Below are 283,569 nucleotides of genomic sequence, written 5' to 3' on the forward strand. Positions count from 1 at the left end.
AGTTATCAGGGTTTTATTGCAATAGATAGAAATAATTCTAAGCAACATTTTACTCACTAATGACAGTAAAATGTTTTCTCATTTTGTTAGTGTTTATTTTCTCCTTGTGATGATCTCTGCGTCACTGGCACTGGTTCCTGTATTATGGCAGCCCAGTGTCTGCACTCTACACTCCTCATGAGCAGCTTCAGCTTTAAAAAAAAAAAAAAAAAAAAAAAAAAAAAAAAAAAGCCGAACTGTCCCTTTAATCCGCGGACCAGACCCTGACGTCACCCAGCCCCTGAGCCGCCTGCGCTGATTGGCTGGAGGTGACGTCAACCTCATATTTTTCTTTTTTTCCCTTCTCCTCTCCCAACTGAACCATGACCTCATCGCTTTAGTTCATGAAAGTGCTAAAGTGCACCTTCTGTAACTAACTGCCCCCCCTCCCCTACACACACACATACACACTTTAAGCTACCTAACAGAGAAAAAGCTAATCTATCCCTTCACAAGCCGACCACCTTTCCCGGTCAGTTAAACGGCTGAAGGAGCCGCTTCACCGCGCTTTCATGTCTCGCTTGTTCCCGGCGCTGTCACCCTCTGTCAGCTGCACCGTCCCCCGCGACACCGCCAGGTAAACACCGGCCAGCCCCATGACGACCCCGCCGCTGTCCCCTTCACACATGGAGGCCAGTTGACCAACTACACAGGACACAGGAGCCGCGTGGAGCCCGAGGTGAGTGTGTGTGTGTATGTTTATCGAAAGGCTTGCTGTTATTAAGTGCGTTGCTACTCACAGAGCTAGCTCACGATAGCAACCCCCGCCCCCCCTCCGCTGCTGCAGCAGCAGAGTCTGTCGGCGCGCGCTCCCCCTCCCCAACCCCCCCATGTGCGCGCCTGTCTTATGATGGGAATTTAACCCGTCCACGCTGAAGTTATTAGTGATTCTTTCATTTCTGAAAAAAACATCTGATGGTTTAACGCCAGCTCATTTCAAGGTAGGAAGAACGTGTGTGTTTTTCTTTATGTGCGCGCTGCTGCTTTTTAATCATCACAGAGTCTGTGCGAGCGGTTCAGTTTCGCATGCGGACATATCCACGCGTCATAACAACACAGGCAGGCAGGTTTCCCATTCAGACAACAGCGCAGTGGACCTTTTAATAAATGTGTCGCTACTTTACTAGATGCTAATTATGTACAATTTCTAAATGCAAGCCAGCCTGTCCGCATTGTGATCTATTCTTATTTCTAATCTAGGTCGGTTTATTATAGTGCGCTTCGAGCGCTCACCCTCCATCATTGTTATTAACGTTATCAAACAGGCCACAGTGTCCCATATATTTCTTTGTGCGCCGCATCTCTGTATTGGTCGAAATATCACATGCAGTTTTTTGAGAGACTTTTTGGCACATTCATAAACGCACGCTATATGCTTATTAATGCACAATGACAATCCAGTGTGAAATCCTACTGGATTTTATTGGCACCAGTATCCATGCCGTGGTTATTGTTATGATAGAGCCCGGGGTAGTCCCGGTTTGTTATATGACCCCGCAATTTGCAGCAACAGCAGTGGGAGAGTATTGATTAGAGGACAACAGAAGACTTTATACCAGGTTATGTTGTTTACAGTATGATGACGCTTCTGCTCAGCCGGGGCCAACCAGGAATTGATTTTTTAAAATGACATGATCACTGTAAACAGCACCACTCCTGTTGCACTGGTTTGTAAGCCATTTCTGTCTTCTGGCTTACATGTGATGAAGACATATATTATTTATACACAGCTGTGCAAAAATACCACTATAAACCAAATGTAGTAGGCATTCATAAATATGTGATAAATTTAAAATGAGTTTCAATGACAAACACCGGGATGGGATGTTATTAGAAGCAGTGACCTTAACTTTAGAGATAAGAGTAGCAGATAACGGTAGTAGACATTGGAATCATGGTATAAGTTTAGTCAGGGAGTCAAAACACGAGAGCTGAAACTATCGAAAGATCAGTCAGTTGACAGAAAATCTACAACGATTTTGACAATCAATCAATTGTTCAAATCATTTTTTCAAGTGAAAATGCCAAAAATGCCGTGCTCCGCCTTCTCACTTCTTAGGATTTATTTGTTTTATGTGACAGTAAACTAAATGTAAGATGGTGGCTTGTGCTTTAGGAATGTGTGACATGTGTCTTTACTATTTTCTGACATTTTGTAGACTCAGAGATTAATCAGTTTGTCAAGAAAATAATCCATAGTTGCAGCCCTAAACTTGTTGATTTTCTGTCGTTAAAAAAATAATGTAATTTGTCTTAAAATCAGCTAATGTACTGTAATGAAACTCACCAGGAAACAGGTTAGAAACTGTCTTATCAGACTAGTTATCTAATATCCAGCAGTATCTTGAAGGCTTGGCAGCATACTCAAACATGATCTCTAACTTTTGTTTTTAACTTCCCCAGTATTTATTTGCCATCCTGTAATCCTCCTACAGCCCCCATCTGGGTGTAATTGACTGCAGAGTGCCTCGCTTTGGTCGATTTTTGAAGTGTAATCGACACAAACATCGTCAAGAGACGGTGTGTATACACACAGAAGCAAATGTTTGGTTCCTGAGAAAGCCCAGGAAGCACAGAGTAGAGGGCATGAGACGCTCTGATGATGTAATTGTTTGCGGTCCAAACAAACAACTCATGTCTCTTATTGTATGAAACTAAGAGCCAGCTTTATGTCAGCCTCACTCAAGGCTCTGGCCACAGGTGACGTTATGCAGGGAGTTAATGAATAACCTGGATGGTATTACATCAGCGCTGGTTGCCCTCCAGTTGCTCTCTTTGTGTTTGCCTCGCTGCCTGATGTCTGATATGGCGATATTGAGCTGGCCCATAGCTTGTGGTTTTGTATTAGGGACCTATGAATATTTCCGCATGGATTATCTGTTTTATGAGGATAAAGTTACTTCCCCAACTTTGTTTTATTGGTATATTACAAAGAAGCTTTTTTATCAGTTGTAAAGAGAGTGACAGTAAAGGTTATTGGGTCTGTAGATGATTTCTGTGACTGTTTTCTACTTGACAATCCGAGAGAAAATGTATTTATCTCTGGGATTTCCTCACTCCTCTCTAGTAAGAAAACAAGGTGTTGTAGTCATTTTTACACATCCAGACCTGTAACTAACAGTTATTCTAATTTTGAATTCACATACTGAATAATTTATGATTCATATTCTAATCAAATATTGTTTAAAAAAGAACAATTACCATGCCTGTTCTGTAGATTGTGAAGGGCAGGGTTATGTTTGCTTCATGCTTTCTGTGGTTTAATATAAGCTCTGAATAAAATGTAGGATTGTCCTGCATGTGCTCTGACGGGGCGTTAATGGTTCTCATGCTTTTAATAATGACCTACACTGCCAAAGTGCTGAAAGTCCCAGCTTTTTTCCAGTTTGGCAGCACTGTTGGAAAATTCAGATATTCAAATTCCCCAATGAGCTAAAACAAAAAATCGACCAGTTGATCTGGTTCTCCTGCCTTCAGCCAGTAGTCAAGGTGTTACTGCATTTTTTTCAACTTTAAGGAGCCACTGATCTTCTGACCACGTGCACTTGTTTGCACATCGATTTACAAAAGATTCAGACAGGAGCCAGTTCTGGGTGAGTGCCGAAAAACTTAAGTGATGGTAAAGATGTTGTCTAGAGTAGAATGCGTGAACAAATCTCAGAAATATTGCACATGCTTAAGTCACAACAGTCTATTTTACACATGTATGTAGCGCTGTCAGTTGTAGCTGCATCTCCTCTTCTATCCTGATCCAGCATCAGCACCAGTAGCATCCCATCACCATCACCCTCCCCGTGCCCCCCGATCACCCCGACCGGGCTGTTTCTATGGCAACAACAGAATCTGCTCCGGGCCTGTACACGCTCTCTCCCTCTCTCTCCTTCTCTGTCTCTCTGCTTTCTCTCCTCGCGGCTTGTTTTCCTCTGTTCAGCCAGAGCCTCACAGCAAGCTCCTGGCTGCTGCCTATTTTAGTTTGAGAAGCTTGTTTGTTTTTGCTCCTTATTGTTCCTGCCTGGATTCAAGATGGAGGAAGAAAGACGGTTTTGCATAAGGGGCCGGGTTGTGGTTGTTATGCTGAGTAAGCATGCTGAGGTTTGAGCTCTTTCTCTACATCATCCATCATCTTATCTCACTCCTATTCAGTATTCAGCTATGTTCCTGTCTGGGTCTCTCTCCTTGTTCCCTTGACTTTCTCCTATTATCTCCTTTCATCATCCCCTTTCTTACCCAAACAAACAGGGTCCACTATGAGCGAGGACGCCGCAGGATGATAGTCTAGCAGCGTAGAAAGATGCAGAGCACCAGTCTCTCCTTCTCACTACCACGCATGTAAACCTGTACACTCCTCCCCGCCCCTCCCCATTCACTGCACAAGAGCAAAAAAGAGAGTGATAGAGGAGGAAGGAGGGAATCAGAGAAAAAAAGTGAGAGAGGCTGGGCGGGTGGGAGAGCAGTCGCCATTAGACATATGCAGCGTCAGATGTCGTGCTCAGCAGCAGGGAAACAGTAAAACGAGGGAAAGATTCACACCCCTGGAAGCTGTGTTGTTAGCGGCTCGGCTAAAGGGCTCTACGCCATGTAAGGTATGGTATAACAGGTGACGGGGCAGGCCGTAATGTGGCAGGGGGCTGTTTGTGTTAGGGGGGCACTGGCATTGCAGCAGGGCTTCTGCAGATTGGTTGCTGGGGTGTACATCATGGGAAAAAGTGGGGAAATGTCACTATGTCAGTGTGCTTATGTGCTCTGTCGCTGCAGGTCACAAAATTACACTCACTATAACATAGACGGGCATCTTAGATGAGATTAATTGGATTAGATTTATTTGTCTGTGTTGCTTTTTTAAGATATAGACTGCGTTATGTGTGTACTGTGTGCATGTGCACTACCTTCAACTTTCACTGACTGACTGTCTATGTTTCAATATATTTTATGCAACCAAGATTTGAAAATGTTCTCGGTTGGTTGAGTCTTGTGCACAGCCATACTCACACTGTAGCTACTTTCCAACACAGCAGCAGTTTGGCTGTGTTTACAGTGCCGGCAGTTGCTACTGTCTATCTAGATTTTCTTCCATGTTCCTGTGCGCATCAGGCAGGTTGCCAGGCAGCAACAGCATGTGTATGTCTATGTTCAGGTCAGCCAGCAGCCTATAGCAGAGACATGCCTGGTGGAAAATGACTTTTTTGTGGATCCTTAAAGGAACATGGTGCACGGCCACATCTCATGCTATGGTATTATCAATGTCTTAAGTTTGAAAGTCATTGTTGTACAAGTGAGTTTATGGGAATGTTAGAGAACTCTTTCTTGCTCCGTCTTTCTATCGCTGTCCTCTGAGCTCCATCTTCACAGTTGTCCCCTCCCTTACCTTTGAGCTGGCTGAGTTGCTAGGCTGGAGAAATCTCTCCCTGCATGGAGGTGGTGTCATAACAGAGGTGAAAAGTTGCAGAGCAGGGCTACCTGGACGTCTTCCCAAGACACTACTGATCAGAACCACAGTTTCTACACGTCTCTCCTCTCTCGCAGTCTCTGTTTTCTCGCCCACCTTCTCACCGCTGTTCTGCTTTGCAAAGTATTTTTGTTTTTGTGCTTCATGTAGACAGTTCTCTTCAGTTTTTTCATTTTCCACATAAAGCCTCATTATCATAACATAATATCCCCTCTCTTAAGTTCTTTTTTTTAATGAAGTGGACATATGTGATGCTAGAGAAAGTGTGATATAATTAATTTTATAGTCTGTATCTGCTGTTAAATTATGCCTAAACTATAAAGATTTGAGTTTTTTCTCCTTTATCTCTCCACTATCTGTTTGTACACCTCTACCTCCCGTACTCTCCCTTTTCAGCCGAGGTTTAAACTTCCATTTAGGCTTTGGGGTAAATGAGAGGAGGCCCATTAATTTTTCATGACACCTCGTGCCTGTAGATGAATAAAACAACACGACGGCATTCACATTCTGACCTTCTCACTTGTCGCATGACACCTGGTTGACCAAGGAAGTGGCCGCCAGCCTACCTAGGTTTTTTTTATACATGTTCTCTGTAATAGTCATGTGTAGCCTAGCGAACACACACACTCGCTTGCTCACACACATGCAGTCATTGATCTTTCAACCCTGATAAATGATTGCGTGTGTGTGTCATGTTAGATGTACAAGTGCTGTGGTGAACGTGAGCAGGGAGAAGATCAGAGTGATTAGTAGTGATAGATAGGAGGAGGCAGTTCATCAAGTTTATGAACGATTCTCTGAAACACACACACACACACACACACACATACACAGGATGTCACGCAGGCCGTTCACTTGTGTCCAGACCTGCTCTCTGAATTCCCCCGGCTTAATTTATCTCACGCCCTCAGTTTCCTGTTTCATGAGCTACCTCACAAGAGACCCTCGATCAACAACAACCAACCTTCACACACAAACACACACACACACACACGTACAGACACGCACACACACGCACTAATTTTATTGTTATGCATGTCTAACTTAAGTCTTTTGGCTTTGTGTTTGGATGTGTGATATTCCTTCAGAAGTCAGGACTGATAAATCCCCGCGGATGATCCAGGCGGCAAGTCTTTAAATAACTTTAATACCGTGTTTAGCATTGTGGCTATTTTTATATGAAAGGTGCTCAAAGTCTACCAATAAAAGATAACACAAACGCACAAAAATACAATGTGCACTTCACTGTGGTTTGGATGTCTAAGCGAAATGAATTAATTATTGTCGCTTTGTAGCAGTCAGGTTTGAATGATTTGATTTGTTGTGTGATTGGACTGAAGCTCTGGACACGAACTGATCATGCTTTTGATGTCTGATCATCAGCTGTCTGGTCATCAGCATCTCAAAACTGACAGTGCGAGATCTGAATGTCACTGCTGGCCAATAATAGCGTACAAATAAACCACTGAATGCCATGCTTTCTAACCAATGCCTGTACTTTCTGCAATGTGATTGTATTTTAAGTATTAAATTCCTTCCTCTTCTTTTTTTTTTCTTTCTTTATCTCCTCTTTCTTCAGGCACCATGGATCTCGCAGCGCCCGCTCCAGTAGTAGCCCTCCTCCACTGACATCCTCTTCCCCATCTCTTCCTCCTCCTTTCCCTTTCTCATTTACCCCTCTTCCTCTACACCCCCGTCCCTTACTGGCCGTCGTCAGTGACCCAGAGTGACCACTCCGCCCCTCCTACATCATGGCGGGAGAGAAAGGGCCGACTAAACGGAGCGCCATGGACATCAAGCGCCTGGCGAGCCTCATCCAGAGAGGAACAGGCCGCTTGCTGGTGATTGACAGCAGGACGTTTTCTGAGTATAATGCGTCACACGTGCAAGGTGCGGTCAACGTTTGCTGCTCCAAGCTGGTGAAGAGGCGACTGCAGCAGGATAAGGTGTCTGTCACTGAGCTGCTGCAGCCCAACGGCAAGGTGAAGGTGAGTTAAAAGCTCAGCAGGCATGGCAGTTGAGGCTTTTTGTTCAAAGCTGTGATGCCATTGATTAGAGAGCCTTTCTTCTAATTGGACGAATGGATTCAAAGTGTCTGCGTGGCAAGCGTCCATTTTGCTGATAAGGGAAAGACACTGGATCCTACTAGGTTCAGAGCTGGCTTTGAACTTTGACCTTGCTGTGCGTAGGTTGTAATGTAAAGGTGATCTATTAATTAATTTCACCTTAACCACACATGATTTCACTGAAGGAATAGTTTCACATTTTGTTGCGTTTGTATGGTTAATATGACACTACTTCTAGGAAATAGTCACCTACTCTGCACATAACTCACTGAAAGCAACATGTGGTTTTTACACAGTTTTTTTTCTTACTGTAGCTTTGGACAGTGCAAGGCTTACTGTTTCCCCCTGTGACCAGTCTTAATGCTAAGCTAAGCTAATTGGCTGCTAGCAGTAGCTTCATATTTACAGTATGAGAGTGGTATCAATCTTCTCATCTAACTCAACCCCATTTCCCAAAATGTCAAACTATTCATTTGAGCTGCTTTTAAGATTCAGTGGGACTCTGAGACTGGACCTTCACATCTCAACACTTAAGTCAAGATTTTAATGTCATTATTTAACGTAGTGTTTTGTGTGTTTAGTAAATTCCCTCACCCACAGACAAACAAAACCCAGTTAAAACATCATTATTTAAATCATATGACTTCAAAAATGTATGAGTACAGAGTAGATTTTTGGGATATGCAAGATTTTCTTCTGACACACAAATGAAACCCCAGTGATTCTTCTTGCAAATGAGAATGGGGAATCAAAATTAGTCATTTATAGTACAGTGTGTTGGGACAAGTCGGCATAATCTTGCTTGTTTCAGCAGAAGCGGCAGAATCAGCACGGGAGTCCAAAACATGAACACAGCAGGGACTGTTGTCACAAATATCCTGGTGAAGATTTTTTGTGCAAATGGGCATAGGTCCACAGGAAATTAGTAGGTCTACAGCTCAACAGTAAAGGGATAGTTTGGGGTTTACCCTTCAGTATAGTGTTATAGCACCGTTCTTTGTGTCATGCTTGTAATAGGGAGGAAGTACAGTATGTGTCCTTTGTTATTCAAGCTTACAGTAGATGCAGCAAGTTGGGACTTTCCTTGAACCAGAAGATTCAGACTGAAGTTCCCATTTCTGCAAGCACTCACCTGCTGAAGTGCCCCTGAGAGAGACACTGACTTCATGACAACTCCATGGGTTTCTCAGACGATTGCCAGCAGCCTGAACCGAGAACCAATGTGGTTCTGGATTGGGCTTCTCTCTGCTAGCCCAAGCCTGCACCACATCAGGGGGTTCTATATTTGGCGGACAGGCGTGCGTACTGTAGGTTTGTTGCTTATCAGTGGCCCTGAAATTGGAGCCTCCCGTTTTCCATGACTTCTCCTCCGAATATGACAGCCTTTTTTCCATGGCCTGTCCACCCGCGGCACGCCGACTCCTGTATTTTTAGTCGCTGTGTGAAACTGAAGGAACTCTGAGAGGGGAAACCTAAGCAGAGAGGGGGTGAAGTTTTTATGTTTTATGTGTTGGATGCGTTTTGTGCGCATGTATTTGCGTGTGCGTATATCGCCTAACAGTATTACATGACTGGACAACATCACATCACCCAGATGTGAGGAATCCACTTTAAAACAACAACAAAGCTGTGAAAATGGCAAATGAAAGTCCTCTTCCTGGCTGCACTGATTCTCCAAAAATTGTTTTTAGCTTTTGATTTAACTTTTAACACGTTACGCCCAACTCAATACAACATTGATTCACAGAGGCTGATGACAACTCAGGTGACATTTTTTTCATAGGTGTGACACAATGGGTTTGAATGACAGTCCATAAACTGCCATTGCCTTTGTTTTTGTTGGTTTACTTCCTGATTGCCAGCAACAGGTCAGAGTGTCTTTGTCCCGCATCTCATTCTGTCAAACTTACTTATGAAAGTGATGTATGACCTGCTAATAATAATACTGTACTAGTCCTGGAGTTGTAGATGACAAACTGACTCTGTATTTCCATCTGGTACATGAAAACTTTAATCACCAAAAACATGCCCTGCCCACCAAATGGCAAATAATTACACATTATTGCTTTAGATTATTGCTTTGCTGCTCCTGTTGGTTTGCAGTTAACGCTTGTAGGTGACTGACTTTCCACATAGTCAGATGGTAAAATGGAGGACAACTGTGGATTATTGTTACTTTCTCAAGTCAAATGACCTTCAGTTCAGCTAATAGCGTCTGTATAATTGGTACATTGGCTGAGAGTCCCCATGTGCCTGCTGTTTTTCACTAACTCTCTGTTATACCAATTAGTTTTAATTCACTTTTATTACAAGGGCTTCTGGCAGTCAAACCTGCATGCCTTTCTTCTCACCCAAAATGTACCACTATTAACTGGACAGGGATCTTGTATAACACCTCTTGTGTTAGATGAGTTACATGGACCTGGGTAGAAAAGACAGTACTACACCTGAAGTCCACACGGGACATCCTCCATGTTCAAATGTGTGACTCAGCCTTACCAAAAGATCCAGTTTTGCTCGGATTACAGTTTTATTTTAGGCGGTGATATTGCATGACCTACTCTTGCAGTCTACGGATTTAGACAGAAAAAAAATAACAACAGAAAAGCTGTAGGGGTTGAAAAAGCCGCAGAGCTGTGAAGTTTGAGAGATTTTGGATCTCGTCTGAATTTGAGTTTCATTACTTTAGTGCTACATCTCAGTTAAGCAAGCTTCATAGTGTTTCTGTGTTGGGTCTATTAGGTCCATCTCTGTGTGGGGCCCTGTGGTTGGCTGGTCTCATACTGTGGCACCCCATAGAGCCTTGCTTCCTCCTGATTTCTCTCACTTTCAATCTCATGACAGCTCTGTCTGCCTCCTACAACCGTAGCCTGCATCTTCCACCACTGACCTGTTCTCTTGCAATTTATTCCTTTTTCCTCTCCTCTTCCTGTCCCTATCTGGTCTTGCCCCATGGCTGGTTTGTTATTATCCATTCCCCACCCCCAGTAAAGAGGATAAGGCTTGCGATTAATGCTAGGCTGGATAAAGCTGGAACTAGCCGGGTGAGAGAGGAGGGCCTGACGGACCCAGACTCTTTTGTTATTGGCTAAGCATGACATCATCCCTTTTGTGCGGCCACTGGCAGGCCGCGGGCTGGGCACGTGCAGACTGGCTGTGTGGTGTTAAAGCCGGCTCCCAGCTAACCCCTCACACACACATACAGACACACACCATCCTCTCTACCCCCCACATGGCTCTGAGCATCGCCAGGAGCCGCCTCAGTCAGCCAAGACAGCAAAGGACACCATTGTGGCTCTTTGTTGGGGAAGTGAATGCAGGAAGCGGGAGAGCAGCACTGAGGGTATTCATGGATGGGCTGCTGCCTCCGCCTCCTCCCCGGCTGCCTCCCGCCTCACATCCCATTAAGCACTAATAGCCTGCATCCCCCAAGGCGCTGCACTCACCCTCTTTCATAGAAGCTCCCAATGCTTCAGTTAACCGAGCTGAATGAACATCCATGGTCAGTGCAGCAGTAATCAAAATGGTGTCCTCTTTCTTCTCCCCTTTACATCCCATCCCTTCATAACCTCTTCATTAATGCTCTCTGTCAATGTAGGTCAGAAAGAGTTGGATACAGTAGGTTAGGTGGTGGTGGACCTCTGCTGGGAGAGCGATGGCACAGGCTTAGTCACGAATGGGGCTTCCTCATGCATTTTCTGACAGGCTGGAGGGCAGGCGACTGGTTTCTTGGCTTAAGCCTGGCTAATCCCTGCTGCTGTGATTGGGACAGCCGGGCAGGCAGGCCTGACAGATGGACCAGAGGTTTTCGCCACCAGCAGCCAGCTTGGGGAAGCACCCTTCCTCCTGTATGAAGGCACGGAGTCCAGACCTGTGATGAATGGGACCCAGAGTAGTAGGAAGAATACAGCAGCCTACTCATACAGACAGATGTTACTCTTACGGGCTTTCATATGCTGGATTGTGGTAGACCTGAAATATTTATAACGCCAAGCATGTTTCAAGTATTTGTTTTGTATTTTTTTGCTGGCAGAGGACACAACAAGCTGTGTGGCGTTTAAGGAGTAACCAGTTTTGATGTAAACTCTTTTTTTTCCCTAGTAGAAATGCAAGAATCAGAGCTGATACTGACCTTATTGGTGGCTCAAGTATCAGCAAGTATCAGTGGACACACGCACATCCATACAATTTTGCAGGTTCTGGACAACAAAAAAAAATACATGAAAGAACAGAGTACCTGCACACTGCTAAATGTTCCTAAATCAGGTGAAGAAGACCCATAGTGGTTGAAATGTTGTCATGTCCGTGTACAATTGAAGAAGATTTGGGAACAATTCAGCCAGATGTCCTTACAAAAGTCAGTGGTTCCACTAACAGTTACATTTATGCAGTCATGGCAGGTGGAGGACTCAGTGTAGAACGCCACTGCTCTCCCTGGTCTCATGTTACCTTACAAAAAAAAAATCTGGTTACAATGAGTTTCACACAGTGAAACAGATTTTAAATTGGGAAAGAGTATGTGTATTGGATCAGTAATCAGCCCAATACCAGAATCAGTATAGGAAAAGGAGTTGGATCAGTGCATCCCTGTTTCCTAGTTCAAGACTGATCTATTTGGCCAATGAACAGAAAATAAACAAAAACTTTTGAAAAGCAGAAAATCATTTAAGTAATTTCTCAAGAAAAGAATGGCAAACAATCTGTTATCAGGTCTTCAATGATTTACTTCTTGTGTCTGCTTTATGAAATTGTAGGTTGAATATGTTTTAGTTCTGTACTGTTGGTCAGACAAAACAAACAATTTGAAGACAGTGACATGGGTTCAGGAGAATTGTAATGGGTATCGTTAACTGTTTCCTGTTCTGTTACTCTATAAGGTAAATGGTAAATTGGAAAAATAATGAAAAGATTAATAGATAATAACATAATCATTCATTGCAGCCCTACACTAAAGCTTTGCCAGTGGTATCACACCTTTGTGACAGTTGAATAGCACTTACTTAATTCTTTGTGAGGTCTTGCACTTAAGACTTTAATTGCACTTAAATGTCTTCAAGTGTTGTGATACTAAAATATTAGTTTTGATTATGAACAGCAGCCCAATGACTGTTGTTTGGCATAATGGCCAAGTTGCAATAAAGAGAGTTAGGCGATGGGTTTGTGATCTGGTCTGTGATCTTAATTGGTAGGATTGGCTGAGTGCCCCGCTGCCGAGCACAGGGGGAGACTGCACGTGACCAACTAATGCATTTATTCAGTGAAGAAGATCTCCATCAATTCAGCCGATGACGCACCATATGTTGTGTTTATCCTCCCTGCAAAGCCTACTGGTTCTGAAGATAGATCATTGGAAATTCATGGGTAATTCTTAAGAGTCAAGTATTCCTGAAATTGTGTCAAGATAAACAAAGGTGTTATTGACGTGTCAGAGACCAGGCAAAGACGCTGGTCTTTGGAAACTACCATACAGTTTTTGCAATAGTATTGTTCTTGAAGTTTCCCGTAAATACAGTACAGTGTTTCAAAATGAAGGACAACACATGAGTGTTTCATGTGTCATCTGCCTTGACAGTAGCAGCAGAACTTAGTTGATGACTCACTTTGTGGATTGTTTCCCAGATTAACCAGAGAGCAAGTTTAGGGAAGTTTTTTTAATGTTTTTTTTTCTCCCTTTTTTCCTTTTGCCAAGTTCAAACAAAGACACTGTAGCCAGCGGTGGTTTCTCTACAGAGATGTCATGTGTCATGTATGATATGTCATGGGTTTGCTTTGATGAGGTCATGGTGTGAATCATTGTTTGTTTAAAAGATCCTACTGTTTGACATAGACACATGCTCATACACGGTACATAGTTTCAGACATAACCCCAAAGTAGGAGTAACATTTATGTAAAAAATTATATTTTTCATTCATGGATCTACAAGAAAGATGGAGAGAATGATTCAGAGATAATTTGTTGATATGAAATGTGGCTTTCATTATATACAAAGCCAGGAAGATGACATGGTGGAACCGGATCTACAGCATGCATGTGCTCTTCATAGACAACAGTTTAGTCTGTGTGTGTGACAGAGACAGACAGAGATAGATAGAGAAATTGTATACTTATACTGTATGTATACAGACATTACTTGCATCTGAATGTGGGCCTGGTGTGTGTGTGTGTGTGTGTGTGTGTGTGTGTGTGTGTGTGTGTGTGTGTGTGTGTGTGTGTGTGTGTGTGTGTGTGTGTGTGCGCGCACACACAGAGGAGGGCATGTGCATGTGTGGAAAAGGTCCTCTGACATTCAGTGGTGTGAGGGTGTGACCAGATCAGGTGACCACATCTCTGAAATGATCAGTGATGACCTCACACTGCACATGCACAGAGGCATCAGGGACTTTCACCACCCTGCCACATCTTCACATCCTGGTCTGAAACACACACACAGACACTCGCGGGTGTACTACTGTACTTTTGAGGACTTTCCACACACTTACTCACTAACCCATTAAGTCTAAATCCTCAACATAATCATAATAATGCTAAACCCAAGTTTAACTTTCTGTTCTTTCTGCTCATAAGGATAGAAGTACAGGCACACTGTGACACACACATCACACCTACACAAGCACACATGGAAGTGCCAGCTGCCTGTGCCAGTCAATGACATCATCTGGCCCCAGGGTGGTATCTTTACAGCGGAGCCTTAAACTGAAAGATCAACTGCCAGAAGAGATCACTGCCTGTTGCAGCAGGTCCTCTATCAGGACTGTAGGTAGTATTAGGTGTTGTATGTTTTGGGATTGCCCAATCATAAAGCCAGTTTGTTGACAGATTGACATAATAAGCATGATAAAATGTGCCTATAAATCAAGCTAAATAATAAGTGCATGATATACAGTACATGTATAGTATTTTGTGTATTGTTATTTTGATGAGGTCTGACTCACAGTGCCATCTTGTGCCCTTAAAAGAAGATTTCACATTGATATGCATTTTATTTTCCACTCTCAGGCTCCACACAGCTCTGTATTTGCACTCTGAGCTTAAAAAACACAAGTTGAAGAGAGTTCTTACTATTTTCTGTGAGACATCCCAGAGAGGACACGCTAAGAGGGACCCGGACTGCGCTTCAGGAATGTTGGTCCATTTTTAGACTGTTTGTGCTGATGTTGTGTCACAGGCCAGTTCACACACAAACACACATACTGTCCCGCTCAGCACTGACCTTGTCAGTGGTCAGTAGCATTGCTGAGGTCAGGGGAAACCATGTTTCACTTTCTTACACAAGCACTTACGGTAGGCCGGGGGCCGTGTTTCCACAAATATGCCACAAATATGTTGCAAAGCTATCCGCCATCTACTGTATGTTTCATGGTGTGACTGTGTGTGTGCAGACTGTCCCTTCACAGGAGCATTGACACTCAGGCTAAGCCTTGACTGGCAGCCTTGTTTTTCTCCCACTCCTTTCATATTTTATAACACGGGGTCAGTTTGAAACATGCAGAGACTTTTTCTTTCCCAATACTTATATGCTTTCTCTTTCAGTCATATTTTTTCTTTTTTTTTTAAAAAAAAAATCACACAATTAACAAAAAAGTACACACTGTCCCACCAGCTTTCCTCCTCTCTGTCTCTTGCTTTGCTTACTATCTCTCTCTTGCCGTATTCCTCTGCAAGTGACAGGAGAAAACAAACATCTCCCTCTGTGACCACTCCTTGTTTATGTCCTGCAGTGATGCCAGCCCTCAGATCCTTTAAAGAAAGCTTGGGTGCAGCACGACTGTAGCATTTGGTCTGCCAGTGCCACCTTCTGTCCCTCTCTGCACCCTCCTCCTCCTTCTTATCCTTCTCTCTATATCGAATCCTACTCCTGCCTCAACTTTCTCCCTCATCCCTTTCTTGGGCTTCATTTCCTTTCTTCCTTTCCCCTTTCCCTCCCTCTTTTCGCCACTTCTTCATCTCTGTCTCCTTGGCCCCTCCTTTTTTCCCCTCTTTCTGCCAGGGGCATTCCTTGTTTACCTGCAGTGTGCATGCGTCAGAGAGCCTGGGCCAGTACAGTAGTAGTAGTGGTGCTGTAGCACTGCAGAGGGATGAAGGATATGTACTACTGCTGCAGTCTGACAGCCAGCCTCACGCTCCCCAGGGTCGTTGACCTCTAGCACTGCAGCAAACTCTATGCATATCATACATTGAGCAGGAGATGTAGCTTTATCACATAATTCAAGTATAGCTCCTGTCATACTATCTGTACTACCATTCATACAATTTATTAACTATAGAGGCTGCTTTATTTCTGTCACATGGAACACTTTCAAATGGGAAGAGGAGAAGAGTAATTTCATCCTCTTAGCTGCAACATTGATTGAATCTTTCATGTTTGCTATGGATTTTGTGTAAAATACTGTTTTTTGTAACACATCATCATAACATTACAAACCCCAAGAACCTCAAGAAAATGCTAATTTTTAAGTCCAGGGAGCAGCATACACAGAAGACACTGTATATCATACAGGAAGTAAGTTAAGCATTGCTAAATAACCTTTTGGTTTTGTTTTGCAAAACCTAAACATGTCATCCACTGCTTATCCAAAGGTGAGAGACAGATTGATTATTAATTCTATTTTTACTGCAGCACTTATTTTATGTTTTCACCCCGGTAGTAAAACTTTTTTTCACTGTGCAGCTGACTGACAGCACTGAAGTTTGTGCTGCACAGTATGTGTGTGTGTGTGTGTGTGTGTGTGTGTGTGTGTGTGTGTGTGTGTGTGTGTGTGTGTGTGTGTGTGTGTATTTGTGCTCTGCATGTATGTACAGTTAAAGGCTTGTAATCCTCAGGAGCTGAGATCAGGTTCCCAAATTAGATCTGATCCCATTAGGAGCATCAGCCAAAATTATCCAGGGTTATTAAAGATGGAGCGAGTATAGGGGATTTAAAGCAAAGAAAGAGAGACATGGAGATGAAAATCTAAGTAGAAACTGTGTGGACAGGTACAGACTAAAATAAGAAAACACGGTGAAAGGTAGTATTTTTATTTCTCATGCTCTCGCTCACACAGGGATGCTATAGACAGCTATCAGGCTCTCTCTACTAACTAGTGCTTTCTCAGTGGATTGTATCACTTGATATTTTGATATATGATACATATGTTAGCGTATACTGGGCCAGATGGTATTACATCATCTGTGTTTCTGACAAGCAATAATCTAGTGAACAGTTAAAACATCATCAATATATCTGGAGGATGAGAGAGTTTGTTGAAGTTACAATTGATGCTATAGATCAGAGTTTTTGCCTCAGCTTTTCATGCTTTAATCCCAGTTGGCGGAGCTAAGCCAGGCTTTACTAAACTGGAGTTTCCTTTATCCAGGCTTCAGAGACTGACCTTGTCCTGTCTAAATCACCTGCATGGCTGTCTGCCAAGGCACTCTGCTACAGCTGCTATGTAAGCAGAAACATAATCAGGCACACTTTATGCACACTGTGTCCCCCTCTCCAACAAATAGACACATGCACTCGCATTGTGAAAGGTACAGCGTAGCTGAGTATACCATAGGCTATCATCACCAGTGTGCCTGTCAGTGTACATAGTGATGAAGGGGTTGGAGATAGTGCAATTTTGCCTGGAAGCTAACAGCTATTCAAAGGCACATTTCCAATGAGAATGGTGTACTGTATGTTGAGGTAAACAACAAAATGAAATGCCCGCCTCCATCTTCTGTTTTTCCTCTACCACCTCCCGCCTCAGTTTTCTCTTCCTTCTTTTCTTTTTCATTTTCCTCTTGCATCCTTCTCCATCTCCATCTTTTCCTGCCCCACTACTCCGCTACCCCCACCCTCTCCCTGGATCCCTCCCTCCCGCTCACACTCCTTCCTCCTCCCTCTCCTCTCTTCTGTCCAGTGGCGGTTCAATGATGCAGTGATTCATAGCTGCAGTAGGCGCTGCCTGATGGTCATGTGACCAAAGCCTGCCTGACAACATGGGGAACAACACAGCCTGGCTGGTGTGTGCAGGCACATGCTCACACTCTCTAAATGCAAACACACACATACACAAACGGGCGCACTTTGTCACAAGAGCGCATGCTCGTATCCTCTCATCTTTCTCCCATTCTGATAAACAGCATCTCACTGATGCATTGATGAATGCCCACACCCTTCGCAATGTACCCAGCTTTTACGATTTTACTGACATTACTTCCCATTTCAACAAACAATCCTCTCAGCAGTATCTACACTGTAAATATTATAATCACAGTTGCACAGTGCAAAGCTCAGCCCTCATGTATTATTCATAATGCTGTGCTTTATCCTTATAACTTACTCTAGAATCACTTGTAGTTCCTCCTGTTTGCTGTTGCAGTGACTGGCATCGATAAAGTCAGTGTTTATTGCCATAACTCCTGCTGCTGTGTTTGTGAGTTCATTTTCTTTTCCTGGTTGCTGCTTCCTGGTGTATATTAGATCAGCCACGGGTTCGAACCCTGCAGTAGCTCGTGTGCACTTATTGTCCGAAAGTTTTATGGCAATGCACAACTTTGCTCAGTGCCTCTTTAAGGATCCGCTTTTCTGATGAAATATATATGTTTCATGTACTGTATGTGTGTGTGCCCCAAATGTGTGTTCAGAAATGCAAAGCTCAACATGTCAAATTGGATGTTTGTAATTCTAGTCATATTATCTAACTCTCTCTTCATTGTCAGTGGTGAATGCTTTAAATACTTTCCACACTAGGATCATTGACTTGTCTGTCTTCCTTGTTTGTCTGTGCAGGTAGAGCTGGGCAGGAAGCAGGAAGTGGTGGTATATGACCAGAGTTCCAAAGAGGTGGGTCATCTGTCCAAAGACGGCTTCGTGCACATTCTCATGGGAAAACTGGAGGGCACCTTTCACAAAGTCTCCCTGCTCACTGGTATGCAACAGCGTGTGTGTGTGTGTGTGTGTGTGTTATTTATTACCCGCTATCTATTGTACAGCGAGCAGGTGTACCTCACCTCATACCTCTGCTGCTGATCTGAGTTTAGTTTTTTGTCATGTCACAGTTCGGTCAGCAGGTGTCACTGATGAACACAACAAGTGCTTATCTCCTCAGTCACATAATACTAGTTCCTCATTTTTAACTGTCAGTGATCAGACCATCTGACTTTGTGGTGTCAGGTTCTCAGGTATAGGAGATATGAGTGAGAAAAGCAAGTATAAAAACATGCTTCTCTGATGATTCTTTGATGTTTAAGTTTTCCTGGACTCTCTCTCTTACTCCACATCGCGAAATAAAGCTGAAGCTTAACTTCCAATCCTCTGGCCTTATTTACCACAGTTATTATCCTGTCATAGTGTCCACTAAGCACACTAAGACTTATAATTGAGCCCCAGCAAGACTGTTAATAGCCTCATTGAGTTAATGACATCTCGATTGCTGTGGCTGAAGCTTTTGAAGGAACGACATTACACACATATACAGCAGCAGAGGCTTATGAATCCGTCCCAAATGTGTCAGCGCAGAAAGGAAAGTGTAATCTGCCTCAGTCAGGATTGGAAATGAGAAGGCAGTGGCATGCTACTCGGAGCAAATCTCTGCTCCGCTCTCCTCCCTGCATCCAAGCACCCCATTCTTCTCTTCCTCTCGCTTCTCTCCCTCCGCTGGGAGATTAGCGCTTTTTCATGAGTCATTCATTGATGCCGAGGATTGCCTCAAAGCACCCGGGCTCCACAATTAGTCACAGTCACAGAAATGTACTGAGCACATGCTTAGGCAGGGCACACCCGCACATTCTGTGTGCACACACACACAACCATGTTCGATATGGCACATGCACATATAGTCTGACTGCTTCTGAAATCCAGGATTTTCCTTCTCAGCTTTTTTAATCAGACATCATCTTAATGAAAGAGACCTTGTCAGCGATTCCCTCCTCTTCCTCTTTATCAGGCTCCTAAGCTCACTCTCGCTACGTTTCTTCAGGAAAAAAAGAGGAATCACACTTCCTCCATTTCTGTCCCCTCTTTTCTGCTGTTTCCACGACAACAGTGGCAGAGAATATTCCCCAGAAGGACTCAGCCAATGGCATTGGCTGTTGTTTGGGTGGTTGTATTATTGGGGTCAGTGGTGCTAGCAGCCAGCGTCTGTGCATACTTGATGTATGCGTGTATGTGGGTGGGCAGATGGAGGGTGCTGCGTGTACAAGTCTGCATGCATGCATTCATGCCCGCATGCATTCGCACGTGATGACATCATGTGGATGAGTGCTGCATTATCTGTTTGTGTATCAAATGAAGGTGCAGAGTTCGATGAGAGTTTGAGAGATGAGAGGATGAGAGGAACTTTTGCACAGTGCTTGTTAAAATAAACACTTTACAATCAACAACAGCAAAGAGTCTGTGGTCTAAAAGGGATATTTCTTTCTATTTGGGATCCATGACATTTGCTGTGTGTGTGTGTGTGTGTGTGTGTGTGTGTGTGTGTGTGTGTGTGTGTGTTTGTGTGTTTGTGTGTGTGTGTGTGTGTGTGTGTGTGTGTGTGTGTGTGTGTGAAGAAGCTGGGGCCAACCCCAGTCAGCTGACAGCAGTGAGTCAAGCACCACGCAGGCTCAGAGGTCAGGGGTCATGTTGTGCCAGCTTCATTCACCAGCCACCTCAAGTGTACAAGGACAGTATTTTTGAAATATGCGAAATAAGTTTCACTGCTGAAACTATTCACATGAAGTCAAATAAAGCTTCTCAAATGTGAGGATTTGCTGCTTTTCTCTCTTTTTTTTAAAATCTTTGGATACACTTGTTCGGAAAACACAAGTCATTTGAAGATGTCTCCTTGTATGTTTCACTGTTCTCTGAAGTTTTATAAGCTAAAGCATAATCAACAACAAAAATGATAAGTAGTAGCAGCCATAGTCTTCCTTCCTTCTTTGTCTTTCCTCTCGTTCCTGACTCTGTTTGGCTTTACTGCCTTCTCTCACATTCTCAAAGATTCAAAGTACTTTAAAACAAAAAAAAGTAAATCTCTCTTTTCTCTTCCCTTCATCCTCTGCCTTTTTCTTCCCCCGCCTCCTTCTCTTTCACGTCTCCCCCTGCCCCTCCGGCGAACCCCTGATTTATGATGCTAATAATTCCCGCAATGACTTCATACCTGACTGACGACTTATTTTCAACCTCACGTATTCAGGCCACACACGCATACGCAAACAGTGCTCACCGTGCAAATCAAGGGAGGGTTAATGTGGGTGGGAGGGGAAAGGGAGGAGGGTCAGATAGAGAGATGAAAAGAAGAGAATCCTTAAATGGGATGGACAGGGTTGAATAAAAGAATAATTACTAAGCTTGCTGTCTGGGAGGAAGAGGATTTTCTGCCAGAGGTTTGCCAAAGGGAGATTAGAGCAGGCACATTTTTGCAGAGACATATGTATGTGTATATTTTTCATATTTTAATGCTAATTTTTGATGACTTAAACGTTCCATAACCAAAGGAATTAATAGAAGCTAAAAAGGGATATTGCCAAATAATCTGCATGAATGACATGTTACACAACCTAATTGCATGTACTGGGAACGTATTGATCTAAAAACAATCGGTGACTCCGCTTAGGTTTCTCTCCATTCACTAAATAATCAATAACTCTGGCTCAGAGAGCACACCACTTCCCACATGTGGATGATGTTATGGAAGCAGGCCATGTCCCAAAAGAGCCATTGTTTTTGTGAATGAGATAAGTAATCCAGGTAGCGAATGACTCTCATCCTTTGTTAGTTAGAAATATGTATTCACACAGGATGTGGCTGTAGTGGCAGTTGGAAAATGTTCATGTGTGTGCATGGGTTTCCCGTACGCTTGTGTACATGCGTACGTGTGCGTTATTACTTCATCGACTGTGTGAAAGTGTTTGTGAGAAACATGTCTCTCTGAGGACAGCCATATTTTTACCACAATGATGATCTCATCGAGATGGAGCTCAGGCTGATGTGTTTTGCCTTTTTGAGAGTTGTGACTGTGTATGTGTGTGTGCGTGTGTGTATCTGTGTGTGTGTGTGTGTGTGTGTGTGTGTGTGTGTGTGTGTGTGTTGTAGAGGAGGAGAACATGACTTGGTTGGAGCCAGCTGCCTCCCCAGTGGGTCTAAAGTTTGCGTGTTTCCCACCAATCTGCAGCACACAGCCAAACCAAAGGCAAGACTGCCTGCCAGTGTGTAGCTAGGTGGTAAGTCAGCTGATGCCAAATGCGTAGCTGCATCATGCGTCACATCGGTGCTGATGTAGGCCCGCCAGGTTGAAGCGTTTTGATGTTGGCATCTGAAGCTCATGTTCTAGTTTTAGCAGAAGCTGCGGTGACAGAATAGAAAGAGAAGAATTTAAAAGGGAAAAGAAGACAGCAACAAAAGTGAGAAGATGAAACAAGATTGATAATGGTTTCAAGAGGAAGAGGGTGATAAAAATATCAGTTTTCTATTCATAGCACAAAGGTTTTGTTAAAGCACTGTGAAAACTGACAACTAGAAATTCGAACAACAGAAAAATAGAACAAATGCAAAAAAAAAAAACAGTTTAAAAGGTCTGGCAGGAAACAGAGAGTTAGGTCATGAAAGAGGAAATGAGGGTGGAGAAGCTGGGACGCAGGTTTGCAGGTGTGTATTTCATCCATATAACGTGTGTGTATGTGTGTGTGTGTGTATGTGCGTGTGGAGTTTGCAGATGTGCAAGACTGCACCTAATCTTTCCCAGCACCATCTGCCAGTGTTTTTTGCAGGATTACTAAAGCGTCACACCACTGGGTCAAAGAGACAGAACGAAAGGAGAGAAAAGGGTCACACAAGGAAATCTGACAGAGATGAGGGATGAAGGCACGTGCCGGATGAGTCTAGATTCTCTACACTGGGTCAATTGACAGAAAAGTAATGAACAAGTCATCCACCAGTCAAGGTGATATGTCCACATTGGATAGTTTGGTAGGAATGTATTTTTGACCTCTGACCTCTGAAGCAGCTAAACAGGCTCAGTGAGACTTGAGCTGTCACATTCTTTACTACATACTTAGTCTAACCAAGTTTTAAATATGTTGTGCATTCACACTGAAAAAGTGACTAATTAAGTATACTCAATGAATCATACTTGTTAAATTCTCTTGATTTTTTAGTGTCACAGTCGGAAGGAATCATTTTATTATTTTATAGACAGAAACAAAAAGTGAAGTATATCTTTTGCTTTCTCTTTTACAAGTTTAATTGGCAGTATCTTTCCAAAGTTTCAGTTTGATGGATCAGTCATTTCCTGTATATTAACTGAACTGTAGACTAGAAACATTAATATGTTGCACAGACTGTAGTATTAGTATGTAATATGGAACTGGGACACAGTTCTTCTACAGGTTAGCATGCTGACTCCCACGCTGTCAACCAGCCAGCTCAGTGCAAAAAGCATACATGACAAGACACGGCGATGACATACTGATGAGAGGTATTAGGAGATGAAAGGTGCCTCTTTCTCATTTTCTTTTGCTCTCTCTCTTTCTCTCACACACACTCAAAAAACACACATACACACACACAGGAGCTGCTGTGTGCCCTGGGGCTTTGATGAGATCAGGTTAGGGTGTGACAGCACATACAGAGGTACAAAGGTCAATTCAGTTTTGTGTCATTCTTCTGTGCTGTTATACAACAGGGCGGCAGCTTCTGTGTGTGTGTATGTGTGTGTGCGTGTGTGTGTGTATGTGTGTGTGCATGTGTGTGCATGCGAGCATCAGAGTGAAGCTGAAGAGGTGAGGTAATCGTGGGAGGCCGAATCTCACAATGCAGCCGTTCACAGAGACATTCCAATGAGCTACATAAGGAGGTCTGTTTGTGTCCATGTGTGTTTACGTGTGTGTCTGCATGAATATGTGCATATGAAGTAGTGCGTGCGTGTGCGTCTATGAGGCAGCGTTTGAGAGTGCATGTGTGAGAAAAAGAAAAAGACAAAACAGGAGGAGAGCTATTGAGGAGATGAGGTAATAGTCCTTATTGCATCCTGAATGTGTGTGCAAGTGCTCACTTTGGCTGCATTTATGTGCGTTCGTGTGTGTGCATGCGTGTGTGGTCGGAGAACTCATTAAGCAAGACAGGCCGTCATGCTGACCTGTGCTGTGTTCTTTCGCCTCCTCAGTGCTGGAAGGTTTTCTTTATGGTTTCTTCTCCTTCTGGATACCAGCAGGAAGTCTCCACTTCCTCTGAATCAGCCTGAGGGGAGAAACCCCACTAAAATCTCTGCCCTAACGAATACACGCACATGCATGCACACTTGCAGAGTGGTAAATTCTGTTTGGGATGCTCCGACACACGCATCACTGATTTTAACGTGATTAGAAATGTGCTGATTGCATAACAATCATCGTGTTGTTGCTATTATCAAACATTTTCACGGAAAGCTTTTACATTTGCGTGGTAGCCCAAAGGTGCTGCCTGCATTTTTGCATCTTGTGACGCTGCCAACAGCTCCATCTCAAGTCCTTTTAGGGCTGCACCATTTGACATAAATACCTCTGTGATGGAGCTCAGATGGACTGAATCGATAAGTGACAATTATTTACCACTATGTGCCTCTAGGTGTGTTTTGATTGGCCACAGTGCAGGTCAGAGAGGTTGCACATTTCTTTTGTTGTTTGTCCCTTGCGCCATCCTTCATCTTTCCTCTTTCCTCCCACTCACCGCTCACCTCTCTCTCTTAACCTCCTAACCTGCCCTTTCTGCACCTCCTTGCCCCTTTCTCCCCCCTCCGCCCCCCCCCCCCTTCCATCTGACCCCTCTCCATTACGCCGTGGGGAGCTCCAGCAGATCAATGATTTCATTGAGAAGGAGCCAGTGGTGCCATTAGGAGGTGAGCTCACCTTCCCCGGGGAGATCTGACACATTATTCTCAATGACCTCGCCTCCCTCTTCATCCCTCCTTCCATCACTCCTTCAAGCCCCTTTACCTTCCCCCTATTTCTTCCTCTCTTTCCCCTCCTCCCTCCTCTCTTCTGTTTCACGGTGCTGAGAACAGAGCTCTATTTTTAGGCCCAGACTCCTGCGGTTGTCACATCTGGCGCCAGTGGCCTCGGTGCTCTCACCCTGACCCGTAGATACACAAAAACACACAAGGGCTCGCACATATACACCGGCCCCACCCCAGTCAGCACCAAGGGAGCTCAAAGGTCAAAGAAAATGGCCTACAAAAATATCTATGACATCACCTACCTACTCTGAAAAGTGTTACAGACCCTGAGAAGCCTCGGAGCTGCATGTTGACATAATGCTCTGTTTTCTGCAACAGTCACTCTGCAGGTATGTAATGAGCTCCTTTTTTAGGCTCACACCTTGATGAGGTATTGTGATCAAATGCTTAAGTTGCACACACACTCAAAGCAAGCAAGCCAGAAAATGCATGCACATATTGACAGACTCACACACACACACACACGGTATGGTAACAGGGCCCAGAGGAGGCCTGTACCGAGTTGAGTTTTATGTAACAATGTCCTGTTTCTGCCAGCGTTCTCACCCCCTCCCTCATCTGTCTCATTGGCCTCACATGATGAGCTTGATGTCATTTTCCCCTTCTTTCCCTCAAAACCCGGAGAACAAAAACAGGCCAGCATGTGTGTGTGTCTGCGTGCACGGTGTGCTCTGTGTGTGTGTGTGTGTGTGTGTGTGTGTGTGTGTGTGTTTATGCGTCTGTGTGTGTGTTTATGTGAGCCTTTGCCAAATGTTTCCACCATGACGTGATCTCACTGCTCTGCTTGCCTCCTGCTCCTCTTCCCCTTCTCCTCCATCACTCACAGTCCCTCGCTGGCTCGAAGGGGCCACACACACGCACACACAAGCACGCACTTGCACGCACACACCGACAAAGTGAAACACAGTCGTACATATATACTCTAGCATGCAACGGAAGAGAATGACATTTTCTATAAGATGCACACATAGGAGATATGCATGAATTCCAAGTATTGCGGATAAAGATCAGAGCTGAGAGACACGCATACAACACTTAAATGTGCTTTAAGGCATTAATGACTACCATTCCTGCTCATTTCTTATTGCATACATACAGAATAAACATGTACTATTATGTCCTCGAACTCATGAAATCCATGTAAAATCTTGAAATGGTCTTAATCGCCATTTAGTGGAACATAGTACACACAACGTGTTGCATATTTGTTAAAAAATGCTGGTATGTGACCACGTTTCTTTAGTAGTTTTTAAGCTTTGAATGTTTCACATAGTGTTTAGACATAATGTTTTTATTTTTATATTGTCATAATTAAGCAAATAAACCAACTTAATATGAAAAATGTAATGATTCAGAAAAGGCAGATTCAATGTGGCGAAGTTCATAATTTAAGAGACGTGTTCGATATTTCAGTTTGTTTCAGAATACAAAGTGAAACAAAAGTCGTGTCTTTTTGTGTGGAATGAGCATCTGTAAAGCATGCCCATAAAATATCAAAAAGAACCATTAAATTAAATTAGACATAGAGACATGCACAATAACCTTTGCTCTCTTTTCTTCTGAGACACATGTTTTATAATAAGTAAAACTTGTGGAGAAATCCTGTGGGGCAATGCTTGTACCACAGTGCCCTAAATACTTCAACCATAGTTGTTTAAGCTGCTTTGTGTATACAGTCCATTCATAGTGCATACCTTCTGGCTCCTGCTGCATTTGAAATCTATCTGGAGGCCTTTTGAACATCCCAACCCACCCTTGTCACGCATTCATCCAGCATGGAATAAAAATAGTTTGTTTAAACTGTTACCTAGGCAGTGTCAACACATCAGGTCAACAGGAGCTGAAGTTGAACAGCATGCTAACCCGGGCCGGTTTCTCCACACTACGCCCCCGTCAGCACCTCATAACTCGAACTTCACCGTGAATTTGGGCCAAGTGCTCGGTAGTTTAGTAGCTGCGCCATCAGTTTACCACTGCAGCGTTCAGCCTGATGACTCTGACACACATGTGGAGTGGAAATTTCCAAAGGCCCAAGAAAAGGGAAAGGAGTAGCTTACAATTAGGCTAATTTATCCTACCCGGAGCTGGCCTGCATCCACCAGATTCCATTCATGCTCAGACTGCCCACTGCCGCTCCTGTCATGCCGTCATACCTTGGAAACAATGGTGGATTCCTGTTTATCACCGTGCCGTCTTTGATGCACTTTATCTCTGGAATGCCACAGCGCTGCTTCCTTATTTACTGATTTTGGTTACCTGTTGTTTTTTTTTTCAGTTTTTTTAATCAGACTACACCATCCGCCATGAAGATGAGGTTGTATTTCTTGGCAGCATTTTGCAGTGTGTTACTGTATGAGAAAATCTATTTTAATGTCCTGTTTGCTAATTATTTTCCAAAAAAAGACAGGGGATTTTCTTTTCCAGGCTCATTGGCAGAGGAGTAGACTGGTTGCCTGTAGCAGAGCAGAGAGTTTGATTCCTCAGTGGTTTAACACTTTTCCTGGTATGTACACAGACTTGTAACAGAGCTCTTATTACCGTAAATACATGCTGACCACACACAAACTTTTGGGCTGAACCTCTGGGGCCGCCACTGTTTCCTGATAAAAGCGGGAGATTTTCCATCGCCACAGCAACAGGCTAATTTTGGAGTTCCAGGCAGGCCCGAGGTTCCAGAGTAAGGAATGCGGCAGTTTGTGATCATTCCCTATCCTCCTGATATCTTCCCCCTCTGCAACACACATAAACACACTGGCAGTCGCTCATACACAAGCACACACATGCATAGATGAAGAAGGCAGCCCACAGAGAGGCCACTTCCCCTTCTGTTGTGTAACTATTTCCTGTTTCTGATAAAGTGACATCAGGGCTCCTCAGGGTGAAAGAGGGAGACGCCTAGAGAACTCGGCATGTATGTATACATATGCATGTCGTGAACGTGTGTTTGTGAGTTTATATTTTAACAGCTTTTATTCATTTACAAAACCAAAAAAAAAATGCTCAGAAGTGGCACCATCAGCACTGAAAGTCATTTAAAAGCATCATGAAGGCGTTGGCAGGGTGCACACAGAAACAGCTTGCCCAGTTCCTCTCACGGCATCGCGTCATTTCTTCTCTATTGTTCTTCTGTAGCTGGCGGAATGATGTCACTGCTGAGTTGTGGATGTGACACATTCACACACACACACACACACACACACACACACACACACACACACACACAGTCTCCAGGGCCTGTAATGGCAGGAAAGCCAACCCTGACCGCGGTCGTTGAGATAGCCGCTGTCACCATGTCCTGTACACCCAGATACAGTCTCCAGGGTCTAACGCCTTACTTCTGCTGCACGGCAGTGTATGTGAGAGGACACTGCAGAATGACCACAGCTGAGCTGAGCAATCGTGTTCATTATTTTAGGAATTAATGTGCAGAGTGTATCTTGTTTTGTTTTGGTTTTTAATGTACATAAGATTTTTCTCCAAAATGTGTTCCATAAACTTAGATTTTTAGTTTTCTTTAGTTTATTTAAATAGCAGTTTTTGTAACTACACCAGGAAAATTTTATCTCACTGGAACACAAGTAGAAATAGTACGTTTCCATTTCTGTTTCGAAAAAAAAATAGAACATAATTCTTTCCTCAAGCAGTGATATGCACTTGAGGTCACGCTGGTACAGTCTGAGACTGTCTGAGCTAACCGTGAGACAGGTAGATAAGATACTGGTAGACACTGAGGAGTGTGTGTGTGTATGTGTGTGTGTGTGTGTGTAACCAGCAGAGCACCAGATGGTATGGCTTCCAGCACTGTTGTGAGGACAGTGTGTCTGTCAACCTGCCCGCTGTGCTGATAGGAGCTAATTAACACTGAACTGATCTGAGACCTGCCTGTCAGTCTGTATGTTGCAGCGGCACAAGCTCATTAAAACCGAACTGATCTGCTGTCAGCTCCTCTCTGTCGGAGCGATGCAGTTATTACACTGCCACCACGTGTGTGCCAGACTGTTCTACATGCGAGATGTACAGTGAGGGAGGTGAGCTGTACTTCCAGTGTGTTATTGCCTTTAAGTGCTGCAAGGAAACCCTGTGCATCCCAGCTCAGGCCATTAGCATTTAGAATGAAACAACCATCCGTTATGCTCAAGTGAACCTACGTAGACAAACTCACCACTGGGGAAATCAGGCCAGGGTGGAATGTGCACTCTATTTGTTATACACACACACACACACATCTTTTCATTCCTGCAGACTGATATGAATGGGTCCTGCACATACGGTGTTTAGCCTTTCTTCTCACTCTCATGCACACATACATGCATTAGTCATCTATATACAACCCTAGAAAACAGCTGTGAGCCATCTCACTCTTGGCTAAAATTAACACTTCACTTCACTTTATATGCTCACACTTTTACACAAAGTGAATGCAAAGGCTTTCTATGCATGCAAACATACTGTAAGCACATGCCTGCGGTGGCATTTCATGTTGAGGCTTAACAGCCCCCCTTTTTTCTCCACGCAAGCACACACACACACACACTCACAAGCACACACCGCTGAACATCTCCAACTGGGATTTTTAAGTAGTTCATCTGGTTTATGAGGGCCCGTCTGGTCCTGAAAGCCCCCCTTGGTGTGTTTGATAGCTTACCATCTTCTGTCTTTGTGTGTTTGTGTGTGTGTGTGTGTGTGTCTTTGTATATGTGCTTGCACAAGTGTATATATATCTGTGTGTGTGTAAACTCATTTCTTTCCAGTGAGACAGATTTACTGGTGCAGTAGCCCCGGGTGTTGAGCTCCTCCAGGGGGTTAAGTTGTTTGGAGGGCAGGGGGTCTGCTGCATGACTGATGCGAGAAGGCCTCCCTCCAGGCTGCACAGATAGAGATGAAACTACCTCATGCATGAGCACGCACACATGACCAAGTAGTTCATCAGGGCCTCTTCTGGTAATCTCATACACCCTACGACTGCCTGCTCTCCTCGTCTAAAGAAGCACTTTCCTCCATCCTCCTCTGGTTTCCTCTTTACCTCAACCTTTTTTTGATGTTATCATTCCCTCTCAAAGCTCCCATTATCTGTCTGAAAACAAGTGTTCAGGGGAGGAAGGGAGTTCTGTTAGAGGTAGGTGAAAAGGCACATAGATTAAGAGAAGATATTGACACAGACACACATACACACTAGAGATGAGAATAGTAATTTTCAATATCAATATATCAATAAGATAACTGGAACTTGGTACTGAAAGAAAATTACTACTTTTTTCAATTCTTAGTTTGGAGAAATAAAAATGTTTAAACCATTTATTTTATTGCTTTAACAAAATATGCTCAATTCTGCTCAATGCATCAGTGTTCGATAAAGATATACAATGCAGGATTTGTCGGTTGGTGTTTGTAAACACATAGCATTCAAAGTTGGCTCCTCATCCACGGTTCAACGACTGAGCCAGAGAGCTAGAGAGTAAATGTGGAGAGGGAGCGGGGTGGCAAGAACAAAGCCATGAATCAGAGAAATAAAACATTATTTTCTGATCCATGACACAGAGACAGCGAGCAGAGCGGAGCAGAGGAGAGACACAGAGACAGCGATGTAACCTGGTCGCAATGCTACGAGTCCCAACCTCACACTGGCGCGCTGTTATTGGCTGGGGGCTACACACCCGCTGCCCAAAGGTTGACACCCAGAAGCGTCCCAAACACAGCAAAATAATAAAATATAGGCAGAGGGCAAAGTCTCTGCAAATAAATACACCACCACACACTGTGACTAGACTTTTGTATGAGTCTATACATTTAGGAAAATCCTGCATATTGTGCCTTTAAATAAGATATAATCTAAAGTTTAAAAAGTTTCCTGATTTAGATCAGAAAATAGATTATAAAAGAATAAATTAACAAGAATCTGACCATACATTTAAACTTTTCAATACTTTTTAGGTTTAATATCCAGCCCAAACACACACACACGTGCGCACACAAACACAGGCATACTCAATTACCTACTGCACCACTACCCCCTGCGAGATGACCATATCATTTCAGCTGCCATCTCCTTACGGATTCAAACACCCCCCCCCATCCCTTCCAATACCCCCACCCACCTAATCTAGCACCTCCCCCACCCTCAATTGCTCCATCCCTCCATCTATCCTCCCCTCTCTCTCCCCTGGTGACTACCTCACCCCCCAGGCATGGCAGCTGTGTTCTCCTGTAGGCATTACATCACTGCAAGAGCAGCCTTGTTACTGATCCCCTGACAACCGGCACTATCAACACACACACACACACACACACACACACGCACACACACCCCAATATACATGCACATCCGGAGATAAATACACACACATATGCATGCACATATAGAGACACACACTCATGCATATGCCCATATGCACAAGTGTGTGCATATGGGTCTCACACCTTGCTCCGTTCATCCTATTCACACATGGTTGCAACACACACTCGCTCACACACATGGCTTCGCACACACATACACATACAAAGATGAACTCACAAACACATTAACTCACAGTCTTTATCACCCTAACGTACCCTATCCGGAGAATGACGTTTCTCCTTCCCATGATATCCTGACAGATGATCCGCGGTGTAGGATGACACTCCTGTCGCTGCCTGTCTCACTGGGGAGGGAAGGGGGAGACAGACGCTGAAGACATATATTAAACACATTAAAAAAAATTATGATGTTAGTACAAACTCGCATGGAAGATTTTCACACAGAATATGAAACCAAATGGGTGTTTGTTATGGTTTGCATTGGTCATTTTAGACTAAGTCATTTAAGAAGTTTTATACATTTTTACATGTAGCAGTTTACTCAAAGTATTTTTCAAATCATGCCTACATTGTGGCCATTAAAACTGAAACATATAGTGTTTTATAACAGAAGTTGCTCTTACTCAGAAAGTGTTTGTGTTGATCAGGTTTGTCGAGCCGCACCTGTCAAGACATGTCAGTTTTATTTACTAAGCCCAAAATCACAAACGGTTTTGCCTCAGAGGATTTTACAATCTAAACATACTACTATCTGTAGAAACTAATAAAACCCTCAATCATGTAATCACTTTATTAACTGTCACAACAAACATATGACAAAGTACCAAAGTTAAAATGATGTAAATATAAGTTAAAATATGAATTAGAATATATTCAACAGAAAATAAAGAGGGGGGACCATCAGGAAGGGACAGACAAGCATGCTATAGGGACAAACAAAATTAGAATATTATGTTAATAATATATACAACATATATTATATAAAATGTAAGAAGCTAAAGAGTTTTCAGCAAAGTGTTTAGAGTGAAGAGTATGGATCGGTGAGAAGATAAGAAGCAACTTCCAGGTCACACCTGTCAGCTGCCACTGTCATTACTTCAACCTAGAATATATTTGGATTCATAATTCCTGTGTGACAACTTCACAAACATGAAACTAGATGTCTGGCTACAAGGTGAATGTACAAACTTATCCTTACTTATCCTTCTCTTGTTTTCTCTACAGCTCTCATGTGCAGATAAAGTCTTTCTTACATAACTGAACCAACATCTAACAGCCTTAACTCTCATTGTTTATTCTATTCTCTGTTTGCACCGTTCACAACACACCTTGTGGTTTCCAGTCCGGAAAGACTGTGCCATGTTGTTCTGCTTTCCAAGGCCCCTTTGGCCTTTACACACCTTCTCTCTTTCTGTCGTGCACCACTATCTCATACTCATCTCTACATCTCTCCTTGTCTGTTTAGGCTGGTCTCTATGTGTGTGTGTGTGTGTGTGTGTAAACTGTGCGTTGTCCCAGTAACAAACCCTCTACCATAAAAGCACGCTCTAAATCTAAGAGATGTCAGAGGAGGGGGTGCCCAGAGTGACTGTCCCACCTATTTCTGTCACAGCAGAGCACACATGTGCAGTCAATAAAAAGGCCTGGCTGTCATTTATAGCGTCTTGGCTGTAATCCTCTAATTAACACACCTACTATTCTGGGTCTTGTCACCCTGCTGAGGACTAGGGGAGGAGTAGAGGGGGTATAAAGAGAACGAGGGTGGTTTGGGGGGGGCATGGTTTTGCTTTAGGAACTTAAATCAGTTTGACCATTAAAAACATCAGCGGCTACTTTGTTTTGTTGCTGTTGGCTTCCACCTCTGTGGTTTTTTCGCAGGTGTTAGGAAGTCCTATGTTTCAAAGCTGGTTTATGACTTCGAGCCACACAGACAGAACAACCGAAACGAGGTGTGGATTCAAACGTTGGTGACGATTGGTGTGTTTGAAGTGTAGTGACCCCAGTTGACCACTGTGGAGTGCCACACCTGCTCCAACCAGCTGCAGATGAGGAACAAAGTGTGAGTTTGTGAGTGTGTGTGTGTGTGTGTGTGCTAGTGATCATGATTCATGTGTGTGTCTGTAAACGTGTATTACGATGGGCGTGTGTGCAGCTTTGTGCAGTTTGTGTGTGTTTGTTTCACGGTCCCTCACAAAACCAATGTCTGCATTTTTTACAAAGCTCATCATCAGCAAGTGACCTATTTCCTCTCACTCCCTCTCTCAGTGACCCACAGTTGAACAGAGGGTGACGTAAGGCTGTTCTCACCCGTATGTGATCATTCAGGGGTCTACAGTGATGAGATGAGGTCAGTCTGTCAGCATGCAGCTGGCCCCCTAACTAGACATCTTGTATAAGCTTATTTGCCTTTCTTTTTTTTTTTTTTTGGAGCCAGGCTCACTGTGCAATGACTTCATTTACTGAAGCCCATCTGACCTGGTTTGAATGTATTCAGTGTACCGCGATGTCTCAACCTGAGACTGAACAGACAGCCAGGAAGGACAGTTGACTGGCCTACTCGTGGCAGGTACTATATTAACTTGCAAGAGGTTGATTTTGGTGTTTTTTTTCTTTTAGGACTTTTTTGAATGTGCTTACTGTGATCAAATATGAAACATAATAAATTATCTTGCTTTTTCAAGGATAATTTTATGTTTTGGGGTTTTAAATGTATTTAAAACAGCTGTACTGACATAATAATTAGTTAACGTTCAGTTAACATTCCATCTCCTCCAGCGGTTATGTGAAGTCCTGTGCTGCTTTGTTTCCATAGCTGGACTTGTGGCCTACATGTTTGTCATTCCATAGTAAAGTACCAGGAGTCTGTGGCCTGTCAAATGGATGATGGCTGCCGACCACAAGCTTGTTTGGTCTTCTCATCACCTCTAGTGTTCCCTCTCTTCTTTTGTCTGCTTTTGTTTCTTTTTTTTCCTACTCCTCTCCGCTCTTCTCCTCCTCTCCTACTCTTCTTCTCAGCTTCACTTTTATTTTCTCTCCTTTCCTCTCCTCTCCTCTCCTCTCCTCTCCTCTCCTCTCCTCTCCTCTCCTCTTCTACATTTTCATAAGCAAAGACAAGAACACAGTGTCCAAACACAGGCGCGTTAGACATGAACCAGTGCAGGAAACGCGGTGAAGTCACACACATTCCCGCACCTTCAGAGACAAATCAGCTTTCAACACACTGACACAGTCTTAATCCCCCGCTGCAGTAAGTATAATGTGCTTAGAAGCTACAGTACATTTAAGGCAATCAACCTAATGTAGCTATTTAATTTCTGCTGATATATACAATATGTTTATGAAAGATTCAGAATACATAGTTTGAAAACTGATACCACATATCACAATCATCTCTGATGTTTTATATGGATTATTTGAACATGATAGAGTAACCTTTTTTATTTGTTTTTTTATTCTTTTAAACATGCAAGTTCACAACATGCAAACATCATCTTTTATATTAAGAAGCATATCTTAACATATTGTGTCATGCACATCAACACAAGCCCCTTTTCATAAGCCAAGCATTTTCCTTTCCTCTCTAATTAACAACACAGAGACCATTCAGTCTCATAACAGTGTGTATATAACTGTTAAACAGCCTGATAGCTGTGTCTTAGCCTCTATCCTTCCCTGATAGAGGCCTGCTCCGCAGCTAGGCCCCTGAGGTGGCCGCATATTTGTTGGGTGAGTAAGGAATGTGGTTACATGCCTTAGACATTAGCTATGACGGAGCGCTGGCTCCACAAGAGAGGGAGGGTGCAAGGGAGGTAGCAGAAGAGGAGGAGGGAGGGAGGGAGGGAGGGTAGAGTCTGAGCTCACGGCAAGTGAGCTCATTCACCCCCAGAGCTCGAGGAGAGAGTGCAGCTCCGTCATCCTCTTTGCAGAGCGAACGAAAGAGGAGGAGGGAGGGAAAGGGAGGAGTGTAAGCCAGCGACTGAGCGAATGAGAGACAGGGAGAGTGGAGCAGCACAACAATAGTGGGCTGCTCTTCTGGCTGTGGACTCACAGAGACAGAGAGAGCGCTCAGTGAGACACACAGACGCTCTGTAAACCAGCTGCAGGCAGAATACAGCTGGCTTATTCGTACAGGCATTACAGACTACTCACTTTTGTTTTTTCTTCTTGCGCTCTCTGTGGTGGCCATTCTTCACAAGACCACAGAATTACTGACTATTGACGCAGGAGCATTTTAGGAATTTTTGTGGTCATTGCATTCGTATGGGATTTTGGCCATAGGTGGACTTGCTTATGGGCTTTTTGAGGAGCATGTCCACAGACATTCTGGACTAGTGTGCCTTTATTTTTGTTGCACTGGGTCATCGCCTGGGCACTGGAACAGCTGACTTGAGCCGAGCATACTTGAGCACCAGCAGGAGTTTTGTTGACTTGGGATTTTTACTCTCAGACTGTGGTCTTACCTCGATCAGCTCTCTAAGGAGAACTTCTGTTTGTTTGTTCTGACATTTTTTTGTGTGGCAAGGGGGTCGCTCCATCCCTGAAAGAAGGAGCACCAGAACATTTCCATCTGTTTGTGTGTGTGTGTGTGTGTGTGTGTACGTGAGACAGAGTGTGTTCTGGGGGATGCCTCTGGATGTGGTGATTGCCCCAGCGGAGGACTGTTTTTGGCCGGACCTGCAGGACACAGACATGAGGCTGAAGATCAGGGTCCGCCGAATGAAGGAGGGGAGAGAGCTACGAGGTGTGTACCCACCTGGACACAGAGAAGGAGTGTGTGTGTGTGTGTTTGCAAAAAGAGGGGTACAAGTTCATAAGTGTATGAGAATATCCCTCTTTGGCATGTAACATGTTGAGGATGTAGGCCTTTGTGTACAGTGGTTACAGAGCTACACATACTGAAAATGCAAAGACCATTGAGTATAGTTCGGGGAGTTAAGCTGTAAAACACACCACCTGAAAACTGGTTAAGATGATTTGAATGAGGGGAAAGCCCCTGATAACGGTTTGTGCACTGCAGATGAGTACAAAGGCACAGTGGGCTCCCAGGTATTGAGGTATTCCAGTGCAGGCGTGCTGCAAATGAAAGATAGATGTGAAGCGAATTTTAAGGACGTCTAGCAGATCAATAGTGGGATTTACTGCTACAACAGGCTGAAAGAATACATTGCGGGGACCCAGCCAGACACGCTAATTATTTTCCCACCTATTTGTTTGCGCAGTTAATGTGTTTAGAAACAGAATAGGAAGAAGGAGGATTAGGAGGATGACATCATGAAGATGAGAAGCGATGAAGAGGAAAGAGAGGAGAGAAAAAGAGCTCAGGGGGGAAGAATGAGAGCCGTGACCCGCAGTATGACATAGTGCTCATGCTCTCTCAGCCTGTGGTCATTGAGATGTAAAACTATCACAAAGGCTCTTTCTCTTTCTTCTCCTCTGCTCTTGGCTTTTCTCTCTTTCTTGCTCACTCTCTCTCAGCAGAATGGCGTCTTGTGGAGATTATGTTATCAATATGTGTGCAGTGTGCACTGCAGGTGTTTAACATAACACCTTTTCACACAGAGAGATGAGGCAATGCAGAGCAACAGTGCTGTGGAAAAAAAATCTTTTTTATACAGCATTACACTTACATGCACATTGTTCAAAATAGCCATTCCATCACTTCATATTATGGATATAAAGATGTAAAGTTTGTATTTAAATGTAGAGATATATGCATATCAGGGCATATCACAGAGGCGGTTAGAAGCAGTTAGCACAGCAGCTCTCCACACCTGCCACTCTTCACACTGTGTGTTTCTGTGTGTTTGTATGTGTGTGTGTGTGTGTGTGTGTGTACGGTTCATCTCTTTACAGTGAGGTTTTGCTGCTGGAACTCGTCAGCTCAGAGAAAGCTAGCAAATAAAAATCACACGTTTTCCATCAGGTGGTGAAAATAGAATTGTTTCTGTCACAGGTTATTTTGAGTTACTTCAACATGTCTCTGTGGAAATAGACTTGTGAATACAGCCTAGCATACAGCAGGGTTTACAGTCCTATATTGCAATAACATGGTACTGCTGAAACAGCAATTGATCAAAGTGACATGCTGCCGCTATCTGTCCATGGAGATAGAAGAACAATAAACAGTTTAACCATCAGCCATGGCATGTTAATCATACAGTCATTCCCAGCCGTCATCAACATGACGCCCCGCATGAAAAGCGATGACCTCATCCTACTATCTCAACTATGGACTGTCAATCTAGGCCTTTCTGACAGACGTGGCTATCAACCGCCCACTCTGCCCCCTAAAACACACGCACACCCATCGCTCCTCCAGGCTGCAGCACAGCCTTTGTGGAGCTGAGTGGGACATGTGTGCAATGATGTCATGTTGGGAGGGTGAGGGATGTGGAGGGGAGGGGGGTCACATTGAGATGCTAATGTCCCCTCATAGTGGAGGGGACAGCTGGAGGGGCACAGAGGATGGCGTCATGTCTCCCCCGATATGAACCACAGAGGAGAGCAATGGAGGGGTGCGGGGTAGTCATTCAGGCAGATCAATGCCCCCAGGCTGTGGAGGGTGTGTGTGTATGTGTGTATGTACACGCCTGCCTTGTGTGTCCCCCCCCCTTCCCCATTAACAGACGAGTTAAAGAGGGACAGGGGCAGGAGGGTGAGGGGGGTGAGCTTGTATTGACGAGGCAGTCAATTGTAACAACAGCAGTGATGTAACAGCAGAGCTCCCATTAACCACAACAGCCAGGCAGCCAGGTGTTGTGTGTCTCTGTCCGACCGCTCAATGTCTCTGGGATTCCACTTCCATTCATCTTTCAGCTTTTTCTCTATTGATTCGCCAAGCAGCACAGCTCCAAGTAGCCTGAATTTAATCCAAATGTCTTCTGCTAAATACACACTTTCATGTCTGTGGCAGAATAACCTGTTCCTTTGACTTGAAATGTGGATATGAGGTTAGCTGTAGGAAATGACATGATGAGGAAGGGGACTGCCGCTCACTGCCAGCGAACAAAAGGAGGCCTGAGTGCTTGGCTCTGACAGGGCAAGAGGGGAAAATTAGCAGTTGCATAAGTGATGAAGTGGGCAGAGGAAAACGGAAAAAGGAAGTCACCGCTGGCGAGCGCAGCCGATGGCGACACAGTGCCCTCTTTCCCGGTTGTGTGTTTGCCTACCCCAACATTTTCTCCCTTTTTTTTTTTTTTCTTCAGAGCTTGTGTGTTCGGAATTGGGTTAGTCACATCCTGCCCAAGTATATTTTCCAGAAGTAAAAGATACATGACGTATCACCATTCAAAAAGTGATGTAGAGGCCCAAAAATAAATGTTTGAATAATATTTCTGTGTGGCGAAAGATCACAACTTCAGCATGTGATAGAAAATGTTTTTCTGTTTTCAAGTTAAACTGTCGGGCAACCAGACACAAAGATGAAATCTCTTATCGAGAATTGGAGAAAAAATTGGAGTTTTTGCAGCCAGTGAAGTTCATCTGTTGAGTTTAAAGTAGCAGTGCGTGTTAGTCTCTGCTGATTAGCATGCTGCACTGAAGGTGAACTCATCTCTCCCTTTTGACTTTCTGATGTCATCTTCACGGACAGCTGGGCTTGTGTGTGTCACCGGGTATTTTCGGTGACCTCAGCGTGAGTGTACAGTGTGTTTATGTGCATGCTTTGTGTTCTCAGATTGGAATGGACGTGTGTGTCATCGTTTTCTTTTGGAGAATGTGAGGCCATGTCTCTTTGGGTTATTTGGTCCTCGCTGTTCTATGTGTGTGTGTGTGTGTGTGTGTGTGTGTGTGTGTGTGTGTGTGTGTGTCAGTGTGTTCATCTGCCCTTTGGACACTTGCTCTGTGTGTTTTATTCCATCTTGACAACACTCAGGGGGACAGGATGAGCCAACTGTCATCAACATCACTGTCCTTCCTTTTCGTCATGGCAACCTCAAGTAGAGTGGGGTCAGGTGACAAGGTGACAATAACACGCTATCTCCTGCGCGACTGACGTCCATTAGCGCCAGCCATGTAAAGCTTTGACTACAAGGAAGGTGTTTGTAATTGTGTTGACGTAATGTCACTGTAATGTAATGGCCCTTAAAAAAGCACACAGGCACACTCAGTCCTGGTCTCTTATCTCTAACTTCAGTCTCCCTTCATTCCAGTAACCCCTTACTCACTCTCCCAGCCGTCACACTCTGGCTCACCAGTTTTCCTTCTGTTTTTAATGTTTATTTAACACCAAATGAGGTCATCTACAGCAATCATGGCTGTAATTATTAATCCAGAACATGAGATCAAAGGGCAAGAACATGTTTAGAAGAGCGTTTTCATTCATGTGTTCACTTCCCTTCATACAAACTTTCTCCTCACACGCACACACACACACACACATACACTGTGTCCACTGTGGAACGTCCTGTCTTCTGTCCTTCTAACAACTCTCCAACAATGTCCTCACATAGAAAGGGAAATGGTTTCTGTGTGACGCGATGGCTTTTCCTGTTGATTTAACTGTCTCCAGGAACATGCTGCTTCCTCACACAGATACTGTATATGCCTGTGGCAGTAGCTATATGTAGCACTATTTATTTTCTTAACATGTGTGCGTGAGTGTGTGTGTGCACTCCACACCAGCAGCAGCTTGGGAACAGAGAAAACAGGAAGAAACCCTTCAAAGAACTACCCTTCCTCCCTCTGTTTTATCAATTACCGATGCAGTAGCACCACCCATAGGATCACTAGAAAGAGGCTCAAGGGGAAACTGTGCAGTGCCAGCACAGTTTAAGGCCAAATTGTGAACTACAAATGTCTGTTTAGTCTACACTATAGAGGCCAAAAAGGTTAGATCATAGAGTCATGCTAGCAGCCTTTCCTCCTTTGCATTAAGCCCTCTCTCCTGTTTCCTGAGAGTTATCTGATCGCTCTTTCTGCATCTATCCATCTACCCTTCCCCTCCACTCCAGCCCCCATGAGGAGCGCTGATGTCATTGCTCCGCCGGTTGCCATTAATAGCTGGAAACAGACAGGCCTTCTTTACTTTGCTCTTAAAGGGACAGTGCACCCAGAATAGCACTGGGTCATGAGGATGCATCCAGCCTGCTCACTCCTCAGAGGCTGTGGTGTTGTGAAATAGTATTGAAATACCAAATTTGCATTTCTCCAAGATATTTCTTTTTCTTTTTTTTATTCTCAGCTTATTATTCTTTCTTTATCCTCAATCTTGTATTTGTTGAGTACACAGTGCGTGCTCCTGACACTGTGTGCTCTGTGTGTGTGTGTGTGTGTGTGTGTGTGTGTGTGTGTGTGTGTTTGCCAGCCGTTGCTACATGAGTAGTGCAGCTGGGTGTGTGTTACAACGGAAGGCAAAGTCCTCCCTGCACTGTGCTGTGTGTGCTACTTTAGAAGAGTGATGTCATGTCTCACTCACTCTCACTCTGTGACCGTGTGTTTGTGTGTGTGTGTGTGTGTGTGTGTGTGTGTGTTTGTGTGTGTGCTACGTCCCAGATTGGGTCAGGCAGGGCTGAACCTAGATTAGGTTCTAATCTCCTTTCTGGGGCTCAGGGTTTCCTTGAAGCACTCCCCTCCTTTCTCCACACTCCTCAGCGAGGTCATTACCCACACACACAGACACATACACACACACTTCATACCTCACACCTCACCCCCACCTCCTTTCTTTGGCCCCTACCCTGTAGTTATACAACCACGGTACTGCAGAGTAATGATGAGTGTGGGTGTTTGTGTATGTGTGTGTGTGTGTGTGTGTGCAGGAATGGGGGCGAGCAGTGCTTATGTGGTGCATGTATGTGTTTGTGTGTGTGTGTGTGTGTATGTGTGTGCGTGTGCAGGAATGGGGGCGAGCAGTGCTTGTGTGTGTGTGTGTGTGTTGCACAGAGAATTATAGGCAGTGAGAGTGAATATTGAGAACATGTTGCCTGCAAGATTATGTGATCATGCCTTCAGATTGTATCTTCTCAGAGTGTATCATCTTGTTAATATGTGAGTGTGTGTGAGCAAATGCATGGCCGTGCGTGTGTGTGTGTGTGTGTGTGTGTGTGTGTGTGTGTGTGCGTGCAGGCGTGTGTGCTGTGCGGTTGTCAGGGGGATGTTACTGGGCCTCTGTCCTGGCCCTGCACCTGTGGCCTCTCTCATTCCCCCGGCCTGACGCAATGCACTGCTACAGGACATGAGCTCATGCAGGAAACAGAGCCACACACACACATATGCACATATGCCAAAAGTGGAGCCGCCTGCCTCTTAAAGGGCCAGACACATACATTCCTGGACGCCCAGCAGTTAACCTAACTCACACACAGAAGCACAGAGAGCCTCTTCTTTGCTCCTGTTACACTAAGCGGACACTGTAGCCCATATTCACCTCTGAAAGTCTATAGAGCGTCTGTTTGCTCTGCTAATGGTGGTGCAATGTTTTTTTTTCTTCAGGGTCTTTGTAGAGTTCCCAGTGTGTTGTGTGACTGCTCTGCGGAAAACCATTAGTGTAACTAACCAGTTCTCTCCCTCTCTTCTTTCTCTGCAGGAGGCTTTGCTGCTTTCTCCTCCTGTTTCCCCGGCCTGTGTGAAGGGAAGCCGGCCACTGCTCTACCTATGAGCTTGTCCCAGCCCTGCTTGCCTGTGGCTAATGTAGGGCCCACTCGCATCCTGCCACACCTTTACCTAGGCTCACAGAAAGATGTCCTCAACAAGGTTAGTATAGTTTATAATGTATAGTTATCGTATAGCATGTCGTTTCACTCAGTTGATTATTCTCTGAAAGATAACTGACTTGTTATTGTTACCTGGCAACAAAAATGACCTTGAACTCCTTTTATCTGTATCTCTGCAGGATCTGATGGCACAGAATGGTATCACCTATGTGCTGAATGCCAGCAACACCTGCCCCAAGCCAGACTTTATCAGCGAGAGCCACTTCATGCGCATCCCAGTTAACGACAACTACTGCGAGAAATTGCTTCCCTGGCTGGACAAAACTAATGAATTCATTGGTAAGCAGGGAAAAATAATAGTACAAGACATAATGTGTTTGGACTGAAGTTGAAGATTAGCAGTACAAAGCACAATAGCCCCTGAAGGAAGTGAATTCATCTCCAGTTATGTGTAAAGAATGCCATGAAACTCAATCCCACACATCCGCATATTGTTGCAGTTAACGAACGTTCACGTGCAGCGCAGGTAACAATAGCATCAGGTACAACACATCCATTCAGATGATCCCCTGTACTCTTCCAGGAAATGTCAGTTTGCTTTCAGTAGGCGTTGATTGTCTCCAGAGACTCTGTGCTAAAGACAAACCCTGTCAGGGATCTGTGGTGTTGTGTACATTTGTGTATAGTTTTGTGTATTCATACTTGTGCATTTCTTCCTCCCCAACAGACAAAGCTAAGGTGTCAAACTGCAGAGTCATTGTGCACTGCCTGGCTGGAATCTCACGTTCAGCAACCATTGCCATTGCATACATCATGAAGACAATGGGCTTGTCATCAGATGATGCCTACAGGTACGCTTGCTCCTCCCACCCACCACCAGCTGAGCTAAGGTGTCAGCCCCAGTCAAAAAGCAACTCACTGTTGAAAGAAATGATAGACGATTTTCTCATCCCCGCCCCCCCCAGTCGTGAGAAATGAAATTGTTAAATGGCTGCCAGGGATGAGAACGTGTACAAAAGGCTGTGCTTTCGACAACGCTGGCACAGGATTATGTATTGTGCTTCAGTAAAACAGTTCACACCGTACACCTAGTTCATCTAGGGTAATTTCGACTTGAGAAAAGTTCCTTAGTAAGTTTAGGATTTCAGACACGGTTAAAATTACTATACTTGGCCACAGATGGTACTCAACCCATTTACAAGAGTGATCCTCAAACTGATTTCCTGTAACTAATATTTTCTTACCTTTGTCCTCCTCACAGGTTTGTAAAGGACCGAAGACCGTCCATATCCCCCAACTTCAACTTCCTGGGTCAGCTGCTGGAGTTTGAGAAGGGCCTGCAATTACTCCAAGCTCTAAATTCAAGCTCTGATGATAAGATCTCTGAAGGCAATACTAAGCAAAACTCAGAGGTTAATGGTGTCAGCACAGGTTTCGAGATGAATGGTCACCACAGCAACTATGACTCATCTGTGGCAGAGCCACAGATCCCACCAGAACCCAAGCTACCATCACCCACCTCCCTCCAGCAAGGCTTCAACGGCCTGCACCTCTCCGCAGAGAGGATCATGGACACTAACCGGCTCAAACGCTCCTTCTCTCTGGACATTAAGTCTGTCTACTCCCCTAACAGTCCCCACTGCCTCAGCATGGCACCCACACACTCTGAAGACGTCCCTAAGCTGTGCAAACTTGACAGCCCAGGAACAGGCACCTCTAATGGTGTCTGCTCCCAGTCTCCCGTCCTAGACAGTCCCAGCTCCTCTGATTCGCCGTTCCCCTCACCAGGCAGCGGGGGCAGCATCGGAGGTTTGGGGTTTGGAGGAAGTGAAGGAGTCCATCGGTCTGGTTCTTCCTCTTCCAGACCCAGGAGAAAACCCAAGCACAGTTGTGGCAGTTCCCCAGTCCACTCCCAACCACACCACCCCCCCCAGTCCCTCAGCTTGTCGCTGGACCACAAGAGCCCCAGTCTGGACGAGAACATAAAGGGCTCCCTGCTCTTGTCACTTCCCTCTCTGCCCACTGTGGGGTCTGGGGCCATGTGGACCAAACACAGAGACACTGTCCAGGCCACCACTCCTGTCACTCCCGTCACCCCCACCACAGATGCCCCCTGGCACTTCGGGGCAGAGGAGGGCGGTGAGGGTGAGATGGAGCTAGGGGGAGGAGGGGGTGGAGGGGGAGAGCAGTCGTCGGTGAGGTTTGGGAGCAGCTCGGCGTATGTGGCGTTTGGGTGCAGCGAAGGTGTGCGGTTACGAGACAAATCTCAGAAGGAGAAGCCCTCGGCGCCACAGACACAGAGAGACCACCGGGACTCAACGTCGTCGTCCACAGTGACCTTGTCCAACAGCGCAAACAACAGCGGGCCTTCGTCAGAGAAGCAGTTCAAGCGGCGCAGCTGTCAGATGGAATTCGAGGAGGGCATTTCAGAGACACGGTCCCGGGAGGAACTGGGGAAGATTGGGAAGCAGTCGAGCTTCTCCGGGAGCATGGAGATAATCGAGGTATCCTGACAGATAATGGACATGATCAGGGCTGTCCCTTGGGGGCAAAAATGGACCTGTTTAGAAGGAGTGCAAGAAGAGGACATATGAGGGGGAGCAGAAGAGGTTTTTTTGTGTTCCCCTCACAGACAGTGTTAAAGACTCCAACTGAGAAAATACAAAGCAGAGAGTTAATGTGAAAAGGTTAGCAGGCGAACTAGCATTCGCACCTGGACAGACAGAGCCTGAGATGTGGTGCTTAGCAGACCATAATCATCCTGAACTCTCATACAAATCTGAAGAAAAGTCTGGGGGAGGGTGAGGTAAATGGGGTGACTGTAGGTACTGAAACTCTTCATTTTTCTGAGCTCTGTCACAGATAAAAAGAAATGACCCAGGGCAAATGTCAAGTTGCATCCTTTATTATATAGAATACCCCTATTTTGACAGAGTTCGGACACGAACTGCTTGCCTGTGGTCAAATGTTAGTGTGCTTCAGTGGGTGTATAGCTCGTGATTTGAACCAAGACCCCTGTTTCCTCCCGAAGCTTCACCCCAGTGTCTGAAAAGCCTCAGAACCTCGCACGGCTACGTCCGCCCCCTTTCCCAGTGGCTCTGCCTGCTTCAGACTCTGTGTCAACTGCATCATCAACAATAACAGACTCCTTAACGACACCATCACCTCACATCACCACAGCACAAGGCAGAGAGATCCCACGGACTCCCTCTCTCTATACTAAGGACTTCATAAGCGGTACTGCATCCAAAAACAATGAAGGATCGTCAGCAATTTTCACCGCGTTGATAAAAAGACTTTGAGTTGAAGACGGGCAGTGCCCCCCCCGCCCCTGACCCCTCTCCACACCTCTGCCCCCACCCCCAAAGCACGGTGTGTCTTTTCTGACTTTGGCTCCCTTGTTTCCAGTGTTAACAACCCGATGGGACTGAGGTTTCAGGATGGTGAAGAGGGTTCGCTTTATTGGCCCTTGAGCTCCTTTATTGACTCCCCCAAGCCCCCTCCCACTGCTCCACCTATGGTCGCCACTGAGCATGCACCCGAAAGGCTGACAACAGAAAGACAAATACTATATATACAATATGAATATATATAGCAATTTTAATGGACTTCTAATGGACTCTTTTGTTCAGTTATAGTTTTAATTTATTGTATTGGTTCATTCTGGTAATGAGAAATAATATAATGTTTTGTGGATTTATTTCTTTTTTCTTTTGTTGAATTATTATTATTATTATTATTATTATTATTTGCTGTATGGTATTTATGAACACACACTCATACAAATACACACATTCAACAAATTCAAGCAAGCAATGTGTGCTGTTCCTTCTTTGGGGAGAGTGATGTATGACTTTGAAATGCACTTTTCTGCTTTCTGGTAACCAAGTTCAATTACCATCCACACTCTGGCTGCATGATATTTCCAAAAGCCAAGTCTTGAGTTTTAACAGTACAAATACAGAGCCTCTGTTTGGTGTTAGGATGGTACAGACATCCCGCTAGTGAGATCTTTAAGAACAGATCTCTGTTTTGGCTCATCTGCAGTGTGTATTCATGGATTTATCACAATTGAGGGCTTAAGCATGAACTAAAGAGACTGTTTTGTTCGATCCTGTCCAGGAGAAGACAGAGTAGCCGAACACTCTAATCATTCTTTTACAGTAAAATATTTTCTGCCAGTTTCATGAGAGCTTGCATAACAACAACTATATGCAAACAGACGCACGCTCTTTCACAAGTTTGAGATTCAAAAGAATCGCACCGAGTGTCCTCTCCGAGCCAGCACCAGTTCGTCATTATCATAGCGCGTCCCACCAAAGCTGAAACCAACACGCACACACATACACACCCTACACTGTATGCACTTACACCTATATTCACACATGTAAAGCATAGGCCCTACACACACCCTTTTGTTCATTCTCAGGGGATCTTTCAGTGAGCCAAGCCCGGCACAGGGTACACAGCTGCTGGTACATCAGCACAATGCATGTCCGTAAAGCACCCTCGCTTTCTCTCTCTCTCAGTCTTTTTATTGCTCTTATTTCTTATTTCCCAAAGCTTTGATAAAAACGGCATAGTAAAATTGAAAGAAAAAAAAGTGGATCTTCATATCCAGACATGAAAAATGTTGCTCTCCTGGTGCGAGATGATTATTTATTTATAATGTAAAATGTTGTTTTCCTTTGACCCTTGATTAGCTTTTCTCTCTGGCGAACTCTGACCTTTGACCTTGTGCTGCTGCAGCTACAGTAAGTTCAGATAGATTCCTATGTCCCCCCCAACCCCCTCCCCGAGGCTCAAGCAACCTCTCCTCTCCCTCCTCAATATATTTTTAAGAAATGTTGTTAGAATTATTTATGACATGTAACAAAGATGATGCAGGCTGTCCCATTTGCTAAATCTGTTGTTATTGAATTATTATTATTATTATTATTATTATTATTATTATTATTATTATTATGTTGTGTAAATAGCAACACATCTAAGAACATTGATGAATTTAGATGAGTTTTTAAAAGAAAATCCTGATACCTTAGGCTGCTTGACGCAAAAATACCTCAGGTTCTATTGAAAGGCTTTTCCTTCCCCTGTAAATGTTTTGTGAAAATGAGACAAAAATACAGACATGACAAAATACAAACTCTTCTCTGCTTCTTCTTCTTCTTCTTGTGTGCTTGCATGAGGGATAAACGGGGGCTGGGAAGGGAATTCCAGTGAAACAGATGTACAACACCATTACGACATCCCGAGTCATGGAGTCTTCATATTGATTTTGTGTTTAACAAACTCCACTTCACTTCTGACCACAAAACACAGCTTCATTGATTTTTTTTCTTTTCCTCAGATACTGCCAATGCCACATGCTTCCATATGGTGATGGGATGATGAATTATTTAATAGAAGAGATTAATTCTGAATGACTTTCTAGAGGGAGAAGGCCTAGATTATTATGAACCAAACTATTGCATATAATGTCACTGGATTGGAATTTGATTGATTAGAAAAAACAGTAGTAGAAGAAATACTCAGGTCCCGAACATAAGTAAAAGTAGTAATACCACAATGTACAAATACTCTATTACAAGTAAATGTCCTGCTTTCAAAATTATACTGTAGTTAAGGTACAAAAGTATTGTAACTGTATCAGCAAAATATGCTTCAATATGAAGCTATAGCATGACTCTGTCTAAAGCTAAAAGGCAAAACTAAATCCTCCTACCAGCACCTATAAACATGATGATCATAACATGATGTGCCTTGTAAAAAAATGACATGTTATAAAGTTTTACGGGGGTTAACCCACAGAGCTCGGCTAGCCGTTTCCCCCTGCTTCCACTTCTTACACTAAGCTAACGTTAAGCTGTTGGCTTCATTTAACAGACAAGCATTGATCCTATCTAATGGTTCCTTACAAACTGTTCATATATATCATATGTATAGTTATATAATTTTATTCTTATTATTAATGATTTGACATGTTAGCAGCATTTCAATGTTGCTCATTTCACTACTATGTGTTCATGTGTTGGGATAGTGTTCGTGATATTTTATGAGCTCATCAGATGTTTTGTATGTAAAATCTCAATCTGCAAAGTAACCAACTTTCAAATAAATGCAGTGAGGTAAAAGGTATATAATATTTCCCACTGAAATGTGAAAAAAAACTGAAAAAACTCAAGTAAAAGTACAAAAACCTCAAAAATTGTATTTATGTAAAGTAATAGAGTAAATGTGCTTAGTTACTCTATTCTACCATATTAAGCCAACATTCTTAGTTGCTTTAATGCCTTTTTTGTCTCAGTTATAAGGGTCAGTGAACAGGTTCTACAAACAGGAGACAGTGCTGGCTGTTAATTACTATCCAGAAGATTTAAAACAAATCATCAAAATCATAAATATAAGTGTTTCTGTCAGTATTAGCTCACTACTAGCTGACAAAGGGAATATGTGACTTATCTGACACAGACAGTCATCCAGAAGATAGACAGACCGTAAAGACATAACTTCATAAGAGAGAGCGACGTGCAAGACAAGAACATGGATGTGTGTGTCTAAGAATAGGGAAACCACACCTCTGAGGCACATCACTCCGTTGTTCCCTGTCTTCTCTCAGATTGACTCATTGTCTGCCGTTATCCCTTCTGCTTCCTCTTCTCACTCCCAACACACACACACACAAACACACATACACCTACAGGTTTGCCTTCGAACGCCCCCCCCCCCTTCCCCTCGCTCCACCTCTTCCTTATCCGACTGTGTCTGTGGGCACAGGAGTGGGAGGGTGGCTGGTGAGGGTGCGGTGTTTGCCAATGATGTGATGTGTTTGAACAGCGCTTACCTCCAGGGGAAGAGAGAATGAGATGAGGTAGTGGTGTGTGTGCGTGGGTGTGTGTGTATGTGTGTGTGAGAAAGAGAAAGACAAAGAGAGGTATTTGCCCCCAGAGTACACAGTGTTACAAAAAAACAGTGTTCAAATCCAGCGGGAGGCCAATTCATCGCATCCCCTCAATGGGGGCTTGACTACAAAAGGCAGTTTTGGTTTCATGATGTCATAGTGGAATTTCACCTTGTGCAATCAAACGATGTCTCCCCCAAACAAAGCATCACTCCCAAAGCTCCACCGTTTAGTACCATCTTTCCAGAACAACTAGTGTGTTGTTGTGGGACTGGCGAGTGGAGAAGGAAAGGAGGAGCAGCAAAGGAGATGGAGCAAATCCTTTCAACACACACATAACACATGCAAAACCAGATGGCCCTTGGACTTTTTTCGGTGAGCACAATGCCGTGTTAATGAGCGTTTCACTGAGTCCAATAGGAGACAGGCAGAGGTAATGGCATTACCAGCATCTCCAGCTGAGTCCCACTGCTTTTCCGTGTATGTGTGTGTGTGTGTGTGTGTGTGTGACTTTATTTCATGGGCATCATGGGAATTCCCCCTGACAAGACCACCACGGTAATGGAATACATAAAAAAATCCCACTTTCTCACTTTCACTCTCTAACATGAACGGCCCTCCTGGCATGTTGGCGTGTGTATTTATCACCCAGATCATAACAGATAATCCTTTCACAATATGCTTCCTCTGAGCGTGTGCGTGTGTGTGTGTGTGTGTGTGTTTGTTTTTCAAGGTGCCCTCAGCTCGTATTATATGGATCTGCATCTCGGGTAACCTGCTGTCTCTCCTCTGCTGTGCTGAAGTCTGCACTTCTATGCAGGTTTCCTGTTGCCAGTGTACTGTACCCCCTCCCGAAATAGCTTTCTGAAGTTATTTATCAGTCAGTTTTTGCTCTTTTTAGCTTTTATCTTACATCTCAACTGGCTTGAGTGCTTCTTAACCCCCCTTAACATACAGATGACCCCTTTTATTTCCTCTTTAGCAGCTTTAAGATTGTTGAACTCATCTAATACAGTTGTCATATACTCTGTGTAAGCTTGTTCCAGCTCTTCACTGAAGATATATGATGTTCACACTTTTTCCACAAATATCCTAAATATTTAAACCCAAGACTGTTTCATGTGGCTGCACCATTTCATCAAATGGACACATTCTAGATGTCTCGTGCATCATTTTATGCAAATTTCCCTTGATTTTAGTCTAAGAAATTCACACAACTTTTCACTAGAAATGAAAATAAAGACTTGATTTGAATAATATTTGGCTGCCCAGCATGGGTGCCAAAAGATCCCACTGATGGCGACCCATTCACAATTCTCACTGAATTCTGTCCACCATGTTTCCTATCATGGTCTGGCAGTCAGTGTATTGAGAGAGAATAAAAAGTCAAAGCTGGACAGTCAGCTCAAAAAGAATAAATGTTTGTGTATAGATACAGGATACATGTGTGTATTCATTGGCTGCATGCATATGAGTCATTTACATGAGGGAATATGACAAAGAAGAGAAGAGAGGAGAGGATCACCGCACACTAAGCTCTGAGGAATCTATTATATTACATTTTATTTATTTAATACATATTGATACATTAAAATCATTGGAGCGTAATCGTCATCTTCTCTTCAAAGTAGAACTCTACTTGAACTCTACAGGAGAGATGAACACCGTTCCTTAAAAAGATATCCCCTCATTTGGTGTTTTTATGATGAGGGGATGTTGACGATGAGGGGACTTCTGTACTGGACTGCGCAATCTGGGGGAGATCTGGTGACTGTGAAGGTCAAAGTAAACGATTCACATCATTTTCATACACATTAAATGATTCAGTGAGTTGTGTGAATGTTCTCATTTATGGGGTTTTCCTTCAATTTGTCACCGGTTTGTATGTGAATGAATACTGTTTGCTGCTTGTCCGTGTGTGTGTGTATATATAAATGTGGCATGTATGAATTATGAATGCCTTCCTAAGTGCGCTCGCATGTTTGTGTTTCTACGTGGATACGAGCTGTTTACATGTATGTGTACTGTATACGAGGTTGCGTGAACATGGATCGTCATGTTTTTTTATTGGCAACAACTGTGTGTGTTTCGTGAAAGGCTCATTTAAATTAAACTGAAAGTCTGGTGCATTTGTACTGCATGTGTGTGAGTGTGTATCCTCCCTCTCACACCGGCTGATGGGTACCAGACGTATCCATGCTGAGGGGCTGCCTGGCGCCTGGTCCCAGGCCTTCTATATGGAAACAGTTAGGAACCGTTACGTCAGCAGGCTACGCCACTCTCTGCTTTTCCACTCGCACACATGCGCCTTCACACACACACACACACTCACACATCCAAAGTGCACTTAATATTTTCACCGAACATGCCTACTCTCTCTTCCTCTTTTGCTCTCTTCTGTGTTGCTCCCTTTTGCACACTTTAATCTCATACACACACTCATTACAATCTGCTCGAAAGTTGCGTCAGCGCAGCATTCCACACTTTTCCATGCGTCACCAAGGATGACTGACTCCAAACAGCATTTCTTGCCCTTTTTTTCCATGGAAAACTCTTGTCCTTATATAACCCTGACTCTGGAAGCCCGCTCATCCTACTATTTCTCCCTGCCTGTCTATATCCTCTCTTTAACCTTTCTCTCATCCCTATCCATCTCTCACGCAAGTGGGCAAAAAAAAAAAGTTGAGTGCTGTGGGCTGAGAGGCAGCCTGTGGTAGTTCCCTCTGCAGAGTGCCAGGCCTGCAAGAGCCTTGGTACAAACATACAGTATGTGTCCAATATTCTCTTCCTGCTGCTGCCCTCGTGCAGTCATAAGCACATTCATGAGCCCGTCTTCATTTCAGAATGAATTACAACTCGCCACAGTGAAATGAGCTAAATAGATGAACGCAGGGAGATCATTAGTGCATTTTCTGCAGCGGGCAGGAGTGTGTGTGTGTGTGTGTGTGTGTGTGTGTACAGCCTGTGGGGAAGAAGAATCCCTGGTTGGCTCTGAGCCTCACCAGGCCTCAGGTAATCCAGTTTAATGCAGTTAGCGTTGTCATGGCCACCTGTGTATTACACATTGCAGCATTACAGAAAGACTAGAGGGGGTGTCTAGACTGGCAAATCACTGGAAAACAAAGAAAGGCTGTGTGGGGGCTCACTGTGATGTCTGGAGCCTTTGATATAAACAACAACATAAGTGCTCACAGAAATGGGTCAGCCAGACCGACACAGTATAGACAATATAATTTTCATCTAGAACGGTGATGGAGTGTGTTAGGATGATGAGAGTGGTTTAATTTGTGTTCAGGGCACTGACAGACAGCAGACAGAGAGTCATTATGATTCTTCAGGCAGGTGTTGTGTAACTGACTGCTGCCACCTACTGCTGGCTCCCAGTCAAGCTCGGCAGCTCCGGTTCGTCCCCTGACAGGAAGGTGAGAGGCGATCGATACTTTTGTTCCACGAGTCAAGCCAGCAGCAGATTGAATGTGCATCAGCCCGTCAGTCCTCAGGTTTCACTCAGCATCTGTTTTCAGGACTGAATCGAAATGAATGAACTAAGAGAAAGAGAGAGAGAAAGTGTATCTGTGATTTCTCTGTCAGTTCGTGTGCCTCTGTGTGCATGTGTGTGTTAATATGTGCCCCCTCTTCTCTGACACTGTGTGTGTGTATGTGTGTGTGTGTGTGTGTGTGTGCATGTGTGTGTATGTATGTTCAAAGTGCTGACTAAAGCAGCTGGTGGTGCTGACATCTGTCTCTGTCTTTCTGATGGTGGAACAAACTCCGTCTCTCCCAGCATCAGCTCCATCAGCACTCTCTGCCCAGGTCAAAACCCCATCAATGCATCAACACACACACACACACACACACACACACACACACACACACACACTGTTCCTGCTACTGTAGTCAGCAACACACAAAACACACAGCAGTGCATATCCCATATCTCAGCGTCTGCACCTCCAAAACCACATCCCAGCAGACCACCACCAAAGAAGACAGTGCTTCAGGTGGATGTGGCACCACTAACACAAGGTCAGACACTGCCTCATCTCTCTGAATGATGAAGGCCAGTATGAATAGCCGACTACCACAGTTGACACTTAAAAGTTTCCCCTCAGGTTGCAACAGTACAGAGTTTTTGAACCAACTGTTTTGAGAACAATTAAGCACAATTATCCTTTGTAGCCTAAGTGCTTAAGGTCGTCTGGAAAGTTTACAACTCTCACATGAATCTGAATAGATTTTACTTCAAGATGGTCATGGTTAAACAACTGGAGAGGAGATGTTTCCTTAGAAATTAAGGTAATGAATAAATCAAGAATAGTTGAACAATGTGTATTTTACTGGTGAGACTGGCGTTGACCATGACCTGCCTGAATCAGTAATGTAGAGCTCTAATTCATGGACACCTTGAATAGAGAATCAAATTCACAGTAGTTTTGTCTGTAGATTTTTACACACAGTTTTAGGGGATCAGTGGTAAAACTTTGCTGTAATTTTCCTTGAAAGCTTCTCTGGTCAATTTGGGCGTCTGACAATGTGCAGTGCCTAAAATGAAAAGGACTTTTCATACTTAATGGAAACCAAATGAAACTTGACATGAAAGTGAACTTCAACAACATTTTGTATTAACATTTTAACAATGATTGTTGCATTGTCAAATTTGATTACCATTTAAACGCATTGCTGGTGTATTGATTAAAACATGTAGCCTACCTTTGTAAATGTCCCTATTTCAAACTTGATATAAATAATATATAATGTTAAAACTTTACTTTTTTGTAAGTGATTTGTTTATGTTTGGTTAAACATACAGCTAATAATTATTTTAAGTTGCTATAATCAAAATTTTAATATCAGCAATGAATCAAATGACTACGTGTTAGTTAAAGGTGTTCCTCATAGTGATGAATCTGCAAAGACTTGCAGAGAATATTAATGTTAATAAAAAAACATCATTCAGGACACCTTTATACTACATTGTCAGGTACTATTTAAAACAAGCAACACAGAGGCTCATAATACAAGACATGGAAAACAATAAATTGAGGAATATTAATGTTAATAGAAATATGGAATAGAAAGACCCCATTGTGCTGCATTGTTAGACACTAACTGAAACATCCAAAGCAGACACACAGACATAAAAAAGCATGCACAGTATGATACATAAATCAGTCTAACACAATAAAGGCAAAGCCACAGTAAGACATGCATGCAGGTACATGAGGGCAGACTGGCGATAGAAAGATAGCGACAGGTGATAGCAGACAGTGAGGGAAGTTCAGCACAGAATAAACTGAGGACAGTAAGATGCAATTGAGTTTTAGTGCTGCTGACAGAGCTGAATACTAATTAACCATTTCTTTAAATGAGCTCAAATAAACCGCATGTGTTCAGTTCTCTAATAGTTGCTGGGATGGGGTTTAACAGTGGATGCAGACTGACTGAAAGCACTTCCTCTGAGTGAAAAAAGTCAAGAAGTCAGATCATATATAATCTTGTACGTACAACAAATGAATTAGCTAGCTTAGTTTGCTAACAAGTTCATCATATCAATTTAAAAATTGATGACGCAAGTGTTGTGTTTGCATCTTGTTTCTATAATGCACATTAAAAGTTCTTACACAGAAGAGAAAAGATCAAATCCTACAAAAAATCTGTAAATTACCAGGCATATGCGTTAAGACATGCAAATTTGGTGGCTATCTACCAAAAAAAAAAAAAAATGGTGTTTTATATACAAAAAAACATATTTGAATCTTTAGGAGCTATGCACACAAAATATGATTATATTTCAACTGTAAACACTTATCCATAATTGAGCCTGGTGTTTGTGGAGGCTTGGTTTAACAAGCACATAGACATGATGACTTACTGTAGGTTGCTAAAACAAAGGCTGAATCTTTCAAACACAGCAGACGGCTTGCTGCTGACACACAGTGTCTGTGGCTGCTGCTCTGTTATCATTTCTCCTCTCTCTGCCCATGACCTCAGAGCCACATGCAAGCTATTTATGTTGAGTTGCTTCTGGCTGAAAATGACTTCATGTCTGATTTGCTTGAAACACAGAGGGGGGAAGGGGCTGTATCACAGTGTTCATGGAGCATTTACTGCATTAAAACAGCATGCTTTGACCTCCCTAGTTAGATGGGGTTTGATGCACCGGAGGTGAGACTGTGCATCAAGTGTTCCACCTCTCCTCTTACTTCACTTTTTGAAAATCCCAAACGTTTCCCGGTGTCTTTGGTTTACCAATCCTTCTGGGTTTCATTTCTTCTCATTTCCTAAAATGTATGTCATCTCCTCCTTGCTTCCTCTCTTCTCTCTTCTTTATCCCCACAGCTTCCCATCTTTCTTCTTTCCAACATTCATCTGGAGTTTCCAATCCATCCCCTTCCTTCCTGCACCTCTCTTCTTCTTCTTCTTCTCTCTAGGATGAGAGTGCTAGAGTCAGGTAGGTCTGCAGACATGAGTAATGTGGCTAAGACTGACTCATACACCGAGACATCAGCCGTCAGTGTGGAGCCAGCAATGACACAAGCACAAGAACAAACACGCGTACGCACACACACACACACACACACACACACACGCACACACACACACTATATAGTGAATCGAAACAGAGGCAGACAGACTTGGCGGTGCCGACATTCTGAAACCCAGTCATGCAAGCAGCCATTATCATCACCTTATATTATGTGATCATAATTGAGAAACTGAAAATGAATCCATCAGAGATGAGATCAGACTGCTTACAGTAAACATGTCTAACACACACACACACACACACACATCTGCCTGTGTGGAGCTCGTTGGAGATTTTTACATTCAAATGTCATTACATAAAACATAATGTGTGAAAAACTTGCTTGTGAATAACTCCTAAAATAATATATAAGTGTATGCTTATTATTATCATAATATCACACTTAAATATCAATGAAGTAATTTGATGATCTTGAACTTTATTTGAAGTCGTTTGCCTGAACTTTCATGCATTTTATATTTTAAAAAGGCCCATAAAGTGATTTTTGGAATCAAACGTCTCCAATATAAACATGGTAGTAGTTTTATGAGTGCATAAAAAAAAAATCGTCCTTTTGGCGCCACAAAACAAATGTCACATCTAGTTGTTGTGTAATTTATGAAAACACACACACACACACTCTTGCTCATACACTCTTCATTGCATCTATTAAACATTCATTATTCATGCAAGAGTAATGTGTGGTGTCTCCATTTTAATGCCTCCTAATGGCTTTTTGAGTTACTGCTGCCAGCTATGAATAAATCATATCAGTCATGCCGCAGCCGATACCAGCAGCACTGAGCTGATCTATAGGTATGTGGTGTGTGTGTGTGTGTGTGTGTGTGTGTGTGCGCGCGCGCGCGCGCATGTGTATGGTTTTCACAAGCCTGCTCTCCTTCTGATCCAAAACAATCAGATAGGTTTAGACAAATAAAAAGGCTGTGGTCAGGTTTTTTTTTTCTTATCTTGATAATACAACAACTAAAATAATGTGTGTGTGTGTCATACTGACTAGTATGCCGCAACTTCTCGGCAGGGTATAAGTCACCCTCCACACAAAAGCTCATGTGTAGAGATAGTGGCTTAGACATAATTATCTTTGCAAGGACTGAGAGTCTGGTGGGAACATACTGCATTTATATGCAAATATTGTATCTACAGTACAAAGAAGAAGGGTTACAAAGTTCTCTACTGTTCTAAGGTGGATGCTTTCACTTTCTACATAGTGCCCTCAATGCAAAAATTGACTGTAATAGTGATATTTTAAAACTACATCATCATTACAACAAAACAAACTAGAACTTTGATATGAATCTCTGCTGTGATCAGGACTCCTTCTTCAAGAAGCTACAGCAGGTGGACACAATACAGGAAAAGCAACAACCAAACATTGTAATGCAACCCACTATAATATGCAACAATACCATATTCTGTTATTCAAAATGTTACATTTTTATTGAGACTGCGTCACAGAACTTTTGGTAAAACTGTATTTTACAGGTCCATAATTTCCTTATCATTTCCCAGGACGTCCAATAGAAATAACTATGTCATTTAATTCTAATTATAGGGAGATTTTTCTTATTTAAACCAAAATAAATATTAATTCATATTATTCACTTATTACTCTTTTTATATGTTGAATTGTATGGTTACTTTTGCATATTCAGCTGATCTGCTGTGGACTCACTAAAAGACTCTCTAGGTTACACTAGTAATTAATTGCAATTAATTAATTAGAAGAGTACAAACTGAACACTATCTCTTTTTTAGTAGTACCAGTTTATATAGTTCCTTCCATGAAACTTCAAGGAAATCCTTTTTCATTGCAGACATGTTGACTTACCATAGTAACATGAACGATGGTTGTGTTCCATTTAGGTGTTTCAGCTTCATGGCTGCGATATTATGCATGTGTGCAAATTGTCACCATCCATGTTATTAGTTACATCTGTGCTTTGACAAGACAAAATCTGCTGTGAAAACGATTTATTGTGATATATTATTGCGATTAAACTGTAAGGTTGAATATTTTCTCATTCCCCTATATTCCGTACAGAGTCCACAGTTTATAATATAGTTTATAATACACAATCTACAACAACACCACGAACTACAATGTCAAGTTCAATCAACAATACATACATGGGGAACTGACGCAGATTTCTCTGCACCAGCTGGGATGTGGTGGAATGGGAACATATCGACCCCTGGATGGCTCATTATTGACGAGTGGATGGATTTCAGGAAGTGACCTTGGCTAACTCAGACGAGCACCTGACCAGAGCCCGGCTCGTTTTCCCACAAAGAACATCTCTGGCACCAGCCGCCCCTCTGACAACAGACTGCAGGTTATATCCTTGTGTGAGGTAAACATACTGTTATTCACTGGACTCATCTCAGCTCATCGCAGACTGATCAGGAAGTCATGCTGAAGTGATGTCATGGATTTGGTCATAGGAGTGTGTCATAAAACGTGGGAGCGTCAAAAAGTTGATTAGAGTTGATGAGGGGCTTAGAGAGACTGTAACTGCTAAAAGTAATAGGTCCCATATATAGTAAGTCCTGCCAGCTGCTTATGAGCAAAGAACCAAGACTTGACATACTACTATTATATAATGAATCAGAGCTTCCAAAAGGCCTTTTTCACAGCAAAACACTGTGACTTGTCTTAGATAGATAGTAGATAAAGCACAGGTGTTACTAACATTAACCATGACACAGTTTCATTCAAGTATCCCAGTAGGTCATGACAGTTTGCCAGCACGTACAATACCAGGAACCTGCTACTGAAGCAGCTAAATGGAATTCAGCCGTCAGTAATTTTATTATTTACACCTGTGCTTTTCCTACTGTGACATGTCCAAACGTCTTGACACGGCAAAAACCTATTCATGAAAAATGTTGGTTGACCCAAATTACAAAAACATATCTTTTTCCTGAAACAGTGTCCCAGTTGCTCTGGATAATCCACAAAACACGCTGTCAATTGTTTTCAGAGGGACTGTTTATTCGATAGGAAAGACAGTGAGGTCTGTGGATTAGCCGCAATAACTGGGACATCGACTCTGTTCAGAAATGTTGCTGCTGGCGTTTTAAAAGTTTAATATAATGTGAGCCCCACAAACAAAATTCCATCATCTCTATTGGATTGAGATGGAGGAAAAAGATATCTCAAACCTGGACATATAAAACCAAAACTGTCTGCATGATTAGATTTTACTTGAGGTAAATAAAAGAAATAATGTTGTCAAAAGCAACATCAGAGTTGTAAAGCTATAAACGTGCAGATAAATGCTGTGATAGTTAATAACTGGTTAAGTGTGATCATTAAAAAAAATGCAGATATTCAATAAGAAAATATTTTTTTTATAATTTGAAAGAGCCAACCCATTAAATATTGTTTTGTACTCACTGTCGCTGTCAAATATTTACAATACATAACAGTATGATACTATAATGTTACCTTACACATGTAACAATCATCCTAATCACTGAATTTTAACTGAAATAGAAAAAAGACTTGTGTCAAATAAAAGTTTAGGCACTGTAATCATTATCAGGGCAGACAAATTGTGATTGCTGCATCTCTAACAGAGACTCTGTCTGTGTTTTACTTTCACTTTTGTCCTTGAATAGTGGGAATAAATGAATATGCAGCGTCCAGTGTCTGCACAACAATCATCCCACACTGCCACCGTGTGGCTCTTTATGGCATTACATCAAATCTGAGCGTTACACCAGCCTCTTGTCAATCATCTCTGTAACTCCGCCCCTCCCTGAGCTGATTGGTGGCCACCAGAGCGCTGGAGTGTCGAGGAGCCAATCATGTGGCTCTGCCTCCTGTTAACAGGGCTCCTATTCTCAATGCCCTCTCTGTCGCCTGTGTGCTACTGTTATTTATAGAAGCCTGAGGATGCAGAGTGCAGCATGGGAGAGAGGAAGGGAAGGAGGAGAGGGTGAAGAGAGGAGTGTTAGGACTTGATGACGACTATACATCTTGCTCTAGTGGTCTCTTAGAGAGGGCCAGACAGCAGAGGAGACCAGTCATTTTTGCAGGGCAAAGTATATATTGATCCCATCATTGCAAACCGCATATGTCTGATTGATGGTTTTCTTAAAGATGAAAATGGGTGAAAAGAGAGCAGGGAATGGGAGAAGGGAAAGGGCTATTAAAAGCTGGTTGAGGACAAGGGTTGAGGTTAAGGCAGTAGTACGATAAAATATGTGATTACATATATTCCTGTACCAAAATAGAACTGGAAAACTGAAAAAAGATACATGATAAAGTGTCTCTGAGTGTCCTGCATGATGGCTAAAGCAGCTCTAGTATTTTATTTAAGTTGAACATATCTTCTTCTATGTATCCTATGTAAAGATTTCTTTGTAGGGCTGCAATTAACAATTATTTTCATTATCAGTTCATCTGTCATTTTTTTTTTTTTTAGATAAATCGTTTGTCAGAAAATAGTGAAAAATTCTAACAGTCAAAAACATTTCCAGTTTACAATGTGACTGCACAGAGATATCTGTACTAGCTGAGTGTCTGAATGAAGTGTAGAATGGCGGGCAGGTCATCAGTGGGTGAAGTGCATGTTATATAACTAATCACTAGACATAAAACACAGTTTCTTCTGTCTGAGGACCGCCGGTTTCTGAGAACCAGCAGAACAGTAGCTGATAGTAGGCCTATATAATGATCTAGCCAGTGACACGTTATTCATTACTGTAACCGCCCTGCTGCCTGCACAGGGTCACAGTGAGAGGTCAGTGCACATGGACAGCCTCCAACTGAGAAATACGGCCTCCGAAGGTATTTCTCTGGGCCTTGTTTGAAAGGTTATTTCTGCTTTATACTTTATAATGGTGAAAACTACAGGAGGCTCACTAAAGGAAAAGACACAGACAGATTAACTGGTGGGCTCGCGGCCAAAAAAGCTCCTTTTGACCTCCACCAATCACCCTCTGTCATCTCCAAGTTCCCATCAAGTAGAGTGACACATACCAGACTACATATGACAGCTTCATTATATACCAGCAGGGCCCACAGAGTACCATAGCTGGAATCTGCCTCAAAAGGTTTCTGCATGCTAGTTAGTTTATCTCAATGAGTGAACTAAATACAACTTAATTTAAGAACATGCATCACGTGAGCACAATATAAACTGAAATTTAAAGATTTTGATGAGCTTATCTGGGTGTGGCCCTGAGGTGTAAGAGGTTATTTTCCCCACTCAGATCTATTTCACTGTAAGGATTTTTAGAGGTCTGAAGGGGTGAAAGTATCCAGATTGAAGGAATAAAGAAAAACATATGCCAAAGTTTTGGTTTACATCCTTATGAAATCCTTGGATGCTACAGCATTGCCACCATGCTCAGGATTTCACAAAAATAAAAACCAAAACTTTTAGGAGATTGAACAAAAAGTATATATTTTTCTCCAGCATATGTTTCTTTATCCCTTCAATCGTTTGGTGAGCCCTCAGATTTATCTTTGGATTCCTTCAGGGCCCTAGAATAAGATGACAAGTGTTGTAACTAATGTGCTGTAATCAAACTCGATTGAACAGTGGATGTCTTTCAAAATGAACTGATGTCATCCTTTTTTAACGCTTGCTAACTACATATCCCATTGCATCCATGTTCATGCAGCCCTGCGTGCAGCGCATTTTACGCACAGGAGAGACAGAGTGGGTCGGGTCTGTTTACTTCCGGACTCCGATTTTAGACTCGCTCAGAAAGCAGCAGCAGCAGCTCCAGTGGGGGTTCAGGCTGTCAGCTAGCACGGCAGCCATACAAGGCTTCATGACAGAGGTTACCGGGTTGACCAGCGGCATCCCAAACACTCACAAGCCTCACCGGACGGCGCGACTCCAGGCGGACCCGCGCCGCTTGCCCAGCTCTTCTCTGCTCTGCTCGCCTCCGTGCTCAAAGTCACTCAGTGCTGCCCGCTACACACACACTGATCCATCCGCCTGTGTTTGCTGCCACACTTCATGATCCGAGCAGACTGAGGATCAAAACAAGGACAATCGCTCAAAGTTGAAGCGGCGTCTGCGTGGAGAGACGCGGGCCCCGGCCGGGGAGAGCGACGGGGGACCAGGCAGCCAGGGCAGAGAGGGTGGTAGCTGGATAAACTAGGGGGGGGTGGGGGTCGTCTCCGGCTCCTGGTGGATTTATCCCCTGCCAGCTAACGTTAGCACAGCTAGCTCCAAACAAGCACCATGGACTGGTTGATGGGGTGAGTACAGACAGCTAACTCTCCCGTGACGGCTCGACTGCGCAGTCTTTAAACCACCGCACAGTGTCTGACAGCAGCACAGCCGGCCTTACACAGGTGCACTGTGGCGGTGAATACTGTTTCATTTCCACTTCAACACATTAATGTAGCTGTACAAGCGGGTAGCATGTTGCCTAGCTTAGCCTAGCTCTGCGGGGCTAGCTTGGTAGCAGAAGCTGGCAGCGGTAAACCGACCTAATGTTGCCCCGGGCCAGGCGGTGTTTCTGGGCATCTGTGTGGCCTGCAGCTAACTAGCCAGCAATGCCAGCGCCCAGATTAGATCTCTGTAGAGGCCAGTTTGCCTCTCCAGAGATATTATTTATAGGAATGATTAACACAGCTAACGTTAGCAGCCTGTCAGTCGTGCTAACGCGGCTATGCCCGGTTTTAGTTTATTTCCTGCGCAAGGTGCGCCTTCGCTGGTTGCTTTTTACATGAACTAACGTTAGCAGCCGTGCTAACTCCCCAAATGTGTGCTAACTTACCTCTGGAAAAAAAACATAGGTTCCGGTGTCAACGAGCTCATTGATGGAGAAAATAGCTCTCATGCTTGTTAGTCAGACACCTTGGAGGAGGATGAATAAATAAAACATCACGCAGACGATGGTCCATTGCAATGAGTTGCTGACCTAAAGCACACAATAAAACATTTGGTAACAAAGCGAGATCACAGTGTTTTCAGGTGTTTAAACAAGCTGCGTGTACTTTGTACCTTGATGGAGCAGGTGACACCTGCCAGGAGCTGATGATGCTGTTTAGTCATGAGTTTGGGTGAGATACATCTGTCTCTGCATGACTTCAGCCAAGGTTCAAGGCCATGATCATCATATTCAGGACAGAAGTGATAGAGCTACTTGTCAAAGCCTCTGCGATAGAAGTCAGATGTGTTATCTTGCATTTACTTATGTAATTGCTATGCAAACTTAAGCATACTAATGATAAAGTCATATTTGCTTGTAAGTAAAGGAAGGACTCAGTCAGTGAAGTCATTCTAAGGTGTGTTTGTAATATCTTTGTTATAGTAAGGTGTTGTGCTGCGAGGCCGGTCTTTTTGCTGACAGGTTATCAGGTCGGCTGCAGCACGTTGCGGGGCAGAGGAAGGGTGGAGGCCTGCTGTCAGGGGTGTTTCTTCACTTTGTATCATTTTGGCTGAAAAAGATAAGGATTCAGTCCCTCCATAACTATTACCTCTGCCTAGGAGGTTTTGTCTGCGCTAGTTCACAAGGATATGTGAGAAAATGCTCAACAGACTTAATGAAACTTGACATTTAGTTAAGAAAAATCAGCTCAGTTTTTACTGCATTCTCACTCATAACTCCTGAACTTGAGACATAAACAAAATTAAGTTTCCCTGCTTGCTTGGTTCAACTCAAATTTTTCCATCAGTCATTCAGTCGTGGTATATTTGAATGACCCTGAGAAATTTGTTTTTGGTATTTCAAACAGCTTTTCTATGACTACCTATTTCACACAAACTGGCATAATTTTCTGAACACATTATGCAGTTGCAACCAAAGAGAACTGTGTTGTTTTGGTAGAAGTGTTCACTCACTTGGTGCTTTTCTCAGGTTTTTAGCCACTTCTGACATTTGTTTTCCTGGTTTTTGGTAACTGATTCTTGCATTGATTTTGTCTCGAGTTGCATCAGTCCTCTCAGTTGTTAATGTGATTTACAGGTCTTGTCCTCCTCTTCCTTTTCCCCTCAGTCACTCACATGAAGTAATATATTACGTTTTGCCCCAACAGTTGGTGCTGTCAGACCTAAACTGGTTTACTCAGTGATCTCTTAGGAATTCAAGAGAAACACCCAGTTACGTCTCCATGTTGGAGAAGATGAGGAAAGCGAAGAACCACATAAGAGGAAATGAGAAGGCCGCTGCCTGTCTGTGTCAGGATTATAATGGATGATAATAAATGTAGTTGATATTGACACATTCTCCATTTTAGTAGAGTTGTTGAATCTCTTTTTATAGAGTGACATCCTTTAAATAAGTCATTTTATCAACCTGCAAGTGCTCTCAGAGAAAAATGAGTCATACTTATTTATGAACTTAAATTATTTTATTCGTTGCAAGTGAAGTCATGTACAAACACTGCATCATTCCTGTCATGACTTCTCCTCCCCGCTGACCAAGACTGGTGTGTTTGTGTGTGCGTTTAGCGAGATTGTGTTTACCTGCATGTTAAGGAAGTGTGTTGTGTATTGTGTATAAGCGGGGAAGGTGTCTATGTGAGCTGAATGCATTGGAGGGGAGCAGGCATGCGTCCAGCGTACGTCACCGACAGAGCGGAGTCCATGAATGAGTTAACCAAGCGTGTAATCACGCTGAATACAGACCCAGGGTGAAGGACGCCACTGCCAGGACCGATGGAGGGAGGAAGTGGGAGGAGAAGAGAGAGAGAGAGAAAGAGAGAGCTATGGATGATGGAAGAAAAAAAGAAAAGAAAGATGGAGTGGTTAAAGCAGCAGATCTGGGGAGAGATGTGCAGATGAGGAGACAAAGGGAGGAAGGAGCGTGATGAATGAAAGAGGAGAAGACTGATGAGGGAAAGGCAGGGTGATCCAAAGGGATGGAGAAATGGGAGACGGCATGTTTCTGACCGATGGATGGGAGAGGAAGGATGGAGGAAGGGGGATATGAAAGCTTTTGATGGAATGGTTGATGGGGGGGGGGAGAAAAAAAAGAAGAAATTAGCAGGTGCGGGGAAGGGGAGGAGTATTGATAGGAAGGATGAAGCTCCACAGGGAGTCAAATGGAGGTCTGTAGCAGATGACAACACCATGACGGCCTACTAATGGTGCATAGATTGAGGGAAGGAAGTATAGAGATGGTGATATAGGAGCTTACGGTGGGCGACAAACGCGCAAGAATTGGTGTTTTTTCTTCTGCGGTTTCAGTAGGAGGCTCAGCATATCTTGAAGGTGTAGCGTATCACCTGTCTGCTCGCCTAAAAGCACAAAATAAGCCAAAATATGTTTGCGAACTAGATGCAGTCTGTCCGTGCGCTGAGTATTTATTTTGCACAGAGAGCGACTGCATTATTTCAGAGCTGAGTGACCTCATCTGTCCGGATCCAGAGTCAGACAGGATGTTAAATCACAGGGGGAGATGTGCGTCGCCTAAATGTGTCTTTTCCCGCTGGGTAGAAATGGGCAGGCTTTGACAGATGTTTAATCCCCTCGCTTTTGAGTGATGGATCGGTAATGCTGAACGAAGAGAGCGAGAGAATGGAAACTACAGCAAGCGGCTAAGTGGAGCACGCTTTAGGCTGCCTGATCTGAGAGAGAGAGTCAGACTTAATGTACGCTCAGCTCGCACTGCATCACCTGTGACTTAATGGTATGCAGACGGTGTATCATTATCCTGCATCATTCGTGGAATGCAAGTAATCGTATGAGGGATATCAGATAATGAAGGCCTTGCTTGTTATCTCCTTTGACTTTGTGGATAACAAATGTTAGGCATGATGTTAATTCTGTTTGTTAAGCAAACAGATGACAAAATAATCAATAGATTAACAGATAATGAAAATATGTGCTAATTTAAGTTAATATTTTGTTAATACAGACCAAAATGTGTCTGTCGTATCAAGCATTAAAAAACTCAGAAAAGGTCAGATTAGTTGTCTTTTTTTACTTATTCTTTGATTAGATGTTCTGATTTATATCAGAAATTTCTGGCAAAGACCTTGTTTTAAGATGAAGAAGAATGCTTGTAAAGACAGCGAGATATCAAAAAGAACATTGTTTTGGCATCAGTGCTGAACGTTCGGTATCATATTGGCACTGGTAATGAACATTTTTCAAAAAAATACCAGACCTAAGTACAACTTAGATAAAATGACATTTTATTTGGAGGTTTTTGGCATGTCGCTACCATCAAAGTGCCATTTTCTCCTCAGTCTAATTGTCTGCTACTTAATTAAATTGAGAGTGACACTGACACTGTCAGGTGATGGCAGATAGAAAAGGGGAATTCACAAGAGATGCGTATACGCTGAACTTCCCCCACGAATGCGTCTATTTACAATGTTCTGTCTCACCACTGTGGCTCACGTCCAGTAAAGAAGCATGTTCTCATGTCTCACAGTAACTGTTTGATTGTTCTCACGCGTGTTTGTAAGTCTGAAAGTTGTCATGACCGCAGCAGTCAGTCATGCAAATGTGAGTATAGCATCACTCTGTATTTCAAGTTCAATAGCGTGAAGGGAGAACCACACATGCATTGCACAGACTATTTCTCAGTTTCAAACCAAACAATCTAAGAAGGTCAAAGTTAATTTTCTGTAGCAGAGTTCGCTCATATTAATAGAGTGGTGAAGTGGGTGAGTTTACATCCGGCACCCAGGGTTACTGCAATAACAGTCTGTGTTGGGTGACTGGCTGTTGGACCATTTCTAACACAGATGAGTATGAAACTTTCCAGTTGAATCATTTCAAATCATTAAAAGTTAGGTTTTTCCTGAAAAAGCATTAAAGACGCAAAAATATGCACATAATTTTTTGCAGATAAGTAAACTACAAGACACAGAGGAGAGCTGTGGAAGGAAACTTCTGACCAAGTTTCAGTTCTGCAGCTGTGCCACTAATGGCGGTGTGAAGTTGCAGTGGGTACAAAGATGAAACATTTAAAATAACTGACGGTCATCACATGAATCTCATAGTATAATTCAATTATGTGGCAGAGTCCTGCTGTTTCTGTGCAGCACTTATCATAACCTTTCAAATGTGAAGGCAAATACATCAACTGTCTGAACCCTAGCAATCAATGAAATGCTCCATAGAAATAATCTATCAAATAGATTTGAAAAAAAAGAAGTCAAAATATCGGAAATCTTTTTATTTGCATATCTAACAATCTCTACACATGGCTCTGAGCATCTCTGTGGTAGCATTTTGGGGGTTGGTGGTTGTAGTTTTCATTCTGAGTATTGTAGATGTTCCCAATGGGGATTTTTTTTTTTTACACGCTTGCATCATGTCCTCATGTAACCCCAGCGCCTTGTCTTCATCTCCACCACACACATAGACACGCACACTATTGCACAGCCCAGGTGGCTGTTTTCCGCTGCTCGCACCGCAGATGCAGCGCTGATAATAGGCTGTGACAGACGAGCAGACATCACCTCAAAGCGGTCTCCTGCTCGAGAATAGAAACTAATCGACGTTGTCACCGCTTGATCTCGACTAGGATGGAGTTTGGCTTTGCTGTCTTTTTATTTCTAGCTTCACAATCGTCCGCAGTGTTTCTCTGGTAGACAGTGCGGTTATTAGGTCTGACCCGAGGGCTCTGTAGCAGTCAGCTTATCGGAGTGCCTCGGTTTTCCGCATGGGAGAGAGCCGTTAACTAGCTTGTTACTGCTACAGTAAAGACAGCTTCTGTTGGCTTTCCGCAGTAAGAATCCCACTCTATTAAGCATCAATTTATTGTGTCTGGCACTAAATTTGTTTTACAGCTACATACCCAAGGCAGCTCAGGCCAAGAGTTTTAAGACCACGTAAAGCCAGCCAAACCTTTTAACGACAGTAACGTGGTGTAGTTTTACAAATTCACCTCGTGTTGCAAGTGGCAATTAGCCCAATATCTCAGCACACGTCGGCTCCCCGCAGCACCCAAAACTGAGAAAACTAACACCATGATTCACATCAGTTGTTTGGCAAAAGTGTCAATGTTGAGCTGTTTATCAAACTGTTTAATTGCATACTTTGAAATAATGATGTGTCAGTCTCCATTTAAATACAATATTGCCCCCTTGAAACCTCTAGAAAAGTATCATTGGGCCTGTTTGACTCCGTCCATCAAACACTGATCGCCATACAACAACCTCTTTGACACAAAATCAACAAATTAAGATGTTTCAGTAATTATTAAAGGGTTTTGTATTGGATTGCAATACATTGTACAGGGATTAATATGTTTCTGATCGTTGGTTTATTGGCCTCAGCTTCTAGTTCAAGCTTAGATCAAGTCTGTGCTGCTCTGGTGGCACAAGGTCTCGGCCTGGGCCTCAGAGGCGGGCTTCAGGCTGTCCTACCATGATGACAGATTGGCCGTATGACGAGAAGAGTGGTTGGTTTGATTACCTGCTAGAAAGGGCATTCACTTTCAACCATCCAAATCCCACTGCCTTTCACTCCCTGGCTCAGCTTGTTTCTCCCTCTCTATCTGTCTTTTATCTCTCCCTTTAATTCTCCCCCACGCCCCCCCACCCTCTTCTCTCAGGACACTGATGTGCAGAGACGTTTGCGTGCTTGGCTGCTGCCTGAGCTGGACTGTTCAGTCGTAGAGAGGCAAGGCAGCGTTGTAAAGGCCAAGGGCAGCCTCAGCACTCTTTGAGAAATGTTTAACAACAGAAAGCTAGCGGGGTGTTAGCTCTATTCAGAGCCGAGCATGTAGGAAGATAGCATATATGCCGGGTAATATTGCGCAAGCGTCTTATCATGCTGCTTTTGTGTGCTGGCCTCATGTGTCTTTGGGTGAGGGACAGAGGAAGGAAAACGGTGGAAAGCAAAGCAGAGCTAGAGGGGCAGAGTCTAAGCAAACAAGTCCTCAGCTCCCCTCTCTGACATCAGTCCCCTCCTTTGACTTTTGGCGGTGTTCATTGCTCATCAAGGCTGCTGCGTTATTTTGGGATCAGAGTAGCGTTCTCCTTTTTCTCCCGGTAGCTCGAAAGAGCAAAAAGCAAGCAGCGGGGCCATCGCCGCACCGTAAAAGCTCAGCTGTCATAGTTCAGAGGTGTCGATGACTTCAGGTTTCACAGGAAGGTGACACCTAGAGCGAGTAGCTGATCTAGTAACAACTACGACTAGCAGCTTCAGCTGACTGAACTATTACCTGCTTGTCTTCACATTTGTGACCTACACAAGGTGGGAAATAACCTTCTTCAAATGTGAATACCAGCCACAGACAGATAAATGTTCAAATTCACCAGCCACTTAATAAGTAAATCATTAGTTTGTGTGTGAAATCTACCAGCAGCAGCATTTGTCTGGTGATAATTTCTCACCCTGGATGTAAAACTACAAATCTAAGAATCTGTGGTTAGTTGGTTGAGATATTGCACCATCATGTTGCCGTGCAGGCTTGAACTAGCTGGTGTGTGAATAGCAGGTCTGAGCGAGCCTTCCCCTGACTTGAAGTAACAATACTATATCATGGAGTGCTGTTTTTAGGACATCAGTGGGCATCATTGAGGGAGATATAAAGCTCCTATTGAATGCCTTTTTTGAGGAGGCAAATAGCCTGGATACAAGAACACACATAGTCACTCTCCGGTTTGTCTCCCGAGACGCCTTTGCCTCCTTGTCTTCTCTTCCTTTTTCTCCGAGGCAGAGAACGGGGAGATGCTCAGAAATAAACATGATACCAGAATGACTCGGCAGTTTGCCTTTCACTGAATATGCATTAAGTGGATAATTGCAGGATCCAAATGCACGGCAGTATAAAGCTCTTCCGCGAGTACTTGAGATGGAAACTCTTGGTGTGGTGTTTTTGCTCTCTCTCCTTTTTTTTTTTTTTGAAGTGAAGATATAAGGACAGTAGATACAGTGTGAGTATGGTGCAACCTAAAACTGAGATGGATCAAGAGGCTGCAAAAGCAACCCAACACAATACCTGGAGCTGGCTGTGCTTGTGAAGCCTCTCCGCCCACTCAAATAGGTCCTGACCTGTTCAAAAGCTTGAACAGAGCTGCATTTCACAACGCCAACGGCACAAATTGCTGACATTTAACCAGCAGTCTCTGATACCTATGGTGTAAACTACTTAGGTGCACAGCAGAGACTTCTACTTCATATAATGTGGCCACATGTTTTTAGATCTATTGATTATGTTACCGGTTTCACTTTAGGAAATGTTCAGCCATTTCGGCCATATTGTTGCTCCTGGCATGGCCCGAGGTGTGTGTGTGTGTGTGTGTGTGTGTGTGTGTGCGCGTTGCCTTTATTTTACTTGGCAGGAGAGCTGCACCGTGCTGCGACTGTGTTTACTCTTTCGTAACACTCTGTGCAGCCCAGCCCAGGACACACAACTGGCACTGCCAACGGATGGAGAGAGACGAGGGGTGAAAAGAAAGGACTGACAGAGGGCAGGAACGATCATGATTAATCAGCTGTTCTCTCTGTCTCCCTTTCCTTCCCTTTCTATCTCTTGTATGTCTTGTTATTGGTCAAAACAGGACGCTTTTCTCTCAAAACATGTTATTTAATATCAGGCCAACTATGCCACACAGACACTGGTTCCACAGGCCTCGGAGCAGCTACTGTTCCATCAGAGAGTATCATAGTCATGGACCGCTGCCGGCTAGGACTGTCTTAAGATCAGCTAAAATAAGTTGAACCCCCTGCAGCAGGATTTAGGGTTGTTGTTGCCATCCACCCACATGGGACACTCTGCAGAACTGTTGGCTGTATTTTATTCAAGATAGTGTTTCAGATTCAGTTCTGGCTGTAATGAACATTTAATACGTTACTTCTTTGTGCTTTCATATTTAATCTGTCTGTTTAATGCTTATTTTCTGTGACAAGTTATCAGACAAGTCTGAGACTTCTGTGTCATTAATAAGCAATAATGCACATCTTTTTTTATCATAAATACTTCAAACAATTTAGGGTTAATGAGCAAAACTTTGACGTCCTCACACACAAGTCCAGCTGTTCAATATGTAACTTAAACTGACTTCAACTTGATTCTTTTGGGTGAAACGTGTGTGTCTGAGCAGCAGTCCAGCTATGACCTTATCCTCTTACATCCCCACGTTACTGTGACTGACTAGACCTTAACTTTTCCCTTTACTTTGTAAAGATTTTCTTTTTCCCCCGACACTGGGACATGCAGCTCTGATTAATTACCAATAAAGCCAATTGTGATCAATCAATAAATGTCACCTGAATCTCAATCAGACAGAGCCTCTTGTCTTGTGATCAGTTTATGCTCTAGATGATGGTCTCAACAGTCAGCTCACTCGTTAAATACTTAAATATCATCTCTACTTGTTTTTCCCTAAAGCGTGATTTCTTTTATAAATGTAGAATAATTTTTTAAACTAACTAACAACACCAACAACATAACCTTCCTGACCCAGGTGATAAGATAGAAAGTTGGGATGTGAAATTTAGAAAAAAAAAAAAAAGGAGATTAAGGAGATGGGGCAGTGGAGCAGTGCATATAGAAAACACCAGAGGAAAAAGAAAAAGAGGGGACAGAGGGAAAGAGGGCAGCTGATAAGGAGGAGAGCAGAAAGCGGGAGAATATAGAAAGCGCAGGTGAACGGCGAAGGAAGGAGGGAACTGATAGTGGCGCAGAGGTGAGATATGGAGATAAATGGGAAGCGGCGACTCGGGTCAGAGAGCTAGATTAGAAACAGCAGAAATCTGCAGTAGAGGACAGAGAGAGAGGGAGAGGGAGATTTAACAGCGGGGGCCCGAGCCGCCGGTGACAAAGAGAGAAGTGGAGTTTGGAGCTGTGTGCAGGTCAGAAAGGGAGAGGAAGCCAACAGAAGGAAAGAGAAGAGAGAGTAAAAAACGAATCATAAAAATATGTGCCTTCCTTACCACCCTTTGGATTCTTCGTTTATTGGTTTGATTCCCAAAACCTTTAAAACCAAGATTTTGAGCCTTGCTGAACAGTGAGATAAGAGACCTAATTTTTATTTCTTGGAGGAGGAGGAGGAGGCAGTTAATTCTGGGTTGTTTTATTTATTTTTCACTCAGATGTGGTCGTTGCCCTTGGGCGAGGCTTCAGCTCAGCGGTGAGCTGCTAAATCTGTGCAGAGCCGGTGGGCTGCTAGCTTTGGTGCGAGCTAGGTTTGTCCTTGGTGGCTGAGGCTAGGCCGCTAGGCTGGTCTGAACTGTAATTGGATTAGAGATCTCTTCGTTGCATCAGGCAAGGCGAGCTGAGGATACACACACACACACACACACACACACACACAAACACACACTTTAAAAGCACACACGCCTCAGGGAGCCCAGTTCATTTCTCGAGGCTGTACACCACCTCTTTTGCCTCATTTTTTTTTTTCCCCCTCTCATACTTTCTTCTCTCCTCAACATCCCGCTATTTTCTTTATCCTCCTGTAATCAACAACCCACCCCTTCCCCCTGGCTGTCATATACATGCATGTAGGTGCGATGGTCCAATTCTGTGTACGTGTTTGTGTGCATGTATATGGATCAGCCCCGTGCCATGGATACCCTCTCTAAATAGGATTATAGGAGTTGCAGCGGAGTCCATGCAGAAAACACGGGAGGATAAAGAAAAGGAAAAAGAGATGGAAAAAATAGTCAAGTGGAGATAAATATGCGAGGCCTCATACCAAACATGACAGATGATGTGCTGCTCGGAGAAGGGAGTGAAAGGGCTGCTCTTGACCTTTTTTTCAATTGTGAACTTCCTGTTTAGTAGCTTTGTACAGGAAGTAGAAACTGATGTCATAGGTGTTGTGCATCCTGATCGCCTCATTTACGCCTCTTAACCTTTCGGTGTGCAAAGACTTGATCTATGAAGAGCTTCCTTCACCTCACCGACTGTGGAACAACTGGAATAGAGCTCATGATGAGTTGTAGTGATGTATTTTAAACTCAGTTAGATCTTAACTGGGTACAGTGTGTTGCTTATTCCATCCATTTGTCGTCGAGCTCGCTTTCTGGTTCATTCACATGCTTTATGTGTTGTGGTGGTGTCACATTTACTTGTATGGATTTGAGTAATTTAGCTGATGCTTCTATCTTGTTTGAGAAAGGTCAATTCCAAGGTCACCAACATTACAAGTAATCAGTAAACATTACGGTAATCCTCTCTATCAATAAGGAGGGCACAGTTCCACAGAATAAGCAGTGCATAGTGATGTAATTGCTGTAACTCTTCAATAGGTGGTAAAATATATAGTCGCTGTGAGGAGGGCTGTCGGGGCAAGCTGTATGTTGAGAGGGGACTCCTATTAGCTGCGTAACCTTTTTATTAATGGTTATAACTAAACACAACAATTAATAACCCACAACTAACTCTCACGACTGCCACAATTTGTGACACAGAAACAATTTGTAACACTAATAATTGTATAATCACAAAATTACACCACTGAACGGCATGCTGGGTACAGCTCGCTAGCTAGCCAGGTAGCTGCGTTTTTGAGATTCCAGAGATTCAGATTCAGATTCAGGCCTCGTGCATAATGATGGTTATCGGGGCAACTTCCTTCAGCTTCCAACTGCTTTAGAAATAAACATGATTTTTACACAAATCGCTTCAAAAGTTTGTGAGTCTGAACGAAACTAAACACAGGAACTAGCTACCTGTAGCAGCATTATGCTAACTGTATAGTGAACTCCGTCAAGGGCAGTGTGCACGTCAGTCTGCTTACGTCTGAGGCTGCGGATAGCTCAGCGTCTGTTCCTGCAAGAGAAATAGTAGTAGTTGAAATCAAATGGTTAATGTCTGCATGTTTCCAAATTGCAAGAATAAAATGACAAGATCCACACTGAGCAGTTTTCATGGACTATCACCGGATGATGGACTTAAATACTGTAGTTCCTCCTCACACAGTTACATGTTGTAATCACATTTCTCTCACTGTGTGGAGCTGAATGTTTGATCCAGGCGGCCTCGCTCTTTTCTTCCAATCGATTTTGTGGAGGTGAAACAGTGTCCAGGACGACAATGTTTATAAATGCTGTAAATCCATGTGTAGTAGTTACACAGCTGGGATTACTCTCATCCGTCTGGCAGCGACAGGTCCGACTGCAGAAAAAAGTTTACCTCTTCCCTCTTCAGGAGGGCAGTGACCGCAGGATAACAGCAGTTTCTCTGAGGTAACCGTCACTGTATGTCGACTTTCCTGACTGTCCTGCTGACTCCTGCCTCCATTCTTCATTTCTCTCCTTTCAGTTGTTTTAACACCTGTCTGTGTATTCCTGCTCACATAAATACGCTCGGCCATTTAAAGTGAAATGACTCATGATCATCCTCATAATAGTCGGGATAATCCGTCATTGCACTTAGCTTTTTTTTTAGTTTCCTTACAGTCTAACCGTGGTGGAAGTCAGCCTCATACATGTAAACAAACCAGCATGCACAGATGAATATGTGGATAGTTCGGTTAGCCCGCAAACTGCCCCAGATATTGATCTCTGTGCAGTTAACCATAATGCTGCTACAAGTTTGTGTGTTTGCTTTCATTCAGACTCAGAAACAAACTCTTGAAGCGATTCATGTAAACTCTGTGTACTCCTGATAGTAGAATAAGCCACTATAAACCTATTTAAAGGCACAGTCATGCAAAAAAAAAGAAGCAATATACCGTAAATCCAAACCTTTAAAAATATTGTCATACAAATATGTGGTCACACCGCCCAGCACTAGGTGACAGGTGTTGCTGATCACTGTGATACAACAGCAGGGTGTGGTGAGGTATGTTTTTCTCTGACGTTTGCTGGACAGGTTTAAACAAGAGGCTGACATTGCTGAAGAGAAGGCATGAAAGGACGGGAAGAGAACAAAGTTCAGCAACTCATAGGAAGACATACAAAAGAAAAAGAATTTCCCTCTGCTCAGTCCCACTTTTTTTTATCTTTGTGTGTTTGTACATGCGCATAAACACTCGTACAGCACATGCGGATGCGGTTGAAGCGAGAAATTAGACGGTCGGTAAGATTAAAGGGAGACGGCGATAGAACGGGCTTAATAGCTGACAGGCCAGCACCAGCAGCCATATGTTTCATGTGTGTTCACTGACAACCCCACCGTATGGCTCTGATCCGCCCATATGGCCTGTACATCTCCGCAACTTCCTGCCACCATGACGGCCAAGTGAGGGAGGGAGCGGACAGCATGTGGACAGAGATAGAGGGGAGGGGAGGGGGTCGCGGCTCTGATGTCGGATGATCTTAAAACAAGGACATTCGATGTAACTGATGTAAAGCATCCAAATCCACACCCAGACAATATCATGCAGTTGCAGAGCTGCAGTGTTTGCCTTTCCACTCCAACCCAAACCACCTATTGGCAAGGAAAGCCCACGTTGACATTTCCAGATTGATTGTTTTGTCTAACTGACGATCCAAATCCCCAAAACATTCAAAACATGTTACAATTATATAAAACAGAAAAAAGTAGGTAATCCTCACATTTCAGAAGCTGAGTTTTGGCATTTTTTGCTTCATAAATTCCCAAAATCCAAAGTATTTTTTGCAGTCCATATCCATCAACTAGATTTTAGAGTGAGGAAATAAGATAACATTTTTATTTTAGGTGGTGCAAGTGTTCAATGTCTCAAAAGTGTTCACACTAAACAACAGCAGCTATAGAATAAACGTAGCTGTAAAACTCATCACCTGAAGGAGGCACAAATGTTAAAATAGCAGCAACTATTTCTTTTCTGCTGCTAGGACACACAACATCAGCACGTCTGCTTCTGCAGATTTAACACGAGTTATCTTGAGGACAGCCTGCTGCACAAGCCTGCTCCATGAGGCGCTTCACATCTAAAAATGGATGGATGTGGAGGAGGAGCGAGATGTTTTTGAGGGAAGAGTTGACTTGGAATGAAGGTAAAGGGAGAGCAGAGAGGGGAGCTGGTGTTCAGGGTCATCTGATTTCAGCTGCTGGGTTGGGGTCACTGTATGGGAGCTGATGACTGGGCCTCTCAGGAACGAGTAGGAAAAGCTCAAAGCTGGACACAAAACACAAAAACACAAGACACACAACAGAGTATTTGACCCCTATAAAGCCTCTGATATCCCCACGAGGAAGTGTGTGTGTGTAAACACAGATAAGTCTGACTGACTGAAGGCTTCCAGACGCTCGGGGACATGCTCTGTCCGCGTGCTGTCCTCTTCATGCACACACAGTACTTCATTATAATACAGTCAAGGTCTCGCATACATACACAGCCGTGCGGCATGATGTCAAACACTGGCCTTTTCTTCTCTCCTATGTCCTCCCAGCAGTAGATCTGCTAAACGTGACCCTTTTTAAAAGCCTTTTTAATCACTGGTGGTCTCTGAGCTGGGTGGCTCGTGATAAGTGCTCACGCTGAGCCAACAGCCTGGTAGCATTGGGAGCTAGGCTAAAAGCTAGCTGCGCTTAAAGGCTGGCTGTGAACATTGGGTATTACGAGCAGTCCAGGCGTGGGAGGGAGGCCAGCAGCTCACTTTGGCACAGTTTAATCCAGGAAGCCAGGGGAAGGAAGGAAGGACCGTCACATCCAGCTCTTTCTGTCAACATATGTTTTACAAATGTAAAACATATTAAAAGTTATAATGTGAGAGCCACACTGTGATTATCAGGTAACTGGTAGGAAGCGAACCCTGTAAATTTTGGACTTATTTTGTTTTTTCATCCAGTTAGCATGTCGGTGGTAAGTCTGGATATCGAACCTCAACTTTCTAAGTAGCAGCTGAATTGTGTTTGTCAAATATTGAAAGATGGCATTGAAGTAAAATCTTGAAGGAGAGTTATCATACACACTTCACATAGGTGCAAGGCTATCAGAAAACAGCATCAATGAAAAAAGGGGGTAACGCCTGCCTGCACATTTACTCCAAGCCACAAAAGTTTAATGATAACTTAGATCTTCAACATTCTGACCTGATGAAGGTCCAAGTAGGATTGAATCGTTGTCATCATTAAACTTTTGTGGCTTGGAGTAACTGTGCAGGCGTTACCCCTTTTTTTCATTGAAGAAAAATCTTCCCAAACTAAGGAATTTAATAAAGTATTGCTTTGGTATCTGCACCAAAACTCAGGTGTTGCATCAGCAGCAATACCAAACGATACCCAGGCCCTTGCTTTTGTTTTCATAAAACTAAAATCCAACATCTGTGAAAAGGGAAAAAACAGTGATACGTCATAACAGAAAATGGGGAATCCTACATATATCTGCCTTCCCCTTCTTTCCAGTTTCATCCTTTACCAACAATTTTGTCTGCCCGGTTTTGTTTTGTTGTTTGTTGTTGGACCCGCACTCTCAGCAGAGCATTTCTACCTACAGTAACTGCCTCGCACTGGAGGCCACAGTGGACTGAGTCATATATGAGGAGGAGTGTGCGGAGCAGAACAAGCTACTACGGATAAGGAGCGTGCTGCTGATTTATTACCGGCTGTTAGCTGGTTAAATGAGGCTAAGTGAGCTGGAAGGCACAGGGAGGTGAGATGGAAGAGATTAGCCTACATAAAGAGCGATGGAGGGAGAAGATCTGTGAAGCGAGCGCTGACTCCTGACCTCCCGTCTTTCGCGTAGTTTCTCTTTATCCTCTCCCTCGTCCCTCCTCTGCACTGCCCTTCTCTTCATCGTCGAGTTCTGCCTGCGAGTATCTCATGTCGCCTCAGCATCAGACAGACAGCGCTGCTTCTGTTGAGCTTTTTGAGAAGTGGCCAACAATGTTCTCTGTGTTGTCTAATTATTATGCAACAAGTTAGTGCTTGTCATTGTCACTGGCAGCGTTGCTTGTTCAGTGCACAGCATCGCAGCCCTGAGCTTGACTTAGTCACATTCACATAACTAAAATACCATATGTCATAATGTATCTATTTTTAAAAAGCTGTTGGTGAAATAGCTTTGTTTTCTTCCTCTGTGGTGTGATGTGTCACTTGAAGAGGGATTAAATGTGTGAAGGATTTTAATATTTGAGCATTAACAGAAGTTCAGAAGTAAATTTGAGCCCATGACAGGAGATAACAACGTTGGGGAAACACACAAAGACTCTGACTGATATTTCTTTAGCATTAGTTATGGATGAAAATATTGATGTTGTGTGTTGGCTGATGAAATGATCCTGAAGTCCAGAAGCTAAATGTGTAAGTGGAAAAGTTCAACAAAGTAGACAAAAAGGATGCCAAAATATAGGAAAATGTGTTCTGTTGGCATCCCATAGTGACAATAGATAACACCCAGGTACACCAGGTAATAACACACAAAGGACAGCAGTAGCATTTTTTTCCCTTAATGTCTGAAAATCAGGAGTTTCACTGACAAACCAGTCCTTAAAGGGGTACTCCAATGATTTAGGGTTAGTAAGTTTTTTGTTCTGCAACCCCAAGCAAAGATAACCCTGATGACATCATCAGGGTCCACCAAAGTCCTTGTAACACATTCAATACTAAGTCTTTGTGACCTTCCTGACTCGACTTCAAAAGCCAGGATTTGACAAGAGCGACAGATAGAAATAGTAAAGGTCTATCTCCGGCTCTGGATGAGGCTGTATGTACAAACTCACATGTTCTGGATATCCGCTCTGTAAGCTGTTTCTGTCCTCAACCTTTGACTGGTATGTTAGTTTGCAAGTTTTTTTTTTGTTTTTTTTACATGTGTCTGAGTGAGATTGAAAGAGTGACAGTCCTCACATCCGTTTCCTCTCATAGAAGAACAGTAGGTCAGGGGTTTGGTCCGCTCTGGTGAGTTCATGTGTCGCTCAGGGCCAGAGAGGGGAGGAGGAGGAGGAGGAGGCGGAGGCGGAGGAGGAGGAGGAGGAGGATGGGGGGGTGATAGCAGATGGGACATTTCTCATAATCACTCAGGATTTCATGTAACCTCTGTGAGGTGGTAGCTGCCCCGTTGTGAATTAGTCACCTAATTTTAAAGAAATTTTAGCCTTGTCGCATCCTGCTGCTTGATATTTTTTACAGCGAGGTTTGTTGGAGTCTGACACTGACTGAAAGAAGGAAGCAAAGTTTTTGTAGGTCATAAGTCTCGGTATGATAAGCTGATTGCTGTGGGCTGTTGGAAAATTTCAGTTCTCAGTTCACATTTTGTTTTCCTGCCTATCTTGTCTTTTTTTAAGGTCTCTTTCCTTTCCTTTTTTTTCATGTTATCTGTGCTCTGACTGCATGTATGCCTCCGCTTGTTCAGCCTGGGTGTGTGTGTGTCTTCATGTACACCTGTATCCGTGCCTCTGTTTGCATATGACCTCATGTTTTGCTTTGTGTGTGTGCGTGTGTGTGTGTGTGTGTGTGTGTGTTGCTCCTTAATCTCCCTCCCTGCCCCACCCTGTGCTGTAACGCGCTCTCCTTTCCTCTTCATTGTTCTGCCTCTCCGCCAGGCCGGGGGGGAGTCTGGTGCAGGAGCTCGCAGGAAGTCGTCGTCACTCGTTACACTGAAGGGAAAGCAAACAGCGAGATGCACAAACACAGGAAGTGCTGCTTTCCTCATGCGGCGCTCCCGCTGGGCGTCCGTCGCTCTGGTCGCTTTATCAGAAAGAAGCAATGTGAGCTCCGTCTCTAAGTGCACGTGTCTTTCTCCGTCTTGCGGTCTCCTCTGTCTCGCTCAGTTGATGTGTCCCTTCTCTGTCAGCGTTGTGGTATCTGTGAGACTTAATTAGCTTTTGAGTCATCTGCCATATTTCATATCTGTTAATTCGACAATGCAGTGAAGTGGCCTCTGAGAAATCGACGTGATGTCGTGCCGTGCAGTGTTTTTATTTGGCCAGTCAACAGGAATAATAAATAACACTCAAGTAACAAAAAGGGTCACAAAATGCACAAAACATCTCCAAAAGCTGTAAACAGTCAGCGTGATTTAAGGTGGATTTCTCCTTCTAATGCTTTTTTTCGAGACAGTTTTCTTATCCAGTCTTTCTATCTGAGCCTATAAACTTTAATAACACACATAAATTCTTCATTGTGCCTCCTCTCTGCGTGGCTGGGAGCAGCTGACCTTGCCATATTACTTACCCCTAGCCTTATATTACAGCGAGACCTTTACTGAAGCTGCTATATTAGAGGATCTATCTGGATAGCATCTCTAACGGCTGAAAGGTGAGACGCTGTAGTCAAAGGTGGTTAGAGGTCACTGGACTGTTCAGAGCTCTGGACTGCACAGAGGCTGCATAATGTACACATCACTGCACATACCAGCTGTTACATAACCACTGGCAGCTGTGGGAGTCCACACTTCAGCAGTGTGTGTGTGTGTATGTGAGTGAGTGTGTACGTGCAAGTATTCGTGGAAGTAAGGAACCGTGTGGGGATTAGCTACCTGGGCAAGGCCTTTTTTTAGCACCAGCTGCTCAGGGCAAAACTACAGCCAGGACATGCTCCATTTGCTCGATGCACGTTTTTCTGTGACGTTTTCACACATCCCTGAGTCTGAAGATTTGAATACATTAAAAGGAATTTTAATAACACAAGGCGCATTCATCTATCTTTTGCTGCTATCAAGCTGCAGGTCCAGTCTTGAATAATGCAGACCAGGATGGGTCATGTTAACACTGCTGCAAATAGTTGAGAAATCAGTATAAATCATGTTTGTCATGCTTTTTTTTTCTACATGTCATTTGAGGGTATGACTCTGCAGAAATTTTTTTTTAGGATGTTTTGGTCACAGTGATTTTTTTGTCAAGGCTGCTTAAAATGGCTTAAATGATCTCTCTGATGTTAATAACATGTTATATTTAGTTGTAAGTAATTAAAAATCTCCACTGAATCTATTGCTGACTTTCATGCAATCTGTCATGTGCATCCCTGAGGATATTTGTTGATTGGCAGTTTTTTTTTTGTAAGTGTTAGAAATGGAAGTAAAAAAAACAAGCATCAGTCCACTGATACCAGAGTTTCTGCATGCCTTGAAAATTGAATCTTTGCTGGTGTCAAAAAATAAAATATTATACTGTCTGTATTGACTTTTAGCCACAGTGTTAATGATGAGTAAAACAGTCAGGCCTCTGTGATATTGTACCACTTGTGTGTCTCAGAAATCAACAAATAAGACCTTGAATGTCATTGAAATGTCCTTGAACCTAATATCCTGATGTGTTTTTAAAAGCTTGTGATAGACATTGAAAGAGAAAAGCATCAGAACAATGAACCGTGTTTCTACTGCTACTATTTAATATCTTCAACACTCAAAACTCAACCAACAATACTAGATTTACTGCAGGAGAAACCAGTAGGTTACTGATGACATAATTTAGATGTAGTGTCTCTTTATACCACAAGAGGGCAGCACATCTCCAGTCCACATGAATTTCCAGTGAGCAGGAAACTGAGAAAAATGCTAACCTGTCAGCAGTTGAGTAACTTTGGTCAATCATATTGATTTTTAGCAGGTCACATGAGTTCCCTTTTTTCCAGGGGAGGGTGCTGAATATTCAGCTGTGTATGTTTGTGTGTGTCATATGAATGACAAGATAGAGGAAGCAGTTCAAAAGGAAAAGCAATGCAGAAGAAACTCCGAGGTGGCTTGAGGAGAAAGTAGAAAGAGTGTGGAAGAATAGAAAGAGGAAGAACAAGAGAGGAGATGGGAGAGAGAAATAGAGAGAGATCCAATGAGCATGAAATCAGATCTCGTTGCATAATCATGGCTCGCAGGCCTTCCCAGTGTGCACAGGGCTCTGCCGGCTCTTTCCAGTCCAGTATCACATGACTGAATCAAGCGGCTGCAGCATTAAACCAGCAACACCAGTCCACCACCAGCCAGAGGCAGACACAGAGATCAATAGTTCTTTCTGTTATTCTCTGCACTGAGGCACGCTCTTTTATTCTTCTTGGGGGAATTTTTTTTACATTTTCGTTTTCCACCAATTTGAAACCTCTCACTAGCATTTATTTTTCCTCACTGAAGGTACGCTTTGAGCAAAAAAACCCAGACACTTCTAAATGTGTTCTTATAACCTTACATTTTCAGAGCTAACAACTCACTCCAGTGGTTTTGTTACCACCAACAGCAAGAGCAGCCTTGTGCCTCCGTGTCTCCCTCCATTCATTACATGCTCTCAGTGTTTTTCACATACCAGCAATACCAGATGTCACTGAAGCATCAGCGCTGCTCTCCTTCTGCCTCTTCGCCTTGTCTCTTTTGATCCTTTTTTTTTTTTTTAAAATAAATCTTCTATCCTCGCCTCCTCCCTTCCATCACTTATTTGTTCACATTCCAGCAATACCAGACCGCATACCAGTCAGCAGGACATCAGTGACGGCCCACACCTCTGCCTGCTGCCTCTCTCTCATCACTGCTCCTCACCCCCTAAGCACGACTTACTTGACACAGCAGCCCTAGAGAAAGAATGTTTATTCCACATGGGTTGTGCATTATTCCTGGTCAGCAGTAGGTGGCATCATAGTCTCACTATTCTCAACAGTTCTCCGTATCAGTGGTCTACTCACCTCCACTTTGGTATGTGAGCCCTTAACATGAAGCAGTGTCACTGCTACAAGATTGGAGAGTGGTGAACGGTTCAAACAATGGATAGATATCTCTTTTCAGCTTGTAACATTTGATTCTTTATTAAGTGAGGCAGATAGTCTAAAAGCCATTCAGAATAACATGAGAAAAAAGTCAAAATTTTGAAGAAAAGTGATTAAAAATAAGCATAATTTCTTTTTATAATATATCTGTTTTTTATGTCCCAGAAGTCTTACTACTCTCCACTTGAGGCACACGGGGTTTTTCAAATAATAAAGATATTTTTGGCCATTTTGCCTTCTTTTGATAGTGACAGTGGAGATATAGACAGAAAATATAGGGGATGACAATTCAGTTTATATGTTATGAGTCTTAACCACTCAGCTACCAGACGTCCCCTAATCTGATATTGAAAGAAATACTTAAAAACATCCAACAGTCTCCTCGTAAAATGCTGCAAGCTGCAAAATAACCATAGTTAATAAAATCACATGGTACCTTTTTTCTTTTGCACTTCAGATGGTTTTCCAAAGCTACCTCAGAGCTTCACATACTGGACTTGGGATGGAAGGATTTTATCGATACTAATACTGCTTATTGATACCAATACGTATTCATACTCTTATTGATACTACTCTTCATAATTTGATACAAAAAATAAAGATATGAAAAGGTGTGAAAAGATTCAAGTTATTTTATTATTACTTTTTGCAGAAATTAAAAGTTAAATTGTAAAAAAAATTATGTCTGGTTGTCCGGACGGCTAGGTTCAAACTTAGGCTACCTAGCAGTTAGTGATTTATGCTATGCTAGCTATTGGCTAATGAGCATACCTAAACCATCTGGACTCCACTGTGGTGAGAGACCTATAAATCTTTCACATTAAATTATGTGACAGCCGTGTGACATTCTGCTGTTTTTTTTCCTGTGTCATTTCCCTCGTCTAGCGATGGAGAATGTGTTTGACTCCTTCTATCCACTGACGAAGCTGTGGCTGCTGCTTGACTGACGTTTTCTATGAGATTATTTAGGAACATAAATTAGAGGTGTTTAAACCTGGTGCTAACTGTGTCCTGAGTTAATAACTTCAAACTTATTTTTATAACGATAACAAGTGTTACCTAGACTTGACGAGGTTGAGACAGTCGAATTTTTAGTTTTGCTAATCCCATCAGCATCGGAGCTGGGAGGCTGCACTGAGGACGTTACCCCCTTTACACGCAACTACCTTTTTACATATATTGCATTTAGCTGCATTTTCATTAAATTTAGTGAAGTGAGCCCACACTTTTGAACATTTTGCCCTGCCAGCCATGACTCTAGAGCACAGAATGTAAAACCGCAGTTATGTTCGTCAAACATAATTGCCTGACACCGGCAGCTTCATCATCATTAGGGGATGGTTAGGAATTTGAAAATGCCAGCTATGTTGGAATGAATTAACATTACATAATACCGACAGCAGCACCGTTTCTCCAGGAGCTTATCAATATTTTGGTACTGACCAGTCAGGAACTGGTACCAATTTAGTACCGGGTTTCGATACCCATCCATTTTTGGAAATGCCTGAGCAGTGATCAGTCTGTGGGTAAGGTTGCATTTCATTTCCTCAGGTGTAATTAGAATCGAATCCAAAGCTGTCTAGATATAGAAAGATAACACAGACTGGGTGCAGAGCCCAGAAATACTCAGACATAACATGTGCCTTTTGGGGGCATCCGGGAGACATTTGAGAGAATGTCAACATCAGTGTACCTTTGGCCCATTATTTCACACTTAACTTTCATTAATACCCACATCCTGAGATGCTAGTATTGCTATTTCAGTTTTGTGGTGAGCAACAGTAGCCTGTAGAACGACTAATTGGACAAACAGAGAGACAGAAACACTCAGACAGTTGTAAAAGGTGAGTTATAGTGTTTAGTCCAAGCTGTATGTGAAAGACGGACACAGACAGACTGACCAACTCCTGGCGTCGCCCAGCCTGGCCTTATATATAGGCCCTTTCATACTGCACCCCTTGGCCTGGCCCCAGCTCACATATACCTCTAACTGTGCTCAGTGTGTGTTTGTTTGTCTGTGCTGAAGCATATTTATGGTGTACCCACTGCGTGTGTGAGAGAGAGAGAGAGAAACAGTATGTTCTTGATGCTTGGCAGCAGGACTCTATGTACATTAAATTGCGTAATAAACACATGTCTGTGGTTTCATAAGACTCATCTCATTTTGGCATAACAGCAGCGAGTGTAGTGTGTGTGTGTGAGAGAGTGTATGTGTTTACTGTCGGTATCACCTCTGTACTGGGGAAGTTGGCACACAGAAAATCTGGCGTCTCTTCTCATACATACACTTGAGTTGCTGTAGCCACAAAAATGTGTGTGTGTGTGTGCAAAAGCACTGAGGACCAGCCAGCATTTGCCTCTGTGCAATGTATTCCTGGAAAGCCTGTGTAGGAGTGGAGGGGCCATGGGCTATACCACAGCAGTCAGTGAGCGATGACTGTTTTCTGGAAGCTTCCCTATCACCGGGGGAACGAGGCAGAGAAAAGAGGCTGTTTCTAGGTATTTTATGTTATCCTTGGTATCAACACCTTCAGACAAAATCTGCTGCTCCTTCCTTGTGGCTGTAGAAAAAGAGACGGCACTGACTGGCATTTTTAATGCCATTAGTATGCATGGACACACACACACACACACACAAAAGTTCACATCATTCTTGCACAACATGCACCAGGAAGGGAAAGGATTGAGCTAGATGGACAGAAGGGGAGAAGAAAGGGGGGGAAAAGAGGGCTCATGATGCGAGGGAGGTATGCATAGAAATAAGGGTTGCGAAAGAAGGAAGAAAGCACAAATTAGCTTAATGAAGGGGCTGCAAAGAGAGCAATAAAATCAGGGGCAGTTAAGGTGGAGGCGATGAATAAGAGCAGGAAAGAGGAATGGATTGAGACTGAATAGGAGGAGGAAAAGGAAGGGAGGGGGGTTGTTTTGAACTGCATCAATAAAGCTCAGGCTAATTGTGCTTCTGTGGTCTGCAGTCTTCACCCTCTTTTCCTCCCATTAATCCGAGCCACCTATATCTTTGTCCTGCACCCTACAGAGTGCTCTCATCTTCTGTTAACCCTCTTCCTCTCCCCTCCATCATCTTCCTCCTCCAGTGGCTGTTGTGCAACTCTGCAGTGACTGACTGAGCAGCAGCGGTCCGATTGATCAGCAGTTCTGGTGCCAGGCTGCTCTTACTGTAATAAACGAGCTCGGAGCCATTGAAACCAACCCTGAGTGCTTTGCGGGAGTGGAGGAATCACACACACACACACACATAACAGATGCTGCACCGCACTCCCATGATGTAATGCTGAATAACCCTGAATGCTCTTAAAGGAGCCATATTATACTCCTTTTCCACAAGTTAACACAGTTCCCTGGGGTCTTAATAAAACGTTTCGGACATGCTTTGGTCAGAATACCATAAGGATCAAGCACTTCAGCAGCCTTTTCATCCTGTCTAAACATCCCCGTTCAGAACAGCAGGTTTGAGTGTGAATAAACTTAGATTTTGCTGTGATTTATTTGCAATAAATGGATTAAAAGGAACCACGATGTCAATTTGTAAAAAGCCTCAATTCATGCTTTGTCAGGTCTGTCTGCAAGACTACAAGCAAACAACTTTTAAAATGCTAGTTTTCTGAATGGAGTTCAGATCGATCAGAGCTATGCTAACATTGTAGCTGCTCCATCCACACTCAAAATAACGTCATCTAAAGGCATAAATACGACAGCGACGGTATTGTTTATACATATGGATATCTACATACTGTGTCCAACCATGTGATGCGTGCAAATTTTTCGCTAGCTAGCGTTAGCTTAGCTTAGCCTAGCTTCGCCCCATGTGACGTAAGAAGGGGCATCAAATCTGAATGGCTTGTTGAAATATATCACATCACATGACTACAGAACAAGTTAGCCCACACCAAACTAGGTAGTTTTATTTCACAGTTTGTGTGTTAGAAGGCACATCAGAGACCCAAATACATGAACACAAGCACTGAAAAAGTGATTTTTTTCGTAATATGGCCCCTTTAAACTTAACGCTCGCCTGGATTCATCACATTGTATTTCTCCTTGTTTTAATCCCTAAAAATAAATTATTAAGAAATTAATGAGATGTTTTATTTTATGAGTGATTTTTTTTTATTTATTTATTTTTTATTTGACATGGTGTTCAGGATTCTTTGAACTCGATATTCGCACGTAGATAATGCAGAAAAGCATTATTTGTCCTTTAATTAATCTATAATATATAATTTTGAAGCTTTAAATGCTAATTTGCAATGGAAAATTGCCCAATTTTGAACTTATCTTCAAGTGACTTGAGTGACTTAAGTAACTACAACACATTACATGTAACCATAAACATCATCCTCGATTTTAATCCAGTTTAGGACCCTCGTTTGCATGTCGTCTTCCTTTCCCCAAAGCTTCTTCATTTGACTGTAAGAAAAGCACATCTGTTCTTTCCATTTTTCAGTCTTTGTGGTCTTGGCCCTCTGCTCAACATATTCCCACTCTCCCTTTCTCTCCATCCATCCATCTTCTCTCCTCTCCAACTCCACTGAACCAACTTTTTATTTTAATCCATTATCATACAAATCCAAACTTGACTAAACAAGAGCACCTACTTAGCTGTTTGTAGTGTACACACATGCAGTGGTGTGAAGATGATCCAGCAGGGGCAACCAACTTTCTTCCCTGAGGGCATGCATATTCACCACTGAGGCTAGCTAGAGGGAAGACGGCTGGCTGGGTGTGGCGATAAAAATCACACTTTATCATTGTAAAGTCATTCCAATGTCACCTCTTTGTCTGGTCAAAGTCACTTTGAGTTATTCTGCCTGTTGTTTTCTCACACAGTTTAAAATTCCTGCAACTGACTCAGTTGTCACTCTGTGTTTGTCAGAGAGGATGCTGAAAATGCTGCATAGCACGGATATTAGTGACTAGCCAGTCAGTGTTCGCCATGGATGTGTTAAAGGACCAGTGTGTAAGATTTAGGGGGATCTACTGGTAGAAATGGAATATAATATTCATAAGTATATTTTAATTACTGAAACTAAGAATTGTTGTCTTTTCATTACCTTAGAATGAGCCCTTTATATCTACATGGAGAGTGGGTCCTCTTCCATGGAGCCTGCCATGTTTCTACAGTAGCTCAGAATGGACAAACCAAACACTGGCTCTAGAGAGGACATTTTGCGTCTCTTGTGAGTTTTGGGGCCACCGTAGGTTCTCCTACACGTTTGAAGGGGAGGGGTTATCAGTTTGTTGCAATCTGCAGCCTCACCACTAGATGTCAAATCCTGCACACTGGTCCTTTAAGAGATCAGACCAGTTTGTGTTCACCCTGATCATCCGTCATTGTTATAAATCACATGGTCTTAACGTTCACAGCAGCACCTGGTGTGAGGTGAAGACTTCATTGGTGATATAGCGGCAGATTAAGCAGGTGGACATCCAGTTTGTCATCATTATTAGGCAAACACTTGTATAATCAGTTGAAATTATCTAAAAAGTGTAATTTCAGAAAAGTATTCCCTTTCCGTCTTTAAATTGTGTCCTTTTATAATCTACACCAGTTTGATAAAGTTATATGTGCTGATGATTTGTCAAATAAAAGTGTGTGTCAGCCCTAATCTTGCTCTGGGAGTTAAAGCATGAAATGCGAAAGTTGTGTGTGTGTGTGTCCATTACAAAGACACACACATAGACTCGGAAGGGCTACTTTGGATTTAAATGGCATTAATGGATCCTCAGCCCTATTCTTAGCCTCAAATCTGTCTCACCCTTCAGGCGTTGACAAGAGCTGTGTTGGGGTTGTGCAGTCTGGTTTGTGTTCAGCCTATGGAGGAGTATAAATGTATGTGTGTGTGTGTATATATATCTATATCTATATATATATATAGCAGCTCGGATAGGAAACGCTGAAACATGAGAGCCTCCACACAGGACCGTGAATGGGGAGAGAGGGAGACTGACTCGCATCGATAATCATTTTTCATAAAAGACCGCCGGCTTGTCCATTTCTTTTGAATGATTTTTTTTTTATATTTAAACATTGCTTTAGTGAGGTTTTTTTGTCTCCGAGTGGAGACATAAGGAGGACGGGATGCAGAATTGAACATACTGAAAGGAAAGGTTCAAGTTTCATCTGGGAGTTTTTTTTTCTTTTTTTTTTTTTTCGGGGCGAGTAAAAAACGTGGTTGTTTACGTCAGCGAGGCTGTGGACACAAAGCAGCCACATCCTCATCCAGACTGCGTTAATATCACCAACTTGCACTGCTCCGGACTGCACTCATATCACCGAGACGAGCTCTCTTTTTGTTTTAATCGAAACGCCCGAAGACTCGTTAACCCTGCCCCACGGAAACTGAATCAAGAGGGGGGGGGGCACCGGAGGAGGAGGAGGAGGTGGAGGAGGAGGAGGAGGAGGTTTGGGAAGAAACGATAAACCGGGAGAAAGGTGTTGAATAGTGAGAAGAGGACAGCAAACTCGCTTATTGTTCCGCGTTTGTTTCTTCTGCAGCCGTCCACAGAGACACACGGTGGGGTTTGTTTCTTTTCGAGGTGCGACAAAAAGCTTGAAACGTCGTCAATTCTGGATTTCTTTATCCGCTTCCTGTCGTCCAGGATGAGGTTTAAAAGGAACGGGTCCTATACGTTAAATAGGTAAGAGGCTGCTGCATGTGAAGAGCGGTAACTTGTTAATGTGTTATCCATATGGAGAGGAGGAGGAGGAGAAGAAGGAGGAAGAGGAGGGAGGGGCACAGCACGTTTTCTTATATGCTTCTCCCATAAATCAGTTCACTTTCTCTGTGATATTTCCCTAGAGGCTCACTGTGTCAGCGACTTTATAGTCTCATTATTGCACTTTATGGTATTTCTTTAATATCCTACAATAACGCTTTAATATTACTAGAGGAGACTTACTTTTTTATTGCAGCACTAGCAATATTCTGCACACATGAGCTGCAGTGGGACCACTGAGAGCTGTATTGTAAAGGATGTCGAAGTCGTTTGAGGCTACATTTAATGTAAAGTCACTGTCTTTTTTTAGTTTTAATGACAGGCTGCATGTAAAACGCTCTTTTCGCTGTTGATTATGGCTGATCAGAGGTTGATAATGTCTTTTCCATTCCAGGGTGCCCAGGGTCCACCAATGACCAATGTGGCATCCACGTGTAGTTCAGTCTGTGTGAAACCTGTCTGTCTTGGTTTAAGAGAGGCGGGGGGGGCAGGGGGGCTCTCTCTTTTGTTATCTCCCTACCGTTCAGGAAAAGAGTGACACAGTCACTTCCCACTTTGTTTTTCTCTCTCTTATCCTTAACTAGAGCCCCTCCTTATCCTGCACAGAAATACCCCTTCTCGTGCTCCCATCACCTAGCAACTTATGTATGTGTGTTTGTGTAATGTGTGTGTTGCAGTGCGAATGATGTGCACAATGCGCGTTTGGCCCTCTCCCCCCCTAACCCACTTTCCCGTTGACATGATTGCAACGGCCCCTATTCATATCCCGGCATTTCTAAACCCAGTCACGAGTTGGGTCTTTCCCCGCCTTTCTGTCTCTATCTCTCTCCTCATTGTTTTATCTCTCCAAGTCATAAGTTTATAAGAGAAATACTTTCTTTGTCTCGCTTAACAGTTGATTTCAGTCCATGTTACTGTTACGCCGGATGCCTTGCTTTTATTGTTTGTCTGGATTATACGATAAGGCCCGAAAGTTTGAGGAAGTACACTCACACAGACCCATAAGAACTTGCTCACATTGTTGAAAGTGACAGTTGATTTAATGGCAGTTTCACTCCTTAGGCTTTTCCTCTCTGGCACTCCTTTTCCTCTTTTGCCTCGTTGCAGGGTACCATGGCCTTCCGCTGTATTTCTCTCACACACACACACACACACACACACACAAAACCCACATCCTGACTTTAAGGTACCGAAACAAAAAGGGAGCTAATGAGCTCAAACACCCACCTCATCACACAGCCAAAAATGCGAGAACAATGTTATCGCCGTTTGTACCCCTCCTCCCCTTCTGTTTTCACTTAGAGTGTGCAAGAAAAGTGTGTGTGTGTGTGTGCGTGCAGGTGAGAGGGATGAGGTAATTAAACAATGAAAGAGGAGGCATGTTAGCTGCAGCTCCTGGTGACAGGACTCCAGGGAGCAGGAGGAGGAGGAGGAGGAGGAGGTGGTGGAGGGATGACGTCATTGGATGTAAAAGTGCTTCGCTGGGCTGCTGCGGTTTTTCTTTGTTATCTTTTTTATCTCAAAAGAACAGGAGCAGAAAGAAGTAGCAGCAGCAGGAGGAGCAGGAGGAGGAGGAGGAGGAGGAGCGAGGGGGAGTCGCAGTGTTGTATGAAGTTTCGTGCAGCTGGGTTAGCTGCTGGTGAAAATGTCTACTATCTCTGGTTACTGTTAAATCCACCTCACTATTCGGCGAAAAAGCTGAACCGTCCCCCTGTGGTTGTTACATAACTGCCGTCTTCTGAAGGTGACTGTCGCTTCTGCCTCTGTTGTCTCAGTCTTTTTCTTGGCAGGCTGCAGTGATTTGTTTTCTGAGCAGAGCGGCGTTGTCCTGTTTGACATCGGGCATCAGCATTCAGCGGTAGCGTCTGCCTTCGTCACACTCGGTCAATCCTGTGTCGGTGTCTGTCGATGATTGCAGCCTTCACTTACAGCAACACACACACACACACACACACAGATCCCTCCACCTGACCACTGCAGTACTTCAAACCGTGCATTTCTGTCTGTGTGTTTTGATGTGTAAAGCGAATAGCAGAGGGCAACGGAAAGTGATTGCTCTTATCGAATGCTGCGGGGATGAGAGAGAGAGGGAGAGATGTAACGAGGCCCATAATTCACTCCCGTGTCCTTCACCTTATTTGCCCACATCACAGACTGAGCACTCTGCAGTGATTGGCTCACTTCCTGGGGGCTTGTCACAGCGCTAGCCCCTCCCATCCAGTACCTCTGCATCATTTGTGTGAATGAAGAGTCACGGTTATTGTAAACGTGCACGAAACTGCGTACGTGCCGTCCTGTGCTGCGTGTTCATGCACGTGTCGGGTCCCCTCCTCAGATTTGGCAGTTGTCCATCCTCTGTTAGAACTCGGTTGCATATCATTTAATGTGTAAAAGCGTGAGGAGGCCGTCAACTTGCTGCACTGATTAACTTTCCAGACAGTTGTGACAGGATTTGACTGAGATTAACCAAACAGCGTGTGTGTGTTTGGTCTGTGAGCGATGGGTGGAGATAGGATGTTTAGCCCTTGTTTAGGATGTATACAGATAGCTGAGATTGCTGCCTCTCAGGGATTGTTTCCTCCCTCTCGATTGCTGTGTCTCTGTCCATCTCTCACTCTCTCTCCCTGCAGTCCACCCTGTGCTGCCCAGCAGTCAGCAGTTTGTTTATGGGACTCTGTTTGCCAAGCTAATCTTCCCGCCTTTCAAGTGGGAGCCAGTAAGCGAAAGAGAGAGAGAGAGGGAGAGAGGGAGAGGGAGGTAGGGAGGGAGAGAGAGGAAGAGAGAGAGAGAGAGAGAGAGCAAGAGTGTGAAAGAGAGGCAGGCAGTTGCAGTAGTTGGAAGGGAGAGAGAAACATGCTCAAAGAAGTGAGGCTGGTTTTGTGAATGATTTTGTTTTGAAAGTGTATTTCTCTGCGGCTGACTCGCTTGGATGGCCTCGCATGCATGCATTCATCCATCCATCCATCCGCCCGTCCCGCGTGACCTGCGTTAAAGTCGAAGGCCGTCTCAGCAGCTGTATGATTACACAAGGTGTTATGCTGGAGCTGGGAGCCTCTGCCCTGCTGCACCTGTAGCCGAGTTTTGCTGGAGACGAGCGCAGACGGGGAGAGGTGAAAGGGAGGAAGGGTGCTGTGGGTCGGAGCCTCGTCACCCCGAGCCTCTGCTTCACTGCCGACTGGATGGGGGTTCTGGTGTGCTGCGACTGCTTCTTCTATAGGTAGTTAACTAAGTCACTGCTCTTCGTTAACCTTTCCCTCCTCTTTACTGTTGTTGTTGTTGTTGGGATCATAGCAGGCTTTTCAGGATTCTTCAGCCTAAATTTTCAGGCTGTCAATAACTTCCCCGTCTAATCCCCCACCCCCCTAACCCCCCCCTTCCCCCACTCCCTCTCCCCTTCCTCTCTTTCTCTCTCTGTTATTGTGCTGCGGTTTGGAGGAGACATTTGAGGACAGTGCTGCTGTAGCAGGCAGAGATTCTGCTGAAGTCAGACGCAGGTTATCTTGACTTGTGGGAGGGGGGAGGAGGAGAAGGAGGATGGAGGGAGGGAGTTGAGGACATAGGGGACAGTGATGGCACATGGCCAGTCCCCTATATCGAAGAGGAAGATTGTTAGACATTGCTGGTTTGTTACAGTAGGTTAAGACTAGTTTAGAAAAATGGCATGCAGCCCAGATGGCTCCTGGTCAGTCCTCTCCTCCTCCTGCGTGCCCCTCAGCTGTGCAGCAGTGTTTGTTTGGACACAGTGTTCCCTTAACAAGGGGGCAGGGATGACTTTTCTGTTTTTTGTTGTTTGCAGAGCATTGAACTTCTTATCAGACTTTTCTTCTTTTTTTTTTCTCCTCTGTTTGCTGAATTTACTTTGAAATCAGTTCCCTCCAGATAGTCCTGGCACCGCTCATCATGTGTTGGAGAGTCCGTCCTGTTTGTTTTAAAATCGGACTGACTTACTGGCACTCATACAGCGGGCTATTGTGCTAAGTAGAAAGGGTAAGATGATTTAGGTTAGGCTCTCTGGCAGCCGGAGCAGAAAGGATCTGGTTCCCCTCTCTTGTGGTTGTGGGGTTAGCTAGCCTGAGTCTGCCTTAACTGCTGTATAAAGTCTAAATATAACTTTCTGGTTCTCTAAGGAGCTTTTTGATGGTGAGGGTAAAATTGTAGCTTTAACTAACGCGCACACACACATACACACACATACGCTCACCACAGCTGCATTCGATTAGGCCTTGCTGTGATTCAGAACTTTGTTTACACTTCACTGCTACTCTTAGTATGAATAACAGCCTTCCCTCTATACGTGTGCGTGTGCGTGTGTGTGTGTGTGTCAAATGTATTTTCTGCGGCTCCACATGTGTTATATACTGTAGGCTTTGGTAAAACACACACAGGAGCCTTATATTCTGTTTTCCCCCAGTCATGATCAAGGCAGGGGAGGGACCTGGAGCTCATTAAGACAAAATGGGCCGTCACGTCTATTTTTAGCATTTCCTCTCCCTCGGCGTCTTTGTCAGCCAATCAGACGGCTCGGTGGTGATGTTATTCGGCTTGATTGATGTGTTTTTTTTGAAGGCACACCCATCTGAACAGGTCCTCGTTGACCTCGGCCCAGGCCAGCCCCCCGTCCCCTGGGCTCCGGTGTTTCAGCTTTCAACAGTAGCATTGTGTGCAGAAGAAACTGGCTGCCAGGACTCCGTCAAACAGTGTCAGCTCTAATGTTGATCATCCTGTTTAAAGTGGGGCGATTGAACAATCTGTCATCGTATGACGTAGAGTCAAATAAAATGGACTTGACCTTCATTTCTCAGCCTGGCTATTATGTTCTTGAGCAGTCTGGAGCAAAGACTTGATGTTTTATACTCGATTGAACTTCAAAAGAAGCAGGATACACCTCACAAAGTGCTTCTGAGAGTCAACAAATTCAACAGTTGGGTGTATATTTAGCCTAAAAATGCATTAATAATCAGTTAAGATTATTAAAAGAATTTTGTCTGATCACATGCTTGTAAACACACCATATAAAATTATTTGGCATCTTTTTTTAAAGAAGTCTACTTAAAATAAAAATCAAAGATATAGCGTTTGACCTTCCAGGTACTCTTTGGCAATGGAAAGGGGATAATATTGTTTAATATATGTTGTGAGTTGTGACACTGTGTTTTAATCTCATGTGTTTGCTGCTTGTTAACAGATTAAGCAGTCAGGTTAGGATTCAAGAGTGTAGTCCTGTGGTGCAACGTAGAGACTGGTGAAAATAATGTGAATTCTTTATCTGACAATAAATAAATAAAAATGTAAATGTGGCCCTACAAGGCAGAAAATAGTTTTTCCTCTTTCCTATTCTGATCAGCTTTGCATGAATCAAAGTGCAGCTGAAACAAAGTAATCAAGCTTTGTAGTTTGACCTTCTTGGTTTACATTGTTGTCCTTGTGACACCAGTGAAAGTTATCTAAAGATCCCCTTTACTGTTATGCATGTACATTGTCACGTGAACGCATTCGCACAAACACACACACACACATACTTTCACAGGGTCGATTTTCCAGCTTCTCTTCCAACAAAACAGCCCTGAGGCAGAAACAGTACCACAGTTGAATCCCGGGTCAAGTTCTTATTCAGCTCTAGTCAATTTTTCTGCCTTTGCTTTTTCTCTTTCTCCCCCCTTACAATAACGTCAAAAGTTTAAGTTGTGGTAGTCATTTCACCATACAGAATTGCAGCGTGAAACAGAAAATCTAATTTTCTTCTTAGTTATGAGGTTGAATGTTTCTGTACCCGTATGACGTATTGTTGATGTGTTGCTGGAAAGCAGGCACATTCAGACCTGGAGGCTCAGTCACATTGCTCACAGTGGATCAGTTGGTACATTTAATTTGTGCTGTGGAACAATAGTTCTGACTGTATCATCATACTGTGTGTGTGTGTGTGTGTGTGTGTGTGTGTGTTGTTATTAGCAGAGCAGGCCATACTGTTTGCCATTAGGCTATCTTTGGCAGGCCTGGGTGCTTCCACAGAGCAGAGACATGCAGCTGAACAAGGACACACTTTTCTCCACCAACAAACCCCCTCAGCCCAGCAGACTTCCTCTCGCGTGGCTGCCCGTCACTCAGACGGGCCTGAATTGAATTGAGCTAATATGCTACGGCATTTGAACAAAGTTTAGTCAATGTGTTGGGCTGTAGCTACAATTAGCGCATAGAAATCTCATGTAATCATTATCTATTAAAAGCCTTCGCCTGAAGGAGTTGGATAGCATTATTTCCTGTGGCGCTTGCAATGTACAATAGAGCTTCTCTGTCATTCTGGCTGGAGGAAAAAGCCTAGACATTTAACTAAACAAGTTCAGCCATTAATTTTAAAATGAAGATTTGATGGTCTGTTGAAATTCTACTTCTAAGAAAGGACTCTAGGAAAAATATTGATCTGCTAAATTTTAAATCTGTATAAACCAGTTCTTGTTACTGTTGAACCCCCCTAAACTAAACTTGTGTTTATCATACTTCACTCCACCCAAACCAATGGGGCGTGCAGTCCAAAATCAACCAGCAGGATTCAGCGGAGCTTGCTGCACTCAAACTGTAGACACTGATAGACAAAGACCAACTTCCACAAGTAAGCTTTGAAGTTATTTGTCACCGAATTTCCGTCACCAGTTCTAAATAATCTCTCATGATATCAGTCTGTGGTGGATACCCAGAAACAAAATTTCCTCTGATTTGAGCTTGAATGAGTTTCTCTGTCTGTTTTTATTGCAGACAATCTTAAACAGATAAACCTTGTTCGAGGTGTCTGAGTTTATGTGTAAAACAGCACTAGATCCAGTGAGGACATAAGTGTTACATTAGACTCAGATGGAGGGACACTGGCTGGTCAGTCTTGACTTGACTGACTGTCCTTCTCTGCTTTCACCTGCCCTCCAGTCACTGCGGAGAGCAGACCTCACACACAGGGCCAGTTGCATAACACAGACACTGTGTTTGTGTGTGTGTATGTGTGTGTGTTTTCAGGAGCAGCCTCGTCCTGCTGGCTCAGGAGAAGGAGAAAAGAGATGGCCTTGCACTAACCTCACCTCCGCATTTAGATCCACACAGTCAGCACACATGCACACGCAGACGCGCACACGCCTAAACAAACACACACTAGACCTCTGTGCAGCCTCTTTGTTACTGAAACAACTTAATTTTGTTTTTCATCAGCTGAAAAAAAAAAAAAAGATGTTAAACAGATTCAGAGAGGTGACTCTGAATACGCTCTGTATCGCAATTCATGTTGAAAACGTCCTATCTGTACTGATCAGACAAATATTACATGCAGTGCAGCAGAGTAAGAGTTGTCTGTGTGTGGCAACAGGTGCCCTGTAGGCATGGAAAAACTCATTACAGCTGCTTGGTGGCCCCATTGGCAAGTGGATAATGGCTTCATTGTGTTTGGCTCAGTTTGTTGGTCGGTCAGGTGGCAGGAAAAGAGTTAGACAGAATTCAGTATGAAAACAACAGGCCTGCCTGGAGCTGTCTCTGTGCTGTGAAGGTGGCAGAGAAAGTGGTTGTAACAGTTGTTGCAGCAGCCCACGGCTTCTCTGCACTGCCTCTGGGAACAAGAGGCCCATTTCAAGTGAGACAGGAAGTGCCTGGGCGCCTCACTTCCTGTTTATGGAGTTTGTCCCAGGCGAGAGTGAGAGGGAGGGGTGGTCTGGTGCAGTCTAATTGAATAGAGAAGGTGGTGGTGAGTCGGTAAGTCTTCCGTATTCACTCCCTGTCTTGAACTAAAACACACACACACACACACACACACACTTGCCTGCATAGCTGTGTAATTGCCTCTGTGCTGCAGTGCCTTTGGCAGCTGTGCCCCCTCATTTGTTTCAGTTATCTACCATCTGACATGGCGCTGTTACCAAGGATAGACTGACGAGGAAGATGAGAAAAAATGGACAAGAAAAGTTTTAAGTGGCCTCCAGAGATGCAACTGTATTATGTGCAGATTGTCAGATTTCACACCTGAGCAGCACAGCTGGATCCACGTCATGTTCAGATTCATGCGTCACACGCACACATTGAACTCTGTCCTTGTGAGACTATATTTAATCAGGGAGTAGCTGTGGTGAGGAGGCTGCTCGGGAGCGAGCAGAGATGCTGCAGAGTGCTGACTCCAGCATATTCTGAGCTGACGTCTGTTACATTTATTATGTTCACTTACAGCGCTCGGAGGCTGTGGGCCAAACATTGACTAACCTTAAATACCCTTTTCTGTATCATTGGCTCCTCTGCCATCCTGTTATGTGTTTTAGTCGAAGCATTTTTTTTTTAAGTCTTTTGTGCTGCAGACAGATGTGCACACAGCACCAGCAGCCTCTCATCCTCCTCGTAAAGGGATGATGTCACCGCATAAGCTCATCATCCCAGGTGGGAGCCAGTTACTTCTCTACTCCCAGCCAATCAGAGGCATGTTTACACCTGAATCCCCTCGCCCAGGAGACACACACTCAAGCACACACATACCGAACTTTATAGTGTTCAGAGCTGCTGATCTCATCTGCTCATAAAAGGATCGGATTAGATTGTTCTCACCCCAGCTCATCCTTTACCACAGGATGTGATGCATCTGCGGAGGGTGGAGGAAAAATGTGAACGCCAGCGCTCGTCAGTAAACCGGCGACGCGCTGCAGCAGTGGAGGGGCTTGCGTCCCTCCTCTCTCTCTCTCTCTCTCTCTGTCACTGCTCCAAGGACACCTATTGATTTGACCTTTCTAGTGTCTCCTTTCTATCTGTCTCTCTTTTATTTTCCCATTCTGACACCGACAGCAGCTGCCTCCGCCCACTTCCTTCCCTCCCTCATTGACACACCATCTGTAGACGACAGGCACGCTTTTTGTTCGGTGCCATATGTGTCAGTGAAGATGTATAAAAAAAGGGAGAAAGAGTCAGTCTGTATGTACACATAACGGTATTGTTTTCCCTGTGTGAGGAATCGTGGTATGCATTTCCTCTCTGCCAGTCCGTGACAAAGGGCAGGGCTTCGTTGTGGTTTCACTGTCATCTCAGCAATGCCCTTAAGGAGCAAAACATGCGTGGCTTTGTCCAGGAATTTCCATAATGTTTGCTGCAATTTCTCTTTGTCTTCAAGTCCCCCCCCCACCCCTAAGTCCAGCCCTTTCCTCTGTAGTGGCCGCTAAACAGGACGCCGTCGCCGTGTTTTACCACAACAACACATCCGGCGCTCTGCCTTTTCCCTGTGCCGAACATGTACACACCGTGTTTTTCCTCCTGATTAGCCTCAAGAGACTAATATTTAGCGACACCCCTACATCATCTCCTGTCATAGCTAATTGCCAGAAAACAAGTCTTTGGGTGGGACACATCTTCTACTAAAAAAAAAAATAAATAAATAAAAGCCCTCGGCACACATTTGTTGTCACCAGTCTGTGTTATGGGACTATGTGGTGGGCTAACCATCACTACCTCTTGTTTTTTGAGTTGTTGCTGTTGGCGGCAGTGTTGTTGTTGTTGTTGTTGTTATGGGTAGATGAGAGGCGGTGCCGGTGGTTAAATCATGTTCCATGCCTGCCTTTCTTCCAAGAATCTTCCTTGGAGAGATCAGACTTCCTCTCTGGGCAGAAGAGGTGTTGCTTCTTGCCACACACTCGCATTAACGTAGGTGCTCCGTACACCTCTAAGCCGATTAGAGGTTGAATTGCACACAGAGGCACGCGCGCGCACTTTACCAGAACTTCCTACAGGCAGCACTGACTCGCTCATATTTTCCACCAGCTTGGTTTTTGGTTTCTTAATCTGTTGGCTTCCTTCACTTTTTTTTTGGGTGTGACCACTTCCTACACCTTGATCCACTCCCTGGGTTAATCAGACTCACACAATGGACCAGAGTTTCCTCTGCTGTCAGATGGTGGCGAGATCTCGTCTAGTCATCAGCGGGTGGGGTTGAATTTCATTTTGTTTCTCTTGTTTTTTTTGCTTTTCCTTTTAGTTTTCTGGGTAAACTAACACCGTCGAACACTAAAGCAGTTTTTATTTTCTTGTCTTTTTAATCTGTTTTTCTCGCCGAGTCATCACTCTTTGAATAGAAATGAATGGACAATGAAGGCACATGTTTTAAAATGGGTAAAAGATAATAAGCGAGCGTACTTGATCATAATTTTGTGAATGTGTAAGCAGCACTAATGAATTTTTCAAACGCACCACTCAGGGGTGGTGTGTGTTTGTGTGTGTTTGTGTGTGTGGGCAGGGAGGTACTGGCTGTACTCTTCTCTGAAAATGTCCTTGTTCTCTGTGTTTGACCGTGCGGTTGTTGTGATAAGCAGAGCAGCAGATGTGTACTGGCTGTTTAGACACTCAGAGACCTTCTGCTGCTGTGATGACTCCAGTGATGCTGCCCGAGATAGATAAGCTACTGTACAAAACACACTGACTGATACATAATGTTCGCACACTCACATCTGTGGAGAACAGCGTTAGAAACAAGAGTGTAACTGTGCAGGGACGTGTTTTCTCAGAAGCTCACGTCATTCGGAGAGCTGAAGATTCAAAGGAAGTCTGACGTTGGAAGGAGGCCAACACAGGAGATGAGCAACTTATCTGATGTTTCATCTTTGAGGATTTATCAGTTCATTAGCTGAAGAGGCAAATGAAAGTTAATCAAACGTCTTTTCTGTATGCAGATAGACAAAAGATTGTTTTTTATGTTATCATCCAGTCTGACCTTACAAGAAATTACTTTTAAGACAATGAATATTAATTATTGTACAATATACTGTAAGCTAAACCTTGTCAAAACCCTAAATACCAACATTTGAGCTGCTTGAGCTGAGCTGATTGATTAGTCAATCACTCGATTGACTGTTTCGACAATCAAATAATCATTTTAGTAATTCTTTAAGCAAGAACTTTGCAGCTTCTTGAATGTGAGAATTTAAAGCTTTTCTGTGTCATACATGATAGTAAACTGAATATCTTAAATAGATAAATCTAGACATTTGAAAATGTCACCATGAGCTCTAAGAATCTTTAATGGACATTTTTCACTACTTTCTCACATTTTATAGACAAACCTATGTCTGTTTATTTACCCTTAAAACTTCATATATTAAAATTTAAACTGAATTACAACATTCATATGTATAAATTTAGCAATTAAAACATTTGAATTTAATTGTTTCAGAAACAAAACATTATAAATGATTAAGTAGAATATCATTTAAATTGGAATTAGGCTTCTGTACTCTGAGAGGAAGCAAAAAGGAAGCATAAATCTCTACAACTTTCTGTTCCTCAGTAGCTCCAGCTCAGAGACTTTAGACCTGGTCAGTTCGTTCCATGATCTCAGGGTTAAAGAGCAAACAGGGTATCGGTCAGGGCAAAACAACAAATCAAACGCCAGCATTGCTGTTAGTTCACACGCCACACAGTCTGGTTGAGTTGTGCTCCGTGTCTGCCGAAGCAGGAAATGGAGACCTTTCCCTCGGGAACAGGGGTCCCCCAAACCTCTCCTTTTTATCTTTCATCCCTGTTTGTTATTGTTTGTATCTCTTCAGAGAATGTGGACTGGCTGCACGAGTTATGTAATATACCTAGAAACAGATTGGCGTGTGTTGAGAAGCGGACTAATGCGATTTGTGCCCTTGAGGCAACATGTTGATCCTATCAGGGGGTTTTTAAATCATTATCATATCTGCTGACGTGATGCCCTCTTTGGTGTAGATTCAGGGTGACGATTTTAAACATTTTTCACATATTTGCCTCGTTTGATTGGCCACGCTCTGTTTAAGCCGGAGAATGATATGTAGAATATGCCGACACAGTCACTCAACCGGAGACGTCTTCTCAACATCGATCTGTCACTCATTCCCCGCTGCGGTGATTGGTTTGGTTCTTCTAGCTTAAGTTTCTTCGTTAAAGGAACATTCTGTACATTTTAGACGGCTCGGCCATACTCTTTATGTTCAAATCTCTGTCAGTTCTGGGAACAGTAATAGGTTACATGCATTCACATTCCCCTTGGTAGGGAGTCTGTGACTAAATGCCCTCACTTAGGAGTTAATGAGCTGGATCGGGGCAGGCATGCACAGCCTTGGAGCAGAAAACAGAAAGCCACCCGAATTCTGTGCATGAACCCCACACCCTCCTCTTTATCTCTGCATCATTTGCTTTTAAGACTCACTAACAGTCCCTACAGAGCTGTTTTTGTGTGCTTTGGTCCTCCCCAAAAGCCTGCTCTCGGCTTAACTGTGCTGTCACCTATTTTGTAGTAGAGTGTTAGATGGGTTTGGGCGGCCCGCTGGAGCTGTTGTACAGTGTGAGTGTTTTACATTCTGTCAATCTGGTTTTGTTGTTTTGGTTTTTTTTTATTTTTTCTTTTCAGGACCATGAAAAGAGAGCTCTGTTCACCCTGAAGCCCCATCATGCTCCACCCCACATGCACACACATCCTGTGCAAACATGGGCGCTACCCCAATCCTTTTTCCCGCCACCTCCTCTTCTCTTCCTCCATCTTTCCTGTATTCCATGACGATCTTTCTCCTCCATTCAGCCCCCCTCCACCTCATTCTCTACCACTCCTACACACACACACACACACACACTGCCTCTTGTGCTCCTGAGCAAACAGTAGCATATGTTTGACCACAGCTCTCCCCCTTTTCTCCTTTACGCCTCTCCTTTACGTCACAAACTCCCCTCTCCTTGCCCCCAAACACCTCTCCTTGTTCAGTATTTTATTTTTTACTCTTTACCTTCTTTTATGTTCCACAAGCAGTAGAAAGTAAGTTTCACAGTCTTCAAAGGATGCAGACGTCTATAGCGTCAGCATAATCCTGGTTCGGTTTCAAGTGTCACAAAAAGTGCACACACACACACATCTTAGCATCCACACCCTTATCATAAAAACTGGAATGGAAAAGCGAAATGGAAAACTGTGTAGCTGTGAGGTTGTGTAAGTTTCAGACAGTGTCTGTACTCAGAGGCCTTACCCAAGGGTGGATACTGTACGTGGTGATATAGACTAGTCTCTGCTTTTTTATTTTACTCAATGGTACAAAAGACAACAGAGCTCTAATTGTTTCTACGCTGGCTGCTTTTCATCTATCAAAAGGTTTTATATTTGGCTTCACTTAACTTATGTGAAAATTGAGCACACCTACATTTTTTGCCAGCAGGTGGCAGTGTTGCTGTTTGTGTGTGTGTGTGTGTGTGTGTGTGTGTGTGTGTGTGTGTGTGTGTTGTGTGTGTGTGTAAAAGGAGGAATGTTCCTTTCTCACATGTCCAGCGCTACAGCCAAACCACCCCTACGCACTGCTGTGTTACACTGGAGGTGTATCTGTAGGTAATGTTATGGTTTGGTTCAGAAATGTTCTGAATTTTATCTGCAGTTGGGAATGTAGGCAGATCAGCAAATTTAGAGTGTGTGTGTGTGTGTGTGTGTGTGTGTGTGTGTGTGTGTGTGTGTGCGTCTCAGTGCCAAGGTTATCATATTCTTCCCAGGAAAAGCTGCATTCTTTTCCTTTCTGAGCTTTATTAGAGTTCTGGGAAGATGTGTAGTTTTTGGGAACCTTTTCTGTTTCCTCCAACAAAGCACAGAGTGTAACACATGCACAAACTTCTTTTTTATGTGCAAGTCTAATAACTCATATATCATTAGAGCTATCAGTTCAAACGCTATATGCACAGAATATAAGGTGTACGTCTTTCTACCTCTCTATCTTGGAGGGGTGACTTCCCTCGCCTCTCTCTTGTAGGACAGTTCAGTCGTTATCGGAGCGCAGCGCACCCACTTCCTCACACTGCCTTTGTGCCTCAGCCCCTTTTGTCATGTGATTAATCTCATGACACTGATGGAGTGACCCTGCCACAGACCTGCAGCCATTAGCAGGACAGAAAGCCTCATTACCATTCCCCTTTTACCTGCAGGCCCGAGGATAGAGTCACATTCTGGCCTTGCTATGAACACCTGTGATGCGGCGGCGTGTCACAGGTCATTCCACAGGTCAGCTAACTCACCTGCCCGTCTCCCACCTTGACCGCTAATCCGTGACCTCGCCGCTTCTGACGGTTCAATGACAATTATATCATAGCTGACCTTGTAACTGAGCCTCGGGGCATACAGGTACGTGATTAAGTATCTGTGTGTGCGAGTGTGTGTGTGCGCGCGCTCTTACGCTTGACAGACAGGTGTTGACTGCCCAGGTGGCGAATTATGGGATAGATAGAGACTCTCCCCTGTTAAGGAATGTAGGGAGGAGGAGTGCAGCGGGCAGCCAGGGCATGCTGTGACAACCTCCCACTCTGAGCCAAACTCTTTCACTCCTCTCCGAGTTCTGCTATTAAACTCATTCACTCTCCTTTTTCTCTTCTGTTTTTCTCTCCTCCGTTGCCCTCTCTTCACCCCTTCTAACTTAATTATCTAACTCCTTCCTTCTCACTTCCGCCTCTTCTTCCATCGCCTTCTCCCATTTCATCCTTCTCTCCTCTTCATATTCCATTCTGGCCCATTCCCGCTGATATGATAGCGCTTAATCTAAGCAGTATCCATGGAGATGGTGATTTATAAACGTCTGGAACATGAGTCTGGTATTTCTCATCTCCTGTCTTCCATCTTGCTAAAGCCCTCTCTTCCTTCAGTCATAAACCAGTCAGAACATGGCCTCCCATCTTTCAAACATACTTGCTAACGTTCTTTCTGGAACCGCTCCAGTGCCAGAAAGTATGCAGAAACATTTTTAACATTTCGAAATCCAAACCATCTTGACTCCTAATTGGATTATGAACGCAGTGGCAATTAGGCAGCAAGTATTTTTTCGCTTTGTGCCATTTCTGCTGTGAAATGAAGCATAACGTTGAACCCTAATATGTTTGCTGTTGAAGTGCACGTCCACCTCCCAAACAAGATAAGCCAGCTCAAACCAAACTGAGAGCTACACCTCTTGCATCTCCTGCTCTTGACCTCCTTTAGTTCACATTTCATGTTGCTCTTTCTCCTCAGCTCTCCTCATCTCTTCTTTGTTTAGCCATGATGTGTGTGCAGAGAGCGATGGCATGTGTTTGCATGCAGCCCTTCCCCTACAGGAATGCAGAGCAAAGAGATCAAGCCAGGGAGAAAGAGAGCCCACAGGCAAAGAGAGAAAGAGACGGAGGCCTCAAGGCCTTAAAGGGAAAATTCACCACTGTGAATGTGATGATTTCTTAGAACTAGGTCACCTATGTAGTAGAAAGGTGCAATTATTTTTGTGCCCTATGACTAGAAAAAACTGAAAAAAAGGTTGTTTCCCCGTACCGCTCTTAAGGAGGAATCCTACAACAACCAGAATGCATTGCGAGAGTCCGGTCCAATCAGACTGACTGATTCTATTGGCATGTTTTGCTTTGTTTAGTAAAGACTGAGCAGCGTTATATCTCTTTACCGAGGCTTATTTTGATTTACAGAATGTTTTTCTTCATGGAGTCTGGATATATCGCACCACTGTGCACCGGAGTCACTTATGTCGATCACTGCAAACTTACCGAGAGCTGCACGGCTACACACAAGCCAGAGCTGCCGATCGTTGTGTCTAATTCCACAGCGCAATATTCAGCCTCGTATCATGTAATTAGTTTCTTCCAAACATGCTGATATTTTTAGAGTATTTAGTAGTATGATATTTTATTGTCTGCTCTTCCTTATTGCTGGCATAACATGGTAGGCGGGGTGTTTTAGGAGATCCACATTTGACAGTCCTTGAAGGCACCACTACAGAAAACAAGGAAACATACTTTGTAGTCTAAGGCAGATCTCCAAAGTCCACTGAGTGACTCAAACCACGTCATCTGGAAATGGCATTGGTGTTTATTGCACTGTGTTTATACCTAAAGTGTCCTGCAGAGAGGAGGTGTGAATACTTTCTAGACAGATGATTTTTTAAAAAGTTGTGGTGAAAAAGTTCACTTTAGAGCTGCAATGATTAGTCAATTAATTGATTAGTCAATCAACAGAAAAATAATTATTAATTAACTATGTTTATTATCAATTCATTATTCATTATTTTTTAAGAAAAAAATTCTAAATGTTCTGATCCCAGTTTGGGTTATGGACTGTTATGGATGTCATCTTGGGCTTTGGGAGACAGTGATCAACATTTTCCACCATTTTTGGACATTTCATAGACCAAACATCTAATCAATTAAGAAAATAAACGAGCAATCATTGAAATAATCGTTAGTTTTAGCCCTCGTTGACTCCTGCTCACTCGCTACTTTGTCAAGTTTAAAAGCGTCTCTTCTGATGCTAGTTTTGTTCGTACATGCACAGACTGACCACACGTACTGCAGTCCAGTTATCTGAGTTTTATAAATGTGGAGGGTAAAGGGGCGATGTTGCCTCTGGGACACTGATTTGTCTGTTACAGTTTCTGTGGTTAAATCACTGAATATAGACATTTGTTGGTACTTGCTTTAATTCCTTTTCTTTTTATAGGAGAAGATGTTGCAAGCAGATGATATATTTTAGTTATATGTACATTTTTCTCGCTGTTGCAGCAAACACAGAACTCTTTTTATCTGATGAGGATGTCGGTATTGCAGTCAGGTCGCTGGGTTCAGTGTGCGGAGTGTCTCCTGGCCCTGCTGACCTTTATCCGGGCCTATAGAAAACCCCCGGGCACTAAAGGCCTTCAGTCTGCACTGTTTTCTCTGGCTAAGACCTTACCTAAACACACTACACACTCCCACACACCCAGAACGCGACACCGACCGAAGGTCTTACAGAGCAACTTGGAACTGCTCGGATTTTTATTTATTCATTTTTGTTTTTTAACGTGGTTGGGCGCCTGACCCGTCTGTCACTTTGATCCAAGCCATGATTGGCTGGAGATTCGCTTTGGCTGCGTCGGGACTGAGCTGTTGCCAGGCCCCAAGGCGCATCTGCTGTGGTTGTGACTCATCAACTGCTGGCCTGGAATCAGTGTTTTCTTTGTCTCAAAAAGGTGGAATGTCCGCTGACTTTCAGACCCAACCTGTTGGGCCAGCCATGAAGGCCAATACGCTTCGCCTAAAATGTCCCACTCCATTTAAATAACTCTTTATGTTTTCTGTGTTGTTGTTTTTTTTAAATAATTTTACATATCCAACATTGCTTTCTTATATCAGTAGATGACTAAAACATCCGGCAGTTTTATTTTTAACATTCCAATATGACACATTTCTTTCAATATAGGACCGCCTCCCAACACGTCAACACTATAATGATTTGAATTACTTACATTTTTTCCCCAGCGCTGTCTTTGTTTTCCTTGTGTTATCAGTCGGTCTGATCAGCTATTGTTGTAGTTACTGTTATTTCTTCACTATCAGATTAAGGCTTAACGCATCCATCCGTCATGAGTCCGGTGACGTCACAGTGTTTCCATAAACTGCCTTTTATTTTTCTCCTCCCCTCTTTTTAACGAGTGATGTCTTTTCTAATTTGATCTGGGCCTTTGGGTGTCTGTGTCTCCGGGGTGGCTGTCTTTTGATGAGGTTTGCGTACTTAAAGCAGCTTGTTAGTTCTGATAAAAGGCAGACTACAAGTGGTGCAGTCTCTAGACATGAATGTCGTGCTGTAATCTAATCTGTCTTTTTCACATACGTCACAACTTCAGATTCTGCTTTCCTCTTCTTTCTTTTATGATTAAAAAGATCCATAATTCTCTCCAAAAGTTCTTATGTAACACTTTTATTGTAATTCCAAGTATGTCTCACCCGCAAACAAATTACTATGTAATCAAATGTAGTCTGTTTTATCTTGTATCTGTCTGCCAGTCATCCATTACAGCACACATCCTTTTTCTATTTAGAGCTGCCTGTGAAAGGTTGGGTATACGTTCGTGCCAATAATCCGTGCTCTGCAGCAACATCTGGTTTGGTTAGAGGCAGGTGGCAGATGAGTGACGCCATGTCTTGTCTGCGCAGAGGAAAGGAAGGTGACTGTGACGTTAGCGGAGAAGAAAGAGTAAACCTCTGTCCGCCAGACGATGGAATGCGGCCATTGGTTTCCATCCACGTCAGACATTGCGTAAGACCTCACTGAGGGGTCCAGTTTGTGCAGCTTAGTGGCACCATTTTCTGTCTCCACCTGCTCTGACAAAGTACAGGTGTGACTGCATATTGCCTTTTTTTAACCAAAGAAAATGCTGCTTTAAGTTAAAAGCCACCTGCTCTTTATGCCTGATTCATTAAAGTACTTTGTCCAGATTAACTCAGCAGTGAATGCTGAGGCCCAGGCCAAGCACCAGTGATCCTGAATGGATGTCTTCTATTTTCGGTGACCGCACGGATCCAATAGTTAGAAGTAAATTAATGGAAAGTTCCCTGAGCACGGGATTTCCATTACAGCAGCAAACTGCTTTCTCTTGGGTGGTCACAAGTAGTGCTCGAGTATTGGATGTGTCTGCTAAAACAATATTACATTGCAGTCATTACCTAATTATTTATATACAGCATTATGATATAGTATAGTATGTATATATAGGGAAGAGTATCATCTCAATACCTGAGTTCCACCACAGACACTACAATGATCTCAAAGTGAAATTTTGTCTGAACACAAGCAGCTGTACAAAAACTGATGTCTGTCTAAAAATGGCAGACTTTTGAATTGAATCAGGAATGATCTGATAAAAGAATAAGTAAACAAGACCACAGATCTGATCTGACTTTTCAGTACAGTTTTTAATGCTCTGTTCTTTCTATAAATTTGGTTTAAAAAGTATTGACTTTTGATACTCAACCAGCCGAGCCCCCACCACAAACCACCCACACACCTGGTTACAGGTCTCTGTATCCCCTCCCCGGTTGGATCTCATGCCTGCTTACACAGTCGCTGATGAAGTCGCTCACTCATTTGTACGTACACTCACTCACTACCACAGGCAGCACGTCCCCCCCCTCCCCTCCCTCTCTTTGCACTGTTCCCTGTATTCTTTATGGGCCCAGCCAGTCAGGCTGAAGCTATATTTAGCGCCTGGGGAAAAGTCATCGCCCTGTTCTGGTCTTTCTCCCCTCTCCCCTGCTCCTCACCACTGCTACCACAGCAGGAGCCACTCACAGGGGCCCCTGGATCACCCAGCCCCACCCACCAAACCCCAGCCCAGTGTTCTCTGCGCTGGGAGAAGCATGCACCCCCCAGTGTGGTAAGCAGGAAGCCAGTCAGTCATGCAGGATGAGGGTGCAGAGAGGCGCCTGTCAGACCCTCTGTCCCTTTGATTTTTTCAGATAGTTTCATTGGATCACATAGGGGCTTTTAAACATAAACAAGTGGCGCCTCAGAGGAGGGTCCAACAGTCCACAGTAAGCATGCTCCACTGGCATGTCTGCAGACACTACACACACACCTTTGCACACACCAATTACACACCACCATACATACACACACATAAGCATACACCCTCACTATCTCTTTAATCTCCCTCTCTTGACTACTTGTACCCACCCACAGGAGCGCACATAACTCCAGCAATCCCCATAGATTAGTGTGTCTTTGTGTGTGTGTGTCCATGCTACAGCAGCCAGCTGGTCCAGTTTTACCTTACTTCTGCAGCTGCGTCACGACCCACAAGTTTTGTCAGAGGAGACGGAGAGTAAAAACAGACTTGTTGAAGAGAAGGGGAGACAATGAGAGGGAGAGTCGAGTAAAAACAAACCAAGAAAGGGAGGAGAAACGTGTGAATAGAGGAGAGAATAAGAGGGGACGTTTGTTGAGAGGCAATAATTACAGGGAAGAAGAGCGAGGGAATAATAGTTCCGTAACATGAGTTGTAATGTTCTCACGACTCTCAATACTCAGTATTCATTTCCTCCTGCTCAGTTTGTACTTAAGTGTTGTTGGCTCCGCTCTCTGTTGACAATTTAATTAGAATTTACACCGTACTCATGCTTCAAATCACGTCCATAATATGAAACTTCTAAAATTGTTGCGCCAAACAATTCTTGAGGTTAAAGCCTTGCCCCGTACACATGTAGAGAAACCTCTAAATGTTATGAATCTGCCTTTGGCTCTCAAACAGGCTTTGTTTGATTCCCTCACTGGTTCCTCAGCCTTGACATGTTTGAACACGCCTGTCTGCTGCCAGCCTGTCATAGTTGGACTTCAGGTGAAGTTCAGAATCAACAGGAGGAATGTCACTCCACAGTCCCAGCACGTACTGTACGCTGTGTCTTTACCTGGCACCAGTTCTCGCACCACCTGGAGTGACGCACTGTGACACCACACACGCTTTAAACCATAGGTCGTGTATAAAGAGCAATATAGTGATAAACCTGCTGAGACTGAATTTAGCCTGCCTTTGAGCCTGACATTAAAGTCAGCTTAGCTTTTTAATCCTCTGTTCAGTTGTTGCCATGTACATGTTGTTTTTTTTTTATTGTTGTTTTTATGGCTTATTTGAAAATTAGCCTTGTGACTAACATTGGCACATTAAGAGTGATAAAATAAATTAAATGTGGTTTGACAATCTTAATTCAAGGTCCACATAGTAGCTTTTTCAAAAGCTTTCTACTGCATTTCACATTCTTTACTAGCAGATGGGTTTATAATACAAATAATACTTAAGAGTATGTAGTGGTTGAAGAAAGAAAAACTGATAAAGTCCTGTTTTTTTCTAAAAATATAACTTTTGATTAGTATCTGCCTCCTCCTTGAAGACAACCCTCTTGAGGTCAGATCGACATTGCAGAGGCACTGATGTAAGGTGATAAACGGATACATCACCATGAGTAATGTATTACTAATTATTACTCAGAGTAAAGTCTGTGTCTTTGTTCTGTTTTGTTATTGAAAGGGTCGTGTTGACTTGTTCTATAACAGTAGGCGCACAAACTGTTGCAACACCTTTTTTATTTCATTGTAATCCTCGTTTACTAGCTGACCACCTGTTGGTACATTGTAACTACACTTCAAGGAAATGCACGAACCACGTCCACATGGGCAGACTTTGACGTCACTAAGGCCCGCCTAACGAGGGCTCTCCCCTCTTCTGATTGGACGAGAGTCATGAGAGGAGGCGGGGCTCCTGCAAAGTCTCCACAAACTTTTTTTTTCTTTTTTTTTGCCGTACAGTGAGACTTGAGCTTCAGATAGAGCCAACCCTTGAAGTGAAGTGGACAGATTACATCTGAATTAAAGACGGGGAAGTATTTCTGGCAGCATATCTTCATGTTTTAAACTATGGTCGGAGATTATTGCTCTTTCTCTGGAGATAAGACGGACATGCACTCGCAGAGAAACTCCAAAAACGGACTAAGTTGCAAAATGGTGCTTCAAGCAGTCGGGAAAGTACTAAGGTAAACCTCCGTGCTTATTCAAAGTGTTATCTGCTAGTCGAGTCTGTGCTGTAAATGTGACATTTTAGTTACATTTATGAGATAGTATAGGACGGAAAGAGCTTATAGTCTGAATAAATAATCTTTACTTTTGCTCATTTGTCGCCTACTGTTGCTTTCTCCTCAATTACCAGAAAACGTGTCGACGTTACGTTTGTATTATTCGTTGGAAGTTATCACGCGACGTCGTATTTCATCTTTTAGCAGTTTTATTACAATATTACACACGCCCAGTACCATTAACAGAGATTACAGCTCGTTTTTACGGCCCGACTGTTGTATAAAACTAAATGAAGAAGTCAGTATGTTCTGATCTGGTTTACTATGTATTCATACCTCGACATGAAAGAGGGTCGTCTCTTCTTAGCAGTAATTACAGTAAGTATTGTGACCCTCTGGTTCCGGGGTCACAGCTATTTAGCAGCCGGTGATGTGGGACTTTGTAGCCCTGAAAGCCTTGTTCCTCCTCCTGCAGCTCTCACCAGCAAGACTCAACAGGAGCGAGAGAAATGTGACACTGTCTCCTCATCTAGGCTCATAAAGTATTGAAGACGCCTGTTAACGATTTAATGTAGACAACTTAAAGAGGTATTTTTAAATCAGAGAGATAATATGTTTGAAACGTTTGTTTTTTAACAGAAATGGATAAATGCACAGACAATGTTGAGGATTGACTATTAGCAGTCCCTTTGATCCTAATTGAATTGTTTCTCACAGCATCTCATCTGCAATTTAAACTACTTTGTATAAACTGAAAATTGGAAGAAATAGAGATAATTTGCTCTTCTAAAGGTTTTTTCCCCCTTTATATATAAAACATTTGACCCTTATTTTGTTTTTATGTGTTTTATGTGTTTTTACCTTTTTTTATGTGTAAAAGGTGCTGTATAAATTCATTATTTTAGAGGCCATAATATGACCCAACAGACATTAAGACTTAAAGAATGCATGACCCAAATAGAAGTGTGTTAACAGTGTGTTTGTGTGTCATACAGAGTGACACAAACAACAGCCCCAGTCTTGATCACTGTGTGGAGAATCAATGCAATTCAAGAAAAAGAAAAAAAAAAAGAAAAAAACATGTCACAGTGGATGTGGATTAGGCAAACATTAACCCAGTTTACATATGTGTATTTACCCTATGTGTGTCATGTGAAGAAGACATTCATTATGAGTGTGTTCCTTCAGGGGACAGACTGTCCTGTTAATGCTTTGGTGGAGTTTCCTCTTACCTTTCAAATCTGGGGACAGGTGTCTTTTCAAGAAGCAGCCTGGGGGGCACATGCCTCCACAACCCATCGCCGTCTGTGAAGATGTGAAGAGTGATAGTGTGGAGAACATCCACCATCTTAGGATCTCTTCAACAGATTGCAGCACACGCGGCGGAGAGTGCTATTGTACAGTATGTTGTTATGTCTGTTGCAAGACCTGTGACAGGTAGAGACACGTTCTGCTGCACCCACTTTAATGGGAACTCAAAAGTACATTACAAGAAGTCAGCTGCTTATCAAGGAAGGAAGCATACCTTTAATTTATTCGCGTTGGGGAGGGACAAAAGGGGATTTTTGCAAATTTGATGTCTTGAGGAAAAAGTGAAGAAAAAAAACACTTAACAAGGATGCATAGTTGTGGGTTTTATGGGGGTGGGGGGGGGGGGGTGCTCTAGACCTGTTTATAGCTTCACTTTAAACCCGTTTCCTCCTCCAGTGAATGGTTGACTGCCCTTGGCTTAGAAGCAGGTATGAATGCTAGACTGGCACAGAAGATAGCTGTCAGTAGACACCCTGTGATGTAGCTTTGTGTAATCTTGGCTGCTTTTTCACAATAATCTGCTTCGTGCTTATATTGGCCGCTTGAACATACAGCGCACCTTTTTTTTTTTACTGTTTGATTCAGTAACAGATGGACTGATTGGATTGATCTGAGTTTAGAGAAATCTCATTCAGCCCTTCAGTCATATCATCCACATCGGTCACTTCCCATTGTGCCAACTCGATGTCAGAGCTAACTTTGCAACAAGCTCACATTTGCCAAGTGCTTAACTAGCGGCCCAGACTTACCTCACAGTGAACCCCCCCTTCCTGTCACACATGTGCGTTGTGATGTTGATGAGGCTCCATTATCGTGAAGGCAGGGGGTCCTTACATACTCTGCAGGCCTGAGAGCCACTGAATGGGATTTAGCACAGGATGACAAGGGGAAGAGGAGGTAGCCAGAGCTGTGCTGGGAGAGGGTCTGTAGTTGAATTAGAGTTTGTGTGTGTGTGTGTGTTCACATGTTTAGGCCTGCACCCCGGCTACAATTCTCATTTACTGATTTACAGTGCTGCTGACGCCCCCGGTGATGCTGCTGATTAAGTGGTGGCAGCTGTGCCGTCTTTGTTTGCGTTTCTTTCTTATCTCTTCACTCCAGAACTAAAACTGACGAGTTCTTTTTAAAAACTACACAAAAACTTCAGGAGCAACTTTGACAGAGTATTACTCTGTAGATTTAAGCACTGAGAGGCTGAACCTCTGGTTTAGTCCGTCCTTAACTTTGTCTTCTTTTAGCCCCGTAATGGCTGCTGTGGTTTAGCTTTGGTGTGCTCAGACTGCCTGCTCTCCTCTGTCTGTGGTTTTTCGGGGAAAAGAGCCATTTAGTCTATTCAGTTTGAATCCTGAAATAGATCAGGAGGCCTGGCTTGGAGAAATCTGATCCTCCTGACTGAAGCTGCTCTTTTTACAAAATGGCAGAGTTCATTGACTTCTAGTCCTTATCAGCAAAGATTAGAATGATATCCTGTTGCTATTGATGTTTTATTACAGGTCTTTTAACCTTGAATGCTGTGAAGCCCACAATAAGTTCACAAAGGAAGAAGGAACTTCCTGACAGTCAATCGATTCCTCCTCTAAACCTATCAGGTGTTTGTTTTAAGGTCAGGTCAGTTGGAAGTGTTTGATTTCTCTCACAGACTGATGTTCCGGGTAGAAAACCTCCTGATTGCCGTCTGTTATGCGTCTTATCTCTCATATCCTTATCATAGACAGTAAACAGTACTGTATTAGGGTCAGGTGGTGACAGTAGAAGCATATCTCTGCACCTTGGAGCACCTCTTCAAAACAAAGCCCAGCTCAGATCGCTTCAAGAAAACGTCCAAGAGAAGATAATAGACTTCTTTGTCGTCAGTGTTGGATGGTTGCACGTGCTGTTCACCCCTCGCATGTTGCATTAACTGCATCCATATGCCAATAGTTGGATTCCTCTGCGATCCAGTAAACCAATTCAAGTAACAGTTGTGCAATATCGGGCTTGGCAGGAGCCACAGGCTTAAGGGGAAAGTCATTACATGGGTTTTGTTAAACGGGTTTCAGAGTTTAGCTGTTTTCAAATCCCAGAAAGCACCAATAAAAATACAAAATCCTGGGCTTCTGGTTTCTAAGATGTAGCGTGAACGTCAGATGATGAAATCCATGAACATTTTGATGAAAAAGCAGTCAGCGTGGTCTGAACTTTGCCACTTTTGAAGCATCGGTGTGTGTTTGAGAAAGAGAGGGAGAAAAGGGGGGAGCTCTTTAGCAGCAAATTGTAGTATTTTAGAGTAGGCACTTAAGCTAATTCTCCAGCAGAGCTCTGTAATGTGGCCTCAAGTGATTCCAGGATTAATTGGAACCAGGTTCTGGTAATGAAAAAGGCTCATGGTGTACCTGCCAGAGGGCTGCTCCTCTTTACACAGAGTTTATTTTAGAACAGAGTGTATTCAGTATTCAGCAGGCACACAGTTCGCTAACATACAGCAGCTGATACATACACCAGTGTAAAGCCAAAGAGATGTATGTGTGACACACTTAAATCAAGACTGAACTGTGCGTGTGTGCACAGGGACTTGCTGGACACACACGTGCTCGCTCAAACACACTCTCTCAGACCAGACAGGACTCGCTTCTTCTGGATTTTCTCGAGGTCTCTGGTGGGATCAGGCTCGTGACGCAGCTGTTGTGACCAGCTGGGTCGGCCGTGAAAAGGGAGAGGGGGCTACAGCCAGAGTTGTGTGTATGTGTGTAGATGCGTGTGTGCACGCAGACATAGGTGTATATGTGTGTGTGTGTGTGACAGTGTGTGTGTAAGCTGGGTACAGGAGGAAAGGTAGCGAGTGAAGACGGCTGGGGGGAGGTGGTGTTGCTGGGAAAAGTGAAAGGGGTAGGAGAGTGTCTAACAGACAGAGTTGAACAGCTGTCAGGTCAGTCACTCCACGGCTCTGCAACACTGACCTCCATGTCACCCGACTATACAGCCCTATTTCCTTATTGTTTTTATTGCAGATAAACATCATGTCTGTCTTCCTGCTTCTCGCCCTCTGCCTCTGCTTGAAAAGTTCAAAAGACATCAATTTTACATACGTGATTTGCTCATGGCTCTTATTTAGACTCATGTTGTTCCGCTGAGCCTGACCAGGTTTTCTGGATTGTGAGCCTGCATCATAGATTGGTTCCTGTTGGTGCCAGACAGGCTGTGGCAGTCCCCCCTCGCAGGAGACATGTGCCTGGCCTCAGTTCCCCTCCACTCCTGCCTTCTGGCCTGCCCTGATCTGGTGAGGCGAAAGAGGCATCTGCTGCCTTTTATGGCAAAGACTTGCCTGGGAGAACTTCACCAAGAACAGACAAAGCTGTGTGTGTGCGTGTGTAGTGAAGACCAGACTATGTACGTATGAGGGGAGGAGTGCTGGCATAGAGGAAGTTTTCTTTATCCTAAAATAAACTAATGGCTCCAGAATTTCACCTCCCCTTACCACACAAATGTTCGCAAGAAGAGGAGGAGGCGTTTGTATGGAAAATGATGAAATTACAGAGGGAGAGAGGCAGGAAATAGCTCAGTGAAACAGAATGTTTTCAAAAGGAAAAAGAAAGGAGGGGGGGGGGGGGGGACGAAAGAACCGACTTGAACCTTTCACAGGAGCCGAACACTTTTCTGAGGGGCTTAGCAAAGCCTTTGAAAAGTTGTGAGAGCTGACGGTATCTGTGGATGAAGCTCTTTCCTCGGGTAAAGCTCTTTCACATGATGGAACATGTAGCTCAAAGCACAAAACCACACAGACCACATGAATCTGTCTGCGCCCTCATGAGCAGGAAGAAGTTTTTTTTTTGTCTGTTTTTGTGCGGGAGAAGGAAGCAGAAAAAGATAAGAGAGAAATGATAGAAGAGGCACTGGAAAGAAAGAAGAGCAATTTAAAAATGTGAGTCAGAGTAGAGGTCATGAAGTGAGCTGAATGGGGAAACCAGGGGCAGAAAGATGAAGAGGAAGGGCAGAAAAAGATGAAAAGACAGGGTGAGGATGGGACTGTGAGGCCTGAGGCTTTTGACCCTGAACAATAGGCTGTTTGGACAGGTGAGGCTGGAGCCATGAGGAGGAAAGAAGGGAAAGAAATGCCTCTTAAAAAAAAAAGAAAGAAAGAAAAGAAAAACGCAGAGGGAAGAGCAGAGCAACATGAGAGAAAAGGTGAAACAGAAAGTGGCCAGTCATTAATAATTAGCCAGCGGTGTAATCTGCGGTGTCCTTGGTTTTTAAATCAGGCTGAAACAAGCTCAGGTGCCGCCTGACAGGAAGTGCCCAATACCCTTATGAATCATTACCCAACCAATGAGAACCTGAGCAGTGTGGTGTGTGTCAGTGGACGTGACAGACATGTAAAGGGGGGGGGGATCTTAAAGATTTACTAAGTAAAAGGCTGCAGGCTCTGTATGCGTCGACACGTTGACATGTTGTCCCGTGTCTGCTGAGGTGGAAAGCAGGCCGATGCTTCCTGTAGATGGGGATTGAAACTGCAAAGTGCTTTTGAACACTGTGCTCCGGCCAAAGGGCCTCGTGCTCCGCAGTCCTGTCATGTTTTGTAAGTGTTTATTAGTTCCCATGGATATCAGCTGGGCCTGCGTCAATCTACCTCCTCTCCTCATTCCTTTCTCTCCCCTCACTCACTCCCCCTCCCTTGTTATATATCCTTCCTCTCTCAATCTATTTCTATTGTGAATGTTATGCCTTTTTCCTGCAGAAAACCGACCAGCTCTCGCCTCTTTCCTGTAAACTCCACTACCCGTGGTGGCACAGCCTGAGTGAAAGTGAGAAGGGTTTTGGCCGCTGCTGGAAAATAGTGTTTATGATCCTTCGTCATTAGTGCTGTTACAACAGCTCCCGCCTGTCCAGGAGCCGGAGTCAGCCGTCTTTCGGGAATGGGGTGATCTGTCCGTGTGACTGGGAAGGAAAAGTGGTGGCGGAAAGCGAGAGCCAAGAACACATGGCTGGACTGCTGTGTTTAGACAGAGGGCGTGGGGAGAGGAGGGATGAGAGCTGGAGATAGAGGCGGTGAGAGCAAGACGGCGGAAATGAGGGTCAACAAAAGCACAATAAATTCACAGAGCGAACCGAAACTCCCTTGTCCTTAAACAAACCCAAATAACAGCAGCAGAGCCAAGAAGAGAAATTAAGATGGGATGGGGGGAGCTGGTGGAAAAGTTGGGGAAAAGGAACAGAGTCATTACAGGATGAGGTTATAGTTAGGGTCATAATTGCCCAAAATGTAGACGTTGGTGTGAAGGTCTAACTTTCACAGTCATGAAGAAGGAAGAATGTTGTGATTGCATTAGTCTGTATTTTGTGGCGACTGTCCCAGACAACTCAGTTTCTGTTTATTTGTTTCACTCATGTATCAAGCCTCTCAACCTTTGACCCCAGATTGCACAGCCTCCACTGATACAGACTGGGAGCAGGGGCTGGGGGGGGGGGGGGGGGGAGGTTACGGCCCTGGAAGTGCAGGAAGAGTGTGATATGACATCCCCGTGCTAAAACTAGCAGTGGAAGCACAAGGCGCTGGGGATGGCTGTCTGTGTGGAAGCTATAGACCCAACATTATGTCAGAGGTCAGAGTTAAAGGTCAGGTACAGCAACAGAGGACCCTTTGTTTAGTCTGTTGAGGTTCCTGTGAATCCAGTGGTTGTAGAAGTTGTGGAAAGTTTTGAGTTTTGTGACGAATTTTCTGCGATTTTGTGATTTCAAAGAGTTCATATGTTTCATACATGGATCTGAGCTCAGGCTACTGTATCTACATAAGTTTCTGTCTGCAAAAGCTCAGTAGCTTTTTCCATTTATAGTGCATTTAATACGAAATAACTTCCCTTTTCATCAAGTGGAACTTACCTGCAGAACCAACTTGAACAGAACGGATTTGTATTTTCGCTTATTTCGCTCAGCATTTGTCCGCCATATTTAGAAATCTGGTTGGTTCCTATGTTTTTACTGTGGCATGATGTAGGCCTCGCTGCAAAATTCTTATGCTTGAAGTCCAGCAAAAAGATTGCATTGCTTCCCATATTTTATAGTGTCCGATTAAACTATCAACTTACAAAATTCTTCAACTCTTGTGCATTTTCTTAACCTGTTCTCCTCTTGTCTGTGTTGCAGGAAGTCGAAGACGAAGCCAAATGGAAAGAAGCCTCCGGCAGAAGAGAAGAAGCAGTACTTGGAGCCGGAGTTCACAAAAATCCGCGTGGTGGACTTCGACCTCAAGGAGCTGGTGGTGCTGCCCAGAGAGATAGACCTCAACGAATGGCTAGCCAGCAACAGTGAGTGACTGTGATTGTGGTTGTTGTTAATGATAGAATATGCGAAGCTCAAAGAGACCAAAAGAAAAACCAAACCAGGAGTTTTCTTTATTTGCAGCCAACAGAAACCACTACTGTAATAGAAATCAACAATATGGCAGACTTACATAGTCCTTGTTAAAATGTGAAAAAGGGGCCCATTATCTTATTTGTGACATAAAAATTCCTTTGTCAGGCTCCGGAACTTATTTCAAATTTTCCTCAGGGGTTTGGAATTGTTTTTCCAAGTCGGTATGCACTTGTCATCTGGAGATGACGAGATGTTCCAGTGGTGCCGGAGCTACAGCTCTGAGGGAGCCAAAACCCTTAACATGTTCCAGGCCTGGCACAGCACCGAGCCTCTTCCCAGTAACACCACACACCGCTTCCTTAAACACCGATCGTTTACCGCCAGCCCAGCGCAGCGTTTTAACTCTTATTGATATTTATAGTTGTCATTATAAGAGTAATTTCTGGAGTTTTGGAAACTCACCGCGGCCCAGCTGCTTGATCGATCTCATGGCGGCTCTTTATTTTGTCTGTCTCCCAGACTTTGTTATGGTAACGTATCCGAACCAGCCAGGTGCTCGCAGGGGAAAAGGAGAAAACAAGCATTCTTTTTTCCTTTTTATTTTAGGCTGATAAAACTCTGTTATATAAAACAGATGGGACATGTTTTCACGTGTTCGTGTATTTTTCCCCGTGAGAATGGAAGCTACATAAGCTGGCTTGTATTAACTTGTATCAAACACTAATTGGGTTTTAGTTTGAGCTCAAACAATGGGGCTGAGTGATGTTTTGATTACATTGGGGTTTTTTTTAACCGGATCAATAATGATTGGTGCCATTCAATTTTACCCATAAGTATAAACCAACAGTATGTTCACTGAATACTTCCCCACTTGGTGGTTGCTTGTCAAGCAGGAAAAGAGGGGTTGGGTCGATCCATACAGAAAAACCACGACTATAGGAGATCACAATGAAAGTCATTTCACACACTGTAGCATGATATATGAATATCTGCTCAACATGACAGAAAATCCCAGGCCTGTTCTCACAAATCAGAGCCAGATCTGTAGACCTACTGCTCAGAGAGGTTCAGTGCAGAAGCTGAAACATAATTATATAAAACGATTTTAAAGGGCTGCCTATGTTGTTCAGACCTCCCAAGATTCATCAAGTAGAAACTGTGTTGTAGCTACTCAACATGAGAAAAACAAATTTTGGGACAAAATTAGCAACAACAAAAGTCACTGGACCAACTAGAAATGGGAAGAAATAATAAAACGAAGTCAGCCATGACTTTTACGTCACTATATAGTAGATTTTTCCACTTCATTCAAACCTCGTGAGCTGCAGGCAGAAGGTGTGGCTGTCACAACACTGCTGCAAGTCAAGAACTGAAGCTCTGCATGAGGCTCCATATGATTAGAATTCATGGAACTACAATATGTGTAAATATTGAAAAGTCAAGTAAATATCCAAACTTGGCCCATTTATTCAATGATTTTAGCCAATCAGGAGCATATGTTGTATTTGAAAATGTATGTTTAATGAAACACTGTGTATAAATCGCTCAGCCCAACAAAAAAAGCTCATTAACAACCAATGTTATCTTAAAGTGCTACAAAATGATTGAGAATCCATTTTCAGCTTCCCTGATATATTGTGGCAGGCTATAGTTAAATTACTTTGTTGCAATAGAAGGACAAGAGATTTCCTCATACTGAGTCAACTCTGGATTTGCCTAATGCTTTTGTTTTGCGGCACAACAGGGTGTGAAGAGGCAGAAATACCTGTTTTTGCTTTAAATGACTGGAGCAACAAGTTAAATACTTGCCTACCACCGCCTCCCATTTCTCTCTGTCTCTTTTCTTTGTTGTTGTTTTTTTCTATGTGTTTTTGAAGCACACTCATCGTTGAAGGATGTAGTGACTTGATGGATTAGTGTGTGCATGTGACTGTGCTACTGATAACGATGACAGATACAAGACAGAAAACATGAGTATAGGTGTGTCTTCAAAACGTGACACAAATATGTTGCTTTATTTCCTGGCACTATTTTAGCCATTTATTGATTTATTGATTTATTCCTGTGTAGCAACCTGAATAACACAAATTCTCTTCTTGTGTTTGTTACAGCGACAACATTCTTCAATCTTATCAACCTGCAGTACAGCACCATCTCAGAGTTCTGCACTGGGGACACCTGTCAAGCCATGACGGCATGCAACACGTAAGTTATCTGCACCGCTTTTGGTTTATTCATCGCTCACCTGCCGAGGCCCATTGGTTTATTTATCAGAAATCTAGTGTCTCTTCCCTGGGTCAAAACCCAGAGGGATGTAATCAGGTTAATTTTGCTCTTTTAACTGCCCGCACAGTCCGTCGTGGAATGCGCAGTATGCAGCTTTAATGTACTGCAGTGAGCACGGGCGGCAACGCTGTCAACGACCTGCAGCTTGCAACTGTGCGAAGACTGTGCTTTTGTGTTTCTTTTAATGTCCCAGTGTGTTAAACATATGTTTATCTAGTCACAATAGTCAAGCTGTATATTTACAGAGCTGCAGTACAACAAGTATGGCACCTTTGTGTCCTCATGCTGCCTGCGTCTGTGTTGCAGCATATTTAAAGAATGCATTGGCAACACAGACCACTGTGAGCCTAAATAAAGTCAAGATAACAACTTTTTACTCACTTTTGGGGGGGGGTTATCTCTGTTTACTGGTCAGGAAACTGCTAATTGCCACTTCCTTACTCTGTGATAATGTGATTATTTTAGAAGATGCACAGATGGTTGGTGGGTGCTCTGCCTCAAAAAACAGCAATGTCTACACAAACAAAGTCAGGAAACAACACTCCAGAGGTCAAAAACAGCAAAAGAAAATCACCTCATGTTTTAGTCCATAATCTGTGTTACATAGATTATGTTCATGCTTGTGGTGGAGGTGTAGACTTTTTTAACTAGTGGATGAATTTAATTGAAGTATTCCAATGTCTGAAGAAGGTAAAGGAGCCACACTATGAATATATAGTATGTTAAAAGTAGGAAAGTAGGCCATGCATTCATAACTGTAAATTCCATTTGAGATCCATCATGTTACAAACACATCCGGTGCAGCTGCTGCTTTAGGTTTAGTTTATATCACATCCGACCATCAAACAATAACAAAATGAAGACATGTTAGTGACGGACCTGATGTAGCTTCACCTTTAATCCCCTGTGGTCCTGCCTGTGCCTCATGCTGGTATGCGAAGTCTGCTAACATCATCATCACATATTCACGTCACGCACACATTATAGATGAAGTGTTTAAAAAAGGATAATCATAACACGGAGGCATATTCATTCCATGTGAACAGAGGGGAGGTGACTAACTGTAAGTATTTATCTAACTAGTTTGCCCTGTCAGGGCAGGGTGCCGTCTTTATGTATGAGCCCTTCATTCCCCGTGTGTATACCGAAGGCTGGAAAAACCAGATTACCCACACTTTTCGAAACAGCAGCACTCACTACAGAGCTCTTAACACATTACATACAAGTGCACTCACACACCCACGCTCGTACACAAGACAAAATTGTGACAATGACAAACGAAACAACTCTTGAGAAATGACACACATATGACAGATCTGCTGCGATAGAGCAACCTGTCACGAGTTGACCTCTGTCAACAGTGGATTTTTCCACTGCTGTCACCTTAAAGCTACTGCTGCTAACCCACACCCTGAGAAATGAAAGACGCAAACGTGTTTCGCCTGCGGTATGTGAAGAGAGGACAGAGCAGAGGCGATTAACATGTTTACGTTTGTCTGTTGAGCTGTGGGGAGTTATAGAAGCAGCACGTTAATCAGGAGGAAAAACACATTAACGCACTTTTTAATTTGTCTCACAGCTTCATTCCAGAATTAGATATAATGTTTAATGTATTTTAGTTTCTTTCACCTTCCTCCGCTGCCCAACACTCCGCACCCCGCCCTTTCCTGCCCATGCAGGACCTGGCACCCGTGCCCCCCTCTGTGGTGAAAACTGACTGAGCCACAGTCACAGCAGCGTCAGTGCCCCTGCCCGAAGGCAGAGCTCAGCACTATTTTTGGAAGAAAATGTTTCCATGAGCTATGAGGGAACGGAACCATTTGGTAGCTATTTAGACCCATTTTGTATGGGTGGGTGGATAGATGGGTGTGTGTATGGGTGTCTGTGTGTGTGTGTGTGTGTGTGTGTGTGTGAGAGAGAGACGGAGAGAGATGTGTAGTAATATGCTTTTACTGTTCATTAGTGTTATTTTCTGATAGTCTTTTTTATTTTGGGTTTGTTTGTTAAAACACACAGATTCATTAACAAATCTCTTATTTCTCATCAGCAAAGAGCAGCGTTTAAGACATATGATGTCATTTAGCTTCATAGCAAACATGTAATCTATCTGGAAACACCTGAACTTTTAGTTGGATTTGCTTTTACATCCTCTAAACATACACATTGTGCAGATGCAGCCAAATATCATATAGCCATAAAGCAGCAGCTCACCACCCAGATCAGCAGCTATACACACAGTTGACAGAGAAGAAAGAAAAAAAAGACGTTAATCAGAAAGATAAAAACAATGAAATGACTATAAGCTTAAAAAACTATGTGGAATTGTTAATAAAGGCATGAATAAATGATTATAAACACCTAAACAAAGGAGTCATACATCAAACTCCAACCCTTGCATCAACAGTCTGTATAGCGACGTGGCCATAGTTTCATCATATCAGGGTGTCTCAGTGGGGATGAAGGAATGGGGTAGTCATATTTGTAGTTAAGTCAGCGTCTCTCTCCCACATACAAACACACAGTCTAATCCTGTGTGAGTAAGTGTATTGTAAGCGTCTGATTCTGCTGCTGTGGTCAGTAGGTCCCCTCCTGCAGGGTCAGTAATGTGGATGCTTTACATTCTTCAGGATTTGTAATGTCTGCCCCACTGCCTCCCAGACCAACACTACTCACAGCATCACTCCTCGCACCCTACTTCTTAATTGACCTTTTGTTCGGCTCGTCGTTCCGTCTCCGTCTCACCGGTTTTGTTTTGTCTCCTCCTCCGTTAGCTCGCTAATAACCGCCCGCTGCTCGTTCATCTATCTCTTAGGTGATCTGCTAGCGTGACCAGATCCGTGCTGCTGACCTGCTGTTTGACTTTTGCTCACCGCTCGCTTACAATTCAGCTATCTGGGTCAGCCCCTCCGGAAATGTTTGACCCGCAGCGGGACTGGCCCGGGGACTGAGGGGCGGGGGTGGGGGCGTGGGGGATCAGTGTCCCGTTAACTCCCGTGACAACAGGGAATTTGGCCCAATCAGGAAATTAAAGCTCCAGGGCACGGGGTTCACCAAGTCCACTGGAATGAAAACATGCAAACTTGATATCTGGATAAGAGTGTCGGTATGAGTCACAAGATGGTTTATAGACCAGTGCGCAGGTTTCTCTGGTCCGTATCTTCATTCAAAATGAGACGTCATTGGGATTATGGGTTTTCCCTAATGAGGAAATAGATCAGGTTAATGCCTCATAGGCCAATTATGTCTCATAGGTCACCTGTATGTTGGTTCTCTTCCTGCTTGAATGAATACTTTCACTGTTTAAGTTCCAGGAAATACTGTTTGTGTCTGAGCTGCTCCCGCTCTCACCACAAACATTCTTTAGTAAACATTCATGATGATTAATTAAAACCTCAGTCACACTTGTGTAATAGTATCCTGTAACTTTTGTAATTATTGCACAATGTCATTATGAAAGGTGTACGTGACAGGTTTTTCTTTCCTTATGTTTCTCTCTAGAATATACTACTGGTATGACGAGAGGGGGAAGAAGACGAAGTGCACTGCTCCGCAATATGTCGACTTTGTTATGAGTCTTTGTCAGAAACTGGTCACAGACGAGGAAATCTTTCCTACAAAATACGGTGAGTGTCCCTCCTCTGCCTCTTAGGTGCCAAAGACCCCAAGAGATTGCTGATGTTGTTCCGCTGCCCCCTGCTGCTTCAGATGTTGGAGTTCAGGGACAGAGTGAAGGAGCGGTGGTCCTACAAGACACATTTAAATGTTAGACTTTTAGCAATTAAAGCATACGTCTAGTGATATTCTATATTTTTGTTATTGTCAACAAATCCCATGAAAAGAAACAATCCGACAATTAATTGATCCTGCTAACCCTGCCACAATACTGAACACATGCACTATAGTTCATTTTCAGTTACATCGTTATCCTGCTGCTGTAAAGTGTGTATTCATCCGTAACTGAAGGTAGTCCCCTATAAATGCACTATTTTCTCCTGTTTTAGTAACATTTGATTAAAAACTACAGTGCCTAGCTGTTTAAGAAAATTACTGAGCCTTTAAAGAAATGAAACTATGTATTTATAACCAGCTTTTAAATATTTATGTCATCAGAAGGAATGGCTGGGCTTGGTGCTGAGAGCCACAGACAGGGTAGAGAAGACGAAAAGTATTGAGAGACAGACTAACAGATTGTTGGTTTTGGTCTTTCCATGAAGTCTGTTGACAATAAGAGAACTATAAAAGAACGCCGTCTTCAAGATCCCCTTCAGATATGTTTTAAAACGTGTAGAAACGTGTAGAAAACTAGTTCTTAAAATCATATATCCTCCCTCATAGGAAAATCCAAAATCTATTGTTCATTTCGATGTCTCGTAATTCACTGTAAAGTCCAGGCTTCAAGTTTCTACATCACACTTGTGTAAGTTGTATACTGGACCATGGTTGGCCCCAAACTAGTTGTGATGTCACAAATCATGCTCATAGGTAGACACCTTAAACTCAGATTTTCTGTGCAGACAACCTTTCCACTTTGAGCAGATGAATACATCATTCTGCACAGTGAAGCACAAACATACAACTGTAGGAACAAGAAGAAAAACACATTTTTAAGTGGAGGCAGACTTAAAATATTTTCTCCCCTGTGGTGATTCCAGCTCCTAATCCCGTCTCTCCTGTCTGCTTTTGTTTCCTCTTTTCTCCCCTCAGGCAAAGAATTCCCCAACTCCTTTGAGTCCTTGGTAAAGAAGATCTGCCGGTACCTGTTCCACGTGCTGGCTCACCTCTACTGGGCGCACTTTAAAGAGACGGTGGCTCTGGACCTGCAGGGCCACTTGAACACTCTGTATGCACATTTCATCGTTTTCGTAAGGGAATTCAACCTGGTCGACCCCAAGGAGACCTGTATCATGGACGACCTGTCCGAAATCCTCTGCACCCCCGCCCCGCCACCCGCACCGGCCTCCTCTGCCCCAGCCTCAGCGCCCTCCCCCTCTTCACAAAACCACGTGACGGAGAGATGAGCAGGGGCGGCAGCGAGACACCAGCCCCGGGGGTGATAGAAGATAAGATAGAGGAGAGAAGGAAAGACAGCCTGGCCCCCTTCCTTGGTGCCAGCAGGACTTAAGAGACCTTCCACTACCCTTGTATTTCGCTACGACACCAACCAACCAGCCGGAAGGAAGGGGGGGGAGGGTTTTCAGGGGGTTTGGGGTGGCGGGGAGGGGTTTGTCACGCCAGCAGGAATTGGCGTGAGCGTTCCTCCCAGGGGCAAATCCCTCCCATCTTCTCTGCAATTTAAACTAGGAACAAAAAAGTATGTGTATGTTTTTATTTTTTGGTTTTATTTCACTTTTATTTTTGTTGAAGTTTTATTCAGTTTTATTTTTTGTTTGTTGGGGGGGAGGGGGGTGCAGCGTGTCCGTCGGCCCTTCGCCTCCCTCTATCCTCTGCCTAACATACAGTACAGGAAGGGGGCTCTGCTTTGCTTCGACCTACTATTGTACAGTGTTGTTAATGTGTGGAGAAGAGGCATCTCTGCTGACCTGCGGGCTCGTCCTTCCCCTCTCTCCGGCGGCAGGAGGCAGCCTGCGGGCGCACGGCCACCACGCCGGCCAGTAGAGAGCCACGTTACTGCCTGACGGGGTGATACTTAGCCAATCACTGTTTGGGTTGTTTATGTGGGGGATGATTAAAGCGCTTCCTACTCAGGACCTGAGAGAATACGTCACTGCTGCCAGGAGAGAAGTCACTCTCTTTTCATTCTCTGTCCCTTGTTCACCAGACTGCTCAGTCCTCCGTTTTACAGATCGTGTATAACTACAGTATAGCCACATAATCACCTGGTGTACCCCTAACAAACATGTCCCAGAGCCAACCTGTAGAGGGCAGCAGAGATGTAGAGAACGCCACAGAAACAGGGAGACAGAGAAGAAAATATAAAGATTGTATATTAGATATTTAATCTGACCAGAGAATCGACACTTTGAGACAGACTGGTGCGGCTGAGTCGGAGGCCGTTTTTTTTGCTGGTGTTCAGCACAGCAGCTTCCCCTTAAACCACCAACACCACCCCCACACCCACTCCAGCAGCTCAGAAGGACAAAGACATGAGGTAATGTCTGCAGGCCCAGAGAGGGAGACGGAAAGAGGGGTGAGAGCGATGGTGTGGAGCTGCTCTGCTGTTTCACAGTCACTAAAAATCTCCTCTTCTGTTTTTTTTTTTTTGGTTTTGTTTTTACATGTCCCTTTAAATTTGCTTTTTAAAAAGATTATCAGAGGAAAATTAGTTTGGAAATAATAACAATAATGGTATCATTACACATGTATAGAAAATGCACAGTCTGCTTGGACTTTACTGTACAAAGAATCGCAAGCGGGTTCTGTCAGACAGCCTCTGTATGGAGGAGGATTGGGTTTATAATTCTCCTTTTTTATTTATTTTAATTTTTTTTTTTTTTGCAGGGTTCTTCAGTTCTGGCTCTCGTTTTTATGTATTTTAATTATTAACTAAGTTAAAAGCAATTTAATATTTTAAGCTCTGCGGATTATAATCTAATAAAAGAGAGAAATGCCATCCTGTGTGTATGTGTCTTTTGTTTATGTAAACGATGCAAAAGGAAGAAAACATGAGTGACTTGTGTGTCGGGTCATGAAAATGTTGCTATTTTTAAAGGGGGTTTCCACAAATTTTACACACGAAGCTCAGTTTACTTATCATGAGTGGTGCTATTCATCTTGAGAACAGTTGTATAACATCGTCTGTGGCTGAGGAGGAGCCTTGTCAAGAAGAAAATAATCAATGATGTCATAATGATGTCTTACAAACTGGAAGTGTGGGGAGTGCCAGGCGTTAACCAGCAGTGATGGAAAAGTTGCATCATGGGAAATGTAGGATCCAGTATTTTTGGAGCTTAAACCATAAAATAGGGACTAAAAATCAGGATATAGCTGCCTCTGGGCCTCTATTTTGTTCGTTCGGTCTCATGTAGAGCACAACTGAGAAATCAGCCAGAAGTGTTATGTTGTATTACTATTAATTCATCACTGATACAGAATATCTGTACTGACATATTTGTCAGCTGATGAATAAGAAATCGCAGTACAGAAATGCCAATAACATGTTTGAAGTAATTTAGGCAACTTGTCCACCAGAATGATATTAATTAATGTCAATTAATTAATTAATGACAAGTTTATTTCTTGTCTGTAAAACATCTGACACGTTATTGATTTCAGTCTCTTTTTTTTTTTTTTTTACAAAAACACATCACTAAATTTTATACATATATATTTTTCAAATTTGGTTATAAAAGAACTATTAGGCAATAATATCACCAGACTTTTTTGAATGAAATATTGATATTGGACTTTAATGAAGTGCAATACTAAATTGTGCACCTTTAAATCTCGTTTGTCCATCCACAACACACTTTACGTGAAGCTTTCTCCTTTATTTCTTCGGATTGTTTTGCATGCTGTCACAATTAAACATAAATAGAATTGTGTGTAGAAAAAAAGATTAAACATCCAAACTTCTTTGTCTTCATTCTAGATATCAGGACTCATCAGTCTGATTAACAGTCACATCTCATAAACCTCAGTGCATTCTTATCTGTGCATTTCCACACTGACCCTGAGTAAACAGCACGTTGATGTGTTTATGCGTTTGACTGCATGGTGAAATATAACAAGACATCCCATAATGTAGTCTATTATTAATAAATATGATTTTTGTCATTTAATAATCATCATAACTTAATAATTATTCTTCATTCATTCTCATACAAAATGCTGGCAGACATGTTTACACAGATCATCAGTTCTCTAGGTGTCCAGCCTGGAGCGCCGGGCCGCCTTGGACCCCCGCCGCCTTGCCACAGACGCCCGCAAGGTGACGCCCTCGGTCAGTTTAAAGCGAGCGATGCCTCCCGCCTCATCCAGTCTCTTTGCGCTGCAGCAAGGCGTCGGTACCTTCATGGTGTTGCCGAACTTGGAGTAGTCTACCGCGTACATGCCATCCTCTTCGGACACGGTGGGTACGAAGCGCTGCCCCCACAGGATCTCCTCCGACACGTAGGAGGTCCTGGCCTGAGTGGTGATGCCGGTGGTCTCCACCACCCCCTCCAGCACCACGACCACCTCTATGTCCTCGTGCTGCAGGTTGGTGGAGGATAGCTCATACAGAGGGCTGCCCTTGTCGATCACGTGGCAGATGATGAGGGGGGAAACCAGGAAGATGCCGTTGGTGCCCACCGGGTTATCCATGTGGATGTCGATCTGGTCCAGAGGTATCACCTCTCCCTCCTCGGTGGTGGATCTCCTAACCACCTGCATCCGCACGGAGGCGCTGATGATCATACTTTTCCTCAGGTCCCCGATGCGGATCATGAAGCAGAGCTTGTTGTTTCGGACGGAGATGACGGCATGCTTGCTGAAAATGAGCGTCTCTGCGCGCCGGTTCGCTTGCGCAGTTTTCATGAAGATGCATCCGAGCATGATGGCGTTGATGACCAGCCCAACGATGTTCTGCACAATCAGGATGATGATGGCGGAGATGCACTCCTCCGTGATCATCCTCCCCCCGAAGCCGATGGTCACCTGGACCTCTATGGAGAAGAGGAAAGCGGAAGCGAATGAGTCAATTTCCGTTACGCACGGGACAAAGTCTTCTCCGTTCTGGTCCAAGTCGCCGTGCGCAAAGGCGACGAGCCACCAGACCATCCCGAAAAGAAGCCAGCTGCACAGGAAAGACATGGTGAAAATGATGATGGTGTGTAACCATTTTAAATCCACCAGAGTGGTGAAGACGTCCTGCAAGAATCGGCCCTGTTCTCGGATGTTGGTGTGAGCCACATTGCAGGTGCCGTTCTTGGAGACGAACCGGGCTTTTCTCGGTTTCGCCTTAAACTTGGGTGTCCTCAGCTCATCCTCAGCCAAACGTGTCAGGAAATAATCCTCAGGAATGAGTCCTTTCCTGGACAACATAGCGCTCCCATACTATGCCCCCAGAGCCTTTTGGCTTTGAAGGCACTGATGCGTGAATGAATTAATTTCTTCTCTCCCGGTGCCTTTTCTTACCAATCGGCGCTCATTCGTATCAGCTCGGCGGCAGCTGTCGTGCAAAGGAGGGGGAGTCTTGTTGTCCGTTTTCTGGAGGTATGTGCGCTCCTCACGTTGCCTCCAGATCAGGCGCTTCTCAACCGCCAAGTCCCATGAGAAGATTCTTCTTCCAGCACCGCAGCTGCCGCCGTCACTCACTCACAACACCGACAGACCGGGCATAGCTGCGCCACGCCGCCCCGTCCCATTGTCAGTCAGCCCACTGGTTTTGCGCACTCGGACTCAAAGGAAATTTAGTGTGATGCCAAATGTTGCAGGAGTTTAGCGGGCCTCTGAGCTAAGTTTTATCACCTTTGGATGAGAAGGGTGGCTTTAGTGGCGCAGTCGCCTCCGTGCTGACTCCGCCACTTCACTGCAGCTCGGTAACGTGAGATGGGGACGCTGTGAGGTGAAGAGGCAGTCCCTCCCTCCACCATCTCTGGTGCCCTTCCTGTGATTTTCATTGAGAATGCAGGAATGGGTTCATTACGCATTAAAAACAGTTATTTTGTGCAGCAGTGCCACAGGCAGCTCACATTCTGGATATATGGGTTAAATATAGGGCACTCTACAGTAAATCATCCTCAGGCTGTTTGCTATAAACTTCAACAGCTATATAATTGAAGAAAGAGGGCTGTTCAACCACACGGGTCAGATTTAATCTTTTAACTACTATGTTTTATTATGGTGACCGCTGGCCACTGTGTACTGCTGGCATCCAGATGACTTTCTAATGTCAGATGTCAGTCTTGGCTGCAGCAGGCGCAGCCACTCATCCCACTGTGACAGCCACCAGTATATGAGGATGATCATGTGTTTCTGGCTTCTGTTCCTGTGCTTCAATCCAGGATATTTTAAACCTGCAATTGACCGATGACTCATTTGTTTTAACAGTGTCACATACACATGCACACAAAAAAACCCACTTCCCTCACTTTAAGTCACTTTCTCCAAACCATTCCAAATAAAAACCACCGATTTAAATGATAATTTATGTTTTATTAACAAAGAATTAACATTTTTATATACAAATATAATACAACATGATTAAAAAATAAAGGAAATATATTCCAGGGAGCAATTGCACTTTGAATGTCTTCCTTTAATGCTTCCTCTCCCTCTTCTTGTGCTACTTGTCTGCTCGCACGAAGGAGGCGAAGACGCTGTCCTCCTTCTCCAGCAGGGCCTGGGGCCTGTCATACTCCAGGATGATTCCCCGCTTCATCACAATCACCAGGTCGGCATTCAGGATGGTGTGGACGCGATGCTGTGCAGCGGAGGGGGAGAGGTCATGCATGGTCTCAGTGATCAGATCACAACTGTGAGAGCACGGCAAGACATTTGTTTCTAATTCAGGCTCAAAAATCCTGAATCATAAAAAGTCGATGCTTTATTGTACATCCGTAAGATATATATGAGCCAGAAACTGCTTTGTGATGCTGTCATTAAACTGGTGGTTAAGGCAGGACGTGAATTAAGACATTCTGGTCTCACAGGGAGACACCATCACCCTGCATTCAGTAAAATGTTTCTCTCAACTACGTCATCTTATTAATGAAATAATCTACAGGACCTAGGAGCACATGTTCCCCCTGAAAACCTGACATCATCAGCTCTGTTCCCCGCTGCATTTCCTCATCTGTTCTCAGTGCAGTCCTGCAACTGTTTAATGTCTGAGCTGCATTTGTCTGCAGCTCTGTATCAGTTTACAAGAACTGCATCAGCAGTGCAGATAAAAGTTAGCGCTCTCAGGGGGGGAAAGGGAGAGCTGCATGCGTTACTGGAAAAAGCGGAGGGCACGATACTCACTGCAATTATAACTACTGTTCGGTCAGCAAAAGCAGTCATCACCACTTTCTGCAGGATGCTCTCCTGTGGGGACAGAGGCAGAGAGAGAGAGAGAGGAGGTTGACTATGACAAAGAAACACTCATAGATTCAATATAACCTTCCGCTGTATAAATACACACACACACATCTTTACATGAACTAAGACAAGTTTCACCAGCTGCTCTGGTTTAAAATACTTCAATTTGTTCTCATGACTAGATGTTCAAAATGATCGCTGCTGTTATAAATCATCTTAAATATCTGTAAATGTTTGTGCCCGAAACACAGTAAACACTCCTCCTGCATTGTTTGCAATGGAAAGACACGTTGTTGTATGTTTCGCTCACTTCAGAGGTTCTTGAGGCTTATTTTTCAAAATGTCACCTCTCTTGTTCCTCATCATCTGAGCTCGCTGACTCTGTTGGGTCCATGAATAAAAGCTCAGCTCTGTTTGCTGGAGGGCAGCAGTGCTGTGTTATTGTGAGCTGAAACTGTTGCTCTTTGTAGCCCATCATTGAAGAGAGGGTCTTAAGTAAGAAGCAGCCATTTGTTTAAACTGACTCCCCTCAGGCTCTTACTGCTCTGAGTATTTTCCTTCTATATCATCCTTTCTCTCTCTGCTTCACACACACTTCCTCCTCCACTCCAGCTTCCTTTTTATCCTCCTCTTATCATCAGTTAAAGGTACAATCTGTGATCCAAGCCTGCTATCACTCCCAAAATGATTGATAGGTCTTTTAATCCATGGACTAAGTCTAGACACCTACTTAATATAAGTTATCACTGTTTTCTGATGCTGTTAACTGGCTTATATTTTCAATTTAAGATCACACAAACATGCAATTTTTACATCTATAATAATATGTGAATATAATTTAAAATATAAAGTTTAGATGGTGAAAAGTCACAGACTGGGCCTATAAATCTCCCCATCTGTCTGCTTTCATCAGTGTTCATTGTTGCCATGCCTACAGATGAAAATGACCGGGTGAGTTTCCGGCTTCACCCCTCACATCACTGCACCTGTTGTCTCTTTCACCTCCATTTCACTGTCTCTCATTTCCTTCACTTTCCTTCACCTTTCCATTTACTGCCTTAAAAAGGCTCTTATGTTAAACACACACTGACCGTTGCCATATCGATGGACGCAGTAGCTTCATCCATGATGAGGATGCTGCTCTTTCTGACGAAGGCTCTGGCCAGACAGAACAGCTGTCTCTGACCCTGGCTGAAGTTTTCTCCTCCTTCCGTCACCATGGCATCTAGAAGAAAACAACATTTACTTACATATGTTTACTTTAATAAATATTTAGCAATGCAGCGCCAGTGTTCATCTTTTCATGATTACATCACTTAAACACTATTATGTTAACTACATGAGAGAGCAAAATGATCAAATGAATTGGCCATCAACTCTTGGCTTAAAGATTGATTTCCTGTATACGTCTCTATGATCATAAAAAGATGCTTGAAAAACGTATCTGTTCTACAGTGATCTATCAGTCAGTACACGTGTTTTTTCCAAATCTGGTTTTGTTTTAAGTTACATAGGAACAGCTTTTCAGTGTGAAAACAGAAAACTGATGGTAGTTTTCAAATGAAACTTTTAAAAGTGGATTATCTTGAGTTGCAGGAAACACAGGATTCATTAAAACAAATATACTCTAGCCATCAGGATCACATGCATGGTAAATTGATTCCTTTACTGAAGACAGAATCCACTCCTGCACCACCACATATGACACTTTTTGAGGTGTGAGAGGGTGATTAAACATCAGTCTGTAAAAGTTTGATGAAATTTAACTGTCACCCCCTGTTACATGATGAAGTCAGACCTAAAAATGAACAGTTTACTAGATAGTGAAACCCAATAAATAAAAAAAATAAATATGTATATGTGCATGTCATATTAAGCATTCAAGTCCCCTTCCACTCAAAAATATGTTTTTCTTCTTGTTCGTACAGTTGGATGTTTGAGCTTCACTGTGCAGAGTTTGACACTAGAAGGCTGTTTTCACATTCATCTGCTGAAAGTGGAAAGTTTTTCTGTGTTCAGTGAAAATCTGAGTTTAAAGTTTAAGTTTAAGAGGTGAGCCTACGAGCATGATTTGTGACATCACTAGTTAAGAGCCAATCCTGGTCCAGTATTAAGCTTACACAAGTGTGATGTGGAAACTTGAAGCCTCCAGCGCACAAACACTGAGAGTGAACTTTACTGTGAAGTAGGAGACATCTTTTGTGAAATAAAAACTATTCACATATTCAAAGTTTCTTTAATTTTTAACAAGGGAGAAGAAGTAGCTGTCATTTTAAAGATTTTAAATAATTTAACATTTTTGTGGAAAAAACACATCAGACACAAATTATTACTTAAAGTAGAGTATTTTATACACATCTTAAAACATGTATGGAGGGGAACTTTAAATATGTGAATGATTCAAGGACTAACTTTAACTGTATCTAACTTTATAAAAACTCACCACCACTACAGTAACAAAGAGTCTTCTGCTACAGTACAGACTGATTCAAATGCAAACACTGTTGGCACTGTACTGTTACATTTATTAAATTAGTGTAACAGGGCGAAATTAAGTGGCCATTAACTCCTGGGTTACAGATCAATATGTTATTGAACCTTTGGCTCCGGTGAACATAAACTACAGCAGGGAGTAGCTCAGTTTCAACATGTCACTCATTGACACACAAAAGTGAGGTGAGTGCCAGCAGTCTATTAATCCAACAGAGTAGTAAAAGGATTCAGTTTTCTCATGAGAAAGCATTGAGGATGACAGAAACATAAGAAGTGAGTGATGAATTGCAAAGCAACGGGAGCTAAAGTAAGCCACCATGCAGAGAGGAAGCCCCATACATCAGCATGCCAAGCATTCATCATGTCTGTAGTTTAACTCTGCTAAAGAGGCTCTCAGCTGACATGTGATCTGATCTGTGAGACCGCTGCAGTCTGCTACGTCAGAGCAGCACCTGAGATAAGCAGGTACAACTGTGCAAGATGGAGCAGCAACACATAACGCAGCTCTGACAGGGATTTAAAAAATTAATGACTGTGTATTCTGATACAGCAGCTTGATCTTAGTGTCGAGACACTCGAGCAGCTGACAGTGAAGGAACTGTTGTATTCATTAAACACATGCTGTTTGCTTATATACTGCATCATTTGACTGTGTTGAAACAAATATGAACAGCTGCACATGGAACACATTTGTTAATATAGTGTTTTCTAGTCTCTGGCACTAACAGTAATAACAGTTTATTGTAAATGTCAAATGTGCAAGTTATCTCTTTCTCACACACACACACACAAACACACAAACACACTTAAACAGACACACATATTCTCACCAAGCCCTCCTGGAAGCAATTTAACAACCGGCTTCAGCTGAGCAATATCCAGAGCTTCCCACAGCATCTCATCCGTAGCCTTCATCTCTGGATCCAGGTTGAACCTAGACACACACACACACACACACACACACACACACACACACACACACACACACACACACACACACACACACACACTTCATTAGCTACATAACGGGAGCTCAGGCACCCACGGGCAATTGTGACCAACCATCATAATGTGAGGTGACCATATGAGGATAGTAGAGCATAGCAGAGCATCGGCAAAGCAGAGATGATATAAAAATGTGTCATGTTTCATCGCTTTGTAAACTGCTGCCATCAAAACATACATTTTTCCCTTTTGGTGTCTGATTTTTTCTCAAATGAGAACACAGGACAAGTGATTTACAGAGCAGTTATGTCTGCTGTAGACAAAAAATGATATTTAATTTCAGATGTATTTTAATATTAAACTGGTAAAGAAGTGGTTATTGAATCTCATTGTGATCTCTATCTATTTTTAGTAATGTCTCTAATGACTATGTAATGAACATTTTAATATATCCCGAACTACAGTTTGCCAGCTTCCTTACATTTCTACTTTTCCAACATGACAAAGCCTTTATCATCACTGTTGCTGAAGTCTAAAAATAAAACTCTCCAGTGGAGTTTTCAGAGAAATGTCCTCTTATCTGCAAACCCTCAGCTCTACTTATGCTCCGGATGAATCACTTTGAACTGTGTCTGGCAGTTTGCCAGTTGGTCCAGTTACTGGAAATGTTCTGTGTTTTTCCCCCCTTCTGCCGACACTTTTAGTATCACATTATCAGCCAATCTAAATTGCTGTGACAACTGACAAAACTGATAGTAGAGTGAAGTTCATCGTACCGAATGGTGCCACTAAACAGGAAGGGGTCTTGGAGGATGATGGACAAGCGAGACCTGAGTGTCTGCAGAGGCAGCTTGGCGATGTCGATGTCGTCAATTACAATCCTCCCTATGAGAGAAAAATAAATGCTTCACTCATAAATGACATTACAAAGTGCAACATTTAAGATATTCATCAATAAACAAAGGTTTTTCTTACTAGTGTTATATTTCATTCATTTCAATAATATCTGCATACTGATGTGAAATTTAACTTATATTTTACCCTCAAACATGTCCACCATGCGGAAGAAGGCCAGGGAGAAAGATGATTTGCCGCTGCCCGTCCTGCCACAGATCCCCACCTGAAAACAAACAAATCTGAATCATCATTATCACAAATACTCCATCATTCATTCACAACTTTTCCTGACCTTTGGATTTTATTTCCTCTTCTCTCTCTCTCTCACACACACACACACACACACAGATTGAGGCATTCGCTTACCTTCTGTCCAGGGCTGATGTGTGTGTTCACGTTTTTGAGCACAGGCTTCAGTGTGGTGTCGTAACGGACACTCAGATTCTGGATCTTGATCTCTCCCTGTTGGGGCCAGCCATCAGGGACCTGAGACACAGCTGAGCACGGACACAGAAACACCGGTGAGATTTAGCTTTCACTTTTTTTTACCTCTCGAGAAGTCAGAAACGAGAGGAAACTGACTGTAGCTGTTTCTTCTGCCCTATTAGCAGATTTATAATTGTCATCTCTCCATTTGTGATGATTAGACCCAAACTGAAATAGTTCTGCCCGCCACTTTGTAAAAGCTCATTTGGCTGAAAGGAAACATGCATGTAAGATAGATTATTAGGGGATATAAAGGCTTTAACTTACTGAAAAACAGCTGAACGGGGATAAAGATACAGTTTTTCATGAGCGTTATGATACCCCTACTTGAGCTGACAATGATGAATGTAGAGAAAACGTGGGACCACTTCAAAAGTCATCATGAATGAGGAAGAAATTACAACCTGATGTGATTTCTTTGTGCACATGAGGAATTAGTGAAAGAAGGTTTATTTTAACTGTGTTGCTTCACTCACTGAGCAGACCCTCGTAATTCTCTGGTTCGGTTTTGAGGAGGCCGTTAATCCTCTTGACTGAGCCGAGCTGTACTTCCATGTCCGCCAGATTACGCACCATCCAGTTCATGTAGTTGGATACCTGATACACGAGGTGAGGAGGATGAGGAGGAGGAAGAGGACGAGGAGGAAGAGGGGGGAGTAGAGACGAGTTGGGAAAATGTCACCACAGGCAAACACACAGTGTGTTAGAAGGAGGGTAATGAGTCAATGCGGCAATGTCTCTGCTCAACTTTAAAATTGCATCCAGTAAAAAAGAAACATTTTTTGCAAACAGCATGAACTTTGGAACAAGAGGTGTTGGAAAATGCGTCCAGATAGTTTAAGTTCACTGCTTTAATTTTTTAAAATAAGTTTCATTAGTAAATACCCAGATGATGTACGAGAACCACATCGGTTTAAACTGGTTTCCACTTTGATTTTACTTAATGTCTCTACACATAGAAATTAACATCAAAAATTACTGTGTTTACAATACCTTACAGTAAACAAGGTCTTCTTGTGACAAGCACAGCTCAGAAAATCTTCCAGTTATGGAAAATGAAGAGCAAAAAAGGAGGAAAATGCCAGTGAGCTGTTGATTATTCACCAAATTCTTTCTAAGTAAGCAAGCAAAGAGTACTTGTAAAAATCCATGAGAGCCCCGAGACACTCCAGAAAGTTATTTAAACCCGACTCTTTAGTCCTGTTTATTTTTTTATAATTAATTTATCCAGTTAGTGTATCATAGATGTGTTTGAGTGGTTAATGAACTATTTTGTATTGCGTTCATGTCAGATGTTGTGTTTAGTAAACTCTGTAGATGTACCGAATACTGTATGGTCCTTTAAATGACAGGTAAAAAAGCAATGAAAACCCCCCACAAACACACACATACACAGATCCTCACCATGAGTGCGTACGTCAGACCTAACCCCACAAGACCGGTCGACAGCTGGTAATAGAGGGAGTTTGTGATGGAGGCTACAGCGGCTACCAACACCACACAGGCTCCGATATACTCCTGAAGAGAGTCAACATGACAGCAAGAAGATAATGCATCACTGAACATATTGAGATCGTTAATAAAATAAAAAGAGATCTGTTATTACAGATATGTTTATTGACAACACACAATGACAAGTCAGCAACAAGCATCTGTGAACGTTCACCTATAAATGTCTCAAGGTTATCTTCACTGTGACACAGCAGAAACCAAATGATCTGTGAGCATCATGCATCCCGGTACATAAAACATTACAGGAAGGCACGCTGTGTTACTAAGAGGACAGGAAATTCAGCTTTTCATCATCCCAACAGAGGGAGCAGTTACACGATGACTGCTGTCTAAAAAAAAAATTTAAAAAAAAAGCGGGATTGATCAGAAGCTAAAAGAGCTGAACAGTAAACGGATCATTACCATGCGGACTTCCAGCCAACGATTGGCTGCTGTGAGGAAGAGAGAGGCGATGTTGTTGGCATCAGTGAACTGCAGTAACCTCTGTCTGAATCTGGGCTCATATCTGCCAGAGGAAAGAAAATCTACTATTATTACACTTTCTATTCTCTGAGAACCGATTGCATTTTATACCAACAGTACGTGTCCAACATGAGCCAATTATGAGGAAAGCTTATTGGGAGATTAGGATGTATTTAGAAGGATTAAACTTAAGGATTTATTTGTTGAATATTACAGTAAGTGAAATAGATTTTATTTCCCTCTTATATAATAATCATGATGTTTCAACCACTGAGACACTCTGAGGATGTGAAGAGCCAGAGAACGTGTTACCTTAGGGCCCTTATAGTCGTGAGACCTTCCACTGTCTCAGAGAAGTGGGAGAGGAGGGGGAGTTGGGTGCTGTCCTCCAGCTGCTGCAGGTCCCTGACCAGAAGACAGAGGAAGCAGCAGAGAAGGAAATATCAGAAAAATGTGAACAATTTTGGCTCTAATTTAGTTTGTGTCACACAAAAGACTTGTATAACCTTTTTTTCTATTATGTAAAGCTGCATTGAGCCACTGATGCATGAGCTGTCTTGCTTTTATTTGAAAAAAATCTATTGAATTTATTTACTGAAAGTTTCCCCCATCTACCAGTGTTTTTCAGAGCGGCTAAAACTGGGAAAAGAGCTACATTATAAAATAATGACAGATGATAAATTGTTTGTAATTTGCACGTCACAACATAAATTAATAAGCATAGATCTGATGAAGCTTTGCTGTGAAATGTGTCCTATAGTAAGTTGTGTACTGATGAACAAAACTGTGGGTTTATGCATTTTGGGCAGCAAGCACTGGAGAAGTGATGAAAACAGGGACAAGCGGACGATCTCACATCCCACTGAGGAAAATAAAATTTCATTCATAAACAAGTTCAAACCTCAAGAGATTAGGAAGAAACAATTATTGCAGGCAGGGATGTAACCAGCATTTTATAAATACTGAAGTCATGAGTCCAAATTAGTCCAGCACAACCAAACCCCCCAAAGACTTTTTCACCAAGCCAAAATCTAAAAATTATTTATTTGGATTATTACTATTTCATGTTCCACATTTTTCAAAATTTAACCGTTCAATTATAGTTTAATTAAATTAAATTTAGTTACATAATAATCTAAATGCTCCCAGGAAGATCATTTCAGTGGAAAAACATCCAAAATGTCACATTTAAATGAATTTAAATAATATATGTATCAGCCTTTAAAAACCTTTCCTGTGTAATTTTGTGTAACTGTAGAATATAAACTCCTCCTTTGGTTGGTAAAACATTCAGTAACAACACCAAGTATATGAAATGACTGCAACACGCGATGATGAAAACCTTCACATCTGTGACATCCACCGTCAGACTCACCTGGAAGCCACCCGAAAGTATTTCTGGATGAAATAGCAGGCGACGGCCAGCGGCAGCAGGGCGATGAGAAACACGGGGGTCACGTAGGAAATGACACCCAGGGCAGATACGCACAGCAGGGTGGAGCGGGAGAGGCACTCCAGCGTGGTCGGGATGTGCTGGTCGATTGTGTTTGTGTCAGTGGAGAACCTGTTGAGGATGGTGCCGAGCGGAGTCGTCTCAAACAGCCTGGAAAGATGAAGTAATATTAGTAATATTTCAACTGCTTTATTTCACTAGAATATTCCTAAAACATAATATAAAACAAATGAACGTTGACATTAGTTTTTAGAGATTTCCATAACGTGATAATAATATTCAACAGCTGGTTCACTTTAAAGTCTTTCATGTGAAAAACAGTTTATTCAGCTGTGTATGTGAGTGTATATTCACTACATGCAGGTGTGTTATGCGTCTTTCTCTATGTGAGTGTGTCTCCTGGGTTTTGTGTGAGGAAAGCAGATGGTGCTAAGAGTAATGGGGCGAGAAAAGGTGCTTTTAAGCGTATATCCGCTTTTAAATGATGCGTTTTAGGGCCCATACACACACACACAGTATCTCTCTCTGTCTGTCCCTTTCACACATCATGAGGCAGAGCTGCAGCACACACAACGAGCGTCGTACCGCATGGGGGCCAGTATGATCTTGTTGAGCAGGTTGTGGTGGAGCTCCTTGGCCACGCTGAGGCCGGTCCACTCCACAGCCACAGAGGTGACCAGACAGAGGACGATGCCCAGGCAGCACAGCACGCTGAACACCGTCAGATACCACGAGTGACTGAAGCCGCAGTCCTACAGCGAGAGATAGACAGAGTTATTAAAGACTGCAACTCTGTGTGTGGGTGCGTTTGTGTTTTAAAGAGACTGGGGCGTTCCTGCCAGTCAGTTTGCTTGTACAGCAATTATAAGCATAATTAAACTCTGAGCCAGTGAAGCTTTCAAAGCTGAGCTGACAACAAGAAAAAGAAGCTTGGAGTTGCTGCAGTGTCCTGTCCTGACCTTCTCTATTTTCTACTTAATTTAATATCCTCTTCACTCTGCACTTTGATTGACTGTTTCAAACTTGTCAATTTTCTTTTAATTATTTTTTCTGATCACATTTTGTCTCACTCCATTTCCTAGGAGCAACGAATTATCTTTCTTCCTACGTTCCTCCTTCCTTTTCTATGATGCCATTTGAAATGTGACTCATACTGTATGACAAGATATGTTAATGTTTTCACTTATTCGCATTTGATCAGACTTTAGTTATAATTCAGTTTGGATTATAAATTATGGATTATTATGGAAAATAAATCAATTCAAAATGTATTTTTGAAGTGAATTACATAATCAGTGATACAATTTTATGAATTCTAGCAGTACAGTTTAAACTTGTGATATCATACCATGGGATGTTACAAACATTTTTATAATATAATATAATAATAATATTGTTCATATTTATAAAAATGTTAGACAACAACTTCAGTAACTTAGCTAGTTTAAATTATTCTTCCATGAAATGAGGAGAGGTTGTATTTCTCATTAAATTGAGATCCACACACAAAAGCCACAATCAATGATCTAAATGTGAATAAAAGAGTCACCTCACAACAATATTCACAATGCAATACTGAAACCTGCTATCATTCCTTTAAATGGCTCACTGGTCTTTTAATACATGGACTGTTTAATTTCAGACAGACACATAAAAGAATTAACCATTTATAACTAAACTGGCAAAAAAATAAGAGAAACAAACAGAATTTCAATTAAAAGAAAAGAAAAAGACTCCAGCTGCCCATCACACTAATCCTTGATAGTAGAAACATCAAGAATTTCCGTTAGTGTAATCCTTTTCATTCTTTCATAGCCATCGTTTGAAGATGGACAGAAAAGACAGAAAGATTATCTGTCACTTGTAAGAGCCTTGACAGTAACATTTAGTTTCTAAACTGCTGTCCGGGCTGTTGGACAGCATCCTGGCAGCTATGTGAAGTGGCAGTCAGGTGCCAGAGTTTGTGTTTGATAGCTGAACAGGACTTCAGAGTGTCCCCACGTGGATAAGTCCACGACAGAGCATAGATTAGATACACTTGGCAAAGACACACTGAAGCTCAGCCAAACAACATGTGCTCGGCATTTAAGTGACAATTTATCTGCACTTGACTGCACATTCATGTGTGTGACAGAAGTGAGGATGAGACGACAGCAATGCCTTTTAAACGGCTGTCCTCAAACCCCAGCTGACTCTGTCTTTAGCCTCATGACCGTGTGAAATGTCACCTGGCATTTCAGTCCACAGGACACACACACACACACACACACACACACACACACACACACCTATTGATAACAGAGCTGCTTCAATGGACCTGGAACATGATAATCTGCCAACAGATGGTTGGTCCCAATATGTGAACAACGCAGCCCACAATGCAGTTTGTGTGGGTGTGTGTGCCAGCAGAAGCTATATTTGGGAGGAGGCCGCCAAAAAAAAACATGCTGAAAGCCAAACAAAGGTTAAAGAAGTATAAAGTAGATGACAAATGGCCTCTCTTTCACACTCACATGTTTTACACGTTGTGATGTTTTTCACTCATGGACTTAAACGCCTCAGAGTTCATTCATTTATAAGATCTGTTAGACCAGACTGAATGAATCATCATTTCAGGCCTCATACGTACTCTTACTCAAACATTATTTCATACATTTATTTTTCCATTCTGACACCGAAGCTCCACCAGCGAATTTCTGTGGCTCTAATATGCAGATGAGGCTGAGATGCAGTTGCTTCAGGGTGTGTTACAGAGAGCTTCATCTGGAGCTGGCAGTGTCTGTGTTTGTGTTTTAGGTCAGCTCTGCTTAACTGAGATTCACAGGAGAATTAGTGAGAAAATTGTTATGTAATTTCACTTTGGCCTGCTCTTCAAAAAAAAACATAGTTAGTTACAGTTTTCTACTCAGACCAGCAGTTGCCAATTATTTCGGTGTTGATCAACAAACAGATTGATCAACTAATCATTTCAACTTGATTCTAAATACATATTCAGCTCAGCATCTGTTTGTGATTTACTCCCCCTTAAAGGCAGTGACATTCAAGCAGAAAAACTTTATGACTCTAAAAACTGATGGTCAATGCAGAAAAAGATATTTTTTGGCCATCTCATCCTTTCAGCCTCTCACCTGAACAAGCGTACAGTTGCTAGCTGTGGCCTCTATCTTGGCAGTGATGACGTGTGACGTCCAGTGAGCCAGCCAGTAGTCTATGGCGACCATGAGGGAGTGTTTGAGGAGCTGTGATATAAGGAGCATGGTGAGGAGGAGCAGCCCGGCAGAGGACAGGTAGGTGCCACAGGAACGCCAGGGGATGGTGGCTCGCTGGCGCATCACCTGCGATAGATTGTCGTCATCGTCGCTCTCCACAGATTCCTCTGAAGCCAAAACGGAGACAAGTTAAAACGTTTAAGAGGCTTGGTTTATTTTTTGGCCAAATCTGAAATTTGACCAGGATGACTTTTTGATTATTTAGGAGGTAATAAATAAACCTAAAATACAGTCACAAGCGCCAATGAACGGGGTCCAAGCACAAAGGACAGCTTTCAATTTAATATAACCTTTAGAAGAATTTGAAAACATGCCACATGCATAAATTACCACATGGTTGGCAAGTGTGAATTGGCCACCTGGGGATTCAAACCCTTTACCTTTGCAGAAGGTGACTTAGTGATCGCACCACTGGTGGATGGCTTTCTACAGCCCTTCTCACAACTTGAGGCAATGACATCATATGTGCAAAACTTTTGCCTACTTAAAACGCTTACAACAGTCAAAATCATTCTGCTGGTTTCGGGTGTATTGTCAAATATTTCAGTGAAATTTGTTTAAAAATTTGATGAAATAGAAAATGTTGTGCATACAGTACAAATTACAGCAAGATATTGAATATCATTGTAGACTCACCATTCGACTGATCTGAACACCATTTAAAAACTTGATATCTACCATCTAGAGAATGTCTGTTTCAATTTTGATAGCATATGAATGAAGGTTTGTGGAGATATAGATGTTGATTGATTTAGCATATTTTGAAAAATATAGAGTGACATATAAATATAGACTTCTGGTTGCAGCAAGGCAAACTTTTGTCACAATTCAGTGGATGTGCTGAAAAAATTTCAGCTCTGTAGGACGTACGGGTGATTTATTTTGATTTTTTGAAGTTTGGAATGTGGAATGTCTAGAAATTTATATTTGTTGTAATAAGCCACACCCACTTTAATTGATCATTACCAAATTTTATGCATCGACTGAGTCATCACCCTAGATCATGCAAACCAAATTTTGTACAAATCCATGCAGACAATTACCAGATATAAACTTTTCAAATTTGTGGCGCCCCCCTAGTGACAGAATATCACAGGACTGTGTAGCGAAGCTCTGACCTAGCATCCGAATACATAGACCAAGTGTGGTTACAATAGCTTAAGCCAATTTTGATTTATGAACATTCATATGAAATTGAACTTAAAGACACAGGTTTAAAAATATATGATTTCAAAATGATATAGAATATCAAAAATCCAAAAATGTACTTTTTACGACTCATCTGTGAGACTTATGGTTCAAAAGTTATAGGTAAAAACATAAAGTTCGTTTTTATAGCGCCACCATCTTGCCAATTTTTTTCTTTTTTTGTCTGAGTAGTGTTTGAGATTTCCAACCTATCTGCCAATTTTGGGAAATGTTGCTGTTATGGTTTCTGACACCCAGGTACTTTTATGGAACAAGAACGAGAAGAAAAAATAAAATAAAAATAATAATAATAATAATCCTGGCAGATACAATAGGGTTCCAGCAGCTTTGCTGCTTGGACCCCTGATAATCAATTTAAGTGCTCTCTCCTCTGCTGCGACTCTGACATTCTGCTCTCTGACATTTCTGATGTTCCTCCTCCTTTCTAGATATTTAATCATTTTCTCTCTCTGTCCTTCTCTGACATTTGTCAGACTGTTCCTTCCTGTGTCTGTATGGAGACACAGGACAAAACAAGGACAAGTGCAAGCAAAGGGCAAGAGAGAAGAGAATAAAAGGGCCAACAAAGAGGAGAAACCAGAGAGAGACAGAGTATGCTACAGGCTTCAGTATCCATATTCATTCATGCTCTATGACACCAGGCAGATGCTCATTCCCATGAATGCAGTGTTTTTCAGGGGCAGTCATGACACACTGACTGGGGGTGAGGAGCTAATTTTAACGACCTCCCCACCCCTGATGTAAATATATCACAGCACATCATGCAGAAAGCTTTGGAGCATGAGGCTGCATGTGTGAGGCTCAGACAAGCTGGAGGCAGAGAGGGAGCGGGAGAGTTGAGGAAGAAAAGACAGGGACAGAATGACTGGCAGGGCTGAACAGACTACAGCTACCATCATCTTCCATCATGCTGGCACGTTTTAAAAAGCAAGAGTGAGAAATGTTTGGGGGGAAAAAGCGAGAGAAAGAAAATACTACATGGATGATGAGACTCTAAGATGGTGGGAGAAGCTGACACAGCTGCGATTTGCTTGCAGCGTCACAATGCCACAGATGTTATTTGCTTTTCTGTTTTGCTTTCATGCTTTCTGGCCACACCTGCTCGATCGAACATGAGGGTAAAACCTGGTGCTGGAGCCATCGCACAAGTCCACTCAGGGGTGCCACCAGCACACGGGAGACAACACAGAACACAGATAAAGAGTACAGCCACTGCACCTTAACACCTTCCACTACAGTCGCACGTTTCACAGCAAAGACACACACAGAGAAAGGGTCAGATTGAGTATCTCACAACAGGAGGCTGGAAGAGAGAAGTGCTGTGTCATATCTGGTTGCTGAGAGAAGCCAAGACACAGAACACCAGGGAGAAGAGCAAGGTCTGGAGTTTTTACCACCGATGCAATGTTTGAATTATATAAAAGCACAAGGGATAAGAATGAAATGCAGGGAATTTGTAGTCATTCAAATCATTTATGTGATCACATCAATCCGACACAATTTCAGTCACGTTGTAAATGCTCATGTCATATCATAATTGATGTGACAGCAGCGATTGCACAGTAACACATTTCAAAAATAAAACATGAAACTCCACTCATCCTTATAAAAACCAAACCAGGCTGCGCTGGTCGTTTCATCACCATGAAAATAGGGCCCTTATTATAACAGGGGCTGTTCCTCAGCAAATAAACACAACAGGAAAGGGGAAATGATACTCCACCTTTATCATTACCAGTATACACACACAAACACATTTTAATCAGGCTGAAATCAGTGAAGCGCTGACTGCATTATTCCCAATCATCTCCAAATGTAATCAAGCTGCTGTTTTCCAGTTGTCATGGCGACGGTCGTGTGACATCTCACCTTCTTCATCCTCTTCGGTCCTGACGGCCTCTCTGGAGTACATGGCCCTCCGCAGGTTTTTCCTCTCCAGATCTGTCATACTGGCCACCGCCTCCTGGAAGAGAGATGATGAAAAAAACATTTTATTCTCACCAGGACACTAAAGACTACAATCTGTTGCCATATTACGCAAAAACCCAGGCAATCAAACTTTAATTCCAGGCAGCACTAGATAGTTTGCGCAGGTACTGAATAAAAAGGTCTTAAATTACCAAAAGCAAAGGCTATTAAAAGCTGATTTGAAGTCATTAAGGATTAATCAGCAATTTGAGTGTTCAGTCATGAATCACCTTCTCAAACTCCTGGTCCTCTCTGTGCATCAGGGTTTTCCACTGTTCAAACAGCTCAGGCTCAGAGTTCGAGATGTCCTTCAGAGTCCCTTCAGTCTGGATGGTGCCGTCCTTCATAGCAATAATCTGATAACAAACATAAACACAGACACAAAGAAAAGGAACAAATGCAATCTTTTGTATTAGGAGAGAATGGAAATCAATCTTTATGTGCTCTGGGATCCTCCTGAGATAAACTGCATCCCAGATGAGACAAGAAAGTGTTTATATCGTAAAGAATATAACAGCTTTACAAATGGACAATTACTTTGACTGTTAAAGAGTTAAAAGGTGTGTAACTCTACAGTTTATTCAGCTGGTCGTACCCAGTCTGCGTGTGGTAGGTACTGAAGTTTGTGTGTGACCAACACCACCGTCCTCTTCTCCTCTCTCAGGAGCTTGAGGATGCCGTCCTGCATCAGGTGGTCACTCAGGTGGATGTCTAAGGCAGAGAATGGGTCATCCTAAAAAAAGATATGAACAGACTTTAATGTTTTTTTAAAAGTGTAAGGGGAGGAGACAAGAATACAAAAAACAAGTATGAGTTAAAGATTATTAAACATATGTATATCTATTTTTCATTGAGGCTTTGATTCAAGTCTGTCCATTCAGACAAAAATACATACAGAATCACAGTTTTCACCCTAATAATCTAATGATCTCTTAATCTTCATGAATTACTTGATATCGTCATGCAAATTGTGCGTCAATTTCTCCAAATGTAATATTTTTGAAGACCTCCTCATACTGATCTTCCACTCTTTAGAAATCCAACATTTAAGGATAGTCTTTCTCTGTATATATATAGCAATAATCCTGTCAGTTTTGCATTATGTTTTGTATTTTTGTATTTCAGCTGCTGAATGGCATCTAAAGGGTGATCACTCTAAATCAAAACCATTCAAATTGACCACTTCATCTTTCACTTCCCTCCAAAATTTCCAAAACATGTATAACATTATTATAAAGTATAAAGTTGCATTTAGCTCCTCAGCCCTGCAGTTGAGCTTAAGAAAGCATGTTGCTATTTTTGACACGTAGGAAGGCATCAGAAATAGAATCACATTTGCGTCTTCAGCCGAAGCGTCAGTTGCACAGCTTCACTGTGAATACTGATACAGATAACTAAATGTGCAATCCACTCACTAAAGTCATTCTTTTGATCAAAGATGTCCGTGCACAGACTCACCAGAAAGACCACGCTGGTCTGCTGGTACAAGGCTCTGGCCACACTGATACGCTGTTTCTGTCCACCTGAGAGGATGATGCCCTGCACCAGACGGGGTGTAAAGAAAACATTACTACAAGCTCCCACTACAAAGATGAATGACTAACATCAGTATATCCATAATTGTGTGTGGCACCCGCCCTCAGAGTAACAAAGGAGACCACGGTTTATTTCCTGCATTACTGGTGCATGAAGAAATCCAACATGACAGTGCTCTGGCTGAACACACACACGCACACACACACACATCAAATCCTCACTGCCCAGTAACAATGACAAATGATCCTGCAATACGGTGAGCCACAGTACTAGCTATGGTCAAATTGGAAAAAATAAAAGGGCCACAGAGGAATTCAAGGAAAATCCTAAACTGTACTGTGATACTGACCCGCTCACCGATCTCTGTCTGGTCCCCCTGTGGAAGGATGTCGATGTCAGGCTGAAGCGAGCAGGCCTCAATGACAGCTTTGTATCTGGCGGGCACAAAACAAGAGACAGAAAACTAAATTAATTTGACTGATCCATCATCTTAAATTTTCTGTAATTGTACGCTCAAGGTTCTGAGCATCGATTGGCTGATATGTTTGCAGTAGACCCATAAAAGTCTCTGAGCACAACCATGAGGACTGAAAATGAAAAGAGGTTTTTTATGAATATTATTACACAGGAAAATGCAACATCTAAACATGGCTGCTGGTATAATTTGTACCACAGTGCATCAGATCAGAGTAAATATTCATCATCTGCTTTAAAGCAGCTAAAACACCAGTGTGCCATGAACTGACATCTTTCCCATTCTGTCTCACTTTTAGCTTTGCAAATGTGCTCACACAAGCTAATAACTGACACAGCGACCAACACGGACAGGTACAACAGACACACAGCATTTTTTTTGACACTTTGGTCCATGAAATCTCAACAGTTATGGGATGGATTGATATGATTTTTTTCTGCAGAGATTTATGGTTCCCAGAAGATGAAGCCCACTGACTTGTGATCCCCTGACTTTTCTTCTGGTGAAATAACTCATCAAGTATCAGCTGGATTGGTATGAAAGTTTGGTTTTATTCATAATGAGCATTATAGCCTGACAGAGCCAGCAGTATGGCTGTGGGCTCTTAGTGTTTGAAAACACCTAAGGCTGCAGCCCTGTGAACCCATTTGCATTATAAACCTGAGAAAGGACAGCCGCACAGTGTGGGCAAATCTTTATTTTATAGAACATCTCCACAGCAACAAAGCACAACAGTCCATTAGACTCAGAGAGTGCTTGATCGTTACCATAAATGCAAGCAACTGACCTTTCAGAGAGACCATTTGTTGCGAGGAGAATAATGACTGTGTGTAATTGTGTTTGAGTGTATGTCAGTAAAAGACAATATGTGTGTGTGTTTTGATTGTGCCCTAGGAGATGAAACCAGCATGTTGTTGTGTCACGAGTGACTGAAGCTGTAAACGCATTGCACAGAGACACTACACGGAGGAAACTGCACACATTCAGAGAAGAGACAAATCCTGGCTCAAGATGTCTCAGTGTCAAAACCGATTATTTGAAAAGTCACAAACTGGCTCCTTTTACTGGACTCAAACTGCTGACTTAATTAGACATCAACACGTCCAATTTAACCCAGTGGCCTCAGGGAGAAAGAAGGTAATTGTCTCTGTTCTGGCTTCGCAGCTGACAACACGTTGATTATTCTGTTATATTACTAAAAGAGAACATTCAACTAATTTTACTGTGGTACTGAGTTCAATACACTTCAATAATTAATGTACACACTGCAGCTCATACATACTGGTTACTAATACAAGTGAGCAGTCTGATTTTTTTCTGTCTGTGTTGTAAACATCTACATACCTAGAAACCCAGAGACATCTAAAAAGTTTATTGAAAACAACTTGGTCAGAATACATCTTTGACCAATCAATCACCTGCTACACACAGTTGACAGTTTACAGAAAGACCACTGAGAGAGAAAACAATTAAAGGGGACGTATCGTGCACACTTCCAGGTCCATATTTACATTCTGGAGCTCTACTGGAATATCTTTGTATGATTCACAGTTTGAAAGACTCTTTATTTATCTTATACTGGCTCTTTACGCAGCTCCTCAGTTCAGCCTCTGTCTGAAACAGCCCGTTTTAGCTCCTGTCTTTTTAAGCCCCAACTCCTAATGAGCCCACTCTGTTCTGATTGATTAGCTGCTGGAAGCTGCCTGGCTGCTCGGCAGACTTTCAGCAGTGTGTCACAGTATGACTCTGTCCCTTGGTTGCTATTTTCCTCCGATCCAGCAGAGAACTCAGACTCTCTCCCTGTTATATTAAGACTGGACTATGGTGGAGAAGGCTGATTTGAGTTTTTACTCTAAAAGACTATCTGGCATGATATTAAGTTGCCTTTATTAGTTAGTCTGTCTTTGTTTTTATTTCAGTCTGCTTCATCTGTGTACCTGCACTCCTCCCCAGCTTGTTTTTCCTCCACACCTGCCTTGCATCAAGCCTGTTAGCCCTGCCCTGCTCTCAGTGTTTTTCTCCAGCCTGCTCTTCCCTTCACACCTTCCCTGTATCAGTTTCATCAGCCCTGCCTTGCTCCCTGTGTTTCGTCACCTTACACTGGGCTCCCTCCTGAGCTTCTCCACCCATCTCCCCACGTGCACCTCATCTCCTCATTAGTTCAATTAGTTTTTAAGTCCTAGTCTTCTGTTCAGTCTTTGTTGGATCCTTTGTTCTGGTCTGTTCAGTTTGATCTGCTCATGCTGTATTCTGTTTTGGCATATGTGAACAATCTGACATCATCACGAGGAGGAAGTAGAGGTAACTTTGTAGACAGAGCGACCGAGCAGGCTGAGGCCTGGCCTTTTGACTTCAGGGAGCATTTTTATGTTCACCTCAAGTTTTGGACCTTTGACTATGTTTAACGTAGACATCTGACACCATAACAGTATATAAATGACAGAAAATCACAAAAAGCATGAACCCTTTAAGAAAAGGTGTCTGTAAGCAGCTCTTAATTCAGCATTGATTAAACTTAGCTACAATGTTTATGTGCTCTAAGCACTTTGCTCATTTTTGTGTGTGCATGATGAATTAAAAGTATTTCTGGTTGGGAGACCCTGGTGGCCACGACTATAAATCTCAGCGTCACCAGACCGAGTAGGTCAAGGACCTGTGTTACACGTTAAGCCCCTTGTCTCTCATCTAATTTCCATTTTCATCATTCATGCTCATCTCTCTACTGTCAACCCGCTAATAAAGACATACGATTCCAAAGAAACCCATTAAAGAACTATCTCTGGTTACGTCACATCGGTTTCCACTACTTGCAGCACACTCTCATTGACCTACCCAACACTGGCACCCATGGAGAAGTGCAGCAGGGTTTCAACCTAAACAGATGTGAACGTCATACTATCAGTTTTTTAAACCACTCAGAGCAGGTACATGAGCTTACCTTGGTTTGATCATGGGCATCTCAAATGTGATGTTCTCCACCACGGTGGCGTTCAACAGCCAGGGCTTCTGGGAAGCGTAGGCCACAGCGCCTCTCTTCCTACCAGAGGTGGAAAATGCAAGCAGAAGTGTCAAACAAACACAATAATGTTCTTTGTATGTTGCAAGTTGTTATTGTTTCACACATGTGGGTTAAGGTTCAACCTCTGGACCACAGTGACTCTTCAGCCTCTGAAGCTGATGATGCATAAAAATAACTCCAGTCCATAAAGAACTGGTCCAGGTGTAGTAAGTAAGTAAGCCAATATGCAGCTGAGGGTCGGGGGCTAATATGTGAGCTGAGGAAATGTCTTGCTCTCTGTCGTTCTGCTCTGCCGATCTGCCGATAATGGTGATTCGTTTCCATGGAGACCACCAGGTGAATGGCATGCTGTTTTGAGAGCTCACCTGATATCTCCGTCACTCGCTGCATCTCTGTCCGTGGGACTGCAGAGAAAATATCAAACACACCAAAACATTAGATAAGCAATACTGTCTATCTGACAATCACCAACTCCACCTTGTTCCTGTAATAATTAACAGAAAACAAACATACACACACTAACCCTAATACTCTCCCCTCACTATGGCAACCACGTCACTGCTCAGAAACCCAAACACAAACAGGCCAACCACTGCCCTACATGAACCAGTCTATCATTAGCTGTGATCTTATCCTGCCTAAAAATATCGCCCCCACCCCACCCCAGTTTTTCTTCCTGTAATTTGCTGATATGGAAATAAGCATCAACTGTTCTGGACACTGACGCATTCAGTTCTCAGAGGATCTGATTCCTCAGGCTGAGATTAGTACGTCAACACAGGGTCTGAGGCTGTTGAGATGTTTGTTGCTGTTCGCTGGTATCTTGTTCATTTAGTGTATGTCTCTCACTGTGAACTGTACAGGCAGGCAGGCTGTTTGGAATGAGAAAAGAAGGGATGTTGCCACATACCTGCACACACACTAAACTTTCTAAAAATGTTTTATATACTGTATCTCTAGCATCAAAATGTTGGAGAAACTTGCAGACTTATCAAATGTAGGGAAAAACAGATCTGAATTTCTGTTTTATAGTGAGGTGCTGGTGCTTAAACTATGTAGTAAATAATTAAATGGACTGCTGAGGCCATCTGGAAGTGCAATGAAAAAAAAAAAATGAAAAAAAAAAAAAAAAAAAAAAAATATATATATATATATATATATATATATATATATATATATATGTATGTATGTATGTATGTATGTATGTATGTATATGTGTATATGTATATATGTATATATATATATATGAAAGGTTCACGATGTTGAGTTGATTCTTTCCATCTCCATCTTTATTGGCTGATAAAGTTTAGAGCAAACCCATTTCAGCCTGAGGGGAGACTAAGGTTACTCAGGTGACACTTGCACCATGTGGCATCCTTCCTTCCTGTCTATCCCTGATCTTGACTGAAGGTGTTTCCCACCAATGACAGATGCAGGGCAAAGAGACATGGTGAGCTAAAAAAAAAAAATTAACATTAAGACACCTCGATGCAGAATTACTAGATCTGTAAATACTCAAGTCACCAGAAAAAAATCCTCATGAGCTGAGGATTTGTTTCTAGATTACAGTAATGTTGATGTAGTTGAATAATTAAATAATTTATTGTGAGTGATGATCAACATCAGTTTGGAGAGTGGGCTTCAATGCTATGTGGCCAAGACTGTTAGAGAAATACTGTACATTATGTTTGCTTTTATTGTTTTTATCCTCTGTCATACTTCAGTTTTATAAATAACATGGTTGTGTTTTATGTCATTTATTGTTTTGATTTGGGATTTTTGTCTTCCCATTTCCTGTAGAAATAACTCTTACTGTGTTGTTCTTTACATTGTGAATCAGGTTGTTTTTGCATGTTATTTATTTATTGTTCTATGAAATAAAACCAACCCTGATGAGATTAATATGTGAACAGTGCTATTTTATATAAAAATCTGAGCCCTGAAATGGCTCTGATAAGTAACATGACATTATTAGTGGGGTGATGTACTTTGGAAAACATTTTAAATAAATGCTTCTTAAATGGACATTACGTAGTAGAGCAGTGAGTTTTAGTATTTTGTTCACAATGCACATTGTTCATTTTCTCAACTAGACCGTAAAAACGAACATATAATAATAATAACTCTATTTCTATAGCACCTAATACAAGTAAATAAGATCCAAACATAAAATATAAACAAGATAAATATTTACAACAAATACCATCAGTTAAGAAAAAAGCCATAAGATAAAAGTGAGTTTTAAGAAGAGATGTAAAAGATGACACTGAGGCTGCCTGCCTGAGATCTCCCAGCAGGGAGTTCCACAGCTGAGAGACCCGAACAGTGAAGACCCAGTCCCCTTTAGTGACAAGTCCAGATTTTACCATTAGCAGGGCCCTGCTGGTATAGGCAGGAGCCTGACCATTCAAGACTTTAAAAACCAGCAGCAAAATCTTAAAATCAATTCTAAAACTCACAGGTAACCAATGACGGACAGCAAGGGTTGGTGTAATGTGGTTGCTTCTCTTAGTATGTGTTAAAAACCTGGTGTTTTGTATCGACTGCAGTGTGTCATACATGTGTTATTGAGCAGACATTTCTTGTATCTGCAAAAACACTCAAACCCGTTAACATTATGATATTTATAGACACACAGAGCCAAGAAAAGTTCTGTCAATGACTGGCTAGACAGGAACAGGGACATCAGCCAGTGGCAAGAGACCAGCTGTCAAATAGTCGGATGTACTGTTGCCAACAACAGGGCCACGTGGATTATTGTGTATATGTGTGTGTGTGTGTGTGTATATATATATATATATATATATATATATATATATATATATATATATATATATATATGTATGTATGTGTGTGTGTATTTCCAGAGTGATAGATAGTGAATGACAAAGCCAGCTGAGTTACAAATAGAAACCATGATCCACAGTGTGCTGGAATAACACCACTATTTGTGTACGCTAAACCAGTGACAATTATGACCTGTCAGCGTGGCTTTATTTATAATGGGGGTTTATGATATCCACTATTGTTTCAACAGCACTGAGAAAAAAGAGTCAAATATCTTTCCTCAGCAAAAATAGTGCACAGTACACAGTATTTGTGGTTTGAAACTGTTCCTGTGATCCAATCTGGAAATATTTATAGATTTTTCTCCTCTGGAGGTTGCAATTGTTTTCTTGCAATACTTACCTTTCATCTCCCTCAGACTCCAGGGTAGGCAGGCTGTAAAAAATAGAGGGCAAATATTAGTGGAGGTGTTCCTACTGTAAGAAACCTGTGATTGATTGTTTCATTTGCAGGATTAATGCAATTCATTAAAGGTTATTAAAAAAATACAGCGAAAACCCCCAGAGGACGAGAGACATTTTTGAAATCTGGTTATTTAAATTGTAAAGACCTGAAAACACATAAAGTATAATATAAACATAAATAAAGTTTTTTGAGACTGATTTAATGCCTCAAAGTGTACACACACACACACATAGATACATGCATACATACACACACATACACATATACATACACATCCTAAACCCAAAAATCATTAAGATCTGATTGGCTGTTCGTGGCTTTGCACATGCTCAGTAGAGGCAGCGGTGTATTTTTAGGTTTGACAAGTTGACACCTCTCACATTCGTCCTGCGAAGGTGACTCCTATCACGTCTGAGCACAACCAGAGAGCGAGGGCTGATTTACACCAGTTTTGCTGCAGTAGCTTTCAGATGGCAGCCGTTACAGCAGAGAGCACAGCTGTTAGGAACTGACTGACTGACATTTAAGAAGTTCTGACATGCCACACACACATACATGTAAACACCGCTGTTACTGGCTGTGTAAAATAAGAACAAGAAGTAGAAATGAACAGTGACAGCAACTCTATTCAGGAGGTGTAAAGCTGAATTTAAGATGCATAGATACCAGCAACAGAGAGTTTGAGAATAAACAAACAAAATGTATTTTGAGCTGGCTGCTAAACACACTTTACATGTTTGTATTTACAACAGAAATGCCACATATTTATGATAAATATTCATTTTTTGTTAAATCGAAAAAATTTACTTTTTGGGTGGCAAATTACAAAACAGGCTAATAATACTAACAATATAAATTTGTTAGTTAGTGGTAAAATAACAATCTATTAAAATAACAATAAAAAAGGAAAACAAGAGCACCGATCAGCTGACAATGATCTTATAAAAAAAGAAAGAGAAAATTAAACAATATTAAATAATTACATTTCATTGATTAAATGTGTCCATATCTGTGTATCACTATATTTCAGTGAAGACTGGACATGTCTGGTTTTGCTCAAAGGAAGGTGAAGATGGTCAACCTTTCTGATTATTATTAGAATGAATTCAAGCATTAAGTTTGAAAAAGTTTATAAAAAGGTGACGGGAGGAAAAAATGGCAAGAGCATATTACATATGCTTCTAACATAGTACATAAAGTTCTTATGTCACAGCTTACATCTGTGTTAAAGGCATTTCACACAACATGTAAAACAAACATTATCACATGTCAATTATGAGGGTTAAACTGAACAATTTCTAACAACAAACAGTGAAAACACCCCATCAAAAGATTATCTCATCGGAGCTGATCTCCTAATGACACTTGAAAGACATTGAAGCCTGAACGGACAGCTGATTGTCTTCATCCTGCTGCCAGGAGGTGATGACTCACAGCTTTCATCTCCGACTGGACCACTGAGGGCTATTTCCTCTTCACGCCAATCAACAACTTTAAGGACTCAGTGTTATTTTAGATGGAATTCATGAGAAAGTCTAATCATCAAAGCCTTCTCACAGTTTGTAACTGTCTTTAATAAACTTAAACGCCCATCATTAAACTTAAAGTCTCACTAATGATGACGGAGAGTAATGATGCGTGTACATTGTGATGACCACGCCTGATAATGACACACTGTCTGCCCTCAGACTGAAAATGCCTTCTTATTAACATTTTATTCTCTTTTATTGTTCTTCAGATCAATAATTAAAACCAGTCTACAGACAATGTACATTATTGATCCCCAACAGTAAAGAGCTCTTTCATACTCTAGTTGTCGGCCAGTTGATGTGTTGCAGTTAATTACTTTAGCAGGTAAGGTTGAGGTCACGACCTCGCCCTCCAACTGGCGTTGCTGCCCAGTTTTGAGACTCTGGACTTCACTGTACATAAGATATCCAGCCTGCACTGTTTCAACTGGATATTGAGGTCAAGATACAAATAGTCATCTGCTTAATGACTGAGAATCTCAGACGCTCCCTGCTCTGTGCCATATTTGGATTGGGAGAGCAGCGAGGGAGGAGGACAACAGGAGCCAGAGGGAGCAGGTGGGTGAGGAAGAGTGTAGGGGGCTGGGGGTCCCACCGATGGAAATGACAGGTTGTGTATGTGAAGTACGGTGTCACTGGGTCACCCACCCAGGAAAGATGCCGTCCTTCATGACCTGTAATTCTTCCCACTAATAGGTTTTAATTAATCGAAATCTCATCAGACTTTATTAAAAGACAGCGACTGACACAGTGAAGAGAAAGCATAAAGCATGACTCGTTCCTGATGGTGCTGCTGTATTAACATGGTATTGACTACTTCCTGTAATAACTTACTGCTGTACAGCTCAATGAAAAGCAAATCCAATCCAAATGCAGCCAGAAGTGGACGTGACAGTATGCTGATGAGAAAACAGTCACCAAAAATGAGATTAAAAATGTATTCTTAATCTGCGAACCAGTAGTTGACAGAACATTGGACCTTGTGGTGAGATTATCTTGTCAACTACTGGTTCAAATGACAAAAACTAACTTTCAGTCTTGACTTTTAAGCTGACATAGACAAGAAGTCCTGAGACTGCCAAGTGAGAAAAATGGAAATTCCATAAAAACTGGGCCAAGGATGATTATTTAATATGATCAAAAGCTCCAGAACAACTGCTAAATGACCTTTCTGGTCAGTAACCATTGCCTCAGAATCACCATCAAACAAGTCGGTGAGGCTGTGTTCATAAATCTGACAAGCTTGCACGCTCGCTCTTCTGATTAGTCATGCTGTTTACTCCTGCCAGGGACACGCTGTTCTGGTTTTCTCACTTGTCACTTTTCTTATCTCAGTGTCTGCTGCTTTTTCTGAGGAGGTTTTACTGAGATCCCAGCTGAATCCAACACACGCTGTTCAGAATTAATTTGGGGGAAAACTCTCAAAAAGCAGACCGTTCCCCTCCCAGATACAACTGTCTGACCATGTGTGGCTATAAATGTTCCTGACTGAAACACAGCACAAAAATAACACCAACAAACATGGTGGAAACATACGGACAAACTGCTCTGAATGTGTGTCTAAATACTTCAGGAGAGCTCCTTAGTGTCTGCCTGGGACACATGATAAGTGAGAGGGGTCAACACCCGGAAGGGGGTAAAATCCAACCCAATATCAGAGGGAGCACCGCCCTGGCAACGAGACAGAAGGAGGAACTGTGTGTGTGCGTGTGTGCGTGTGTGTGTGTGTGTGTGGGGCACTGTGACAATCAAGTAGGGGGACTGATAGCATTGCTATCCTGGGTATCCTGGATATTCAGATGCATCAGATACAGGCTAATGATGCCCAGAATTAATTCGGCAAGATTCGAGGATTCAGTTTCAGCTGTGCTATTTGAAAATGTGCTCTGCTTTTCTAGATCCACTGGGTTTACTTTTACTGAAGGTTATAATTGGTCACCCACATTCTCCAGCAAGATTAATACTTTCTCAGAAGGACTCAAGAGGTTACAAAAAGCAGTAAAAAAGATTTGTGCTGGTCTGACTGCGTACCAGACTGGACAGTTTTAAAACTAAACACAAACCATCAGAGCAGAGAAATTACATCGTACAAAAATCCAAGCACACGATCACTAAAATGTACTGAACCACCGACATGTCTGTCTGTGACTCTACATCTCAGAAATTATATATTTTTAACGCAAAGTGATATGAAATTACAGTGAGATTTTTACAATGTTAACTACTGCAAGGACATTACCTTACCAAAACGTCATACAATAAGTGCATTCAACCTGCGTACGAACAAGAACTCGATGTTTTCAAAAACTTAAAACTGCTGTTTAGACTAATATGTGACATGCTTATGAACCATAGTCAAAGTTTGCATATGTCTATAGGTTGTGACTCAATCAACCAAATAGAGATTTTATTTTTCATCAAATTATTTGAATCATATTTAGAGGGTTTAGAGGTACAACATGTCCAGTAATTCACAAGAAAAAAACTAAGTGTAGAGGAACAAATAGAGCAAATTTTATGGAGCAAAAAAATTGTTTTTCCTGCTTTTTTATCCTGTTAATCATCCCATGAGAGTTATCTTTTGGCCCCTTGGTGGTCTCGACCCTCTGGATGTTTCCATCTGGCTTTAAAGCAAGTGAGATGTTAGTAATTGCTTGTCTACTGTATGTGCAGTCTGTTGGGATGTGACACATTTTTTCTCAGTGGTGCAATGAACTAATCTTCATGTTCATCCAACTATGAAAAATAAAATCTGCAATATCAGCTCTATTTCACTGACCTACAAATCCATTTATGTTATATTGCTGTGTCATGGTAAGTGAGAATGTGCAGGGCAGATTTTGATGATAATTACATCGCCCTGTCAGGGGTGTAGAATTTATCACTGCACGAAAACACATAAATAAAAGCATCCAACAGTCCCTGGCAGACCAATTACCTGAAATGTTTAAAAAGCTCGAGTCGGACCGCTGCACAGCTGAGGATGAGGGAGGGAAACATGCCGTGATATCGACCAGAGTGGTCCGCATCTCCACAGGGAGCAATTCACTTCCAATTAACCTTTCACCTTTGGATTCAATTTCATTACAAGAATGAACTGTGTAACATACAGTACACAGGTTTCCCTGAGGGCACATGTATCACATTGTTTTCTAATTGAATGGATGTGGTTATAATCAGGACAAACAATGAATAGCTGCATAATTATTTTGTGCAGCTGTGTAACAATCAGAAAAAAAGGACAATAACTTCTGTTCATCAGCCTTTGTTTCCTTAGTTTCTGTCATCATACCATCAAATAGGAAGGAGAAGAAGAAGAAGAAATACTTCATTAATCTCGAGGGATATTTAATTGTCGCAACAGCACTGTCCAGCACATGCATCACATGCAACAATAGAATAAAATTAAATACATAGTTAAATAGTAAAATAGAAAAGGTTATTATTATACATTGTGCAGTAATTATGTATGCAGTATATAATAAAATGAGAGTAGCGAGATAGATCAAAAATAATTATCCATTGTGCAATGATTAAATACATAGTATATAATGAAATATGATAAGAGAAGAATTATTATTATTATTATTATTATATGATGTGCAATGTGCATTAGAAACATTCTCATTATACATTGTGCAGAGCAATAATAGTAGTTAGTGTAATTCCTTACCAGTTAAATCTGATAAAAACATTCAGTAACAATACTTCACTGTAGTATTTGATGAAATTTAAAAACTAGAACCGCCAAGGGTAATTTTTACTCCCCTGGTGTTTTCAAATACATGTAACCCTGTTAGATTAAAACCCCTACATCTCTCAGTTCATTACTTTTCCTAAAATGGGTTTATAAATCATCTAGTGAATTATGGGGAGTGTGGGATAAAAAGAAAAAAATATCATCATTTATGCACGAAGCACTGAGGGGTCACTTTTACCCCTCATAGAAACTGCTATATAATGCTGTGCTCAACATTTGTGTCACATCTGGTTGCACACTGTGAAAGTCTAAAGCGAGTGTGCCGATTGTGAGTATGTGTGTGTGTGTGTGTGTGTGTGTGTGTGTGTGTGTGTGTGTGTGTGTGTGTGTGTGAAAGAGAGAGAGAGAGAGTGAGAAACCGCTCCGTTTCTTTATTCCCAGTATAAAACAACACATTATACGAAATTCATATTCTCACTCTACAATAATAAAATTATTTAAAAGTGTCAATTATTTAGTTGTAGCCTACAGTTAACTGATGAATTTTAAAATGTATTTGACTTTTCCAATCTGTAACGAAATAGCCTAAAGCAACTGTAAAATTAACAAACCCCATGAACTGAATTTTAAATTGTTATTTTGCCAAGTTTTACTTATTATTTTGAAAAAATAGATGAAAATGAACAACTTAACTGCTTCAAGAAAGGACATCTATGTGTTTGCTAACGCTGTTGTGGCAGTGGGTAAAAACAACCCCTGCAGCGGTTCTGGTGTTAAACCAGAGTTAATTGGCACAGACAGATTTTTGCAAACAGCAAATAATCAGTGAACCTATAACTGACCTGTTCCAGGTGACTGTTCCCGATATTCTCTGCATCTCTCCCAGTGCTGCCAGCAACAGAGAGGATTTTCCACAACCCACCTGGCCCACAATCATAGTCAGCTTACCTGACAGATGTGATATTGAAGAGAGTCAGTCAGTAAACAAGTCAACAACAGACAGAAATTTGATAAGGAAACATGTTAGGAGAGGAAATGAGGAGGCAGATTGTACATTCACACAGCCTAATGCTCACCAAACGGTATCTTGATGTCCACATTAGCGAGTGTTGGTGGTCCGTCGGTCCAGGTGAAATAACCGCAAGTTATCTGAGGAGCAGATATAGCACAAGTCACTCTTTAATAATCAATTAGTTAACATGTTGTCTCCCAAAAACTATGCAGATTTATGGTTGGACAATGAGAGGGAAGTTCCTCATTTTATGCAAGAGAGAAAGAAGAACCGATGCTATCAATTGGCCTCCATGATATGACTGATGTACAGAGAATTAATTAAGCTGACAAATCACTGGAATTCCCAAAATCCATGAAGGAACCGATTATGTAATCTTTGAAGATGCTGCTAATCAGAGACAAGATATATCATGCTGCGGTAGTGTTCAAGATACTTTGATTGATATATTCTCCATTTGTCAACTTCCCCTGTTGCATTATTGGAGTCAAAAACATGACTTACAGAACACTACGTCTGCATCTCTATAGTAAAAGCAACACAACAAAAGAATAAACAGTTTTTTGTCCATTATGTAAAGAAATCTTTAAAGGTCATAACTGCTACACGGCTTGTCTGATTGTGACAAAACCGGGAGGGAAAATGTATTTTCCCCCATTTTGACCAGTCAGTGTAATTTGTGCTAACTGACCTTTAAGAAAAAGTAAAATGTTCAAAATTCATTTTGAAGGCCACACTGACTGCCCACCGTTACTTCAACTTTGATCAAACTTTGAGTGTTAATTTATCTGCTTACTGGCTGTGCAAAAGTTACATTTGAATCACTTGCAGTCTGGAGGCAAATTTACTGTTGCCTTTTGCTTTTAGTTTTCTGATACGTACACTTCTCTCCTTTTATCTCTCACCTTGATACAGATGTCTTGATCCACATCCTGGGAGGGTCCATCACCCTCATGGTCCCCCTGTGAGTCGTAGTTGTTCCAGTCGTCCCTCGGGGGGCGCTTCCGGTTCACCACCTTCAGGGGCTGGAAGAGACGGGACCAAAAGGAGGAGGAAGACGTAGGGAAAGGTTTAGAGGATGACTAGAGGAGGGTTGTGTAACATCCAGCACAAAGGACAAAATGGTAATGATGAATACAGGAGGACGACAAGGTGGAGGAGAAAAAAACAACAACATTCAAAGCAAAGTGAGAGAGCCTGGATGCACCAGCAAGCGAGTTGCCCAGAACCGTTGTTGCCTAAAAACAAGCCAAAACAGAAAAATGTTTGCGTGGGTTTATATTTGTACATGTACTTACCACAGCCTGGTATCTATTTTGGTTGTGATTGCTGGAGCCAGAGGTTAACATTGCTCTCGGCTCCTGTTCTTCTCCAATCTCATCACTCGAGAAAAACTCGCTGAGCTTCTGAACACTGCAAATAATACAGAGAACAAAGAAACAAGAGTCAGGTCACTAATGATGAGAAATTTAATTAAATCTGAACAATAAATCAAGAGATTGCTCGAAACCATGCTGATGCAATCAACTATTACAGCAGACACACCTGCACTGATTATAGACCTTAAAGTAGCTCACTTTAACTCTTGCAAAGACAACAGCATCCTTACTGTTTACTGCCGCATCGTTCATCCAGTGAGGCAGACTGGAAAATCAATTGAACATGGTTCACTAGGAATGAGCTTTATTTTCACTTCCCCTCTTTCACACATACTCACATATCTCTACATCTCCAAATTACAATGGCTTATCTTCTATTTCCCAAATGAGAACACATGTTTCCCTCTGCTCATGCAGGCAATCCGAATCTAATTACTAAAATCTCTCAGCTGGGACAAATTTCCTTGATTTGTTTCATTTATGTTATATGAGTCTCATGAATTAAGACATATATGTCAGAGATTTGCAGGTAGGATGGCACAGTGAACATGGTCTGTAAGATCAACTACACTGTAATAGTGACAACAGTATGATAAGTGTCCCTATTTTCACAAGATCGCCATAAACTGGATTATGAGAAGAGAGTAGCTCATGAAAAATGTAAAGTTTCAGTCTGATGCCTATGCAACAACATATGAAGACTCTCAAAAAGAAATAAAATAAAAATAGGTTTGTTGCTGCATTGATTTTGCTCTATACATAACAATATAATGTAGTTGTTACCTTTTTTACCAATTCTATTCTCCACAATTTCTCACATTAAAGTGTGAAGATAAAGTGAGGTGCTGAATCCACATTAGGTTTTTTTTATGGTGTCTGAAAAAGTGTGTCACTTCACACAGTCCCAAAGCAGGCATCTCAAATGATCACAAGCAGCTTCTAAAATAGAAAGTCCACTCTACTTTAAATAAGGTGCTTACACCAGCACCAAACTGAATAGAAAATGTGTAATTTATGATGTGCAATCTAAGGCAATTCTGCAGCAGTTAGTTTCATCACTCCACCCACTTCCGACAGAGATGATGGGATATTAAATGACATGCTCTCATTGCCAGGACAGGCTTAAGGAAAAGACTTCTGCCTCATTGGTTTTATAAGACATCCATTCAAGACTGCTTTAATCTTTTAAGCAGTAGTTCATGATGCTAATGACCCTGCGTGTAGAGATTATCCATCTAGATGAAGTACCTAACCACTTCAGGCAAAGCAGTGAGTTTGTTTATCACAGAACAGCCAAATGGTTAAAACCTGTGTCTTAATCACCCTGTATATATTCTATAAAAAATAGAAGAGTACCTCTATAAATATTAAAACTCCATATAATATGAAAAGCAGGACATACGTGACTAGAAGGGTGACAGGATGGAGGATTTTTGTGCAAGATTAATAACTGAGGGGGAAGATCTGTAGCTCTGCAGCAGGCTAATCACAACAGATGTCCCAGCTGCCAAACTAATTGTTAAACTAATTGCTGAGATAAATAAATACAATTATTGTCACAGACCAGTGTACTAAAAAGACAGAGAAGTGAAGCCTTTTGTCATGTGAACACAGGCTAATCCAATAATGCAACTGATCCATCTAACTGTAGGTTAGTTGTTTCAGTCCAAACTCATCTTCCCCATTACTATTTTTTTCCTCACCAATAAACACTCAGTCACAAGACAAACAAACCAGTGCTACCTAGTCTATCTATAGATTAAGAAATGAAGCGTAGCGTTAGTTCAGGCAGAGCACTGAAGACACACTTGTATTGGCTGATTATTATTGGCTGTTTCTAATGTGCTTCACAAGCATTGGCTCATTCACAGCTGTGTCACTGGTGACATCCAATCATATTCATGCAGGGAGAACGCTGCGGACAGTACATTCATGACAACGCTTCTCCTCTAAATCTAACTGTATAACAACATGCTATAAATCCTTGACGTGTCAATGAAACTGTGTTCTTTGTAATTTATGAAAAAATCTACATGCATATGATGATCTGAATTTACACTCAAATGTCTGAATATTTTTTAGTTCCTCACCTAACAAGAGCTTTGACAGTGGAGCGCACCACGCTGGAGAGCAGGAAGAGGGGGGTGACCAGGATGTGAAAGAGGGACAGAGAGGCAAAGGCCACAGCTGGGGACAGGTCAGCGTCCTCAGAGATGTGGACGTGAACCACGAACGTCTGCAGGATAAGAGGAGGAACAGAATGATGGAAGTTAGTCTAAACAGCATGGATTTAGGGATGGTACAAACTCATGACCTGTTCAAAACAAAAAAAAATCCATCAAAGATAAACAGATTCATTCTTTGGCTGTCAGCATCAACGTGTTATCGAACTTGAGCTGTCGGATCAAGGCTGAGGAGCAAGATCAAATTATATCAAAGATGAATCATTTGTCTACATTTGTCCTGTATAGTTGTCCCTCTCCTTGATATCTGTCTGACTTTTGTAATTTGTCACCACTCAACTCTACAACCATGAAGGACTTCTATAAATACAGACAGGATTTAATGTGGTGCTGTCAGTGAGCCATCCACTGTGTCTCTGTGCAATGTCACAAACATCTTCAGAGTCAGACTGTACTGTCTCTCTGTCCTTCACACTGAGGGAAGTGAACAGGATTCACTCAGCTGAGTAGTTGTTGGCTATGCTTATAACTAGACAACAATAAACACACACGTATTGAATCTTTAACTTTTAGGTGAATTAATGGAAGAGGGGGCTGCAGCCAATTCAGTGGTCTGTCCACTGACCATGGTCACTAACACGGATCACTGGTTATCATTGGTCACTGGTGCGGTTATACCTAGATAGTAATCAGTACAGTACGGTGCAACAATAAGATTATAGGCATAATCAATAAATCGATAATTGAGTATATTTAATAGACAAAGGATTACAATCTCTGACATTTATTTGGCTAACAGCATTGCCAACAGAAGGTGGAGAGGGAGGAGAAGGTGGATCAGGACCACAGAGACCATTCCACTGACCACTCATTAACTGGTCTGGCCCACTAGATTCAGTGCCCCCCACTGGTAGCAACCAGTGATCCATGTCAGCGACAATAGTCAGTGGACAGACAACTGAATTGGCTACAACATTGGCTGCAGATTAATGGGAGAACTGGATTTACACTCACCGTCAGTACAGCTGCGATGGGAATAGCTGCATTCATGAAAACTGAAAAAGACAACATAAAAATACAGGATTGTGTGAGACACTGGAGGATTTTTTAAACAAACAATGTTATGTGGAGAATAACTATTTCTGGCTGGTGTGTGGATTTTTGTGAAGATCCTCACAAAAATAAGTAGTTTACTCATCTCAACTAAAGTTGTTTCACAACAACTCTTCCAAACCAATTCGACCAAAGTCAAAAATACATGGCTGGTGTGACTGCAAGTAAATAAAAAGTAATCACAACATCCTGGTTGGCTGAATGTTGTTAGAACATTTGTCGCAAACAATGCCTCCTTCTATTTCCTGTCACTCTCGGTTGTTTATACAGTAATACAGCAAATTCAAACTGTCATGGTAAAAACAAGGTTGTTATTGCATGTTACTTGATGTTAAGTTACACTTTGTTTCTAATACTGTCAAGGAGAAAATTGTTATTTTTCTCTCGTCCTTAATCTGCAATTATTGATTTTAGACTGGACACCATGGATTGGAGCCATGCAGACTGAAGCCTCTGTCGTTGTGAGGACGTGGAAGGAGTTAAGGAGGACAATCTGCAGAGAGCAAATAAGTATTGAGTGACCATAAAGAGCAATGGAAGTACAATAACATCTCTAATGTCTAAAACATAAGTTATCTTTACACCCAGTTATTTTTATACTTATGTATTGACTCACATATGTTGACTGGAAATGGAAAGTTTCAATAAGATTGAAATTGCAATAGAAACACGTGTAAAGTACATAATGATCTCTGGGATTTTTTTCCCTTACCATTTCAAAAGTTCAAATGTCAAGAGTGCAAAGAGTGACTTACTGGATATGGATGTGTAAATAGCGAAAGCCTGCAGGCTGGTGAGCTCTTTGCCCCTGGTCTCCTCCACGCTGTCACAGAAGATGCCTTCCCAGGCATACAGCTTCAGCAGCTTGATGCCCCGCAGCAGCTCATTGGTCTTCTTTAGACGCTCACTGGAGTATTCCTGAGAGCAGAGGGGGAGACTTTGATTATACAACTGTAACAGATGAGTAAAGAAGACCTGACAGATCAAGGAGAGATGTATTAAAAGAGGCGCAGCCAGGGGGCGACACAAGCGTAATCACTGGATAGTCTATCTGGGTTCAATTGCCAATACAAACATCAAAGCCATCAAAGCAAAGTGTTTTTCTTGGTATAAAATCGTGCTTCACAGTATTGCAGACTCAAGGAAACAGTATTATTACATTTGACTGGTCTTATTGAATTATTTAATGAACAATAGCCTTGTAGCAGTGGGCGGCAGTGGACAGCCCTGAGGCAGAATGAGCACATCTTGTGTGACTGAAAACATTTTGCTGTTTTACCTGGATAAATCACAGCTGTTATTCTCCAAGGAGATATCTAAGAGTGTGTGTGTGTGTATCTGAGATAGAGAGGAGCATGCGACATCATTACATCCACTTCATTACCAATATTGACCCTCACTGTTTGTCAAGTTCTGCATGGTCTGACAGGTCAGAGCCCACACAATGAAGAACATATTTACATTTCATTTTACCACCTGAAAACACTGGTGGGAACCAAGCACTCTGGTATAAACTAGTCTTTATTGATCAGTCTCTAAAATTTGAGGTTCATACTCGGTTACAATAGGTGGAACAAGACTATGGGCCCATTTTGTGAATTTTTTGTGCTTGCATCTGTTCAAACAAACCCACTTGTGCCATGGTGGATGGAGGGACGCAGCTGAAGTTGTGCTTATTCTGAAAAGGTGGCACAGTGCAACTTTGGTTCTCATTTCAACATGAAATTGTGCTTGACTCCTCCTGCTTGGATGCTAGATGAAAAGTCAGGGGATTATTAGAGCTATCAAAATTCGTGCCTTGGGACAAATGAATGTCTGAACCAAATTTCACGGTACTCCATTCCATAGCTGTCAAAATCTTTCACTCTGAAACAGAAAAATCGCCCTGCTAGCACTAGATAAACAGTCAAATATCACCAAAATCATTAGGATATATTTATCAAATTGTGGTATCAGCATACCAAATGTTGTGCTGGTTCATTAAGTAGATGTCAAAATATATCACTGGTTGAGATACATTTTTGACCTACTCTGGCACTAAATGAAACGTCAGGGGATCAGCAAAGTCATTAGGATTAAAAAACAGGAGCACTCAGCAGGACTACTTATAAATGTAAAAGCACCCATGACGATACTCACCAAAGTGCTCTTTTGTGTTTGGGACAGCTTTGTGGCCACAAAATATTGGACAGGAGCTAACACAGCAATGACAGTTGCTCCAATCAAGGCACTCATTCCCAAGAGGTAGTAGAGTAGGATCACTCCCACAATGATCTGAGAGAGGGACACACAGAGAGAGAAAGGACCGGATATCAACCTTGTGGAGAGAAAACACAGGAATATGAGACTTCCAAAGAAGCAGGCTTCAGTCACAACACTCAATGCTACCAGCTGACCTTATAACAAGACTAAAGGTCTACAACCAGGCTAGTGGCTCCCTGAGGCTTTACTAAGACACAGTAGTGTTTTGAGATACATGCTAATATCTGCATGCTAACATATAGTCACAATGAAGATGCTAACATGGTGACACTAAGAACATTGCCATGTTCATCTTAGTTTAGCGTTTTAGCATGGTAATATTCTCTAGTTAGCACTAAACAAAAGTACAGCTGTGGCTTTTTTTTGCATGTACTTAGTTATAAACCAAAGTATTGGACAAATTAAAATGATGACCTAATGATGGGGACATGGATGTCTGCACTGAGGGTCATGGTAATCCATCCAATAGTTATTGAGACATTTCACTCAAAACCACATACAAACTCTTGGTACCAATAGACAAAAAGTCAGGGGATCAGCAAAGTAATTAGGATTCGTCATCTGAGGACCATGAATGTCTGCACACAATTTGATTGCAATCCACCAAATAGTTGAGATATTTCCATCTGGACTGACCAACAGGCCAATATTGCAAAATGCTAGTATGGCTAAAAACTGTGTTAAGAAGAGCATCACTTTCTGAGAAGCTGTGCATGCAAGGAGAAGTCACATAAAGCTTAAAACTGCCTATAACTGACTCCATTTAGAAAGCTGGTGTATCTGAATCCTGCTTTGAACAAGCCAATGCAGCGAATGGCAGGCATTACTTTTTCAGTGGATGTACACTCTGACATTTATACACAAATGCTTACAGGGGAATGCAAATGTAAAGATGCATATTTCTTGAAGGTTATGGTTTCAAGTACACAACTAACATTGGTCAGTAAGTTGAATGAATTAAGAATGGTGACACTTAAATACTTATGAGAAGTTTTCTTCATCCTCCACAGGCATCAACTCTTTATCTACCAGTTAACAACAGAGATGAGTCATGTTTCCACCTGTCTGTCCAGCCCCTGCCATCTTTGGCATCAAACTGAACCCATGCAGATTCAGAAATCCCCAGGACACACAGAACCAGATGGAGATGGATGTGACATTTCTCTCACATCCTCTCCTTCATCCGTCACCTGATAATGTGTGCCACCGGAGACATGAGGTGGTGATGTGTGAAAGAACAGTAGGATATGATTTTCTTTCCTTTTGTAATGACTCCATTAGAAGTGTGAGTCATATGTAACTATGACATTTGCTATGGCAACAGAAATGTACAAATGTGGAGCCCACAACCCCGTCACAGTTAATGTTTGCCGCTAACATAAATCATACCTGATTTAACAGTGTCATTGTTAAGAGGCTTCACACTACATGACATACATAGCATCACTCTCTGTAATTCACTGCACCTGCTTCCTGGCTGCAAGTTGCAGCAGCTTTTGAATTTAGAGTTGAAACAATTTGACAATTAATTGATTAGTCAAACACTAGAAAATTAATTGACAACTATTTTGCCACTTTTTAAACAAATCTGCCAAACATTTGTGTGTACTAGCTTCTTAATGTTAGTATTTCCTGCTTTTCCCTGGTTTGCATCATTTGGATGTTGGACTGTTTGTTGGACAAAATGAGAAATTTGAATGTGTCATCTTGGGCTCTTGGAAATTGTGATGGGCATTTTTCTCTATTTTCTGACATGTTACTGACAAAACAATTCATTCATTCATCCAGAAAATGTTGCAGCTCTATTTACCATAAGGAGCATCTACACTTTACAGACATGGGAATATTTTTAAAAAGAGGTGAATGTATTTCTAATTTCTCAAGCAGTTATCTACCTGCTATCTACAAATACTTAATTAATTTGAGCTTTTGACAAATAATTGACTCCAGTATGATTAAGATTGGATTTCATAGTCTACGGCCAACTGGCCACATGATAAATAATTAATCAAATTTGGATTACGAAAGGATTAATCTCTAATCTAAGTATCTAACTGTGATTATTGAACCCATTGTATGCTGAAAGGTGAGCAGCACACACACAGCAAAAAGCTGTCTCTGGAGATACAGAGATGATTTTGCAGCCATTCTTCTAAGTGATACAGTGACATACTGGACTTATTTCTCAAAATGTCAGTGTGGGCCATTAATAATAAACACCAAGAGATCCATATATTAAAATGTCAAAATATATCTAACAAAGTTAAACAGCTATAGAAAACCACTGACACATCTGAGATCACTGGTGAAACCCAGCGACAGTCCTATCAGGGCAGGAGGCAGTAAAAAGGAAGCACAATGGATTCATACACAAAGCAGACAGCTGGGTAGAGACACAGAATACTAATGCAGCTCAGACCTGAGAGAAACCAGCAGGTTTAAGGATCTCACGCAGCCAGCATCTGACCTGCTGTGGCTGTGTTTTTACTCGTAAGCATAACATTTACATTTTTATATCAATACCTCCTCTGTTTATTAGTGATTCTTGGCGTGTAGCAGCATCAAAACTTGGAAGCACTGCTAGCTGTGTTTTTGCCTTTAAACTGTCTGCAGAAATTATAACACTGAAAATACAATAAGGCAAAGTTTACCATGTAGATGATATCAGGCAAACTAAAATGCGAATAGGCAGTGCTATCAGTTCACATATATGCACATTTTCTTCATGTGTAACTTTATGGCAACAAACATTATGCAAGTTGTGTTTTTGGACCCCAGGATTTATCGTTGGTCCTTGGAACAGCACTTCGTGCTATAAAGAGATAAGAGAATACATTTCTCCGAACACAAGATGAGGTGCCAACACAGCCCACAATAAGCCAGAAGAAATATCAGCCAAAAAATACATGAAAGCAGTGTAATAGTACCTCAGTAAAGCATTAGCACACACACTGTGCTTGCTGCAGAAACTCATTTCTGAAAAAAATGAGCAACATTGTATCGTGAACCTGCATTGTTCACAAGTTTTATTATACTAGTAGTTCATCACCAAACTCCACTGACTGCAATTAGTCTACAATATAATGTAAATGATAGTTTTTTCGCAGGAAACTCCATGTCTGTTTCACAGAAATCAAACTGTATCCAGCAGATTTCCAGTGATAGTGAATTTCCATGTCAAACAAATCAACCTCGTTAGTTTGCTGAGACTGTGTTTTTATGATTTATCAGGATGTCGGTTTTCAACTCTAATTTCTCTTGAGGACTTAACAGTATAGTATAACAACATTGATTATGCAGTACTGTATGACAGGAATTATACAATCCACTTATAGGACAACATTTCAAAGCATGAAGGTCACAGGTTTGCAATCAACTGCACACATTTGCAGTGAATCTATTCTACTGTAACTCCCACAGGGGCTATAACACCTGATGCTCCGTTCTCAGCCTTCACATCTCTGTATACAATCCTTTATTTTCAACATGATTGTAAAGCGAGCTTTGCCCCATACTGATGAGTCAGATGGAAAAAGACAAACACAATGCACAACGGGATATGGAACAATAGAGATAGCATGCAGCACGATTCAGAGCAGTAAAATCCAGTGTAGCATAATAACTCAGGGTGACAAACACAATTTAAACAGAGCTGAGTGAAGTTTAAGACAACTGGATGCAAAGAAAACACATTGTGCAACAATATACGATGCAATGAAAACGCAATAGAAAAACAGAAAGGTAGCAAAATGTTAAAAAAAGGCAACACATCCATAACACCAAGCAGACAAACATGTTTCTTACCTGTACTGGCATGGCCCACAGGTTAGGACACAGAAAGAAGAACCACATGAGCTGGTTGGTATCTATGGCAACCAGGTTGCAGATTTGAGCAACAGTTAGCTCGCCCATGGACATGTTGGAGGTGCACAGACGCATGATCTTGTTGTAGATTTTTGTCTGAGGAGAAAACAGCCACATTGGGATCTATGTGGACTCACAGTAGAACCTCAATATGGAAACATGTCACATGGAGAATTTCTGAAGCACCGTACCTGTATGGCCCCGCGCAGGTTGATGCCTGTTTCGATGGCCACATAGTAGGAAGCCTGGAGGAACGTCCTCTGCAGGAGCAGAGCGAAGAAGAGCAGCACGGCCAGCACATATGCATTCTCCAGAAACTCCTTGGAGGAAATGAAATAGATCCCCAGTAACCTCATCTGGAAACACAGACAGGTAGGAAGAGGGGGGATGGGGTGGAGATATCGATCGGTTTATCAGTGTCAGTCAGGCAGGAATCTCGGCAAGGTCAATAACACAGGCTGAACTCTGCAGGAATGGATTTGACTTGGTGATTTAGAGAGTTTTTTGTCAGTATTGAATTTCAACTAAAATTGTTCCTGTTCATCACTTCAAAAGTCGAGGCTAACAGTATAATGTACATTTCACACCAGGCGACAACACTGCATGTGAAATGCAATTAGACTGAACTCAAGTGGAGCCCTTGCAGTGTATAATGCAGCTCATATGTATGTGGAGTGTGAGCTGGAAACCAAAGAAGAATGTAGTTCAGCTATGAGATGGTCACAGTATCTCCCACAAAGATGTATTAATTCTGCATCAGGAAAGAGATCATTCTCCCAGAAAGAATTATAAATCATTGATTAGAAATGAGCCTCAACATCACATCAACTCATCCCTGAAATCTCTCCTGGCTATCCCTTTCTCATCCTATCACCCAAAATGTGCATATTTCTCACTTCCTGCACACAAACACGCTATTATTCTTCAAACTCATTAGTGCGAATTGCAACTATTTTACAAACAGACCTATTTTCAGTCCTCTCTTCAAACTGCAACACTGTCAAAAGCATTTTTTGTTTGAGTGCCTGATGAGTCTTTAGACTATTTTAAACTAACTTTTGATATTCAACTGTACCGCCCTGTGACTTTCACACAAATAACTGAGGAGTTATTCTTACAGATGGATGTCTGCTTGACTGTCTCATATGGCAGTCTGCCCTGTGTGAAATCTAAGAAACTGAGACGGCTCCTGCGGCAATAGGTCTCATAAATATTTGACGAGGCTTAAATTAGTGCATCATCAGGGCAGGTGTACTGGGGAAGAGAGGGCATCATAAATGTCTCATCAAACTATAACTGTGACCTTTAAGAGGCAGACCATGTGACCTATGTTAGGTCTACTCAGGCTGTGTTTTTCTGTTTCTGAATCCTTGTCTGAGTTCTTTGTTTATTTCTCATAACATCACTGTCTCTATGCTACATACTGTAATTATGTTATGTGACAAGAGTTCAATTTCCCTCAGAACTCCTGCACCAACTGTGGATCTTAAATGTTTCATGTCATAAGAAAAGTGAAAATAAAGCTAGAGAGATGATTACAATTTTCAGCGTTAAACCATTAGGGCTGTCAAGATAAATCAAAATCTAGCTGTAAAATCACTTCAGTGTCATTGTTAAGATGAGAAAAAAAAAAAACAGAAGAAAAAAACAAGAATATTTAGTGAGAAATGACAAGAAGTTGATTTGTGTTTGCAAAGAAAACAAAAATAAATTTCAACTTTATATTATAAAGTAACAAAGATTAAACCGGGTTGATTCATTCTCCTATAAACTAAAACTGATGCCATCATAACAACAAATTCTACACAAAGTAATGTTAAAATCATGGTGTGATATGGACACACACACACACACACACACACACACACACACACACACACACACACACACACACACACACACACACAAGATGTTGAAGCAATATCTCATCCTTTCCAAATAGCTTCATTTCCACTTGTCCTCTCCTGCCTTTTGTATATTCAACTAATTCTGTCTCTACTGCAAATGTGATGAAATCTTCTAACCTCAAGGTTCACTTATTAGCTTTTTCCAGAGCTTTCGATTATGTATCTCACAGCCTTCTTCAGTGGATGGCGTATTACAAGTATCATCACAAATCATTAGAAATAAATAATGTGACATGCTTGGAGTTGCATTCTCTTCAGTCCTTTGAGTACATTTGCAGAAAAAATGTTTTGATGAGTGAAAATTCTCCACATACAGTACAAAGTATAATGCACTAATGAACCATGAGTATCATTCCTTCTGTTCTTTTATGCTTTTCTACTGTGTGCATGGCGGTATCGTTGCCTCCTTACCGGTTGCTGAATGGTGCGGTTGTCCTTGCTGATGTGGTGGACGATGCCAGAGATGCAGAGAGGACCGGCGAAACCCAGCAGGTCGGCCAGGAAGCGGAATGTGATGCTGAGGATTAGAGGTCTGCCAAATGCTTTCCTCAAGGCCTGCCAGATCCACTTTGGACCCTGGGTGCCTGTCCCCTGTGGCCTCTGAAGAAAGATTTAAAAACAGGGACAGAGTAGAAAAATATCAGTGTTAAGCAGGAATTAATATTTTGGAGAAATTAGGTACATTTGAATGTCGAAAAATGTTTTTTGCCCAATATGGCTAATCTGCAGTGACTGAATAGCATTTCTGACAAGTTATTTCAAACTATTTTACAAATATGAATCGCCAAGCATCAAGGGCACATTCGCATCGTTCCATTTGCATGATGGAGCTGCTGTTGAAGATAGGAGTAAATTGGATGATTACTTCTTTGTAGAGACCAAACCAAACAGCCATTTCTCTGTGGAGTTTTAACTTGCAGCACAACAAAAAGTGAAACTAGGTTAGAAAATAACAAACAGCCTGCGAACGGTGAGAGAGAGGAAGCAATTATTTGAACATAAACGCTGAATCGACACTATTAACTCGGTCGACCACTGCAACAGAAAACTGCAAAATGAGGTCAAGTTTAGGGATCCCATCCTCCCCACTGCTACTGCTGCTGCATCATGGGATGTGGTGATTACTGGTGAGTGAGATGAGCTCTTCAGTCATGTATAACTGCTCTGTAACTAATGATGCTGAAACACCATGACAGTGAGGCGAAGGATGAGGATTTAACAGGAAGTGAATGCATGTTAAGGGTTTTCATTACTTCAAATGACACTTTTAGTGTTTAATAGATTTCAAAAACACACTGAATGAGCTAATTATCTTAATTTATATTAATTTATACTGTCCGAAATATATTAACGCCACAAACAACACAACAGCTCGGTTCAGTGAGTCAGTTAGCAGTGATCAGAAAACATCTGGACTGTCACAGTGCAGTAAACACTCCCAGAACGTTTTCTGTGTGTGTGTGCGTGTCTGTGCCTGCGTGTGTATGTGTGTGAACATGACATGAGTCACTCTCATCAGAGCTATGAGAACAGACGTGACCGTTATCACGTGTCTCCCTCTTTCCATTTGAGTTCACACTGAACCTTCAAACAAAACATGTGTCACAATGCACGTCTCTCTCTCTCTCTCTCTCAAACACACACACAGACACACACATCCTTCCAGCTCCCTACCTAGGGTTCAAACAAGGAGGGAGGATGTTTCATTCTCACACACTCAGAGTGAAGCTAGCTTCCCATGAAGTGCAGTGCTTTCACCCCCGCAGGGGTCGGAATGTCGCCTCGTTCACAGTAGAATGGGAATGACCCGGCGCCTCAAGGCTCTCCTCTAAATGCCCCACCTCCCCCCACCCCCCACCACCTCTCCACTGGGATCTCTCGAGCTCTCTCATCCTTCTCTGCTGCCGGAAGGAAGTGGGGTTGCGTTCACACCGGACGCACACGCAGCAGTGACGAATCTCTGTGACCTTCCAAATACTGGAAAACAATGACCCTGCAGAAGAGGCCCTTCACCTCTGACCCCTGACACGTGCTCCAAAAAGTGAGACAGGGGAGAAAGAGAGAGGCAGAAGAGAAGGAAGAAAAAGAGGGAAACCTCTCTGTGTTGGCCTGCATTGAAAAGACTGGAAGAAAATCATCTCAGGGCGAGAGCAGTGATTTATCAGCAGAGTGGAAAAGGAAAGAGGCAAATTCTCTACCAAACAGATTACATTATCATATAAAAATGGAAAATGTATTAAATTTCATGCATTCCATCTTTCTAGGGATATTGAAGAACTGTACTGAAAAATGTATCAGTACAGAGGAGGAAAAAAAGGGTTCATACATCATTTTAAAGGAAGGTGTTTGTTACTTAATAATATTTTAAGTTAGCGCACTTAAAATATTTATAGATGGTTCGAGAGCATATGAGGATACATTGTGTGAAATTAAAGCTTTTTGGAAGACACTTTTGTCCAAAGCTGTTTTTTTTCCACTCTCATATACTGTACATACACATTTGAAACAATGTGGTTAAGTGTCTTGCTCATGGACACTTCAACATGTAGAGAGAAAGAGCTAGGGATTAAATCATCTACTCTACAAGTAATGGCCAACCCGCTCTACCACCGGCGCTATAGCTGCCCTTATTGTTGTTGTATTTAACAGAATCCATCCATCCATCTGCTTTCTATACCCACTTAGAGTCACAGGGGCCTGTCAGGATCCCAGAAAACATTGTGCAAGAGCGAAGGATACATCCTGAAAAAAGCTGCAAGTCTATCACGGGGACAACACATCGTCACATTCACACCTTAAGACAATCTAGAGTTTCCACCACACCTTTAGACTGTAAGAAAAATGTAGGAAACAGAGCATGTGGAAGAAACCCACAAAGACACAGATTCTGGTAGACAAGATGCTAACTCTGCTAAGGCCCCAGCTGACAGGCAGATTAATACAGAACTATATCTGTACCGTGCCACCCTTGTCTGAAAAGGTGTCTAATATTATGTCAATCAAAGATATTAGAAACACCTTGTAGTGCACAATACAATCTAATACAGCACAGCAAAAACAACAGTCTGGGTTGGGTTTAATCCACACCTGTGACACTGCATCCACAGAAATGTTTCACAAAAAGAGTGCTAGAGAAGACGGGGGATTCTGTATTTATGTTTTATGTCCAAATAAAAGAGGAAATTAAAGGACAGGGAGATAGATAGAAAACTATCATGGGCATGTTTACAGGCAGCGTGACATTTCAGTGTTTACACTATCAATTAATTATTTCTCTGACGTCTGAATACAGATTAATGGTCCCAACTCTGCCAGGACTGAGTCATCACAGGACAGAGAGCAGCTTAAGAGAACAGCTGTATGAAAAGAAAACAAAAACTAAAATTCCCAGATCATTTCGTGCATGTCAGATTCACAACTGTCACCAATTAAACATTACTAAAAATAAGTTTTTAAGACAGTTGAAATCAACAAATGAGATAAAAATCCCCTCCTGAATACATTTATCTGTTTGGAATAATAATCTGTGCCTGATATGTTTTTTCCACAAGAAAGTTCAATGAGCAAGTCACAAATTCTCAAAATTACATTTGCTACTTCTCCCTCATTGAAAAAACCATAATCTATGTATATATCTATATGATATGCAAGTGCTGTGTTTAAGTGGGATTTAACAGGGAAACGTTCCACTTTCAGCAGATGAATGTGAAAACAGCCGTCTAGTGTCAAACTCTGCAAACAAGTAAATTAACAATAAGCAAAACACTTTCTTGACTGGAAGGCAACTTTAAAATAAAATGAAGCAGGAGCCAAACAAGCAGCACACTAAGCTTTTACATAAATACTTAAAACCTTATTTATGCCTCTGAGTGGAAGATTCAAGTTGATGATAATCACCACATTTAGAACAAGACAGCAGTTTTCTCCCATTAAATAATCTAGTTTATGTCTACTTAAAGTAATATAAGGACCCTTAATATGCAGTCATCCACTTTGTTATTTGTGTACAAAATCATTAAACTTTCCCATCTCTACTTCTCACAAAAACTAGAATTCAGGGGAGAAACAGCTCAGTTAACTGTTTCTGCCCGCTGCACCAGAGACATCCGTGATGATTTATTCAGCCCTTATTATACAAGATGAAGGAGAGTAAAGCGTCGATCTCAAGAGCTGAAGTGAAATCAGATACTCAACTTGGGGCTCATCTCCCACATATTAAGAGATCTTTTTACATTTTATTTTTTTTATTGCTTGTTATAACAGAATAAACAGGAGCCAACTAGTTTCTTTGCAAATGCACTTCATGAAAACTGGCACAGCATTCTCATGTAATATTTACTTAGTCTTTACCTTGTGTTGGTTCAATTCATGTTTCATGTGAGCTGTGTCTTTTGATGCCCTTTTCAAAGCATTAGACCGTACTCCTGTGCTGTTTACAAAGAAGAAAAAATTAACAGTGCACCAGTCTAGCAGTACACTCACCTTCTGGTCTTCGAAGGCCTTGCGCAGCTTAATGTAGTTGGTGAGGGCTCTCATTGCAATGGGTAGTTTTCCGATGACTTTGAGGTCAATGGGTCGTCTGTGCGCAGAGGTGATGAAGGTGTTCATCCACCAGTAGGTGGCTTTGGACAACAGGTTGACAAAGGGCTGCAGAAAACGAACGCCCAGGTCCTGAAGATCCTCAGGAGGCTTCACCTCTGTTGGGTTTGCAAAACACATGTAGCGCTGTGAGAGAAGGAAGAACAGAAACAAAAGTTTAATTAATTGACTGTCTGTGTCGTCTGCAGTAACCTGAAAACCAACAGTGGTCCCACAGAGAATATTACAACAACCAACCACTGATCAGACATTCAATGACACAGAAACATCAACTCATCTGTGATCTACGGAGATAATGATAATTTTCTCTGTGCTGCAGATGAGAGCTACAACATAATGGATATGACAGTTGAACACACTCTCATTACTGGGTTTAATTATAGCAGCTGAACAATAAACTGTCTGTGTATTAACCACAGGTCTGATATTACTGTGGCAAATGATTCATCTCGGCACAGCTTTACCTTAAATTTGATGTTCTACTTTCATTGCTATTACATTCAACAGGACTAGGTCAAAACATAATATATGGCTGGACAGTGTATGAAATGTTTGAAGATATATGCTTAGATCTGTTTGTTTAAATTTAACATGAGATGGTAACTTCTTCAAGAATTTCATTTTATGAATGTAAAATTTGGCTAAAATGAGCAAATTAATAACATAGTGTTCATTGCTGGAGAAATTAGGATTGTTGAATATTGATAACAAATCATGTTATTTGAGTAAAAATTATTTACGTAAATATATTTTAGGATCTAACTGAAAATCAGCCTAAAACATTGTCACATGTACACACTGAATAAACACATGTTCTAGTGTTTCCACCATACAATTACAGAAAGAGCATTTGTCATCTATATTAGGAATATACATGATAAGCACATAATGCCAGTTGACAGTGTGTTAATTACAGTACTATGCTCACTTTGGGAAACAGGAACACTACATTTCTCTATAAAAACTTCATATGAATACAGAAGCCCTTTACAGTTAAATAGCTGCTAAGCAAGCAAGATGTTGTTAAACCAATTTTCAAAAATAAAGATTTGTTTTTATGGAACATTATTCCATAAAAAGCATTTGTGAGGAGAATAGTTGTGCTTATATAGAAGGCACCAACACACAAGAAAATGCCTATGAAAGTTGCAGAGTTTGATAGGAAGTTTAAGGGCACATTCATAAAAAATTAAGACCACCTACTTTTTTAAACAGAAGGTTTGGGATGATATTCCACATGCTATCTGGATCTTTTAGAAATCTTTTGATCAAGTTAATTTTGATAATATGGTTGAATGAGGAAAAGTCCAAAACATTAAGACCTCTGTTAGAGACATAACCTCCTTTTTTACCTTGTGTGGCTTATTTTTCCAAGTGAAGTTAAAAGGCCTTTAAAAAGTTAAAAGGTTTTATGTTTGGTGACATTAAGGGAGGAAAAGACATAAGAGACTCTTGTTTTTGTATAATGGGCTGCTCAAGCGGCCCACAGAGTGACCAGCCCACCGGGATTTCTCCTGTGCTCCCGATGGCCAGTTCGACTCTGTCTTGGGATGACAACGGACATTGACCGGCTGGTCATCTCAGGGTCGGACTGCCGGCTGCTAGCAGCTGAAATGACCGGCCCGCACCCGGCCAGCAGCTCCTCAGTACATATATTGGTCTCAGACATTCATTGCCTGCCAGTTCATTGAATTTGCTTCAGTGGACACTTGCACTGTAGCCATCCTGATCCTGTCTGTTCCTGATCCTGTACTTTACCTGTTCCTGTGGTTTCAACCTTTTTGCCTGTTTATCACCTGCCTGTGTGCCTTGCCCCTTTGAACTGGTTAACCTGTTTTGGACTGCCTCCTCTTGCTTCCTGTAAGCCTGTGTTTTTGATTTTCTCATTTCACCTGCCTGTCTCAACAGTCTGCACTTGGGTTCACCTGCTCCATGCCACACTTAACACTAGGATACTTGGCTGTCCCAAGCTTTGGCCGACTTCGGCCGACCAGAAGTGTAACTTCATCACAGTGAGTGACTCAGTCACCGACAGACATTTGGGTTTGTAGGGCTGGCCTTGCTGTTGCGGTCCAGCCAAAAAAGAAGACTGGCTGGAGATTACACATTTGAAAAAATGTCAACAGAATAAATAGCTATGGTTTTCTTTGCGGTGAAATTTCAGCTTCACAATGTAATGTTCAAGGACATTTCTACTCCTGCTGTGAAACAGCGAAACACAGTCAGTAGATGAGCAGTGTGTGATCTTAGGCTTTATGGAAACTAGGTTAGTGACTGGCAGAGGAATTACTGCAGAAAACGTCACACTAGACTATTTATAAACACAGAAGATGTTCTCAGTTAAATTCATTACATGGTAGATATTATCATAATAATTGGGTCTCACGGTTTTGTTATAAAATGGGTCAATATAAGAATAATATGTTTTTAATTGTTTTGCTAATCGTTGTTTAGTGTGTTAATTACTGGAATATGATTATGATTGAACAGTTGAAGGGATTTGGAAGAACAGTTTTCTTAGATGACAGCCAATAATAACCAAGTCAAAAATGGATTACTGAAAATGCAATGAAACATTTAATTAATTTCATTTTAACAATTTATTTACAAAACTATTTTGATCATATGAATAAATGAATGTTCTCTTAAACAAGAGTAACTATATGTCTATAGCCCTACTAACAGCTCTCCGAGGCTAATGCTAGCATGGCAACTTGAAGGACAACGCTAACATGCACAGCAGATATAATGTTTAACAAGTTCACCATCTTAGTTTAGTGCGCTAGCATACTAACATTTGCTAACTAGGAATAAACTCAAAGTACAGCTGAGGCTGATGGGAATGTTAGTTTTGCAGACGTTTGACCACAAACCAAAGTATTGAAGAAATGATTGTTTTGACCAGATGATTGTGCTACATGAATATTAAGGGATCATCAAAGTTGTTATTATTCATTCTGGGAGCAACAGGATTCCAATAAATGTTCAGACATTTCATTTGAAACCACAAAACCTGATGATAGTGCTAGAGGAAATATCAGGGGATTCCCAAAGTCAGTAGGATTCATCCTCTGGGGACCATGAATGAATCTGTACAAAATTTCATGACAGTCCATCTAATAGTTGTTGAGATATTTCAGTCTGGGCCAAAGTGCTGGACTGACAGAGACAGCCCTACAGCCATGCCACTAACTAACTACGCAGCTGTGATCCAATGAAAATACTCAAAAATTGATTGGAAATTGAAAATGCAACAAATCATCAAAGCATGCACTGCATCGGAATCACTTTCTTCGCAAACCCAGTTCAATCTGATTATATTTATAATAAAATAAATGTGCTCAGTGAGGAGGTTAACAGAGTCAAACACACTCCAAATTATCAAGAGGAAAAAGGGAAGAAAAGTCTACATAAGACTGACATCTGACATTTTCTTGGCCACGTTCAAAAAGGGTAAAATGGCTGAAAATGTCAAACACTGAATAATACAAAAGCATGACAATATTTGTTTTGTTGTTTTGTTTGGCTCAAAGCACCACTGTGTCTGACCTCACAGAGCCACTAGCCTGACTGACTTTATTATTAGAGGATTTTAGGTTTTTGGTTTTGTTTTTTGGGTTTTTTCAGCTACAAAAATAATTTTATTACAATAAAAAGTGATTAATATATTGTACTGTCATCTCCTTTAACTAATTAAAACCCCATCACCGCCACATGCACAAGCATAAATATATTCTTAATAGCCCACAGCGGGTGACAGGAAAAAACAAAAAAGTAGCATCAATGGAAGATATTTTTAACTGTCCTTGAGCAGCTTTACTGATAACTGACCGCTGGAGGCATTTGGATTTCAGACTAAAACGAGAGGTGAGTGAAGCTCAAAACAGGCAACAATCAGACGGCTACACACACACACGAGGACACACAAACAGAGATACACAAACACACGCTCACCCTGCCCAGGATGACATTGATCTCCACAGCTAGTAGGAGTCCATACAGTAGCACCAGCAGTCCGGTGATGCAGTAGCGTAGCTGCCTGGGGCCGATGCCATGCTCAGTGTACTTGGCAAACTTGATGGTCTTCATGATGAAGGCCAGCACCCAGTAGATCAGCAGGGCTGAGGAGATTTAACAGGGATCAGAGAGACAAATCACCGGACAAGCCAAAAAGATAAATAACCCACTGTGCTCCTCAGCAGACAGATTATATCAGAGCTGGAGTTTAAATGTAACATATGTCACTAGTTTGTCTGGATTTTTGTAATATACAGGTGTATTTTGTCCCAGTCTGAGTCACATTTCATGTAAGTATATCCAAGGTTTCAATTAGTTTATTTAAGTTTTGTTTTATGTTTTCTTTTTAGATAACATTTAATTTGTTGTCTTAGTCCTTCAAGAGCTTTCCAGATATAAGGTTGACTCTCTTTATCTTTTGATACTCACATCATATATTTGAACAGGTTTATTGCAGTAAATATTGAGAGAATGATTGCTGAGTATTGTCATGATTAAATGACATTGCAGGGTAACAGAGAAACAAGTTCATCCACTCAGACTCTGCAGCAGACTACAGTGTTAACTTCTTTGTTATAACATCTATACCGTGACAACAGAGGCAGCGTGCAGGTCTACGTCAGAGCCTCGATTTAGAAGATTAATTTCTGTTCATGCAGTGATGAACCCAGCACCGCTCCGCCACTTCTCTCAAGAGACTGACTGTAATATGGAAACCTAGAAGCCAAAGGCGGCTCAGAAACGTGATAGGAGTAGCGAGTATCGAGAGCTGAACACAGATGAGTTAATGATGCGTGAGGAAGAAAGGAAAACTGTGTGAACAGAGGAAGAACAGCAACAGGGTGATCATTACAGGATCAAACAGTTATATGGACAAAGGTAAAGGTTGATACTGATGTGAAATAAAGTTCACAGATGCATTTCACAGTTAATGGGTGAGATATGGATTTATGAATACATACTGTTGACTGATATGTTTTTATTTCACAAGAAAAACTTATCTAACATCTTTGCCATGAATATATTAGTCTATTAAATCTCTCAAGCCATAAATAATTGTGATGAATAGAAGCAGATCTTTCAGCTAAAACTAATTTTTTAATAAAAAAAGATAATTAATACTACTCGAGGCAAGATGATATTGCTCTCAATCATTTTACAGTCTTATCTGAAGGTAATGAACCAGTCATCTGTGAATGCTTGCACTAACTCCATTGTTCTATAATCATAGTATCCTGAGGAGCTCACACAATTTGAAACTGTGGTTGTTCATTACAAGGTCAAAGAGGTGACAAGGGCCCGTTTTCTGTGACATGATTTGGTTAATCCTGTCTTTACAAGCCCTGATCACTATATATAAATGTTATAACAAGTCTACAGAGGACTTTGGGGTCTTGTTTGAAACCCTGACTGGCTGAGGTGATCCAGTAGAGCTTCCCACAGAGACCAAAAGTAAAAGACATGTTAATAAACAAAGGATAGTTGAATTTGAGATTACTGTACCTAATAGTAGTTTGGGGAAGTTGGAGGTCTCTATGTTATGATAGTAGACAATAGAGGTGATTCCAGCCATGAAGGCCAGACCTGCAGGCATGTACAGGTGAAGATGGAGGGACTGACTGAACCTGCAAATAAACGTCAGATAGAGGAGGAAAGTCCTTACTAACAATTATTTGTAACATTATGAGGCAACACAACAGGAACATTAGAGTTTAAAATTGATGCGGCAACCCCTTCCGTCCTCATAAAAGATACCTTTTTCCGTATACAGTATGCATAACCACATGCATCACATTTTCTTTGCTTGTAGTGACTGAATAAATGTATTATTTGTAATATCTGCATTGCAAAACATAAATAAAGAACTAATAAATTGCCCATCCATGTGTATCATTAAGCATACGCAACATACACACACATATTCACACAAACACTCATACAGACATAAACAACCAGCTCTGGCTGATTTCTGTGTAAAAAGCCCGGTGAAGAGGTGAGCAGATGGAGAGCTCTTCTATTCACTTCAGTCACAATCACTTAAACACTTACCTGCCTGCAGTCTGCAAAAACAACTAACAAACAGTAATCCTGTGTGTTTACTGGACCCTGTGGCACATGGACTTACTAAGAGGGCCCAGAGAGAGCAAAAACACATATCAAGGAGCAGGAGAGAGAAAGTCATGGGCCGAGATGTATTCTCTCAGATCCAGCTGTAGCTCCAGAGTTTCTTCATGTGGATGCCAACTCTGGTATTTATGTCAGTGCCAAAGTGGGTTTGAAGGTAGAGAAGGATCAGTACTTAGAGATACAGCTTTTTTACATTTTTTTTGTGTGTGTGTCAGAGTTTAATTGCAGCACACATTTAATGACAATATCTTATGGGTTTTCTTATGGGTTGGGAAGACTCAGAACACCTAAATTTGGCTGTGCTAGGTACCGTAGCTAAAATTAGCATCTGAGCTAGCAAATGTTTTAAGTAGAAACAGCAAATGATGTATTTCTACATTTCTACTGGCCATGTGCAAACAATATGTTGGATTACATAAACACTTATTCAGTAGTGAACTGCTCTTTCACTCCTGTTGGTATATTTTTATTTTGGTTCATCTTTGAAGACAAGAGTAAAGCCCCCTGTTGTCTTTCACCAGTAATCTGTGCTTTGATGTGCAGTGCAGGACTAAACTAACAGCAGAACAATGACTTGTTTTCATCTGGTGGTGGCAAGAAATTGAGCACAAATACACAAACATTTGGCTCCTGGTGGCTCTGTCTTCAGTGTCCTGGCTGGCGGTGTAGCTTGGCAGACTGGCTCTGCATGGGCCAGCTTCTTTGGATTGATTTTTTTCCTCAACAGCTCCCTGAATTGTATAAATCCACTTAACTGTAAAACCATAATAGAATATAGCAGCCCTTTATTTTATCCTCATAATTAAATTCCAACTAAAGCTAGAAAACTGTAACTGTTGTTTGCAAACCAAGTCATAGACTAAATAGCCCATCTCACTTCTGGTTAACTTTAGCTTATAGCTTTCAGTTTCATGAGTTTCTCCTTTTCTCATTGCTCTTAAAGGCTGACGGATGATACTGGGGTTTTCAGTTCATACCCTGAACTAGAACAGTATTTACTACCGTGCTGGACAGTAAAATTTAAATAGTTTGTCATTTTAACCAGATAAACAATTGTTTTGTGAGCAATAGCTAGCTATAGCTCCAAGTCTTAGCCATGTCTTGGCAAGCTTTGTATCAGACCTGAATAGTAACAAAATAATTAGGTTTTTGTCCTCATTAAAATAACGAAGTGCTCAAGTTTTACAAGCTAGTGTAGATACCCATTTAGCTTAAAATATGGTCTGAAAACCACAGTATTATAACAGTTAGTAGAGGATTGCAAAGTATCATGTTAGCATGCTAATGTTTGTGTTTATTGTAATGCTTTTATAATATGTACACCTTTAAAAGTTAAGCTTTTACTGTAAAATATAGCGATGCAGGCTAGTATTTTATTTTACTTTTTGCTCTTCTAGAGAAGCTTTGAGGATCGTTACATTGAAATAAAGTTAAGTGTTTCTTAATTACAGTTAATTGCATTCACCTGCTATCTGAGGTGTAGAACAGCTGTTGATTAAATGACTACGGTGAAAATCAGCAGCACTCTAAGGAAACACTGAGAGCAATCTAATAGACTCCCAGCAAAATTAAATCAGGGGGATCATTTGAAAAAAAAGCAGTGTGTTTTGAAAATGTTATATGCAGAACTTTTAAAGGTTGAGTACATTTATGTCATACTTCTTGCTAGAAGCTATAAGTCACATCATCAGTGTCAGGAGTTCATTCATTAAAAACATTACATGCCCCTGACATGATATGTTGTGTATCCAGGTGTGAAACATACCCATCGGAGACAATGCCCTCCGCAATCTCACAGACGAGGATAAAGAGCAGGACAAATGTGAGGAGCCAGCGCAGGTTGTGACCAGGAAAGTGAAGCCAGGTGCTATGGTGGATGTGGACCTTCGAACTCTGGCTGCCCCAGCCTCAAACAGGAAACACAAAATATATGGGGGTTTGTCAGGGTTGTGTCAGTTTGAATATACTGTCAGAAACAGTCAAATGAAAGAGGGTTGTGTCCAATCTACGGTAGACAGGCAGATAATGTAAGTATAGATTAAGAGTAGAGAAGTAGATTTTTTTCTTGACTCACTTGTATGTTAATGGGTGAACATTCATTGTGCTTGAAAATAACTTTGTTAACAGTGTTGACTTTGAGTGCCTTGTACTCCCAGTGCAACCTTGAACATTATGGGCTGCATGACAAAGTGCTCTCATGCTCGCATGACTTCCAGTTGATAGACTAAAAAGATGGGCTTCTTGGTGGTAATGGCAGCCAGCCATCACCAGCCCTGTTAACTTTTCAGAGTTCAGGAAACTTGTGTAATTATCACTTATATTGCCCACTTCTTGGCAGGCAAGCAGTGAGACTGGCTAGATGTCTGCTGGCCTGAGACACTTCAGTCAATTTTTTTAGCTCTTGTTCTGGCTAAAACTTATTTGTCTAAAGGCTAAACTTATTTAGCCTTTGTCCCCACTCTTTGCCAGGTGTTGGTCTCAACTCAATAATATAACAATGATACTGTCATCAACAGGCAGTTTATTTATTGAATGTAAGTCACTGATGCCATAAAACACATCTCTACTGATCATATTATGCTAATGATGATAAAAATGTTGGCACCTACACTGTTGGACAGTTTATCTCGCTGAGAAGTGTTGGCACAGGCTGACAGTCACAGACCTCGCACACACACACACACACACACACACACAGACCAGCACATGGCATCTCTTACTTTATCTGCCTCTTTCTCTCTCTCATTTTTCCACACACACACACACACACAAAGTCATACCATCTGCTCAAGTGCTGAGCAATATAATTAAAATCAATATGACAATATTCAATATTTCTTCAATATAAATAACGAATGCAGACAAATCAAACATAAAATCAATAAATGAATGAATATGCAATGAACTGTGTTATGCATTACATGAGACAAAATGCTTCATATGTGTAAAACAAAAACTTAATTCTCTAACTTTGTTAGTTTTTAAATTTGCATTGAATTGTTAATTTGGACAACAACAAGCCATCAGAAATGACTGACACTGACTCTGTTGGTTTGACAGTTCAGAGGACTGAGGCACAATAATGATTGTCTCTCTCTGGTTGTGAAGCAAACTGTCTGCTAAAAGTGTTGTTGTGCATGTATCCACACATCATGCTCTTACCTCGGTGGCCTTGATGTGACTAGCTGACGCCATGAGGCAACACATTAAAGAGCAGCACATTAAATAGCTGCAGGGCAGGATATAGTATATACAGTATATATATAACTATATGAGGACTCTGGCTTAAGCGACTCAAGGTGAACAGAAACACTTTCACACCCCTGAGGTTTGTCTTAGTTGTTAGTAAAAGCACCACAGCTCAGTGTGACAGGAGAGAGAGGAATCACTCAGCTTTCAGCTAGCTTATCTTCTAGCAAAGGATTCACACTGTCTATTTAGTGGATGTTTTTGACTTTTTACTTACAGCCTCATTAGCATAATTCATTTGAATTTTTGTTGCATGAGTAAAACAAAACAGATGAAAATGACACCTTATAGAGTGAGAATAGGGATGAAATGTGGAGAATTGCCTACTAGAGAAACATCCAAACACACAAATCACAAACTGAATGATTTAAGTCTGATGTGTTACTGTGTAAGATGTGTGTGTGTATGAAAGTTTACATGTTGTTACACAAACATAGTGAATAACAAGAACACAGAGTCAAACCGACTGAGACAAATTGTTGTCCTCCTTGGAAAAAAATAGACACTGTCTGCTTTGAAATGGACACGCACACATGTGCACACTGACATGAGAGGGCAGATGACGAGGCCAGAGCATGTGTGACTGTAGCTTCGGAGTGTGTGCAATGGAACAGAGCTGGTCTGTTACACACCGGTGATGACACTAATAGAGTGGCCAGCAGCCAAGAAGGAGGGCAAAGGAGGTGCAGGCTAATGCCAGCATGATGGCATCTGTTTGCCTCCGTACTTTACATTTCATTAGAAGAGTCATTTGCAAAACTGCTTGCAGCTCAAGGAATATGTAATAATGTACTCAACAACCTCACATTTCTACTGTTGTCTATGGGACAGCCAACACCTGAAGGGATTTTAACTAAGGGAATAAAATCCACAGTCAAATAAGCTCATAAATAAAATATAAGTTAAGTGTATTCATATGCATAGAACTTATAATGGAAATAAAACATTTACAAGATATTCTTTCAGTAGTCCTTATAAAAAATAAACCTTTGCTTAATAGAATATATCATGCAATATTTCATTTATCAGTTGTAAAAGTCAACAGGGTGATAAACTGAAAACTGAGAAGGGCAGATAGAGAACATGTTAGTGAGCCCATCCATCTTATTTCAGATCCTCATAGACTTGAGTTGGCACATCATCTGGTATGTGTTTGTGCTAGGTGTGCTGTCTGTGCAGGGAGGTGTGTTGAGGATCTCACCTCCCAGCGACACTCACCGATGAAGAGGATGGGGAATGTGATGAAGAGGAGGAAGACGTGTGGCACCACATTGAGCGCGTCCAGGAAGCAGCCGTTGTTCAGAACCCCCCCATCCACATTGTAGGCCACCGAGTTATTCTCGCTCCCACAGAACGCCAAGGACATGGTGGAACTGGGACTCTGCAGGGAACCAGCCAGAGGAAGAGGAGAAGGAGGAGGAGGAGGAGGGGAGGAGGACCGGAGACAGAGCAGAGGCAGACAGATTTAAAAGAGAGGCTCTCAGAGCATGTTCTCTTTTCAAAGGGAACACTGAAGGCGTCCTCAGCAGATCGTGGTAATTCCCAAAGTGACCTCCTTCCTGCTCCCTCTCAAATCCAGCTCCCAAATATCAGATCCAGTGAGAAAGAGGAGACAGAAGAAGGGAGGGAGGGAGGGAGGGAGAAGGGGGTCAGAGGCAGTCACAGTCCGGTACAGCAGCAGCTCCCTCTCCTCTCCGAAAGTCTAAGCAGCTTTCCCGGCCATTCTGGTGAGAAACATCTGCATCCCATCTGCCTGCAGTCTGCAGACATCCTCTAAAACTGAGGCTTCACTTGCGCACGGCGGTGCGCAGCTCCACTGGAATGCATTCAGACACGATCACATCGCTCACACACAAACATGCACATACAGCTAGAGCAGCATTCTGCAGTGCACCTGCTATTCCTGTCTCTTTGCAAACAAGAGCTCGCAGTCGACCTTGGAAGACAAGAGCAGGGGGGCAGAATGTGCAGGCGAGCTGGAGGACTGATAGCCGCTGAAGGTAGGAGGGTGAGGGTGGGAGGGAACAGTGAATGATGAGGAGAGAGGAGAGAGAGAGAGGAGAGATAAAGGAGAGAAGCGGGGTATAGCTGCTGAATGAGCAGTGCAAACGTCATTGAAAGGTACGTGTGAAGCATGAGCAAGTGCTCTGCTCTAAATCCCAGTACCACGTTTTCATGAATTACATAACTCATTCCCCTCATTCATTTACTACTTTATCTTTCATTTCTCATTATATCAAAAAGACCGCGGAGAGAGAAAGATCTCAGTAATGAATAACTAGGCTGCACACATAAAAAATAGTGACATAAAATATTTATGAATTCATGGGACTGAATTCATGGGACGGATACAGTGATACGGCTGCAGCCAATGGCAGCTGACTTGTTCAGAGGGATAAAAAAAAAAAAACAACCACATGGGAGCAGATTTTGATAATCCATGTATCAACAGGGGCGGGCTCATGGTCTTTTCTTAGTGGTTGAAATTATTTGTTTAAATATAATCCATGACACTGTGACCTTCACATGACAACAGTGTAGAGATAAGCTTAAATGTAATGAGCAGTTTACATGAGTGTTTACACGAACGGTCATCTGCTGTTTTACATGCATGGCTGTGGTATATTTATATTTCAAAAATAACATAAATATCATGTAAAAGGAGAAGATAAAGAAGATTCTTAAGTTGTCAAAATATGTTCCTGTGCTTGATATACCATGTACTAAATCAAGATCTAGACTCATAAGAGCAATAAAAGACACCTGGGGACACACTAGAAACACATTTTTCCCATTTAAATGCACAATATGTCATTTCTGCCACTAGGGGTCTCTCAATCAAAAAAATAACAAAAGATGGAATTTTATTGATATTGTGAGGTAGCGTGGGATCATGAGAGTTGTTGTCTTCATTGTTAAACAACCAGCTTCTCTGGGATAGGACTACAGTGTTCATCGTTCAGCAGGTTTTTAACAGGAGCCGAATTATCCGCAGAGGTCTCCTCCTCTCCAGAACAAATTTATACGCGGATTAAAACCAGCAAAAAACGTTGAATAAAGCAGTTTCACCTAAAAAAAGGCTGTGTTTCTCCAATGCTGTCCGGTGAGCACAGGAGGTCAGGGAGGGGGTGCTAGCCAAGCTGTCATTAACATTTGCTCAGCTTGTTTGTCTGATAACTTAATATCCAGATGTCCGATGACTAAAATCCTTCATTCAGTTAAAAGATACAGTTTAGAAACGTTTATCATAAAAATGTGGCTTAAAACTGAATAAAAGTCAATTTATGGCAGTTTCTGGCAGACAACCACGACACCGACGCATGCATCTTGTGCACATTTACTCTTTGGTAGAGGGGGTATGACGCCATTTACAGGCGACCAAATGAAACGGACCGTTACTTTGATTAAAATTAAAGAGTTCTCTGGGTTTGAAAATTGTTGGAAACATTTGGGATAATGTTAGTACACAACTGATTATATAACATAGGTCTGGTCATTTTTAGACATTTTAATGCGGAATAGTTACATATCATAGCTTTAAAAATAGAAAACTCATGCAACACAATAAGAAACATGCTACACAATGTTGAGTAGTATGTCTACTGTGTTTTTTCCCTAACAATGACTGGAGATTCTTTTTACTTTTCCACACAGTACACTATTAATCTGATCACTGCAAAGACATCATAGAGTTGAGCTGGTCATAAATATGCACAATCTCACAATATTCAACTCAGCCAGTATGGGGGGGGGGGGGGGGAAGTAGTGATATGATTGCAGTGATGGTGGCAACATTTGTGGAATTCCCTTCGTGTTGAGAGTGTCACTTTAGGAAAAATGACGATGCATGTTAATTAAAATGTTGGGTCTGTGAATGCCACCGGATGCTTTTGCAAGCTGTTCTTAGTGCAGTTTGAAACAAGGGGAGACTCATAACTCATGGAGAGCAGTAGATCAGACAGTAGTGGCCTCTTACTGTGTCCAGATTTCTCATCAGTATGCATACTGAGCAATATAATGGTAATAATACGAATGTATTGTCCAGTAAGAGGCTGCTGCAGAGAAAATACAGAGGTCTGATAGTTACAGGTCGATAATTATTTTGGAAGCAATGACATGTATATCATGTATATGTATAAGACACACCAGGCATTGCTGAAAGTGAAGAAATTCCTGTGGATCTTTCATTGCAACACCAGATGAAAAGTTCACAGCAACTGCAGCTCTGTCCTCTTATCAATTATCTCCTCACATGGGAGACCAACTGTTAGGAACTCTTGGTTTTGAACAAAATTAAACCTGGCCAAATGATCATTTATATACAAAGCAGTTCTGTGTTGCCCTACATCAGAGAATAGCTCCATCCATCACTGGATTGCCTAGGGAGAGTTGAAGCTTCAATGTGTGCAGAAAAAAAAAGAGGATGAGAGGAAGAGTAGCAGCCACTCATAAAGAGCCTCAGAAAGGGGAAAAAAACATTCAAGCAACACACACTTAGACTTTTTAGGTCAATATAGCGAGTGAGCACATAGCACAGAACAGGAACAATTCATTCCTAAAATCATTAAATATCAGAAAAGCCCCAAATAGAGAATGTGCCATTGTTATGTGATAAGAGTACATCTTTGTCTTATAATCACACAGATGCAGACAGATGCCAACTAAATATAACTGGCTTTACAGGGCTGCGTGTATGTATGTGTGTGTGTGTGTGTGTGTATTGCTGAAATACAGGCTGCTGATTCTGTGGGAGTCAAGTGAGGCTAAGAGGTGAAGGATGAATCATACATTATTTTGTGGTATCTATGTGAATCTTTCCTTTAGGTCTCTCTACCACCTATTCACACACAGAGAGAGAGAGAGAGAGAGCAGAGGCGGTTACTTCTGCTCCATCTCATCTTTTATAAAAATGTTCTCCATCTGGCTGTGAGAATTTGTTACCACTAACATGACACATCCACTATTTCACTCTCCCCGATAATTTGCCACTAGAAATGAACCTCAGTGATGTATGACCCCATTACACTAATCACAGGGATTTCTTGACTAAGTGTGACCTAAAATGACTTGCAGCGTCTTAGATAGGCCGGTGCATCCAACCGAGGTCTGTAAAATTATGCAAATGAAAACACTGGTGTCCCCAGTGGATAATTATATTTATATTTATTATTTATTATTTATATTACATGCGTAACTGAGATATACTTCATGACGTCAAGAATACAAACAGTGCAAAATGCTGTGCATGTCAATGAAATACTACTACTACTATTCAAAGTGAGAGTATCGATCAAAGTGAGTGACCTGGTGACTTGTGCTCCAGCACTTACCGGTTTATATCGTGAGATCATTGTGTTTCAGCCTCGTTTTCCGGACTCCCAAAACACTCTTCAGTATTGTCACATGCGCCGCTTGGATGTGAGATAAAGAAAAGGGGAAAATTTTCCCAAATTGTAGTCTCTCATGTGCTCAGAGTGCAGCCGACTTCTTCCTGCTCTTCCTACTTCTGTTTGACCATCCGACCGAAAGCGGTGGTTCACGGGTGGAGGCAGGGAGCTGTCCACGGTGCTGAACCCGGGTACCGAGGAGGAAGAAATAGAGGAAGAAGGGGGCAGGTCCTCCACCCAAGGCCAAGCTTTGGTCTCTCTCATGAACCGTGGACCGGCGAGTTTCAGTAGCAGGGGCCGATCAGACAAACACACTGCAGCGGTCGATGCGACGCTGAAACTTGCAGCGGACAGTAGTCACGTATGCCAACATGAACCGAGAGCATGACTGCACAGAGCTGTTATGTAACTAAGAAGTGGGATGTTGCCAACACACATGAAACACTACATGACGGATTGCTCGACTTGTTCGACTATGTTTTTGATTGTTTTTGATTATCTAGAATTTGCATTTTAGCACAAATAAGTCATGTACTCGGACTGTGGAGACAATCTGGGCCTACAGTATGAAATGAAATTCAGCTTTATTAAAGGCAGAATTTGAACCGCGGGGACTCAATGATAAGGGTCGTCTATAACTTGGTATTCATGAAGGAACACTATTGCCCCCTGTGGACATTTAATTACAAAACTGTGTGCTCCCGTGTTTGAAGTAAGTCGATGAAGAACTGCTATAAATAGCACACAGGGAACGTGTTCAAAAACCATATGGTGCACTTTAATGTGTATTTTATTGCTTACCCACCTTTAAAAGTACCAATAATGGGAAATTCACTCAGCCACATGGTCATAAAGTCATTAGTTCACAAAAATGTAATAAAAAATCTATATCCTTAGTGACATTAGCAGGGGCACAGCCAGGGATTTTGGGCCCCATGAAAAGATATCATATTGGGCCCCACCACCCCACCACCACAGGCCACACCAACCCTGTGCAGTTGGTGTAACAACACCTCCAGAACTCAATCAACCCATTCAAAGCTTTAAATAACTCTACCTTTGCAGGCTTGCTACTGTCTTGTAGTCCAATACTTACTGTATGATATTTACTGACAGTGAGCTGTGAAAATATAACACGGCACAGACATGAATGCTACATTCTGCACACAGTGGATTCATTATTTGATGTAAGGCTGATACCCTCTATAAGAAACGTGCTAAATGACATCTTTTACAGTCTAAATGTATTATCAATGGTAAAATTGTTGAATGAAAAATAATCTTAACATTAATGAATTTAAAATAAATATAACTTAAAATATAACTTCAATATACATTAACTTATTCAATTAAATAAGTTATCATCTTTAGAATGATATAACAAACAAAAGAATAAAACTAGCAGCAGATTTTTTGATGAAGTATACATACCAACTAATTATACTACCAATGCTTATCATTTAAAAAAAAAAAAATTCTTTTATTCATAATAATAAAAAGAAATTTCCACAGATCCCCTGCAGTTATACCAGCTGACATGTCATTCAACATAATGCTGCTCACCTCCTCCTTCAGTTGGGAGTAGGGCTGGTTCAGTGGTGGGGGGATGGGGAGATAGAGCTGCTGAGCCTGAGGCTGCATCTGTCGGGCCCGGCAACAGGCAGGGACAAATGATTTAGTATGAGTAGCTTGCTAAAAGTTTGCCTACATTGATTAAATGTTGGCTAAAAGAGGAACAACATGTAAACACTCAGAATTTTCTGTGAAGATATTAAAGCTGGGGTGTGGGACTTTTGTCTCCCCCTTCTGGCAGTGAGAGTAAAGGGGGGTACTCGGCTGTGATAGTCTGACACAGGCATGCAGCACGCTCTCTTGTGCACCCCGAATGACAGGCACACAGAGAGGTAAAAACAGATATGTTTTGACAGTTCACCCAACGGGATTTGTCCCAGACATTATGCCTGATCGCCAGTACACCACTGCTGCTACAAAACAGTGGATAAATTGTTTTGAGCATCACACAACCCCAGAATCTTTCAGAATTTGATCCATTCAATCCTACAACATAAAGTCTAGAAGAGCTGCATGATCAACGGTGAATTGGCAAGCACGGGAATGTCATGCCCGACATGAGATTATAAAACTCTGTTTTTTTGTGAAAAATTGGGTGACATACTGTCACCCTTTCTTTTCTCTCTCGTCTTTCTTTTTGTTTTTGGAAGCCAGATTTCTTTTAGGAAGTTGAGACATGACATGACATGATTGACTGCTAGCAATTACTGTTTGCGCCTGGTTTGGAGGCAGGACCAAACCATTTCATCTAATAGAGGCTCTCTGGATGTTTACTTCTGCCAAAAACAAGAAAATAAAAAAAACCTGTCAATTTTATTAGTATGTTGGAAATAAAAGGCTACAATAAAACTGGACATAAATTCTTGTGCATTAAAAAAAACAGTTTCTAAAGGGTTTAAATCAGACACTAATCTGGATTATATAAAACTACTGCCTCCATTTCCATCATCAGACATTGACTTCCAAATACACATAAAGTACATCTACTTATAAATTTGTACCTTTTTTATGAAAATGCTGCTTTCTGCTGACACTGGTGTGTGTTTGCCTTATGACAATCACTAACCAGATCTCTTAATTACCACTGCATCACTAACCTGGGAATGTAATGTCAGGAAAAAAAGCAACATGTAAGGAGCAAAGAATCAGTATGCACAACAGAAACTGAGTCCTGTGAGCATTCCTTTATTAGGCTTTGAAAAGGCAGATTAGAGAAGTGTTACTGATTACACTTTGTCTCCTGTTACTCGCCCTTTTCAGTTATACTGACAGATGAGACACATGTTTAAAGGTGCGTATCTAATTGAGGTCTACAGCTTCATGTCCAGGCTCGAAAGAGGTGAAGAGGATTATTGGAGACAAGTACATATTGACAGGAGCATCCTTCACAAATCAAGACAGTGAGAATGCATATTGACACCGTGTTGCCAAGATGCTCATTTAAGCCCGATGTAATGCAAACTAAAAGCAAAAAGACCATTGTGAGTTTGTGTATTTACAGGGAAAAGATGAAGGAAACATAGTATTATTAGTCTATTGTGATTAAAGAGATGATGAATCCTCAAGAATTAAGGGCTCCTTCTTCTTAATCAGTCTGGTTTTCATGGCAGGTTGTTAATGAAACTAGAAGAATGTTCTGCAAAAGAGAGAATAATTAATCAACAACATGTTGCTTTGTCAGATCTACTTTTATCAATCATATAAATATGAAAGCAGTAAAAACCTACTGTTTTTGTTTCCCCAGAAAAACATTTTTTTTGCATTGTTCACTGCACATTAAAGGAGAGGTTCACAAATGTTCAAGTGTGCATTAAAACAATAGTCAGGTGCCCAAATGAACACTGAAATAGTTTTTTCTTGCCATAATCAGTCCTCCTGTTCATACTGACCATTAGAAGATCCCTTCATTATGCAAGTGATGGGGGCCAAAATCCACAGTCCTCTTTCTGTGCAAAAATGTATTTAAAAGTTTATCTGAAGCTAATATGAAGTGTCAGCATCCAAATTAGTCAAATCAAGTAGATATCTTTCAACGTTACAGTCTTTTTAGTGGCAAAGTCCCTCTTTTTGTTACTATACTTCCACCACAGCTCAACAGGGAAACACTGTCCGAGGAAACATAAAGAACCTTATGCTGAAAAGACTGTAAATGTGTCAGATATCCACTTGATAAGACTAACTGAGACAGCTGAAGCCTCATATAAGCTTCAGATGAACTTTTAAATGCATTTTTACACAAAATGACTGAGGATTTTGTGTAAAATGATTACAGCGAGGAAAACCTCTTTCAGTGTTCATATGGACACCTTACTGATATTTTAAAACAGACTTGAAAAATTGTGAACCTGTCCTTTAAACACAACAGAGCAAAACACATGCAGGTGAGTTTTAGAAAATAATCAGGGCTTAAACATGGAGCCAAGATGTTCTTTTTTCTTTTCAGGCTGGGGCACTCAAACTGCACAAACCACAGCTTTGGTATCTTTCAAAAATCCAAATTTTACAACAAATCTATCTTATATTAAAATAGTTGATAATCATCATGCATTAAAGCAAATATAAAAACCCTGCGAACATGAAAGTTTTTACTGTAGCAGAGCAGAACTCCCTGCTACAGTACCACCCAGTGTCACTCGGTGTTAGCTATGTATGTCCGAACATGTAACAGTCCCATGGAACAACATCAATCAGAACAACTGCTGAAGGCTGGCAGGACTCCTGTGCTGCTTTTATGAGCATCCATGACCTGACGACGCTGGACAATACCACAGAGGCCACACATTTACACGTGTTTATATACGGCTCACTGGGTCAAGATTTGGCAGATATATGGTGGGATGGGTCACTGATCACATTAGCTGCAAATGTCTTCACTTAAATAGCACAGCTTGTAGAGCACATGCTACAGCAATAAAGAAACATCGCTGTGAGCCATTTCTTAAATAGAAAGAAGGGGAAAGTGGATACTGTATGAGCTGTATTTATTAACTGTCACGTGGAAACAGCTGAGCTGTTACAGCAACACACAAATCTGACAGTTTGACAAAGGTGAGGGGAAACAATATCAAAATACACTGCTTGTTTGCTTTCTTCTGATTGACAGGGAGACTGTCACATGTGCTAAAAAAAAAAAAAAAAAAGAGGGCCAAACAAAAACAAATGTCACACCAAACATCCCCTCTGACGTGCAGTGAAGAAGAGGAGGTCTGAAAACTAAGTGAATTACCAGGACGAGGGTGAGGAAGGAGGAGAGGGAGGACTAGTGCTGAAGCAGGTAGCCGTGTCTGTACAGTGACGCACTGCCTTCAAACACCTTTCTGTTCACAGTGGGACTGACTGATGCTGACTTAGGGCTGCACACACACGCACACACACAGACACACTGTCATATCCTGTAAACTACTGAACCAGACTCATTAGATTATTGCCTTGCTGTCAACACACAAATGCTCCAGATGTGTATTCAGATAAATAGCAAATGTGATACTGTGAACAACCGCTTATACACATATTCTGAATGAAAAATAAAGTATTAATATGAATGCTTACACTTCATCTTCATAATCTTTCGGAGGGGACACTGCAATCACAACATCAATCCAGTCCTAAAAAGTAGAAACAACACTTATTTTCATTTCGTGTTGAAACTGAATTGATGAATATGAGGTCAAACAGCATGACTGGATCAGCAAGTCAGAGTGTGTGAGCACAATCAATCAATCAGGGTTGATGGGGTTTAACTATGATAAATAGAACAATGCTGTAGCTATTAAGATAAAAAAATATCCTTTTGAAAAGAAAAGCATATGGCATTTCTCCGTCTCATACCCCTCCACCATTCCAGGCTCGAGCCAGAGAGTTTTGTCCTTCAGTCAACGTGGCATCGATCAGGATCTTCCCATTCACAGCCATAAGCTCATCTCCGGGTACAATGCCACCTATGAACAGACACATCGGAGCCATTTAGATGCCAAACATATCTATTTAAAACACTGACACACAAACACATACAGAGTGAGTGCCAGCTGCAGCTGCAGAGAAATGCAGTCTGTGTAAAGAGGCACTCAGACACTTGAATCTCAACTGTAAACATGTCTCCTACAATGATGCAGTGTTGCAGTGGGGCAGTTTGTCTTAACTGTGTGCACAGGAAAGTTGCTCCTTATATTTCACCATGGAAACAGTAATGATGGTGTAATAATCAAAAACAGAGGAGGAGGCCAGGTTCTGCAGTAAAGCCAAACATATGCTAATAAATCTCAAAATAAAACTGTCTTGAACTTACAGTTAACTTGTCATAAAATTAATTTAATACAATGAAACATGAACTGACCGTGCTTATCTGCAGCACCGCCTTCATACACAGATGATATCACCAGCTTTCCCAAGGGAGAGTCCGCGCCCCCCTCCAGAGCCAGGTCAAGCTGTCCCATCTCAAGAACGACAAACATCAACACCATCAGTCATGTTTTAGAACATCTTACCTTGAAAGTGATAAGCGAGATTCCTCTCATTAATACAGAGTTATCTGAAGTTAAGGAATCTAGTTACCTTTTTGATTTTCAGCTGTCTCACATCTCGCCCAGCAATCTGGTCCGAGGAGAACTATTGTCAAAGGCAGAATGGAAGAAAAAAAGAACAAAAAAAGCACAACATCACACATCAGTTGCATAGTAAGCAGTGAAGAGTCACAAGTACCAAACATAAAGAATGGCTTCTTAATGTGGACCCTACCATACTGCTAAAAGTGAAAATTTGGTCTCAAGAGAAAAATCCTTCACTGTAACTCCTATTGAAAAAAATCAGAATATAATTAATTTACTTATAACCAATCCAATATAACCAAGAGACTTTTGTAGCTCATTTAAATTGGTAAAGAGTAGCCTCTGATGTCCCTGGATGACTGCAATAGCCTACATAGACAGAGGCAACCACACACTTTCTGAGACACATTTTGCTACACTGTCATTGGTCTTAATAATTAATATGTCATCCGAAGCAATGTGTGTAATTTGAAATAGAGTTGTTTAGCCTATTATTTGCAGCTGCTGCTTTCTTGTAAGCTGTTATCTAGATATACACATTTAGATGTTGCACCACAGTTGAATTCACACAAATAAACTTTTAAAACATCTATTCATGAGAGCTGTTTGTTACTCAAACACTTCACTGTGAGTGGTCGTCTGATAAGAACATCTTATCCACTTTTAGCTAAGAGCTTTTTACTGATAAGTTGGCTTATTGGAGTATTGTTAAGTGTAATTCTTAGAGGTTTGATAGGTTATTGTAGTCACTGTGAGCTAATTTTATAACTGTTAGATCTGCTTTAAATGCTGAAGTAATGCTGCACACAATATTTGCAGTTGGCAGGAGCCATGACCTCATAGTTGTTTACCAGTTTGGTTTTAAATTACGACATATTTAGTGCAATTGTTGCAGTGCTGACAAGATCACGCATACAATACCATTGAGTGGGGATCAAAATCTTCCACGAATTTCTGAAAGCCCTGAAAAAGAATCAATATGCAGTTCATTAAACGGATCAACATGTCAATAGGTAGTTAACAAACAAGATACAATACACAAATGAATCTCTAAGAAATCTCTGTGAACATTAACTGTGACAGGTCAGATTTCCTTTGACAACCATTTCTCTGTGAAAGTTTTAATATCATGCTGGATAAATGGAAACCATGGAGACGGTCATTAATTCAAAAAGCACAGTGGCTTTTAAGGCATCACACCTTAATTCAATATGACCAAGAATAATTCACAGGGACACATGCACACACACAGACACACACAGAGAAAATCATCCCTAATCATTCCTACCAAAGACGACAGCAATTTAATTTCACAGGAAGGGGAAGAAGGAAACAGAACAAAGCTCTCAGAGAGAGGACATCACATTCATCCAGCTACAATGAGCCAGAGAGCCATTTTTCTTCCTGCAGAATAAACACACATTAATCTAACAGTTCATTTCCTATGCTTGTGCATACATTTAACATCGGACATAAAAAATGAGCTCATTTGTAATATCTGTTTTTATTTGTTGTGGGCTGGAGACAGTCAGACAAGCAATATAACTGACGAGGTATTTGGAATAATAGCAGAGTGAAGGTACATTAAAAGGTAAAACAAACACTCTTCTATCTTTTAGTGATTCACGCTGCATCAGCCCATGTAGAGAGGAAAGATCACAACCACCTGGAGTCCTCAATAAAACTTTATAGACCTTTTTTTCTTTGACCTACAAACCATCTTGTTACCAGTAAAGATCAAAACCAATAACAGTAGTAAGGCCAAAACATGCATACCCACAGTACATGTTCACCACATGTTCAGTGGTATTGCCCTCTCCAAATCAATAAAAGTGCAGTCATGCATATGTTACACAACTAGATCAAAAGGCACTGATGCAACCGACAGCAAGAGGTCATAATGAAAAAATAAAGGAGGACCCATCATGGAGGCTTCAGTCAACCATGAGGAAACCTGATGTGTGAGCATGGAGAGAAAAGGTCCAGGGAGAAAAACAGGAAAAAAAGCACTCAAGAGTAACGAGAGAGGAAGAGAGGTGGTGATAGGTATGGATTACTTGTTGTTTGTTGTTTGATTTAAAAGAAGAGTTGTAAGGTACCATCCGTTTCAACATTTCTGGGGGCTGAAACACAAGAAATGAAAAAATACGCAAACCTCACTTCAATGCTTGAACAACTTTCTATATATCTTACATTTAAAAAAACAAAACAAATTACTAGCAGACTGAAAAGCAGTGTCGTGCTGCCCTCTCTGGTTGAAAGTTTCAACAGTTTCAGCTCTGACCACACCCCACATCAGTGATGGGTGCGGTCTGTTGCACCTGTAACCACGCTCAACAGTGATGTCACTGTGTACTGACACACCGCTGAGTACACTTCGACATACCGGAGGGTGAATGCTCAATGTGATGACCTACGTTATCTGACAGTCAATATCACTCTATGTGTATGACAATTATTCCCTCTAACAAAAAAACATAACATCCAGATCATAAAAATATCAACATATATCAGATTTGTACTGCAGGTAATAAAAAGAGTTTTGGTTTAATTCGCAAAGTAACAAGATCAGTATTGTGGTTAAAGGATGAGGCTGATATTTCATATTTTTCATTGTCAAAATCACATTTTATTTAGATTTCCCACAACACTGTATTGGCACTATAATGTAGTTGTTAGCAGATATAAGTGTTTATTAATGTATTTGTCAACAACTATAATTCCTCCCGTGGGTACCCATAGGTGGAGACTGGTGTATAAATAGATAATGAATGATAATACAGTAAAGTAAGTATGTCTTCACTGGAGAAGTTGTAACTGTTGGCAAACACTGTACATTAATAAACACTTAAAAATATATCTTATCTGCACATAACTACATTATATATCTAATGTAATAATATATCTGTGTTATAAACCATTATTTAAATGATTAAATGTTTATATACTGATTGTAAATGCTAAATAAGGGGACTTAAGGTTAAGTGTTACCCTCTATTCTGTATCAAACACAGTGGCAGACAAGAATCCTTGGTAAATGCTACATCAGTGGTAGGCAAACAGCGGCCCATGGGCCAAATCCAGCCCCCCAGGAGAAAACATTTGGCCCGTTGATGAAAGCTGAAGTTTTGACTTTCATAGTTAACTTTTACATATTTTTTTAACAAATCTACTGTAGATAACAAAATAAATACAAGGCTTGTGTAAATCCCAGTGAATATCAACTCAATACATCTAATACTGCCCTCACACCAGGACACGGTTTGAAACCATGATATCATCATGCTATTTGAACAGTGCATGGTGCTGAAATTAAGTCTAATTAACCTACCAGAAAAAACATTTTCACGTGTGAATTCTAACACTGTTTTAATTCCACAACTAGCCTGTTGGACCAGAACACAACTGTTCTTCACAAACACAAATGGGGGGCAGTCTAACAGAAACTGGGTGCAAATGCCATTTTTTTCTATGCCTACAGCAACAGTACTTTCAATCAACTGCAAGTGCAACACAAAACATATACTGTATTTGCATATGAGTCATTTCTAGCTTAAAGAATATTAAAATAAGCTGTAACTCCTCACTTCCTGTACTGCTGGGAAACATACAATTCTAAAATCCTAAACAGTGTTAAAAATCAATTAAGAATTACTTTAAGAATACATTTTATTCTTAAAAGAATAAGAATAGAATCTTAATTAAAAGAAATAAACAAAACATATAGGCCCGTGTTCCCACTGTGCCAGTTAACAGCCTCCCATTGAAAAATCCTGAAAAACTGGCCCACAGTTAAACCTAATTGCTGAGCCCTGTGCTACAGTATATGGTAACTGCATAAGACTTGACAAACTTATGGAATAAAATCTCCAAAACTGTATCCAAAAACATTAAATTACTGCTGTACACAGCTATACTACTAAAGTAAGCTTGTTTGCCAGCTCACATACTCGGAAAACTGGTGTAAAACATATCAGGGGAATGTGAATGATTAATGGCATCCCTTCCTTCAGCTCCTATAGTAAAGGTGCCCTTCAGCAAGGCATTTCACCTCCAGCTGCTGTGGTGCTCAGCGGCTCAGTGTGTGACTGTACTGGGCGTTCAGGTGTGATCGTGTGACTCTGTTAATGGGAGGCAGAGAGAGCTGCTGGAAGAGAAGGTTGCTTAGTTAACTTGTCTGAGGTAAATGCATTTTGGAAAATAAATAATCTGCCCATTTTCATAAGAGCTATTTGACAGGAAGGAGATATGGCTCACCTGCGTCATTTAACAACCACAGATTGCTTCTCTGTCAAACAGCTGGAGAGTCTGGAAGACTCACCAGGATTCGAAAAAGAGGTGAAGAGGGATGAATCCCTCAGCCAGTTTAGGATATACTGCGTCAGATGTCTGTCTGAATGTTTTATGACCCTGTTAAGCTGAGGTGAAATTCTATGCAAGAAGCAGCTGAATGAAGTGTGGTGTGTTTCATACCAAGCCATCAGATCGGAGTGCAGATCTGTGTGGATCTGGTCGGTGCGTCTGCGACTGGGGCAGCATGACGGGCTTAGACATGACAGGGACCATCTGACGCCTCTGGTTGGAGGGGCTAGGAGCTAGTTGCTGTTTGGGAAAGATTTTGTTGTATTTAAACAGTATGTTCATTTATTGTAGAACAAGCCTTGAAGAGAAGAGTGTGAGCAGAGAGGGGTGTGTTTTGTTTTGTTTTTTTACAGAGAGAGACTCACCAAGGGGTTGCTTGAATTGGAAACACGACTGGCATGAGATGTATTTCTCATTACCTGAACCACAGTGAAATACAGTTAATCTTTCAGCCCCCCTAGCACATACGGAGCACAGCAGGAATATCAGTGCAACATACACCCAGACTCACACTTTGTAAGGTATCACAGCACGCCTGAGGTTTCAAAATTATTCCACGTATAACCCACTGGATGCATGCAAACGTTTTTTAAAAATCAGATCATCTCACATTACTGCAACATCCTGCTTTCATCAGCATGCAACACTATCAAACGAAACTCCCAGTACACACCACACACCACGCAAACACCACGCTCAGTATAACAAACCGCACAGCTACCAATAAACATCAATTTCGACTAACTGCATCTTTGAATGCATCTCCCTCAGCTGGAAGAAAATTGTAAATCAATGACTACCCAATTCAGCCATGCTAATACAATGTATCACTCTCTCCTCATGCACAAAACAGAATAGGCAAATAAATTGTATGCATTAATGAAAATTGAGTCCTGCTGTCTTGAAATGCATTAACTCTGTGAGCCTTGATTATGTTTCTTGGAAACTGCGAATGCAATTTTTCTTCCCAGATGGAAGAAAATTATCCTTGCAATCTACCAGTTTAACACTTCTACAGGAAAAGCAAGCAGTAAGAATTCATGCCAGTCCAACACATCATCTCTCTGACATGAGTAACTCTAACCTTGGGACTAGAGGGGTAGGACATTTCACTGGGGGTGGATGAGTAAATCCCTCCTCTCGGGAGATAGCCCCCTGCCTCCCACTCACTCCTGTGCTCTGGAGGACTGGGAGGATGCTGGAGGTGATGATAGTGGTGATGCTGGCGGTACCCGCTGAGGGTGCCTACTCTTTCTTCAGTGTGTTGCGGGGGCGGGGGTGGAGGGGGAGGAGGAGGTGGTGGTGGAGGCGGGGGTGGTGGCGGAGGAGGTCTCGGGGCGGGTTGAGGGGAAGAGGGGGGCCATGAAGACTGAGACGGAGGAGGATAGTGGGAGGAAGGTGGACGAGGGGGTTGGGGTTGGGGTTGGGGAGGGTGAGCGTGAGGATGGTGTGGGTGAGGCCTGCGCCCCTTGTTGGTCATAGTAGATGAAGCAGAGGGGGGTTTCCTCGCATTGGGTGGAGACGGGGGTCGGCGCTGTGGGGATGCTCTGGTGGAAGGGGGAGAATAGTTGGGGATGGTAGGGTTCAGCTTGGGTGAAGGTGGAGGGAGAGGCAAGGGTGGGGGAGGCTGGCTAGTGCCGGGCTGGGTGGGGGCAAGTCTCTTCAGAGGGCCCCTCAGGCTCTGATCCACCTCGTCCAGGTTAATGTCGTCCAGATCGGTGGTGGCCAGGTGGAGACCGCCAGGGAAACGTTTCACCCTGGGCTCAGAAGCAGGGGAGCGCGGCGGCGAGAGCTTAAAGTCACAATGAAACAGAAAATGACTTTTTTCCACCTCATGTGTTAATTCTCCTGTTGACCTATTTAACAAGTGAGGCAATCATCAGGAGGCAGACGCACATCAATTAATTCTTGGCAGGTACTTAAAGGTACAGTATGTAAATTTTTTGGTTAATCTGCTTAAAAAAACAAACAAAAATATCCGCGTACGACTGTGTTTTATTCCCAATTCTTCTTTTATTCTACATGACCATGATGATGTTTGAACAATAAATGGTACGGTTACCAGATTTGTGGTTGAAACGTTTACAGTGCACAATAAAATAAGAATTGGGAATTAGACCACAGAGTACATTTTTTGTCATCTTTTTGTGCTATTTAAAAATTCTGTCCCTCCTCTAATTTCCTACTGATCTTCACCTGGTGGAAAATAAGACATTATTGTCTCTCTTACGATATCAATCATGTAACTTAACAAGGGAAATGTGTGACAACATGGTACACACACTGTAGTTGTGCAACCCCCCCTTTTCTTCTACAACACACTCTCTCTTTTGCTGCATCCCAATGGCTGTAAGGACAACATTTCTCCACATCTTTTCACTCAGAAAAATCTGGTTTTTACCATAAATATGTTGAACTACAGAGACAAGTCACCAACTAAACATGGTGGGGAGTTAACATCAATAATTAAAATCAAAATCAATGATTTAGTATGTTATTGCAGCTATAACCATGTCCTTGCAACATGGTTGGTTTATGACATGGTTATACAGAAAGACATAACATCACTATGGTGTTGTTAACACAGAGAGGTTTTGACAGAGGAGGTCTCACTCTGTACCTCTGGAGATTCGTTCTCCACACAGGAGATCTGCTCCAACCGAGTCTGACAAAGACGCTCAACCCAGTGTTGCACTTTCTCCGACTCCTCAAGGTCTTCTCTCTCTGTCTCTGAAACCTGGCACAGAGGCAGAGCCACGCAGCATCAGACCACGGGAATCATTTCCTACTTCAAAAACACACACTCACTCACATGCTCAGCTCTCAAATAACGAAGACATACATCAGGGTTGCCAAAACTAGAAACTCTATGATCCATAATATTAAAGTTGCTCTTTCAGTACCGCATGCTGTACATATCATAAGGATTAATCCACATTGACACCATCCAGTATAAAAATTCAGTGCCCCTCTTTTCATACCTCTTGAACCAGCCTATTGATCTTCAGTTGCTTTTCTCGTTCATACATCTCTTCTTTCTCCTTGGCGAGTTTCAGCTCAAACTCCATCTCCTTTTTGTTTTTTCTCTGCTCCTGCAATGTGTCTGTGTTGGACACTTTCTTCTTTTTCTTCTTCTTGTCACCTTTCTGAGGTGTCATCAGTTAGTCAATATAAAAAGCAGACAATCTGTGACTCCAAACTTCACACCATGACATGCAAAGAAAGCTTGTAACACCACACTGTGCATGACCACTAAAGCGAAAAACTATGTTTTATAAATAATTCTAAAAAAGAAAAAGCTCTGATATGAATATTTAACCACCAACATGTCATGATGACTTCACACCTGGTTAAAAAAACAAGACTTTCACTCGAACACCACACTGAACGCAGGCAGTACCTTTCGGATTGACGGCAGTTTCCCCTCGTATCGATAAAACCAGCCAAATGCTAAGAATGGAGATGAACACAGGTCACTCTCACAAATATGTTAAATTAAAGTTTTAAACAAAGTCTCAAACAAAGTATCAATATGGAAAAGCAAGATATCACACTAAAGAGCCACAACACACCACTCAAAGAAGAAAATGAAAGAAACAGATTTGTCTTATTTCATTCAGACACTCAAATGAAAACATTTAAAAACTAAAGAGTGATGCAAAAAAGCATCTTTCAATGGTTGGATTTTGGTTGTTGGTTATTCATTTTCAGCAGCAAGAAATGATAATGAAACATTTTGGTTGTCAAAGGAAATCCAACACTAGTCTGTGTGTACGCTGGTTTGCGTGATTATCCTCCCACAACAGCTGCGACAATGCAGAGCTGAGGCTCCGGACTCACTTGTGTGTCCTGCTCTTCCTCTTCGTCTTCCTCTGTGAAGGAACTGGCTTCATCAACTTAGAGTGTCGAGAGGGCATAAAAAGCAGCACAGCACACAGAAGTGACAAAAAGAGAGACAGAGAGCATGCAGAGAGAGTGGGGGGAAATAAGGTGAAGCAAGGGTTACTTAGACAACTCTATGGTTTCAGAAGAATCAGCACAGAAATAGAGGATCCGTGCATTTTAGGGAAAAGATTCTGTTAGGTGTTCTTACGAGAACTCTTGGCCTTTGGAGTCGGGGTGGTTTTTATCTCAGGTGGGGCAGGAGATGGGCTCTTTGGAGTGCCGGGGCTCTTAGGGCTCTTGGGCCTGTCTTTGGTTCCCCAGTCCTCCTCCCACTCTCTGTGGTGTTTCTTCTCCATAGAGTCAATCCTACAGAGGACGACAAAAGAAGTACAAGAAGTAAGATATTTTATACATGATACTTTCTCATACTACTTTATGAAAAACATAGGCACAAAATTTAAATGAATACTTCTCCATCTCCTTCTTAAAGCGCTCCTCTTCCTCTGCAGTTTTCTGAGAGATCTCCATCTTTCTCCTGTTTAACACATGATAAATACAAAGGTTTCAACATACAACTCTGCCCAATCAACATGCCACAATACAGGGCTATCAATACAATATATGCAACTTTAACCCAGTTTATGGCAGCCACTGAGAGTGTCAACCATGCAACACATGATATGCAGTCCTATTATACACACCCCAGATATTTGTGACATCAAAGCACTAAAAAAAATTTATTTGAATCTGAATTTACAAACGTCTGAGAAAAATGTGCAAATGATTTAGTAAGCTGAACACAGATCTATATTGTGATGTAACTACAGAGCAATACAAGCTAATATCCTTCATTAGAAATAGAAAATCTCTGCAGGTCTTGTTCACTTTCTTTGTGTTGCAGGGCAGGTGTAAGGTGTATGCAAAGCACGCAATGTCCTTAATATATTTGAGGAATTTTGAATTCAGGATGACAGGAGAGATTTGATCCACCCAGAAAGGAAAAGCAGAGAAGCAAGCTATTTGGTTGGCACTGACTGACAGATGTGCTTTGACGCTGGGTGCCGTGGAGGCTGCCCTTGAATGCACAGAGGGGTATTTGGGACCTCATCCAAATGACAACAGTCAGTCAGTCTTAGATTAACTGGATCTTTGTATTATCCACGCTGATAGATAGTTGGACTATGAGCATGTTCTCCAGGTCAAATTAAATTGAGCTGTGTCTGACAGATCTACTGGCACACACCACACAGCATTTCAGTACAGCTGTATCACAATGTCAATCATTTTCCTTGGACAAATGCTTGCTTCTAGGCAGCAAAGCCTATTAACAAGGGCTTTTTTATTTTTTCTCAGTCAGTAATCTCATTTTTGGGGTGAAAATGCAGTAACTGAGCAGCCAGCGGTGATGCTACGTGACTTGCAGGGCAGTTTTGGAGTATTTACTGTATTTTTCTAAGTGAGAAGCTGAGATATTCACTGCACTCATCATTAGGTTTAAACAGAAATGATGTCACTGATGACATCTGAAAGGGGTGAACGTCAACAAATCAATGTTATTTCAAGCTAGGTTAAATCCTGTGCAGGTGCATTAAAATAACTGTTAATGATCAATGACATAAATATGTCTTTCCACTGTATCTATCTGTCTACTAAATGTCATAAGCTATGATTAGAAGCTTGTAGGGTTACATGTTTCTGAACTGTATCACATCATCAGAATATTATTGAATCTGAACTGACCACAAGCTTGACAATTCCATAAGTTCACTCACTGCCTCTCCTTCTCCTGCTGCTCTTTAATGATTTTGTTGGTCTCCAGTGCCACCTTCTTCTGATGCATGAGCTCCTGCCTTTCCAGCTCTCTGCGGGCCTCCGCTGCCAGACGCTCCTCGTCTGTCATAAACAGCTCGCTGCCCTGTGAGAGCGACAACAGCCAGAGACGGTAATCACACAGAGACATCCTGCATAAACAGGAGTCCTCAAACTTATTTGGGTCTAGTGACTGGCAGGTTAATCCAAACCAATCCCCGGGACCCGGGAGAGAAGGAGAGGGGAGATGACTGTTTTTGTCACATAACATCTTGTATATTATTTGCAACATACAGGCAGGTACAAAAACCTATATAAGTACATAATAGAAACACTGCACTGTATGTATTCATTATTATTTATTAATACAGAGTTTTGTTTTTATGTAGACAAATAACTTTCTATCTACATTGGAGGCAAAAGAAGAACAAGGTTCCAGATAAGTGATTATGACACTATACCGGTTTTTCATTTTGTAACACAGTCTTCAATTTCAATAAATCATAATAGTGGATGTACTGTAAGTGTCAAAAGGAAGACACGTACACACACACACACACACACACAGAAATACATGCATCGAACAAGCACCAAGGAAAACAGTAAACAAGACGGGACTGCTTGTCCCAGTTATCGTTGCTGAGTCCTGAAGCAAACAACCTGGCAAGTGACTTGACTGATGATAAATGTTACTCCTGTAGACAGTCAGGCTGAGGGACATGCTAAGTAATGAAATGTCTACAAAACAAGGCACATTAATCTGTGCTGTGCAGGAATGCAAAGGAGAGAAGGCAAATGTTTGCGCTCTCACATCCAGAACAGATTATCCCTGACCTGTTTTACTTTCTGAGACAAATTCATTTCCTCATAAATGGGTTTAAAGATGAATTAAGCAAATATCATCTGTCTCCTTGGTTTTTCCTTATCGACATAACTCAGGGATCCTCAGGGAACAATATGTTCAATGATTTCAGCCATTTTTATATAGGGATTCCTACATTTGAAAACTTTATTCACTTTAAAAGTATAAACTTTTAAAGTGTTGAGAAAGTTTCATGTCCAGATATAATCATCTGTATCTTAATGGCATTTTATGTATTAATGTGAAATCTTGTGTCTTCAGGTGAAAACAACAACACTCTGCTCAAAACATGCTCAACAAGATTTATATACTACTACAATATATGATATTGTACTGGGTAGATCAATACACATACACAGTTGGGGAGTACTTACAGCTCCTGTCAGGACAGTGATAGTCAGACTCCTGCTGCTCTTCAGGACTTTCACAGCCTGGGAATATGATAACAGAAGACCAAAAGACCATGACTTTTACACAATATCTAATAAATAAAGGGTGTGAAGGGTGTGAAATCACTACCAGCTCCATGAAAATACTGCAAACTTTGTTTTCTCCAGCAGCACATTTGGCAAACAACCAACCACACTTTATGTGTTTTTTTTCACAAAACTATTTTGGCAGGTCAAACGCTAATTTATCTGTTAAGTGAGTTAAGCATCGAACAAACACTGGCAGTGATGAGGGGTTTAACTTCTACTGGCATCACAAGCGCAGTTAAAACAGATGCACTCATGGTTTGGAAAAACAAACATAATGGACAAAACTTTGGAATCTAATCAGTCATTATTGCAAAATAATTATCTTCTTTCCTAATGGTAACCACGTAAACAAAATTCACCTCTTTGTGGTCCAGATTGGTGAAATCCACCCCATTCACCTCCACAATCTGGTCTCCAACCTGCATTTTGGGATGAGACATACAGTAGATGCAGTGAACGATGGGTGATAGAAGTTCATAGAGGTGTTCTGGTCATTTGGAAGCCTCACCTGAAGTCCAACTTCTGCAGAAAGGGAGCCTGGTTTGACGTTACTGATGTAGATGCCAGGTTTCTGTGTTGGACCACTGGAGATGCTGATACCCATACCCTTGGTACCCACAAGGCTGAGGAAAACCTTCTTCTCCTTGATCTCCTTCCCTCCGAGGGATGCCAAGCCTGCAATGCTGCTTTTTTTCTCCTGAGCGGTACAGAAAGAAAGAAGAAAAGAAAGCAAATTGCATAAGCTGTCTGCTGATGTAATACATCTTTTGAAAATGGCAGATGCCATAAAAAACTGCGTCTCTTACCCCAGATTCAGACACAAACTGGTCGACAAACTGCCACTTGAGGGGTTCATCGGATGAGCTGGAGAAATAAGAAAAAGCAATGAGGACATTGTGATTTCTGCACAGCGATATCATCTCAGTGCACCACTCCCAAAGACAGTAGAGCAATATTTCACACAACAACAATAACTAAACAAATGAAAACTATATTAACAGACTAATCATCTTACCTTTTCACTGGGATCATCCCCACATCTACACAAACAAAAAAAAAACAAACAAAATCATATAAATGATGCCACTGATGTTAAACAATACATAATTTCACACTTCAATCGTGTTGCAGTTTGTGTTTTACATACGCCTGACTTTGAGTGACACGATCTTCTTCGTCTTGATGAGACTGATGACCTCCTCGTGGATACAAGAGGAGATGGAGTATCCATTGATGCGAACAATCTCATCACCAACCTGTACATCAACACAGGATGGGATATTATGGATTTCAATATATCAAGCCAGATCACAGATGAAAGTATTGCTGCTTCAAATATTTACATCCCTGTCTGATGAATATACCAGCCATGATATGATTTATTGATCTGTGTGATCTATTTACATTTTAATGCCTCAAGCTCCTCCATCTTTGCTTGTTTATGCAATATATAATACATATTTGAAATTGATAAAGTAAATATTCTTGTGAAATATTAGATTACTGCTTGAATACTTTTAAGTGAAAGCAAAAATGCTACTTGTATGCAGTACAGGCACATACTGCTGCAAAGACATTACTGTTATTTTTCTAACTAGCAATAGCAAAGCTGCCTTGTTGTAGAGTGACTGAGTTTCTGAGATATTAGACAGGACACCATCCTCACCTAAGATGTTGTTATGAAGCCTGCTGTAAATCTGTCACAATAAACAACGTCTCTTGAGACACAGGGAGCATTCGGTCTGATCTCTATTAAAGCATCAATCTAAAGGGGTCTGAAGAGAATATTAACTTCTTCTGTCATGACAGGAGCAATTTCATTTGTTTATTGTCCATCTGTGTGAAACTGGACCAGAAGTGACAGACAGTCAAGCTCTGTGAGAGTTTAACCAACACGGTGCTCAACACCCTCTACTGGACTCTGATATTATGACAGAAATCTAAGACACTGATACTAAGACACATGGGCACAAAAATGATTTCAATTTTACTGACTGTCTGGAAACAATAATTGGCAACCTGCATCTTCATAATAATAAATACAATGATTAAGTGAATTATACACAAAATACCTTAATGAATACAGTAAGATAATGTATGTATACACATGTAGTCAATGCAACTGAATGCAAATAGTAAAACTAGTGTAGAGCTGCAATGATGACTTGATTAATCATTTAGTCAATTAATCGATTTTCCGATGAACAGAAGATTATCCAGAAACTATTTAGATATCTATATATACAGTATATAAATGGGTCATTTTAAGCGAAAATGCCCAAAGTTTGCTGGTTACAGTTTCTCCAATGTGATGATTTGAAACTTTTTTGTGTCATACATACATCATGTGCCATATTTTGGACTGTTAATCAGACACAACAAGACATTTGGAGACATCACCATGGGCTCTAAGACATTATAACAGGCAATTTTTCTGACATTTTATATACAAAGCGATTGATTGAGAAAAGTTAGTAGTAAAATTAATATCACTACAATAATGACTACAAAGTAATGATTTTATATAGCTCTTTATATTTTAAGCAGCAATTACAAACAGTTTAAAGAACAAAAAGTGGAAAACATCACATCACGGATACGTACCTGAAGGCCGACATTCCCAGCCTGACCGTCTTTGACTATTTGTGATATGTAGAGACCACAACCAAACTCCAGCCCTCCACGGACACTCAGACCCAGTCCATCACGATTTGTCCGATCCAAACGCACCTCTTTGAGCTTCCTGAACAGCAAGGAAGACATAAGACAGGATAACAGCAGGATATATGAGCCGTATAACATTTAGAAAGAGAAAAGGAAGATGATGTCAACATGAAAACAAGGAGAATACATACAGACGCTCAGGGATATTATGGTATGATTACATTTTTGCAGGCTGTTTTTATAATGTAAGCACATATTTAATGTGACACAGACCAGGTACACATCAGAGCCAGGACATGAGCGTATGCTGTACTCACCGTGACCTCTTAGGGGTGAGCAGGTCGTACTCCACCTGGTGTTTGAGTGGGATCAGAGGTCGGATAGCGTCAAACAGGGGCAAGCGCTTTGGTTCGTTGATTACCAGCTTCAGGTCCCCTACAAGCACCCGCAAATCCATCGACCTGCAAGAGGAGAGAATGACGTTTTTAAGTTTAGTTTCTGGGAAGATACAAAATACAAAAAACTCTCCTGTTAAAGACCAAGTGACTTTCTACAGCATGAGTAACTGTGAGTTTATGTTATCTTTTTGGTGCAAGACACAGGATTTGTAGTGCAAATACAGTATGTATTTAGTGTGTACATCATGTCACCAGCTTCAATAAAACAGAATTGAGAATGACATGTACACAGGGTGTGCAAAAAACCTGAAACACCTGAAATTAATAAGTATAAGTGCTAACGGTGGCTTTCGGAATATCTTTTCAGCCACAGGATCGTTACCCCTAATAGTCCATTTTTGTATAAACAACAGCATATAACTGTAATATCTAAACACTTATGGAAAAGACAATCCGATCACCTTTCTTTAATAATTCATAAGAAGACAAAAGGCAACTAGAACATCAATTAAAGCAGCAAAGTAAAAGCTGCTGCATAAAATCTGTCCACCTGGCCTCCTCCTTAAATTATTAATGGGTGCCATTTCAGCCCTGTTTGCAGGATGAACATAAAAAGTTCTTTTGTGAATAACTGGCCAGGCTTGTCGGAGCGGAGTGGAAACTGATCAGCGGCTTAATCGAGGGGACCGCGGGGCTCTGGCTCTGTACAAGGATGAAATTGAAACCTAAACCTGTAGCCCCCCCCCCCCAATCATCTCCTCTCAGCCGTCTAAAACCTGGCTGTTATCAGAAACCCTGATGGATCACACAGTTTAAACTGAAATGAAAATGTTAGAGAGAAGTTAGCAGAAGTTGAAAGAGCATTTCGGTACATGCAAAAGTAAAGTAAAGTAATTCAAGCAACACTTGAGGCAAATGAGAACAAATGCAGCCTAAATCTTAGGTTTTACTGTCTTTTTTGTACTTATGATTTTGTATATATATGCAAAAACACTCCTAAAGGCCATATAGGCTTCACTAATAATATGTTTTTATCAGTAATGGTTTAGTAAGTAACAAATATTTATCAACACTATCCATCAAATAACCGTCAGGATATAAGGATGTGAATATAAAAATGGCATGAGACAAAACAACAAGCTCCTGAAGTGCATGCAGGCGCACACACACACATACACACACACACACAGACACACAGATGCTATAACCACATCGACCAGTGACAGATGGTACTCACTGGTGATACATGCGGAGGACATCATACAGGTAATCCTTCTCTGCTTCATTCTCAATCAGCAGCTCCACCTGCAAGAAGAGACAAACATCTGCTGCCATCCTTATTCTCACTGCTGAATCAGAGGAAACGTCAGCCCTCTGACACACACACACTGTACTGTACCTCTCTCCCGTGGTCCTGTCAACGCCACAGGGGGTGAACCGTCTGTGCCTGTATATGTATGTGTAGGTGTCATACAAACCTGATGGCAGCTCAGTTGCCGCAGGATGGTTTTGAGGAAACGCTTCGGCCACTCACTGATGTAACACATTTCCCTCTTTCCAACTAAATCTGTCACAAACTAGGCTGCAGGGTTCACACTCGACCTGAGTCAATTTTTCTTTTCTTTTTTTTTATAAATCTGAGTGAATAGTTAAAACTATGCTTGCTCGAGGATAACGAGGCTCCTCAGACTAAAGCAGGTGTAATGGGCTGCCCTTCCCTAACCATCAAACCACTGGGAGGGAATAATGGCAGCACAGCTGAGGAGGCTGCAGTAGGAAGGTCAGCAGTGTCATCTTACATCTCAGACACAAACGGAGGTGAACATTCACACCCAACATTCACACACACACACACACACTCACTTCATCTTAAGCAGTGTGTAGTCAAAACTTTGTATCATTTTATGTATGGACTAAAACGTAGATAGATCACCTAAGACTCGCTGCAGTAATAATACATTTTATGCTACACTGTGTGGACCCTGCTATGAGGACTCTGTGAGGGTGCGTATGACATGGTGTTTATGACTGTCATAAACTTCTCTCTTGCTCAGAGCGGCCACTCCTGCAGCCCAAACAACATGCAGACTTTGGCACCATAAACCAACAAGGTAAGATATCACCAGTGAGTCAGATGCCAATTTTGAAAAGTGCAATATCTTCTTTATGGTTTCAGATTGTTTTCACATAATAAGATCTTATGTTACAATGTAGCTGACTAGACCCTGAGCCTCCAGAAAACAAATCAGCCTTTAATTGACACTTTTAAAAAGACGAAACAGACAATAATGCAGTTCTTCAGCGACACAACTGAAACACACACACACACACACACACACACACACACAGTGACCATGACAATGTCCCCAAAAGAAACAGAGCCTGATTGTGCCGTGTTGTGCCCACAGCCACTAATTAAACCCGTAAATTTGCCCATCTATTCCGCTCAGCTGCTCATATCTGACACGGTCTACATTATCTAATGCTAGGTTGCCCTTTGTGAAGAGCCAGCAATATGGGACCCTGCCTGTCTGTGTGCAGCACAGATGGCTGTGTGGTGATCCCTACATGCTCTGGGGCTGAAAACGCCCTCAACATATCATGTTCCCTTCTTCTGTTATCTTTAACTCATAGTTACCTTTTCAGGACTTTAACTATTGCTGTAATTTGCCAACACCAGCCACAAAACAGAGTATAATTTGTGCTTAATTCATGGAATTGCATACATCTAAATAATATTTATTTGATCATTGTTGTTACTGACCTAAACTATGTTTACCACAGCAAGATAAAGCTACAATAAACTGTAGCTCTAATATTTTTTAAGTTTTACATCAAATTATGGATACACTATCAGCCCAATTATGATAACAACTCATATGAGTGCCTATAAGTGCCCACTTCTGGAGAGGTAGTGGGAACTGTGATACTAAACCATACCAACCAAGAAATTATTTTCAGCCTAGATAATCCAAGAAAAGCAAACGAGAAAACAGGATAACTTTGATGAAAAGCCATTAATTTAATAGCAAGTGTAATAGTTCTGTCTATATTTCTCCTATGGGCTTCATAGTGATACACAGGTGATGAATAATAATTTTACACCTAAAGCTATTACAATACAATCACTAAAATATGTTTGACTTATATATTAATTTTGTGTTACCATTAGAGCAACATCCCATTAAGACTAATTATTGTTTGATTATAGCTTCTGTTTCTTTTTCCTGAGGCCTTTCTGCGCAACATATCACTGACAGGGAGACACCTGCGAACGTTACCTGTTAGTTTCAGACAAGTGGGCAAGAAAAAAACAACTAATTAATCCGAAGAAGACAATGTTCAGATCTTACCTTGTGCCTAAATTCCCGAGCAACTTTCCGCTCCATCTCCGAGAGACAGCAGCCAACGACAGCCTGACTTGAGATGTCTGTGTCGGTGAAGTTTGACTAGACTGGACCGGGGTCAGTGAGTCAAGCTGGTCGTTGTACAACAACAGTTTCCGGTTGAGCTTCCGTTTAACTGCTGTAATTGCTCTGCAAACTTGACCAAACTGTTAGCAATTGATATCTGTTCAACAATTTGCTACTTTATATGCTTCGTTAGTTCGATTTAAAAACAGTTTTATCACAGATACACATTTTAAACGCATAAATAATCGCTGGACATCTTAAAGCAACTTTTTGTCCTTTGAAAAGTTTCAAACGGGTCCCCTAATCGTTCATCTTGGTTCACTCTTACTTTCATTGCAAACACGACATTTGGGCGCCATTATTATCTCTAATTTTGTGGTTATTTTATTGGTAATAATTTAATGATACCTGCAAGTTAAAGGATATTTTTTTATCAGTTGCACTGCCGCTAGTTGGCAGAGTAATCAACGTCGCTCCAGTTTCCCACGAAGAAGAAGAAGAGGCGTAAACTTCCGGGTTTTAAACGTTTCAAAACAACGAACAACATAACGGAAAAAGCGTGAGTTTTAAGAAAGTGTGACGGGTAAGTAATGTACAAGTAAGTAACCTAAAACAAGGAATGATAATTTCTTATATGTGCTGACTTTAGCTGTCGTTACATCTGAAGATTCACCATCAGTAAGGTGAGTTCAGGCAGACTAACGTTAGTTTTCGTTTACAACGTGAATAGTTCTGCTCTTTTTCTTACCTCATGAAGTACGCTGTCAAAGTTCTCAGTTAACTCAAGATATCTGTTAACTGAATGTTTGTTCAAAACTTAAAAGTCATGAATATTTCTAAGAATATTTCAAAATCCCCGCTCCCAGTGGCGCCCAATCCATGGCAACAGAAATACAGGGAGGACGAGTCAACCTTCACTACTGTCTGCAGCCAACTTATGATTACAGTTACAGTCATATTTATTATATGAAGCTCTTCATGTGGCTCCGTCTCAAGTCCCAGAATCTATTTCGCATCTAAAATATATGTATATACAAAATTATAATATAATAATAATTTACCGAATCCCTGATTTATTAACATATCGCTAACGTTAATATGATTGTAATTAGAGATTAAACAAAATATCTCATAATCAATTTATTTATTAGTTAATCAACAGAAAATTAACATGCAACAATTTTGATTTTTTAAAAGATTCCCTCCAGACACGTTTTAAGATATGATATAATATATAATAATAAATATGGACACAAATTATTGAATAATAATTTGTGTCTAATATGGTTTTTCCACAAAAAAAGACTAATTATCTTAAAATCCTTAAAATGTCATCTCATTCATGAAAAAAAAATGTGTGTGTATATATACATATATATATTTCATTTCAGAAGTTAAACTGCTGGATACAATATGTCTACTTCACTGTAAGTTACAGCCCTAACTGTAATAAATATTTTTGAGGAGAACATTAGGACTTTTTCCTGGAGCTTTAACAGTGATATTTTTCTACATATATAACCAAGCATCACACATTTGTTCACATTTTATGAAGATGAAACAAGCTAAATCAGTAAGTAAGAAAAAAAAAATCCCAGAACAAGTGCACATAACAACCATAAAGATTTCACTGGTAATTATTCACTGAAAATATGGCCAAAATAAATATGGCTACTAAACCTTTGCTGTAAACATATTAATAAATTTTCTCATAATATTTTTTCTTAATGGTCTTCTCTTGCATGCATATGCATCTTCCACCTCTTTTTTCAGTGTTTGTGCTGGGATGGGATCTCCAACAAAAGATGCAGCACCACACAGGTAAACCCATTAAGTGAACATCGAATGTCTGCAAGAGAAAAGTTGCAATAGGTCTGACAGTGTCTGATGTGAGAAAACATAATTCTTTAACTTTAATATCCTTGACTGATGCTTGGATTTATTTTGCCAGTCTGGTCCCCCAATGTCACGATCCTAAGTCTTATCCCACTTAGATTTGGGGTTACTTCTTAAGTGGGTTTAAATGCCTGGCTATTCACAAATTTTCAGTTTGTGTTGTTTATAGAGTTTGATGTAGACACAGTATAAAATGTTATTGCCTTTAACTGTAGGACTTGTAGTTTTATGGTGATGGTGAACACAGGGTCAGCAACCCAAATATGAAATATGTGTATGGTAATGGATTGATATTCAGAAGTATTCTCCTAAAAGTGGCTCCTAAAAGTCTTTTTTTTTTTAACCTACAGGGGCAACAGTCGTACCCCTGGTCAGGACCCTGACTCCCCACTTCCCCCCATCCATGAGCGTCTGGCCTACCTGCGTCCATCCAGGGAACTTCTGGAGTTCTACAGACAGAAGATCGCTCAGTTTGATGGAGAACATGAGGAGCTGCTGCAGATGTTGGAGAAGTACAGAGGCATCACAGAAGACCAGGTGAGATACAGGGAGGATTCATCACGTATGACATAGCTTTTGGGGTATGCCAGAGTATATTTTTATGTGTTAAATGATCTTCTCTCCATTCCCTGATATCCTCCCAGCATAAGCTACAGTGGGAGGTACGACAGCGTGAGGGAGAGATCGCAGAGCTGCAAAACGCACTGAGCGACATGCAGGTTTATCTTTTCCAAGAGAGAGAACAGCCTCTGCGGCTTTACGCAGAAAATGACCGACTAAAGATCAGGTGGGTGCATGGCTGATGATGAAATCCTATTAACAGAGGGAGTAATTCTTGCCTGTAGATGTTTAGACGTCATAGCACTTTTATTTAAGTGTCTCAGGAAGTTAATGTTATTATTTACACCTGTGCTTTTTCTTCTGTGACGTGTCACCGTGTCTTCTGTGAAAAAGGCCTTTTGTATTGCCATCATTCTTCCATAGTCCTTCTGCTATCATAAAACTATCTAACTATCTATTCGCTGTTGTACAGAGAGCTGGAGGACAGGAAGAAAATCCAACACCTTCTTGCCCTGGTGGGTCCTGATGCAGGAGAGATCACATATTTCCATCGGGAACCCCCTCACAAGGTACACATTTACATCATCACAGACCTTTCTCTCAGAAGATGTTTCGACCTCTCAAACACAAGTGCAATTAATAACCTTAATGAAGGCTGCGTTCTGTGTAGGTGCATCTGTTCCAGGGCCCTGGTATTACTGGCACACATTAATGGAAAAGAGGCAGTATTAATGTTGTTAGTAAGACTTGTGCTTTTCCTGCCATGACAAGTCAGAATATCTGAAAAGTTTTACCAACCATCAGTCATTAAAATATAAATTCCTACATTTTCAAACATAATTACATTACAGTGAATGTTACACAGTTACCAGTGAATAGTTGATCATCTCTGCAGTGCAATTACTGGCTTTGATTTTTGTCACATATAGTGTGATAAGTGCATGCAGTATTATTGCTAACAAGTGTCCTGGCTTAGGCCTGTGCTGTAACATATGATTTTATGTTTTCTGGTTTGCTGCTTACTTGACCGTATAGCTCTAACTGCTGCTCACAGACGGTGTCATCACAAAATAGTCACAGAGGTTTAGACACATATTTAAATGAGACATTTGTGTATTTCAGTTTCACGACTGGAATACACAAACATAAACATTTAAATTTAACAAATGTTTTCCCTTTTTAACTACAACAGCAAACAAGGCAGAAAGACTTGGTTGAATGTGTTTTCACAACACATCATATCTCATAATTGTATTTCAGGTCACTGTCACACAGAAGAACCCTGAATCCCAATTTGAGGAAAATCTCAATCTCAGACCAACAAAGTTGAGACCTGCTGCAACCAGGAAAGGTTTGAAAACATTTTTTTGCAGATGCCACATTCATGTATAACATTATCATTTCAAAGTTGTAAGAAAGATGTGAATATAAATATTTATATTTTGTTGTTATTCTTGTTATAAAAAATAATGAGAGCAAAGATCTGGTTTAAGTTTTCTGTTTATGTGAAAGTCAAGCTTATGTTGAAATAATTCCCCCAACTATATTCCTCTCACTGTGCCACTTTTATTCGATGTCTGTCTGAGCAGAGAGTAGTAGAAGACCAAAATTAGCAGATGGGGTAAATGGAGAGAGTTTGGAACAATACAAGAACGACAACCAGACTTTGTTACTACAGGTAAGAGACCACTGTCTGGATACGTGTAATCGTATTTATGTGCCATCTTCTCTCACAAACTTTATTTTTTTACTGTTGAAATGTTTTATAAATTAAAAACTGCAGTAATATTTAAAAATATTTTTGTTTTCCTTCTCCTGGTTGTCTGTATTCACATGGTTTTAGAGATGAGTGTGCAAAGATGTTATTGTGAATATTCTATTTTTCACATTCCCAGGTGGAGGCGCTGCAGGCTCAGATGGAGGAACAAACCCGTCTGGCCAAAGAGCAGGTCGAGTCTCTGCTGGAGGATCGACGGATTAAAACAGAGGAGGCACAGGCACAACAGCAGAAAGACCAGCAGCGCATCACATCTTTGACAGACAAGTGAGTTTTACACTATTTATGATGTCTGGTGTCTTTTTTAGTTATTTAGACATCATTTTAGTTTTTTATTACTACTGTACAACCTACAGCTAAGTGTATTTTTGGACTGATGCTCCTCCAATTCTAACTCCCACTCATATTTGACACCTCAGGCTCCAGCGAACCCAGAACCTGTTGTATGAAAGCACCAGGGATTTCTTACAGCTGAAGTTTGACACACGGGCTCATGAGAAGAGCTGGATGGTTGAGAAGGACCAGCTGCTAAGGGAGCTGGACTCATGCCACAACCGTCTGAGGAAGTCTGGGTCTGCTGCTCCTGAGCTGGGGCGAACATGGCAGCCCAGTAACAGCACGGCTCGTCTGCTCCCTCGGCCGCCGCCAGAGTCACAGCAGGCACACAAGGAGGAGCTGAAGGTAATCTGTATATGTTAATTATACACCTTAATATTCCCTGCTAAGCTATAAAAATGCAAATACTGGTAACCTTTCCCCGTAATAAAGAAATCTCTTTTTCTTTACCTTGTTTATATTCAACTATCTCATCAGGTAATGCAGGAGGATCTGAAGCAAGCTCATCGTCTGGCTGAGATGTACAGGGAACAGTGTATTACTCTGGAGACAGAACTGTCCCAAATCAGAGAGGAGGGGGACGTGGGCAGGGAAATATTCAAGGTACGCTTGTTTGATTGATTCTTCCATCTGTAAAATCTTTTGATTTGATTGATCATATTTTACCACAGTCTTCAGGTTTCTTGTCACTAATATTTTCCAATGACTAATTCTTTATATTCTGTGCAGGAGCGTTCAGACAAAATGGCCAAGCGTCTTCAGTTAATGACTCAGCGATATGAGGCGTTGGAGAAGAGGAGGGTCATGGAGGTTGAGGGCTTCAAGACGGACCTGAAGCACCTCAGACAGAAACTCAAAGATGTAGAAAAACAGCTCCTCAAGGTAAAAGACAGAGGGATTTCCCAGTAGACTACTGGTATCTCAATACTGATTTTTTTTTTTCTTATGTGTTATGTCAACAGCTTGTGATGTAGAAGAAAATGAGAAATAATTTCGCAATTGTCCCCACAAACTTCCATACTGCTGATATTGGAGAATTAACATTTAAACAGTTTTAACAAGTATATGTATTCACTGATATACTTGTTTTGTGTTCCAGGTAACCCTGAATATTGGGCCCAACCAGGACCTGGCTATTCTGCATGAAGTACGCCAGACCAATACTAGAACAAAGAAGGCTCAGGGTGAGCTGATGGCGCTGAAGGCTAAGATATATGGACTGGAAAACGAGCTGCGATTTAGCTGAGGAATGGATCGTGATGTTTGTGTTTAACGTTTGCCTTAATAGCTGTGAATCTTTGTGTTTGTACTTCTGTGTTTAATGCTGAAACTTGGACTGAATGTTATTTCTATTTTTTATTCATACCAATAAAGATTTTTTTTGTTAAAGTAACTTTTTAAAAATTTATTAACACAATTAAGATTTCTGAAAAACTCCCACTCCCTCCAAAATACACTTTTTTATCATCTTAATAAGTAAATAATAACTTCAGCTTTGCATTAATAATATCTATATATTATTACCTAAATTGAATAATTATTTGTAAAAAAAACAAACTAGTAAATACAAGGTAATACTACACCAAGGTAATCACTACAACATAATATACAGTACTAGCTACAAATAAAAAAAAGCTTAACCAGAATTACCTTTATAATTACTCAATGTACTGTTTAAAAAGCTAACAAGAGATTAACAAAACTAACATGCCTCCTGCTTTCATGTATGCCTTTTTTATGTTACAGAACAGTAGATTCATAGGTAACACATAGTATTTAACTATAAGCCATCATTATATAAGCTGTCACAACCAACATAAGCTAAACAAATGCTTTTCCACTTTATTGTTGAATGTTCATGATCACAACAAAGTCGTAAAACTGTTGATAATATTCTGATCAAGTTTTTCAAGGAAAAACATAGTGTAGAGAAGTCCATTGTGATTTCTCTTTTACTCTACTTTTCAACTGTCAAACAAAGATAAAAATGCCAAAACAAATTATCTTCAAAACAAAAAGTTGGCTAGCAAAAAAGCCAACTTCATTATGGCACTTCTCTCATATTATTTCCTACATATTACTTCCTACTTGTATAATGAATTTTTAAATCCCATTTGATGTGTAATTGTAATATAAAAAAAACCCAACCTAAACATGCCCTTTAAAAAACTAAATCAATCCACACAATTTCCATTTGAAGAACTGAAGTGTTACCCTGTGTAATGCAAGGTACAAATATAAAATAGCAAGGAGAATAAAGAGAAATGTGTACAATTTAACAACTAATAAATGCAATAAAATTAAATAATGCTGATTAAATTATACATATTTTCAAAAATATAGCAACATTTTAATTGTGTAAATAATTGTTTAAAAAATATGTAAAATCCTATGTCACGTTAAAAATTGTGTTTATAATGTTCACAACTAAAATATGATTTCTTTTTGTGGTTAAGTTTTAGTTTTAAAAGAGATGAGTGATTCAGTTTCATTTCTATAAAAATGCCTTTTTTATTTAACTGCAATAATGTACAAACACTCAGTCATGCCAGTTCATTTAAGGAACAAGCTCAATAACAATAGCTACATCTGAGAATAATAAAAAATAATAATACAAATTGGAAGGGAAAAAAAAGAAATAAGTTTCATTTCACTGACAGTTTCTCCAAAAATCCCTGCAGCGTTTCCGGTGAGTAATATGACGTAGTATTGTACCGTGCGTTATTATTTTTGACCACCCGCATTCTGCGAAGGCCCGCCCCTACTCTGCCTCTGATTGGCCCTGACCATGATATTCTTACCCCAACCCAACCAATCACACTCCTTATGTCTAAACCTCACCAATCTGTCAAACGAAGGCAATGAGTACTAGCCAATCAGAGGCAGAGTGGGGCGGGTCTTCATGGAATGCGGGTGGGAAAAAAGATGAGGCGGGGCTTGTCCAGTTCATGCGGCGCTGCGCATGCGCAGCCACGGAAATAATAAATCGCAGTGCTGTTATGATGGCAGCTATATTGACAGCATGAAAAGATAGCAGCAGATTATGGGCACCGTTAGCTCATCTGTCTGATTCATTGTCTCTTATTTACCGGCCGGCTTTCACACACACACTGAGGGAGAGAAATGCAGAGAATAAGGTCTTTAAAAACTGGTTGGCAGCTGCTGAAGTCAAGCTATGAGGGAGCAGCAAAACAAGCAAACACCTCGTCTTCGACCTCAAGAAATTATAGCCATGTAAGTGAATACTTTATTCAAACTTTATTTGAATTAAGGTGAAGGTGAGTGACGAAAATGACTTTTTGTATTATAACAACCGGCTGCTGGCTGTTTCCTGTTTCCTCTTCTTTCACATGAAATGGTTAAAGAAGTGTTACAGCAGGACAGAAACACTGAACACCACATTGAAGCTAATCACAGCACACGCACACACACACATAAACACACAAAGATAAGAAAATCCTGAGAAGAAAATGGTGAAGCTTAGGAAAAAAGATGAGTAGGATATATATGAATAGATGCCATTGAAGAGGTGAATTAAAGGATAGGTTCACATTTTTTCAAGTCTGTCTTTAAAGAATACTCGTGTCCATGTTTTACTACACCACACATTTACAACCACAGTAATTACTATCTTATTCAGTTTCTTCACTCATCAGTGAGTTGTCTAGTCCAGTGAAACTTGTAGTGTTTCATTTATATATTCTGGGAACAAAGTCTTGGCCTGCTCCATGTGTCTGAAGTGAGGAGATCATGGCGAGTGCTCAGTCGGTTAATGAACAACCTCTTGTTTTCACACTGCACATGTCACTGCTCTCTGGCCCAGCTCCCTCCTCCTCAGGGCCCCAACTCTTTTGGGCTTCTCTTCGACATTGATGGGGTGTTGGTTCGGGGCAGGACACTGATCCCTGCAGCCAAGCAGTGCTTCAGGTACCTGGTGGACCGCAATGGGAAATACAAGGTGCCTGTGGTGTTTGTGACCAATGCTGGGAACTGCATGAGGCAGACCAAAGCTGAGCATCTGTCACATCTGCTTGATGTTGAGGTAAGCTGAACACTTTTTAAATCATTGTGAGTATTCTCAGCTTGCTTTGTCTTATTTCTTCTTCTCCTCTCTGTTTCTCTCTACTCCCCCTTTACCTCAGGTGTCTCCGGACCAGGTCATGCTGTCCCACAGTCCTTTGAGAATGTTCACCCAGTTCCACAAAATGTGTGTGCTGGTCTCCGGACAGGGTCCTGTTGAGGAGGTGGCTCACAAGTATCCTGTCTTAAACCAGTGATCTGTGCACTCCCTCTGCATGTTGACCTTTTAAGTGTGCCTGTTCTGTTTATTTGGTGGATTTTTGTTCATGTTCCACTTTGTTATCAGTATTTGATCTTTGTACCCTTTGTTGCCTTTGCTGCCTGACTGTCTCAGTGAGGCCCTTTCACAGATTTCTTCTATTTTTTGTATTTGTTGGTTGGAGTTTTTCTTTTTAATCATTTGGGGTTTGTCATTAATTTATTTAGTCAAAATCTAGATATATGATTCAAGTTTGACAATAACCCTGAGGCTTGTGCATTTCTTGTTTGGTGTGACCAGTCTAGCCTGATAATCAGACAGAATTGTCATTTGAGTGAATTTATTTGAACTGCTTAACAAATCAGAAATGTGAGCAGTAATCTCTCCTGTGCTGGTCTAAACCAAAAAATATAGGTGATAAACAATTGACTGACAATTTAAAATTCTTAATACTTCAGGCCAAACAGTTTAAAGATTGCCAGCAGCTGGTATTTGTGATCTTTTTGTTGGACAGAAGTATTTTCTTCACACGTTTTGTGGCTCGCAGCTCCTGTTCACCTTTGTTTGACTTGACCCACTAAACTTCAGCCTGGGCTTTCAAGATGTTGTTACCATAGACGAGCTCAGAGAGGCATATCCTGTTCTTGATGTTGTGGATCACAACAGAAGGCCCAAAGACAGTGTAAGTTTTACTTTTAATGCCAATATATGATTATATGCAGACAAAGAAACACCATAAGACTCCTTACCAACTTTGCATAATGTGTTACAGATTCCACCCACCAAAGGTTTACGGCCAATAGACGGTATGTTTCCACACACAGTCAGCACTGTGGCCTCACGTGCGACGCTTAACAATTGATATTCAATTTATGACGAACACGGGTATGGCTGTCTTCTTCACCTGTTTCTTCCTACAGCTGTCATCTTATTTGGCGAGCCAATCAGATGGGAGACCAACCTCCAGCTCATCGTTGATGTCCTGCTAACCAACGGAAACCCAGACAATGCCTGGAATATGATGCAGTACCCTCATATCCCGGTGCTGGCTTGTAACATGGACCTGCTGTGGATGGCCGAGGCAAAGAATCCCAGGTACAGTACATGTGTTAAATTTTACCTTCATCACGTCACCTTGTACACATTTATCCATATCTGACTATGTTACTGCAGTGTTCCCACACTAAATGTCCCTGTCCCACAGGTTTGGACACGGTATGTTCCTGGTGTGCTTAGAGAGCCTCTACAAGAAGGTGACTGGCCATGAGCTGAAGTACGAGGCTCTGATCGGTAAACCCAGTGTGGTGACTTATAACTATGCTGAGCTGCTGATCAGACAGCAGGCTGAGAGACTTGGCTGGAGCACGCCTGTGAAGACACTTTATGCTATAGGGTGAGTGACATCTCACATTTGACAGTTGTTAATCTGTTTTTTCTAATAAAAAGGCATTGATATGTATTTAAATCTCCTTTAAATATGTCCCACTCATTTCTTATTTCTAGTGATAACCCCATGGCTGACATATACGGCGCCAACCTCTACAACCGCTACCTCCAGGCTTCTCGGCACACTAGGGCACAGATGCAAGCTAAGAGTGGCGGAGGAGGTGCGGATCCCCTGGCAGAAACTGTTGATGATGCCCCTAAAATGACATCAGCGGAACTAGGCGGAGCGTCAAGTGCGTACGGGGCAGAGGAGGATCTCCCTGAGGGGTGCAGATCCATCCTGGTGTGTACAGGAGTGTACAGCAAAGACCAGCAGGAGCTGCCCTCAAACACAGCGCACACTGTCACCGAGCAGCGCATTTTCCACGGCCACAGGGACTTTCGCTTCGACCCCAGCCTCACACAGCCGTCCTTCATAGTGCAGGATGTAAAGGAGGCAGTGGAGATGGTGTTCCAGCAGGAGGGCTGGCCGCTGGAGTAGGATGAGCGCCTGGGCTCCATCTCATGACCGTCCAGTTCTAACAGCCCTTAATTGGCAGTAGCAGAAGAGTATTTTTCTACCTATGCCCTTGATTATGACAGGGGAGATGTAGCTGCTATAGTGGCGAGTTCTTCTAGATTTTCATTAAGTGCCATAGGGTCAGCTCCAAAAAGTAACTATATGCAGTTTTAAGACTAATTATTAGGAAGGTTACTGACATTTTAAGTTGTCATGTTTGGTAGTGTGTCTCATACTGTGTTTTTTTTTATCATCCTTCATACTGTATATACTGAAGTTCATCAAGCTGGACTTCAGTCCTCTCTTGCTTCTGTGCAACACGATCTATATCAACTCTCTCTTTTTTAGAGTGCACGTTTATTTGTTGAGAACTCAAGTTTTGGGTGTTGAGTTACATGCATTTTTACTACATGCAGACTTATAGTGTATCTAAGTTCTTGGAGACATTGTTCACATATAGTTACACTTTAAGCTAAATAATGTCCTCATCGATCCAGAAAGAGCACTAAAAAGTCACATCTGCTAGTCTGTGACAATATGACATGTTGTCCTGCTAACGATGTATTTTATTCTTTGCACAACAGTCTACCAAACTGGGTCATCTTGCCTTTGCAAAATGTAAACCCCCAGGTTTTATGTAGGTCAGTTCTGCTGTTCTTTTTTTTAAATTGCTATCATATTTCAGCTTGATTCATTTTAAGCTAGGGTGAAACCACTAATGCTGATGAGATTATATTGCCAGGCTTCAGTTTAGTACCTCATCAGTTTAGTTTTTAACCTTAATCAAGAGTACGGTCTTTTTGTTTGTTTGTTTGTTTTTTTGAAAGAAATGTAGTCTCATTTTGTAAGATTGTCAGAGTTAAATGAAGTATCAGAAATCAAAAAGGTGCTATTTTACTGCGATGTGGAAACATTTTAACAAATGGTTCATGTGTATGTATTACAAGGCTTCTGTGGGAGAAAATATTTAATTTGCGGCACCAGTAAAATTTCATGAGGTACTCGTTTGTTATGTTTGCTCGTTATATTTGTAACTGACAGGTATAACGAGGTATCGTTTGTAGGTGATTTAAATGAAAATGAAAACTGTGGAACTCTGGTAATGTAATGTAAAAGCCATACTGTATGAAAGAACAATTAAACGAATGTGAGATACAAATGTTTGTTCAGTGGAAATATTCTGTATATTGTAGAGTACAGAGGTGTGGTTTGTAATGCTTCAATGAGTCATTATCACATTCACCAACAGTTACCCTCAGAACGATGAATATTACAAACTACATCAACCGCCATGTAAAATCTTTGTTACACTGAGTCTACTGACAATATAAATATTAAAAGTCAAAACAAATACAAAAGTTATATTCACACACACACAATACAATATTTTATCCTATAACTAAGCCTATGTAAATAACCACCTTCCCTGGTCAAACACACTTTTACAGTTGTTGCTTCAGTTCACTCAGCAGCTACACTTTTTATCTGAGGACTCGATGCTGTGAACTGGGTGTGAGCTGTTGTTCAGCATGAACTGAGGTGAATCTTGGGAGGCTTCGTCTATGATGGTCATGCCGTTACGTGCTAGCAGCTCCCGGGCCATGAGGATAAAGGCTGCCTCCACGTTCTGGGCCTCCTTGGCTGACGTCTCCAGAGCTGCCAGCACACCGTTGTTTTCCGCCAGAGTGCACGCATCCTCGAACAACACCTGCCTCTGAGCATGGAGGTCTGACTTATTACCTGCAATGATGAATATGGAGTGGAATAAGAGTGGGAGTAAGTGGAATAATTAGTAGAGCAATAAAACTAAGACTCACTAACAATTACCTTCATTATTGATCTGCTGATTATTATCTTGATTAACTGTTGTCAATACAATATCAGCAAATAGTGAAAAATGCTATTCAGAGCCCACAGTGACCTATTCAAATAGCTTGTTTCAGCCAGCTAACAGTCCAAAACCCACAAAATATTCAGTTTACTATCATATATGACAAACAAAAGCCTCAAATCCACACATATGAGAATGTGGAACCAGAAAATTATTAGCAATTTTGCTTAAAAAATGACTGATTAATTTTCTGTTGACCAATTAATCAACAGAAAATTTTAGCTGTAAATTATAAAACACGTTGTTCATCTCATCGAAATGTAGAAATCAGATGATTCCACTATGTAACACAATTTTTGTTCCTGGGTGGTAACTGTTATGCCTAAAAAGTATATAAAATGACTGTTATTCCCTTCAAACTTTGCTTTTGTGGCCTGGACAATTTTGAAATTGACCTATTTCCAATGGGAAAACAGGCAAATTTGCACATTTTTATTCACAATAAGTCAGAAAAAACAACATATGAATCAAAATTAACATGTTTTCATACTAATACATAAGTTATACAAGAGCGACTACAAAAGATTTAGTCTCCCATCACTATCTGGTGATTCATATGTTGTTTTTTCTGACTTAATATGAATGAAAATGTGCAAATTTGCAAATGTGCAAATATCACTATCCTGGTGACAAAAGCAACATTTGAAGGGAATAATAGACATTTTGTATACTTTTTAGGCATAAGCAATTAGGAAATAACACTCACTACCCAGGAACAAAAAACAAGTAAAAATTGTGTACTCTCCCCAAGATAGAGCTCCACTTCATAAGGGTGCAACAACTGATAAAATCAAACCTCCACAAATCACACAAAAACACAAAACAACATATGTGGGTGGGTAGTTGATGGTGCATCATGTAATAACGAAAGTTTTGTTGTGCTTTTGGTGTATTATGTTCCTTACTTGTTCATAAAGCTACAACTCCAGTTCACTCCAGTGAATTATGTTTTTAGGGTTTAAAAACCAACATGAAATCAACCAATCACTCCTCTTACCAATAAGTATCAGTACCACACTGGCAGCTCCAAACTGCTCCACCTCCCTGACCCAGTGGGGAACAGATTCAAACGTGGTGCGGCGTGTGATGTCATAGGCCACCATCGCCCCATGGGCACTGCGGTAGTAACTCTGAGTTATGGTGCGGAAACGCTCCTGTCCTGCTGTGTCCCACACCTGCATCTGCAATAAAGCACAAAGCACAAATCAATCCAGTATGACTGACAGAATGACAGAATGTGGGTTAAATATACTTCTTCAGTCATTTTGACATGCTGTGTTTGAAGGTGGTCAGTCCCTATTTGAACAAAGCTTGTGTAAAGACAACACAAACCCAATTAGCATAACAAGACACCCATGCAGTTAACAAATCAACACACCCAGAAAGCTAAGACACAGATGATATCATTTCAAAGCCGCAGTCAGCCACACCTCTGATAAACTGACACAAGCAAAGGGATTATTTACTTTAAGACAAGAATAAACACACATACACATCTCACACCTTCACATTTTTGTTAATTAATAAAACAATACACATTTGAACTATCCATAATGTATGTGATCCCATATCCTCAGATGAACTGAGATGAGAAAAAAAAAAACTTGAATGAAAAAGAGCCACAGCACACCTACCTTCACCTTCTTGCCATCAATATCCAGGGTACGAACAGTAAAGTCAACCCCGATGGTGTTTTGCTGTTTCTCAATGAATATTCCAGACTTGAAGCTCTGAACAACACAGGTCTTCCCCACATCTGAGTCCCCAACCAGGATGATTTTAAAAAGAAAGTCGAAAGAGTCTTCAATCTCCGGCCCTGCAGACTGCATGGTGAAGAAAGGAATACACACACACACACAGACACACACAAAAAAAACACTAAATCCAAGACCTCTGTGCCTCTATGCAACAGAACTTGTTCCTTCAAAGTTGTGTCAATAATAACTGAGTATTTACAGAAACAGTCTTCTCATTCTTGTCAGAAAAGAGTGGCAATTCAGGTTTGTACCAGCTGTAGTATTACAGTTCATGTGACTCCAGGTGAATATGTGTGATCCAAAAGTAAAGTTCTCCCAGTCAGAGATAGAAACAAACACTCTTAGGAGCTTTGGAAGCTTGAACAAACGTGAACCGAACAAAGCTTGCTGAAAATAATAAATAATCTTATAGTTAAATCCAGTTTTTATTCCAAAAATGTGTTTCTTCTGACATTTTAACCCCATCAGCAATGCACAAGCTGTCTCCACAACTCCAAAAATAACTCAATTATCCCATCGTGGAAGATTTAAATTCCTTTTTTTCCAAGACAGCATGTGAAAGTCCCAAAGCTGTGTTTCTTCATCTTGTACTTGTTTCTGTTACACTATCAGACACATTTTTGAAATCTTTAACAAGTATAATCTCTACTTCTGCCCTTTAGACCGCCCTCCACACCTCTCCCCCACTCAGTTTCATACTGAGACAAATTAAGACACACCTCCTACCTGTCTTGGTAGGTGTGATCTCCAACCACCGGCCCACCTGCACCACTGCATCTTGGGATGTGGATTTTCTATTCAGGCTTTGGGGAAACAATGGGAAGAGGCAGAAATAAAACTCAGTGACCTGAAACATCGTTCATTACCAAAAGCTCCAGCAACGTTATATCATCAGAGGAATGTAGATTGAGCTATTGTTAGTTTTATGAGTAACTGGTTAATACTTACCATATTCTCTCACATTAAAAGGTACACAGAGAGTCATCTTACAAGGGCAGGTTTTGCTTACAAGGCTCACTGTGCAAATATCTTCAGGCGAACAGCTAAAAGCGCTCCTTTTGTAGTTTAACTACTCTTGACAGAATGTAAACACTTGACATCTTTGTCTTAGCAGCTGTCCTTTGGATCCCAGAATGATTTTTTTGTTTACTTATAAAAGCACTCTACGTAATAACAGTCATTATCAGCCCCCCTCACTGACTGCTGTCAACTCACACATTCCACAGCAGTCAACAGCAGAAAGGGGTCAAGTGTTGAATACATAAAGACCAAATCACAATAGAGAAAAATATGACAGATGTAGGAAAAGACATGTTAATCAAACAAAATGTAATTGAAATTGTTTTACCTCAGGCTTCATACATTGATACCACAGTGAGATGTTAAAGACAGAATGAGCGTACTGCTCTGAATCTGAATCAGCCTCTCTCTCTCTCTCTCTCTCTCTCTCTCTCTCTCTCTCTCTCCACCCCCTCGCTCGTTTCTGTCGTCATCTCAGCCCACAGAAGAACAAGGCACAGCTGGACACAGAACAATGTGTGAGTGTGAGGGGCACTTGACCAAGCTGGGTCTATCTTTGGCTGTGACCACCAGCCACCTTCTTTCTGTTGTGTGGTTGTGCCTTATTTTGTGGTTTTGTCCACCACTTACTGAAGTGACAAATAAGACACAGATAAGAGCAAAAAAAGAACTGGTTATACTGTATTTATAACAATAATAATGATTCAATTTACATAATAGAAAATAAAGGACCCACCCTTTTAGATGTATAGCCTTGAAAAAACATCTATGCTACATATTGTTATGTTATGGAAACAAAATGATCAGAACTAATTAGACACACATCAATCATGTAAACATTTTAAAACCTAAACATTCAGACATCAAAATTGAGCTAAAACATCGTTGCTCCAGTGTACAAACCAAATGTAAAAATGAATGCTTCTGTGATTCAGCCGAGTTCAGGAGCTGAGGTGGTGTAGATGAGTCAGGATGGATTCACATTTGAGCCGTTACTAAGCTACGGTATCACAGTCTATCAAGTCTTTCCTTTTTTGTGTCATCTCCTCTGCAGCGACCGTGCAGCATTCACAGTGTTTCTCAGTCTAAAAGCAGTGCTGGAGCTTTGTTGTTTTTTTCTCTGTTTTGGATGTTTCTTGTCAGTTGTCTTATTCGGTGATGTTTCTGGAGGAGGGACGGGAATCGGTTTCCATGGGATCGGGTTGTAGAAGCTGGGTGATGGGTAGGATTTGTCATAGGGACCTAGAGGATATTAAACCAATACAAGGCAAATAAAACAACAATCACATCTGAAGCAGCTGTAAATGAAAAAAAACATTTATTTTACCACTTTTCTTGTATAACATGAAACACCAGACATAATGTTATCAGTTCTATGGTTAATCCAAAAATTATAAAGCACAGTTAACAATTCCCAGACAAGTTAAATGACCTTACTCTTTGGGTAACAAGGTGATTTGGGATTTGCTCTGCTTTTTTCATTGGCTCTTGCCAGCCATTCCTTAAACTTCTCCTCTGCCCTCTGGTGGCGCTCTCTCTCCTGCTCTGCCTTCAGGGCTGCTTCCTCCTGTCAAAAAATAACAAGATCTCTCATAATCAATACTGATATTTAATACTAGAATCTTTCCATAAGAAGCAAAATAACTGTAACTGTAAACATTACTTTGTCCTTCTTTTCTTTTTCTATTTTTTCTTGGTTCTTCTTCTGCAGCCAGTCTTTGTACTTCTGCTGAGCTTTCTGTTCAATCTCCTTCTGTTTTTCCTGCTGCCTCTGTATCTTCGCTTCCTCTTTGCTCAGTTTTAGAAGTTGTTCCTGTTTCTCCTTGGATTATAGGAACAAAACACATCACAGGAATGACAACAGGAGATAACTGCAGCGTTACTGTATAATTGCACATAATTATGACAAATTCCAGTCAATCTACTCTGATGCTTTGTTTGTTTTTACTAAGTTTAAAAAAGCAGTTTTCTACCTGTTGTCTTTTCATCTTTAGCCACTCTTGGATCTTTTTGTCCATGACAATCTTCTTCTGTTCCTTCTCTCTTTCTTCTTGTTGTTTTTTTTCCTTGAGTACGCGCTCCTTATCCACCAGATATAAAACATATTAGTTAGAGATTCAATCTGGATGTATGTGTGACAAGAAAGAATGTTTAGGAGCAAGAATAAAACTATTGGCCTTACTGGTACGCACAGAAACAAGGAGGAAAATAACAAATACTGTAGTTTTACAGTGATAGAAATGATAACAGCAGCTTGCCTCCTCTGATTTCTTTTCCAATTTGAAACGGTCCTCTTTGGCTTTGTTCACGAGCCACATTTCCCATGCACTGAGAGTAGGTGAGATTGCAGGCTTCACAGCTGCACTCAACATCTGCTCTGAGGGTGTTCTTGGTAGCTCACATCTAGAAAACAAAAACAGATCTAAAAATTACACATACTCTATATTTACATGTTGTCAGAACCATGCAGTCTATATATAGTCTTTATCTGAATCATGCAGTCTATAATCTTTGTCTGAATCATGCAGTCTATAGTTTTAGGACAGAAATTATCTCTGGCTTTTCAGACTGAGCAGTACCTGTCCGGTGAAACGCTGAGTCTTGAGGTTTTGCTCTGCCTGTGTGGTGAGGTCTGCTGAGCTGGACTGAGCTCCGGGTCTTCATCACTGTCAAAACTGTCATGGTAGATTGGAGAAAGCAGGGAGAAAGTGTCGTCGTCCTCGGATAGGACGCCGTCGTCCATGCCGTTGGATATGTGGAGGTCTTTTCCTCGACTAGACTTCACAGGAGTCGAGCTGAAGCCCTTGGAGGCAGAAGCAGGAGAGGTCGGCATCCTCCCTCCCGACATTACGAACCGATCTCTGCTGCGGAAAACACAGAGTTGAAACATGTAAATGTTTTCAACACGTTACTCGTGTTGGTGTTTTGTTTGTTAACTAGTGTCAAAGAACATTTTCAGTGAGGCACAACGGATTCGTTTCACTGCTAGCTAAGTTTGGCTAACGTTAGCATTGAGAGCTAACTACTAACAGCTATTCAGCTAACTTGGCGTTAAAATGCCTATTTTCTATCGTGCTACCGAGCGGTTAATGCTACCTGTTTGCTAACGCCATTGTGTAAGTGTGCAGTGCTCCAGCTTGTTTTGAATAAGTGTTTTATTACCGTTTTGTCTCCATTGTTCGTCTCTTCTACAACGCTTGAACTGATTTACAAACAACTTTTTTCCCATGATACACCACGCCCCCACGCTTAACCCACCGGACGCCGCTTCCGTAACCATGGTGACGCCTGACGCTTCAGGATTTGTTGTTATTTTGCAACCAGATAGAGAGAGAGTGAACGTTTCTCCAGGTCGTCTACAACAAACTAGTTTTCTTGTCTGTGTCAGTTGCATTTTTAAAGCATACTTTAAAGTCCCCTGTTTTTGTTCTTGTTCCTACAGTTGAATGTTTGAGCTTCACTGTACAGAATGATGTATGTGCAGAGTTTGACAGAGACTGTTCTTTCATCTGCTGAAAGTGGAAAGTTTCTCTGAGCTCACTCAAAATCAGATTTTAAGGGGTGGGTCTACGAGCATGATTTGTGAAATCACAACTAATTTGGAGCCAATCCTGGTCCAATATTCAACTTACAATACAATATAAGTGTGATGTGGAAACTTGAAGCCTCCATTGGACAAATACTGAGAATGGACTTTACAGTGAAGGAGGAGACATCTTGTGAAAAGTACTTTAACTTAAATTAAATATATTTGCATATTAATAGATTCTGGAATATTTAATGAGGGAGAAGGAGTAGATGCCATTTTAAGGATTTTAATGAGGTAATTATACTTTTTTTTGTTGAAAAACCAAATCAGATACACAATATTGTTCCAAGCAGAGTATTCTTATGTCTTAATACATGTCTGGAGGGGATCTTTAAAGCAGTATGGGATGTCAGAAAATGGCAAAACTAATATGACAAAAGACGACGTGCATTTTTTATATATTATCCCGCACTTCCACTTCTATTTTACTGTAATGATGTCAATATCACTCATTATATCACCTACAACAGTATTGAAATTTACATTTTATTTATGCCAAACTGTAAAAATTGCTTTTAATAATTTTATAGACCTCAATGGCTGTTTTTCTTATTATGTATTATAGGCCCTATTTTGTTATTGTAGATTGTATGTTATTTGGCACTTCTCTACTGTGTTTTTTTGTTTGTTTTTTTGGATATTTGGTTCTTTCATAGGGTCATTTTTATATGTCAAAAATGACTAATTGTAGATGCAACTGAAATTTCCTTGTTGGAGAATTATCATAAAGCTCTCTTTAATCTTCCATTATCAGCTTGATTACAAGTTTACCTCTAATGAGAGATACTTTCATTTACTTTCTACTCAAATATACACTTTTTAAACATCTGAAAAAATTCCAGAAAAATAGGCCTACAGAAAACAATTTTGTTACAATTCATAAGCAAGACCCCTGATATCTCTATTCCTACTTGGCTGTAAAAAAAAATAAATAAATAAAGATAATAGAGGTATTGGAGGAGAACAGCGTGTTTATTTCTAATTGTAAAACTACTGAGACTACTGCAGTTAAAGAGAGGTGCCACTGATTTGGTATCAATTAAGGTGATATATAATGTTTTATAACTGTTAGGTTATGATTTATGGTGTTTTGAACAGTTATTAGAGTGTCCTGTTATTCTGTTGAGTACTGGCCTGGGCTGTGCTTTCTGATTGTGCGTCAGACAATTAGTTTACTGAATATTGTAATAAGGTCCAGTTGTTGTCTTGCAGCTCTGACCCTGTTGATGTTAACCTGCTCTGTCTCACTCACACTTAACATTATCAGTCTAATTACCACAAGCGTGCAAAAATTACCTTGTACACTGAAGGGCTGCTTTCACAAAGCACTGTGGTATTTTGTGAGTGTTTGTAATTGCCTGCAGCACTAAATTAATTTTTTGTTGTTTTATGAAGTTTAATGTTGAAGCCCACTGCTTAGACAGCACTGTGTGTTCTTGAGTTATAAACTAGATTATAATTTCATCTGTGATTATGTACATTGCAGACAATTACTGTGAGTTTAACACATTTTTTTAAAGTCAAAATTTAAAATCAAGTACCAACATTGTACAGCTAGAATACAGTAACTCTGTATAGGTCATTAATGAAAAAAAAAAGATCTTGTGGGTAATTATATAAATATTTCTGGGATGCTCTCTAAATATCTTCTATCCATCACTCCTCCTGGGATATAATTTTGCATAATGTGTCAGATCCCTGTAGGGTGTCCACAGTTCTGAGTAAGATGATGACACAGGAGTATAATCACCCACCAGCACGTGCAGAATGCACATAGGCGTGTCTGATCCTGTCCAGCCCAGATCCAGAGTCACACCAAAGTGTGGGATTCCAGCCGTAGCCTCTGCTGGTCTGATCCTCGAAGAGCAAGGTTTACCAGTCAGAGCCCTGCGTTGACTGCATCCAGCCAACCAAGGAGCCCAACAGCCAGCTTGCTGGCCAGGTGGAATGGTGGCAGGAGACCTACAGAGAATGCCCGAGGGCAGAAAACATCTTCGCCGGCTCTCCCAGATCCCTCATTCAGACCAGGGACCAGCACAAAAGTCCCGCAAGAAGCTCCAAGTTATCATCTGTGTGCTGCTGGTGGAACTGTGTGAGAGATTCACCTTCTTTGGCATTGTATGTAACACGATTCTCTTCTGCACTGTGAAGCTGGGCTACAATAACTACCTGGCTGCGACAGTCAACCTATGCTTTATAGGAGCCAGCACCCTGACCCCTGTGCTGGTTGGGTGGTTTGCAGAAACCTGCTTAGGAAGGACCAAGGTGCTCTATGTGTGTGCTTTCCTTCATTTCTTTGGTAAGACCCAATCTTGGACAGTATGTTTATGTTTAGAACAAAGCTTAATGACCGAGAGGCCAGCTGTGATAAACTGAATGCTGTTTTGACTTTTGTCAAAGAAATATAGAGGCAATATCTTTTCTCTGTTTTCTGTAGTGATAAATTTACATTTTCTATTACTTCACATTTCCAAAAACCAAGAGATAACAGTAGTTGAATTGTTCTAGGTGTAGCTTTATTCATTTTAAAATGCTGTGGGTAAAATCTGCACGTTTAAAAAACAAGAAGATATCTGAGTGTGGTAAAAATCAACATGGAAGATGCAAAATCCTCTGACACATTAGTATTATAAATCATTGAATGCTGGCATTGTGGCTTCCAGTTTCACCTCTTATCAAATCTTGCTCACTGCTAATCAAATTTAACCTCAGTGTGAGCTCATTTCTAGAGGGTTAGTCATTTATTTAGGTGCTTAGTCATCTGCTCCTGTAAAGTCACACTCGTGTTTGAAATCTTGCTGCAACCAGATGCAATGACTTTCACCTGTTATTGTACTTTCAAGGCACAGCCATGCTGCCTGTGGTGGCTTTCCCCTTTGAAGATTTCTACATTGACACTCACCACATGACCCACCAGTTGGAACCTCGGGAGCAGCAGATCCTGTTCTACATTGGCCTCCTGGCTGCTGCGCTGGGCATCGGTGGCATCCGGGCCATCCTCTGTCCCATGGGAGCGTATAGCCTGCAGGGCTACAACCAGCACCAGCTCCTGTCCTTCTTCAACTGGTGGGTGGTGTTGCCTTTGGATACAGTCATTCAGTTAGTTAGCGAATAATCACATTTGACGATTTAAAGTTTCATCATCATTTTGAAAAGTCTTCCATGGCAGTCCTTTACAGTTCAGCAATTCTTCATGGTGCTATTTTTTTTGAAAAAGAAGACTACAACTGTGATCCCCCACTAGCAGGGCTAGAGGTTGGAGTAGAGTTAAGGCCATGAACCATTAGAATGTATCATCACGTTAGGAGCATGAATCAGCTTTTTTTGATAATAAGTTTTTTGGGAAGTCTGTGGAGTTTTCAACACTGAACAGTTCATCCTCTGAGGACAATGAACTGTTGTGTGCAGGAAATGTCAGAACGATCTGCTCAATAGTGTTTAATGTCCCTTACGTATGACTGGAAATTCTTGGTCACTCCTATCCATGCCACATACAGACAGGTGACAAATTAAAGGAAAAACTGGTACAGGCCTGAGTGCTTGACCCCTACAGTTAGGGGATCTGGTGGCTCTGTTATGCTGTGGGGGGCATTTTGCTGGCATGGTATCTTTTTGAAGAATGGTGTTCCTCAACCTTGGCACTGATTCTACAAGTCTATGAACTCTTCTGGAGGGATGAACACCATTCTTCAAAAAGATATTCCCTCATTTGGTGTTTTGATGATGGTGGTGGAGAGTCCAAAATCTCCAATTGGTGTTCAATTGGGTTGAGATCTGGTGACTGTGAAGGCCATAGCATATGATCCACATCATTTTCATACTCATCAAACCATTCAGTGACCCCTCGTGCCCTATGGATGGGGGCATTGTCATCCTGGAAGAGACCAATCCCATCAGGATAGAAATGTTTTCGTCATAGGATAAAGGTGATCACTCAGAACAACTTTGTACTGATTTGCAGTGACCCTTCCCTCTAAGGGGACAAGTGGATCCAAACCATACCAGCAAAATGCCCCCCAAAGCATAGCAGAGCCACCAGATCCCCTCACTGTAGGGGTCAAGCATTCAGACCTGTACTGGTTTTTCCTTTAATTTGTCACTTGTCTGTATATCCATAGGTAAATCTAATGGAAATATGGCCATTAGTTTTCCAAATAACTTGTACTTGACCAGTTAAGGGTGAAATTTTGACCCAAGGCTGGCAAAACTGCTGAATAGCCATACCAAATGTGATGAAAATCAGGCCAGTGGTTGTTGGACAGACCAACATCTGAGACTGACTAATAAACTAATATTACCTTTCTTATGCCCTGCGGCTTTCTTTTTCTTTTAACCTTTAAGTTAGCTAATGACATCTAAAATCAGCTGGATCATGTTACCATGAAATACCTTATATTTGATGACTTTGTTGTTTTCATTATGTTTAGGTTCTACTGGTTGGTCAACCTGAATTCCACTGTGGTGTTTCTGGGTATTGCTTACATCCAGCAGTCTGTGGCCAAAAATCTGGGTTTCCTCATCCCCTTCACCTCCGTGCTGCTGGCACTCATTGCCATACACATGATGCGCAACAAACTCACCTACAAACCAAAGAAAGGTAACAAACATAGGAAAAAAGAGACCCACAGAAACAGGTATAAATGCTTGTATAGTGCAGTACCTGTTTGTACTTGCAAATATACTGTATACACACCAAATAAAGACTTCTCCTTCTTGTTTTCATCACAGGGGGATCCTTACTGACCACGCTGGGAGTTTTCCTAAACTCCTTCAAGATGTGCTGCCTTCACTATCGCCACCTGAGTGGAGATGTGGCATCTTGGCTGGACCGGGCCAAGGAGAACAATGGCGGTCGTTACAGCGAGACACATGTAGAGAACGTCAAAGTCCTGGCCAAGCTCTTCCCTCTTTATGGGCTTCAGCTGCTGTACAGAGCCTGCATCACACAGGCATGTCACTGGGAATATAATAAATCTTGATTGCAAAAGAATGAAAGAAGATCATCCTCAATATTTTATATGTTTCCTACAGATTCCTTCAGGTTACTACATACAGACAATGAACTCAAACCTTCACCTGCACGACTTCCTGTTGCCGATTGCTGCCATGAATGTAATCAGCATCCTGCCTCTGCTACTGTTGGCCCCGCTGATCGAGTGTGTGACGACCTGCTATCTCTCCAAGGAGAAATCTCCTCTGGCACCCGTAAAAGTCATTAGTGAGTATTTCCATTCGCACACATCACCAGTAATGCACACATCATTTCAATGTCTTCACCTAAATATCCCTATGTCTTTCTCACTCTTGCACCTCTCTTGTCCTCCCTCTTCCCTCCGGTCAATATTTTCTCACAACCCCCCATTCTGTAGCCCCCTCTCACATTACCCCACCCTGTCTATCCTCCCCTTACAGCTCTGGGCCATGCATGTGCAGCTCTGTCGGTCCTGGTGGCGGGTTTAACTGAGCTGCAAAGGAAGGCTTACCCGCTGGTGGAGCAGACTCTCTCTGGGAAGGTTCTGCAAGTGTCCTCCATGCCGTGTTTCCAGCTGGCTCCCCAGTACATCCTCCTGGGTCTCGCCGAGGCACTCGTGACCCCTGCATGTGAGTGAGAGGTAGTCCAGTAAGCACCAATTTGATGATTTGCAAAAGACATCTAGGCATCTGGGTTATTCCCAAACAACTTGAATTTGTCAAATTATATACAAACCAATTGACACATGGCTAAGATGAAAAATTACCTTGTAAGCCAGAAATAATCAACGTTTCTGCTTTTTCTTCTTCCATGGTAGGCTCCCTCATATCTTTCCAGCTGACCCCGAGCCACATCAGAGGAATCTCCCTGCACTTCCTCACTCTGTCCTACGGAGGCGGCTGCTTTCTAGGAGCCTTCATCATTCAGCTGGTGTACTTTACATCAGGAGGTAAAAACACATTCATAAACAAATGAGTGTGACAGTGGATTGTGATTGAAAAAACACTCTTTCATTGGAACGATACCATCAACAATAATGTGACCATATTGATACTCAATTACAGGTAACTTCTACCCAAGCATATTGCATGATGGGAATCTGGAGCGATTCTTCTTCCTCCTGGCCACACTGATGGCTATAAATACCTTTGTGTTTTGGAGTATATCTTACAGGTACATTATTACCTCTTACTACTGGGGCAATAAGGGGAATGTCATTGTGTTTGAATTACAGTGAGTGACCCATGTGCAGGTCCATTACAGTCCGTTAGTTGCTTGCATATTTTCAACAATTGGTTAGGACATTCTGTGGAAGAGCAAGGCAGATTACAGCAGGCACATGTGTGGTCAAAAATATTGTGCTGAAGAAACTGCAGTAAATAGTCACACTGTGATTTTTTGACAAACATGAACTCTATTGCTTTAAGAACTTGTGTAGCATGGCTGTAAGTATGTTTTCTTGTTATCTATATCGTCCAGGTACATGGACCTGAGTGTGCAGGGCAAAGCACTGACCACCAGCCCTCTAACTGAGAAGCTGCTGCGATACAAGGCATGTCTGCGGTTCTATGATACTGTGGATCGCTCCTACACAAACAACTCCATTGAATCTATTTTATGACCAACTTCATTATGATCTCTACACTCTGTGGCGCTGGCGCTGCATGTTGCTATGTCAAAGTTATATTAATGAAATACATAGACTGTACAGTTTCTTTGTTGATGTTTTTTTAATAATTTGTGCACATATCAAACATTTTGTTTATATAACCACAACTTTGACAGAAATATCATTTTATTTGTGTCAACATAGGCTAAGTATATAGTGACTTGATTAATTAGAGCAAAATGTGTACATTTAATAAATGTTTTAATGTTTAGAAATGTAAATAACACCACATAAGAATAAAATACACAATAAAGACATATTAACATTGCTTGTTTGTTTTTTTAATCTGAGTCTATGTATCAAGCTAAAGAAAAGTGATTCTGCAAAGTAAATCTTGCTATATGGAAATTACACATTTATGATGAGCTGAAAAAAAGAAAAAACAACAATTGAACATTGTCTTTTGATACTGAGAAAAAAAACAATATAAAGCAAGAAATTCCACATGGCTTCACTTTTTGATTCATTATACAATTTCTCAATCAGTAAAAATGTGACCTTCACTGAAATGACCCATATTTGTTGCTTGTGAATTATTAACTCTATGAGTACATGAATTTCACTTTACTCAAACATGCATGTGCAAAACTTTGTGTATGGATGCAAATCATCCATACTCTTCTTTTTCTTTATCATAAACATGTACCCAGTCCTGCAGCTCACATGTATGACAGTGTACTGGTTTAGATGCGGCATATTTTCAGCGTTGAACCTAAATCAACACAAAACCCAGGATAGAGAGGTTTAGTGAATGTGCTTTTGATCTTGTGCAGCAGTGTCAAGTCCCCAAGACCAGAAATGCTGTAGAAGCACAGGATTCCTTCTTTATAATCAAGGTGCACTCCTACTTTCCGGGAGCGAGCCGGAGGAATTTGGCCAATGTGAAGATTATTGTGCCAAAACGTACAGCCAGATGGAAAGCAGACTAATTTCCAGGAGTGATTATTGTGGCCAAAAGAGCAATCTTTCCCTGAACCCTTTCTTTGAATGTTTTTGTATGCAACAGCCACCTCAACGAGGCCAACATCCCATTCCACCTCCCAGTAGTGTCTGCCAGTCAGGCCGACTTTGCCCAGAGCCTGGTGATAGTAGGTGAATCGATCAGTGTGATCAGGATGAGCCTGGTCATTGCCGCTCCATGATATCTCTCTGTTTCCATCAGACAGGCAGAGACATGCTGCAACTGTGTTGGGATCCACCTCAACTTTGGAATCTGCAGGGAAAGATGAAACACTCATTCAGCTGGTGAAGCTTTTGTTATGTTTGTGCAGTTATTTATGAAAATTGAATTTACATCATGCTTACAGGAGCTCAAAAGATATCTTCTTGATGGTGTGTCCGCACGGTGCCTGGGCTCATTTGACACTGTGATGGACACAAAAAACTCTGATCATTCTCACTCTGTCTGTACAATAACAGGAAATAAACTGACCTGTCCAAACTTCTAAAATATAGAAACTGGTCAAACTTACCCAAGTTTTCCTCACAATGACTAAACAATTCATTTTTCATTTGGTCGCACATATCTTTCAGTTTATTTTTCTGTGCAGTGACAAAATTTGACAGCATGTCATGGCTTTCATGCGAGTCTGTGAACACAGGGAGGTCACCCAGGGCCTGGAAACCCTGCACACGGCAAACAAAGAACAGATTTTTACAATTCAGAGACAAAAATTAAGCATAAAATGGAGTACACTTCAAAAGACTCTAAAACTGTGCCACAATGATGGTCATCACCTCAAGAAACTTTGCGGGATCCTCTGTGAGTGAGAGCTGGTTGAGTTTATCCTCTCTCCCCTTCAGCTCTGACACGTGTCGCCTCAGTTGTCCAAGGCAACTGCTGGTCCAATCCACTCCAGATTTCTCTGTTTCTCCAACCCTCTCCCTCATCTCAGAGCACTTCCTCTCCACAGAGCGGATGTATAGACGGATGCGTTCCTCACACAGTCGCTCAAAGTCATTGCACACCTTGAATGCAGCATTCTTGTAGAGAACATGTATCATTTGTCTTTTTATGCCTGATAACATTTTTAAGTTACAGCACATTTTCAATAGTCCCAGGTTATTTAACAGTTCTGTCCATATAATGCAACACGGGTAACTGGATTCATAAACACATACATGATATGTCAAATACTTGAAAGTCATCTTATTCATAAATTGAGACAGTGGTTATATTTCCGACAGACAAAAGAATATTTATTTTCTAAAGCTTTCAAATTGATTTGTATGTAAATTATTTACGTATTAATGCCTATAAAAACCATTCAAGTAAAACAATCTAAGAAGGAGGAATCATTCTTTGGTATAACTGCTCTCAACCTGTAGACACATGCAACAAGATGTAGCAAGTACAGCTTAATTTTTAAGGCATAGTTTGACATTTGGGGAAACATATTTATTCGCTTTCCTGCCTAGAGTTAAAGGACAAAATTGACATCACTTTAATCTCTGTACGCTACATATAAAGCTACAGTGAAGAGGCAGTTAGATTAGTAGGCCGTTCACACAAGGGGCAGCATTAGTGGCTGTGTGTTAAGTACAATTTTAAGGTACTTGTAAATATTATACTTTCTACTCCACTACATTTATTTGAGAGTTTGCAGTTCGACCAAAGAGACATTTCCCCTCACATGCATTCAAATAAGTGTTTGCAGGCGAAAGAGATTAAAATCTCCAATATCTCTCAAAAATGCATAGATTAAAGAAAAGTTTTGAACAAATTATCCAAATTTATGTAGCAGAGCTTTGTTTTTTCTTCTTTCCTACCCGATGTATTGCAGCACCCCTCAGATTTATCTGATGACCCTTATAACGTATCAAACTAGCTCCACCTCAAGCAGCTACAACAGTAACATGCTGCTTATACAATGACGTTAAATTGATTTAATACATCAGTCACAACCCTATTTTCTGCAAAATGAACACTTTTACTTAAGTACTTTTAGTAAATTAAGCTGTTAATACTCATGTACTTTTACTTAAGTGGGATTTTTCATGCCAGACTTTTACTTGTAATGGAGTATTTTTACATTGCTGTCTTGGTACTTTTACTTAAGTACAGTATCTGTATACTTCTTCCACTGCTGTCAGTGAGACATATGATCAATCCAGGAAGGCTAGTTTGGGTGACAGGTTTGTAAGTATGAAGGTTTAACAGATACCAAAATGTTGCATACAGGATTTACAATTCTAGAAAGTTACCACAGATGCAATAATTTTATATTTTGCCAGGAAAATTATGATGTAAACATTTAAAATACAGTGTTTACATTACAAAGTAAGTTTCTACTAGTTGCCTGACAACCTCACAGTGATGTCAAGACTCCTGGAAGTCACTGTGCCCAGAACATAACCTGTGAAACCACAATTTATCTCTGGGTTTTATTAGAATTAAACAAATATAACAACAACGTGATATAACATTGATTAGTGAGCTTTAGAGGTGCTGGTAGGTGGATTTTTTCATTTTTGGAAAGAGCCAGGCTAGCTGTTTCCCCCTGTTTCCACTCTTTATGCTAAGCTAAGCTATCCATCTCCTAGGTGTAGTTTCATATCTAACATACATGCATTTCCCAAAACGTCAAACTATTCCTCCAGGGGTCACTAAACCAAAAAGATTGTGAACCATTTACATTCTTCCTGCTGGTATCTATAGTCTGCAAGTACCAAAACTTGTTTTCTTCCCTTCAAATAAAGACATATTCTACCATTTATGTAGTATAAAAAAATAACTTCTACAGATAACAAAATTGCCCTGGTGAGATATCACCATCATCCATCACAGGAAACATGAATCATTCATAACATTCTTAACTCCTCTGTTCAGTGTGTCTGACCTGAATGTTTTCAGCATTGTTTTAGTCTGATATCAGTCAGTTTATACCCGCAGGGAGAAGTGGAATTTCCCAACAGGAAACATCCATTGCCACAGTGAAAAAAGTTTATTGCCACTTCTATGTCCTCTTTTCTAGGACATATTTGTCTACATGCGCAGCACTTAACTCAAATAACGCACTTTAATCCTCTTATATTCACATTTTGAAAAATAATATAGATGAATAAAGGACAACAAAAGATATCAATGTTTGTGGATCACACTCACTCTTGTGTCGTCTGCAGCCCGCCTCAACTCTGCCATTTTCTTCTCTGAATCCACCACTCTGTCAGCAGTTTCCTGTTTAGACCTCTCCAGTTGTCTCTGTTGAAACAAAAATCCAGGATCTTTTCAGAACCTCAGTAACAGTAAAAGGACGGGCAACAAATGATTTAACCATAGAACTAAACTGAATTACCTGCATTGCTTCATATGCCACAGTGTCATGGCCTTTGTGATCATTAGTTAAACACAGGAGGCATATGCACTGCTGATCAGTGCAGCAGTAGATCTCCAGAAGTTTGCCATGACGGTCACAGATGCTTTCTTTGATCCCTTTAGAGGCTTGAATCAGCCTGTGCTTTTTTAGTGGTGGCACTTCAAAGTGAGGCTGCAGATGAGTCTTACAGTAAGATGCCAAGCACACAAGACAGTGCATGCTAGCCTTTCGTTTTCTCCCTGAACAAGCATCACACTGCACATCACCAGGTGAAGCAAAGGTGTCCCCAGCAGCAGCACTGGTTGTCTTCTTGTGCTCCTCCAACAGTACAACCAGCAGTGTGTTCTTCTTCAGAACAGGCCTGGGGCGAAACGCCTGTCTGCACTGAGGGCAGCTGTAGGTTCCTCGTCTGTTATTTGTATGCCAAAAAGTATTGATACATTTTACACAGAAACTGTGGCCACAGGCGGTTGTCACTGGATCCTCAAGTAACTGTAAACAGATCGGGCAGTCAAACAGCTCCTGATGATCCATTTTCTCCCGCTCAAACTGACGAGGTTACTTTCATTTTCACAGTAAGAGAAGTGTCTTGTTGGCAGCCTGTTCTCAGTGGGAGGGCACTGATACTGACTGAACTAAAACTGTCTCAATGGCAGTGAAAAAGTACAAACCCCTGTTACCACAGTAAAACATTGACTGCAAGTGGAAACTTCAAGTTCTATTTGAGTCATGGAAATTCATTCTAGTTTGTTATCAGTATGTCTGACATATAAATAATAACTCTGCTATTTCTAAGCTTTCAACTGCACCTCATGGTCTTTATTAGGGAACAGGGTTGGCTCAAGTGTCATCATGTGACCTAAGTGTGGAAAGAGATTGCAACCTTTCTCCACGGTCATTCACTGAAAAAGGTGGACCTTTAGTTGTGATTATTCACTCACACACTGGAATACTTGCTTTAAAGAATACTTAAAGCTGGACTTTTCTCTCCCCCCTCTGGAAGTGAAAGTATTTACAAAAACACTGTCAACACATGCTTACATCGCAGGCTCTGCTGTAGCCTAATGTGATGCTACTGTTATGGCTGTAAAACGGTGGATAAATTGTTTTGAGCGTCACACAACCCCCACGAAATGACTCGTTTCACTATCAGAATCTGATCCATTTGGTCCGATAACATTTGGAAAGTCTCAAAGAGCCGCACAATTCAATTATTTTACCCCCTTTAAGTTAGCAGAGGGCTAACCTGGAGTTAGCCGTCTCTGGGTGCGCATTAAAAAACAGCCAGTGTGGGAATGTCCCTCCAGACATGAGATTTTAAAACTCTGTATGAAATAGAGAGAGATTTATCTGGCTGTGATGGGTTTAATCAGCATTGTTTTAACTCGTTTGGCAAGGGCTTGAATGTAACGGACATTCATTTATATGTAAAAGTTCCACAATGCAAGCTGCTGTAATCAAAATGTTTTTATTCAAAATGAGTGGCTTAACTATGTCTAATGTGAAAGTGGTCACTTGTAACGACAAGCCACTTCCCCTCATACAATGCCTTGTAGAGCTCAATTAGGTGTTTAAACATCTTTCAGCTCATTTATTTTGGTTTTCCAGCCTGCAATTTTACTGTTTTGATTCACTGTCACTGTGCTCATCAGTATCATTTTCAGCCACAGCAGCTGTTGTCACTGAAAAACTTCAGATAACGGACTGTTCGTTATTTAGGGGATGATAACAATAGTGATTTCAGTTAAAAGATTTAATCATTGAAATACATCAAGTCACTGGTTGGTAAGTATAGAAACAATAACAACACCTTAAATCACAATTTACAGTACACCAATGATCAATATTACAGCATTACAAAGTAAACAGAAAAGGAAACTATGTACAGTGGTGCATTAAAAAAACCCATCTGGATAATGTGTTTACGAAGTAAAAAATTAAAAAGTTTGACTCTTTATTTGAGAATAGTGTTAAAGCAGTCGGCTACATAAACAATAACATTTATTTTCATTTTATGCTTTTATTATTATTGGCTGTTTTGTGAAAACGGTCACTGTAACATTGCAAATATCACATTTCAAGCATTTCAATTCCCATTTTTTGCATCTCCTGCAAGCTAGCGCCTTTCTTTTTTCTCTCTTTCCCTCTCTGCTCCACTCTTCCCATTTTTTTCCACCATCCATCTTGCTGCTAAGTCATTTAGCTGCACTAAATGCACTTGCTGCCAAACGAAACATGTAACTGCCAGCTCCTCTCTAAGTACTACCCAGTAGTGTCTGCCAGTCAGGCTGACTTTGCCCAGAGCCTGGGCGGATAGGTGAATCGATCAGTGTGATCAGGATGAGCCTGGTGACTGCCGCTCCATGATATCTCTCTGTTTCCATCAGACAGGCAGAGACATGCTGCAACTGTGTTGGGATCCACCTCAACTTTGGAGTCTGCAGGGAAAGATGAAACACTCATTCAGCTGGTGAAGCTTTTGTGTATGTTTGTGCAGTTATTTATGAACAATTAATTTACATCATGCTTACAGGAGCTCAAAAGATATCTTCTTTATGGTGTTTCCTCTTCATGAAGAAACTCTGATTGTGCTCTCTCTGTCTGTACAATAACAGGAAATAAACTGACCTGTCCAAACTTAACATAAAATATAGAAACTAGTCACACTTACCCAAGTTTTTCTCAAAATCAATAATCAATTCCTTTTCTTTCAGTTTATCTTTCTGTGCAGTGACAAACTTTGACAGTGTGTCAAGTCTTTTATGCAAATCTGTGAACACAGGGAGGTCACCCAGGGCCTGGAAACCCTGCACAAGGCAAACAAAGCACAGTTTTACAATTCAGAAACAAAAAATAAGCAGTGATGTCAAGACTCCTGGAAGTTACTGTGCCCAGAACATAACCTGTGAAACCACAACCGATCATCTTAAGACTCAGGGTTTTATTTGGATTAAACAAACATGATATAACGTTCATTAGTGAGCTTTAGACAGAAGATGTTTTCAGTTCAGGTTTTCAGATGTTATGTCAGTTCAGCAAATTTGTAAACGGTTCTTGTATCATCTGTTCATTCATTTTTTGGAAAAATTGAAAAACGAGTCAGAATTCCGTTCTGCTTGTTTTTGTAGGTGTTAAAATGGAAAATTACTGTTTTCTTGTTTTCATATTGAAATGGGTAATCTAAAAGGCTTTTTTTTTTTTTTTTTGAAATAGCATATCCTATAATGTACAAGGTTTACTGCATTAAACCTCACCAGTGAAATTTTTTTCAACCTCACCGATATGTTATTAAGCATTGTAGTTAAAACAGTGATTATGTGATGCTCTATGAATACCATAAGATGAGTCAACGCTCTTATTCCCTAATTGATTCTTTGATTTGACATGCTCAAATGCTACAGTGACATCTAGTGGCCACACCATTTAATATATGTAAAATAATTGAATTGGTGAGAGAGTATAGTGACCAACCCAGGATGTCTTTCCAAAACAAAACATACATCAAAACTGGGGTTATCTAATTATCATTACGATGCTTGGCTAGGCTGTACCTATTTATTTATCTATCTATTTCTTGTCTAATAATACCTTTGACCTTGATGACGCTGCAGTCCAAAGTGGAGACGGTACAACAGCTTGAGTGAAAGCAGAACTGCCCTGGTGTTTAGTGTGTGATGTTTTGAGCTGCATAATTAAAATGGACATATGTTGAGCCAAACAATACCTTAAAACAACACAAAAAAACACAAAAGCAAACATGATGAAAAAAAGAAAAAGAAAAAAAAAAAGCCAAAATATGTCATGAAGCTATGTTTGGCTTCAACCAGCTGATGATGACAGCATGAATCCTCAGAGGTGTCAGTGTGAATTTTGTGAAATGAACCAACTGTTGCTTACCAGCAGTTCTTTGGGTCTGATGGAGTTATCTGTGTGAATGCAAAGCTTCCCTGCGGTTAATGGACAAGTCTTGGATTCAAGAAACATGCACACTGCTCCCAGCAGCGGCAGGTTACACTTTTTGATGGGTACGACGGCTAAAAATCTGTCTGAGTAGTTCATGGCCAAAGGAAAAACTTCTTCCTCGCACGTCTGCGCTTCACAAACCTGAATAAAGAGACAGCAGACAATGCAGCAATGTTCAGCTTTTGGAATCGGTATAACCCACCCTGCAGTGACCTCACCTATTTTCCAGCACTTGAAATGTATATAAAACTTTCATGTGATAACGAAACAAAAGACTAATCACATAAAGAGCGCATATAAATTCAATGACACACATAGTTGGGGCCCCACCCAAAAATTTACGCCCACCCTAATCGGTTGCGACATCATAAATTAATTCGAAATAGATTATTTTACAAAGGATGAATTAAGTCTCAGACACATACTGTCAATAGAGTCGCATTTCTGCAGTTCATTCACTGGGAAATGAATCAAGTCACAATCAGCCAGGCGAAAAAACCACCCCGCGCAGCACGCGGAAACATACTTTTTTCATTCGTCATATTTTCATAAAATAATTAAAAATATAAATAAATTGTCTAGACCGATTTTTTTTGCATCCTAGTGTTCAGGGGGGCTTTCCACATCATACCCGCCAATTCATATCCAAATCCATTCACGGTAAATATGAAAAAAATGTCAAAATAAAAGGCAAGTCGCAAGAGGTAGGTCTGGTGTGCGTCACCGCCGACCCGATATATTTATTTCAAAAATTAATTAAAAATCTCCAGTAGGTCAGAACCTGACAATATTTACATGAAAATAAAGCCAAAAAGCTCAAGATTGTTTACAGATAGATGTTGATCAGAAATATTAGACTGAGTGTAAAAAATCGAACATAATTCTTGACTGAGGCAAAGCACAAGCGCTCCTGTAAAACCAACGGCGATAAAACACACAGGGCAGCCTTGCATTGGGGAGTGCATACGTGTGCATGGAAATATTAACGTTATCTAAAATAATAAATGCAGCTTGTAAAGACAACATGTGAGGCATATAAAAGAAATTCTCGGGTGTCCCACATATCGAAGCTCGCAGTATCATAAACACGGTCTACATGACCGGACTTTAGAAATGGTAAGAAATGACAGAAAACGACACATTTGGTTAATATAAGGAATAATCAGTCGGAAATGAGAGCTATGGGTCTTATCGACTGTCCGAAAAATGCAAACAGCGCTCAGTAAAACAGTATAAAACAGATCAAGAGGCTTTAAAGTCGAGCACAGAAATAATAAGACTTGTCAGCACTCGGTCTTTCTGTGTACCTCCAACATCCAAGTAGCGGCCATCCTCATCATAAACGGCTGAATATCTTTCTGGACACCTTTGAAATAGGAATATTGGGGTAGAAACCTCTCTTCTATGGTCAACAAGCTCTGCTGGACTCTGTCATCGCACAGGAGTTTCGGATCGGGACGAGCTCGTATGATGATGTCCACTTCGAGGCAGAGCAGCTCCATGGTGCTGGTGCTTTTACTTAAGTACAAAAGTAGGATTTCTCTCTCGGAAACGCGATAGCAGTGTCGCAGAGCACAAATGCAAAAGGATGGATGGGGAAGTCTTTAAGGGGCATCGTTGAGAACTTCCTCTCTTCCCACAGCGCGCCTCTACTTTCATCCACCTGGCCAGATCAGGCGCATTTCAAGCCTGCCCTGCATGTGCCACCGACGTAATTCACTTCACAAGTCAACTTTCAGTTAACTTGATCAACCCTTTCACAGCTGTAACTACTTCCTCTCCTCTCCTCTCCCATTTCAAAACTATCTCTCCTCTGCTCATTTAGGAGGAGAGGAGAGGAAGTATCTCTTCCTCTTCTCTAAAGGAGGAGAAGAGAGGAAGTATCTAGAAAAACGCCTCTCCCCTGATTAAAAGTTAGGCTAAGTTTACTCCAGAAATAAATCCAACAAACTGTATAGGAGTAGAAATATTTAAACGTTAACAACAGTCCTCCCGGCTGGGAGCGCATTCAAATGTTATCTTCCGTCATTGCTGTGTGAGAAAAACATGAAATAGTTTGTCTGTGAAATTATGTGTGTGATATTTGAACATTTTAAGGGACTAAACGTAGAGACAACCCTGAAAAAGAAGAAACGTGAAGACACGTTCATGCGAGATTTGGGCGGAACGCGAGATATTTTTTTTTTGGTCGCCAAGGAAACGAGGGCTGCGTTCAGTGTCTTTGCGGTGTGTGTTTTTGTCCCTTGTAATGTTTGTGCTAAGCAGGGAGGATTTCACACGATGGACTTGCCGGAGACGATCAGAAAACGATTAGAGGACTTTTCTCGGAATGTTTTATTTGACCAGAGTCGGACTCAGCCTCTCCCAAAAGAGCATGAGACGTTTTTGCCGCACGGTAAACTCAAAATGCAGCTGGCGTAATGGACGCATTAGCATTGTAGAAGCTAAGTTAGCAAAAGGGAGGGCAGGGTTGACTTTAGAAGCAGACCCTTATGTTTAACGATACACTGAGCTTTGTTTTGTTACTATCACGTGTTAAACATGGGCTGTTTATCTTCTCCCTCCTTGTCTGTTCTGTTGGGTTATTTTGTTTCCAGACAAACGGGTTCTGTCCAGTCTCCACCTCCAGATGTCTCTGTTCTTTAACATGTGGTTCTTCCCCCTGTGGTGGATCAGTGAAACTGTGATGCTGCACCTCAAGGTAAGGCATAAAGAGAGGGGAGAGGAGGGGGAGATGGGAGGAATGTGTGAAAGCGGGGAATGAGGAGTCTGGGCCAATATAAACTGTAAACATTACAAATCACCCATAAAAACCTCCACCAGCAGACACAGGAACAGCTTCTTTCCAGAAGCTGTGGACTTTAAATCACTGGACTCAGCCCTATTTTAATCCCTGCACTGGTCACTTTCATATATTTCATTAAACTCGATTTAACATTGTATATTGCATTCAACCTTCACTGTTAATAATTTAATTAGTTATTGCACAAGTCACGTTTAATTTTTACACGTCACTATTTCTTTGTATTTCCTTTGTACAGTCAATATTTCAAGTTTTATATCCCATTTCAAAACTATTATTATTACATTCTGTAAATATATTTTACAGTTTTCATTTAATTTTAGTACTGCTTTGTTTGTTTTGTTATTTCATTAATATTATTATTACATTACTCTTGTTATACTTTTATTCTTCTATGTTGCATTTGTGGCAGCGAACACTAGGACAAAGTCTTCACATGCATACTTGGTTAATAAACAGATTCTGATGATCATAGCTGTGATTATGATTTTAGGAAAAGTGTAAGAGAATAATAAGACCCCCAAACTAAATCAGAGACAGATTTGGCCCTTAACATGACCATAGTGGCTGGTCCTAAACTAAGTCAGTTCAAGTAAAAGTTAATTGTACTTGTAGAATAATGGACATGTGTTGTTCTCTTTGAAGAACATGAAGCAGCCAAACTGTCAACTTTATAATTATCCTGAAGGAGATTTGGTTTGCAGGAAGGCATAACACACAGGTGACAGGAATATTCATTTCACCAACCTCTGAAATATGTCTGACTTTGAGTTAAGTTAGTATTAACCAAGAGAAATGCATCAGTACATTGTAAAAGCAGTGACATGTATAATATTAAAGTCAGTCGCAAATACAGTGATACATGAGATAAATTATTGTGAACAACAGTTGGTCGGGTATTTGTTTTTACCAGCATTCATTTTAATTAAGTTTAGACCTAGAAACAAGTAAGAATATTTCATGCCATAAAAGCCCATTTGAATAAATCACATCCATCTAAACTCAGTTCATTTGACTGCATTGTTGTAATTGTCATTTCTACCAGTATCCTGCCTTGCCAGAGTACTACAAGTTCATCCTTGTCACTGTCCTCATCCTGATGACTCTGATTGAGGCTATTAGATTGTATCTTGGTTATGCTGGGAACCTGCAAGAAAAGGTAGCATCACTCACACAAACATAGACGTAGTTGACGTAGAATGGATCAACACAACACACACAAATGAAGAGAACATTTACTCCAGTGATTGAAAGGCAGACATTCAAATGATGACTGTGTTTGTGGAAGGTCCCAGAGCTGGCTGGATTTTGGCTGCTGAGCATCCTGCTGCAGTTTCCACTAATCCTGTTTCAGCTCTTCAATGAAGCCATTCTCATACAGCCGCTGGAGAGAGGAGTTCACATAGTTCTTGCCATTTTCATACTCACACAGGTATGTACATTACTTTTATAAACTGACTGTTGTAGTTTTACCATCTCCACTCTTAGCATTGTATATAACTTAAATGCAGGTTACATTGTGAATGTTTTTCTAGCTTTTATTTGGTGATTGTCATTGATTCAATTTAAATTTCTTTAAATTTTTCATTCCTGAATGATCCAGGCCCTCTCTGGATTTGTGGCACTCCGGGACATGGTCCGACACACAGAAAGCCAATTTCATCTCAGACAGTTTGACTGAATTCTCAGTTCTCCCTCCTGCATCAGGACACCTCCTTACTTCACACCTCCCAGACTGAGAGACTGACGACAAACATCACTTTTGTATTGTGCATCGCAAAATGGGAAATTTTCTGCCCACGACTGATTATTAAAGTGAAGAATTGAACGTTTTTGTATTTTATTAACATTATATTCCATGGGATGTTGTTTTTGCAGTGTTGCAAATAAATCAAATCTATATTACACACAGCCTGTGTATCATTCATTAGGCAGTTAATGTACTGTGTCACAGACTTTGTGATGTACTCTGAGAATCCAGGCATGAAGATTTGTCATCAAAGTCTTGTCCCTACCAATATCAACACTGTAGAAAATAGATGAACATATTAACATTATGCAAAAATCAATTTTTAAAGAGTTTATAAAATAGTATTAAAGTTTAAAGGAGACATATTAAACATCATACAAAGATTGCCATTTGAAAGTACTTTTTAAGACTTTTACTAATGGATTTCACTTCTCTCCTTCTTTCCATATGACACAAGTTTGACCTGCATCATGATGTCTGTGAGAATGGATGATTATATCCCAGCATATCTGTTGAAGTTCTAATGAAAATCATATTCTTCTTCATTCATCAGAAGAGGTTCACTTCATCGGCCAGAGACTAGAGAGAATAAAAATCAATATGTAGAGCCCATATTATAAATATTGTGCCCTACAGTGGGGCAGACCGTGATGGTCTTGTGACCATGGACTCCTCAGGAACTGTACTTATTGGAATTTCTCCTCTAGAGCGATAGTGCCTCATGTCCTTGGCCTGAAGCCTACCAAGGGTGTCACTCTGTGGATGTTCCAACTTCATGAAGCCTGAGGGCTTTGACAGAGGGGGTAAAACACCTTTTTTCCTTCTGTCTCCTAAATTCCCCTTGTATAGTCTGAAGAAATTGAGAAAGGAAACAACACATTAAAAGAGGTATAATGCATAATGCTTGTCTTACAATCATTGTGTTAAGATTGTTACATTAACATCACGGATTATTTCCCAATCTTTAAACTGCAATGGCAACATGAGCATTGAATGAAGAGCGATACACTGACAGACAGAGAGTTGGTTGAGCAGTGAGAGAGGGTGACTCAAGTGTTATAGAGAAATCACAATAAAAATGAATTTACCTATTTCCCTGTAGGTCTGCGCCCCTCAGTGCAGGCACAAACAGACTGCTGCCTGGTTCAGGTTGTCTCAGGGTGAGATCTCTCTGGTTCTGCTCTCCAAATGGTATACATCTCAACAATGACAAGCCAACTAAATAAGAAGAGGAAGAGATGAGGTTAGCTAACAGTGATCAATGATCCTTTTTTTTAACTGTGTCCCCACAAAAATCATAGTTTCATTATAAACTACATAAGTATATTATGGGAGCATATGAAAGGTCAACCTTGTGTGGAAACCCCTTCTTGTTCCTCAGTCTGCCGTTTGGTTTTGTTCATGTCTGCATGTGAGGTGGATGAATCCTCAGGCACAAAGTAACCTTCTGACACCCGTAAAGTATTTCTGTCTCTGTAAATACGCCGGCCGTTGAAGTTGTTGGTGGTGAGGCTTGACAGCAGGCGCTTTGTTGGAACAATGTCTGGGATCATCTTGACGAACATGGATGAGGGAGACCTGCCACAGAGGAGAAATAAAACATACTGAATCTGAACATACCTCAACAACTAGTTATGCACTGGATACAGTTTCACAGCAAGTTTTACCTGTGAGGTCCTGCAAGGGAGGGTGGCAGCCCTGAAAGAGTTACACAACAGGAGAGCTACAATTTAAGGCAGCTTGAATTGACTAAGAGATGACGAAACTTTGGACTTTTTAAAATTAATTTGATTTAGTGTTCAGTTCCATCTGGAAATACTGTATGTGCAAACCAAACCTCTGAAGACTTTATAGGAGACAAGAGACTGTTGGGGGCAGTGATGCTGCTGCTGTGAGGAATGTGTGAAATTCGGTGGAATGCGAGCACTTAGGTGCAGCAGCTGAGAAGAGTATCTCTGCTGTCCTGAGTGCGTCCCTGCGTCTGCTGTGAAAGCAAGCCAAACATACTGTTCACTGCAACATTAGACTTCTCCTAATGTCTTGATGGTTGAAAATATTTCTGCCTTTCCCTGCAGGAGATGGTCTACATATTGGACAATGTAATACTTCAGATGTTCCACAAGTCTCTACCAAACTTCCTCTGTATGTAGAAGTCAAAAAGCAACACAATTAACCATTAGCTACAAGGCTGTGAAGACAATTTTTAGGAAGGCTGAGCCTCCACAATATACATTATGTTACCTGTGTGAGGTGTCACAGCTGCACACAGGCTGTGATGTGGACATGCCCTTGCCTGGTGATGCAGGTCTCCCAGACAATCATCCTAAAACACAAAACATCTCACAGGCAAATGACTTTGATAGAAATCATAGATTTTTTTCAAGTGCTTCAGGTGTCACAGGTAGTAGTTGGCACATGCAGATTAACATTATATCAATCCAAAAAATCGTTGAATGGGGTATGTGATCACATGCATATAACTAGCCAATAATGTGTCAATATGGGTGACCAAACATTTGGTGAGGATAAGGGTATTTTGTAATGGTCATCTTTACCTTGACAGGCTCACATCCCTGCCACAGAGTCACCTGACTGATCTCCCCAGAATGAGCGGTGGCAGCAGGGATCCCACTTTTTCTCATTGGATTATGTAGCTTCACAAACAAAGGAATATTATCAGTAACAGCTCAGGAAATCTCACTTCTTTGTGTGGCTGGTTTACTCTCTGTCACTTTAACTCTCTACTTCATACCTGCCATTTTTTCTTTTGTCGTCCAACAGGCCCCTCTTTACCGCTCTCTTTGACTATCTTCTCATGGGGAAGGTTAGACTCCTGCAAAGACCATTCACTCATCAGACTTTATTTAAAGTCAGTAATACATTAACCAGTCAACTGTGTGCACTGATTGATGCATCACTTTGTCTCTTAAACTATGTTTGATGCTGTTTTGCACGACCTGTGGCTGTGTGTTATTCTTTCCTCTCTCTGGCCGCAACCTGTTCCTCTCTTTACGACTCCTCAGGCGTTTCTTTTTCTTCTTCGCTGCAGTTTGCTGTGGTGATACAAGGTTAGACATGATTGACAACTGTTTTTTATTGTGGATCTCGGGGATTACTTGTTCCAAATGTGATATTAACTTCACAAAGAAAATAAAGCACTAAATGTGTTAAAGCATTATTCTAAAGGAGAGCAGACTGTCAGTTTACCTCTGGATGGACAGTTTGTGGCTGGTTGAGCAAATGAACTGGGAGTCCGTCAGAATCTGAACTATTTGAACCACTGGTGCTGTAAAAGCAAAAAAAAAAACAAAGATTCCCCTCCAAGCTAAATGAGACAATACCATTTCTAATCATGGTAAAGCTGAGGATTATCTCAATATACAGTATGTTTATTGGTCAACAAAATGTACAATGCAAAGCAAGGGTATTTTTTGGGTATTTATATATTGTAAAAAGTAAGTACAAATAACTTTATTACCTGGTTTCCAAATCAGAGACAGAGATGTTACAGTCAGTGCCCAAATCTTTGCCCAGCCTCTCTCTGACCTCCTTTCTCAACAATGCTGCCAGCTCTGTCAGACAATAAGTGGTCTGAAAAAGACATGCGCAGGAGAAACAAAGAAACATAAAAAAACACCACATTTGAATACCAGAGTTCACCCAGGTACCCAGGTATGTTTTTTTCTGGACTGAGGAAAATCAGACATGCTGCTTAATCTCTCACCTTCGTTGGATCAGGGTCACAGTAGTCCAGCAAGCTGTCACAAAAGTAAAAGCCCAGAGACTTCAGGTCTTGAGTAGTAAAATGTGTTCCTTTCCTGTCACCTAATTCAAATAGATGATAGATTCTCTTATATGAGAAAGGCAAACATACACACGGCAGCAGCAAACAACATGCAAACTCAAAAGTCTAAACTCACCTAGCGTGGAGCCTCCAAAGGTGGCCTCCATCGTGTAGCTGTTTCTGATGCCGAGTCTCCACATGGCAATTCGCCCTGTTCCCTCTTTGCTCTTCTGCACCCGAAACTTACAGCTCTTGAAGGAGAACTAAGGAAAATGATATGTATACACAAATAAATACCAAGGAATACATAGTAGAATACATACATAATGAGTAATATTGGTGACTGTTAAGCATTGCAGTTGTGCTTGCAAGCTAATTAAAATGACACAGAAATAATTATAATGACCGTAGAAAGCAAACTTTTACTTCTCAAAAGTCAGTAAAAATGTTCAAGACACCAAATATAGATTTAAAAGAGTCAAATCAGTGGCTTTACCTTGTTGCTGGCATTCTTGCTCATCATTAGTGGAAAGATTCTCTCATGAAGCTTCAGTGAAGCATCACCTTCGTTGTTACAACCGTACATGAAGACATTGTTTTTACGGTTGTGGCCATGAAAGTCACAGTAAAGAACTACATCTGTCTCAGCCATCAGCCTGGGGAAAATATAGAGTAACGGACAGAGACTTTCATTCCTAACGGATTCTGGTTTGTCAGTATTCCCCGTGGAAAAATGTAGGAGAGAAAGAGAGCATGCAAATACAATATGCACCATGTTCAGGAAGATACTTTGGAAGTTTAGTTTTTCAAGACACAATTCCCAGTGGAAAAAGTTACACTCCACAAAGGAAGTGCAGTTCAACCTGGTTCAATCAGCTGTTTGGGATATTTGTTGCAGCCTTGTCACTCTTTTTTGTCTTTCCTTTTTTCTCTCTACTGACAACTATGTAATAAAGGCAGATATACCAGGAAAAGAAGTCAAGTTTCAACGTCAAGTTTGTACCAAGTGATGGCATCATAATCATTAATCTGGCATCTATCCATCCAACAATTTTCTTATCCTCTTAAGAATTGTACAATCCTACTGGCATAAAACACAAAATATATAAAAGAAATATACAAAATACCATTTACAGTTATACTGTTGGTAGGATATACGTCTTTTTGTACAGATAAGTTTCACTAAAAATGTGTGCAGCAAAGTAATTCCAAAGTTGGACTGCTTTCTGCCAGAAAGTAGAGTCTGGGGGAGTAAATGCAAACTAAATAATGCAATCTGTTCATCACAAGAAGACATGCAGTGAGTGTTCATTGTGTTAGTTAATTTTGTTCTGATATTTTCACTCAGATCCCCATCAGCCAGAGACAACAATCCTAATCTAAACCCAAACCAAATAACACCAACTGGTTCCTCAATGATAAAAAGTAGAACTGATCATTTTCTCTTCCATGTTAGATTAAAATTAATAAATAAAATAGCCTGAAAATTGACTTGCACAATCCTAATAGTTTACTGGACAAATACACACATGAATTATTAACATAAATTGAGAAAAAAGAGAGAAAGAAAGCCACACAATTGTTAAATGCAGATGTTTCCTGTCTCACCTTTCCACCAAGTTGTGAGTGTGCCAAACACAGGGAAAGGAATCCTTGAGCAAAGTCTTGTAATTTCTGTTGAGGTCCCTGCCTGCCAGAGAGCAGCGGTAATTTCCCACCACCACACCATCTGGGTTCAGCATGGGCACCACCTGCAGCACCAGAGAGGCAAAACAATAGATAAAAGCAGAAACTACCACCATAAGTATCAAAAACTGCTATAATTCTGCAGAAACGTCTCCAAATCTGTGTTTCACAGCAGTATAGAGCATTACCACACACATTAACAGACAACACAACCTCATCATTCTATTCGTGCACAATCTACTTTATAAATTACTATTCAGACATATAATAAACTTAAAACTTAAAATATATTTAAGTGTAATGATCATGGCAGATTTGAGACTATGAGCTTGAGCTTCTTCACCTTAAAAACAAAAGTGTCCCTGAGTAGCTGAGCGTCATCCGAGTCCCCGAGCAGGAAGTCCAGGAACCCCTCCATCATCCAGGACCCGTTTGTTTCTCCGGGATGCACTCGGGCCGTCACAACCACAGCTTTCTTGGTCCTGCCCTCCACCTTGCCGAACCCTGGGGACGTTACTGTCACCACGTAAACTGCATTCCCAGCAAGGGTGTGGCACAGCACCCGCAACTTACAGTACGCTGCAACTGCGGAGTCAGTGGAAATGCGCCTAAGATAGCTCTGCAGGTGTGAATAAGTGTAGGGGTAGCAGTGGGCCAGGTAGCAGGTGTCTGATTCATGAGGGAACTGGAGAGTCCAGGTGAGTGAGTACAGGGGGATGGTGTCGTTGTTGTTGTCCTTTGTATTCTAAATAGAGACAGAGATGGGTCTATTAAAGCGAGACTTGTACAATTGCAATTATAATTTTGTGAAGTTATGATGTTCTAATTATCTAATTATTATGATTTAATTATGATTTTGGACCGCAACAGTCTCAGCATGTTTAAATTTACTAAAACATGTGAGTTCATTAAATTAACCTGCGTTGTTCCTGTGTTGATCCTACTTTCCAGTTTGATTTTAAGTTCTTGAATCTTTTTGTCACTGTCTGTTCATTTAAAACACTGCACTGTGTTCAGGTTAGTTAAAACCAGAAAGGCATAAAGCATTTTTTTGACAGCAATAACCATTTTTATTGCTAGTGAGGGCCATTCAATTTCAATTTCCGGTAATCCCCTCCCCTTGTTCTCTTGCTTGGGGCCAGAAGGGCTCACTTCTTCATAAAAAAATTCATCACTAGAGGGCTTTCTGAAGGTAAAATATCAAGGGAAGAAATGTGCTTTTACTTGCATTATGACGCAGTGATAACACAGCTTTGTGACTGGACATAAAGATGATTAAATGTTGAGATGGATTACAGATTTGAAACAGGTTTAAATTATCTGCAAGTTCAATTTAATTCCTTTCTCACATTAACTGAAAATGTTAGCTGTTAGAAAAGTAGGACGTGGGCTAGTAAATATAAATGTATTGTTTTACTTTTAATTTTACCTAAAACATTCATCCAGATGAGACACCGTTTTTGAACTTATACAGAGCCACCTACCTGATTGTAGTTGCGGTAGTATCTGATATTGGAGCCGGTACGCTGCCATCCAAGACCTTTCTCCTTGGCAGCCCTCTCTGAGTAGAGCAGTGGTCTCATCCCCTGAGAATACAGGCTGCTGCTCTTCATCAGGTTGACAATAGTGAAGCGGTAGGTCACTCCGGCCTTCATGTTCCTGACCCTGAAGTAAAACCACTGCGTGTGCTTCCTGGTGTACAGGTCTGTGCGCAGGGTGAGCTCATAATCATAGACGCCACTGGAAAGGGTAGAAATATAGGCGGAGGGAGAAAGAGAGTAACTTAACCAAAAGCTGTAGTAAAAAATTGGTGAAAAGCTGTAACACTGTAGAGACTCACACTTGCACAGCCTTCTGAAGGTTCCCACTCTCAAATCTTGACTCAAACTCAAGGATGAAGTCTGTTTGATTGGTGTCGTAAAAAGTGGCGCTCTTAATTGGCCCCCTGGATCCTCCGACACGAGAGTAGGTGAAAAAGGGATGCTTAGTGGCTTAAAAGAGTGAAGACAACAGGAAAAATGGTTAATAGTGAATGCTAAATTGGTCAAAAACACAATTTTTAATAAAAACTGACTTCTTTGTCATTGTTCAGAGCTCAGTGGTTTGGTATCTGGTATATCTAGAAAATCACTAATTATTTACATCTAGGGTAACACTGTTGAAGAAAGACACTGAAGCTTCTATCATAATCCTGTGATATATAAAACAAGTAGAGAGACTGCAGCATTTGTCATCACCTAACAGCCAGGTGGTGATATCAACATGAACTACACATCTTGAGGCATTGAAGAGTTGTAGAAGGTTGAGTTTGCAGTCACTGGTTAGGTTCCTATCATGATCTTATTTATATTCAGAAGAATTTGACAGTGACAGTGATGACATAATGTTCTACATAGCCATACCATGTAACCCGGTGGTGCAATAAAAGAAATGAAAAATGCCTTTGGTGTCAGAAGTTACCATGGTCGATGCAGAATACCACTTTCCCCCTGTCCTCTCCAGCAGGCATGGGGGTCCTCTCATGTCCTGTGGGCTGGTAGAAAGGCTCTGGCTCTGGTGGTTCCCACTCTGTAACACAATAACGCTTGAAGTGTCAGTAGGTGTTAAAACGAACATTTTCAACAGTGTTTCGATTGTATGTTTTGTTTCTTTCTTTTGACTCAACACCCTTTGCGCATATCAGTAACATTCGTGACAATGGAAAGGTCCAGATAATATTTAACATTACCTATGTGATGTACAATGTCGCTGATGACCTCACACTCTACAGGCCAACGGGGGCGGGAGATAGATGGGAAGTTAACCAGGTCCAGTGGTGCCCTGAGACTCAAAATAGGACGGCCACCATCAAAGTCTATGAGCAGCTGCCTGGTCCGCAGTGTCTGATTTAGGTTTATGGATACTGAGTGGAGATATGAATCACATGTTCAATTAACTCTTCTTTCAGGCTCCTGTTCTTCCAGTAGTGCACTCTGAGTATAAATTTTTCATCAGGTCAGCCCCCTTACGTCAATCAGACAAAACAGGCTTGTTCATTTGATCAAGGATTATGCTGAGCCTGATTGCTGTAGTTATCTATCACAAAAGAGCTCTAGTTAAACAACTAATTGTCTAGCATTAGGGATGAAATCCTACGTATACATCCAGTGTTGAACCAGTTTATACCTACACAAGCACAGGTGTGCATTACAGTAAATGAGCTAACAGAATGGGGTCAAATAATGCAGAACAGCAACATATCAATCTGAGTGAAGTTATTTTAACAATTTCACACTCACATTTCAGCAAGTTCATTCTACATACACTAAACACGGTCTTAATCCAAATGCTGCCAATGTGGAAAATAGCTTACACTGCTTCCTCCCTGCTAACTCCCCCTCATCTTCCTCTGTGTTGGAGTCATTAGAGTCAGATTTGTCCATTTGGTAGGAGTTCCACCAATTCCTGATGGCAGAGACGGCCATGGTTGATGATTTCTCTGCCTGAATGGGAAAATATAAGTCATCAATGTTGCTTCCTCATTTCCAAACTAGAACTGTATTTTCTCAGCAACTCTTGTTACATGTAATAACCATAAACCCTGGGCTAACCCCCATCTACCCAGATGCAAACAGAAGTCACGATCAGGCAACAACATGTATGTGATTATCTGCTATTATAAATGTGAGTCTTCCAAAAATACAAGAGATGGAACAGATTAATCTCTTCAAACATGTCTCTTAATATTTAAACTTTTCCAAGAGGATGAAACTCTTACTATGTTGCTCATTTGAAAGCTATTTGAGGTAACATACCACAACATAATAAACAAGCAATACTGGAGTGATACTAGTATTGATTTTTCCGAGCTGATATTGCCAAAAATAACTGATATGATATCTGTACCACTTATCTTGAAAATAGGTCTGTGATCATTAATATACGGTGTGTACAAACACAGCCTGAAAGAAAAACAAAAGAATAACCAAACTCACGTGCGCAGTAGTGAGGGTGGGATCTCACACAGGCATCTTCGACTGTCTTTCTGCTCAAATTGAAATTTCCGAGTCTTTTTTGCTATACAATATAACTGTTAACGTTACAGCTAGTTAGCTCAAACACAGCTCATTTAGCATGTCCGTCTTCAGCACAGGACACATTGTTTACTTTGAATTTCTTCATTACTTTACCCTTTAAAGCCAAGTTTAACAATTCTGAGTAGCACTCGGAAATGCTAACAGGCTTCTTTCCGTGTTGTAATCATTCTCATTAGCTTCATTTGACTACTGCTACCGCGCTGTTCTCAATCTGTTTAACGATTATGTTTTTACAATATTTATAGATATCTGGCAGCCACTTACCTCGCTTACATGTTAATTACACTACCGTAGATACATTTAATAAACTCTCTTTATAAATATAAGAGCAAAAAGCAAACTTAGCGGCTACTGCAAGTGGAACTATCTTTCACGAGGTTACAAGACGTTGCCAGGTAACTGATTGCCTCAACAACACAACACGGTTGCCATGGAGATTCCGTCATCGACTCAGTTAGAACGCTTACTTCTGTGAATGGGACTCATTTGTCATGGCGTATTATGATTGTACCCTAGTTTTTATTTATTCATATTCAACAAAGACTAGAGCAGACTAAAAACAAAGACGGAAATGACTTTGAAAAAACAGTTTTAATAACTTTTTACAAAATGTACACATTCAGAGACATTCCCTCCCCTTCCAAAAACATGGCTTATCCCATTATACATTTTATGTACACAATTGTAAAAATGTTAATTAAAATAGACAACCCCTCCAAACAAACTGTGGTGGTTGTCTACATGGGGTCCATACAAGATGATGACGTATTTCTGAGGAACTCAAAGACGTTTGGCACATTTACATTAGTGGCTACAAAAACAGGAAAAGGACATTCAAACCCCTCTGGTGAATGGCCTGCCATGTAAGGGCCTCTAAATGTCTCCATCATGAACAAAGGAAATGGTAACAAAAGTCCATAGATCCTTAACCAAAACGTAAGCGGGGGAAGGAAGGATGAACTTATGGTAATGGTTGGAATAGATTTAAAAAAACGTTGATTGAGTTGCCTATGACCCAGGCCGGATGTTACGTGCTATTCATCAGCTTCCTCTTCTTCAGTCGGTCCCGCCAGTCATCAGGAAGTGCCTCAAAGTTGGCATTCTTTGACGCTTTTCCCCTGGAGAGTTAAAAACAGTTCCAACAGTTACACGAGTGAAGGATTACCAAGATAAAATATCAGAAGAAACTATTTTCTGAAATTAATCTTTTGAAGAAATACATGTTTACTCTATTCAGAGAAGGGTGAAGGGTGCAAATTGCCTAGCAACTTACGTCACAAGCTGCTGCTGCTTCCACTCCTCGATACTCTTTTTGTTAAGCTGGTCTCGGTCCTCGTCACTGGAGCTATCCTTCTCTTCCTCCTCCAACTCTTTCTGGATGCTCTGCCACTTCTTCACCAGGGAAGGCATTTTGGTCTTACTCTTCTTCAATGAGAGAAATAAGGAAGAGTGGTGTCAGGAGGGAAAATTAAATTACACTACAGGTTCTTTTGAATGTGATATTTAAGCACTGGATTACAAAGACGGCTTGATAGTGTAGACTTTACAATATCCCACTAAGGAAAATCAGTCCAGGTAGATAATAATACTGAACATTATAGGTATTTAAATAGATTTCTCTAATGTATGTACTCCTCACTTTTGATACTTGACAAAAAATGGGAACTCCAATACTAACCTTATCCTTTTTGGTTTTCTTGGTCTTGTCTGTGGGCAGACCTTTAGCTCCAGGAGGTTCAAAGGGTGGCTGGGGTGGTGGTGGCAGTGGTGGTTGGGGAGGTAGGGCCGGGACAGGTGGGAGGGGGGGTTCAGAAGGGACTAAAGGGGCAGCGACTGGCACACCCCAGTAGGCTGTTGCTGCCATTATGGGAGCTAAAGGAACAAAAGGAAACCTTACAGTTAGTGGGTTATTACATTTCTGTTGGAATTCATTGTTTTCCTGAATTTAAACACTGGATTATGTTAGGTGCCACATTAGTGTGCCTTTATTAATCATATACAGTTTTATTAAAACATTCTCATTATATAACAATATGACAAATATATGGCAAAGACTCATAACAACTTTGTATTGTTGAATTAGACTATTCCATTTTGGGCCGATGATGTAAGCTCAACACCATGAATGTCTGTTTTTTAACATGCCCTGGGAGACCACCCAATCTCAGTGGCTGCCTCAATGCTGCATGAGAGGTCTCTCATAGATACCTGCAGCCCTTTATAAACACCACACAAGATGGCAATCCCAGATTTCAGAGAGTTTGGGATACTAGCCAACAAATTCAAGTGTTGTGATGTTAAAAACTTGTTTTGGCCATCACAGTAGAAGGAGGACTTCTAAATTGTTCCTTAGGATTATAATCGGACACACTAGCATCATCTCTATCAATATATGACTAATTGCACATATTGTGTAGAAATAACTTTAAGATTTTTTTTTACCTGCACTGGCAACAGGCTGTGTGTAGAGAATGGGACTGCTGCCAATAGTTATGGCTTTATTCATCTGACTGGCTTTACGTTTCTGACCCTTCCCCAGAGGTCCCGAAGACTCCAGAGCCTGCTCCAATGACAAGAAATATAACAAAGATGGATTCATACACAAAACGGCATTGAGGGATACAAATACCAGGATTGCATTCATCAAAAGAAGACAAGATACTTCCATACCTTCGCACTAGCAACGCCTGGGGGTAAAGGAGGCCTCCCACTGCCATCTTCCTCAGTTCCAGGGGCTGGAGGCTCCCCGTCATTATCATCATCCATCTCCATCTCCACCTCCATGATCTCTCCATCACTGTCAGGAGGGGGAGGAGGTGGAGGTGGTGAGCCCGGGGGGAGAGGTGGAGGCGGGGGGAAGTTTGAGGGTGGAGGCGGGCTGTCAGGAAGAGGAGGCTGAGATGGGGACCAAAATGATGATGATGATGATGCACTGGGCTGAGGAGGTGCTGCTGGTGGGGCAGCAGAGGTAGATGATCCTATGTTTTTAAAAAAAAAAAAAAAAAAAAGGTAATCATTAGTATACAAAGATCTTTCTGGTTCTAACCCTTTAAAGTCATTAATAAAGTCATACTGACCTATGACCCCACCAGTAGATGCAGATGATGTTTTGCTGTACCCTTGGCTGGAAGCTTGGTTGCCCTTCAGGTCCTCCTCCTTGTCGTCCTCTGTTGGGAAATCCCACTGGGAGGCACTGGTCCGGTCGTTCACATAGAAATACCGCCTGTGCTCTCTACAGAGTGGGACAACAGAGATAGAAGGCAAGAGTCTCAATGGCCGGCCTCGCAACTGGCTGAGTGGCATGATACCCTGGGACAGTGGGGCAAGGGAGTGGACATAATGACCATAATAGGGGGCAAGAGTGTTGGTATGGACAGCGACTTTAGCCATCCAAAAGAAGGGTCCGATTAGAGAATGATTATGGATGTGGATAAGGAACCCACCTTGCTCTCAAAAGCAAATAAAGCAAAACCAATCATCTCTAGGTCCTGAAAGTAGCATTCAGCAGCTCACACCATGGTTGTCATACATGTTCCGTTATAGACAACCATTCTCTCCCAGACACAGGAAGACGCCAGGGAGGAAGCACCATCATCAACAACAATCATAAGTCAGAAAACAACAAGCACACAGTCAACTTGTTTTAGATCAGAAACATTTTCTCTCAATCAAGAAAATAAAAAAACAGGAAGACATGAAATAGAGTTGGTCTGACCTGCTGGATTCCCGTCATTGCTCCATCTTCACCTTTTATTTGATGCGTGACACTCGTCGCTTCCAGGGCGTCACTCTGTCTGCATTGCATTCTGGGGGCTGTAGTCCTGTAAAGTACAAAGCTCTCCCACGCAACCAACCTTCCTACTATACCTCCCCCTCCCAAATTTTCCACTGACTGGACCCAAAATCGGTCTACAAATGCCCTCACAGTCTGTGGGAGGTGTATTTAACAGGAAGCACGCTGGCCCAGAGTGGACGCTCCCTTATCAGTACGTGAAAGGCACAGTGCCAGGATTGCATCACAGAAACCGGAAGAGTCTGCTTCTGGTTTGCATTTTGATCCACTTGTACTGGTTTAAGCTTCTCCCCAAGTCATGTAACAAAGTCTGCAACCTCGGCACTGAGGGGGGTGTAGTCACACGGTAAGATTTGTGGGGGACGAGGGAGTTTAGAGATGTGAAAGGTAAGGAGCGCGTACCTGTCCCAGTGGCAGGACCAGCCTTTAGGAGTGGCGTTAAGTTCGTAATATTTTATGTGTTCGGCAGCTTCCTGCAGCCTGCGACGAAGATAGACCCCATTCAGAGCGCCCTCCCTCCAGTCAGCAATCCGTGTCTGGGGGGGAAAAAAAGCAAAAACAGAAAAGAGGAGAGACAGGAGACAAGAGTGAGATAAGAGTGTGAGGGGACAGAGGGGGAAGTGAGGGGATAGAGAAGAGACAGATAGCGAAGACAGAAGAGCCACAAGACAGATGAGTAACACACGAAGAGTAATTACAGTAAATTTCGAGGATTACGTCACATGATGGATTATAATGAGAATTTTAAATATTAAGTACTGCCACGTGGCTGTGTGCAAAATGATATGAAGAAAAATTAAGCATTAAATATTTTAAAACTGTAGCGCTGAGATAGTTACAACTGGAAACTAGGATAACATTGCTCACCTCAGTTTGTAGCAGAAGCAACTGAAAGTTTGAGATCGCCTTTTTGTTTATCCCCAGGAACTCCATTTTGCTGGTTAAGGTATTAGCCAGTTCTCCAATCTGAAACTACATTTATTCAGAATTCAAAACCAAAAGTCTTAAAATAGGGATCATCACTTATATCAATCATAATGACTTATCATTATAGTAACATGTTGTTACCCTGAGTTCAGGCGTTTCTACCTCTTCTTTTGCCGGAGGTTTTGTAACTGATTTCTCCTCAGAGTTTTCTGTTTCCTTGTCCTCTGCTTCTGCAACACTCTCTAGCACCTTGGAAAGTGCTGCTGCGGGACACAAGAGAAGCACATTTAAGTATGTGGGAATTTTATGCACCCCTTGTCTCCAATAGCATGTTTATAATCATGTGGACTCACCTGTCTCTGTGCTCTCCTGCACGTCTGAGCTCCTACTGTTAGAGTCAGGGCTGGCAGCATTGGGGAAGGCAGTTTTCCAGCGATTTTTCTTCACTAGACGAGAACCAGAGGCTTCTTGGCTTGTCTCAGAACAAGGACTGGAGCCCCCTGCGCTCCCATCACCCTCCTCCAGTGCCCGGAGCTCAGCCTGAGAGTCAGATGTAAAGTTAGAGCCAGGTCACACTGACATTAACATCTGCAGCTGATTGCGAAATACCACTGCTATACACTAAAGGACAAGTGAAATGTAATTCCTGTCTGTTATCAAAGATGCACACTGGAAAAAATAGCTTTAAAACCCACCTTTTTCCTCTCCAGAGCCAGTTCCAGCTCCATTGTGTCTTCCTCCGTCTCCTCCTCAATATCTGAATTGTCGCGTGACTGCTTCTTGGTGCAAAGATCTTTCTCAACAATGGGGGCTGAGTCAGAGTCCTGCAGAGGGGTGGAGGGGGATCCTGCAGGGCGAGCACCTTCTCCGTCAGAATCCACACTGTTTTCAGGCTCATCCAAACCTTTAAGCAGTCTTTTTCTCCATTTTTCCTCTGCATCTTTCACTTCAGAGGGGATCAGAGGACCAAGCAGAGATGCAGCCACTCCACGGCGCTCCTCCTCTTCGCTTGTAAGGCCTACCACACTCTCTATGACCTCCTTTTAGACAAAAACATAGAAGTGTTATATTAAAACTCAAAATAATGATCTTTTTCACAAATAACATGAAATCAATTTGAATTGGACTTCGATAAACATACCTTCACTTTGGTCTCTTTCACTGATGTTGGGGCTGCAGCAGTTGCAGCCTTTTCATCTGTGTAATAACCCGTGTGGGCTGTACCATTGCCATTGACACTAGAGCAAAAAAGGAATTATATATGTTACTTCAATTGCCATCTAAATTTCTGTACTGGAGACAACACAATGAAGAGCGAAAACATGTGTGCTTCACACCACTTTGATCTCACAAAGCTGAGATAATATTCTGGACTGGGTGTGTCAGTAACTCCTACCTGTTTGCATACTGAGTCAGGCTTTGCACCTGATCAGCTAGATAGTGAGGCAGCTCCCAGGAAACCTCATTGGTCAGAGTGTTCCAGTAGTAATAGCAGCCGGAGTTGTCATCCCATACTTCCTGCCAGTCCCCCATTTCCACACCCACTGGAATAAAAGCATACATACAAATGCTTCAGAACAACAGAGCATAGCTTAATTGATATATTAAGCACCATTTCTCTTTCTTCCCCTAATTTAAGCTATATCCTGAATGATTTGATCAATGTGTGTCAATTTGGAAAGTGGGACCACAATTTCATCAAAATTCTGTGATATTAAAGGTGGCAGGTGAATTTCAATATCAAAGCAGTTCATTTGACAAGTAACTCAGCAGTACTGTTAAGGTGTATTACAAGGTATTCATTAATTTTGACTAATGTACAAATATCAGTGGCTGATGTTTCTTCACATAAGATAGCAACTCAAAAAATAAACCAAAATAATTACTGTGCAAGTACTTTGTTGATGTATTATAAGCACAGAGGCTTGTAAAGTTATTCAGGAAGCCTTACGAGACATGCACACATTATATACAGCACAGTTACCTCCAGCTAATGAGTCCTGAGTATTGTACTCAAACTCTGTGCTTTGTTGAGTCTGTCCTTCACCAGTAGCTGGTTGCTGAGTATTAGCCTCAGGTTTTGGTGGAACGCTAGCTGGGGTTGAAGGATGAGTTGCCACATCATCTGAACTTGGCTGAGTGGTGATTGCATCAATTTCCTGTGGGAGGGAGAAATGATGTAAGTAATTAAGTTTTGCCAAAAACATGTTTAAGTCCTGAGAATGAACCACTCTCTTCTAAGCACAATCACAAAAATAATTTCTTATTACTGAAAAGCTAGGCTTGAGAAGAAAACCTACTCAAGATCAATTCAGAAATTGGGAAAAGCAAAACCATAACTATACTTCTTAAAAGATAACAATAGAATAACATGACTGTCATCCCCAAACCCATAGACCAAAGCAGATTATTACAATATGCAGGAAATTGTACTCACAGCCATGAAATTGGCTAATGTACTGTCAATGTCAGCTGACTGATTGTGTTGAGAAATTGCAGTTGAACGCTGGGAGTCTTCAGCATCCTCTTCATCGCTATCCTCATAGGCTCCAAGCAGGGACAAGCCCTCTGCAGATGAACACAAAGACATTTTGATTAATCAAATTGCTTTTTTTTCTTCTTGGTTGCATTGCCTGAGAAAACACGAATAGCTTCACCACAAACACAAACAAACGTTGTTACCTGTTGCCTTCACTGTGGGGGCCTTCATGTTGGTGTGTCTTTCTCTCACAAATCTGTTTACATCAGCCTCCTGTTCGTCTGCAAAACAACGACAGCCAAGGTTAACGTCGAGATACAAAAGCAGGCTAACAGCGAGCTAAAATAACAGCATTCACACATTAGCCAACAGCTAAAATCAGAGACTAATGATGTTGAGCTGAACAACGCACTCCTTCAAGACAAAACAAGTCAAACGTAACGGTATTTGTGACTGTAGTTACATGTAATCGTTTGTCATAATCCTGTTTTGGCAGGCCAACCTACGAAGGCTAAATAACAACAGGCTAATAAAGCTAGCTTAGCGCGTTAGCTGCTAGTAGCTCCGTTAGCATTAGCTTATACGAAAAATGTACGTTTTAGTTTCTAGCTGTGAGTTAATGTATATATATTTATCAGACTGTATCTCGATATCATATATGAACTAATACAGTGACTGCAGTCACATTAAAGCAGTTTCTTCTACTCCGCTGGGCCCGTTCTTCACACCTCCAGCATTTAGCATTTCGCTGCTGAGACAACACGTTTTTAAAAATAAAATCACCATCTGATCCCGAGAGTCCTTCTTCTCTTTCTCCGGTGTTACCGCCACGGAGCCCGGGAGGTGAAAGCTGCAGGATCGTTCTTCGACCCACTGTTCCTCCTGTGAGACGACTTTTCTTCCTCATCACCGTCCGCCCGTCTGAGTAGAGGCCCTGCTCCTCGCTCTGCCGTCGGTGCTGCAGCTCCGTCTGCTCCTCAACTGACGTTTTCTTCTTCTTGCTCTATTTTGTTTCACGGCGGTTGGCATCCATAAATGTCGCATTACCGCCACCTGCTGGAAAGTAACAACTTCACAGTACAAACTACAGAGTCCGCCCAGTGATCCCATTCACTTTTTCCATTCTATAATCCAGACCCAATTACCTGAGTTGATGCAAATCCTTCCAGTTGTGTCTAAAACATTCAAGTATCTCCTGGCAACTTTTTTCATCTCTTTATTTATGGAAAGCATCACTTACAACATGTGTGACATTAATACAACAACAGAAAACAATTGGGCATCATAATGAAATAAAGATAACATAAAGGACATTAATTGCACATTGCACCATATAATAATAATTCTACCCTTATATCATTTTTTAAGCATATTTCATTATTTACTCTGTATATAATCATTGCACAATCGATTTTTTTTTTTTTTTTTACAAAAAAAACTATCTCACAACTCTCATTTTTTAATTTACTATGTATCCAAACTTGATGAAATAGATTTCTGCACACTTAGATCTATGCAGTATTCACTTTATTTTTGAGCTTTCTGTCTAAAGTGAAAACAAGTGAATACTGCATAGAGCTGAGTGTGCGGAAATCTATTTCATCAAGTTTGGAGGCATTGATTTTTCAGACACCTTACAAGGATTTAGCTGGGTGGAGCAGTGGCCATCTTGCATTATTTACTATGTATACAATTACTGCACAATGTATAATAACAACCTTTTCTGTATACTATTTAACTATTTTATTTTATTCTATTGTTGTGTGTGATGTGTGCTGGATGATGCTGTTGTGACACTTAATTCTTTCAGTTTGTTGAGGATAACACATTTATATGGAAGCAGTCAGCATTAACTTAACAACTTCCTCTTTTTCTCATTTATTTTATGTCTGTACTCATGCAATTAACTTTTGGATTCAAATTCCCTTATTAATCTAGGAGACTCATAAGGTCTTGGTCCCTATGGTCTTATTTTTTAATGTAAAGTCTAACAACAATAAAGTTGATAACCTGATAAAATTTCTGTGTCTTTTGGGCAAACATCATGTTCACAAAGCCAGATTTCTTTAGTTTCTTCCTAACAAAATCTTACTTTATGTTGAACTTCAGATATTTTATGATTCTGTCTGTAGAGCAGTGGTTCTCAAACTTTTTCACATCAAAGACCCCTAAACTGAAACAAATTAGACCATGGACACCCACTTGATAAGATTTTGTCCCAGCGTCCCCCATCTGATAAGATTTTTGCTTTTAGATGTTTCGTTAGAGAAAGTGTATGAAACCCATGATCGAAATAGTATAATAATAATAAATAAATTCTGTCATTATGTCAGAGTGACAATAAATTATTCCCCTTTTTACTGGGGACCCCACTTTGAGAACCACTGCTGTAGGGTATATAAAAACAAAAAAGCTTAAAGACATCTCATCTCTTGAGAAACATTGTGGACAACACTGCCAGATGATTTAAGTTGGTTTGCAATGTTGCTTGTTCATTTTTGAAGTTATATTTATTTATTTTTCTCTCTTAATTTCTGTATTATGTATCTTTTTATGTTTTACAGTTTTATTTCTGCTTTGTGTTTTGGTGGTTAGTTAATTTATTTTTTCTGTACTGTTACTTCTATTGTTACTTGTTTGTATATTAGTGTTGTTAATAAAGTTTTTTTTTTAAACTTATCAACTTCCGGGTCACAGGGTCATGTTTTGCGTGAAGCAGCAGATGTAACTGAGAGCTAGCTAAGTTGTTAACGAGCTTAGAGACCACCAGAGCAAGTCGCTAATACTAGAAAACATCAAAGTTCAACCTTAAAAAAGCAAAGGATGATTTTACGTCAGCGGAGTCAAAAAGCTTTTGGATCAAACTATCAGTAACGAGCTGAACAGACGTGACATGGGAAGGTGCAGATAAGCGATTATGCAGTTTCCGCCCACTGATGCAGGAACATAAAGACCCACCACCAGCACCGGAGCAGCAGTCTGCCCAAACCAGGGCCAGAACAAGGTCTGTGTGCTCCGGACCAGACACGATGGGAGGTGCGATGGGACCGGTTCTACACTGGCTGCACGATGTCGCAGCTGTGACTCTCCTCAAAGCCCGGCGGACTCTGTTTCAGGCTGCTATCCTCCTTTGTGTGCTAGTCCTGCTGCTTTGGGTGTCCATCTTTCTCTATGGCAGCTTCTACTACTCCTACATGCCCACTGTCAGCTTCTCCACCCCTGTGCACTTCTACTACACCTCTGACTGCGATGCCTCAGAGTCAGCACTTTGCTCATTCCCAACGGCCAACATCTCCTTCATGAAGAACGAGAGAGACCAGGTGATGGCTTATGGGCAGCCGTATCGCATATCCATAGAACTGGAGATGCCAGAGTCTCCGGTGAATGAGCAGCTGGGCATGTTCATGGTCAAGATGACAAGTTATACCAAAAATGGGAAGACTGTCTCATCTGTGGGACGATCAACGATGCTGCATTACCGCTCCAGCCTTCTGCAGACACTGAGTACTTTACTGTTCTCTCCCTTCCTCCTGACTGGGATGGCTGAGCAGAAGCAGCTCATAGAAGTCGAGCTCTTCTCTGACTACAAGACGAATGCTTATCAACCCACTGTTGGTGCAATCATTGAGATCCAGTCCAAGCGTGTGCAGATCTACTCATCTCAGCTTCGTATCCATGCTTATTTCACTGGTATACGATATGTTCTGTACAACTTCCCCCTGACATCTGCAGTGATCGGTGTGGCCAGCAACTTTGCCTTCCTCAGCGCGATTGTGCTGTTCAGTTACCTGCAGTTCATTTGGGGAGGGCTCTGGCCTCCAGATCAAGTGAGAGTCAGGGTTATGATGGGGGACAACACCCGCTTCCAGCAGAGGAGAGAGGAGGCTCGGAAACGAATGGAGAAAGAAAACTCGCAGAAGGAACTCTATGCTCCCAAATCGATCGGTTCTGTGAATGAGGCGTCTGATTCCCAGGCAAATGACACGGCGGCTGAGCTGTCGTCAAAGAGGCCCTCAGTAATCCCGGACGCCTCTGGGGCAGATGTGCCAGATACCAAGGACGAAGAAGGGTCTCATGACTCTAAAATGCCAGAGGAGAAAGAGAGCTCAGACATGTTGGATGGGTGTCAGCTGCCTCACCAGGGCGAGACAGCACTCCGACAGAGACCTGGACCCTGGATGAGCCTGTGATTCGTGGGACCGCGTGTACCTACAGTACTGCATGTGCTCATATGCCACATAGTATGTAGGTGTGGATCTTGATAGACTCAAGCAAACCCACAGTTTAAGTTGGCAGGAACAGATGCATGAGAATTTATTACCTGTATTACTTTGACTAACAAACTACAGCTTATTGTCTCGTCTTGATAAGTTCACCTTGTTGCCACTTTGACCTCGGCTCACGACTTTCTGCTTATTGTCTGCTCAGTGGACAGACGGTCCTGGAGACAATAACACTTCTATGGTCTTACAGTATGTTGTGCATTCAGTTTTAATGATGCCTGTAGCAAGATAAACTACATTCCAGCTGTGGCTTGTCCTACAGTTTTGTCTGTGGCATTACCATTAGCCAACAATCTATCACACCCTTTAAGTCCGTCTAACCTGTGTTTTATTGCTTTGATGTCTGTAAGGTTTCTCATATTACAGCCAGCCTATAGCTGAGGCACACAACCTGACAATCCTTCCACAAGTGACATATGTAGTTTAAACATGAGTCAAGTCGCTTGTTATTGAATGTAGCTGTCCTGTACTTGAAACAAAAATAAGTTTGATCGCTCATAAACAGGCCTTGTGATCCTTTTTCTCAGAGCAATTAGGTTTGGAAAATTTGCCCAAAGTAGCGTCTTTGTTTTAATAACTTCCTAGAAAAAAATGATGGGTCGAGGGTCCAGCCCGAGGATATAAAGAACTTATTGCATTTATTATTCATCTTCATCTTGCATATAGAGAAGTTCTGTTTCAGTATAATTGGCGATTTAACTGCCGTGGCACATTTAGTTAAAGATCCGATGCTTTAACAAAGTTTGGTTTCATTCCATCTGTTGTTGTTTTTTTGTATTCAGTATCTGTTACTGTGCAGTTTGCACTCTGCTGTTTAATGTGAAAATGGTATTTATTGTAAAAGCACCAAGATATTTTAGATGAGTCTTTTAAGTAATAAATGTTTGCTAATATGTCTGTTAATTAAGCATGTCTACTTTAACATTAAGGAACATTATACGAAGGATAAGTGAAGTTACTGTTTTGAGGTTGGTGCTGGTTTATAAAGCTAATGAAGAGGAGTTATATGCACAGCCTCTATGTATTTAACCTACACTTAAGGGGAACTTGGGGTTTAAGCAAGTTAATGAAAGGCTGTGCAAGTTGTGTTGATGTAGGATTTTGTACCAAAGATATAGTTCTCATGATCTGTCATCTCGGATTCTGTCATGCAGGTTGTTCTTGTCTAAGCCTCTGAAGTTCCATGAGTAGGTCTTATTTATGTGTTGACATTGAATTAAAGAAATAAACACATACAGCAGTGCAGTTCTCTTTCTTTATTGTCACAGATTTAGTCTCACTGTCAGATAATAACACAGTTGAAACCGACAACAACATTTCTGTCTGTAATTTTAGAAAAATCTCATTGTTCAGTGCTTTAAAGAAGGGCTAACAAACAGTGAATTTGAAGTCCGACAATCACTGAGTTTGTGTCATTTTTGCATACTATATCCGATTTTCAGACCACAATCAGAAATATAGACATAATGTAAAAACTTGGCTTCTGTCAGTATGAATAAACCTGCTGCTTTGCATGTAGGAAAAAGCAGATTAAAACATTTTTTAAACTGCTACCTCAAAAAGTTCACTGTTAAAATATAAAATACTTAACAGTTTTCCCCCCAGATCTACATTCTACTTAAAGTCATTACTTTTTTTACATGCTACAATGTGGATATACACACAAACTATGGTCTACTTCTCATATTAAAGAAAAAACATCTAATAATCTTTAGTTGGAAAGCGAGAATTTAGTGGCAAATTGTGACTTTTTGGGACAAATCAAGTCAAGACATGATGATAGATGATACATTGATAACAGCGTCAATACAGTCTCACAATTACAGTACAAAACTGCATTTTACTGGAGACATTTAAACTATTAGAGTAAAATTAAACTATGACATTTGAAGAAATGGGTTAAAATATGTAAAATTGTATTCAAGTTGATGGAGAGAATATCTTAGAGGTCCTAGAGAATATCTTAAGAGGTGATTTTGCAATATAAGGTATTGAGGGCAACTCATGGAAAGATTGTTCTCTATATGTAATATCTGATTCAAGATGGAAATTTTTAAGTAGACATGTCAACAATTTGTGCTCTTTTACAAACCTCACAAAACTCAATTCTTTCAAGACAGATCAAACTGCATATAAGAGATAGTTGACTTTGCAACTTCAGAGCATACTTTCAGGAAGATTTCAGTCATATATTTTTACACTATAAAGTCTGACTCCCTGATTTTTGTCATGGCACCAAATCCACAAATTTCCTCACTGCTCACTGTTGATGCAGTGAGTGAATTTATGGGAATGATCTGTGAGGATTTCTGGATTTGTGGGTGTTGTCCAGTATAACAAAATCAACAAGTTTATCTTTGACATACAGTATATTAAATAACATAACAGAAAGATGTACTTACACTCATTGAACCTTTAGAATTGCCTAAGCGCACACATTAAAGTAATTTTGTGTTTAATAGGGAGTTGATTGAACACTGGAAGTACAATGGCAGTGTGTTTATGCTGTTAGAAACAGTCACATTTCCAGTAAAAGGACTGGTATGCTGCCCATTTTAATCTATTCCCCCATGTTTTATTAAAAAGGACTTAAAATGCCCAGAAAGATATATTGTGGAATGACATTTAATCTTGTTTACAGAACATTTTCCTGGTACACAGAGGAATCTGAGAGCTGCATTTATAATCTGCTTCAAATCAGAACCTTGTGGCAATGATATTAAAGCCCATTAGCAGTCTTTATTCAAAGCCACTGCCCCAATCTATCAGATGAATTATGCATTGGTCTGGATAAGGAGTGCACTAATTGACTTAAGCCATCCATCACTTGTATTAAAACCTTGCTGTATTTAGCTCAGCAGGTACAGATATTATCTCAGACTGCTGTAACAAGAATTTGTGAATCATCTTCTTTGTCTCAATAGTTGCACTATAAAGTAAAAAACTCACATAACCTTAGAGTTGAGAATGGTGCTACTGTGCTCATGTTGTGGACTTAATGATTACGTTCACCTTGTTCACGTCAGTGTTATCTGCAACTGAAGTGATCCTTACAGGACCCACAGTATAGCCTCAGCAACAACTAACTGTGTGGTCAATTTAATTGACAAGTATGAAAAGCTTTCTGTATTATTGCCCTGAAAACACACCATTAATATTCATCAAGTAGAAATACATGCTTACCGGTATTGTTTTGATCCCAGACATGCTGTAAAATCCAGTAAATTCCCAAGACACACGTCTTGCAGCATAAAATAACATTCCAGAACAGAAAATCTAAACCAATTCAGACCAGTTGACATACATGAATTGTTTTTAAAAAAGCAATTTCCAAGATTTCTGTTATTGCAAATAATCATTTGAAAGCATACAGAGGTTTACAAATTAAAATCAGACACTAGCATTTCAGGATTGAAATTTATTTTAATTTTTCTCTTTTCCTGTACCCCTTCTCTGAAATTTTTGAACTAATAATTACTTTGCGTCTTATATTAAAGCTGATTCGATTGGCTTTACCATATATGGACCAAATACCATCAGCATGATGTACGCTGCTCTGCTCTAAGTGCTCCACTTGAGTGGTGTCCTTTACTGCCAGGCCTCTCCACAGCTAAAGGTCACTTTGTTCCTTGACCCTAACTGTTGTGCTCCTCCTCAGTATGTACCTCCGTGACCTCAGCTGTGGTCTCGCTCGCTGCCTTTGACGTGTCATCTTCCTGCTCATCATCTGCGCTCTCTGCCCAGCGCCCGACCCTCCTCACCCCCTCGCCCACCGCTGGGGCGTTAACACAAGGGTTATGGTCATAGATGACCAGTTTCAACCCCTGCATGTGAGACAGGCCTGGGAAGTGGTGTATTTTGTTCCGATCCACATCAATGACGGCTAGAAAGTGCATTTCCAGCAATACTGGTGGGAACTCTGCCAGCTCATTCCCAGCAAGCCAGATACTTCGTAGCTCTTCCAGCTGTCCGAGCTCTTTCGGTAAACTCCGTATCTGGTTATAGCCGAGGTGCAGGGTCTTGAGATTGGGGAGCTCACAAACCACTTTAGGGAAAACAGTAAAGCAATTAGTCTCCAGCCACAGAGTATTAAGTTCCTTGAGGTCTCCCAGTTCTCTGGGGAGGCAGTAAAGCCTGTTGTTACCCAGGTAAAGGATGCTGAGCTGGGGCAATCTGCAAACAGCTGCAGGTAGCTCTTCAAAGCAGTTAAAGTCGAGGGCAAGGAGCTGCAGCTTCCTCAGGCCCTGCAGTTCGGCCGGCAAGCTGCTGAGGTTGTTGTCACTCAGGTAGAGCTTCACCAGCTCATCAAAGACACAGGCAGCAACAGGCAGCCGACGCAACTGCCGGCTGCTCAGGTCCAGGGTCCGATCGAGTGGCATCTCCTTTAGGTCCCCAACTAGGAAGCGTTGACAGCGCTCTGAGGGAATGAAGGCAATGACACCTCTCATGGCGTTCCCCATTTTGCTCACTCTCTGTGACACACCACTGGTCATCCACATCAATTTAGTGCCAGACGAGGGTTTTCACTGAGGCAGACTGTTGGCGTCTTCAAGTAAATTTCATGGTGTTCCATTAAAGCTCCGCCACCGCCACTCTGGAGTTATTGATCTTGATAATATGCAAAAGCAAAACAAATTTGTAACAATGTAATACAGCATCAGCATGAAGCTCCATGTAGCAGCAATCGGATGGATATGATGCTAAATTACACCATAAAAACCATGTGTGTGAGTTATTAACAATGAAAATAAGCATCACCAGTTGTCAACAAGAAAACAGGAAACATAATCAGCATGAATAATAATAATGAGAATTCAAAAAACCTACTTTCTACTGTCCTCCTCCTGATGTCCATGACTCCCAGCATCTTGTACAGTAAGCCATTTGTTTATCCAACTTAATGAGCTGAAAATGTATTGTATTCCCCGGACAGATATTCCCCAGTGCAGTGCACTCAGCGGCTCTGAGCTTTGCCCTGACTTTCAAGGCAATAGCAACCACTAGCTGCTCTCTCCTCCCCATTTGTGCCTAATGACTTTCCCCCGTTCTTCTCCGAGATGACAGAGGTGGGAGAGAGTGAGATAGGGAGGGGCAGGGTGTCATGGGTAAGCATAAGAAGTGCTCTCTGATGAAAGAGCAGCAAAGGTCATTTATACTCTGTTTTAATCGAGCCGGACGCAGTCCTGGGTCTGTACCACCGGGCCACACAAGTTGGAAAGTGACAAAATAAGAATTTGTCACTGTTCTGAGAGAGAGCCAAAGATGGCAGGGTGGAGAGTATATGGCAGTATAGATCTGTGTTCTGTCAGCACCACATTGTGAATGCTTGTTTGAATTGTTTGCAGATCAACTGTGGGGTCATTGAGCAGTCAAGACTTCAGTGTCACAGCCAGTCTTAAAATCATCCAAATCCAAGTGCTCATTTATTAGTTTTCCATATATTTTTCAGGAGGGATGCCAATTCCTATTTATCTCGTTTGGGGAAGATCTATTCTTGAACTATAAGAAGTGGCATATCACTGCTTCCTGTTTGAGGTGTGATTTGCCCGTGTTATCTTGCATAACTTTATTAGGGCTATTTTCTAACAAGATAAAACTGGGAAGGAATGTCATTTTCCTTATCAGAAGGGGCACTGGTCCACCCCACCCGTCTGTTTTTGTTCACTGACAGATTGTTTTTAGCACTTGTGCCTCTCCTTATCCACTTACTGACCGGGGGCCTCTAACAGGCAACAGTACAATGCAGACCAAGCAAACAGAATGAAACCATGTGACTGCAATAATAGACATTTTTCATGGCAGACATTTAAACATATCATAGCAGAACAGGTGAAATTAATTGTCCTATTAGGTGATTATTGGAAATCATCAATAATTTAGTTACAGCCTTGCTTTTCCCGCTATGACAAGTCAAAATATCTGCTGTGAAAAGTTATACAAAGGATCTTTATTTCTTGATTAACTTACCTGTTGTTTCTAAAGCTTTCAAACACATCTCATGGCCTTTCTCAGCGGATGTCATTGCTCTAATTACTAAACCACCTCTATGACGACTGGGTAACTCCCGAGGAAGGCTTTGAAATGTTGTTGAGAACTTCAGAAACAACAACTAAGTCAGACTTTATGTTAAAGATCCCCTCCAGACATGTTTTCAGACATGTAACAATACTCTGCGTGGAATAATATTTTGTTTCTGACATGGTTTTCCATAAAAAAGTGACTTGATACTTGACACAAGATGGACAAAATTCTCAGTGTGCTGGAGGCATCACGTTTCCGTTTCACACTTGTGTAATTGGATCATGATTGGCTTCCAAGTTGTCATGTGTCTATGTCCTACTGGTTGTCTCTCTTGTTGTGGCAGGAAATGACATATTCAGCAGCCAACACTGCACATTCTTTCTTTTCCCCCAGAATGAGGAGTAACTTCTCCCTTTCTGTTGGACTTTGGATTTTGGGGCAATTTTTTTCAAATTTTGGAAAGACTTTCTCCTTAATATTTCTGTAGTTTTGACTTTCTGTTATAAAATGTGATTCTGTCCCTACAGCTCCCTCGTCACAATGACAGCACAGCGTGTCCTTTCTGGGCTGCCAGGTCCGCCTGTGTCTGCCCTTCTCTATTGCCAGACTATGGTCACTCAGTCTGTACATTGTCAATGTCTTTCTCAGGTTCTTATCAGTTCTGCCACAGTATACTGTCTGTTTAGGGCCAAGTATGTCTCTAAACTATTTCTTTTTCTTTTTCTTCAGTTATAATTTGGTTGGTCTAATCTTCTGAGTGATAGTGTAACTTCCTTGAGGCTGGCTGGGAGTTTGTGATGTCAGAAGGTGAAAGGTCAGCCAGCCTCAGGACCAGTTGGCTGAAAGGACTCCTTACTATGTTCTTTCTATGTAACTCTTGGCAGGCAGGGGCTTTATAATGGTAACAGGCAGGATCGCTCTTTTTAATATTGCTCCACAATTTAATAGATCTTTATTGAATACTCAGAAATAAAGGATATTGGCCTAATTCCTTAAACTCAAGCACAAATTTCTCCCTCATCAGCAGATGAATGTAAAAACAGCCTTCAAGTATCAAACTCTGCACATTAAAATACATTTTTGAGTTGGGGTGAGGGGCTTTAAGATTTTTACTTTTTTGCAAGCTTATGAACTTTCAAGCTTGTGACATGTATAGTAACCATAGTGAGTTGAGTTTAAAAACACATTACCCTTATGCCACTATTGCAGTCCTGAGGAACTGAGTTAAACAAATAGGTGTCTTCTTACTAGAACATGGTGAACAGATTACTGAAAGAATCATCCTCAACAGTGGCTGAGCTCAATATTTCCATGTTGCAAGACACTTTATGATCACAGGAGGGAGGCAGTAGCTTCACAGTGGTGTCATTGTTTATAATTAATGCTACATTTACATAATTTCTGGAAAATTTAGTTGTTTTTTTTGCTGTGTTCTTGTGGACTGTTCAGCACCCAGTGGAAATGATGGAGCACACTTTTATCAGCCAGTTTTGTGTACGGAAGTGGTAAGCAGGTTGTAAGGTCAGAGGGTAAAGGCTATCCCTCTTTCGATTGAGAATACACACAGCCATCTTGGATCTAACGAAGAGAAGGGAAATTGATGCGGTGAGGGTATTTAACGTATTTCTCGTCTCATTAAAGCGGCTCGGTACACTATTAACTCTTCAGCATGAGCTATTTGCCTCGCTGTTTCCCTTCGTTTCGACACGGAGCGGGTCTGTAGCCTTTAGCTCCAGCAGATTGTCGCTCCTGACTGCTGCTGCTGCTGCTGCAAACGGAGCGTAAACTGAGCCGAGAAAACGGGACAGCTGACTGTGGATATATGGAGGCAGAGACGGCCCAATTTACTGTTTGATAGTGGCTGCTGTTTGGTAGCCACGTCGGGGTATTTTGGAGCTGAAAAGATTTGAGAATGCTGTGGTACTTTGCTCCCTGTTAGCTTAGCTGTCGTGAAGCTAGCTAAGCTAACGCAGAGTGATTACAGGCACCTAGCCTGCTAACGTTAGCCACAGCAGCCTGTTAGCACTGCTGCTGTTATTTTGCTGAACAGAGACACACAAGGTAACACATACTAGCACTCATACAAGTTTAACAAGCAAGTCAACACTCAGCTCTGCTGTCAGCTGATTTATTCTTTATCTGTAAAGATCATTAGTTTATTTGTTATGGTTGTTCAACTTTTTCATCCTGTTTGCAGAACAGTTCAAAACTTTACTTGAACATCCCAAGATGCCAAATATGTCACACTGAATAACCTCAGTGTGAATTTATGATGCACCCATCATTTTACAACTGGTTTAAAGGTGCACTCACAAATAATGCAGTCTTGTGTTTAAATATTTCCATTCAGGCTTTTTCATCTTAACTCTTAAATTTATTTATGTTGTGTGTTCTGCTTTATTAATACTGTAGAGTTTCACTATGA

The 283,569-nt window shown here is 41.5% G+C and overlaps 18 protein-coding genes and 1 long non-coding RNA gene across 41 annotated transcripts in view; 8 read left to right on the forward strand and 11 right to left on the reverse strand.

Moving 5' to 3' along the window:
• Window positions 1-262: 262 nt before the first annotated feature.
• Window positions 263-45,151, forward strand: dusp8a (dual specificity phosphatase 8a). 3 transcript variants are annotated; one of them, XM_042412416.1, is made up of 7 exons: window positions 263-718; window positions 7,065-7,473; window positions 18,309-18,447; window positions 41,309-41,475; window positions 41,615-41,774; window positions 42,163-42,286; window positions 42,697-45,151. In XM_042412416.1, the coding sequence occupies exons 2-7, from the start codon at window positions 7,237-7,239 to the stop codon at window positions 43,946-43,948; spliced, it is 2,079 nt and encodes a 692-aa protein (XP_042268350.1). In that variant the 5' UTR covers window positions 263-718; window positions 7,065-7,236; the 3' UTR covers window positions 43,949-45,151. The 3 variants fall into 3 exon arrangements, with proteins under 3 accessions (XP_042268350.1, XP_042268351.1, XP_042268352.1); XM_042412417.1 differs by lacking the exon at window positions 263-718 and adding an exon at window positions 925-980; XM_042412418.1 differs by lacking the exons at window positions 263-718; window positions 7,065-7,473; window positions 18,309-18,447 and adding an exon at window positions 34,680-35,524 and having other exon boundaries at window positions 42,697-45,150.
• Window positions 45,152-49,949: 4,798 nt separating this feature from the next.
• Window positions 49,950-61,985, reverse strand: LOC121897136. 2 transcript variants are annotated; one of them, XR_006096194.1, is made up of 6 exons: window positions 61,858-61,985; window positions 61,631-61,774; window positions 57,011-57,224; window positions 54,209-54,763; window positions 51,708-51,881; window positions 49,950-50,107 (listed from the first exon to the last, which is right to left on the reverse strand). It is a non-coding gene; the product is annotated as an uncharacterized LOC121897136 (long non-coding RNA). The 2 variants fall into 2 exon arrangements; XR_006096193.1 differs by lacking the exons at window positions 49,950-50,107; window positions 51,708-51,881 and having other exon boundaries at window positions 52,712-54,763.
• Window positions 60,555-125,609, forward strand: mob2a (MOB kinase activator 2a). Of its 4 annotated transcripts, none has more exons than XM_042411449.1 (5): window positions 60,555-61,106; window positions 116,822-116,982; window positions 119,143-119,236; window positions 122,816-122,940; window positions 124,022-125,609. In XM_042411449.1, exons 1-5 carry the CDS (start codon window positions 61,090-61,092, stop codon window positions 124,333-124,335), a joined length of 711 nt encoding a protein of 236 aa, XP_042267383.1. In that variant the 5' UTR covers window positions 60,555-61,089; the 3' UTR covers window positions 124,336-125,609. The 4 variants fall into 4 exon arrangements, with proteins under 4 accessions (XP_042267383.1, XP_042267381.1, XP_042267382.1 ...); XM_042411447.1 differs by lacking the exon at window positions 60,555-61,106 and adding an exon at window positions 87,742-87,985; XM_042411448.1 differs by lacking the exon at window positions 60,555-61,106 and adding an exon at window positions 90,917-91,280.
• A 1,016-nt stretch (window positions 125,610-126,625) lies between these two features.
• Window positions 126,626-129,055, reverse strand: kcnj11 (potassium inwardly rectifying channel subfamily J member 11). The gene has a single exon (XM_042411405.1). The coding sequence runs from the start codon at window positions 128,297-128,299 to the stop codon at window positions 127,139-127,141; it is 1,161 nt and encodes a 386-aa protein (XP_042267339.1). The 5' UTR covers window positions 128,300-129,055; the 3' UTR covers window positions 126,626-127,138.
• Window positions 129,056-129,130: 75 nt separating this feature from the next.
• abcc8 (ATP-binding cassette, sub-family C (CFTR/MRP), member 8) lies at window positions 129,131-191,953 on the reverse strand. The gene is made up of 39 exons (XM_042411404.1): window positions 191,527-191,953; window positions 187,415-187,577; window positions 184,713-184,854; window positions 182,324-182,445; window positions 180,758-180,924; window positions 176,687-176,929; window positions 172,616-172,804; window positions 170,489-170,653; window positions 170,238-170,393; window positions 166,311-166,445; window positions 164,927-165,089; window positions 164,073-164,113; window positions 162,966-163,111; window positions 160,795-160,909; window positions 160,402-160,521; window positions 159,561-159,633; window positions 159,327-159,432; window positions 153,193-153,225; window positions 150,369-150,407; window positions 149,923-150,021; window positions 146,859-146,943; window positions 146,432-146,512; window positions 145,569-145,706; window positions 145,204-145,329; window positions 144,875-144,968; window positions 141,656-141,903; window positions 139,113-139,279; window positions 138,450-138,677; window positions 137,387-137,479; window positions 137,015-137,117; window positions 136,505-136,618; window positions 135,577-135,697; window positions 134,981-135,111; window positions 134,759-134,837; window positions 134,494-134,602; window positions 133,603-133,706; window positions 131,371-131,504; window positions 130,223-130,285; window positions 129,131-129,680 (listed from the first exon to the last, which is right to left on the reverse strand). The coding sequence occupies exons 1-39, from the start codon at window positions 191,545-191,547 to the stop codon at window positions 129,543-129,545; spliced, it is 4,794 nt and encodes a 1,597-aa protein (XP_042267338.1). The 5' UTR covers window positions 191,548-191,953; the 3' UTR covers window positions 129,131-129,542.
• Window positions 191,954-194,320: 2,367 nt separating this feature from the next.
• ush1c (Usher syndrome 1C) lies at window positions 194,321-216,049 on the reverse strand. Of its 4 annotated transcripts, XM_042411975.1 has the most exons (21): window positions 215,980-216,049; window positions 215,512-215,711; window positions 213,396-213,463; window positions 212,078-212,221; window positions 211,701-211,839; window positions 210,244-210,352; window positions 210,112-210,136; window positions 209,903-209,960; window positions 209,605-209,793; window positions 209,456-209,515; window positions 208,992-209,048; window positions 207,719-207,861; window positions 206,416-206,481; window positions 206,155-206,312; window positions 205,902-205,957; window positions 198,621-198,662; window positions 197,707-197,760; window positions 197,489-197,588; window positions 196,984-197,093; window positions 196,705-196,760; window positions 194,321-194,791 (listed from the first exon to the last, which is right to left on the reverse strand). In XM_042411975.1, the coding sequence occupies exons 2-21, from the start codon at window positions 215,545-215,547 to the stop codon at window positions 194,779-194,781; spliced, it is 1,683 nt and encodes a 560-aa protein (XP_042267909.1). In that variant the 5' UTR covers window positions 215,548-215,711; window positions 215,980-216,049; the 3' UTR covers window positions 194,321-194,778. The 4 variants fall into 4 exon arrangements, 3 of the variants coding, with proteins under 3 accessions (XP_042267909.1, XP_042267911.1, XP_042267910.1); XM_042411977.1 differs by lacking the exons at window positions 194,321-194,791; window positions 215,980-216,049 and adding an exon at window positions 196,380-196,508 and having other exon boundaries at window positions 215,512-215,709; XR_006096229.1 differs by lacking the exons at window positions 194,321-194,791; window positions 196,705-196,760; window positions 196,984-197,093; ... (2 more) ...; window positions 198,621-198,662; window positions 215,980-216,049 and adding exons at window positions 204,443-204,798; window positions 205,043-205,207; window positions 205,462-205,511 and having other exon boundaries at window positions 215,512-215,714.
• A 14-nt stretch (window positions 216,050-216,063) lies between these two features.
• ccdc77 (coiled-coil domain containing 77) lies at window positions 216,064-221,534 on the forward strand. Of its 2 annotated transcripts, none has more exons than XM_042411979.1 (12): window positions 216,064-216,130; window positions 217,345-217,392; window positions 217,818-218,004; window positions 218,112-218,254; window positions 218,501-218,597; window positions 219,289-219,379; window positions 219,618-219,706; window positions 219,924-220,072; window positions 220,225-220,486; window positions 220,619-220,744; window positions 220,871-221,023; window positions 221,241-221,534. In XM_042411979.1, the coding sequence occupies exons 2-12, from the start codon at window positions 217,358-217,360 to the stop codon at window positions 221,385-221,387; spliced, it is 1,479 nt and encodes a 492-aa protein (XP_042267913.1). In that variant the 5' UTR covers window positions 216,064-216,130; window positions 217,345-217,357; the 3' UTR covers window positions 221,388-221,534. The 2 variants fall into 2 exon arrangements, with proteins under 2 accessions (XP_042267913.1, XP_042267912.1); XM_042411978.1 differs by having other exon boundaries at window positions 216,067-216,154.
• A 1,552-nt stretch (window positions 221,535-223,086) lies between these two features.
• hdhd5 (haloacid dehalogenase like hydrolase domain containing 5) lies at window positions 223,087-227,244 on the forward strand. The gene is made up of 8 exons (XM_042412204.1): window positions 223,087-223,375; window positions 223,965-224,183; window positions 224,284-224,396; window positions 225,009-225,102; window positions 225,193-225,226; window positions 225,341-225,515; window positions 225,625-225,813; window positions 225,924-227,244. Exons 1-8 carry the CDS (start codon window positions 223,265-223,267, stop codon window positions 226,345-226,347), a joined length of 1,359 nt encoding a protein of 452 aa, XP_042268138.1. The 5' UTR covers window positions 223,087-223,264; the 3' UTR covers window positions 226,348-227,244.
• On the reverse strand, window positions 227,163-231,601 carry LOC121897603 (ras-related protein Rab-19). Of its 2 annotated transcripts, none has more exons than XM_042412208.1 (5): window positions 231,362-231,601; window positions 230,740-230,816; window positions 229,891-230,079; window positions 229,254-229,437; window positions 227,163-228,105 (listed from the first exon to the last, which is right to left on the reverse strand). In XM_042412208.1, exons 2-5 carry the CDS (start codon window positions 230,788-230,790, stop codon window positions 227,831-227,833), a joined length of 699 nt encoding a protein of 232 aa, XP_042268142.1. In that variant the 5' UTR covers window positions 230,791-230,816; window positions 231,362-231,601; the 3' UTR covers window positions 227,163-227,830. The 2 variants fall into 2 exon arrangements, with proteins under 2 accessions (XP_042268142.1, XP_042268141.1); XM_042412207.1 differs by having other exon boundaries at window positions 230,962-231,601.
• A 95-nt stretch (window positions 231,602-231,696) lies between these two features.
• Window positions 231,697-234,305, reverse strand: ccdc34 (coiled-coil domain containing 34). 2 transcript variants are annotated; one of them, XM_042412206.1, is made up of 7 exons: window positions 234,196-234,305; window positions 233,613-233,894; window positions 233,292-233,436; window positions 233,007-233,114; window positions 232,697-232,855; window positions 232,471-232,600; window positions 231,697-232,275 (listed from the first exon to the last, which is right to left on the reverse strand). In XM_042412206.1, the coding sequence occupies exons 1-7, from the start codon at window positions 234,207-234,209 to the stop codon at window positions 232,073-232,075; spliced, it is 1,041 nt and encodes a 346-aa protein (XP_042268140.1). In that variant the 5' UTR covers window positions 234,210-234,305; the 3' UTR covers window positions 231,697-232,072. The 2 variants fall into 2 exon arrangements, with proteins under 2 accessions (XP_042268140.1, XP_042268139.1); XM_042412205.1 differs by having other exon boundaries at window positions 233,613-233,897; window positions 234,196-234,300.
• Window positions 234,306-234,834: 529 nt separating this feature from the next.
• slc15a5 (solute carrier family 15 member 5) lies at window positions 234,835-241,215 on the forward strand. Of its 2 annotated transcripts, XM_042412504.1 has the most exons (10): window positions 234,835-234,856; window positions 236,317-236,921; window positions 237,466-237,688; window positions 239,050-239,219; window positions 239,351-239,571; window positions 239,654-239,840; window positions 240,035-240,223; window positions 240,412-240,543; window positions 240,659-240,767; window positions 241,074-241,215. In XM_042412504.1, the coding sequence occupies exons 2-10, from the start codon at window positions 236,570-236,572 to the stop codon at window positions 241,213-241,215; spliced, it is 1,725 nt and encodes a 574-aa protein (XP_042268438.1). In that variant the 5' UTR covers window positions 234,835-234,856; window positions 236,317-236,569. The 2 variants fall into 2 exon arrangements, with proteins under 2 accessions (XP_042268438.1, XP_042268439.1); XM_042412505.1 differs by lacking the exon at window positions 234,835-234,856 and having other exon boundaries at window positions 236,309-236,921.
• Window positions 241,216-241,338: 123 nt separating this feature from the next.
• On the reverse strand, window positions 241,339-246,291 carry LOC121897653 (E3 ubiquitin-protein ligase TRIM47-like). The gene is made up of 6 exons (XM_042412300.1): window positions 245,559-246,291; window positions 245,369-245,464; window positions 243,001-243,246; window positions 242,736-242,889; window positions 242,569-242,628; window positions 241,339-242,476 (listed from the first exon to the last, which is right to left on the reverse strand). The coding sequence occupies exons 1-6, from the start codon at window positions 246,111-246,113 to the stop codon at window positions 241,947-241,949; spliced, it is 1,641 nt and encodes a 546-aa protein (XP_042268234.1). The 5' UTR covers window positions 246,114-246,291; the 3' UTR covers window positions 241,339-241,946.
• A 1,026-nt stretch (window positions 246,292-247,317) lies between these two features.
• LOC121896976 (G1/S-specific cyclin-D2-like) lies at window positions 247,318-251,085 on the reverse strand. 3 transcript variants are annotated; one of them, XM_042411142.1, is made up of 6 exons: window positions 250,850-251,085; window positions 249,477-249,683; window positions 249,168-249,263; window positions 248,251-248,386; window positions 248,111-248,180; window positions 247,926-248,017 (listed from the first exon to the last, which is right to left on the reverse strand). In XM_042411142.1, the coding sequence occupies exons 1-5, from the start codon at window positions 251,042-251,044 to the stop codon at window positions 248,149-248,151; spliced, it is 666 nt and encodes a 221-aa protein (XP_042267076.1). In that variant the 5' UTR covers window positions 251,045-251,085; the 3' UTR covers window positions 247,926-248,017; window positions 248,111-248,148. The 3 variants fall into 3 exon arrangements, with proteins under 3 accessions (XP_042267074.1, XP_042267075.1, XP_042267076.1); XM_042411140.1 differs by lacking the exon at window positions 248,111-248,180 and having other exon boundaries at window positions 247,318-248,017; XM_042411141.1 differs by lacking the exons at window positions 248,111-248,180; window positions 249,168-249,263 and having other exon boundaries at window positions 247,318-248,017.
• Window positions 251,086-251,716: 631 nt separating this feature from the next.
• On the forward strand, window positions 251,717-254,252 carry tmem17 (transmembrane protein 17). The gene is made up of 5 exons (XM_042411144.1): window positions 251,717-251,937; window positions 252,140-252,243; window positions 253,391-253,504; window positions 253,634-253,777; window positions 253,949-254,252. Exons 1-5 carry the CDS (start codon window positions 251,823-251,825, stop codon window positions 254,024-254,026), a joined length of 555 nt encoding a protein of 184 aa, XP_042267078.1. The 5' UTR covers window positions 251,717-251,822; the 3' UTR covers window positions 254,027-254,252.
• agbl2 (AGBL carboxypeptidase 2) lies at window positions 254,169-264,048 on the reverse strand. 5 transcript variants are annotated; one of them, XR_006096145.1, is made up of 23 exons: window positions 263,540-264,047; window positions 262,918-263,047; window positions 262,294-262,467; window positions 262,026-262,133; window positions 261,406-261,556; window positions 261,050-261,305; window positions 259,909-260,310; window positions 259,488-259,630; window positions 258,376-258,535; window positions 258,016-258,142; window positions 257,820-257,920; window positions 257,574-257,686; window positions 257,303-257,381; window positions 257,053-257,148; window positions 256,848-256,928; window positions 256,651-256,749; window positions 256,337-256,418; window positions 255,933-256,079; window positions 255,763-255,793; window positions 255,447-255,673; window positions 255,184-255,313; window positions 254,496-254,945; window positions 254,169-254,371 (listed from the first exon to the last, which is right to left on the reverse strand). XR_006096145.1 is itself a non-coding variant. In XM_042411134.1 (23 exons), exons 3-23 carry the CDS (start codon window positions 263,027-263,029, stop codon window positions 254,726-254,728), a joined length of 3,039 nt encoding a protein of 1,012 aa, XP_042267068.1. In that variant the 5' UTR covers window positions 263,030-263,047; window positions 263,540-263,589; window positions 263,906-264,047; the 3' UTR covers window positions 254,493-254,725. The 5 variants fall into 5 exon arrangements, 4 of the variants coding, with proteins under 4 accessions (XP_042267068.1, XP_042267066.1, XP_042267070.1 ...); XM_042411134.1 differs by lacking the exon at window positions 254,169-254,371 and having other exon boundaries at window positions 254,493-254,945; window positions 263,540-263,589; window positions 263,906-264,047; XM_042411132.1 differs by lacking the exon at window positions 254,169-254,371 and having other exon boundaries at window positions 254,493-254,945; window positions 263,540-263,634; window positions 263,906-264,047.
• A 165-nt stretch (window positions 264,049-264,213) lies between these two features.
• On the reverse strand, window positions 264,214-271,835 carry fnbp4 (formin binding protein 4). Of its 3 annotated transcripts, none has more exons than XM_042411138.1 (17): window positions 271,624-271,835; window positions 271,044-271,121; window positions 270,799-270,929; window positions 270,346-270,520; window positions 269,758-269,905; window positions 269,503-269,599; window positions 269,057-269,401; window positions 268,715-268,901; window positions 268,503-268,621; window positions 268,302-268,406; window positions 267,837-267,970; window positions 266,719-266,873; window positions 266,312-266,619; window positions 266,084-266,201; window positions 265,320-265,513; window positions 264,915-265,066; window positions 264,214-264,759 (listed from the first exon to the last, which is right to left on the reverse strand). In XM_042411138.1, exons 1-17 carry the CDS (start codon window positions 271,745-271,747, stop codon window positions 264,669-264,671), a joined length of 2,661 nt encoding a protein of 886 aa, XP_042267072.1. In that variant the 5' UTR covers window positions 271,748-271,835; the 3' UTR covers window positions 264,214-264,668. The 3 variants fall into 3 exon arrangements, with proteins under 3 accessions (XP_042267072.1, XP_042267073.1, XP_042267071.1); XM_042411139.1 differs by having other exon boundaries at window positions 268,524-268,624; XM_042411137.1 differs by having other exon boundaries at window positions 268,503-268,624; window positions 271,624-271,834.
• A 1,680-nt stretch (window positions 271,836-273,515) lies between these two features.
• On the forward strand, window positions 273,516-276,368 carry LOC121897347 (seipin-like). Its single transcript, XM_042411758.1, has one exon. The coding sequence runs from the start codon at window positions 273,777-273,779 to the stop codon at window positions 275,028-275,030; it is 1,254 nt and encodes a 417-aa protein (XP_042267692.1). The 5' UTR covers window positions 273,516-273,776; the 3' UTR covers window positions 275,031-276,368.
• A 2,306-nt stretch (window positions 276,369-278,674) lies between these two features.
• lrrc10 (leucine rich repeat containing 10) lies at window positions 278,675-280,387 on the reverse strand. The gene is made up of 2 exons (XM_042412742.1): window positions 279,951-280,387; window positions 278,675-279,731 (listed from the first exon to the last, which is right to left on the reverse strand). Exon 2 carries the CDS (start codon window positions 279,620-279,622, stop codon window positions 278,759-278,761), a length of 864 nt encoding a protein of 287 aa, XP_042268676.1. The 5' UTR covers window positions 279,623-279,731; window positions 279,951-280,387; the 3' UTR covers window positions 278,675-278,758.
• A 2,178-nt stretch (window positions 280,388-282,565) lies between these two features.
• The window catches only part of cnot2 (CCR4-NOT transcription complex, subunit 2), an 8,192-nt gene continuing 7,188 nt past the window's right edge, over window positions 282,566-283,569 (forward strand). Inside the window, exon 1 of one of the 2 annotated variants that reach the window (XM_042410935.1) lies at window positions 282,566-282,749. The gene's annotated coding sequence lies outside the window, so the exon portion shown is untranslated. Of the gene's footprint in view, window positions 282,750-282,822; window positions 283,206-283,569 lie in introns of those variants that run through there. The other variant, XM_042410936.1, reaches the window with a different exon arrangement.

This window comes from Thunnus maccoyii, chromosome 5 (genome assembly GCF_910596095.1).
Source record: "Thunnus maccoyii chromosome 5, fThuMac1.1, whole genome shotgun sequence".
Lineage (NCBI taxonomy): Eukaryota > Metazoa > Chordata > Actinopteri > Scombriformes > Scombridae > Thunnus > Thunnus maccoyii.

What these genes read in the sequence shown, in the direction of transcription:
- dusp8a (XM_042412416.1), top strand. Translation starts at nt 7,237, where the DNA reads ATGGCGGGAGAGAAAGGGCCGACTAAACGGAGCGCCATGGACATCAAG. An exon ending in AGCCCAACGGCAAGGTGAAG is followed by an intron (nt 7,474 to 18,308) that starts GTGAGTTAAAAG and finishes TTGTCTGTGCAG; the next exon opens with GTAGAGCTGGGCAGGAAGCA. An exon ending in AGAAAGATGTCCTCAACAAG is followed by an intron (nt 41,476 to 41,614) that starts GTTAGTATAGTT and finishes GTATCTCTGCAG; the next exon opens with GATCTGATGGCACAGAATGG.
- mob2a (XM_042411446.1), top strand. Translation starts at nt 109,239, where the DNA reads ATGGTCGGAGATTATTGCTCTTTCTCTGGAGATAAGACGGACATGCAC. An exon ending in CGAATGGCTAGCCAGCAACA is followed by an intron (nt 116,983 to 119,142) that starts GTGAGTGACTGT and finishes TGTTTGTTACAG; the next exon opens with CGACAACATTCTTCAATCTT. An exon ending in AATCTTTCCTACAAAATACG is followed by an intron (nt 122,941 to 124,021) that starts GTGAGTGTCCCT and finishes TTCTCCCCTCAG; the next exon opens with GCAAAGAATTCCCCAACTCC.
- kcnj11 (XM_042411405.1), bottom strand. Translation starts at nt 128,299, where the DNA reads ATGTTGTCCAGGAAAGGACTCATTCCTGAGGATTATTTCCTGACACGT.
- abcc8 (XM_042411404.1), bottom strand. Translation starts at nt 191,547, where the DNA reads ATGATCTCACGATATAAACCG. An exon ending in AGACAGAGATCGGTGAGCGG is followed by an intron (nt 146,513 to 146,858) that starts GTCAGTATCACA and finishes CGTCTGGTGCAG; the next exon opens with GGCATCATCCTCTCAGGTGG. An exon ending in GACCGAAGAGGATGAAGAAG is followed by an intron (nt 141,904 to 144,874) that starts GTGAGATGTCAC and finishes TTTTGGCTTCAG; the next exon opens with AGGAATCTGTGGAGAGCGAC.
- ush1c (XM_042411977.1), bottom strand. Translation starts at nt 215,547, where the DNA reads ATGGAGCGGAAAGTTGCTCGGGAATTTAGGCACAAG. An exon ending in AGTTTGTGTCTGAATCTGGG is followed by an intron (nt 209,794 to 209,902) that starts GTAAGAGACGCA and finishes TGTACCGCTCAG; the next exon opens with GAGAAAAAAAGCAGCATTGC. An exon ending in CTGCAGAAGTTGGACTTCAG is followed by an intron (nt 209,516 to 209,604) that starts GTGAGGCTTCCA and finishes CCCAAAATGCAG; the next exon opens with GTTGGAGACCAGATTGTGGA.
- ccdc77 (XM_042411979.1), top strand. Translation starts at nt 217,358, where the DNA reads ATGGGATCTCCAACAAAAGATGCAGCACCACACAG. An exon ending in GAGGCATCACAGAAGACCAG is followed by an intron (nt 218,005 to 218,111) that starts GTGAGATACAGG and finishes ATATCCTCCCAG; the next exon opens with CATAAGCTACAGTGGGAGGT. An exon ending in ACCAGACTTTGTTACTACAG is followed by an intron (nt 219,707 to 219,923) that starts GTAAGAGACCAC and finishes TCACATTCCCAG; the next exon opens with GTGGAGGCGCTGCAGGCTCA.
- hdhd5 (XM_042412204.1), top strand. Translation starts at nt 223,265, where the DNA reads ATGCAGAGAATAAGGTCTTTAAAAACTGGTTGGCAGCTGCTGAAGTCA. An exon ending in AGGTTTACGGCCAATAGACG is followed by an intron (nt 225,227 to 225,340) that starts GTATGTTTCCAC and finishes TTCTTCCTACAG; the next exon opens with CTGTCATCTTATTTGGCGAG. An exon ending in AAGACACTTTATGCTATAGG is followed by an intron (nt 225,814 to 225,923) that starts GTGAGTGACATC and finishes TCTTATTTCTAG; the next exon opens with TGATAACCCCATGGCTGACA.
- LOC121897603 (XM_042412208.1), bottom strand. Translation starts at nt 230,790, where the DNA reads ATGCAGTGGTGCAGGTGGGCCGGTGGTTGGAGATCACACCTACCAAGA. An exon ending in GATCACACCTACCAAGACAG is followed by an intron (nt 230,080 to 230,739) that starts GTAGGAGGTGTG and finishes TTCACCATGCAG; the next exon opens with TCTGCAGGGCCGGAGATTGA. An exon ending in TTGATGGCAAGAAGGTGAAG is followed by an intron (nt 229,438 to 229,890) that starts GTAGGTGTGCTG and finishes GCTTTATTGCAG; the next exon opens with ATGCAGGTGTGGGACACAGC.
- ccdc34 (XM_042412205.1), bottom strand. An exon ending in CTCAGCGTTTCACCGGACAG is followed by an intron (nt 233,437 to 233,612) that starts GTACTGCTCAGT and finishes TTTGTTTTCTAG; the next exon opens with ATGTGAGCTACCAAGAACAC. An exon ending in AAAAAGAAAAGAAGGACAAA is followed by an intron (nt 232,601 to 232,696) that starts GTAATGTTTACA and finishes ATTTTTTGACAG; the next exon opens with GAGGAAGCAGCCCTGAAGGC.
- slc15a5 (XM_042412504.1), top strand. Translation starts at nt 236,570, where the DNA reads ATGGTGGCAGGAGACCTACAGAGAATGCCCGAGGGCAGAAAACATCTT. An exon ending in CACCTACAAACCAAAGAAAG is followed by an intron (nt 239,220 to 239,350) that starts GTAACAAACATA and finishes TTTTCATCACAG; the next exon opens with GGGGATCCTTACTGACCACG. An exon ending in GGCACTCGTGACCCCTGCAT is followed by an intron (nt 240,224 to 240,411) that starts GTGAGTGAGAGG and finishes CTTCCATGGTAG; the next exon opens with GCTCCCTCATATCTTTCCAG.
- LOC121897653 (XM_042412300.1), bottom strand. Translation starts at nt 246,113, where the DNA reads ATGGATCATCAGGAGCTGTTTGACTGCCCGATCTGTTTACAGTTACTT. An exon ending in TGGCATATGAAGCAATGCAG is followed by an intron (nt 245,465 to 245,558) that starts GTAATTCAGTTT and finishes TTGTTTCAACAG; the next exon opens with AGACAACTGGAGAGGTCTAA. An exon ending in ATCCCGCAAAGTTTCTTGAG is followed by an intron (nt 242,890 to 243,000) that starts GTGATGACCATC and finishes TGCCGTGTGCAG; the next exon opens with GGTTTCCAGGCCCTGGGTGA.
- LOC121896976 (XM_042411140.1), bottom strand. Translation starts at nt 251,044, where the DNA reads ATGGAGCTGCTCTGCCTCGAAGTGGACATCATCATACGAGCTCGTCCC. An exon ending in CCGCTACTTGGATGTTGGAG is followed by an intron (nt 249,684 to 250,849) that starts GTACACAGAAAG and finishes CTCTTTATTCAG; the next exon opens with GTTTGTGAAGCGCAGACGTG. An exon ending in CAGCGTCATCAAGGTCAAAG is followed by an intron (nt 248,387 to 249,167) that starts GTATTATTAGAC and finishes TGCCTTGTGCAG; the next exon opens with GGTTTCCAGGCCCTGGGTGA.
- tmem17 (XM_042411144.1), top strand. Translation starts at nt 251,823, where the DNA reads ATGGACTTGCCGGAGACGATCAGAAAACGATTAGAGGACTTTTCTCGG. An exon ending in TGAGACGTTTTTGCCGCACG is followed by an intron (nt 251,938 to 252,139) that starts GTAAACTCAAAA and finishes TTTTGTTTCCAG; the next exon opens with ACAAACGGGTTCTGTCCAGT. An exon ending in CTGGGAACCTGCAAGAAAAG is followed by an intron (nt 253,505 to 253,633) that starts GTAGCATCACTC and finishes TGTTTGTGGAAG; the next exon opens with GTCCCAGAGCTGGCTGGATT.
- agbl2 (XM_042411135.1), bottom strand. Translation starts at nt 263,029, where the DNA reads ATGGCCGTCTCTGCCATCAGGAATTGGTGGAACTCCTACCAAATGGAC. An exon ending in CTTTGGAGGCTCCACGCTAG is followed by an intron (nt 257,921 to 258,015) that starts GTGAGTTTAGAC and finishes TATTTGAATTAG; the next exon opens with GTGACAGGAAAGGAACACAT. An exon ending in GTGACCCTGATCCAACGAAG is followed by an intron (nt 257,687 to 257,819) that starts GTGAGAGATTAA and finishes TGTCTTTTTCAG; the next exon opens with ACCACTTATTGTCTGACAGA.
- fnbp4 (XM_042411137.1), bottom strand. Translation starts at nt 271,747, where the DNA reads ATGAGGAAGAAAAGTCGTCTCACAGGAGGAACAGTGGGTCGAAGAACG. An exon ending in ATCTACTGGTGGGGTCATAG is followed by an intron (nt 266,620 to 266,718) that starts GTCAGTATGACT and finishes TTAAAAACATAG; the next exon opens with GATCATCTACCTCTGCTGCC. An exon ending in CAGGCGTTGCTAGTGCGAAG is followed by an intron (nt 266,202 to 266,311) that starts GTATGGAAGTAT and finishes TCATTGGAGCAG; the next exon opens with GCTCTGGAGTCTTCGGGACC.
- LOC121897347 (XM_042411758.1), top strand. Translation starts at nt 273,777, where the DNA reads ATGCAGGAACATAAAGACCCACCACCAGCACCGGAGCAGCAGTCTGCC.
- lrrc10 (XM_042412742.1), bottom strand. Translation starts at nt 279,622, where the DNA reads ATGTGGATGACCAGTGGTGTGTCACAGAGAGTGAGCAAAATGGGGAAC.